Source organism: Carya illinoinensis, chromosome 6, assembly GCF_018687715.1.
Source record: "Carya illinoinensis cultivar Pawnee chromosome 6, C.illinoinensisPawnee_v1, whole genome shotgun sequence".
Classification (NCBI taxonomy): domain Eukaryota; kingdom Viridiplantae; phylum Streptophyta; class Magnoliopsida; order Fagales; family Juglandaceae; genus Carya; species Carya illinoinensis.
In genome coordinates this window covers 28,855,643-29,111,342 of record NC_056757.1, presented here as the reverse complement: position 1 = coordinate 29,111,342, position 255,700 = coordinate 28,855,643, and the positions used below count along the sequence as shown (strand labels likewise).

Below are 255,700 nucleotides of genomic sequence, written 5' to 3'. Positions count from 1 at the left end.
TTCAAAGTCCTAATACTCTTACGAATCTGTTTTATAAAAATATTCTTTGTTTAATTTAAAACATGGAAAATTTCTTTGATCTCTTATCAACAATTTAACAAATCTAGCGTGAGCTGCAACACGTGGCACATATTTTCGGATTACAAAAGACACCATAATTTTTAAAAAATAAATAAAAGTTCATCAATTCAAATAAAAAATGTAATAATTTTTATTTTATTTTTATTTTTTAAAAAAAACAACGGTCCAAATAAATTAAAGTTTTGGGGCCGAAATGAGTGATTTATGTGTAGTCTAACACGACATAGCCGTACATATAAAAAAACGTCAAGTTAAGAACATGAAAAGGATACGTGATGGTGCTATAAATAAATATAATATAAATGGGAAAAAAATGATTGAAAGCATTTAAAAATAGAAAAGAAAAGAGTGGTCAAAGCAACAATAAATTGACTAATTTCCTATAATTATATTACATATAGTCATCTGGTCTTTTTAATTGAATGAGACTGCGTGAGTGAGCGATCAATTAATTGGGTTACAAGTTCTTGGATCACTTCCTTGCAATTCCTACCCATTTTTTTTTTTAAATAATAATAATAATAATAATATTAGATATAATTATAATAATACAAATATCGTGCTTTCTTTTTAAAAAAGAATATACTTTATCATTAATAAATTAGTTTTTGAGTAAATCTATTCATCATTTATTTTTTTATTATCATTTCATTATATGATAATATAACATTAAATAATAGATTTATAAACGAAATATAATAAATAATATCTAATCATTTAATACTATATTATAATATGATAAAAAATAATAAAAATTAAAATGATTAAAAGTATTATTCTTAATTTTTTTTATATAATTATCATATTTATTTAATTTTTAAAATAATTACATGATATTTACGTCTTATATCACTATAAATATCATTTCTTATGATATACACTGCTCATTGCACCTTCTAGATGTCTCTTTGCTTGACGCATTCGAAAACTTGAAACCATTAATTTTTTATAAATCCTTTTTATATTTAAGTGGAATTGGGGTAGGTAAAACCAGCCATGACCAGCTCAAATGTTAAGTAGATATATTTTCGTTTTTGTCGGTGGAGAGGTTTGAATTTGTCGATCGAATAGAGGGTTAATAATCTAATATTATAGTTAGAGAAATGATCTGGACAAGTCTAAAAAAAATTATTTTTTATTAATAGAATTTATTTTTTTTAAATGAGTTTATATGTGACTTGTTTATTTAAAATTTATATTTAGTATTACTCTTATAATTATTTTTTAAATATATTATAAAAACACATTCTATTTAAAGTAGAGTTATAAAAAAATAATAAAAATTGTCGTCTTCTATCGTTTTTCATTTGTAATATTAGGCTATTTTTAGATATTGAAGTAATTTCAAATGATTTAAATTGATAGGTAAATAGCAGCATTTTATAAGTCCGATTGAGATATGTTTAAATGTATAAAATATGTCGAGATATGTTTAACTTTTTAAGAAAAATTAAAAAAAAAAAAAATTATGGGTTTAATTAATGATTGAGTTGAGATAAGTTGATATGTGTTTAACACTCAAATGGCAAAAAAAGCCATGTTGAGGAATTAAGATTCTTTACAAGAAAAAAATTCTATTATAAACTGGCGTTGATAACTTACATAGTAAAGTATTTTTTTAGTATAATTTGATTTGAAAGATTAATGTTAAAATTTGAGTTTTACGAATCAAATCTTAAATTCAAACGATATAGATAATATATTCTATATACCAACTTGAAAATATAACTTATAGTTCTAGGATATATAAGTCTTGCACACTCCTTTTATAAAAAATAGATGTATATATATATAATATATATCCACTTTATATATATATAAAGTGGATATATATTATATATATATAATAAGATAAATATGAAAAAATTATTTTTTTAAAAAAAATATATATATTTATATATCTTAAAACGGTATGTAATATTACCATTAGATTTCACAGCGCCGCAAGTTTCATAACATGTATAATGAACCGATCTTATAAGGTCATCATCACACCAAGTTTCATTTATGCAATAGTCATACCTATTTGCACGGTGACTTTGAATTAATAAAAATGTGTATTTTCTTTTTCTTTGCAGATGAAATGTAATTCATTCTTCCTTACATCAATATACATCAATATATATATATATATATTTACATTTATTTGGGTTGACTTTGAACTCTTCATTAGGTTTGACTTCTAAACCGTTATTATATAGAACACAATATTTGCTAAATATCATGGGACAAAAAGTCTCCATAATGGTTGATACATTCAAAATGAGTACTTTACTCACTCTTCATGTCTCTAATTCTGATCAATTACCTCATGAACTTGAATTCATTGAACTCCAAGATTTGATTTAGGATTAAGACTTTATTCAATTGTCCTGCAATTCATCTTTGTACAGCCACTCTTCACATGCAAAGTTTTATAAAATGATTAGTTTTTAAAAAAATAATGATAGACGCACAATTCTTTTTACAACTAGTTTTTAAAACGAAGATATCTATAGAAAGTGATATTATTTTTATAAGTTATTTCACAAAAATGTATCTTATTTACTTTTTTTTTTTGTAAAAAATAGAGTAATGTTAAATTAGGGGTGTTAACCACCCCCTCTGCCCTCTCGGGGTAAGGCCACCCTATGGACGGGGGCGGGGTACCTTGTCCAAGAGCAGGGATGCGGGGGTGGACTCCCCTCCGTCCGCCCCTCGCTTCTGTCTAATTGGCCCTTGACCTATTTAGATTATCTAGGTCATTTTGAGCCCAAATCAGTTTTCTGGACTCAAAATGACCTATAAACACAATCCAGACATTTTTTGGACTAAAAAAAATTAACTACAACTATATTTATATCTTCTATATATAAAAAATGTCTATAAAACGGTAATTTGTTGTTTTAACGGTTTTTTATTGTTTTCCTGTTAACTTTTAACGCTGTTAGTCTAAATTCCATCTGTGTACTGTGTACTGTGAAGGTAAATCTTTCACCTTTCCGTTTTTATTTTTGTTTGCATATTCTCTTTCGTTTCTCTCTCCAAAACCAAACTCCTTTTCTTTTTTCTCTTCGTATTCTGCCTTTCTTTAATTCTTCTTATCTATTCTTTTCGTCTTCGTGTTTGCATCTTTAGATTTGTTTCCTGCACCATTGCTTTTTTTTTTTTTTTTGCACGTCGTGGTAGATGTCACCGAACGAAGGCCATCCCGAAAACCACCTCTCCACAGTCGACGGCAGCTAGCTCGACAGAAGCGCAAAGAGCGTAGTCCAAGGCCTTAACGGGGCCCTCGCCGAAGGCAATGGCACCTCGAGCGAGCTTGAGGAGGAAAGGGCCGAGATCCGGGTTCTCGAGGGCAGACTGGGAGTTGGGATTGAGATGAGGGTTAGGGTTAGATTAACTCCAAGCCTCCTTCCCCGTGAGAGATCGATTGGTGAAAATCACATAAGGAATGGAGAAGGGTAAGGGTGTGATGGTTGGGGATCAAAGATTGGCCATTGACTTCACTGACAATTCCACCCCTCCTTCTTCCCCCGACATTCCCGACCCCCCTGGTTTCTCTCGCTCCTCTCAAGATCAGGTTCTCTCTTTTATTATCTTTCTTTCTTTCTATTTAGAAAAAAAAAATCGATTCTTCTATTAACTCTTTTGGTTGACATTTCTTTAGGATGATTCAACACTCAGTCGACAAAAAGAATGATGCAGAATTGAACTGGAAATCTCAAGTATATCCTATTATTTTCCACTTTCTGATATATTGTATTAGGTTTGGGCTTTGATCAAAGTAGCCATGTGGGATTTTAATCCGAAGGCTCAGTCCCAATTTTTGTTTCCTTTTCACTCTGTATGTAAATTGTAGCAATATTATAATTGCATGGTTGGTGTTTGATAGAATGCTGAGAAAGGATAGCATTTCCTAGAATGTAATGATTTCAGGCTATTTTGAGAATGGGGAGTGTTTGGAATGTTTAAAGCTATGGCACTGTAGTTTGATGATGGGAATCAGTGTTAATAATAACAAGTTTTAAAGAGGTTGGGAATCAATGTTATTTTTAGATTGATTTTTTTTTTACTACTATTCTTTGCATCCTAGACAAATCTGTCAGATTTATATTCTGGCTTCTGTTGGTTTGTTTGGAGTTTCCAGGTTTGTTGTGCATGCTCTTAGATTTATTTCTTCTGGTTTTTTCTCATTTTTTCATGCATATGGTTTTAAGATGGCTTCTTGGGTTGAATTATGTTGAGGTTCAAATTTTTTGGTTGGAAAGTTTGTAGAATTTGTTCTTTTTATAAAAGATCAGTTTTCTTTTTTTCTTTTTGGGTTCGTATCTTGTTGTTGGTATCTTTTATATCATGTTCTTGAAATACGTTAGTGAATTGATACATCCTCTACTGCTTTTTGGAATGAAATAGATATAGGGAAGTTAATTTTCAAGGAGACAGAATTCGTGAGATGCACTCCAAAATGCTATATTTCTGGTCTGAGCAAACCCCTCGATTTGTTTTTTCTTTATCTTTTTGTTTTACAACGAAATTTTGAGGGTTCGTGATGGAGTTTAAGTTTTTTCTCGGGAACCAAACAAAGCTAAATGTTGATCTCTCTTTTTTGTTTGCTTTTGATTTTAATCTTTGAACTCTGAGTGGTTTTTCCGCTTCACAATTGAATATACAGGACCATAAGGCCAATCCTTCATAGACCTATGACTTTGCTTGAGATATCTCTGCTTGGACGTGTCTAAATGCAACTCTGTTCATACGTTCCGCCTTGGCAATCTGGTCTTCTCGCCTGCATGGGGTGAGCTCTCTCTCTCTCTCTCTCTCTCTCTCTCTCTCTCCATTGTTTGTCTAATTTATTCATGGACATTAATCTAGGCCCTCTTTGGTTGCTGAGAAAACGGGAGAAAGGAGCAAAAAAATTGCAGATTTTAAATGTTTGCTTGCCGAGAAAAATGTAGGAAAACAGGGGAATAAACAGTTAAATGTTTTTCAGAAGGCCAGTCATTTTGTTTTGGTTCACGAGTGTATAATGTCTGGTCAGCTTTCCGATTGGCCCAGTTGAATTAATGTTGAAATTCTTGTGATACTGCGATAACAAGAAATATAAGATTTGAGATTCCAATTTCTTTGCCATTCCTTAGCTTTCTGTGTGACCAAACAGAGGGTGTCGAGTTTTCTTGTAGTTTATGATTTCTTTGTCCTTTATGGAATCTTTTGGGTTTGTGTTTGCTTGTTCAGTAAGCGAACTTTCAGACGGGGTGAACAGAGAGACATGTTGCAGCTTTTTGGTTTTCATTCGTTCAGTTTTTGTCATTTTGCCTATGTTAACATATATATATATATATATATATCATATATATTATATATGTGGAAGATTATATGTAGATTCATTTCAACAACCCCCCACCCCCCCCAAAAAAAAGAACCAAAATTTCCTCCTTTTGTGGCAGTGCTTATATGTGTTAGCATAGGCAATAATTTAATCTAACCTCTTTACTTTTAATTTCAAATCGTGTATGTGGTACTGATCTTTTTGTGGTCAAACCCTGATTTATAACAGAGTAGAGGCTGCCTTGGATCCTATCCAAAACCTAAACTAACCACTTTAGTGGATGAGCCATCAAAAGGGAGAACTCAAAGGCAAGGACAATCTGTGAAGAAATCAAGTATATTAGAGGAGTTCTGGAGCACCAACACCTGTGAAATCAACAGTGCAGTTCATTCCCAGAGAAGCATCTCATCAAACCAAGCCCTTGATTCTGGGGGTTGTGTTGGCAGAATGAGCAACCCATCTGAATTCATTAATCACGGTAAGCTCATATTTATTAACTTCTTCTATTCACAATCTGGTTGGTGTGTTCAATTTGTTTCACCATATATTTCTTATGTTCTTGCAGTTACCAGTTGGAATCTATTGTAGCTTACTTGATTTTGATTTTCACTGTAATGGCTTGTTTTTTATGCCATCTCATGAATATCTTCTCTCTTAAAAGAAAATACATTTTCTCAACATTAATCTCTATTACATGTCCACCAAAGCTAAATCTTTTTTACAGTGGAAACTTTTTATCGATGCAGGTCTGCTTCTGTGGAACCAGACAAGGCAGCAGTGGCTTGGAAACAGAGGGTCGCACAGGCAACCACAAGTCCATAAACCCAGAATAAGGTGAATAACTAGCTGTTAGTATTCTGTTAATCTGTCACCATGAAAATATATGTGAAGAATCACAAAAGTTTTTCTCTTCATCCCTCCTCCCTCCAACCATAGATAAAAGAAAAACAAAGTAACAGTTATATCCAAGCATGTGGAAAATTTAACTTGCACGGTTTTAGTGAGCTGATTAAGTTACCTTTTATATTTTATTGACTCCTATTTTACCATTAACTCCTGCCCTTGTACTTGCACCTTTTTGGAGGTCTTGAGTCCTTTGTGTGAAAACTTCGCCACTTCAGTAGTCAAAATCCACTAGGCTTTAGCAAGACTTGGTCAAGCTTTTCATCTGTTTAACCTCTTTCATTTGTGCTTCTACAGTTGGAATGATGCAACTTATGAGAATCTACTTACCAGCAAGAAGCCTTTCTCGCAGCCTATCCCCCTTCCTGTAAGTCGTTATGGATTAATCTTGTTTCCTTTATTTTAATTGCTTGTAAATGTTAATATACTATTCCTGACTGTTTTATTGAATTTTAAGTGACAGGAAGTGATAAATTTCTTGGTAGGTATTTGGGAGTAGGATGGTTTGTATGATTGATTGAGCAAACTCGGAAAACTCTAAACCGTTCTCTTTTTTTCCTTCTTCTTCATCTTTTTCAATTCTTTATTTGTACTGATTAAATATCAGGGACTACTGTATATTTTCAATTTGAATTCATCTTCTCTGCTTAGGTTCTTTATAGATGGGCTAAACGAAATTGTTGTATTATTATATCTTTACTTTTTAGAGTATCAAACCATTATATGAGTATCTGGGTTTCCTTTACTTAAAACTTAATCAAACAAAGATAATGTTTCAAGCACTCCCCAATCAAATTAACTTAGGACCAAGATCCTGTTCCATGCCTTGACAAAGATTCTCAACTTTCACGAGATTGCTTGTGGCTTTACAATACTTGTTGTTGGTATCTTTTAAACTGTCATTTCCCTTAAGGAGACAGTTTAAGACTTCATTAAAAATTTCTCGTCATATTTTTCATATTTGGAATTGGATAATATAGTCAACACTGGCTCATCTGATGATATTTTGGTCGAGTTTTATAGGTATGGTTATGGTGAGTCCTCTACAAACTCATTTTGAACTTACACTTCAATTTACATATAACTATGGGCATTTTCCTTAAGCATTTCAGAAACATAAACATCGATTACAACCTTGAGTATTTTCCTCATCTTGCATTGCCTCAATAGAACTATGGGCGATGTTTATTTATAAGACCATATTATAGCTTCTATTAATGCTATTCTTTTATAATATATCACAGTGTAATTATTGATAAATTACATAAACATTACATCGTTATTTAATTCACTAAAAATATTACATCCTTATTAATAAAAAATTAATTTTGAACAAAAAAAAAATTATAAACTAAGCAAACGTGCATTGCACGTTATTTTCATCTAGTATTTAAAAAAATTGAAAAAACAATTAGAAATACAAATACTAATTACTAAGTTCAACGGTCAACCTAATACTATTAGCCTATTAAGTACTAAGTAATAAACATCACTAACGCACCCACTAAGCTATTACAAATTTACAATGATATAAATTACAAATCAAGACAACTAATAAACAATTACAAAATTACAAAGACATAAAAATAATAAATACTACAAATTATACCATTAATGATTAACATTACAACTAATTATAAATTAACAAAATCATAACATTGAGAAATTTGATCAATTTTGGGTGGCAGTGAGTTCACCAAAACTCTGAGTTGTGTTGAGTTATGTGAGAATCAAATTCAAGATCATAAATCCTGCAATAATAATAAGTTAAAAATAAAACGAATTAGAATTATAAATATAAAATTTTAATTTATAAATTAAGGGATTAATTGTGCAAACCATGAGCAATGGTGGGTCTAAAGCCTAATATAAACGAAGTCATACTGCAGCGGAGGTAGTTGTAGACGCTGTCTCAGGTATCACTATAACAATTAAATTTGAAATTAAGACCGATTAAATGAAAATAAATAAATAAATAAAAATAAGAGAATTGAATTCAGGTGACATTACCAGATCCAGGTGCATCATCACCCTCCTCCTTGGCGCTGACCTGACCATTATCAATAATATCCGAAACATGAATTGGACTCCCTGTGATACAGTTTGAGGTGCAAATCAAAATCTCAACAGTGGTAGGATCTAATGAGCTCCAGAATGGATCCAATACGCGCCTTCCAGTGCTAAAGGCGGACTCCAAGACTACGATACTAATAGGGATGACCAAAATACTGCAGGTTATTTATGCAAGGACGGGATACTTGGGGGCATGTATCTTTCACCAAGCTAAGATATCAAAGTCTCATACATATGGTTCAAGATCTAGACCAAAGTATATGTCTATCTCTGACTTAGTCTTTGTAGTACTCCTCATGAATGAGTTTCCTTTCATCCTATCGCCCCAGTCCATTCTACGTTTTTTCTCAACCTTGGCATCTAGAACTGGTGGGGGGATAGGGGTAAGTGCCGCAATATTACCATCCCGCAAAATGACAAACTCATCAAATAATCTATCAAGGGTTTCCTTAACCTTTGATGCAATATGCTTCGCCCATACTTGCTCGTAGGCAATACCCAAGCCATATATCATGCCATCCACCTTAAACCGAGGGTCAATGGCAATAGCTACATATAACAACATATTAACTCTATCGAAATCTCCCTCCTAATACTTGTCGTATTTCTCTCTCATTAACAATGCCATCTTCCGCAACCTAGTGTGACTGTTTGCGATAATTTCATCTAATTCTTCTTTTACCTTATATATTTGTTGATAAAAGTGATGGGATGTAAGATATAAAGAATCAGATAAAATCGTGGTAACCTCGTAGAAAAGCCTTAGAAAATCTACGAAAGTAGATACAACATCCCAATCCTCAGTCATAGGCTTCCTCAATCCCGCTTGATCTTCAAAATATTTTATATATTAGATGTCTTCCTCACCCAATGAGGCAAATGCTAACTTATACTCTTAGGCCGTCTCCAACATAAAAAATGTTGAATTCCATTGTGTAGTTAAATCAATACAAAACCCATTTTTTGATGTTATGCCCGCAGACCTCATAACAACCTTGAATTTCTTCAATCTTGTAGGAGAAGATTTCACCCATCTCACAATAGTCCTGACCCAAGTAATAGAGTCATGAAGATTTTTCATACCGTCACTGACAATAAGATTAAGAATATGTGCCGCACACCTCACATGCAAATACTCACCACCCAAGATTGTCTTATTTGCCTCTCTAAGAAAGGTCTTAAGATATCCCAATGTGGCATCGTTAAACGAGACATTATCAACTGTGCATGTCACAACACATGTCAACCCCCACTCCTTTATAGCGGTTTCCAAGACCCTCCCAATCTTCTCACTCTTGTGATCGGTAATTTGACAAAATTTGAGAATTTTCTTATACAATGTCCAATTGTCATCAACAAAATGACAAGTCAAAGACATATAATTAAAATTTTAGACCAATATCCAATAATCAATAGTGAGGCAAACAAACTGACCCACCAAAAAGCCCATCAACTTCTCTTTTCCAGATTGGTAATGTTTCTTTACATCCTTTGCCACCGTGTGACAAGAACAAAGTTGAAACCTTGGTTCCATGTAGTGACAAAACGCTTGGAACCCTTCCCCATCCACAATTTGAAAAGGTAACTCATCCATAATGACCATACGAGCTAGGTGTATCCTACACTCCTCAGAATCATACTTCGTGTACTCCTTCAACTCAATACCCCCACTACTTCCATCTTCTATTTTTTTAAGTCCAATTTCTAGCCTAAATTGACTCTTCTCTTGCAAAAATCTTAGAATTGAATTTTTTTTTTATAATATATATATATTGCTCTTCTAAGTGCACCTTTAATTGTGAGGTGCCATATTTCCTATAGTGACATCCATAAATTTTACCGCAATGGTTATACTTGGCTTAAGGGTTATTAGGATTACCACTTTTTAATTTGGTGAAGTGAGACCAAATTATGGAAGCATGTATTTTGTTAGGCTTGGGGGCGGAGCAAGGGGTAGGGGTAGGGGTAGAGGTAGGGGTACCCTCAATAGGGGAGCTGTACTAGAATCTGTCGGCATTCCCATTAACTCAAGCAAGCAATAAATTTGAAATTATAGCAAACATGAAAAGTATTAACATCCAACCAAGTGCAATGCATTCCAAAATAGGTTTATAATAGTAATTAAGAATCCTCATTAATTTCAACCCACATAAATTAATAACATGCCAAACACATGAAGTACTCACCCTATATATAACATATTTATTGTTCAACTTGCAAGGCACTTTTATAAAAACATATTATTTATTAATTTATTTGTTAATAGTTAAGAAAATGATTATTAAGAAAATTATATATTTTTTAAATTAAAAGAAAATCAAAAAAAAAATATTGACAATATTAGGTTGTGTTTGGATATTGAAGGGATTTCAAATGATTTGAGTTGATCGGTCAATAGTAGTGTTTTATAAGTCTCGTTGATATGTGTTTAAATGTATAAAATAGATTGAGATATGTTTAACCTTTTATGAAAAATTAAAAAAAAAATAAATGGGTTTAATCAACAATTATTGGCTTGATATAGGTTGGTATGGGTTAACACCCAAACGGCAAACATAGCCATGTTGAGGAATTAATATTCTTTACAAGAAAAAAATTCTATCATACACTGGCGTGGATAACTTGTATAATAAAGTGTTTATTTGGTATAATTTGATTTGAAAGATAAATATTAAAATTTGAGTTTTACGAATCAAATTTTACCATTCAAACGATGTAGATAATATGTCGATCTAAGGTCATCATCACACCGAGTTTCAATATTTATGCAATAGTCATATCTATTTGCAGGGTGACTTTGACTTATAAAAATGTGTATTTTCTTTTTCTTTGCAGATGAAATGTAATTCATTCTTCCTTACATCAATATACATCAATATATATATATATATATTTACATTTATTTGGGTTGACTTTGAACTCTTCATTAGGTTTGACTTCTAAACCGTTATTATATAGAACACAATATTTGCTAATTATCATGGGACAAAAAGTCTCCATAATGGTTGATACATTCAAAATGAGTACTTTACTCACTCTTCATGTCTCTAATTCTGATCAATTACCTCATGAACTTGAAATCATATTTGAACTCCAAGATTTGATTTAGGAGTAAGACTTTATTCAATTGTCCTGCAATTCATCTTTGTACAGCCACTCTTCACATGCAAAGTTTTATAAAATGATTAGCTTTTAAAAGAATAATGATACAAGCATAATCCTTTTTACAACTAGTTTTCAAAATGAAGATATCTATATAAAGTGATATTATTTTTATAAGTTATTTTATAAAAATGTATCTTATTTACAACGTAATTATATAAAGAGTTATAATCAGAGTTACATGTCTATCATTTTCCTTGTTTTTTAAAGAGTAATACTAAATACAATAATGAATTGTACAAGTGCTGTGCACCTATTTTGAAAAAAGTACAGTTCACTATTAAAAAAATTAATTTTTTATGTAGATATCATATTTACTCATTTTTAAAAAAAAGAAATGTGCAATAATTGTGCACTTTATGATTATAAATATAATTTCTCATGTAAATTATATAGTAATGCTACTCATCATCCTAATTCTCATCATCTTTCTATCATCTCATAATGTGACATTAGATGATTAGAAACTATTTCTTATATTTTACTTGTGAACCTATCATCTAATACCACATTATGAGATGATAAGATGATGATAAGAAAGTGAATAATGAATACATTTTTTTCTAAATTATATATAGTTATGGCTTAAATTTTTATTAGACGCCTGACATCATTAGATCATCGATAGATCTTGCAAGATAGCCAAAATTCGAGCAACTTTTCTAGACTTCTCACAAGACATTTATCGTTTATTCCACGATACCATGTCTAAGTTAGTGTGCCCAATAAGAAAGGGCTGGATCAATTGTCCCCAACAGATCTTATAGGCAATCCAAATATCAGCCCGACGTAATCAAGGGGGCCCTGCTGTGACCATTCATGCGGCCTGCAGAATCAGACCTTTAAATGCTCTCATCAATACAATAAATAAAAATGTAACTCATCGTCCGTTTATTTACCATCTTCTAATCATTTCGTGATATTATCATTTTTTTATTAATTTTTTTTATGTGACTTTAAATGATTGATATAAAAGTAAAACACAAAAAGTTTCTGGAAGGGAAAAAAAAAAAAAAACATAAAAGGTTGCACGTAAAGAATACTTGTTGGCATTGCTTGGATGATGAATATTTTGGTGTGTTGGAGAGGAATTCAGGCCAATAGACAAATTGCAACTGTTTGGAAGATGACACTATTATATCTTATGTGGTGTATTTGAAACGAGAGGAATGATCTCTATTTTGACAATAGATCAGAACATTTGGTGGGAGGGATTAGACATTTTTTCTTCCATATGCTGTTGCTTTGGGCCTCGATTATTGTATTGGATGTGACTAGTTTTAATGATTTTATGCATATGGAATGAGAGGAATGATCTTTGTTTTGACAATAGATCAAACATTTGGTGGGAGGGATTAGACATTTTTTCTTCCATACGTTGTTACTTTGGGCCTCGACTATTGTATTGGATGTGACTAGTTTTAATGACTTTATGCATATCTTTCCAACTCTTAATTTGTAATTAAATGTTTTTCTTTTGTATATTTCCTGTTTATTTGCATTATACATAATTGTGCGGATTAATAAATTCTTATATGAAAAGAATATTCAAAAAACCTTTATTTTCTTAAAAACTACACAATTTATTGGATAGTTGGACAGTGATAGGAGTGCATTACTGTTACTTACCATAAAACTTACTCAACTAATGATCTATGACTCAAAAGGCCATAGACTAAACACATAAATAGTAGGTGATCATTGGATTGATGGAATGTCACACACTGACATGACGAATAACATTACCTATCTCAATCACATTAGATCGATTGAGCACACATAAAACACATTACAATAGTCATGTACACTATCAATCTTGATCTCTATCCCTTTTTGCAAAGTAGTGGATGTAGGTCAGGCGCCGGTCAATTGACACAACCGACCATATGTCACAAGGCTACAAGTTAATAAAATCCTGGATAGAACTATAACTATGGACAAACTTTATTATGTGTTGGGTGATTTTAGGCCTGTCTCAACTTCAAAAATTAGTTTAAAAGATGAAATTTTTCTTTATATTTATAAACTGATTACCAACTCCTTACACAACCGAAGTGAATCTATTCCATCACTATGATGAGGTGATACTTCGTTCAATAAGTAGTTGTCCCACGCAAAAATGAGAAGATTTGATCAGTACGCCAGTCTCAGGTACTGTCTCCATATGCATGCATTATAACCGACGCGCTCATCATCATGATTGCCTCCGAAGACCTTGAAAAGCTTGGCTTTAATGAGCTTGTGGCTTTGCTTTGCCATTAGCACTACTTTCTTCACCTTATGACATTAATTTTCAAAGAAATGAGGGGACTCAAATTAATCAGGGCCCCATTTTTGGGTCTTACAGACGCCGGGAGGACAATTTATAATTAGACAGCTGCATGCATCTTCAGATAGCTAGCTAGCTAGCATGATCTTGTGCTTATATATTATCATGTATAGGATCTCACGAATTGAAGAAGAAAAGTATTTTGGGAAGAGAGAAAAAAGATCAGAAGCCCTGGCCTGTACGTCGTACGTCCACTTCATAGAAACGGGAAATTTGAAGAACCGGAATAAGCCCACAAGTTATTATAATATATATAGCTGATGATCGATCGAGAAAAGATAGAAAACATATATATATATATATATATATATATATATGCATGGAAAGTTAATTTTCTATTTATAATGTAACATCAAAATATAAATTAAGTTAGCTAGCTAGGAATTATGCTAGCTACAAATCGATCCGACCGAAATAAGTATTAAAATCACTACAAAATATTTACTAAAATTGTAAAAGATAAAAAATAAAAAACTTAAAAATGTTCATGACTCATAGGTCGAGAAAAATAGAACTGAATTTTGATACTTACATATATTTTGAAGTAGGGATCGAGGGATATATGTTATGAGTTTTGCTTCATATAAGCACAGCCGCGCACTAATCTGTGTACCAATACTGATTTCTTCATACTTAAAATTTAAATTAACACTGTTTTCAATAAAATCTACTTTTTGGCCAATCACATCACATTGGTGCATAGATTAGTGCACAATTGTGCTTGCAACTATATTTTTCCATATGTTATTATATATTCTCTTTGAGTTGTTGGATAGTTTTGAACTTCTCTCAACCTAAAAAACAAGCTCTACATGTGAGGCTTTCCCTCACACTTATAAATTGACCACTAACCCATTTCACAACTAATATGTTAGCTCAAGAGGTTGAGAGAGCTTCAAGATCACCCAACACTAGTATCAGAATCCAAATTTACCAACAATCTTAGTCCAAATAGTCTGTGGGAGAAACGGGTTGTCACTGCTTCGACCCAGGACTCTATGTGTGACGGGGAGATTATTAGCTAGGATTGTCCGATATCGGTTAAATGAGAAAGGGGTTGGTGGTCAATTTATAAGTATGAGAGAAAGTCTCACCTCTTAAACTAACTTTTAAAATTGAGAAAGGTGCAACACATGTGTGATATATTTTCAAGTTAGGTTGAAAGTTGACGGTGACATATACACAGCATGATCGATTATCTTCCACATCACATATACATGAAGCATGCCTGCCGGCCGGTGTCGAGTCTATATAATTGGCGCCATTAATTATTAAGTAATTGCATATATATATATATATATGATGATATAGGGTTTGGTGGGAATAAAGCTAAAGTTTGTGGTTCTCTTTACTTGGACAGTCATTTTAGTGATCAATAGTAATTCCTGTGGAAATCCAAACTAACGTATATACAAATCGAACATGATCGATCATTTGCAGATGTATTTATTATTTTTAATGTTTTGAGCTCCATACAGCTTCGAGTAACATGCAGGCGTACTACATTAATCGTGGGTCAGTACTAAAGTTGAAAAGACCGATCATCCATCGATTATTATTATTATAATTATTAAAGGAAAAGAAGTCATGTTTTCCACCACAAATTCACATATCGAAGAAGACGCGAACCCTTCACATATATACACACACACGGTGACAAAAGTGATAGGGATTGATCATCAACTCATGTGGCACGTCCACTGAGGTTGCGAGTATGGCATTAATGCTTGCGCTTTAGGAGAATACGTACGTAATTAAGTACCGGGAAGCAGCAAATATATAAGCATGATATGGTTTTGATTTGTGGCCAATCCTCGATCTAATTCTGGCCATTAATATATCCACTTCAATCAATATTAGATGGCTGTTAATATTTTAATTACTATTGGATATATATATATATATATATATATATATATATATATATATATATATACACATACTAGGAAATAGCCCCGGATGCGTTAGCCCCAGTATACACCCTACATAATGATTTAAATAAAAAAAAAAAGTGAAAAAGTCAGTAGTTTATTTGTTTGAAAAAAGAAAATACAAGGTTAAAGAAAAACAAAAAATAAGATTAAAAAATCTAAATTTCAGCAAAGTATAGATATTGGTCTGCATCCATATTGGATATCTATTTACTCTCTATATAATAATAAAATATTATTAATTTAATAATTTTTTTAATTTTTATTTTTATCACATTAGATATATAGTTTTACTAATTAAAATATTAATAATATTTATATTCTAATCAAATTAATAATTAATATTATATATTGAGTATTTTAAGTATTCTATTAGTTAAATTTACTTAAAGTTGAATTTTACAATAAGAATGGTCTAAAGCATTTATGTTTTAAAGAGTAAAGTTAATTTAATTTTTTATTTAAAAAAATTGAAATAAAAAGAAAGAAAAATGAGTACACTGTCATAACAAAAATGACATGAAAAAGAGACGTCAATTCATGTGCGCTGCAGGGCTATTAAGGGCCTTTTGGTAAAATAGGATCATTCATGAAATTTTATAAGGAAGCTACACGTCAAATGGTTTAGGGTTTTAAATGCTTTTTGGTAAAACAAGACTTAACGGAAAAATAAGAAAATTTAACAGAAAAATAACAAAAGTTACTATTCACAATTAGGTGATAGATTTACAAGTGAAATATAATAAATAATTTCTAATAATCTAATGTCCCATCATAAGATGATGAGAAAATGGTGTGAATTAAGATAATGAATAGCATTACTCATATATATGAGACAGTTTGTTCGACACTTGGCACACAATCATGAAATAGTGGCTAGTTAGCTAGATTGGAGGATAATTAATGAATACACGAATTAACATTATAAGTCTCATGCACTATTTTTGAGAAAAAAAATGAATAAGTTTGATCAATTCTTTTCGTTAAAGAACATGAACCTAATTAATCATTGGTCTTTAACATCATCGATCTCCTAAAAAAAAAAAAAATCATTGATCCACATCGTTAGTGGCCGATTACGACCTTAATTAAGGAATCAAATCACGTAATTAGCAGGAACAAATTACTAAATTAATTAGATGCATGCATGCGTGCAAGTTACTTATTCTAAGCGAATTGAGAATTTAAGAAGAAGAGACGTAGCTCATGTTGTGCGATGACTTCATGATCGAGGAATTTGGAAGAGGAATAAAGAAAAAAGGTGGCCTGTGTTGTAAATTTGTAATTTAGTGGGGGATCAGAGGGAAAGTGAATAATAATAATAAAAAAAAAAGAAATTAGTTTCCTTTTCAAATGGCACCAAGTAGTGATGAATTTGAACCTAACCCATCTATATATATTATAATACTCTTCAAAATAATTATATGATTTCAATATTTGTGTCTTATCCTAACCTAGATGGGTTCCTACTTATCCAGTACCACTCATGTTCGATCCGTTTTCTCTAGCTAAGGCTCGATCTAGAGGAAAATAAAGTAATTGAAAACCACACACAAAGGTTCCATCCAACATGAAATTAGACTAATTTATTTGGGTGATTGTCTTTTTTCTATTTTCATTCTATACGCTATAAGGGTACCTATGTTTGGATACCAAAAATGTTTGGATATATATTTAAGAACTAATTTTGGTGATTTGTTTGAGATTAGGTTTTGAGAAATAAGAGAGAAAAATTTATTTTTTTAAATAATTATCGTATTAGATTATGTGAAAGGACTTAAAAAGTTGTTTAAATATAATTTTTTTTAATTTTTATTTAAAGTTTATAAAAGTTGTATTGATTTTTGTGTTTGATTCATTATTAGATAGTAATTGATGAAAAGTTTAAGACTTGAAATAGATTTTTTTTTTTTGGTGATTATTCTTGAAAATGAAATTATGAAAAATTTTAAAAATTTTGTGATTTGCCAAACATGCCTGTACTTTCTCATAACGGGAATTTTATCAGAGCTTCATCTTATTCTTTTAGATTATTGATTTATGCTTAATTTGGATACAGAAACGATTTTATTTCATCTTATCATTACAATTTTTTTAAATTTTTACACAAAATATAATAAATAATTCAATTTTTTAAAATCTCAAAACAATAATAATATTAAAAAATAATATTCTAACAATATTTTATTCAATTTTTAACTTTCATTTAAAACTATCTCATCTCACTATCCAAACCACCTTAAACTTTAATTAATGCATTCATAATCTTTTATTTTTTAAATTATCACCTCCAACAATTAATTAACAGACAGGCTATTCTATTTGTAAACTATATAAAGTACACGTCTATATAATTAATATGATATGATTTGATTTACAAGATTTAAATTTATAATTTTTTTTTATAAATCAAATTTTACTGTTTCAATAATATGCAACAATTTTTCTACCCAATAGCCCTACACTACGTGGGGTACTAGATTTATTGTTTATTTGTAACTCCCCTAATATGATTGTTTTCAAGATATTTTTCCGTCATAAATAAGAGTTTTTAATAATTCTACGAAAAGATTACTTTAGACATGTAATCTCGACTCTTTAATAATAATAATAATAATAATAATAAAAATCTATACTACATATTTGTGGAGGAGAAAAAATAAAAAAAATAAAAACAAAACATATGAAATAGGGCTGCAATCATGACGTTTTTAATACAACTTTCCTGAGTAGATTCTCACGTTATTGTTGTAATTAAGAAAGTGGGGAGGGTCTTTGGGTGGGGGTAGGGGGGTGTAGCCGGTAAAGCCATCGCCCACGCGGAATTGTGAAAAGGGACCCACTCGTTTGTTAAATCCAGTCCCCCTCCGTACGTACGCAGCACTCACATTGCTCTTTTTGGGGGTCATTAATTTCTCCTATGCTTTGTCTGCGTTTTATCTGGTCCTACAATGCATGCAGAAAGCTTAGGAAACAAATCTAGCATTTTATCTGGTGCTCAAATGTATCCGTATTCTTTTGTTGTCTTCTACTTATATAGATGGGTAGGACACCCCATCTATCCATAATTCTATATATCACTTCTCTATTATCTACTCCACAATAATTTATGTGTATTATTCTATATTTATAAATCGTGTTTGTGTCGTGTAAAGTTATGATTATAAATATTTATAAGTTAATTCTTAGTTTATATAATCTATTATAATCTGTTTAATATACTAAAAGAGGTTTGATGCTTTTGAGTTTATTGTATTAATTTCACTTTCTATTTGGTGTACGCGCTTTATGATCTCATATGTTTATGATTCAATTGTCATATTTAGCTATCGAGTTTATATATCATTAAGAGTAATCAAGTATACTAGATGCATACAAGAAAACATGTAATTCATACTAAAGAGCTCTTAGTGACCCAAAAAACCTGTGAAGAACTATCCAAAATATGTTAAGACTTAATTGGAATAAAATACATCTCCACAACCCCAATTCCTTGTTTCCCGTAACACTAATTCTCTACCCGAAACTCCCTCGGCGAGAACTTCTTCCTAATAGTCTTCACTTCACTTGAGCTACCATTCTTAGCATCGTAATTGATGATTACTTAAGAAAAACATTTTAACTTATTGCTTTTCTTAAAACTTGATTTGGTTTTAAGCAAGTGGCTCACTTCAATCGCAGTGAGTAGTAATAGGAGATGAAAAAGAGAGAATTGTTATTATATGGATTATTTTATCTAATTGGGTAATTGCCCAAATTTGATTCGAATTAAACTTTAATCTTCTAATTTCGTGTTAGATTACGAATCTTCTTGAAAATTGCAAACCTATCTAAGAGAAGTTCTACTTAATTATTCAACCCCTTTTTCATGGTACGTTTTTAGTCTTTCTTTGATTTTTGTAGATGATTGTAATCAGTATGTGGCTCATAGAGGGCTAGATGTTCTCAGGGTTAATCATGCAAGCATAGTGATAATTTCATGCTTGACTAGTGGGTGCATAGCGTGTGCCACCCATACATGTATTTTCTGGCTATTTTTGTATTAGAATTATGAGATGCAAAAGAAAGTGTCCAGCTAACACAGAACAAGAGTTATTTAGTGTTAGCAATTGAGCTTTGAGCTAGATCATGGAGGATATATACGGACAAGGTCGACACTAAAGAGGGATTGCTGCAGGGACAAATGCATATGCATGGCAGGAATGACTGTCGGGGAAAGGGTCAAACCATCTTCATCGATCACCACCTTTAGCAAAGACAACAAATCCGTCGCAAATGCTAACTTGAATTTGTGGCTACCTTTAGTCATCGGATCATTGATCTCTTTTGTGACTATCTCTATTTCTTATCATATAATTAAACAGTTTCTTCTTGTGTCCTTCTGAGATATGATTAAAGTACATGCATATTTCACGATAGATATCTCTGACTCGAGAATAAATTTTCGAGTTATGATTAAAGTCATAAGTCATAATATTATGTGAATATTTAGAATTGTGGTAAAAAATATAACTTATAACTTTAAAGCTTATAACTTATAACTTAAATAATAAATTCTATTATTAAAAAGTTATTTGCTGTTTGGTAGTCACATATTTAAAGAGTACCGCTACATCTACAAAGGAACTACATACCTAAAAATAATTTTACAAACTGATGTGGTTTCACCTGATTTATTAGATCTACTTTACAATAAAAGTAACTTTAAAATGTGACGAACCACATCAAGCCACATTATTTTTAAAATTACTTTTGTATAATTCTTTTATGGCTTGAGTATTTTTTATGTTTAAAGTAGTTTTAAATATGTTACGTTTATTTGGAAACAAATTAATTAATTATTTTTCTGATGTAGAAATAACGATTATTTGAATTCTCAAAGATTATGACCATATCTTTAAAATTTTAAAAATTATAATTATCTTAAAATTGTATAAACATTTTCATTAATTGATAGTCTTTTTAAAATTAGAATTACGTTCTACATTAATGACATTATCTGAAAAAATACATTTGAGAAAAAAAAAATACTTTTTAATGTAACACCCAAACAAGCTTGGAATCTAGTTGATTCGAACTAAAATCAAAGCTAAAGTCTTCTAGTAATTTTGCTATAGACATTTTAAGTTCTTAGTATATAACATAATAAAAATAAAATGTTTATCAAGACATCATCCAATGACTTAAGAATCTTTGGGTGAAAGAAGTAAAGTACCGAAACAGAGAGAAGTACAAAAATATTCTTTTGTGAAAACCTATCATTTTCCTATTTTTTTCCACCCTTACTTTTAAGAGAAATGTTAATATTTTCCATGAGTTTGTTTTTTATTTTAATCGTTCATGTATTTAAATTTTTATAATTTTTTTTTTCTTAATAATTAAAGAAGTGACTTTTAGTATATTGATGTATATATTTGTATTAATGGATATACTCAACGGTCAAAGCTGGATAGCATATTAGCACTACTCTACTTTTAAACCATCATCAAGATTCAAGTAAGAAGATTCCTTTTTGGCTAGCTTGCCCTACTTCTAAAAAGATAAATAGTTTACAATTCTTTAAATCCCAAATGTTAAAAAACTTAAACGCAAACTTTAAATGTTGGATTGTTTTTTTTTTGTGATAATAACAACATAATGTTATGTATAAAGAAGATACAAACTAGAATCCAAGCCTACATAGTTACATGGCAGCATCTAAATAAACTCGCGGCTGAATAAATTCTGGACATGAATACCACCATTATAAAGTATTATCAATAAAATAAGCATGTCTAGCAAGAAGATGAGTAGCCTCATTCCCTTGTCGACCAACATGAAGAATTTCATAGGAGTTGAAACAACGAAGAATGTTCTTAATCTCTCAAAGATCACATACCCTTGCTTGGAATAGTTAACTTCACTAGAACAAATGGCTTCAACAATATGAAGCGAGCTAGGGGTGTGCATCCGGACTGGATTTTTTTTCCGGTCCGGTCCGGAAATCCGGATCCGGGTGAATCTGGACGGTTATCCGCCCAGATTACACCCGGGCAGTTTTATAAAATCTGGATCGGGTTACGGATCCGGATTTATAATCCGGTAATCCGTAACCGGGTTCTACGTCCGCTTAGGTTTATTATCAAAAACGACACCGGTTTGATCTTTGATCTCTTTTCCTCTAAACTCTCTCGAACGGATTGCAAATTTCAAAACATCCCTCACTTCAATCTTCTCTCAAGTCTCAACCCTAGCTGTGCCGTCGCTCAACCCTAGCCGTGCCGTCTCTCAACTCTCTCGAAGCCTACGGTATGTTAATCTCTCTCTCTCTCTCTCTCTCGATTTGGTTGGTTTTTTTTTTTTTTTTTTTTTTTTTTTTTTTTTTTTTTTTCTGGGCTTGTATTGGATTTTCTGGGTGGATCCAGTTGAAGCTATAAATTATTTCATCATCTGTCGTTGCCCACTCTGGCTAGATCTAAGCTTTGGTGTTTGTATATCACTTTCCTCTTTCGTTGGCCGTTGCCCACTTTAGCTAGATCTGAGTTCGTATTTATATATTTGAGTTTCTGTGTGTAGATCTATAAAAAGTAAAGGATTTCTGCAGTTGGGGCTACGAGCCTTTGTTAGGGATGTGAGTTTTTGCTCCATTAATCTCTCTAGATGCTGTGATTGTGTTTATTAAACTTTTTTTTTCTCTTCTTTTTGGTTTAGATCTGGGCTACGTGCCGATTGCGAATCTGTCTTGAAACCGACGGTATGCTAATCTCTCTCTCTCTCTCTCTCTCTCTCTCTCTCTCTCTCTCTCTCTCTCTGTTCTGTCTTTCACTCGATTTGGTTGATTCACCTTCTTTCTTGTTCTGATTTACCTTCTTTCTCTTGAAGGCTTCCTTCCTTAACCCTTGAAAGTGTTTGTTATTCCGGACCATTATATATCAAATCCTAGTCTCATTGTTCTTAGCATATTGCCCAAGTTTGAAAATATCTCTATGTTGCCTCAGGGTGCCTCCCAACTATTTTTCATATTCTGGGGAATGATAAAGAAACTGTATTATATTTTGCATATTTCTTATTTCATCAATTTGATAATCTTATGCTGAGGCATCATGTTTCTTCCTTTGTCTAGAGCTTAAAGTCAATGCTTGGAGAAGACAAACTTAAGGTAAGGACCTTATTGTGGTAAATGAACAATCTGTTTAATTACTTTTTGGGAAAGCATCCTATTTATTATGCTCTTGGGACATTAGGTTGGTCCTCTTGTGTGGCGTTCTTACACTTTCAGGGGTAAGAAAAATTAATTGTCCCCCATATATGTGTGCGTGCATTTAAAAAAGCTCTCTAATGATGATTTGAAGCATCTGTGTGATTTACAAACTTGTTCTTCTGTTAGGCTATAATGATAACGGTTGGTGAGAATGATTGTTAGGTATGTAGGTTGTAGGGTAGACTAAAATCTGTATGCACAACATGTGCTGCCGCAATTATCATTTTCTTGTCCTGATGGATTTTGTTAACTCTTGAACATCTATATGTGACATCAGATCGTGTGGTTCTTGAATAATTTCATGTTCTGCTAAACCAGGTTCATCCTTTGTACTCTTTTCTTCTTCCATTGCATTAGCTTCTACTTTCTCTACCTCTTGCATCTCCTGTTTCTTTGTCTGCTCTATCCAGGTAGGAAGCTCTTTACTCCAAGTTTCGATCGTAGGTTTCATGGTTGCCACTTCTGGATGTTTAGAATTTAGCATTGTTTCTAGATTTTTGGGAGCAACTTCTCCCAATTCTCTTTCATGCATAATCTCCTTCAAATTGCAAAGAAAGTGACAGAAAAAAGTGGACTTGTCCACCAGCATTGATTCTATAACACTACAGACTCAGAAAGTAAAAAGAAAGAGAGGCTTTCACCTAAATGTTAGCACAAAAGTGTCACCCATTTAAGTTCTAACATCATTTACTACTTTAATATGGAAACGATTCTCTTTTGCCTTTTGTAGCATTTGGAATTAGCTACTGTTATCTGTCGCCCTTTTGGTTGTTCTGATAACATTTTTATCCTGTCGTTCTAATTATTGGTAGGATTATCAAACTGATGCTGAAGATGATGGCCTGAAAGATATGTGGAAGGAGATGATGCTGTAGATCCTCCATCTGAAGAACAAGCAAGAGGAGGGGAAGATTGTGATCATTCTTTTGTCTTGAAGGATGATCTTTTTTTCTTTTCTTTTTTATCGGTTAATGTATTAGTTTTAATTAGCTGTTATGTATTAGTTTTTATTTTATTCTTTGTAAATTTATGTTTTGCATTGTGATGTAACAATAATATTATCTAGTTTGCATTTTTTTTTTCTTTTGTTCTTCAATTAATTTTTTTAGAAAATTTTTTTAGAGTGTGTTAATTATTTTTTTAAAAATAATCTGGGCAATTTAAATATAAGATCAGATTTTTTTTTTTGAAAAAAAGTGCTATAATTTTTTTTTTTTAAAGTTGTAGAGAGTTTTTTAGATTTTTTTTTTTTTTCAAAACCCGGATATCCGGGATTAAAGAAAAAAATAAAAAAATCCGGATATCCGGTTACAATCCAAATATCCGGATTGAATCCGGTTATCCGCCCGGATTAAGTCCGGGTTCAATCTGGGCGGATAACCGCTCGGATTTTGAACTCCGGATCCGAATCCGGATGCACACCCCTAAAGCGAGCCACCTTCCAAAATCAGATGCGACAAACCCATATGAAATATGAACTGCAAACCTCTCAAAGCTGATAAAGCTTCAACAAATGTTGGATTGTTAGAGGCAACAAAATCTTGATGTTGCAAAATATTAATCATTTTAATTTGATAATAATGGTATAAGATCTAGAAATTATAAGCAGCAGAATACCCTAGAAATATTGTAGGGATCTTGATCCCATTTTTTTTCCTTAATCTTTCAAGTAAGGGGAAGGGGGCAAATAGGGAGTGATTTGAATATGATGAGGTTTTTTGTCATTTTCTAGTCCTAGCTTATAAACCAAATTCTTGATTTGATATTATCTCTGAGATATATATGCTTGTATAATTTATATATGTACATATTTATTTTGTGTATATATTTTATAAATTAATGAACACTTCCATGAGCAATCACAAAGGGAGTTTTTTTTCCTTAGATAAGTAAGAAAATTTAAAAATTGTTTATTTTCCTAATTGGTTTCTTCTGATCTTTTATTTATTTTTGGTTGGATTTATTAATCTACACATGTTTCTTTGGTTATTTTGTTTTAATTTTTGTTTTGTTTACATTAATAGTATTAAAAGCATGTTTTTTTAGAAATTATACAAGAATTTAATTGCCACTTTGACATTATTTAGTTTGTATTATTTTTACATGTATTTATAAATTCGGTTTGGGCCAATCGTCTAGTCGTAATACTTTGGGAGACTTGTTGGTTTGTTTTCACAAATGATTTCATCTTATTTAATCATTATAATTTTCTTAAACATCCAAACAAAATACAAAAAATAATTAAATTTTTTCAAATCTAAAAAAAAAAAAAATATTAAAAAAAAATATTGTAATAAAATTTTATTCAACTTTTAACTGTTATCTCTTCTCATCTATGTAACTAAATGAGACCTTATATATATAAATATGGGTAGTGATAGGCTTATTACCCTATCACTATATTGTAAATAATAGTTGATTTTACTTTTTAGTCCTTACTAAATACTTTAGCTTACTTTTGTTTAGTTAACACTGTTTTAGTCTTTTTTACTGTCAGTTAGTTAAACCTCAGTTGTATAAATAGAAGAGCAGCTCGATGTAATTCAGCAAATAGAATAATAACAGAAATATTCTTTTTCTCTTCTTCAATCTTCTTTATTTTCTTGATTGAAGTTGTGTCATGGTATTAGAGAAGTAAACCTAGGGTTTTGCTTCGACATTGATATAAGAATTGAATTTCCACTGCAAGAATGGAAAATTCCTCCTCTGTTTCATCAAATACAGAAGATTCCAGTCCATATCATCTCCAAAATGGAGATTCTTCTGGTTCAATCTTGGTCTCTAATCCTTTGAAGGCCAAGAATAAAATCGGTTTCATCAATGGTGCAATTCCTCAGCCAGTTGAAACAGATGCTACGTATGCCAAATGGGATAGGTGTAATAGCATGATTTTATCATGGATTCTTAACTCTGTGGTCTGGGATATTGGAGAAACTATTGTATATGCAAAAACTGCCAAGGATATATGGGATGAGTTGAAACATCAATTCTCTCAAGGCAATGGACCACAGATTTTCCAGTTGCAAAAACAACTTTCTTCTTTGTCTCAAGATCAAAACTTGGTGAGTGTTTATTGTCAAAAATTCAAGTGCCTATGGGATGAACTCATGAACTATAATCAAATGCCTAGTTGTACATGTATGGCATCTAAACTCTGTGATTGTGGGGCTGCTCGTTTATTTGTAGAATATCAACAACGCCAACATGTAATCATGTTTCTTACGGGGTTGAATGAAGATTTTGCTCATGTTAGGGGTCAGATTTTACTATTGGAACCCTTACCATCAATTACTAAAGTTTTCTCTTTAATAATTCAAGAAGAGAAACAAAGAGAAGTTGGCTCCATGGGAAGAGTGGGATTTGAATCCAATGTAGCTTTTATGAACAAAAGAGTTGAAGGATTGAAGGTTAACACTGGAAAGCAACAGTACAGAAAAGAAAAAGTATTGTGCACTCACTGTGGCATGACCAATCACACAGTGGACAAGTGTTACAAGTTACATGGATATCCTCTAAGTTACAAACAAAAAGGGAAGGTTTCATCAGCAAACCAAGTCATGGTCCAACCCTAGAGTACACTCTTTGATCAAAATTGCATGTCTTTCTCTCAAGAACAGTATCAGCAACTATTGGCACTAATTCGACCACAACCAACTGAATTACCCAAAAACACTCCTCAGGTAGCAAATGTACTATTAACATCCAATATGCCTTCTTTTTCAGGTAAAACAGTTTGTCATTCACTTATCCATCCATGAAAAATGAGAATTTCACATCAATTTCTAGCACTTGGATCATAGATACAGGTGCTACAGACCATATTGTTCATTCTGTAAATCTTTTCACCACAATCACTCGAGTTCTCAATACATTTGTCAAATTACCAAATGGAGAAAGTGTTACAGTAACACACCTTGGTACTATCAATTTATTAGAATGTTTAGTTTTGAAAGATGTTTTATGTGTTCCTAATTTTGCATATAACCTGCTTTCAGTAACTAAACTTACATCTGATCAGAATTGTTGTTTTTTTTTTTTGCCTGAGTTGTGTTATATACAGGGCCTTATCCCATGGAAGATGATTGGGAAGGGTAGAAAGATAGCTGGCCTTTACTTTCTGCAACAATCATCAATCAATACAATTGCTTCTTTTTTTCCATCTAATGTAAATTCCATACATAATTCTGCTTATCACTTGTGGCACAATAGACTAGGTCATCCCTCATCTTCGAGGTTGTTGTTCCTTTCCTAGTCAATACCAAATTTCAATTTCAATAAATATGTACATGAACATCATTATACAATCTGTCCATTGGCAAAACAAAAGTGATTATCATTTCCAGTTCACTCTTATAAGCCTAGTTCAATTTTTCATTTAATTCATTGTGATATATAGGGTCATTTTTCAGTACCTACTCATGATGGGTTCAAGTTTTTCCTGACCATTGTTGCTGATCATTCTTGATCAACTTGGGTTTACTTAATGAAATCTAAATATGAAGTTAAACATATTCTTATAGCATTTTACAATCTGGTTCATACACATTTTCAGTAGAAAATAAAATGCATAAGAACAGATAATGGTTTAGAATTTCAAATGAGAGATTTTTTTCAATCCAAAGGAATTATACACCAAACTTCTTGTGTTGAGACTCCTCAACAAAATTCAATAGTTGAGAGAAAACATTAACATCTTTTAAATGTGTCAAGAGCTTTAAAATTTCAATCAAACATTCCTTTAAATTTTTGGGGAGAATGTATTTTGACAGCCACTCACATCATTAATCATATACCCTCCCATATTCTTAACAATAAATCACCACAACAGATTCTTTATGGTGATACACCTTCTTATAATCATTTTAAGGTGTTTGGTTGTCTATGTTATGCTTTTACCTTAAGCAATAACATATCAAAATTTTCTCTTAGAGCTAGGAAGTGTGCATTTGTTGGTTATCTTTTGGAACAAAAAGATACAGGTTGTATGATTTGACATCTCACAATTTTTTTTGTTTCTCGAGATGTAATTTTTATGATTATATATTTCCTTTTCAGATTATAGATTCTTCTAGAGATGTATATTCTCAGCAATCTTGCATGCCATTTGAGTTAGTGCTACCTAATTTCATTTCAGACCATATATCACAATCATCAAATTTTTTAGATGACTTGTCTAATAATTCCAATCCTGTCTCAGATTCTACAACACCAGATTTTTCTCCTCCTTCAAACCACATTCCTCCATTACAAGATGTAAATAATTTTCCTCCTCTTAGAAGGTCTACTAGACAACACAAAGCTCTTGACTATTTGTAAAATTATCATTGCAATTTAACATCTTTAGCAGCTTCTACCTCTACCACATCATCTCTTGGCTGCTCTGATAACACTTCAAGTAACAGATATAGTATTTCTAAATTTTTATCATATGAACATTTGTCTCATTCTCATTAAGCTTTTAGCATCTATGTTTCATCTAAAAAAAACCTGATTTCTATCACCAAGTTGTTAAGCATTCTCATTGAAGAGATGCTATGTCCATTGAATTAGCTGCCTTAGAATCAAATAAAACCTAGACTCTCACTGAACCACCACCAGATAAAAATCATATTGGTTGTAAGTGGATTTATAAAACTAAGTTTAATGCTGATGGCTCAATTGAGAGATATAAGGCAAGATTAATTGCCAAAGATTATACTCAAAGGGAAGGGCTTGACTACTTAGAAACTTTTCCCCAGTTGCAAAAATGGTGACAGTGAGGTGTTTGTTATCCCTGACAGCAATTCATAGTTGGCATCTAGTGCATTTGGAAGTGAATAATGCATTTCTTTATAGGGATTTGGATGAAACAGTTTACATGAGACCTCCACCTGAGTATCTTAGAAAGGGGGACACTCGAGTTTGTAAGCTGCAGAAGTCTTTATATGGATTAAAATAGGCCTCTAGGCAATATAATTCAAAGTTCACTACCGCCTTGGTTGAATTGGGTTTTGTCCAATCTAAATCTGACTACTCCTTGTTTACAAAGAAAACAATTGATTATTTTGTGGCTCTTTTGGTGTATGTGGATGACATTCTCCTGGCCAGTAGTGATCTCTCTGTTGTTCAGCACATCAAGCAGTCTTTGAGTACTTTCTTTAAGCTAAAGGATTTAGGTCCTGTTAAATATTTCCTAGGAATGGAAATAGCTCGATCCAAAAAGGGCATTTCTATATGCCAAAGAAAATGTGCATTAGAGTTGATAGCTGATGTTGGTTTATTGGCTTCTAAGCCAGTGAATTTTCCTATGGATTCTCATTGCAGACTTTCTAAGTCTGATGGAAAATTGTTTGAAGACACAACTGCTTATAGAAGGCTTATAGGCAAGTTATTGTATCTTACTCATACTAGGCCAGACATTACCTACTCAGTCCATTACTTGAGTTAGTTGTTAGACTCACCTCATGTTCCTCATATGCAAGCAGCTCTTAGAATTGTTATGTATGTCAAGATGGCACCAGGTCAAGGCATTTTTTTTTTCAGCTTCATCTAGTGTTCATTTGAAAGCATTTGCTGATTCGAATTGGGCAAGTTGTCCTGATACAAGAAGGTCTATCTCTATCTATTGTATTTTCCTTGGTGATTCATTAATTTCTTGGAAATCCAAGAAGCAAACCTACTGTCTCCAAGTCCTCTGCAGAGGCTGAATACAGATCCATGGCATATGCAGTTTGTGAATTAACTTGGTTAAGGTCTTTGCTCACTGATTTTCATCAGCCTCATTGTAAACCATCCTTGTTGTTTTGTGACAACCAAACTGCACTTCATATTGCAGCTAATCCAGTTTACCATAAGAGAACAAAATACATTGAGTTAGATTGTCACCTTATTAGAGAGAAAATACAAGCTGGTCTGCTTAGAACTCTGCATGTCTCATCTTCTCATCAACTTGCAGATTTGTTAACCAAGCCTCTCGGTTCCAATGTTTTTCATTCTTTGTTATGCAAGATGAATGTTTACAACATATATCATCCATCTTGAGGGGGACTATTGTAAATAATAGTTGATTTTACTTTTTAGTCACTACTAAATACTTTAGCTTACTTTTGTTTAGTTAACTCTGTTTTAGTCTTTTTACTGTCAGTTAGTTAAATCTCAGTTGTATAAATAGAAGAGTAGCTCGATGTAATTCAGCAAGTAGAATAATAACAGAAATATTCTTTTTCTCTTCTTCAATCTTCTTTATTTTCTTGATTGAAGTTGTGTCACACTACCCATTTACTACTTACAAAAGATTTGAAATTTTTTATTTTCTTTAAAGTATATTTTTAATATCCTTAATAACTAAAAAAATATAATTTTATTAATAATTACGTCCTTAATTATTAAGTAAAACAAAAATTAAAAAAAAATCAAATACAAAAAGAGTAGTAAATGGGTAATAAGAGGATTGTAATTCTATCATTTTCCTATATATATATATATAAGTAGATATAATGAGTATTCGATTAGAGATTGAATAAATGTTCTTAATTAGTCCGATCCCCTTGTAGTGGTTAATCTCTAAATCATTTATATTATCCACTTTTTTACCTAATCATTTACATTATCCACTTAATTTTATATTTTCAGTCCGTACGAAGGACAAATGATTCGTGGGAGATGCGTCTATGCATGCATGTATATAGTTTCTCCTATAAATAATTCATGTGACTAACATTTTTTTTCCTCCACTCTCGAGATATTTTTATTTTTATTTTTATAACTGTAAAATCAAAACAAGTGCAACATTCTATATATTAATATAAGAAAACTGCCATAGACACATAAACTACACAAAATTAAATTTATAAATTGACGTGATTAGATCTACTTTATACTAAAAGTAAATTTAGAATTTAATATATTGCATCAAGCTACGTCAGTTTGTAGAATTATTTTTATATAAATTCTTTGTGATTAAAGTATTTCTCTTAATATACACTATAAGAAAAACGTGTATTTGTAACCAATCTTTTGCAACTAAAAAACTATTTGCGACTCATTTTAGTTGAAAATAACTAGTGGCAAATAAACAATTGTCTTGTAGTGATAATTAATGAGTTGTTCGAAGAACTAGAATGTTGCCTAGCCATAGCGGATAAGTTTGATGGATGCATGCATACATACACACGATCATTTATATATGTATATATGTATGTATGTATGGTAGTGGGGAATCACCTAATTAAACTGGGTATTTTCAATTCAAAAACGAGAAAGGTTGAAATGTAAAGATAAAATGGTGGAGCTTGCGTTTGCTAGTTGCTGAATGCATGCGGCCTCCTCTGGGATTTGCTAGTTGCCAAGACTACTTGTTCTGATCTAATCTCTTTTCATAGCTACTGCCTGTTAATTTATCATATTAATGCATCATGTGGGCCTCAAAGCAGAATTAAGTTCAATTAATTACAGCGATGACCTAAAGGAAAGGAAAACAAAACCAGATCGAGTATATATAAATATTGATTATGCAGATCATCCCTTAAAACTCCCAGTGAGAAGCTGCCACATTCAGCTTGAATAATATTAATAAAGACTACATAAGGTAGTTCATGCCATTAGAATATTAGAAGAGCTTCCACCCATTATTTCTAAATATATAATATTGTTCAGAGATGGAGAAAGCAGAAGGGCTACATTGCTGATGCAGTACTCATGAACATTCCTATCAGGATGATGCAAGCTAGTGAACTTCTCTTTAAAGATGAATAACCTTTTCTTTTTTTGCAGAGTTAAACGTTAATTTGCAGAGTTCCACTAGCTGTCTCTTGTGAAAAATCAGGGCATTTAGATGTTTTTCATGGAAAACGTTTGGGTCAAGGCTTTTATTTTTTGTGTGAACAGGCAATTCTCTGTTGACAAAGGAGTAGGCTCTCAAGTTCACATATGGATCTTGAAAAAAAATTGTCAACTTTTATTTGTCTGGTCAGTTCAATATACACAATATGTATACAAATTGCATCCTGTAGATGGTCCCTCCAATTAAATCCAGAATGATCAAGTGCTTGGTGAGTCATCAGAACTGTAGGAAAAAGTATCATCAAACCTGCATATTATTTAATAGTTTGCCTTTTTAACTATTTCATCAACATGAATCATAAGGGGTTTGAGTACTGATATGGCTCTGAATTTTGGCTAGGTTTCTCAGGAAAATAACTCTCCTGGAATTGGATTTAACTTCAATTTCTTTTATGCATTTTTCATTCTTCTTCCAAGCACTTCCTTATCCAAATAATTGCAAACGCACATCATGAAGTTCTCTCTCTTGTAATCAAGCATCATACCCGATGCCAAATGATTATCCAAATATATTAGATTTCTATAGATACGTGCCCATATTGATCCATACATTCGTACATACATTTATAAATGTCATTAAAGAGACAGATCACACAAACCTTGATTTGGACTAAACCACAAGCTGGAAAGGTAAAACTCAATGTAGATGGTTGCTCTATGGGAAATCCTGGAAATTGTGGAGGTGGCGGTATAGTGAGCTAGGAAGGATCTTGGAGAAAAACAGATGAGAGCACTCCTAGAGGTATTAATGATATGTATACAGAAGAGTTTTCTAGATGTTGAGGGTAGCATCAGATTCTATAATTGTGGTACGATGGATGCAAGGGGAATGGTGCTGTCCATGGTTTCATAGGGAGTTGTGGGATAAGATCGCAGAGGTTAAAAGAAATTTGACTATTTCATGCCACCATATATTCCACAAGGTGAACCAAGTTGCAAACCATTTGGCCAAGTTAGGAGCTACAGGGGCGACACGGATTTATAGTTTTTGGTCGGATATCCAGCAGAAAGCGCAAGGGGTAATAAAACTAGACAAAATAGGCCTACCATATCTTCATTGTAAATGATTAGTTGGGGGGTAACAAGTTTTTATAGTTTTGGTTGAGATGTAACCTTTAAGTGATATTTGTTATCACGATTTTCCTCCGCCACAAGTGATGTGTGTATATATATATGTCATTAAAAGAGTTTGATGAACATAAGATTTGTTTGTCTCTGACACATGGTATAAACTCAAAACAGCACCAATACAGTGTAAGGTGCATGAATTTTGGGGAAAATTTATTCTTCATCTCATCCATAATCATATTGGTTAGTATGGCACATATTAAGTGACTGTTTATTTGAGTACAAGCATATAAAACCACTTAAAATGTTCCCGCAGATGTAGTTTGGTAGATACCTTATGCATCATTAGATAGACATCTAGAGTGGCATATCGATAATGTTTCAAGTTCTTCTCGTGTAAGCCCCTGAAGCTGTAACACTGTTCCTCAGACTGGCCCACTTCTCTGGCATTTTTCCTCCTATAAAACCCCATGATGTCCTTCCCTATCCTTAATCTCTTCAATACAACCCTTCAGATATCATCTTCAAAGTTTTAACCATGCTTCCAACTGAGATTACAGGAATCCGCTATCTAGCACAAGAAACCCCGATTCCAACTCCCGTTAGCTATGAAATGATGCACAGCAACACAAACACATCAGACCTTTATTTCAATAGATTCTTAACCAGCTTACCCAACTTTCACTTCCCTACTCCTCAAGGCCATGAGTTTACCCCACAATACTCCTGCATAAGCAATAACTCCAGCACTTCTGATGAAGCTGAGGAGCATCATCTCGGCATCATCGATGAAAGGAAGCAGCGAAGAATGATTTCTAACAGAGAATCTGCACGCAGATCACGGATGAGGAAACAAAAGCACCTAGATGAACTCTGGTCACAGGTGGTAAGGCTTCGAACAGAGAAATACCATCTGATAGAAAGGTTGAATCATGTTACTGAGAGCCATGACGAGCTTCTTCAGGAAAATACAAGACTCAAGGAAGAAGCTTCTGATCTTCGCCAAATGCTCACACACCTGCAAATTGGCAGTCCTTACCCTACTACGTTAAGAGATTTGGAAGAGGTTATTCCTTGCAACACTGCTGATCTCGGAGCTGAATCCTCCGACCAATCCATCTCTAATCCCGAAGACTTACTTTATTATGATTAGACACAGGAATCAGGACTCTTTTTTTTCCATAATAACTAGTCTATCTATGTTCCTCATGTCTACTATGGTTGTTCCAAAACAGAGAATAACATCTTTGGACCTTCTTTTATCTTTGCAAGGTTCAATTCCTTCCCTTTATAATCAATACTTTTAAGGCAACTGTTCAATTTAGTTCCCCTCGCCGCATATTTGTCATGCAACTTGAGGAGAAGAATTCCTGACAATGATATTTTTCATCAAAGTCCAACCAGACTCTTACATTTATTTTGGTAAGTACATCCCAGTACTTATCAAAGACTTGGTAACTTTTTCTTCCCATCATATCGAGAAACAACCAACTTTGATAGTATATTTCCACCTGACTTATGAATCAGGCAAGGAAAATGAAACAGTACGGTACTTGTGGGAAACAAAACAGAAAGATAAAGGTTATTGGGTAATACAAAAATCTTTGATCCATACTACAAAGGCAGTAATATTTTCGTGCTGGTTAATGTTACATTTACAACTTATTTTATAATCGACCTATGCAATTGTGCCATTACATTAAAAATAATTTCAGTTTTACATAATTAACCTCCATTTGAAATAGGATTGTAAAATAGTTGTTAAAATGTTGTTAGTTTTTCATTTTCCTTTCCTGATTACATAGAAGAGCAAGCAAGCTTGAGCCACACTGAAAGGAGGCCCCATGGCCAATTCAGTGTGTTGCAGAGAACAAGAGACAAAAGGTGGTGGAGGGTGCTGGTGTTAGTGGTTCATCACACAAATAACTACTATAACGGGCAAAACGTTTCATGGGGCTATCCACTACGACACCCAAGAACTGTCTTTTTTATCTTTTTTTGTGGGCAACAATGCCTGCCATTGCCTGACGTGGTTCAGCCAAGCCTCAAGTACTGTTTCTTCAACTTGGGTCATCTCATGTAAAGCCAATGTACGTTTCAGGTGTTCTAGAACAGTAGCTTTTGTCGCAATTCTATTGAGCTACTGCTGCACTGCATCAGCAACTCCCACAATGCCTCCCTCTTTCCTTCACCCCCATTTTCGGAATTTGTGCTTTCATGCGCATTATAGTACTCTACCTTGAAAGCCAGTTTCTGTGGAAGGTTGGATAAATGTATTTAACTTATATGATTGATTTGTTAGGGACATCATAATTACTTGGCTGAGCAAATTACACTGTATTAGACAAAACTGTCTGTCACTCGGCATTTTGTTTCTATCTCAGCGCGCAAGCACAGATAATGTCAAACAAATATCTTTGGGAATACTTGGTCATCTTATCCAAAATCTTTTTTGAGTCTGAGCAATAAATGATATATCATTATTAGGCTGACGCAGATAGAATCTGTTTAACGGGAATAAAGTGCTTTTGCGGGATCAGCTTGAAATTCCTTTTACTCAAGTCTGTCTTAATTTCCTTTCCTTAAAATTACTTAACCAAAAACAAATAAAACTATTCATATGTCTCAATTTTCAAGTTATTAAGTTTATAGCCATTTTGCAAATTCTCTTTAATCTTTTTATACCAAACACAAGGTAGATGCAATTGCATGTCTGTCTTAACTTTGGTTTACCTATAGCAGTGGGACATCTCGTTTATGATTTAATACGCAGTTTCCTTTGTTTCTTTTCATTTGAGCACTATGTAATTAGGCAGATAGAATAATAATACGCATCAAATAAAAAAAAAGAGAAACCTGATGGCAGTATCCCAGTTTCATATGAAATCTAAATCTTTTGTCTAATTTTTTCCACAGAAGATATCAAAACTTGCACACTTTTAAAGTGAGAAAAAAGCACACAAAATCATGGTCCACTGATGTCTTGAGTGTAGATATAGTCCGTATGGGCAACCATGGACCTTCTAATAAAACACTCTTCGCTTTCTAAACCCCTGCAGCCATCATCAGTATCCATGCCCGATTCCTCCTACCACCAAATATATTTTTTTGAAGAAAAAAAATCCATTAATCTATACATGTATATGTAAGCATTTATTGTTTGAGAAAGAAATAATCAACTTACTGGTGATAATAACGTGGGATTGGGAGATGGGGGCATGTGCAAGTGAGATTCTGTCCAAGTAGTTGTTAGGAATGTCGAGAGTGGTCTAGCTCTTGCACTTGATAGAAGAAGTAAAACCAAGAGGAAGGACGTGATGCTGCTGCTTGCCATTTTTTTCAGTACTCTTCAATGCCAAGACTGGATTCAGCTTATATAGTGAGTGAGTGAGTGACTGAGGAGTAAGATTTATGGACAAACGGGAGACTATAAATGGAGAAAGATAGAAGGCAGTGGGCAGTACTACTAGTGGGCAGTAATTAAGATTACCCTGAATGAGCATTGATATTATGCAACCCCAGAAAAAAAGTCAAAACATTGGCAATACCCATTTAACAGGTCAGTGGCTCAGTGCTATATCTTTCTTCCTAGGAAACATCACCATATTTAGGGACATGGATAATCGAGAGCCAATTTCATCATCCCCTTTCTTCCTTGATGACAATGCAATTTCGGTGTGATGGGAAGCTAGCTTTTTGTTAGTGCAGGTGTTTAGATCAGATAAAGGGCTCTACTGTATACCCTGCTCGTATGGGACTGAAAGACACAACTGGGATCCGATGTTCAGTTGCATGTGGTAGACATCTGTTGATGTTAAAATATTTAAATGTCTGTGCAATTTATGAAGCCAAGTTTGAATCAGGCTCTCTGATGTGAAACCCCATAACATTACTAAGAAATAAGCATTTAAATGCCATAAATTTAAGAGCTTTTTTAGGAGGAAGACATCATCTAAGCTTGGTCAAACTAATAACTAAATCAGTCATTTACTGATCGTACTTCATTTTAATGCACATACATATACATATTTGCGTTATCGAGGCTTTTTTGTTTTGACCATTTTGCCAAGTTGACCTGAGAATGGCTTGATTTTCTAGGATTCGAATTTTATTTTGGTATAGCTGGAGATACATCGATGATAAAGATTAAGATTTCAGTGTTTGGTATTGGAAATGTAAATTTAGTTCATCGAAGCAGCGTTTTGTCTGCTGACATGCATTTATATTTAGTTTTGTTTGCAAATTATCCATAGAGAAACACTCTGTTTGGCATGATTTCCTCGAGCAACACTGCATCATTCTCAAAGGTTTTTTAATATATGCATTTCGATTGCGTTGCTATTCCACCCTTTTTGTCACAAAGGAAGCTTGCAGAAATAAGAGAAATAGTACTTTGCAATTTACTTCCAGAATATCTCTCATTTTAGCAACTCCGAGAAACTTTAGCTGATAAAATCGTCTTCCTAACAAATACTGGAACAGGTAGTTCGATTTTGTTTGAAGCATGCAGACTCCGTAGCCAAACCTTGAAACGAAACATATAAGTATGTGTGTATATATAATATACGTGTGAGTAATGTTATATATAGTCACTTTTACATATATAAAAGATTACGTAGAAAAAAAAAAAAAACAGAGATAATAAGAAATTTGCTGAAGTAACTAGGAGAGATGGTGCTGTTTCTAACGCTTTCTCAGTCATCTTTAGCTGTTTCAAGGACCGAGAAAATAAATATATATTATCTGTTTGAAGACTTGAGATGTCACCTTGTTATCACCACCGGCAAGTGGGAGCCAAAGGAGACTCGGCAGAACCGATAACTATCTGCGTTCATCGAAAACAACATTACTCAAACTTCTAGGAAGATGTCAGCAAGTTTTCCAATTTTTAGTTCTTTTATTTTTGGACCACCAATATGGATTTTAATATGAAAAAAATTCGTATTTTTGTAAATTGGTATTTTAAAAAATAAATAAAAAATAAATTATGTAGTTGATAATGTAATATATATCATAATTTATTTTTGAATATTTGAGAATGTATTGATTTCCTGTAATTTATTGGTTTATCATTTAATTTCTTAAAAAAGCCTTTTGTTTGGGCTCTCCCGTATGCTCCTCTCTTTAGGATTCTCTCTCGCTGTCAAGTATCATATATAGCAGTAAGAGATAAAATTCCTTTCCGCAGAATTCTTTGGAAACCCTTGTCTTTCCAAATTCTGAGCTGTACCCATAACCCAGTAAGCGGAAACAAGAAGATGCTGAATTTATTAAGTTTGCAAAGTTTGCAGTGTGTGTTAGACTTGGTGGTTGCTGGGATCTCTTTGATTTTTGGGCTGGGAATTTTCGCCTTCATTGCCTCCATTCTTTGCTCTGCTGCCTTCTTACACAATGCCAAGCACGCCTCTTGATCCCACCCCACCGTCGAATTCAAAGGGTAATTAATTATTCTCCTCTCCTTTCAAAAATCCAGATTCGGCTTCATCTTCATGAAATTGCTTGAAGCTGTTATTAGGGCTTGTTAACTGATCAACTGGTAAATCTTTATACAAAATACTCGAACTTGATATGATAAAATTTCATTAGTTCCAATAGAAATTCACCTTCAATCTGGGTGCTGAATTTTCTTTGGCATGGTCCGAAATCTCTTGTGCTGCCTGCTTAGATCAGTTCAATGAGCTGTTCTGTACCTTTTTGCAAATTCCAAGTCTCTTTAGATACATTCGTTTATAAGTGTGGCATGATACATCTTGGCTTTTCTGAAGGTTAGGCCTTCTATATGTTGACTTAATTCTGGAAAGGATTAAGAAGCTATGAGATGGATGTAAGGTGAATATAGTTTATATTTTTCCTTGGGTAGATTGTAAACATTTTTTTACTAGAAAGTGATTTGCACTGACTTTAATGGTCAGCACTCAGCAGACATCCTTTGAGGCTGTTCACCTTCATGTAAATATTGTCAAAAGCACTCAGTCACTCGTAGGCTTGACATTTAAATTTTGACTGTTCTACAGGGAAAATAAATTCCACCAAAGAGTTCTTTTACCTATTTTAACCATGGTTTTTGTGCTTTCATAAAAAAAATGCTCAAGTATAACCTGTTTATTGGATTAATTTGTTTTATGTGTTCCTCTAGGAACAGAAGAAAGTTCGAAAATGCAGGTTGTTGGTTCCTCTGGAATTTCTTTTTTCACTGTTGTGGAAGTGACATTGAGCAGACTGTATGCTGGACTAGCCTGTGTCCACCCAAAGATTGGCAATTTTGACCTGCATTAGAGTTTTTTCCGCCTTTGGTTTTCTTTTTTCCTTTTTCTTGTTTTCTCCTTCAATGTTCTTATGAATCTCTGAGTGCTTTAGTTCAAAGTGTGTAGAGGAACACAACCAAGCTAAGGATCATGGGGCATCCAAGCTCGATTTAGTTTTTTTTTTATGTACTGTAATTAGATAACTATATTGTTCAATTTAATCATTCAGCTCAACTTTTTACTCAGAAAGTTGATATACCTTTCTACTACACACGAATTATTGTGAATAAAATGGATTAAAGTCCCGTTTTCTTAGCATCTTGTCCAATGAGAGATTGACATTGACATTCTAGGATGCTTCTGTCGATTGCTCCTGCCCCTTTCCTCTTTAGGGCTCCTACTGCTACTCGGTTCTTTTGTCATTTTGAATCGGAACAGGTGCAACCCAGTTCATCCAGGGGGAGCATTCCGCCTTAGGGGGAAGCACCTGCCCGAGCAGCAGTGGAATCTAAACGGTCGAAGACATGAACATCTGATTTGAGCCGTCGAATGGAATGTTGGCAGTAATGCAATAATGTTATTGAGAGAGCGGTAAATTGGGATAACATCCTGTCAACTTGTGGAGACATCATCTGTTCAAGGTAGGTTGATCTGTTATATCATATTCAAGATCGTTCTTGAAAGACTAAATTGGGTAATTTAATTATTCAATCCTATTATCCTTCTGTTGATAATTTTCAGGGAGCTAAACACTGTTCCATCTAGTTTATGTTAAAGGATTATTTCCTAGAATAACGTATGCTCATTGTCTTGATGCTTCTTCCCTCTTTTTGTTCACTTGTTGCTTTATCTCGTTGTGTTCCAGTTGTAATTAGATGTAGTAACTCACAAACTCTGTCCACCTTTACATCCAAAGAAATGGTGAATTTCTTGCACTTGAGTCGTCAGAATAAATGCTTCATGGCTCTGGGCAGGCATTATATAGATTTAATGATGTGACGAGGTTCATAAATAAACTAAACTTTCCTTTTGTTGATATTGGAGCTACAAGGAGATGGCGAGGGTTTAAAACTAACTCTTCTTGTTGATTATATGGGTCTGAGTAAGTTCCTTGATCTTGATTCTTGATGCACGAAGTGGATTTGTAATTAATGGAGCATGTATAAGTATGACCTGTTTGTGATGGAGTGGGGAAACTTATAATTTTGTCTCAAATGCTTTAACAGTTCTGTAAGTTAAGCAAGTTGCTTGAATTCACATCAGTTCTCAGTAAAGGATAACATTTTAGATGCAGGAACTTGTTCAAATGCCCATGGGCGGTTTGTCAACTTCAGTTTCACTTTAAAGCCATGCTGCTTCGGAATCAGACGGTTGATGTTAATTATGCAGGATACATATGTCTTCATGCTTTGTGGTCACCATATCTAAAAACTTCTAACAAGTCATAACCCCTCGCCCATTGTCTCTCTGGTTGCCTATATATGTAGCAATAATGTAGAAATTATCGAAACTCTTGGTTTTCAGAAGAGCAGTGATCTTAAAGCAATGTTTTGATAAGATGTTACTTTTAACAAAGTTTAACTCAATGACAGAATTCAATGGGCTTAGAAATGGGGCAGACGACAAAATACTTTTGAATCTGCAGCGTCACTGAGGACTAATGTCTATTACTAGGCGCTAGCTAGTTCTGCAAATCCGGGAACACCTTAACTTCTCTTAGTTGTTACCGTTTGACAGGTGATAAAGCCCTATATTTTATGAGTGCCTCTACAGCCACAGAATGGCATCCCATCCCGACAGTGCAATTATTTTTAATGTATTTTTTTAATGCTTTTAAATATATATTTAAAAAAAATTATAATAGTATTAAAAAAATACTTCATTAATCGTTAAAAAAAAAAAAAAAACTTTTTTACACTGTCGGTGGGGATACCAGTTTATGGCTTTAGCATTTCTGATATTTTATTTGTCCCTCCTTAATGCTGACAGGTGACAAGGCCTATATTATTCGAAATACATCAACTTTGGATGAAATCTGCTAAGAGAAATACACATGAGAGCTTTCCAAATCCCTCATATTAATTATCAAGGCTTTCACTTTACACTGTTATATGTGGAGGGCAAATTGAGGAAATGCAGTATTTTGAGATGCAAATTTTGCAAAAGATTAAGCAGTAAAGCTGCTTGCTTGAGCCTTGAAAAAACCCATAAATAGTTTAATCATGATAAAAAATAGGAAGGGTCAGCTCCTAATCTCTGAGTGTAAATCTTTTTGAGTTAAAGCACAATTGTAACTACTAGGAATCTCTCTCTGTTTTTGTTTTTTGTTCATGCTGCAAAGACAACCGAGACAAATAGAAAACGAAGACATATTCATGCACACATGTCAAAGAAGACACAAACTTAACACAATCATACGTGCACTGGTGAATAGTACGTGTATTGTCCGGCTAACCTACCTGTAACCAGTAACCACCATGAACTGTAAAAAGTGGCAACTTGAGAGCCAGAGAAATGAACCGTGCCCTCTGTCTTCAGCTGCCCAAGAAACTCTTTAAAGGGTACAAAATACTGCAGTCCTCATAAAAGAACTGAATGAAAATGAACATCCTATTCTTCTTTGATAATTATCTTGGTTTTTCTTACCTTGGCTCCACTTGAAACTTGACTGGCTGCGGTTTCTGCCCTGTATGAAGAATGTCTGTTTTGTTCTTTTACTCTCCTTTCATCTTTTTTCTTGAACTGTTTGCATGGTTTCTTTGCTGAGGATAATTTGCTGTTGGCTGTATCTTTTGCATGCTTGATATGATCCAGGCTGCGACTTCCTCCATTTGGAAGTTCATCATGGTGACTCGGACCGGACGAGGCGTCTGAAGCCATAGAGTCTTCACTCTCATCATCATCTTCGCCACGGGTATATTTGTCTTTGCTGTTGTTTTCATTTTCATTTTGTGTGGTGGAGCCGAAATAAATTGTCCACCCAGAATCACTGCAGCTGTGTTCGTCCGCACTTCCAAAATCCAAATGAGTCTCCATTACTGTAGCTTTAGGAACGAAATATATATGTGAGGAAGAAACATAATCCAAGAGAGAGACGACCGCGTATCAGGTAAAGATGTTTCTAACTTGCCTGAAATATCCAGTTTGCACCACCCGAGATTGAAGTTAAATCTTTGTTTTATCTGGCTGTTAACCAAATGCTGCTTTCCACATATAGGACAAACCGACATAGTGACCAATTTCAACAGCGCGCATTAAACCCTTATTATTAGATTGACAGTGAACATGTCCCCCCAAGACAATCCTGTCACCTTAAATTATATGACTCCAGTCACTAGAAGACAAGCATTCTCTCATGAAAAGAGGAGGACCATCTCAAATTATGGGAATAAAATTTACTTGGACTGGGGCTGGTTTCATTTGATCGTTTGATGGCTTCGCCAAGGTCTTTAATTCCCTGTCTGTTGCTTGCGTAAACAAAGCAGCTTTGAAGATAAAAACTGGAAACGAGTCAGCCCCACTGAATTGGGAATGAGTTTGAGTCATTTTCTTGAACGGGTTGCTATCGTGCCTCGCCCTCTATTATCTCTAGTATTGACTTGTTCGATCTTTAAAACTCTACTTGTCATCGATAAAAAGCAGCATTGTACTGTGAAGAATTGATGAGAAAACAGTTGGGTTTTGGCATTTTGTATCAGATGAATGGGATACTGTTTGTCCAAAGTCATTCTGCTCCCATCTTCCCTCCAACTGTTATCTTCTTCCCAAAAAGCAGATCATTAACGCCTTTTGTGTCGCAGCTAATAAATCGTGAAAACTGCATTTTAACCTTTCTCGATATTTTAATACTCAATTTTTACATCAAAAGAAGGGATTAATACTAGTATTGCTGCTTAGTCTGACTTTCATGTGATTTTCCATGGTTCACCAGTTGAAGAGTATGGCTCATACATTCATACGTTTAGGGTTAGTATAAATATATATTATGTAACTCTAATTTGCATATAGTGAATTTTGTACCGCTCGAATATTGACACATCGTCAAACCACGTTAAATCTATGCGTAGTTATGTCAGTAATTATGTCACGTTTCACAACATCACCTTACACTCTGTGCAGTGACTTGTCCACCTCCTTGGGAATCTAGTTAAAGGCAAGGTTGAGTAGGCTTTCATCATTGAATAGCATTTTGATGGTGCCCCCACCCAACAAACTTGAGGCCTCTCCGCCAGATTCTTACTTTTCAGGGTGGTGGTCCTTTTGGTGTTGCACCGACATGCCTTCTTGGCTCTGAGCTGCATGTGAGGGGAAATCAATTCAATTCTCTTTTAATAATTCCACATTATTGACATGAATTGGGTAACATGCATCATCATTTGCATAACTGTTTGCTTTTAGTTGTCAGTTTTAACATGACTTTGAATGGAAGGTTAAAAAAATGGTTATTTTGGTCGTTTCTACTCTTTTCCTTTTATACTTGGCCTCCAACGGTATGAACCTTCATGCATTGTACAAGTATACTCAAGGATTCTGCTTTGCCATTGGCCCTAGCCTGAATTTGAAATTTTCTTTCAGTTGATCACCTGTGTAGGGCAAGTATAGAAAGAGCAGAAAACGAACAAAATAACCAACTGCTCACCTGTGAAGAGTCCTGAAAGGAAGTAAGTTGAGTGGATGAATAAAATTCTGATAAAGATAAGAGACGAACATGATGTAAACTAGTAAGGAAGTTTTCAACAGGTGAAGAATCCTACACCTCTCGATAAGATCACCCACCCACCCACCCACTCACCCCAACAGGTACTGACTGTTCTCTCCGCCAAACCTCCCCATCAATAATTGAACACGTTTTCCCTGATTGCCATGTATAAACACATTTTTTTTTATGAAAAAAGGCCAGAACTTGAGAATCTCAAGCAAAAGGAGTCTTATAACATTTTAAAAAAAAAGTATTTGTAACTTTGAATGGTGTAATTATCGCGTAATCATTTTTAAAAAAGTAAATAAAACATGAGATTTATATAAAAAATTAAATTTTTAATTATGAATTTCACTATTTTTTGAAGCGATTATATAACATTTATGTACTTTACAGTTGTTTATAAAATTACTGATCTCTCCAAATTCTTTTTCAAAGTATTTTCATGACCTTTGGTGTCATTAACGAGCATACAGCAACAACTAACAAGCAACAAGAACCATCTCCATTTTGTGATGGGAGGACAAGGCCTCACAACATTGGATCAGAAGGATCTATTTGGAAACTCGCTTACTGAAACAGTCAGTACATATTAATGTGGAAGTTTTCTACCTCAGTTAGAATAATAAAGTATTAGTATTTTGAATTTTTTAGAAGTGTAATAGGTCTACAAGAAAGTGTATTTTTACACTGGATTATAAATAACAATACTCATTTGATAAATAATAGATTCTAAACTATTTATTGTTCCAAAAGTTTAATAAAAAAGCTTTACTACTCATCGTCCTCACACACCACACTTATTTTAATTTTTTAAATTTTTTTTGTTTTATTTGTCCTAAACTAATTGATTTATTCTACACATCATTCATACATCACGTATTTGGTAAGAAAAAATAAAAGATAAAATAAAAAATTATGTATGGTGTGAGGATGATGAGTATAATTTTTCTTAATAAAGAGAGTTTTAAATCTAACCATTTAAGTTGTCCTATAACGTTAGGTAAGCCTCGTTTAGATGTTAAGATGATATGAGATGATATAAGAAATATGTGAATAATAGTAAAATTCTTTGAGTTGTTTTATGAAGTTTTGAAAAAAGATAAAAAAAAAAAGTTGAAGAAAAATATTATAAAGTTAAAATATTGTTAAAATATAAATTTTTAATATTATTTTTGTTTTGAGATTTGAAATTTTTGAATTATTTTTTGTATTTGTTTGGAAGTTTAAAAAAATTGCAATAATTAGATGAAAAAGTTAATATTTGAGATTGAAAACTATTTGTATTTGAGTGATATTTAAATGTTGAGACGAGATTAGGCCAACTCAACATCCAAATGGAGTTAGGGTAGGTTTGAATGTTAAGAGTATCTTAAATCATTTATAAATAGTAGTGAATAATAATGAACTGTTTATTATTAGTAATGAAGACATGAAGTAGTCTGAGATGGTTTTAGCAGACAAACACAACCTTAATTCCATGAGAATTTGCGAAACAGATGCTATGGGCCCCAGGTGGGCTGTGAACACATCTCTCAACTCAGCCCCGTTTAGTTACACAGATGAGATATTTTAAATAGTAATGAATAAAATATTATTATAATATAATTTTTTAATATTAATTTTGTATTAGAATTTGAAAAAGTTAAATTATTTATTATATTTTATATTAAAATTTTAAAAAATTATAATGATGAGTTGACATGAAATGAGATGAGTTTTTTAATTTTGGTTAACCATATAATAGTTCTGGAGGCCCGGTAGTCTCCCTAGTCCCAACGAACTACCACTTGGCGTCTCAGGAGCAGCCCAATCGAAGTGGCAACTTCGGAATTAAAACAAAACTTTAAGGGTATTAATAAGCAATGAAACAGAGTCCCAACCAACTTTGTAGTGGCCGTTGTACATGCTCTTTGAGCCTAAACAAAACTGCTATGCTATAGGGACGAATGCCTCTTCTTGCTTACGTGATCCACAGAAGTCGCCGTATGTTTTCCAGGAAATTTCGGATCATTGGAAAGATAATCCGATATGGGTTTGACGGAAATCTTGACTTCCTTCGACTGGGAGCTGGAATCATACCCAGCTTACGAGGATTTTGCTATCCTCCCCTTCTTTGCTCTGTTTTTTCCCTGTGCTCGCTTTTTCCTCGACAGAGTCATCTTCGAGGTACTCTCTTATATTCAAATTTTCTTTTTATAACAATTAATTTGAGCTCATCAATTTGTCATTTAAGTCCTCGGGTTTATCAGGTTGTTAGCTCTCTTTTCAATTCTTTTTGATGATTGAGCATGCTATCAATCAAATAGTTTTAATTGACCCATATGGGAGGTTTTTCAATTTATTCGATTAAGCTGTGTTTAGTTTTTTTTTTTTAGATATGTAGACTTGGTTTTTTTAATATGAGTTGGATTCTGTGACGTGTTATGATTATTTGTGCTTCTTTTGTAGTTGTAGAAGCATTTCTGGTGATTTGTTTTTTTGGTGATTCCACAGTTTCCCAGTTAAAGCTGGTTTGTTTATCTTTAATTTGTTTTGTTCGTGTATTTCTTGTTATAAGAAAATGGGAAAGAGAAGAACTTAATTTAAATAGAAACGTTTCAATTGTGAAAGTTTACTACTTTCGTATTGATACTGGGGATCGAGTAGCTGCATTGTAATGAAAGTGCACTACTTTCTTTGTAGTGATACTGGGGATCGAGTAGCTGCATTGTAGTGAAAGTTTACTACTTTCTTTGTAGTGATGCTGGGGATCGAGTAGCTGCATTGTAGTGAAAGTGCACTACTTTCTTTGTAGTGATACTGGGGATCGAGTAGCTGCATTGTAGTGAAAGTTTACTACTTTCTTTGTAGTGATGCTGGGGATCGAGTAGCTGCATTGTAGTGAAAGTGTACTACTTTCTTTGTAGTGATACTGTGGGTGCACAGCTCCGTATTCCATTGTCTCATTGGTTTAAATTTCTCTATATTCTTTCTCCAAACCATACAGATATTATCATATCTAGGAATTTTGAATTGGACTGCTTTTTCTCTGTTAACTCTTGCAGATATTTTCTTTACATTCATGTTATCTGAGATTTCTTTTTGGTGTCTGAAATGAATTATATATTTTAGAAAGTGGCAAATGGATGGATTTTCAGAAAGGGACATGAGATGCTGGATGCTGAGGCGAGTGAGAGAAAAAAGAAGATAAGAAAATTTAAGGAGTCAGCCTGGAAATGTATTTACTATCTTTCAGCAGAGCTTCTCGCTTTATATGTAACTTATGATGAACCTTGGTTTACTACCACAAGATACTTTTGGGTAGGTCCGGGAGATCAGGTTTGGCCTGACCAAAGAATTAAGTAAGACTTCCTAGATTATATATACAAAGTCTTTGGTTGTTTTTGATGCATCATTCACATTGGCTAGCTCTAACCCGGTATTTATTTAGCAAACAGTGGCTAATTAGTATTTTCAGGTTGAAATTGAAGGGATTGTATATGTTTGCTGCTGGATTTTACACATACTCCATATTTGCTTTGATTTTCTGGGAAACAAGGCGTTCTGACTTTGGAGTGTCTATGGGCCATCATTTTGCAACCCTCATTCTCATTGTGCTATCTTACATTTTTAGGTATGTTTTGATGGAGTTCTGTTTGTAGCTTGGGCATGGTGTGTTGATCACCATACCAAGGAGGCAATATCACTTCCAATTTATCAACTGAAATCATAAGGGTTGGCATTATTTGAAGTCATAAATGTGTCATTCCTGTTGCATATGAAGAAAACCATTTGGCTTCAAGTGCATGCAATGATAAAAATAAATAAATAAATAAAATTAAAAAAAAAAAATACTGGAAGCACTACCATATTACCAATACCTGATTCTCTCCTATTTCTTGTAGGTTTTCACGTGTTGGTTCGGTTGTTTTGGCTCTGCATGATGCTAGTGATGTATTTCTGGAGGTAGGGAAGATGTCCAAATATAGTGGTGCTGAAAGGATAGCTAGCTTTGCGTTTATTCTATTTGTTTTGTCCTGGATATTACTGCGCCTCATATACTATCCATTCTGGGTCCTTTGGAGTACAAGGTTTGTACAATTCTAATGCCTTCTTTAGATTACGCATTAAATTGTGTACTTTTCCCTGGCTTCTACTCTTCTGCCAGGATCTTAAGATCTAGTGGTTGTGGTTAACCCATTAACTATATATTCCTAACCACAAACCTTGATAGCATGCCAAAGAATGGATGGCTACCAAGAATTGGACTTGTGAACTCGTTCTTAATGATATGATAGGCAGAGACATTCACCATTACACCAGACGATCACCCATTCAGAAAGAGAAAAAAATCAATCTTGATTTCTCAAAAAAGAAAAAGAATGCTGTTTGTATCAAATAATGCTTTGAGACCGATAGTTTATTTAAATACTGTCCCTTTATGTTTTTGGTTATTTTTCTCCTTTGATGCAGCTACGAAGTTGTCCTGACTTTGGACCAGGAAAAACATCCAGTGGATGGACCAATTTATTATTATGTGTTTAATACTCTTCTATTCTGCTTGCTTGTTCTTCATATTTATTGGTGGGTATTGATGTACCGGATGCTTGTTAAGCAAATCCAAGCAAGAGGCCAGCTCGGTGATGATGTTCGATCTGGTGAGTGAGATATATGTTCACTTAGGGGTTATGTAAATTAAAAGCATGCACATTATTATTTATAAATACTATAGTACTGTAGTTTGCCAACTATAAAAATGATTGGAATTTTTTAATTGTGGCTCCTATCAGATTCTGAAGGTGAAGATGAACATGAAGATTGAGCAAAAACCAAAATCTAACGACACCATGTGGTGATCATTGTGAAAGATTCTTCTCGCCACTTCCCCTGCAGATGACTACGGCTTTAGCTTTATGCAATTGAAAGGGTTGTATATCTAGCAGGTTAGAGGGTAGCAATTGGTGAAAAATCTCATTCTTTTATCCTAGACTCTGGCCGTGCAACTTGACACCTTAAAGTTCAAGTTCACTGGCTGAGAAATGATACACTATACAGAATTTTAACAGTACCTTGAGAGTATCATACTTTGTACTGAAAAGACTTGATCCTGCTGGCAGTTTAAGAAATTCAATGAAGGCCTCCAATCTTTTTTCGAGAACAATGTCGTTGATATGGTTCTTTTGCCTATACTGGAGTCTGTGTGTGAGATCTATGAGTTGCTTGGCAGCAGATGGTGTAAGCTGTCTCAAAAGTTTCTTGGGGATAGAGTACTAGAATTAAAAGTTCCAATATCATTTAGTATCAAAGTTGTTGATAAAGGAATCAGAACGGGACCCTGTTCACTGGCTCAATAAACTTAAACCAGTTTGATCATAAATGCATTTATCATCCAAGTATCTTCAAATCCTAAATTCCCAGTTTCTCCTGTAACATATCACTCTCACTTATTTAGTTTCCTTGAAATCGCCTCAGCTGGTAGACAGTTACTTCTTTTATTGTTAGCTAAGTTTTAAATCTCAAAATTCTATTTACAAGTCGGTGCGAAGAACATTGTGATTTTGATCAATGTTTTAAATACTGTACTGTATCGGTTGGAATATGCCGTACCGGCAAATGGTCCGGTACATATATTATACCTGTTTTATACCGGCCCAAATACCGGCCGTATCGATAGATATTTCGGCTGGTACCGGCCTACGTACCGGTCGGTATTTCGGCCTATACTCTTCTTCTTCTTCTTCTTCTTCTTCTTCTTCTTCTTCTTCTTTTTTTCTTTTTTCATTTTTTCAAATTACAAGTTCATTTTTTAACTCCCAATTCAGACTAAACTATTTATAATTTATATATATATATATATTTATACATATAGTTTATTCATATATCGACTATTTTGAAACGGTACACGAAACAGTATTGGTACTGAAATATTTTATTTTAGTACCTTGACCGGTATGACATCTGGTACGGTATTCAAAATATTAATTTTAACACATTCTATTATTTCTATTTAGTGTACCTTAATGTTATGATTGAAGATCCTAATAAGTTAGGATACACAGTAGTTCGCTATTTTGTAGTGGTCGAATGAGAGGTTCAACTTTCTTTGACAAAAGAGAATATGTATGACTTTTGATGAATTGAAGGAAAATTGTAAGGAATAAACTCACTTGGAGATGAGAACCTCCTAGATAAGAGAGATGAGAAAGGAATTGAGATTTCGGAAAATGACATTTGTAATCTTATGGTACGTAAGTCTTATATATTTATTTTGTTAAAAAGTAGGAAAATATTAAATCGACATAAAAAAATTATTTTTTTAATAATAAAATTAGCCTAGAGAATTTTTTTAATATTAAATCGCTATTTTGCACACGCTAAAATTATATTTAAAATTAGCCTAGAGAATTTTGTATTAACTGTGTGGATAATTTGCTAAATTTCATTTCCTTCTATATAAAGGAAAATTCTCCACTACCCATGCGGCTCGGGTGGGCAGAGGAAGTTCAGTATGAATGCAGGGGTGGAGAGCAAATTCGAAAATGACCTATTCTTCCCCTCAAACGAGCATTTCAGCGTGAAGAGGAAAAAAAATAAAGGCGGCAAAATACACATCAGGTATCGAGCGTGGGTAGTGAACAGTGAGTGATTTGTAGTATTACTCATAAGAACGGTGCAACTTTGCCGTTTGAGTACTACCGTTCTATTTGATATATTTTGAAATTTTTATTTTTTTATTTTTTTATTTAAAACATTTTTTAATATATTTAAATATTTTTAAAAAAATAAAAAATATATTAATATATTAAAAATTAATTTTTTAATCATTAAATAAAAAAATTTTAGATGAACAGTCAAATGGAGCGGTCATTTTGAGAGGCAAAGTATTGTTTTCCTTACTCATAAAACTGTACTCTAAACGAAATAACAGAACGACAGAATACAGATTCTATACCTTGACGGGCCTAATGCCAAACTTGGGGCTAATATGGTGGGCCGGCTAAAACCCAATGGTCTAAATGCCTTTTATGTAAAGTGTAAACCAAACACACCCTAACGCCTTAAAGTTATTTCCTTCAAACTTTCCGAGTTCAGAGCTCCTTCTACCTTGATTGAGAGCCAAGAAATACAGAGAGTGAAAGCCCTTAAGGTTCCCGATCTACCTAACCTCGACGGCCTCGTTCTCTCGTTACCCGGGTATGCATTTCTCTTACTCTTTTCGTTTTCCCGGGAAATTGCATTTGTTTTTTTATTGAGCTGATCTTCTGTAAATTTCTTTCTTTCCTTTTTTTTATTTTTTTTTATGCATAGAATTAGCCTCCGTAGGTTTTCAGAATAATTTTTTATTTTATAATAAGAGAAATCATCATGGAGCTATATGCTTTCGTTTCCTAATTCTTGCTGGCGGCCAAACAAAATGGCTAGGGTTCATGGATAGCAACTCGTCATTCAGCGTTGATTCTGATTCATAATTTCCATGCATTTTTTCACTTTTTATTGATTAGAGTGATCGAGAGAGAGGGAGAGAGGGGGGGGGGGGGGGGGGGGGGGGGGGGGATATATAGGGCCTTACTAATATGCAAATTGCAGCTTCTATTGTTTGCAATAATTTGACTACCATCCTTGTTTCTAGAAGTTTACACAACTCGCCAGTTATATCTAGTATTCTACTTGCAAGACGCCTGAAATTATATAAATTTATATCTAGTATTCTACTTGCAAGACGCCTGAAATCATATAAATGATCTCTTCGGATGAGACACAACCGCCCCCCCCCCCCCCCCCCCTCTTTTATTTTTATTGGCACCGGATACAGCGTCCCGACTAATCTTGGAGGTGCACAGGCACTCGGTAAGGAGTTTTTCACAAGTGCATCTTGGGTAATTCAAAGGAAAAATCTCCCAGTCCAATGATCCCTAAAGATTGTTTGCACCCAGTGGGATTCGAACTAAAGGGGGCCTTTGGGTCCATTTTTTGACTCGGTACTCTCAAATAGTGGGACAATCATTGCTTAATTTTCCAACAAGAAAGAATTAATGGTTAAGTAATAGATTGAATTATCCATTTAATGTGATTTTTTTGTTAGTTAGTTGGAGTGTTGTTGTGTTAGTAACTACATTATTAGAAAGTCTGCTACTTATACTACGTCTACTTGCATATTTTTTCAGGGTGGTGAACTTGGGCCAAGTTGACAAATGGAGGATGTCCTAACAGAGCTTCCCCCGCCTTCAAGGTTCTTTGAGGAAGATCTCAATAACTTTACTGCTCCATCACCGCCTCTTCCATCTCCGTCCCTCATTTTTTCCAATCCTAAACATGATGAACCTCTTCGTCCCTCTCTCCTCATCATTGCCGTATCTTCACCATCTATCCATATTTTCCACCATTTGTCCTCCAAAACCCTAATTGGAAGTGTCATCCTTCCTGAAATCCCTTTCTCTGGAAGCTCTACTGAACCCTCTATTGGAGATAAATCTTGCAATATCTATACCCTCAATGTTGCTGATGATTCAATTATCCTTGTCTCTGTTCAGTGCCCCATTGCTGCAGAGAGATCACACATTGTTGCAAAGTTTTTGATTGCAGATCAAATCATTCCTGAGAGGGTTCTGATATTGGATTCAATTCAGAGTCGAAACTTCCGTGGTAAGCTGTCGCCAGATGAGACATTTGTTTTCAAGCTGGAGACATCATCAGAAAAAAGAGAAGGGTTAGGTGAGGGTAATGGTAGTTCATCATTGTTAAAGGGTATAGACTATTTTCCATCAGGAAGTCTTGTAGATGGCTTGGCAGCTGCCTTGCTGGGCCGATGCCAGATGAAGAATATCAAGGGAACTCTTTGTCTTTCGTGGCCAGAATTTGGTGGGCCTGTGGTGTCCCTGCTTAAATCAATACTTCACAAGAGTGTGTTGCCTGGCTTGGACTTGAGCATAAATGGTGGCATTGGGGATGAATATTCAAGGTTCAGCTGGACCAAGGACCGTCCTGTTTATTCGGAGTTTTATACCTGATTAACTGTGTTTGAGATGCTCTTTCATATCCCTTTTTTATCTTTACTCAATAGTTTTCTTCTTGCTTTATTTAATTAGTTTCATTTTCTTGTGCTGTTACCAAGATTTTGGAAAGAGTTTGTGATCAAGGACAACTTTATTTCCCTTATGATGCCAAGCTCTAATTTTTATTCAATTTTTCCAGAATGCTTTTGATGCCTTCGATTTATGATAAGTTCTATTAAATATCATGTACTTAGCAAAAAGAAGGTAAAATTACATGTTTTTGACGAATTTTACCTCATCAATCTGTCGTTTGGTAGCTTCATCAATGAGAAGCATTCCTAGCTCCAACCGTATTAACTACCCTTACACCTAGGTAGAGTGGCAGAGCAGCAATTTTGATAGATCAACCCACTGATGTATTTTTATGGTATCAAGTATTGCTAGCACCCACAAGTATCTGATTATGGCTTCAACCCCTGATGCCTTGGTGCTTATGGCTGTGAAGGCTCTGAGTTGCATATATAACAGTAGTTTAATTGGCCACCATTACAATTTGAAATTGTGCATCCCCCTGAATTCCTCAATACAAATCCTATACAGGGTCACAGACCTTGTCCTGTGGTGTGGAAATGACCCATCAAATCTCAAGATCACTTACTACGCGTTGTTCTGTTTGCAGAATAAAGTGGCTTTGACAGTAAGATCTGTTGGCCTTTTTAGCTGTTTTAGATCCCATCTCTTAAGCTGAACCTCGGTCCTCATTTTCAAATAGTATACCTTTCTTTGCTCGCTGGCCATATGTACGTCATATTTCTTTTTGACATGCTATTGTCCCGACTGGCTACATGGCTCCTCCTCAGCAGTGCAACCTTTAAATTGCTTATTTGCCATTGAACTCGAACAATAACCTTTTTGCCTACTAATTTTGATTCCTGAACTGTGTCTGAGTTTAATTTCGTTCTTAAACTATTGTTTGTTTTACTTTAGTTTCTAAAGTTCCAAAAACGGTTCAATGAAAAAAAATACTTTGCACCAGGGATTTTACACTTTGCACTCCCAAACTACAAGTCTCTCAGTTTGTTAAGTGGTGCTATGAAAATTCCATGATTTATTTTATACAAAGGATCGAAGTGGGATTGGGCGTATGATTATATGGACAAAATCAAGGGTTTAGGGATACAAAAATGTGTTTTTTCACACAACTTAGAGAGATAAAAAAATCTAATTCGACAAAAAATAAAAAATAAAAATTCAATTTTGGCTATAGGCTTTTTTTTTTTTTTTAAGGGGAGAGGTTTTGAACCCATGTTCTTTATTTAGAGAATTGGGTCATATGCTATCAGGCTTTTAGTGGCTACAGGCAATTGATCACACGTTACAGGTGATCATGGTCCTTCCTGAGCACCGGTAACATCTCTCAGCCATTAGAGTCTCTCCTATAGAAAGCAGGCAAAGAAATTTTGACAAGAAAGCAAACTGATTCTTGTCGGAAGCATATTGGTTTCTTGAGCCAGAAATTGTACACCTGAATTTCATTCAATCAGCCACAAATTCAATTATTTCCCCCAAAAAATATCAAACTCACGAGTACTAAATTTCTGTATATAATTATGGTCAAACCAAATCTGTTAAAATTAGACCATCCAACTAAGCTTTTTCACTTTCAGATGGTTTGTCCACAAGGGCTGATTTGCCATTCAAGTCATGAGCTGAATCAGTAAACATCAGCTGTTATCGGTTTGGTGACTTGCCCAATATCCTTTACGTTATTTTTGTCGAATCTTTCAACGTTAAACTTTGTCTCAACTTATGGTTTTTGGAGTACCCACCAACCAGCCCAATAGTAGTTGCATCCTCTCTTGACTCTAGACTTCCCCCATATAATTCAGAATACTCCAAGTGGCCATGAAAAAAACTCACAAACAAGCTACAAATTCCCCACGTTCCTTACACTTGTATATATCTCTCATCAGTCTCACCCATCTCTCCCACTCTCGAAATTATCCCAAGAACATGATAATGGCAAAAATGGCGTTTTCCCTTCATTCAAAGCCCCTTGTTCTGCAATTCATGCTTGTGATTCTCTTCCTTCTTGGAACCAGATTGCATGCAGCTGACCCTTCTCTAACGCTAGATTATTATGCATCTACTTGTCCGGTTGTGCTTGAGACTGTCAAGAAAGAAATGGAATGCGCAGTGCTGTCCGACCCACGTAACGCGGCCTTGGTTGTGCGATTACATTTCCATGACTGTTTCGTTCAGGTCCACATCTTTATTCATTTTTTTTTAATATGTATATATTTTCTTGGCATTGTTTTATACGAAGTGACATGTTTCCAAACTAGATTGGCGTAAATAGTTCGTTTTCTAGAAGTTACTCCAAATAGCCGTCAAAATTGCATACATGGCTAACATACATTGGATTAATTGCCGGGTAGAGAAAGATACAAAGAAAACTCAAGTTTATGAAGTTTGAGCTTTGAGTTTAATTAATTGGCACAGGGATGCGATGGATCAGTTTTGCTCGAGGACACAATTACGTTGAAAGGAGAGAAGAAAGCCCCCCCCAACATACACTCTTTAAAAGGTTTCAGAATTATTGATAGGATCAAGAACACGGTTGAATCAGACTGCCCTGGGATTGTCTCTTGTGCAGATATACTCACCATTGCTGCGAGAGATGCTGTGCTCCTGGTACGAAGAATAGTAAATAGAGATTGCTGAAACCATGTCAAAATGTAAAATCTGTTGCGTAATGCCGGTTGAAGGATATTTTGCGATAACATTCCTTTCTCTCTCTCTTTTTTTTTTCATTGTTAATTTGCAGGTTGGTGGACCTTATTGGGATGTTCCTCTAGGAAGGAAGGATTCTGTCACTGCAAGTTATGAGCTGGCAAACTCAAATCTTCCTAAAGCAGAAGAAGGCCTGCTGTCTATCATTTCCAAGTTTCTTTACCAAGGCCTCTCAGTCACAGACATGGTAGCTCTTGCAGGTTTGGCCCTTTAATGAGACAGAGCTCTAAGATATAGGAACCTCGAGTTGTTTCTTCTAAATCGAGTTTCAATCCTTGCATGTTGGTGTGTAGAGACAACATTTATTGTGGTACTCATTACACTAACAAAAAAAAAAAAATCAAATACGAGAGCTTTTTTATGCTAGCAGGTTCGACAAGCTTCCATATCAGTAGTGCGCTTGACATGCCAATAAATAGTTTTGCCAATAGAGTTCTTCTAAATCATGAGACTAGTCATGCTTGTGGTGGCTTATTAACTATTATGATTTTTTGAATAGTTTCATTTGCTAACCGAAATCAAGCAAATGAATATATATAGGAAGAATTGGGTAAACAGTGATGATAAAAACAGAGTGCAGATTATTTTTTCTTCATTTTTTCGTGCATGAGTTAATATGCTAATTTATGTGGCCTATCCATATGTGTATCCTAAAGTAGTTTGTTTGTGGAAAGTTTTCATAATAAGTTCAAAATATTTCTTAAAGAAATTTTCCTAAAAAATCAGTTTCAAGTTCTTTTTTTAATGTTGCCAGTGAGATATAGAGCCCTTTGAATCACATGCTTGGTGCTGATATCACACTCTCATATGGACTATGGTTGTTTTGTGTGCTTGTAATCTTAAGGGTCACACACAATAGGAATGGCACGCTGTGCCAGTTTTCGATCAAGGATCCATGGAGACTGGGAAGCAACAACTTCGGGATACGATCCAATCTCTGAGTCACACCTGAGCAACTTGAAATCTGTCTGCCCACCTATTGGAGGATCAGACAATAACATATCAGCCATGGACTATGTTACTCCTAACCTCTTCGACAATTCATTCTACCATTTACTGTTGAAAGGGGAGGGGCTGCTAAATTCAGACCAGGAAATGTATTCAAGCGTGTTTGGTCTCGAAACAAAGGAGCTTGTGAAGAAGTATGCAGCAGATCCACTTGCTTTCTTCCAGCAATTCTCGGATTCAATGGTGAAAATGGGAAACATCACAAACCCGGAAAGTTTTGTCAGTGGAGAAGTTAGGAGAAACTGCAGATTTGTCAACACATGAGCTACAAATCCAGATTGTTAAAACAGCTGGGATTGGTACTTTAAATAAGCTGTTATATCAGTGAAAACATAGATTTATGTATCAAAGCGGCAGAAAAGAAAAATATTCATGGAAAAATGTCAGCTGGCCGGAAGTTAATGTTTATTCATTTTGTCTTTCAATGTCAAAAGTTGACATGCCTTGCCATTCTTATCGGATGTGTTTTATATTGAACCTGAACATTATTTACCATCATTTTTCATTCGTGCCAAACACCATAAAATAGATTTTTAATTCTTTAGGGCTTATGCAATGGACAAAATTGAACCATACTCAACAACTGTCTGGTTGTTTAAGAGTAATTCTCTTGGTGATACCCTATAGATCTCCTCTTCAACTTGAAGGTCTATTTGGACTAGAAGTTGGGAAATCACAGGCTCTATCATGATGGCAATTTCCCAATAAGGGGTCCCATATCGTACATTAAACTTCACAATATCCCATGAGAGAGAAAATAAAGAAATTTGGGCAAAACAACTGCAGAAAAGCTCCCCACTTTTACCAGATGCATCTTTCATTTAGGAAAAAAAGAGGTGGATTCATGGAATTTGAGTTTGAAAAAGTGAGCAAAAGGGACCAAAAAGTTCTTAAATAATCATTCAACAGCAACTCATCATGCAGCCGCAATGATGTTTGCATGTAATTCACAAAACTTTAAGGAGATTTATCATCATGCGCTTTTGTAGATCCAACTGACATTCTTCCTCTCTACCCTTCAAAAGATCTCTGCATCACAAGTTTAAAAACTTGAATTAAGCTGTACCAAGAATAGTTAAGCAAACATGTCCAAGTCAAACCAATGAGCTGTGAAGTTTAAGCTACGATAAAACACCATAAACCTCTTTAATTCCCCAAAATACAACTACAACACCTTGAGCTTCTAAAACCATATGTTTCTCATTCAATTGTTTTTTTAATTTCTCTGCACAACTTAGTAAAGATATATAAATCTCCTTGCTTGAACTATAAAGAGTTCCCTAGTCCCATAACTTTTCACACTTTAAGTAAAACAGAAGAATTAGAGATCCACGCCACATGCATCGGTGCATATTTTTTCTTTTTATAAACCATGTGTAAATGCAGAAACAGATTGATACAATTTTAAAGTCAGATGATGAAAGCTCACGGCTAAAGCCTAATTTATATATTTATCAAACGTGGAATGATCAGAGGGGAGAAGACTATATCAGAGTATTAATCATCAATGGAACAGACGTTGGTTTAGGTTTAAGAGTTCTTAATTAAGCTCTGGTTAAGAGATCTCGAATTCCCAACTCCTATATATCCCATGCATCTTGCTTTGAATGGGATTTGGTTTCTTGGATTTAGCTTTCCCAAAAGAAGAGCCATGACAACTATGAACCAACTCTCTCTCTCTCTCTCTCTCTCTCTCTATATATATATATTATCATATTTATGCTTTTATAGTTAATTTAATTGTTATTTTTGTCGTTTACATGCATGACACCGCTTAATAACTCTAAAAAGGACACGCTTTGGCACGTGGCAAAACCCAATTTGCCAAGTTCTTGGCTTTGCAATAATTTTTAACAGGAATAAATGGTAGTAGGTAATCTATTTACAATCCAATTTTATTTAACAGAGTGGTAGGTTTTGTTGTTATTGTCTATTGTCCGAGGTTTTTTATTCAATGTATGGGAATTATTAATATAGGGTTTTTAATATTCAATTATAATAAAGAAATATGTGTTATTTTATTTTTCTTTATTAAGCATTATATATATATTATACACATAAAAGGTCTATACGTACTATTCAAACTTCTACACGATTACCATACAATATTGTAGAATATCTAAAGAAAACAACTGCCACTACCATGTCCTTTTTACCTCTTACAAAAGAAAAATTCTAAACATAAACCTACATGCCACTCTTTTTTTCTTTTATTAAATATTTGGTATATGGATAATGAGTAGAAAAATTCAATTAGTTTAAGAAGAATAAACTCAATTTTAAAAAAAAAAAATTTAAAAAAATGTGTGGCGTATTGTGTGCAGGCTTATTTGTAGCAAAACTCACGATCGAAAATTCTACTCATCATCCTCGTACCACACACCACACATAATTCTTTTTTTTATCTTTTTCTCTTATCAAATATGTAGTGTATGGATGATGAGTAGAAAAATTCAATTAGTTTAGAAAGAATAAAATAAAAAGAAATTGAAAAAAATAAAAATAAGTGTGGTTTGTGGAGATAATGAGTAGCAAAACTCTTTTTATATATCTAAATATAATTTTTATAAACGAGAATTTGTTTTGTGTGATAAATTATATTTATTTTATAATAAAAATAATTTTACAATACGATGTTTGTAACAATTTTCATCTCATCTCATTTTTTTTAAATATTTTTTAAATATAAATATTTTTAAACTAATCATTACAACTTTTCCAAACTTTCAAATAAAATATAAAAAATAATTTAATTTTTTTAAATTTCATAACAAAACTTGTCTCTAGCATTACTTATATATATGTACGATAGTACTACTTAAAAATAATAATAAATTATTGCTTTTAACAAAGTGAAAGCATCCTAATACATATTCAAAATGACACAGGAGTAGAAAAACAGTTGAAAATAAAATAAATTATCTCATCCCCATGCTCTTAGCTAGGTTTACCAATCCATGGATCATCTAAGCAATTTCCTTCTCTATAAATATATGAATGGTATCAAATGGCATACATGTGAAAGAGCATCTTCCTTTTTACGAAGACGAATGATACTTTAATTTTATTAATAGTTCTCATTTTCGATGGAGAAATACTACGTACAAAATAAGAACTTGGAGGTTATAAAAACCCTAAACCAAGTCCTAAACAAACTAAAACTATATTAACTATCAATATAATATTAAAAACTTATAAAAAAAAATAATATTAAAATGTAAACTACAATAACCAATGTATGAAAACAGTACAAGAAAATCTATATTAAGAACTACAAAATAAGACACTAAAATGTAAAAGAAATGATATTTACAATCGTGAAATCTGCAAGCTTCACACAATCTCTTTGAAAAAAGTGAAAAAATACGAGACCTACATAAAAATAAATAAATAACTTTTTAATAACGGATCCTATTATTTTTCAAAATTATTACACGACGATTATGCATTTTACGATTTTATGTAACATTACTTAAAATATAAAGTGTAAAGCACATAAAAATCAGAAACTACAATCTATGTCTAAATTTTGGCAAACCAACACTATATGTGCTAAAGAAATAAAACGATCAGTATATCGTAATAAGGTAAATTTACAATTCGTTTTTTAAAAGAGTAAGATAATTATGTAAAAGAAAAAGATAAAAATAAAAAAAAAATGTTTTTTTATAAAATAATTGAATATATAAAATAATTGTAAAATAATTATAAGTGCATAATTATTAATAAAATTAGATGCTTACATTTTGGTTTGGAGAATATTATAGATACAAAAGGATCCCACACACCACTTGCCACGCCTTTTTTTTTTTCCTCTTTCTTTCTCTCCCTCCTAATTTTTTTTCTCTCCCTCCCCCTGTGCCCCCTCTCCCGCATTAGTCATGAAGAGCATGAGTGGCTTCGACGGTGACTGGAAGAGCATGAGTTGGTCATCGGAGGAATGAGAGCTTGGTGGTGGTGGTTCGGTAGCGTGGGAATAGCATATGGCGGCATTATGGTGGAAAATCTGTGGAGAACCATTCGAGAGAGGGTCTTGCGGGGAGAAGGGGGTTTCAATGGTGGCTGGAAGAGCATGGGATGTTTGTTGAAGGAAGGGGAGCTCAATAGTGGTGGTCTGGTGGCATGGGAACGGCGTACGGCTGCACTATGATAAGAATATGTGGAGACCCATTTTGGAGAGGGGCTTGCGAGGAGAAGGGGGCAGCCTCAGGGCTCGGGGAGGGGGGTTTCGACAATGGCTGGAAGAGCATGGGGTGGTTGCTAGAAGAAGGGAAATTTGGTGGTGGTGGCCCAGTGGCGTGGGGACAACGTATGGCGGTGCTATGGTGGAGAATCCGTAGAAATCCATTTAGGAGAGGGAGTTGCGGGGAGAAGGGGGACTTTGACGGTGGCTTGGGTCCATGGGGTGGTTGCCGGCGTGAGTGCTGACGCCAGTGACAGCGTTGCAAGTGGCAGTGTGCGGTGGTTAAGCTGCTTGAGAGAAGAGATTGGATGAGATAAAGGGACATGTGGCATACTGATAATGTGTCATATTAGTGTGTGAGATTCTTTTGTATCTCTAATAATTTTTTTTTAATTTTCTTCCCCCCAATGGACATTTCCTCCATCTCTATCTATGTATGTGTATGTCTATATATATATATATATATAAAATAAGATGTGTCGTCGTGCGTGTAAAATATGAGTTTGGTTTTTCTTTTGTTTTCTTCACTAAACAGAGCATAGAAAAGATGTAAGGCTCTTCTCCCAAAGTATAATCAATAATGATGCAGTAGCTTCCTTCCACCATGAAAGTTGGCTAAGCAAAGGACAATATTGTATTAAGATATAAAAAAAACACACAGCAAAAGTTGAAAATATAAGTTTGTATACGAATGGAATGATTGTTTTTGAAGCAATTCTCATTTTACTTGAATTTTAAATTATTTGATATTATATATCACATGTGAATTAATTAATTATTAATACTGTATTTTTTTCATTTACTAGATTGAATAATTCAGTTCAAACTGAAAATTAAATTGGATATCGAAAGGTTAGTGCACATTTTAAAAACAAAAAATTTTATTATATAGTCATTTTTATATAATTTTTTTTAGTGTGATTAGTTAAAATAATTATTTTATATTAAAAAAATAAAACAACCAACCATATTAACAAAACAATACATAAATATTGCAATAATAATAATAATAATAATAAATATGGACGTGGTGAAGAAGAGTTTTGTTACAAATGAATTTATGAAGTGATCTGTATATCAATTTTGTTATATTTATATTTAAAATTTAAATTAATATAATTTTTATTAAAATTTGTTTTTCTGATAAATTATATTAGACAGACTTATTATTGCATAAAATCGATTTCAATCATATTTTTCCGGTGAAGAAAGGTCGGGGATGGGGGACGTGTTTTGTTGTAATATCATAACAGCAGCAGTGGCGGTGTTTAATCATCAAGAGCTCTGTTTTTAATGCAAGCGTGGGTATAAACGCAGGACCTTTGCCATTACTCTTCTCTTTCTCACTCTCTCTCTTTCGAGAAACCCGTCTCCTTGAATTTCTATTTGTAATGCCTTGTTAAGTCCTTCTCTGTCTAGAATCTTTCTTTGCTCCTTTTCTCTCTCTCTAGGGTGTGACAGGGTCCGAGCAGGGTTTCTGAGCTGAAAAGGCAGGAAGGGTTGAACAAAACAAAGCAAAAGCCCAAATTCAATAAAAGTTGGGAGTGTAAAAGCTTGAATAGAGGGCAGGGTCCTAAAAATAGCACGGAATCTGAAATGGGTATCTTTCGCTTGCCACTTTTAACTGGCCTCTCTCTGCTCCAGTGCTGGGTTTCTGGTCTGCCTAGTGACTAGGGTTTCAATAGGTATTTATTATACCGAAATCGTTGCTCTTTGTATAATTGGTTGCTTCAATAGGCATTGTCTCTGTTTTTCTTGGAACTGTCCTTTTTAATTTCATGTTCTGGTTGGGCTTCCTCTGTGTAATTTTGTACTTCCAAGTTCAGTGGTAGCTTTGGAAACGGCAGCTTTTAAAGTTGTGTGGTCTTTATTCATTGCTTTTGTGTTTTCGAGCTCATATTCTGAGTCTTCCTTTTTTCTTTTTTCCTTTTTATTCTGGGTCTTCCTTATTTGCTTCTTCTGAGCCGTTTCCTTCTTGTTAGTTTGTCTGATTTTTTCTCTTTCAGATGGATTGAGCTTTTATTGTAAGTTTCGAATTACATTACATGGTTTCGATTGAAGCCTTTTTGTACGGTTGTTAGGGGAATATACAATTGGAGATTAATTAGTTATTAGACTTTGATCTCTGGTTTATCTAGGATTAGGGTAACTTCACTTTCTTTCGGGGTGGCCAATCTCTGAAATCTTTTTTTTTTTTTTAAAACAAAAAAAAAAAAAGATTTCCAATTGCTAGTTGAGTTGTTGTTTGAAAATCAGCGAAAGGAAAGGGATTTACCAGTGGCTGCTTTTGGCATTCTTGTCAGGAGAGATGGATATGGGTGGCAAAGATAAGTTTGAGTTAGAAAATAGGAATGAGGATCCTATGAACTATGCACCTCGCGCGTCTGACTTTGGATTTGGTGTTGCCAATCTGGCAAATACCTCCATCGGAATGATGCCCACGGAAAATCCGATGGCTGTTAGCAAAGGAGACCTTATTGGATCTTCTTCTTGTTCATCTACTTCATTGGTGCAGTCGTTTGGCCCAACCCTTTGGGAACACCGCACCAATTCAGAAAACCTGGGATTCGGTGAAGTTAGTGTCCAGAAAATCCAAAGCACTTCAGACGCGTTTGGGATTAGAAAAGGTGATTCTGTCTCCTTTAGAACTTTTGATAAAACATTTGATATGAGTTGGAATCCTACGAGTTCAACATTGAAAGGGGATATTTTTTCGCCAAATGCTCCTGTAATGCTTCATCAAAGATTGCCTCCGTTCCCAGCAGATTCTGCGTTCATTGAGCGTGCTGCTAGGTTCTCATGCTTCAATGGGGGGAATTTTAATGATATGGTGAACCCTTTTACGATTCCTGAATCTATGAGTCTTTATTCCGGGGGTGGGGGAATGATACAGGGGACGCAAGAGGCTTTTGCAGGCAATAGTTTGAAACCAGTGTCTGGTGCGCATTCTCAGGAGAATGAGCTGGGTGTTGGCGAAGCTTCCAAGGATGTTTCTTTGCCTGTTGAGCATGGGGCTACTGAAGGGAGCCCACTAAAGAATGAGAGGAATAGTCACAGCCTTATGGGATCTCGTGATGAAGCTAAGCAAGGCATTGGTGGGTCTGGTAACGATTCTGATGAAGCTGAGTTTAGCGGTGCGGGTGATCAAGATGAGCCATCTCTGTTGGAAGATGCAAGTTGGGAACCTTGTGGACTTGACTCAAAGAAAAGGAAAAGGAATGGACAGGTAAAAACCATGCTTCTGAATTTTTCTTCTAAAATCTGTAATGGATGCGCTTTTTTTTTCTTGTCGTTGCCCACAATGTTAAAATTTTGTGGCAGGGTACTAAAATTGATATAGCCAAGGGAGCTCCACAAAAGTCTGGTGAATCTGCGAAGGATAATACTGAAATTCAACAGAAGGGAAACCGAAACCAAGCTTCAACTACTAACAGGAACTCTGGGAAACAAGGTAAACAGGGTTCTCAAACTTCAGATCCACCAAAAGAAGAGTATATTCATGTCAGAGCTCGGAGGGGGCAGGCAACTAACAGCCATAGTCTTGCAGAAAGAGTATGATCCGATGGAATTTTCTGTTAAATATAAGTTTTTTTTGCCCACAGCACTTGCGTTAGAATTTAATGATTCTGATTATAGGTAAGAAGAGAAAAGATTAGTGAGAGGATGAAATTTCTTCATGATCTTGTACCTGGTTGCAGCAAGGTTGGTTTGTTGAAGTTAATAGCTTAAAGAGCTTAATTAGGCCAAAATTCTTGCTAGAATTGAGTGTATGCTGTTTGAAGTATGAGAAATGATTTATTTTTGCAGGTCACTGGTAAAGCGGTGATGCTGGACGAAATCATTAACTATGTACAGTCACTGCAACGACAGGTTGAGGTATGGGATAAACAATAATTTTCTTTTCATTCTTCCAAGATCGTGGTTTTTAATTTATCTGGTTTTACCGGCCGTACCTGTATTTTGTGTTTTTGTCAGCTTGAACTCATAATTTTATCAGTAGTTCTTGTAGAGATAAATTAGCATTGCGACTGCTTATAGAAGCATTGCCATGGGGTCTTGCTTTCAAGATGAAGATGAAAAATATATGAAATTCACCCTCATTTGCTTATCCAAAGCTTTTGAATCAACCCTTTTAATTAGATTGCTAGTTCACGTGTATATTAGAAACGTGTGCTTTAATGAGTTTATGTTATAACAGTACGTCCCTTCTTTGCAGTTTTTGTCTATGAAACTTGCTACAGTCAATCCACGGCTAGATCTTAATGTTGAAGGGCTCCTCGCAAAAGATGTAAATAATGTTGCCATTATTTCAATAAGAAGCGAAATCATTACAGGTAATATTCTTGGGTAAATTAACAGAATCTCCAATTTATGCAGACCCTTCCATCACGAGTGGCTACTTCATCTACGATGGGATTTTCACCTAATATACCTATGGTTTATCCTCTGTTACGTCCATCTCAACGAGGACTCAATCAAGCTGGTCTTCCTGGCATGGGAAGCTCATCTGATTTACTTCAAAGAACCATTAATTCCCATTTGACAACCGTAATTGGAGGATTCAAGGATCCTACACAGGTATTTTTTAATAAATAGCTATAATCGTTTTTTCTCATCACCTGCTTTGATTATAAAATGGGACGTACGTATTCTTTTTCATGTCTAGTGGATAAGTTGGGCATATTCTGTTTAATGCATAAGTTTCACTGGGCAGGTCTAAGATTTATGTTATTTTGGCAATTATTTGAAATCTGGCTAACTTCCTGTCCATTGAAGGATGTATGGACATTATTCTTTGTACTTGGGCTTCTCGAGCCTCCATGCTTATGGTTGACCTTTTCGTTCTATATATACAGCTATCAAATGTCTGGGACGATGAGCTTCATAATGTTATCCAGATGAGCTACGGAATCTGTGCTCCCCCCAATAGCCAAGAGGCAGATGGTATAAATTTTAGCATTTTTGGACAAGTCCCCACCTATGATCTCGAACTTATTGAGTTCCCTTCTGTATTTGCAGGGTCTCTGCCTCCTGGCAAAATGAAAGTTGAACTTTAACTACTTTTTATTTTATTTTTTGATTTTATGCTATTGTACTATTATGGGCCAGTATTTGCTTGGGCAGCTTATTAGTATCTCAAGGAAATAACAAAGCTTAAGAGGTTTCCACTTCCATTGATGAAGATCTAACATCATCATTTGGTTCAAGTTCTTTGTGTTGAGTGAGAGATGCTAACCTCGGGTAGAGCTTGAAGGATCGGTCACATGACCCTAAGAAGGGGATTTTCTCCAACTTTGCGGATTCTTGGAGAAATAATGCTGCAACGACAGCCACTGTTGTTTCTTTTGTTGAGATGATAAACACTAATATCAAGAAATGATAATTCTGCATTCAGAAGAATAGGTTTGCTTCCCAAATATGAGGATGTTTGTGAATCGGGGATGTACACATCATGGTTCTGAAAATGTCAGGAGGCAGGTCAAGAGGGAAGCTCGGATGCTCATGTTTCAGCTTTTCTATTTTTTCTGCTTATGAAATCGAAGGAGGAGGTGGGGTGGACTGCATTATCAGAAGGTTGTGAGGGAAATCATGATGATGTTTTCTCCAGTTCAGTTAGAAGCTGTTTGTTTGTTTGTTTTTTAATCGTATGCTAACAAATGTAATGTTATACCCCCGTTTTCCTTAGAATCCCATTCTTTCAGACCCCGGGGTGGTATTGGAGTAAATGCATACGATTACTGATGATTCTTACGGGAGTAATTTTGAAGCGGTCTTGGCTGGTTCCTCATTGTTACAACTTACAAGGATTTGATGTTGGCTTGTGCTTGGTTGTAGCCGCCGCCCTTTGGTTCAGTCGTTTGGCATAGCCTACCAAGCCCCTGCCCCGCTCCCTTTTGGATTAGGTTTTACCATGTGCTACTCTTAATTGTTGAGGCAATAAACATAGTAATACATTTCACATTAATCGTTAAAAAATGGTGTATATGATTTTCTTTCATGTGTCAGTCTTATGCAGGTGTTACATCCGAGTTGTTATGAATAATATTTGTATGACGCATTCAGAGTTAGTAGTATATATAGATTGTAATTTCAAGTAGGAAGTACTAAATATACATTAGTGTCAAACTGAATATAAACTAAGTAAACATGGTAATAATAAAAAACTAAGTAAACATGGTAATAATATGAAAAGAATCAAATGAAGTCGAAGTCTAATCGAGCAGAGCCAAGCCACACGATACCCTGTGTTTGAAATGCAAGGAATATAAACTTGTAGATTGGAATGGTAAAACAAGAAGAAAGTTCTATTCATATTCACTTAAATGTTCCCATGGAGGACTCCCCTTGACTTGGCTCCTGGCACTGCAGAAGGTGAAAGAATATTTGGTTAGAAACAGGACGCATGCCAGATAGCGGCTATAAGATAAGACCAAAGAAGCCAATAAGAATTACCTGCAAGTTTGTGCAGATCTGGATGACTTCAGCTATAGGTGCCCAGTCACCAAAATTCCTCTCAATAAACTGATAAGCAATCCCACTCTTTCCACTGCCAATTATGAAGAGTCCACCTTTGATTTTACCTTCCCCTTTCAAGTTTTGCTTTATCCCCGTTGCTTTTGCCCGCTTGTAATTTGCAATAGCTCGGGGGTTAAAAACAAATCCTGATATGAACTTGTCCTTGAGAAGTTTCCCACCACCCAGAGCTTTGAAGAATTGCATACCTTGATCAAAGAGTACGGGACCACCCCAGTATCTGGGCCAAAAGTCCTTTACCTGCACCATCCAAGTAGAGTAGATCAAACAGGAGACTAAAGAGGAGTTGATTGGAACTTTGCAAGAGCAAAAAGTTGGAAATTGTGTTTGCTAAATACCTCCGACTCTATGTGCTCATGAAGAACTGCAAATAGCTGGACTCCCAGTGCATCGAATAATGGTTTCTTGGCATATAGCTGGTGAGCTTCAGCTCTGCACATGATGCACCTGTTTCCAATGTCAAGATATGTAAGGGAAAAAACCATATCAGCTTTAAGTTTAAAGCATAGATACTCATACTCAAAGGTTGAGTTGAGAGACAAACACTTCACTAGAATACAGGAATTTACCCAGGACGTCGGATGCAGAGAAGCACAGCTGGTCTATCTCGCCACAAGTCTGAAGCCTTCATAGGCGGCGCCTTCGTTCTCACCAAGCCCTCCATTCCATACTTGTATTCGGGAGTCAGTTTTTGAATGGCGATACCTTCAATAGCAGGGTAAGGAGCAACTTTGTCAACTACAGGAGGTGGTTGTATGCAACCGCACAGTCTAGAGTCAGCTGGTTGTGCAGCAACAATTCCTTTGAATATATATTCATCTTTAATCTTCAAATCAGCCACTGATTGTTCTAGTGACATATCAGAAGTTGTACGTTTCACAGGGCCTTTTGTCATGGTCTGCACTTTTTTCGTGTTGACAGACAGAAAACTCTTCTGAAGGCTATCAGAACTTCTACCGCTGATTATTTTTGTTGTAGAAAGAGCAGATGGGGTGGGAAGTGGATCTAAACATGCACTAGTTCTCCCCATGAAACGGGCAATATGGCCTCTCTTCATACGAAATTGAGAAGAAAGATCTTCCATGCTCATGCCAAGAAGCTCAGGCAGACATCTCCCATCTGACTCTAGCTTGTCTCCATATTGCATCAGGGAGCGGTCATGCAGGTAACATCTGATTTCCAGTGCATGCTGAAAGCGAAGAGAAATACATGCCTTAAAACAGATTGGGAAGGAACAATGATTCTATATGTGATTAGTGGGATGAATCTATTTGCAAGACAGATGCATCACAGTTTCATAGATAATCTTCAGAGATTTAAGGGTTTTCTTTCAAATAAAAATGGAAGTTACAAGAGAATTTATGTTTGTATATGGTACGAAGCTAAGTCTGTGCTCAAACCTTTTGCTGCTGTGTCATGTTTAATGCATTCATATCTTCAGAATTCATAATCTTCAACGTCGGTACATCATCCCACCCTTCTGCCAATAGCTTTGGGAGCAATCCTTTGAGGACGCCGTTTCCGACAAACTCCTCCAATGAAAAAGAAGCCATTCTCTTCAGAAACAGAGAATAGTACAAAAGAATGTACTGAAACTAGTCTGGATATGTTTATTTTGGTGGTAGCCCGGGTCTTTTTATGATTTTTTTCTTTATGGAAAGGTTGAACCAATCCACTCAAATATATGTTGAGTATGAAGATCAAGTTCAGAAAGACGTTATTTTCCAGGGAAAAAAGAGATGAAAATTACATAAAAAAACAACTCCAAACAATGTAGATAAAGAATGATATCATATCCTTTCTTGTAGTTATCCAACTACGGATAGAGAAAGCCGTAGTAGGAACACAATGGATACTAGAATACAAAAGGTAGACTGGAACCACAACATTTGACAGTCACAAGATGCCTATAACTTCATCGATAGATTAAAAAAAGGTGGGGCTAAGTCATGGAAACAACAAAAAGGTTGGACTAAAGAATTGGTCAGAAAGGTAGACTTGAAGCATACTCCAACAAATGGATCGCAGGTGAATTTTTGCCAACTTTAGGAGTGTTTAGGAGTAAACTATGTTATGGGGATGCCTGGTGCCGGCATATCTGACTTGTCATTTTTTCTTGTTGAAAAATGTTTTTCCATTTATCATTTCTAATCACAGATTGATTTTTGATTGAAGTTGAGATGATGTGACCGAGGATCGATGATCAAATATCTCTTGCCAACTTGCAAAAAGCGTGCTTGTTGAATAAGTCACACAACCTCTATCGGCAGGCCAAAACTCCCTTGTACCTTGTTTGTTGTCTCCTCTTCTCAGCTCTGTCGGTTAGTTGTTGGATGTTTATGTCTGACAGTCGTTTAAATACTGAAATGGCTTCCAGGAAGAACAAGTTGATCTCTTCAGAAAACGAAATAATCAGTGAACATGCTACAAATTGACCAAGTCCAAAAGGGCTTTGGGTTTGGCCCTTAGAGCTGTCAAACCCACAAACAAATTGCAAACAAAGTATTATCTCAGATTTTCAGCCAGTGCCCACTTGGTTTAGGATTAAAGATTTTGATAAAACATTGGGGAATAATTACGCAGGCCGGCAAAAGGATGTCATTGTCAATCATGTTCGTGTTCTGGCTCGTCTGGGTCCTACTAGCCCTGTACCCACATCGTGATACTTCGAATGATTGTTGAGCCCACACTGCTCATAAGTGCAACATTAACAAGTGCCCTTAAAAGAGCATTCATATCCGGTATTAAGTTTTGAATATCGTTTTAGATGACAAATCGGTTAAGATATTGGAACGGAAATATTTTGATATTAGTAGCGTTTTAAGATAGTTGATATATGAATAAATTATATATATAAATTATATTTCAAAATAATAGTCTATATATGAATAAATTATATATAAATATATATATATAAATTATAAATAGTTTGGTCTAAATTGATGGTCGAAAAATGAGTTTATAATTTGAAGAAAAAAAAAAAGATAAAGGCCGAAATATGGGCCGGTACAGGCCGAAATATTGGCCGGTATTTAGGTTAGTACGAAACAGATATAATACTTGTATTGGACCAGTGGTCGGTATGGTATATACCGGCCGTACCGGCGGATACGGTATTTAAAATAGTTTCTGATCCCTCAAAGCACTGGATTCCCCATAATTTGATATTTATTATAGGATTTTGATCAAAATACCCCCCACATCCGGATCCATTTTCTAGGGAAAATGTTTAGGGGATGAACAGTTGGGGACTCACTATTCATCCCTAAATTATTTTTTATCAACATTTTATTTTAATATATAAAATAAATATTTTTCTAATCATCTATATTTTCTATCATACTCATATTTATTATAGTTTTAAATAATAATTTTAAAAATAATTTAATTAATTACGAAAATATAAAAAAATTTAATTTTAAAAATATTATCATATTTAAAAAAAATAATTTAATTTTTTGTTTAAAATATTCACTAGAGTAATAGTTCAAAACATAAAAAAAAAAAAAAAATATTGAGTAGTTGAGTTTGTAAATGGAAGTGAGAGAAAAAAATAAAAAAAAAAGAATAGAGAAATATTATTTTAATAGAATATAGAAAAGATAGGGAATGAGATGTAGGAGGTTTTTGAAATAATATAGAAAAAATTTTAGGGAATGTACTTTTTAGCTAAACTATAGGCAATTTTATGAGAAATGAGATGAGATTACTCTAATAGCACCTGTTAACCAAATCTATATAATAAATACAACTTTTTAAAGAGTTTGAATATTTTCATCTTGATTTTTAATGCTTGAATACCTTAGCCTTGTCTCCTTTATCTCCTTTGTTTATATGTTAGTAATGAGAAATTTCATAAATTTTGTTTGAGTGGAGATAAAAAATAAATAAAAAAATAAAAAACTCTTCATATAGAGTGTGTGCCAAAGTAATCCTTCCCATCATCAAGAATTGTAACTCAGACTCGTTAAGTTCTTTAAAAGTTCAATAATATTAATGAACCTATCAATTAGAAAACAAAAAAATAGGTACAAGTTGGAAAAAAAAAAAAAAAAAAACCAAAAAAACATGCTTTAGATAAACTAAGAACTTTACAAACTTAATTAGATATCATTCAATAACTTTAACTTAATAGCATATGTTGAATTGTGAGAGGGTAATTAACTTAATAAATTGGTGTTAGGAGAAACATCCCTCACAAGAATACTCCTAGAGCTCGAACCCAGGGTTTTGATATAATTTCTCATATCATCAGAGCTCCTAATCCCCCTAAAATTTGTTGGTATTATGGAGACACACTTAAATCTTTTATGCTTCAACATCGAACTTCAACAACATATTTTATTTAATTTTAATTTGATAGCATAGTGGAAGAGAGGATAATGTGACTTTCTTGGAGCAAAATTACACATTTCCCAAGTTATATATTGTTACTGGTATGAGATAAATTAAGGAATACAAATGCAAGTGACAGTGACATGAGTATTTAGGGACACCACAACACCAAGAACACAAAACTAGTCAATTGGATCGATCTGTAGAATTTTGTTCTTCCACTTGTTCAACTCATTCGATGTGTGAGGCCTAGCAGTGTGGTGGTTCTAAAAATGATGGGAAAAACCCCTGTTCTCTCCATGTCACTAAGAGAAACCAAGAGAAATCATGCGTTTGTGTTCACATTCTTTTTTAATATTGTGTAGGCATCACTATATATGGCAACCATATTCGAAAACACGGCCAGAGCAACCATGAAAACAGATAAGATCTTGTCTTTCTTTGTCGCTATTGCATGAGGATCCCTGAAGCACCAGAAACAGAAATCAGAAAGTGGATAATGATGACTCCAATGGATTATATAGATTTGATCCAATTCAACAGGTGTTTGGTTTATTAATTTATGGAACTTTTGTTCTCTTGGAGCAAATCAAAGCATAATATCAGTTTTATGGTGCTTGTTAAACCATGTTAACAGAATCTTCATATATAGCTCATCACTCACTCACAATCCATGCATTTCCCACCAAAATTCAGAACATTCAACCGCTAGCATCTGAATTAGATTAGATAATTTGCCTCAAATCAATGCTGCTAAAAAGAACAGTCACAAATCAAAGGTTGGAAAAGGTTTATAGCTTTATAGCAGAAGTCTTGCAAGCTAAATGGAAGGTTATGTTAACTTCTCAAATGGAGGGAAGATTTTTATTCTTTTCATCTCGCCAACAGCTCAAACATCATGTGACCCTTGACATGTTTGGGGATACAAATCATTAAGTAGATAATTTTTCAAAGATTTGTTTACCTGCAGCAGCTTTGTGTTGAAAACCTCCCAAGTGTGAAAGGTCACTTGAGCTTGCAGCCATCCACCCATCCACCAAAATTCTCTGGCAGCAAATGTTGACCAAGATGGCTGCACCGAAAGAAGGCTTCATCTTGGTCAAGAAATGTGGGTATTTTGTCCCCCATGACTTCTCCTATAAAAGGAGGTCATTTGTTGAAGGTTAAAGTCATCCTCATTGCGGTGAGCGATCAAACAAATGGTTGAGGGCGAAAATAGGTTCTGGAGAAACCCAGAACAGAGGCCATTTGAGAGAGATAGAGAGTTGTTTATGAGAGTTTGTAAAATTGTACAAACATATTAAAAATATTGATTTTTCGCTTTAGTGGACGTAGGCAAGTTGCCGAACCACTTAAATATTATCTCTCTATCGTTTTGTATGATTTTTGGACAGGCCGGAGTGTGCAACAATTGGTATCAGAGCTCTGGTTCGAGCTGTTCGAAAATTCAAGTTGGTCGAAATCAATTTTTGACAACTCTAGGGTGTTCCTTGTGTCAAGACGAATCCATTGCCACAAATGGTATAAAAAATGGATGCCGGAGGATCCTGTACGCACCCCTAGAAGTTGGAGAGTGCATAGACATGCCTCATTTGCATCAGAGGAAGAAGACGAGTGGGAAACACGCGCCTCCACTCGCGGCAGAGGAAGAAGACGCGTGAAGGACACGCGTACACGCCCCCACGCGCACCAAGGGTTGAAGGCGCGTGCATTCACGCGCTCACGCTCCCCCACGCGCCCTAGAGGACACTGGCGCGTGTAGGCCACGCGCCCCACGCGCCAGATGATCTGGACCGTCCATTTTTCAGATCTTTGTTGGGCTAGTTCTAAGCCATTTGGAGTCCGATTTCAACGATCAAATAGTACTTTCTAACTATTTAGATCATTCTGGACTCATCCGTACGGTGAGAATATTGAGATTCGCCATCTGTACATTTGATCTGAACCGTCCACGTGTTGCAGATCATTTTGGGCTAGATCTACGCCGGTTGGAGTTCCATTGTGATGATCAAATATTGTTAACAAACTATTTGGATCATTCTGGACTCATTCGTATGGTGGGAATGTTGAGATTCGCCATCGGTACATTCGATTTGAACCGTTCACGTGTTGCAGATCATTTTGAGCTAGATCTACGCTAGTTGGAGTTCAATTGCGATGATCAAATAGTGGTGACAAACTATTTGGATCATTCCGGACTCATCTGTACAGTGGGAATGTTGAGATTCACCATTGGTACATTCGATCTGAACCATCCACGAGTTCCAGATCATTTTGGGCTAGATCTACTATGCTAGTTGGAGTTCAATTGCGATGATCAAATAGTGCTGACAAACCATTTGGATCATTCCAGACTCATCGGTACGGTGGAAATGTTGAGATTCACCATTGGTACTTTCGATCTGAACTGTCCATAGTTGCAGATCAGTTGTGGGCTTGATCGCAGCCAGTCGGAATCGTGACAAACTCATTTGTTTTGGGCTTGATCGCAGCCAATTGGAGTCGTGCCAGACTCATTTGTTTTGGGCTTGATCGCAGCCAGTTGGAGTCGTGCCAGACTCATTTGTTTTGGGCTTGATGTCAGCCAGTTGGAGTATCCTAGATGAGGAGGTGCGCAGAAGAGATTCTGGCAAGATCTCGAGTTGTTGGTCCTGAATGTTGATTGTAAGGATAGAGGCAAGTCAAGATCTGAAAAACAGATGACTCGCTAGAAATTGTAGTAAGACAAGTCACAAGAGACTGCTAAAATCAGGAGAAATTTGAGAATGATGCTGTGAATATGGTGACTGAAGAAATACATGGCGTTGCATTTCTTGTAGTGCACAATGCTGTTAAAGACAGCTTGAAGACAGCAGTCATTCAGTAGTGTTTTCTCAAAAAGACATGGAAGGTCGCGAATGATTCATTGGTCTTGGCAAGTGGTAATGGTCGTGTGAATTAGATGAAGAAGTAAAAGGAATTCAGTTTTACTTTTCTTCATCTAAACCTGAAGAAATCTCCCTAGACCACGACATGAAGCAAAGGTGTGAGAGATGGGAACAAAATGTCAGATGTTTCAAGAATATCTACACTTAAAGTTGGGGATCACATAACTGTCAAGAAGATCAGACCTCCATGGTGGTTACTACCTTAAACTATATCCTACTGAATGAAGGTAGTAAACTACAGTATGAAGAAAATCTTACAAGAATGGAGATTATGCAAGTCGAAGTTAGCAGAGACTGCATACAAGATGGGCACATCGACTGAAGACAGGATATGTTAGCAGCAGGATGAGGAGTCAGTTGCCCAGGTTAGAGAGACCTTAGCAACATGTTCTCTGATATGTGTCAAGGTCTGTGCGAGACCATTAATTCCCAGTGCAGTAGGAGATGTGTTGCCCTATATATATGTGTTGATTAAGGGCACTATACGTGATGAACTAAAGTTATACATCACTTTAGTTAGTCTTCTAACTTGAAGACATGAGCTGTAATAGCAGAGACTGCACACAAGATGGGCACATCGACTGAAGACAGGATATGTTAGCAGCAGGATGAGGAGTCAGTCGCCCAGGTCAGAGAGACCTTAGCAACATGTTCTCTGATATGTGTCAAGGTCCGTGCGAGACCATTGATTCCCAGTGCAGTGGGAGATGTGTTGCCCTATATATATGTGTTGATTAAGGGCACTATACTTGATGAACTAAAGTTATACATCACTTTAGTTAGTCTTCTAACTTAAAGACATGAGCTGTAAAATTGTATAAATTATAAGGGATCATGCTGGAGATAGAGGCTAGCATGTTGAGAACCAGTCTCCAAGTTGTAGATTGGTGTGATTGTAGGATTATGGAGCCCGGTTTGAAAGCTGTAAAGGCACCAGGCAGATTATTCGCTCGGATGTGGCTCGAGGGAAGCTCAGTTTGCTCAAGGTGTACATGAGTGCGGACTCATGGACTCGAGCAAAAGAAGAATCCTAGAGAGTTGAGATTGTACAGTAAAGCACTAGTAAATCTCCTCTGAATAAAATCCCTTACAAGCTCCGTGAATGTAGACGATGCTGATGCATTTGAAGATGCATTTGGAGAAGTATCTGGAAATCCATTTGAAGAGGTACCTGCATATGCATTTGATAGCAGAAATCTCTCATGGCTAACAAGCATTCCAATGAAGGAGTGCAATCATTTGAAGGATGCAATCGTTTGTAGCATCCTAGTATGGCACACTTGGATGGAGGGGGTGATTGTTGGAAACCCCCCAAGTGTGAAAGGTCACTTGAGCTTGTAGCCACCCACCCATCCACCGAAATTTCCTGACAGCAAATGTTGACCAAGATGGCTGCACCGAAAGAAGGCTTCATCTTGGTCAAGAAATGTGGGTATTTTGTCCCCCATGACTTCTCCTATAAAAGGAGGTCATTTGTTGAATGTTAAAGTCATCCTCACTGCGGTGAGCAATCAAGCAGAGGGTTAAAGGCGAAAATAGGTTATGGGAAAACGCAGAACAGATGCCATTTGAGAGAGATAGAGAGTTGTTTATGAGTGTTTGTAGAATTGTACAAATATATTGAAAATATTGATTTTTTGCTTCAGTGGACGTAGGCAAGTTGCCGAACCACTTAAATATTGTCTCTCTATCGTCTTGTGTGATTTTTGGACAGGCTGAGTGCGCAACACTTTGTAACTCATAAAGAATGTACAATTCCTATCATTAAAAATCCAAAAATCCCGTGTACTTAGATTGTGCCTTTGCTCTTATCAATAAAGATCTCTTACCCCAAAAAATTCTCTATAATCAAAAATGATAACAAACGCCATTTCTATGTTATAGCGAAAATCAAGAAGGCTAACCTGAGAGCAATGGTTGCAGGAAAGATAAATCCAATGCAAACTGTAGCAGTTGCTCCAGTGAACTGGAAAGCATCCCAAATGTTGGGTATAAAATTTGCACCCAAGAAGACAAGCAAGAGGAGCCCAATGCTGATCAACCCAAACCTTACGTTATTTGCAACCAAAGGCCTGGCAGTAGGAAAGAAGAGGCCATCTAAATTGAGGCGCAATGGATATAAGAGAATCGGGAAAACAAGCATGAGGTGGAGAGCATAGCTGATGCGAACAACATCATTGAGTAGAAAGCTGTATGGGATGCCAAGGTTGGCGTCGAAGTTGGCCAATATATCATCAAGAGTTGAGTCACCAAAAAGGAGGAAACCAAAAAAGCTCGTCAGTATGTAGATAATAGAACACAGAGCCAATGATGTCTTCACAACTGGTTGTATTAGAGAAGAGTCTTCAAGTTCATTGTCTATTGTATGCACTGCCAAAAATAGAAATTTGTCACCAAAGTATTTCCATTTTGCCCTTGCAATAAGAGCACGATTATCCATATAACCCAGGATCAGCATGCACTACTAGAAAAATGAACTTCCTAACTTCTCTGGATGCATATTGATAAAAGAAAAAAACCAACAACAGAAAAAGAAATGCATGAACTTGAGATATTTTTAAGACCTCATAAGCACCTGCGTTTGTGGGGGAAACTCTAGCACCAAATCCCACAGAGTTCTCAACGCTAGAGTCAAGTTATTGACCATCAAATCAACAAAATATCAATAGCTTTGGAAAGCATTCATTTCCCTTCTATATCCTGCATCAATATTATTTTTGCCCTCAAAGCAAGGGGCCGAAGTCTTTCCACTTAATGATGAACAGATAACATCTAAGACCGACCCTTTACAATTGGGCATAAAAAACAAGTTCTAAAAATCTGTAACTTGGCAAGAAGTGGATGTGATTTTAATGTTTTGGCTCCATAGATGTCAAGCAAGTGAAGCCTTCTAAAACAAATTACAGCAGAAGTGTTCAGTACCAAGACAAGATTGAACAAAAAGCCTTGTTACTAACTCATGTGACAGGACAAGAAGAAGATGATTTCATAGTTCCTGTTGTACATGGTTTTTTATGCTTTATGTATTATAAGCTTTTAACAGAATGGTTACGTAATAAAATATAGAACAAAAGTTTGTAACCAGAATTACAAAATTGTTAAGGATGGTCTTGGTTTGTATCTGTTTTTCCTCCAGTTCTAAGGAATTAAAAATTGGCTATGATATCATGCATGAAGCAGTAAAAGCTGAGCACTACTACGTGCATTTAGCCAATCGATAACATCAAATCAGATTGGACTGGCCTCCCAAGAATTTACCACATAAACCCTATATTCCCAACAGTTAACTCTGTAAAAGGGTATTGTAAAGAAAAGGCGATTCCTTTCTCCATGGTTAGAACTGAATTGGACAGTTTCTTTTTTTAACTTAGCAGGAAGAATAGCTTTATATACCGAGCAGTATCCTTTCTTCACCAGTTTCACAAAGTGCACCAAAAATGAAATTCATCACTGATCTACAAAAGTGGTGCTTCATTCACTATGTAGGCGGATGCGTATATTACAGACTCCACATACTATATGATCAGCTAACATACCATTAAAGTGGCAGATGAATGCTATCACAAGAACGGGGACAGCCGTGAATAGACTCCAGACGGATGTAATATCAGTAACTTTAGGCAGCAACCTGGGCATGGCAACGCTTCCGTTAAACAATTTGAGAATTGTGATTCCTGCAGTTATAATTAGAAAAACGATTGCCAGTGCAATTGCTAAAGCAGAGGTGTGTCTCAATGAATCTGCAAACACAAAAAGCATGAGTCATTCATAACAAACAAGTCTATAATGCAGATTGAATAAAAATGCTATATTGAGACTCAATTTCAGGTATGCCGGACTGATTGTGAGAGGGAGCGGGACATGTTGATTTCCAGCTCGTTCGTTTAGAGTTCAAAAACAAGCTATTATATGAGATGCATATGTATTGGTCCATGGGGAAAGACAGAATTCTCTGACCCACTCATAATAACAAGGGACAAAACAAATTAATCTTGCCTGCTATATCAATCATTTGCTTTATAAGTACTTGCACGAGAAATTCTATAATTAAAATGGATAGAAAATGTCATTTGGTCAAGCAATTTGGTTGTCATCGAAAATTACAAACCATATACTATCAACCTACAAGTACGAAATGAGATTGAGAGACTATCACATAGTCCTCATGCATATAAGGTATTAAATTGGTGTTTGTTTATTCATTCTAGATTAACAGGGTAGACATTTACCTATGCGCTTAAAGCATGCCAATGGAGCAAATACAACAATGGTTGTAACAAGAAGAACGAAGGTACGACTGTGTTGAGTGCTGTGGAGTCTGGTCCACACCGCTCGAGCGGAGGCATTGGCCGCTCGAGCGAAGTCAGGCAGAGTCGAACGCTCGATGTTGGCTCGACAGTGAGCTCGAGCAGGAGGAGTTCGCTCGAGCGGAGGCATTGGCTGCTCGAGCGAAATCAGGCAGAGTCGAACGCTCGATGTTGGCTCGACAGTGAGCTCGAGCAGGAGGAGTTCGCTCGAGCGGAGGCATTGGCCGCTCGAGCGAAATCAGGCAGAGTTGAACGCTCGACGTCAGCTCGACAGTGGGCTCGAGCGGGATGCGGAAGGGAAGTTCGCTCGACGCGCGCTCGACACGCCGCTCAAGCGAACATACGATTTAGGGATTCCGCCGTTTGAACTATAAATCTGATTTTTGCCTCTTAAGTCTGTAACAGAGCAGCTACGAAAACACTGTGGATAAACAGTGTTGTGACCCATCTTGTAGTGTGATTCCTCAATAATAAAAATCCTCTGCAGCTCCCGTGGACGTAGGCAATTTGCCGAACCACGTACATCTTGTGTCGTGTGTGATTGCGTGTGTGATCGTTTTCTCATTCGGTGTTATTTTTCAATTCATTGTCATCGTTTTTTCACAACAATTGGTATCAAGAGCCAAGGTTCGGGTCTGAGGAGAAACGATGGCTGGAGATGAATTGAAGGTATCGGGGATCGAGAAGTTTGATGGCACGGATTTTGGATACTGGAGGATGCAGATAGAGGACTACCTCTATGGGAAGAAACTCCATCTTCCACTATTGGGGCAGCAACCGGAAAAGATGGATGATGCTAGTTGGAATCTGTTGGATCGACAGGTTCTGGGGGTTATTCGATTAACCCTGTCGAGATCCGTTGCACACAACGTCATCAAGGAGAAGACGACGACGGATCTCATGGCGGCTTTGTCAGGTATGTATGAAAAGCCGTCAGCGAATAACAAGGTACATCTGATGAAAAAGTTATTCAATTTGAAAATGGCAGATAGTACGTCTGTTGCACAACATCTGAATGATTTTAATACTATCACAAATCAATTGTCGTCTGTTGAAATTGAATTTGATGATGAGATACGTGCACTGATACTATTGGCTTCATTGCCAAATAGTTGGGAAGCCATGAGAATGGCTGTTAGTAATTCTGCTGGTAAAAATAAACTGAAGTATGATGATATTCGTGATTTGATTTTGGCTGAGGAGGTGCGCAGGAAAGATTCAGGCGAGACCTCGGGTTTGAGTTCAGCCCTGAATGTTGAATCTCGAGGGAGATCACATGACAGGAATTCAAACAGAGGAAGATCAAAATCAAAGTATAGGGGCAAGAGCAAGTCGAGGCCTGGTCAGCAGGCAACTTGCTGGAATTGTGGCAAAGCTGGCCACATAAAGAAAAACTGCAAAAACCCCAAGAAGACGGAGAATGATAGTGCTAATGTGGTAACTGAAGAAGTACAGGATGCACTATTGCTTGCAGTTCATAGTCCAGTTGATGACTGGATACTGGATTCAGGGGCTTCCTTCCATACATCTTCCCACCGGGAACTAATGAGGAATTATGTTGCAGGTGATTTTGGAAATGTATATTTGGCTGATGGTGAGGCTTTGAACGTAGTGGGGATGGGAGACATTGACATTGCACTCCCTGGCAAGAACAAATGGACCTTGCAAAAGGTCAGGCACATTCCTGAGTTGAAGAAGAACCTCATTTCTGTTTGGCAGCTTGATGAGTGTGGTCATTCAGTGGTGTTCTCAGATAGCACCTGGAAGGTCACAAAAGGGGCATTGGTACTAGCTCGGGGTAAGAAAACTGGTACACTTTATATGACTACTGGTTTAATTGACACTATTGCTACTACCGTTGCAGAGAGCACAACAGATTTGTGGCATTGTAGGCTTGGCCATATGAGTCAGAAGGGCATGACGGAACTTCTGTCTAGAGGCAAGCTACCAGAACTGAAGACAGTTGATCTCGGTATGTGTGAGAGTTGTGTTATGGGGAAGCAAAAGAAGGTCAGCTTCTTGAAAAGTGGCAGGACGCCAAAGACAGGAAGACTTGATCTTGTGCACACAGATGTGTGGGGTCCTTCTCCAGTTGCATCTCTTGGAGGTTCTCGCTACTATGTTACGTTCATTGATGACCATAGTATAAAGGTATAGATTTATTTTTTGAAACATAAATCTGAAGTATTTAATGTTTTCAAAATTTGGAAAGCCATGGTTGAGACAGAGACAGGCTTGAAACTGAAGTGTTTGAGGTCTGACAATGGTGGTGAGTATGTTGATGGCGGGTTCAAGGAGTACTGTGCAGCTCAGGGTATCAGAATGGAGAAGACCATTCCTGGGACACCACAGCAAAATGGAGTTGCTGAGCGTATGAACAGGACCATTAATGAGCGTGCTAGAAGCATGAGGTTGCACGCTGGACTACCACCCACTTTCTGGGCAGATGCAGCCAGCACTGCCGTTTATTTGATAAACAGAGGGCCATCAGTTCCACTGGATTGTGGATTGCCTGAGGAGGTTTGGAGCGGGAAAGAGGTTAAGTTTTCTCACCTTAAAACCTTTGGTTGTCTTTCTTATGTGCTTGTTGATTCTGATGCTCGCAGTAAGCTTGAGGGTAAGTCAAAGAAATGCTATTTCATTGGCTATGGAGACGAGGCATTTGGCTATCGTTTCTGGGATGATCAGGGTCGGAAAATCATAAGAAGCAGGAATGTGATTTTCAATGAGAAAATGATGTACAAGGATAAGTCGAGTACAGTTCCTGCAGTAGCTCCTCAGGAGTCCGAGTTTGTAGGATTGGATGACCTGCCAGAGGTCACAGTGCAGTGTAGAGATGAGAGTGACGGGGAGAGTGGGTCCAGTACACCCATTCCTATTATTCCGCAGGCAGTTTCAGAACCGTCTACTCCTACAGTTGCAGTTCGCAGGTCAGTTAGGACTATACGTCCCCCACAGCGCTTCTCACCTACTTTGAATTACATTCTGTTGACAGATGGTGGAGAACCGCAGAGTTATGAAGAAACCTTGCAAGATGAGAATTCTAGCAAGTGGGAGCTGGCCATGAAAGACGAGATGGATTCCTTGCTAGGGAATCAGACATGGGAGTTGACAGAACTTCCATCAGGGAAGAAGGCATTACACAACAAGTGGGTGTACCGGGTGAAAACTGAGCATGATGGCAGTAAGAGGTACAAGGCTAGACTTGTTGTAAAAGGCTTTCAGCAGAAGCAGGGTATTGACTACTCTGAGATCTTTTCTCCTGTGGTAAAGATCACAACTATCAGGATGGTACTGGCTATGGTTGCCACTGAAGATTTATTTCTTGAGCAGTTAGATGTGAAAACAGCTTTTCTTCATGGAGACCTTGAAGAAGACATCTACATGCACCAGCCTGAGGGGTTTGTGGTACAGGGAAAGGAAGGTTCAGTTTGCAGGCTGAAGAAGAGCTTGTATGGCCTGAAGCAAGCTCCTAGACAGTGGTACAAGAAATTTGACAACTTTATGCACAATGCAGGGTATATTAGATGTCAGGCAGATCACTGTTGCTATGTCAGGCATTTTGACAATTCTTATATTATTTTGCTGTTGTATGTGGATGACATGCTTATTGCAGGGGCTAGTATTGATGAGATCAATAATCTGAAGAAGCAGATGTCAGAGCACTTTGCAATGAAGGATTTGGGAGCTGCAAAGCAAATCCTTGGCATGAGAATTGTCAGAGACAGAGTCAGAGGTACGTTGAGACTCTCACAGGCTGAGTATGTGAAAAAGGTACTCAGCAGGTTCAATATGGACAAGGCCAAACCAGTTGGCACACCCTTGGGAAGTCACTTCAGACTCAGCAAGAATCAGTCACCAGAGTCAGAGGAGGAACGAGATTACATGAGTAAGGTTCCTAATGCCTCAGCCATTGGTTCACTTATGTATGCTATGGTTTGTACAAGACCGGATATTGCCCATGCAGTGGGAGTTGTGAGTAGATACATGAGTAACCCAGGAAAGCAACATTGGGAAGCAGTGAAGTGGATTTTGAGGTACCTAAAGGGTTCCTCAGAAACCTGTTTATGTTTCTCTGGAGAGAGCTTGGAGGTGCAGGGCTATGTTGACGCTGATTTAGCTGGAGATATTGACAGTAGAAAGAGTACCACGGGCTTTGTTTATACACTTGGTGGTACTGCAGTGTCATGGGGTTCAAATTTACAGAAAACAGTTTCTTTGTCTACAACAGAAGCTGAGTATATTGCAGTGTCAGAGGCTGCAAAGGAGATGGTATGGCTACAAGGCTTCTTGGAAGAATTGGGTAAGAAGAATCAGAAAGGCACTCTCCACAGTGATAGTCAGAGTGCCATATTCCTTGCCAAGAATCCAGCATTCCATTCCAGGACCAAACACATTCAGATCAGGTATCACTTCATACGGTCATTGTTAGATGACGGACAGTTGTTACTTGAAAAGATATGTGGAAGCAAGAACCCTGCTGATATGTTGACAAAGGGTGTTACGCTTGAGAAACTGAAGTTGTGCGCAACTTCAGTTGGTCTTCTAGAATGAAGATAGGAGCAGTGAGTTGCAGAGGTGGAGGATATCATGTTTGAGGAAGACGGAGATACAGCGAGTGTACCAGTCTCCAAGTGGGAGAATTGTTGAGTGCTGTGGAGTCTGGTCCACACCGCTCGAGCGGAGGCATTGGCCGCTCGAGCGAAGTCAGGCAGAGTCGAACGCTCGATGTTGGCTCGACAGTGAGCTCGAGCAGGAGGAGTTCGCTCGAGCGGAGGCATTGGCCGCTCGAGCGAAATCAGGCAGAGTCGAACGCTCGATGTTGGCTCGACAGTGAGCTCGAGCAGGAGGAGTTCGCTCGAGCGGAGGCATTGGCCGCTCGAGCGAAATCAGGCAGAGTCGAACGCTCGACGTCAGCTCGACAGTGGGCTCGAGCGGGATGCGGAAGGGAAGTTCGCTCGACGAGCGCTCGACACGCCGCTCGAGCGAACATACGATTTAGGGATTCCGCCATTTGAACTATAAATCTGATTTTTGCCTCTTAAGTCTGTAACAGAGCAGCTACGAAAACACTGTGGATGAACAGTGTTGTGACCCATCTTGTAGTATGATTCCTCAATAATAAAAATCCTCTGTAGCTCCCGTGGACGTAGGCAATTTGCCGAACCACGTACATCTTGTGTCGTGTGTGATTGCGTGTGTGATCGTTTTCTCATTCGGTGTTATTTTTCAATTCATTGTCATCGTTTTTTCACAACAGACTGTTCCACCACTGCTCCCCAAACCATCCTTCCAATACACCAGCATGGTGAACTCCACCTGAAGATGTCCCAGAAAGCACATCACCTGATTGAAATTATCAATATAAAAGCATAAGAGTAGCCATATACGTACATACCACCGCATTGTAAAGAGAAAACAACCTAAAATGATAGATAGAGAAGTCGTTCTTCTTTCTTAGATGGGTGTTTCTAATATTCTAAACGTCAGATTTCCCCATTTTCCTTCTTTGGCTGAATTATTAGGTTAACATTTACTTTCTATAATCACATAATGCTACCGCTTTTGGCCTTAAATTGGTCTTAAATAAAGCATAAAATTAAAAATAGAACAAAAATATACTAGACAATGGTTGAAAAGAATATTCCCAATAGATTGAAAAGAGTCAAAAGAGTAACGACAATGAATCATGAAGAACATATCTTTACCAATGATGATCATATAAACAATGAGGGTGCCAACATTGTTAAGCAAGATACAAATCTGAAGCAGCCTCCTCCCAACAACTCCGAAAGCATCCCCCATCACCTCCCCATAAGACTCTGACTTCCCCACCCTACTGAACCTCAGCAGCATCTCCAACGAGGCCTCTGTCAGTACGGCAACAAAGACTATCATACCGAGCCCCAGCCCAAGACCCAGCACCTTTATGGTGGTGGGCAGTGCCATAATTCCAGCCCCAATAATAGAAGTAGAAAGATTGAACACTGCGCCAGCAAATGGTGCCCACTTGAACTCCTCGCTTGCATGCTTCTCTGGCAACAAGGGTGACTTGATCTCGTTGATGGGTTGCTTTGATTTTCTTGTATTCTTTGTTTCCTTCTCGTCAGTGGTCATGGTTCTTGAACGAAAAGTGTTACAGTAATTGCTAACGTAATGTGTCTGTGTTCTTATCCAATCCAAAAGGTGTATGATTGAGGGAGTTGGAGAGATGGAAATTGAAAAATAGAATAATAAAAAACTGCACGAGAATCACTTGACAACTTCGATTGTGTCGTATTGTTCATAATGCGTCTGTAATTAACTCATTCATCATCTGACAGACTGACAGTACTGTCTGTCCTTACCAATAATTCGTTTTCTTTTTTCAATCAAATGACACTTTTAATGATTGGGTTATAGATTCGTCTGTATCCCTATTTATATGAATAATTTTAAGAACATAAACGTTATGAGTTTTTCTATACGTAAGATGAGGTGTATTATAAAAAAAAATTTAAAATATCAATCAATTTTTAATATAATTGATGTGAAGTTCAGTGTGCTATATAAGAAATAAGATTTATAAATAAATTTTCTTTAAATTTTATTTGTTGTCAATCCACATTATTATTTATTTTAGTGATCAGAAATGTTTCTCATCATCTCACACTATACACTTTACATATTTTAAAATTATTTTTATTATTTTTAATTTTAATTTATTCTTATTAAATTAATTGAGTTGTTATACTTATCATCCATTCACTACATACATTATAGAGAAAATAAAATAAAATAAAATAAAATATATATGATGTGTGGGGATGATAAGTAGAATTATTCATCTAATTTTACTTGATAAGCATTTATAAATGTGGAAGTTAGTCTCAGAGTTCGTCTTCGCTTGGGTTGTTTTTGCCTTTGGTTTTCGTCTTCGTCGGTCTTTGTGTGGGAGTTAGTTGAAGGTGTTCGTCTTCTCTAGGTCATTTATGCCTTGAATGAGTCACTTTTTCATACCCTCATTTTGTAAAGGCCAGACTACTTTGGGGCATTAAACCTCTGATCTCGCTCAGAATCTCATCTTGCATCGTGGCAACACTTGATGGAGTGACTTGTTGCTTCATGAGTCATAATAGAGCAAGTATTGCCTCTACCTCAACAAAAGCTTCTACTGCCAAATCCAAATGGAAATGCATAATAGACTTGGTGGAATATTGTGGAAAGATCTAGAATTATTCCTTGTAATCGAATGCATGCAAATATGTAATTTCTTCTATTATATTGTATCTGAAATATAGGCTTAATAAAGTCTATAAATACTATACAAGCCTTTGGCTATTGTATTGAGGAAGTATGGAAATCAAAATAGAGTTTTGAGAAGGGAAAAATTGTTTGTGGCGTTTCATCGAATAGTTGTTGTGCGATACTTTCAGTCCTTTCTTCACTACACAGTAGAAAACCACAAGCCATCTTCATCCTAGTCTTCCCCACTTTCATGCCAGCTGCATATATAGCTCTTGCAATGGCTATCACATATAAGCCACAATCATAATTGTTTACTTGCTATGGTGAGTCATTGCATTCCAAATAACTAGCACCTGGCACTGAATTGGAGGCTCCCATATATCCAACAACAACATTAAATAGTTCTTTGGCATGCCATTTGTTGATCCCCTAAAGCTATCACGATGAACAAATACATTAGGTTTCTTCTCAAATGCAAGTAAGCTCCAATGAGACCCGCCTTCAGCTTTGTTTACCGGGCAATTCATAATCCAGAAAGCGATCGAAGGTACGATGATGAGATTTGGAAGAGGTTGGAAGATGATGAGATTTGACCTTGAAAACTGGTAAGATAATGACCAAATGGTGGGCAGGAAGAGGTTGGAAGACGAAAGAAGGGAGCTTTTTGGTCCTTGAAGGGGGGAGAGTACGTGGAAGAAGAAATGAGGGAGCTTTATGGTCTTCGAAGGAGGTATAGAATGTAAAAGTCTTAAGGGAAGGAGCTAGGAGTAGGGGGAGTTTGGTCCAATCTGGAGAGGTTTTGTGTACTGGATCAGACTTATTTGATCTAGAGTTTTCTCACCTTAAGGCAGACCGAACTTCCTAAGGACTGGTCCAATCGGTCCACTTTAGACTTCTTTTTTTCTTTTTTTTTTTGTAATTAATTAATTTATTTTATTCAAAAGCATTTTATTTAATATTTATGTAATTATATTGTGATATATTTAATATATATTATACATACTATTATATATATTAGTAATACGTTAATACTATTAGTTTATTAGTATATAGTAAATTAGTAATAGTTATTAACTTATTTACTATAACTAATAATACACTAGTACTAATACTATAACTAATAACTATGTGTAATAATAGTAATATTATATGTAATATACTAGTTTTACTATATATCTTCAAACCTCACACATCTATTAATATTGATCTATAACACTATGTAATACTATATTAAATAATAGTAATACTCTTATTACTAATACTCTATGTAGTTATATTAAATACTATATAAATAATACTCTATGTAGTTATAGTGATTTAATACTAACATATTGAGTTAACTATACTAATACTATTATAAATTTATAATTATACTATAACTCTTATAATATGTTAATATATTAATATATATTAGTACTATATATTATAGTTATATATTAAAGAATATAATACTTATGTAATATTGTGATATATAATTAATTTATACAATTATTTATATAAATAATATATAATTTTTTTTAAAAATTTTCATCTGGTTCGGTTCAGGGTGAAAAATCCCTGGACTGCGGATCAGATTGAATGAATTCAGTCCTCCCATTTTTGGACCAGACTGATCCGGTCCAAAAATGGTTAGTCTGGTTGGTTTATCCAGTTTAAATCGATCGGTGCTCTCCCCTAACTAGGAGAGAACGTGAAAGTCTGAGGGAGGAAGGTTTCTGGTCTTCGAAGAGAGGGAGTGAAGTGGAAGAGGAAGGGAACTTTCTCCGCTTGACCAAAATGAATCGTTTCATTTTCTACTTAGGCACTAGTTCCCCAACTGTTACGCATGCCGCTTACATTCAGCATTTTACTTGCTCTTATGGGATATTTTTGTAATTAAAGTATTTCTCTACCAAATATACAAATATCAATATATTCATGATAGAGAGAGGTTCTTTCCAATTTTATATTGAATCCAATAACTTTTAATGTGTCTGTAACTTTACATAAACATTTAGAACTTGTTTAGATACTGAAAGTATCTCATAATATTTGTGAATGGTAGTGAGTTATGATATTTGAGTAAGTTTTATGTTAAGAGTGTGGATTCCATTGAGATATGTTTTGATGTATAAAGTAAGTTGAGATAATTTTAATTTTTTACGATAATTTGAAAAAGTGGTGGTCCCATTAATGTTTTGTTTTTGTAATAAAGGAATAAGGATAATGATACACCACCAATTATATTATAATTCAATTACTACTACACATTAAAATATTAATATTTTCTACTTAATTCAAAATTTCTATACTTGCAACAGTTCAAAATAAATAAAATGATGGTTTTGATTCAGAGTTGAACTCAACTCATCTCATCATTATAACTTTTTTAAAATTTTACACAAAATATAATAATTAAACTTTTTCAAACTTCAAAACAATAATAAATATAATATTCTAATAATATTTTATTTAAATTTTAATTTTCATCCAATTCACCGTCCAAACCTCACCTTAATAGTAAACAAATTGTAGATACTGTTCTTATATAATTTTCCTTTGTGTAAGGGTGCTGTGTGAGTTAATTTTTGGGGGAAGAGCGTACAGAGGGTTTGGGGAGGGCTGTGTAATGTAAAAGATTTTCATTTTCTCTTCCCTCTGCCATGCTACGGTGAAAAGTTTTTTAATTGAATATCGATGAAACGAGATGAAAAAATTGAGATACAGCATTATGTGTTTTTGGGGTAAGAGTATACTCTACCGTACGAAATTATATGAGACAATCTCATAATATCTGTGCATCCAAACGGACCTTAGTATTAAGTCTTTGTCCATTTGAATATCTTTATAATCCAAGTGAACATAGATCAAAAGGTAAGCATGTGTTGATTATTGTTTGTAATGGGAGTCTCATTTTGCCAAAATACAGACTTTGTTCTAAATGAATTTGCGATATCTGAAAGACTTCGAAAATTTCACTTCTGCCAGAATGACGAGCCCTTCAGCACCGCCATTGCCAAGCGCCAAAATGACTTGGGAAGTCATATAACTATCAGTAAAGCTTTCCAATCACAACCAAACATGGAATTTGTAAGAGAATTCACAATCCAATTCCAATAACAGAATCCTTCAACCTCAGGCCTCCAAAGCCGTCTGCTTCAAACAATCAACATTACATAATCCAACTGATCTCACCATGTCTCCCAAGCTGCCATGATCATTAGTTGGTTTCAACAGTCAGTCACATTGGTGTTAACAGCAGCAATAAGGCAATCAAAGAAGTACAATAATTGGGTTGAAATTCTTATAAAAATTCAACTGACCGGTCGAAGCTATTTCTTGCTCTCTCTGACTGATCTGTGCTGTTCCTTGGCTTTCCAGACCGATCCATGCTCCTTCTTGACTTCTCCCTCTTGTCGATGCTGGTTCTTGATTTTTCCCTATTGTCTGTGCTCAGTCTTGATTTCTCTCTTTGTCCAGTACTAGGCCTAGACTTCTCTCGTTGCTCTGTGCTTGCTCTGGACTTTTGGTCTGTGGCTATCAGTGAGTTCTCTGATTGTTCTCTACTTTCTTCAGACTCAATTTGGAGAGGTGGTAGTTTCTCTACGGCTGTTATGAACTTCCTAAGATGCCTTAAGTACTCTGGGAAGAGTTCCAAATTGCAGTGGTTTCCTCCAGTAAGCCACAAAGGTTCGTACTTCTCCTTGCAAAGCTCCCAGAGCTGCTTGCCATGGGAGACATCCACAACTTCATCTTCGGTTCCCTGCAATTATCAATATGAGTATCAAATCGAGCACTCAGTTTCCGACATGAAGTGGTTGCTTTTTAGAACTTTATGGCTGTGGCCTGTAAAAGTCCTAAACTAGCTTGTGGCTAAAGCCACAAGGGGGTGGCAAGTTTCCTATGAATGTCATACTAACTAGCATGAAGTGCCTGATTTCTAGGCATTCTCACAATGTTTTTTAAATTCATTGATCATAAAATGCTTGGAATAAAATCCATCACATGCCATTACAGCATCACAATCATAAAAACTTGAATCTAGAAAACTCATAGGCTTTTTAAGGATCTGTATCCCCCGCTCCATGCATAGACCCTGCAGGGTTGTCCATAGTCATACCTGTTATTATCACTGGAGACTGCTTTGAGGTAAAAAACCAAAATTTATGCAGGTGTGTCTCATGTTAAGAATCATTAATTATTTGTATCGCAATAACTCGTCTAAATTTCCATCTATGAGAAGGCAAGAACTGTAATATATATTTATTAGACCAGAGTAAAATCTAAGCTGTGCATCACAGAGATAAAGGATCACCGGTCATTCTATATATGGAAGCAATGGACAAGCTCAAGATACCTTTAGCATGTGATTCAACTGGAATGGAAGGATCAAACAGAAGGTACACTCACATGAATTACAAGAATGGGGCAATTGACTTGTGGAATCTTATCAATGTTCTGCAACAAAAACAAAGGGTTCCTTTCATTAATTAAAGGACATAATATCTCTTACAAAAGAGCAAAGCTATAGTTTGAAAGTATTCAGTAAAGGCAAAACCAAAAACCTTATATATGTCAAACCAGAATGTTCGCTTAACCGGGTACATGACACGCAGGCCAGACAGGATGGGACTGTGAAGAACCACGGCTCTCAACATGGGCAAACGGGTAGCCAGCTCCAGAGTTGGTCCGCTTCCAACTGACTGGCCGTACAATATAATGTCTTCCTCCTTCAATCCATATGTCTCTTCCAGGCATCGATAAGCAGCCTCTATGTCCGCGTATGTGTCCTGCTCACTCGCCTAATTTAGTTCAGATACACCAGATAATTCAGAAATCTGCTGCTTTGTCATAACAATGGTTTACAGGCAGAATGTATATTGGTCAAGAAACTATGAAATGGCTGGAAAGCAAAAGGCCAGAAACAACGGCCGGCACTGTAATATTCATACTAAATGAATCATAATCACCATTTTACTGACCATACTTCGATGAATCATATTTACTCAAAGCGACATGAAGTGTCAATGCAGTTTTTAGTTCTAAAATCTAAAATTTCTCAAAGCTTGCTCACAATATTCATTCAATTTAAGCCGTCCTGATCACCGCTCAAAACAAAACAAACAGTTCCGACAAAAATAGCATTTGTTATAAGTTGCTTTTCATTCCTTAGCAATTCAAGGTAAGGATGAGACTTTGTACCCATCTATATATGCAGAAGGTTTTTGCACATTGCTTGCAAAATAATACAACAGGGCATGCTCCAAGTGTTAAAAAGCCAATTCTTGTATTATCTTTCCTTTGAAAAAAAGCAAGTTGAGCTAATGGTACGTGCTCAAACCTACTGGCCGTTTTAACTCCATTTGATCAACGATTATCCAGAGATCATCTGAGAGGTATGAATAGAGAGAGTTTACCTTTCCAGACGACTGTCCATATCCAGAATAGTCATACCTGCAGCGAACAGAAACACCACATAATAATTATTCACCAATTCATATCCCCTCCAATCGCTAAAGTAAATGATCTACTATAGAGATCAGAGAATGAGTATTAATTGTTCATGTGGGTCCATCGACCTGAAAATACTTCACGGGCAGAATCAAGTGTTGTAGGAACTTTATGATCTCTCTTTAGAATTGAACCATTCAACCGATCAAGCAATTGAGGACGACACATGATTCATCATTCATCGTGGATGGAAATCCAAGAAAAACAGATAGTAGTACGTGATTACAAGGAAAAAAAGAAAACTAATTAAAACTGACCCCATAAGATTAACACCAAGGTGATGGCTAAGCTCGGTGAAAATGTGATACATCTGGCCAAGATCAGCAGCATTGCCATGAGAGTAGAGCAAAGTCAAAGATGCAGAGGTGTTCTTTACGTACATAGCAACGATCTCATTCCCTCTCTTGGTGCTCAGCTTCAACACGTCCACGTCCTCTCTCTGATGAACAATATTCGACATTCTCATTCTCCCACTGGACGCTTCGACATATATGCCATAAGATGGCGGGTCCGGTGGGAAGAATGCCAATTTGGCAGCCATAGAAGATGTCGCAGACCCCATCTTGATCCAAAATAATGGTACGGTTAAAGGATAGTTTAACTGGCTTGGATGAGAACAGTTGGTGAGAAGTGCATGGTAGAGTAGTTTGGCCTTTGCTGAGCTTTGAAGTAGGTTTACTTGAGAGATCAGAGAGAGGTGATGATGATGATGTTTAAGAAAAGAAATGAGAGAGGTGGACGAATGATTATGTGAGAATTCAGAAATCTGTATCCTGATGTTTTTTGTTTGGATGTCAAGAAACTCAACGGAGCTTTGTTTGGTATATGAGTGCGGGTGTGTGTACGTATGAGAGACAGCAAATATATAGAAAGGACAGAAACACGGGAAGGAAATTTTTTCGAATTTTCCGCTAAAGAGAGTGATTCCCGGGCATCTACTAAATGCTTGAAACTTACCATCTGAGTACGAGGCTGTGTGAAACGGATTTGGATGCCCTTTTGCCGAAATCTAAGAATAGAAGAGAATATAAGATATCAGATAGTTATTATAAGAGTTGCCCCCACAAAATTTATTAATATTGCTTAAATACATAAATTTTTTGTTAATTACTCGATAAATGTTATCAAGATTTATAATGATATTTGTAGTTTTAGAGTGTGCAAGCCTTTTGCACACATTTTGAAAAAAGTAGATAATAAGACCCATATAAAAAAATTATTTTTTTAACGGTAGACTCTATTTTTTTTTCAAGGGAGTACGTGGAACTTACGTATTTTATGACTGTATCTAACATTATTCTTAATTACCATACATTCGTGTGTGCATATATATATATATATATAATGCTAATTTAGCAGCCCAAAATTTCAAATAATTCGGTTAACATCTAGGTAGCAACTATTTGTTGAGGCTCCTCTCTCTCTCTCTCTCTCTCTAGAATCAAACATTATTCTTAATTAAAGTCGTTTTCATGACTATTCTGCTTGATATGATCATGAGAAGTGGTCTAATTAAAAACATGAATTGACAGAGAAAAAGGGATTATGCCAATAAAAGCAAAAGGAATGATGGATGGTGGGGGCTGAGGGGATTAAGAAGATGAAGTAAAAGGAATGGGTGGGACTAGGAATTAGGAGGAGAGGGAACACCCAATTATTGCATATAATAATTAGTACATTCAAACCTTGAATGACTTGTCTTGATCTTCCATATTAACACTATTAATGGTGAATTAATTATGACTAAGCTCCTAGCTAATTCACTTGAGTATTTTATTCTAAAAGGAAAGCAACAATCATTTACTTTACGGTTGTCATCATGATCATGTACATATGCTTCATGTTCACACGTTAACTCCTTTCATGCCAAACTTTTGACAAAAGGATATTGTGACTCCAAGCTAGCTATCAAGTTGATATCCTATTGGCTTTTGTGTCTGTGTTTGATTATATAGAGATAAAAGTTAAAAGTTGAATAAAATATTATTATAATATAATTTTTATAATTTTTATTTTTAGACTTAAAAAAATTAAATTGTTTATTATATTTTGTGTGAGAATTTGAAAAGGTTGTAATGATTATATAAGATGAGATAGTTTGAACTGTTTAACCAAACCAGACTTTAAATTAGTGATGCATCTTATGTTTATATATATCTCTTGTTGTTTCTCCTTCTTCTTCTTCATTTTTTGTTTTGTTTTGTTTTTTGTTTTTTTTAATTTAATTTAGGTCTTCCTTCTATTGATCGTTATTGATCTTTACCCTAAATGGGAAAAAAAGTGAACATATTTAAGAGAAAATGAAAACTTCAATTTCTACTATGATAAACCATTTTGTTAAGTGATAAGACCGATAGCTGGTGGTGTATGGGATCTCATATTATTTGAGAATAAGAAATTTTTACTTTTTACAATGTACTAATTAATGGGGGTCTAATTATGTCATAATATTTTCTAATCATTTTGAAATATAGACCATATGATCTAAACTTTCCATTAAGAGTTACATCTACCACATCTAGGGGTGTTCAACCGGGTTTCGGACCGGGTATCCGGGTATACCCGGGCCGGAATCCGGATTCAAAATCCGGACTGGGTTCCGGCCCAGTCATATCCGGGTTATGACCCGGTCCGAAACCCGGATTAATCCGGATTTTTACAACCCAGAAATCCGGGTTCCGGATCAAAACCGGGTTTTTTTTTTTTTTTTTTTAAATACTGAAACTGCATTCATCAAATAAAATTTTAATCAACAAGCAATTCTCTTTCTTGGCATAAACAACTTGTTGGGAGATGCAGGGGTCTTGTAGGAGGAAGATGAGCTCGGGTTGAATATCAGATCGGATTGCTGGTAGCAGTCCGAACAGGGCTGGCATTGGAGCCAGTTGATGTCACTACCGGTGTCAAGGACCATGTAGAAGGGCTTGGTCGGGCTTCCCACACCCACGAGCGAGAAGTACTCGCCGCTACCCTGGCTCATCCCGGACATGATCGGAGTGGACAGGTCCTCAGGGCAAAGCTCTGTCTTCATGGGTTCAAGATCCGACTCGCTCACGCCGTTTCAGGGTTCAAGACTACAATTTTTTCGGATCCTCTTCGTCCCTGTTCTGAGATTCTCCTCCTTCTCACATTCACACTCAAATCTGAGTCTGTTGCAGAAACTCCACTGAAGGAGCGGGAACCATTTTCAACAGTCTTCACTAATTTGCGATTTACATCAAACAACTTCGTGATGGACTCCTCGGCTTCATCCAACTGCCCAACGACTGGACCATATTCAAACTAACACAAACCCATACAACCAAGACCATCTACAACAGACCAAAGCACGAACCCTGAAAATCACGAGAGAGAGAGAGAGAGAGAGAGAGAGAGAGAGAGAGAGAGAGAGAGAGAGAGAGAGAGAGAGAGAGAGAGAGAGAGAGAGAGCTGGGGGAGGGAGGCGAAGGCGGGGTGGAATCGCAGTAGAGACCTAGGGTTTTTTTTTTCATTTTATAAAACCGGGTACCGGGTTTTAAACTCGGGTTTCGGATTTAAAATCCGGTACCCGGACCGGATTAATCCGGTTTTTTAAATCCGGGTATCGACCCGGATTTGACCCGGTCCGAAAATCGGAACCGGAATCCAGTTATCCAGATTTCCGGTCCGGGCCGGATAAAGAACAGCCCTAACCACATCAAAGTTCATTTGTTACGTACATATATAAATTATAAAATTATAGAGAAGTTTCATGCAGGCTCTCTCTTAGTTGCTTCTCTAAACGATAAAAGCTTTTACTTAACGTGCTTGATGGGGCAGTAGAAGGGCCCCTCCCACTTCCCTCTTGTCATGCTGTAACACCCTATTCCCTTAGGGTTGAAATGTCATGCGCTTACGTAAATATTTGCATAACTAGTAAATATATATATATGAAATTCATAAAAAGAGTTATTATAGTAACTCGTTTCTTAAACCACTAAATAAACTGGTTTCCATAAAATAAAATCCACTAAAGTACACTGGTAAAGTTTTCATGTTGAGAATTTAAAGTCATGATTGTTTATACTCATGCTCATGCTATATTTGATATGTCTTGATTTATCTGAATAATTAACTCATTGATCTGATTATTCTAACTTATTTGAATGATTTGATTGGCCAACACATTTAATCCTGTGTCCAAGATTGTGCACTACCCCACATCCTGCGACTGCAAGGGGAGTCGTTGAGTAGTATTCTGGCATACTACTGTGGATCATGCATAAGTCTCCGGCTTGCATATATATATCCATATTGAAACTACATTGGTATCATGCATCTGAATGCCTATATGATTAAATGATATAATTTTATCTTGCACTTGAAATTAAGAAAACTTACATATCTTATGCGACATGAGATGAATAACATAATACATACATAATTATAATTGTTGAATCTGAACATGATGCGGAATGAAATGATCATGTGCTATGCTAGATGACATGTTTACATATATCATGACATGCGTGGTACATAAAAAGTGGCTATCAAAAAACTGGATTATAATAATAATCTATCTAAACTAACTAACATGTACTAAATCTTATTTATCATTAAGCTGTTTACCTCATTGCACTGCTTCCTAAATCTTACTTTGTAGTTTTTCACCTATATAAAATATAAATCGTCACTAACGTTTTTAAAAAACGTATCATAATATTCTATGTAATTAAATACATGCCAGGAAAATTAATCTAATAAAATATTCAATTATATATTATTATTAATAAATACTGATATCATACAATTATTTAAATACTAATAATCTTTGAAATATACTAAGTAGCATAATTTAGGCTTAATACAAATCTGTTAGATAAATCTCTGAAACTCAATTTATAAAACAGGTCCAGTCATAATTTATTACTTAGTAATATATGTTAAATCCCTTAAATATTTTCTGATAAAAATAAGTCTATGGCTAATATATTAATTTTATTAAAAACTAAGCCCATATAAAGTACATAACATAGTGAGTTTATGTAAAATACAGCCAGCCCTATTTGAACATCTAAGTCCACATGAGAAATCAGCTCATTTAAATAATATACTAGTTTTGAATTACAATAAAACCAATAAGAGATTAAACCGAACATGAGAATTACACCTAGCCCAAACCCAATATATATACACATCCTACTGTGACTTGCAAGTGAGGGCAGAAGTCTAAATTACGCTTAAAAGTATCCGAGGCTTTTTAGAAAGAGTTATGCTATATATAATTATTTTTATATAGTCTTTGCGCACTCCACTGATATAATTGGTTGGATTAATTTTTTTTTTAATACACAACCAATCATATCACTGAAATGCACAAAAAAATTCATAAAAATGACTGCACATAAAATTTTTCTTTCAAAAATCTAAAAGCAATGGAAGGATATTTTTGTAATAACAAAAATAAGCATGCAATTTTTGGGAAGGCTGAAAACAAAACGATAAAAATTAAAGAAGCACAAAGGCTTGCGGGAGAGGGCATTATCCGACAGGGAAGGATTCAACTCACCGAGAGAGCAACGTGTGGTGGCGGGTTTGGGTGAAGATCTACGGCAGCACGACTGGGGTCGACGGTTGTAGAACTTCTGAGAGAAAGATGGTTTCTGTGCCTTAAGGGAAGAAAAGCGATGGGAAAAGGAGATGATGGTTTGCGACAGAGACTTACCAAGGGAAAGCTGTGTTTGGCATATTTGAGGGCTATCTCGGTGGTTTCCGACGATATGGGGGTTGTTACCTTGGGTTCACGTGCATGGATTCTTTCAATGTTCGATGGCTCACGGTTGCTAGCTGGGCTCAGCTTCTCTTGTGCATCGCAATGGTTCTCTATTTAACGCCGGTGTGACAAAGGGAGGTGGTGGAAGTCCTTAGGCCATACTGTTGTGCGTGGGGTGGAGAGGGAAAGCGTTGTGCATGGCTTAGGGTGCTCTGGTTTCGATGGTGGTTTATGATGGAAGCTTATTTGTGAAAGGATTGTTTTATTATGAGGTTGAAGAACAGAGTCGGTTGGTGTGGTGCAACCATAGGCTATTGGTGGCAGCGCGACGTCTACGTGGTCTGTAGCAACGACCACACTGGATTCTGAGTGGTGATATGGGTGTGAGAAGGACATTGGCACGAGGGAGGAGATGTGGGTTGTTGGGATGGTGAACGACAGTGTGGTTCTTGACGTGCTAGTTGGCATGTGGTGGAAGAGAGGTGGATGTTTGTTCACTCGCGGTGGCTGAACGACGTCAGCCATTCCACAGTGCAACCATGCAGGTGCAATGGAATGCTTGAGTCAAAGGCATAAAATAATGAAAAAATTTGATTATAAGTATTTTGCGCATCAATACGCACATAAACTCTAAAATAGTACTAGTGGTCGTTGTGCTGTTGTCGTTGGTCGTGTCAGAGGCCTTTCTAAAGGCGAGGGAGAGTTTTAAAAGAAAATGCTGGTTTTTTATTCCGTCAGTTACATAAATGAGTAACGTCTGAGAGGAGAGGGAGAAAGTGAAGTAAAGAATTTCACTACACTCATCTTAATAATGAATAATAATAACAATAATAATAATAATAATAATAATAATCTGCATTAAAATTAACAATGTATTAAGGACATAAAATTTGATAAAATGATAATAGTATAATAATAGCAATAATAGAATGTTTATAATAATATGAAAATACATAAACTTATTTTATGGCCTAATTTAATTTACGATTGGATTGTTACAAACCTGCTTGGCTACCCCACCTTTACCATCGAATCCTTGCCTTTAATACGTGTCTCTAACCAAGAATATATGTAAGTAGTGGAGATCTCCCTTCAATCAGTTAAGAGTTCAATATATATCTTCTAATGAGCCTGAAATAGGGGTGTAGTCGATCTAATTCGATCTAATTTTATATATTTTTTTATAATCGAATCGGTATATATCAATTTTAAAAATTTAAAAACCGATACCAAATCGATTCATTATCGAAATCGAAACTTTTAATTTTTACAGTTTTGGTCCAGTATAGTCTAATTTTTTCTACTTTAAGGATTATCTATGTTAGTAATAATATGATGTTTACATATACTGAACTATTAGTTTATTTATATTATAATATAAGTACATTATTTTATAATAATTAACATATACTAGTATAGTATTGAATTTAACTAGTATGATTCGGTTTGGTTTAGTTTAAACCGGTTTTCAAAATATGAAAACCGATACCACACTAAACCGTTTACAAACTGAACCCACCAATTCGGCTCAATCCAATTCAATTCAACCAGTTTTCTAATTTTTTTTTAGACCCCTATCAAGAAATCAAGAAATCGATACGAATAATTGGCTGTATTTTTTTATTCTCTCCAAGCTAGCTAGTATAAGCATTGTTTGTAGGTGTTTGAAAGGATCAACCCTCCTTTATTCTGATTCAATTGTTTGATAATACTATATATATATATATATATATATATTATCTGGCCCAAATGGAAAATTATTAATTTTTTACCATTTCAAATTTTAAGTCATTGGTAATGATCTTTAATACAAATAATTAAATCTGAATTTTTCCATCAGCTTAAATTTTTAAGATAAGTAGTGATTTCACATAATACCAAAAAGTAAATGCCCTAAGTTTGATCCCTAACTCTATAGTACTTAATCCTATTTAATTAAATAATTTATGTGTTAGGTCCACTTGCTGTTTGGGAGTTTGACCCACACGTGAGCGAGAATGTTAAAAATATAATATATATATAATTAGATCTATTTCTTTGCCAGCTCTATATACTAAGGATATATACCTGCCAACTAGCCTTGTTTTCTCATGATTCTCTTGCTTTTTTCTATGTATTTTCTGGTTTTTGTTTCAATCATGACTTCGAAGCCCAAATTTACGAACAATGATAATTAGTTGTCACATCCTAACTTTGCCTTACATATTAATTGCATGCACATTGCTGTGTTATGAAAAAAACGACAACGACTATTCATTAAGTACTTGGCTCAAGCAAATTAATCACACAACACAAAATTAACTTGGTTCGAGAGCATACTTACATCCACATAGCTACAAAGGGTTTTATTATGCTGAGGAATCACAAAATACACTTTGGGTTTTGGGGGAAAAATCTCATTATTCAAAATACTTAGGGCATACTAAACTGTTTATTAAGTGCATATTTATAGTGTCACAAAGCGAGAATCCTAATTTTAACTTTTCTACTTTATTCGTTTGAGCGGAATGTCAAGCGCACTTTGAGCCAAATCTCTATCCAATACTCACTTGAGCTACATGTCAAGCGAACTCTCTACACGCATGAGTTTTGTTCGAGCCACCTATCACACGAATGTTGAGTAAACTTTCTATCTTGTGCTTTTTTCTTTTATAGTAAATAGTACCAAAAAAACTTCGCCCTTGAAAATCTGCCAAAAAACCATAATGGATCCTTATCGGGTTAGGTCCTCAAATCAAGTCGACATACAATAAAACTAGGCTCCACAAACCTAACATGTTGGGTTTCTCTTGGTATCCAACCACATGGTTTTCATTGCCTAATTGATTCATAGTTTGAGCAGTACAGTCGTTGCCAACGTGACTACCCCTCATTTTTCATGTGATATATATTATGCCTCACTACAAATTCTTTGGCGAGAAGCTTTAGATAGATATATATTATTGAAGTTGGTTTAATGTGATGTTATTTTCTTAAAAACTATTCATATTATGTCTAAGTTTACTATGTTTAGTTTTTACTATTATTAGCTAATCTTGGAAGTTGTCTTTTTAATTTAAAGAAGTTGTGAGTCTCAATGTAAGCATATATATCAGATTAATGAGAAATGAAAGAATAAAACATTTAGAATCAATCTTCACATTGGAGATTGAAGTTTCTCTAAAAAATACTCTGTTTTCAACAATTGGCATCAGAGCAAACCGGGTTGATCTAAACGGTTGTCAATGGCTGCCTTTGGAGCAACTACATCAATTCCCATTTTTAGTGGTGAGAAATACGAATATTGGAGCATAAAGATGAAGACTTTTTTCTTATCTCAGGATCTCTGGGATGTAGTAGAAAAAGGAGTTGAAGTTCCTTCATAAGGAGTCTCGGACTCTGTACAACACAAACAAGAAAGCACCAAGGATGCAAGGGCTTTGTTTATTCTGCAACAAGCAGTGATTGAATCAATCTTTCCAAGATTGATGAGGGCCAATACTTCAAAGGGTGTGTGGGAAATCCTGCAGTCAGAATTTCAAGGAAAGGCAAAGGTAAAAATAATCAAATTTCTAGGATTGAGAAGGAATTTGAAAATTTAAAAATGAAGGAATATGAAGAGATGAAAGAGTATTGCTCTAGATTAATTGAAATTGTTAATCAAATGCGTGCTCATGGTGAAGAGGTTACTGACCAGAGAATCATTCAAAAAATTCTAATTAGTCTTCCAGAAAAATATGATTGCATTGTTGCAGCAATTGAGGAATCGAAGGATCTACAAACTTTATCAGTTACTGAATTGATGGGATCACTTCAAGCTCATGAACAGAGAATAGCAAGAAGGAGTGATGGTTCCTTGGAGCATGCATTTCAATCTAAAGTAATTTTGAAAAATAAGAAAGTGAAAGATTATAAGAATAAGCCACATAAAGATCAAAACTACACAGATTACATTCAAAATGAAGGAAAGATAAAAGGGAAAGAAAAGCAAAGTGAGTTTCCACCTTGTGGTATTTGTAAAAAAAAAAAAAAAATCATCTTGAGAAGAACTACTATCATCTCGAGAAGCCTCAATGCTAGAATTGTAAAAAATTTGGACATATGGAAAATTATTGTATATATAAAAACAATCATCAAGCTCATTATTCTGAAGAAAAGGAAGAAAGTGAGCATCTGTTTTTTGCTTGCCAAGCTATTACAAAAGAGAAAAAAACTTTGGTTCATTGACAATGGGTGTAGCAACCATATGGCCTCAGATGAATGCATCTTCACTGATTTGGACTCCTCTGTTAAAACTAAAGTTAAGATGGGCAATGGAGATCTGGTTGAATCCAAGGGTAAAGGCACAGTGGCCATCTCGACAAAGAAAGGTACAAAGTTTATTAAATATGTATCACTTGTTCCTAGTCTTTATCAAAATCTGTTGAGTGTTGGTCAAATGATGGAAAATGGTTATTTTTTATGCTTTGAGAATAATCTGTGCAAAATATATGATAAAAAAAAAAAAAAGTTGAACTTGCTGAGGTGAAAATGGGAAGAAGTGGGAATTTTCCTATTCAATGGAGCTTTCCTAAAGCTATGGTGGCAACTGTGGAAGATACTATATTATGACACCAAAGATTTGGACGCTACAGCCTCAACTCCTTGAGATTGTTGCATCAAAAGGAGATGATGAGGGACTTACCTCTCTTAGAAAAAGAAGCACAAGTTTGTGAGGGATGCATGATTGGGAAACAACATAGGCTATCCTTTCCTTTGGAAAGCACATGGAGAGCTAAAGAAAAACTAGAGCTGGTTCACACTGATGTGTGTGGTCCAATGAAAACTACAACTCACAATCAAAACAGGTATTTCATTCTCTTCATAGATGATTTTAATATAATGATGTGGGTACACTTTCTTCATGAAAAATTTGAAGTTTTTGGAACTTTTAAGAAGTTTAAGCTATTGGTTGAAAATCAATTTGGTCATAGAATTAAATCATTGAAGAGTGATCGAGGTACTGAGTATAACTCCAAAGAGTTTGAGAAATTCTGTGAAGCAGAAGGGATTGAGCATCAATTAATAGTAGCATATTATCCCCAATATAATGGAGTATCTGAGAGAAAGAATAGAACAGTGATGGACATGGCAAGGTGCTTGTTATTTGAGAAAAAATTGCCTAAAGAATTTGGGGGTGAAGTAGTGAATACTACTGTGTTTTTACTTAATCGAGTACCAACAAAAGCAGTAGAAAATTAGACACCTTATGAGGCATAGAGTGTAATAAAACCCATTGCAAGTTTTTTGAGGGTATTGGTTCCATATGTTACATCCATGTTTCATCTTAGAAAAGAAGTAAATTAGAAGAGAAAGCTGAGAATGATGTTTTTGTGGGATATAGCACTAGGTCAAAAGGCTTTCGAGTTTTTAACTTGGAAACCAGAAAGTTAGTTGTTAGCCGAGATGTGAGGTTTAATGAGAATGACTCTTGGGATCGGGAAGCTGAGAAGGTGGTTCAACAAAGTGTAGAAATACCACTTGTACCATCATCTGAAATAGAGGATAAAATAAGTGTTCCTCTGGAAAATGAAGCTAGAAGCCCCACAACAGCCAAACAAATTTCCTCCAATAGTGATGAAGAATCAACATCAAAATCTCCAATAAGAAGATCAAGATTATTGAATGATATTTATGAACATTGCAATTTTACTCCTCTTGAACTAGAAAGTTTTGCAACTACATCAAAAGAAAAAGTGTGGCTGAAAGCTATGGAAGAGGAGATAAAAATGATTGAGAAAAATGAAGCTTGGGAATTAGTGGCTCAACTTGTAAACAAGGAAATCATTGGAGTTAAATGGATTTACAAGACCAAGTTGAATCCCGATGGTTCAATACTAAAGCATAAAGCAAGACTTATAGTCAAAGGCTATGTACAACAGCCTGGAATTGATTACAATGAAACTTTTGCACCTGTTGCAAGAATTGACACTATAAGAGCACTTGATGCACTTGTTGCTCAAAAGGGATGGAAAATCTAGCAACTAGATGTAAAGTCATCATTCTTAAATGGTGTTTTAGAAGAAGAGGTTTACGTCAATCAACCTGAAGGATTTATAAAGGAAGAATGATAGGTTTACAGATTAAAAAATGCATTGTATGGATTAAAACAGGCACCACGTGCCTGGTATAGAAGAATTGATAGTTATTTTACTGATCAAGGATTCAGGAGGAGTAAAAGTGAACCAACTTTGTATGTAAAGTCACAAAACAATGCTAAAATGATCATTGTAGCCTTGTATGTTGATGATCTTGTCTTTACAGGAAATAATGCAGAGATGATTGAAAATTTTAAAAAGAAATGATGGCCAGTTTTGAGATGACTGACTCGGAAAAGATGCACTATTTTCTCGGGATGGAAGTAAGCCAAGAAGAAGATGGAATATTTTGTTCCCAAAAGAAATACATAGAAGATTTGTTGAAAAGGTTTAATATGATAGGTTGTAAACCAATTGCAACACCATTGATTCCTAATGAAAAGTTGAGAAAGGAAGATGGTTTCAAGAAAGTGGATGCATCAACCTATAGAAGCTTAGTGGGAAGTTTGCTTTATTTGTTCAATACCAGACCTGATATTTTGTTTGCTACTAGTTTGCTTTTAAGGTTTATGCAATGTCCAAGTCAGATTCACTTTGGAACTACAAAAGAGAATTCTAAAATACTTGCAATGAACAATTGGTTTTGGTATGTGATATAAGAAATCTTCAGAAACAAAGCTGGTTGGTTTCATTGATAGTGACTGGGTAGGTTCTACACATGACATGTGAAATACTTCTGGTTAGTGTTTTGGTCTTGGATCTGGTATGTTTTCATGGAATTCAAAGAAACAAGGAAATGTAGCTCAATCCATAGCTGATGCAAAGTATATTGCTGCTGCTGGGTCAACAAACCAAGTCATATGGTTAAGAATAATTCTAGAAGATATGGGGGGAAAAAAGCAAGGTTCTGCTGAGATTTTTTGTGACAATAAATCAGCAATTTCCATTGCGAAGAATCCTGTTTAGCATAGTCAAACCAAGCATATAGCAATTAAATATCATTTTCTGCATGAAGTGGAAACAAGTGGAGAAATTGAATTAAAGTTTTGCCGCTCAAAAGAACAAATAGCTGACATTTTTGCAAAAGCTCTTCCTAGAGACAAATTTCAGTTTCTCATATCAATGCTTGGAATATCTGGAAAATACATCAAGGAGGAATATTGAAGTTGGTTTAATGTGATGTTATTTTATAGAAAACTCTTCATATTATGTGTAAGTTTACTATGTTTAGTTTTTACTATTAATAGCTAATCTTGGAAGTTGTCTTTTTAATTTAAAGATGTTGTGAGTCTCAATATAAGTATATATATCAGCTTAATAAGAAATGAAAGAGCAGAATATTTAAAATCAATCTTCATGTTGGAGATTGAAGTTTCTCTCAAAAATACTTTGTTTTCCGTATGTTATTATCAACATATATTCTCCTCCTACCAATGACATGATGGAATTAATTGGAGTACAGTTCATGATCTGCGACCACTACATGAGACTAGTTAGGTCGTGGTGATTCCAACAATGGGTTGACTCAAAACTATCAAGGCTAGGTGGTGATTCCTTCTAATTAGAAACAAGACGTACAATAAATATGAGAGTCTGAGACTGCCTAGGCTTCAATTATTTATACATTCTTCATGTTTTTTCGTTAGCTCTATTGTGATGTTTGTGAGATTTCTTGATCTCTCATCATTTGTACTTATTATATTGATTAATTTTATTTTTTCCATTGAAAAAAGTAGTTAGTATATATCATTAATACCTTAATTCTCTATTAAATACTTATGCTAAGTAACCTTGGGTGCTGGCACGTACTAGGCCTACTATATATCCACCCTATACGGGAATAGGTGGGAGCTGCCCCCACCATCCTTCACTCACCCTCATGCATCTCTAAAAAGGAAAACTCTAACTGTAGTCATACGGGAGCCTTCGCACGCAAGCACACAACGTGGCATTAGACGCACCATTTTGAATAAATAAACCGGTGCGTTTAGTTGAGTTCGAAATTCGTAGCCTACCCTCGAGACGGTGTGTTTCAATTTTGAAATTTGTTTTCTCTTCTCCTGCTCTCTCTCTCTCTCTCTCTCTCTCTCTCTCTCTCTCTCCTGCCCTCCTTTGTGCGACTCATGTTCCCAGCCCTAACCCTTACGCGACAGACCCGCTACGTTATACTGGAGGATTTTCCTCAAAGCTGGACTTTGCTCTAGGTAACTCAAAATTCACTTTCTAATTTTATTTTCCCCTTTTGAGTTTTGTTTGTTTAAGGTTTATGCATGTGGTGTCATGAAAATATTGAAATTGGGTTTAAAGAATTGCAAAACTGGCCGGCAAAATGATGGAGGTGGAAACATACTTCCTTCCTCAAAAATGCCCCGGATCTGGGTATATTTATATTTTTTTCATTTTTCTTGAGTTGCTATTTAATGATTAGCCAAAGTGGAAAAGATCAAAGTTTTAGACAAAGATTTTGGAGGGTTTTTGTTTCATGGGATCATCTTGGTTTTTTCTTATACGTATTCCCCATTCTGTGATAGCACTGACTTGCGGAGCTTTAATGATGTTTTACTCCAATGAAGTCTCTATTTTTGGCCATGGCACTGAGATCTCACGTAAGCTTCAAGGATCCACCCCACTAGAATTTGCAGTTTTCTATATTGTGAATTATAAACGTAAAAGGAGTGCCCTTTCCTTTTCAGCCCTGTGAGTTCAATTGGGATCATCTCATAGTGGGGTTTTGGAAGGCTTGGGTCTTAAATTCTTGTTGAGTTTCTATTTGTTTGGTTCTTTGAATTGTGCATTGAGAAGTAAAAGTAGTGGGTTGATCTTTATACTTACTGCTAGTAGTTTTTAACTTTCTATGCTACTATTTCTTATTTGAAAATAGTTTGCTTACTTTGTTTTCTTTTTACTTGTTTTGGTCTCCAGTAGCTACGACAACACTTTTCCCCATTTTCGAACTTCTAGATTGGTTTTTAACTAAATATATATTATATTCTGCTGCAACATATTTCTTTTGCATATAATTTGGGGCTATATACATGACTTTCGAATACCAGTTACAAAAAGATTTTTTTCTAACCTCAAGATCAGGATACTCTATAATTATATATATATATATATATATATATATATATATATATATATATATATATATCCATGTGTCAAAATCCAAGAAAGATAGTAGTCACTTTCATATATATAATGCATCAGTCATGTATGAATGCATCCATGTGGCATTGATCTTTACCATTAGTCATCATATATCCATGCAATAAATTATAACACTACTAAAAAGAAGAGCGTACAAATGACATGCATGAACATATTGGGCTGGGGAGTATCATATGCATGCATGCAGTTGGCTTATTTGTCAGGTACAATGAATATATCATGGCCAGAAGTATATTGACTAATATTTGGTTGACTCACAAGTATTTTAGATTTCATCATAGAATATATCATAGAATTTTCCCAGCTTTTTGTCAAACCTCATGCACACTCCCTAAGACTTATATCTGAAATAATCTTTTGTTTGTTAACAAAGAATATTTGGTTCTCATGATAACATTTTACTTTCTTTTTTTCCTTTCTTCAAAGATCCCTACTCATTTTTTTGGTAGTTCTATCTGCAGCATAAGATTCAAGTTAATTACTTAATTTCTTCAGATTTTAGTGGGTGCCCACATAAGGCCCCAAAACCCAGTCCTTTAAACTAAAGAAAGTTATCTTAACTTCAGCATAGAAGGTGAGTATAGAGTAAAAAACTTATGTTTCTTATTATTTGACCAATAAATACATGTTGTATCTTCTTGCAAACCAGCTGTTAAGTTCCAAACCTATAGTCCTTATTCTTCATCAAGAAAAAGAATTAAGGATGTCATCATCAGTTTCTTCAACATTGCTTGTTAATAGCACATTGAGTACTGTCCCAATATGTAGCTGTGGGAAAGAAGTTGTACTTAGAATATCAAATACTCCAAGAAATCCTGGACGAACATTCTTTGGATGTCTATTGTACAACAAAGAGGTAAATGCAATTAATTGTACTTGTATGTTTCTATTTACATATTAATGTTTTGTTAAAAATTGTGACATTTGACATACTTAATTATTTATGTGACGTACAAGAGTTACCACATTGCAAATATTTTAAGTGGGCAGATGGTAGTGAATACAAAGAGCAAGTTCTTGAAAAGAGAGAAGCAGAAATATTAAGGAAAGAGGAAGAACTTAAAAAGAGAGAAGAAGAGATTGACAAGAGGGAGTTGGCACTCCACAACGATGAAGCCCAGCTTCGTAGGCAAGAAGCCGACATGCGGCATGCACGAACACTACTTCGTGGGCAATGGCTAATGTCCATAGTTATTTATTTGTATTTGATACACTCAAAGTGATGAACACATTGTATTTGTATTTGTATTTGATAGGAACTTAGCGTTTGTAAGTCTAGACTTTAATGAATGTACTTGAGACTTTATTTGTAAAAAGTTTAGACTGTCGTTGTTCTTTAATGTTGAACTGCTTATTAACAAAGTTGGTTATTGTCTCACAGTTTTTGAGCCTTTTTGAGATTTTTTAGCATGAAAATCTGCTCTAGAAACAGAAACTATTCATTGTGCAGAAATTCTCTGCTGCATATTTCTAAAAAATCTGCAGCTGCATATTTCTAAAAAATCTGCATATAAACTGAGAACTTCTGCTCATTCTACACGTGTTCTACAAAAACAATGGAGTTAGAGGAGGTCCCATCATTGGTATGGTGGGACTATGCAAGGTAGCGGAACTACTCAAGACAGCAGTACTTGACACAGCAGCGGTTGTAGAGTTCTATGGCTGTTGCTATAGTTATTCCAAAAGAAAATTTAAAAATAAATAATTAAACTAAATATTCAAGTTCATAAAATTAAAACTATGCTCCAACGATCACCTGGTTGCTCAATAGATATGGATTGGCACTTGGAAGAGGTATAAAAGGTGGTAACCACACATGAGGCACTGGATCGTAATAACTTGGCATGTAGTTTGAAATGCCTGGATAAAGCGGCCGTGATATGTCCTAACATATAGTAACATAATGTTAATCAACTCAAGTGGCCAATAACTACACATAAAATAAACACACGCCAACTGTTGAAAGAGGTGTACAATACCGTAGTTGATGGATTAGTGGTAAGAGGTGTTATGCATGATGCGTCTTCTGTCTTTTTTTCCATCTACACAATTCCAAATAAAACTACATCAACAATGAATGCAAGTGGGTGGTTGTCAAGAATGACGCATATAATTATATTAATAAAGTGTGTAAAAAATACCAAACTATGGACTGAATATTTGAAAAATTGGAGATTTATTTTTATGGAATTTCATCCTTTTTTTCATATTAAATAGCGTTCAACAAAAGGAATGTGGATAAATGTTTCATTTGTGCCATTAACTTGCTTTTTTTATTATGTTAAACATTTGTTATTATGGATAAATATTTTTTATTATATTAAATAGCGTTAAACATTTGTGCCATTTGTACTTTTGACTTGTCTAAGCTTCTTTTGCACTGAGTAGACAATGAATCCAGAAAAATAATAAGCGGAAGATTTCTTCCCTTTGCAATGTTATTAATTTCTTTGATTATATCATGACTTTGGCCCTGTGAGCACTGTCAGCTACTGCCTTACATTCCCTCGGGGAAAAACAAATTAACATTGTTTTACATTCAGTTGAGATAGCATCTATGCTTTAAAAAGAGGTTGGTATACCTATCGAACATACAACATTTCCCATAATGATATATGTTAAAAGCTTCGGATTCTATATTACTTTTCATATCATTTAACAAATTTTTCAGAACCCTTTTTACCTTTTCATTTATCAGATTTTAGTGACTAAAATAATCTGAAAAAATTAAAATTTCTTGATCTTGAATCTACTAAAACAAAAACAGCCTTATGAAGGTCTCCTCAATGCTCTTCTTCTCCTTCATTTTCCTTCTATATTCACTTCTCCAGCCTTTTCACTTCATAGAAATACTCCATTGGTAAATATTAAAAATCTAGAGATAGAAATATACAAAAACAATTTCTAAATCTTAGATCTGAGAAGATTACCTTCTCATTAGCTTTTCTTTTGTTGATTTTCTGCCTCCTGAACCGAGAATCTGATTTCCTCTGCTATGCTAAGCTTGAACACTTTTTATGAGAAGTAAAGGAGAAAGGTACGAGAAAGAGGAGATCTGCAATGGGAATGATTTTGCTGCTATCCATTCATTTCTATACCAAAATCATACGAGAGAGAGGAGATCTGCTTGGATGATTTTGGGAATGAAGATCTACAGCAAATCTGCAATGATGTTGAATGATTTTAGATGAATGAATAGATAATAGGAATGAAAGGTACGAGAGAGAGGATGAATGTATTTCCTACTATCCATCAAGTTTGAAATGTCATAATTGCTGGTTTGCTTTTTTTTTTTAATATAAATGCTGATGTGGCAAGCATTTTGCCACGTCAGTGGAGTCCGCATGCATATTTGTGCCTGCGCACTCCTCTCTTTTCCGCCTACCCGCGCATTAGGACCAGGCGGGCTATCCGCCCGTGACCAATGGAGAGCGAGCGGGGGTGCAAGACAGGCTGGGTACAGGTGCCCGCCCAACACCTGTAGCATGTACTTCCGTCACTAAGCATGGTTTACGTAAGGAGACTCGGCCTCTAGTCACTAGTGGGCTTTTGTTTACGAAAAGTCCTATTTGAGAACCTTTAATATTTTTTATTATTTTATTATCTTGTTGGTAGCAGATAATTTGTGAACAAGTTAAAAATATATATAATTGTTTTAAATTATTTAATATTATATCATTGGGTGATAATGAAAAGACAATGATTATTAATTAATACTCCTACTAGTAATAATAATTTTTTAGTCAAGAATGAAATTAATCTTAATCTAAACAAAGAAAACTAGTGTCCACTCTCCACCCACGTACCCTCCCTCTGTCCGGATCATCCCGGATCTGTCTTATCAGTTTTTTTTTTCGGTTTTTTATTTGTTATTCGTCCATAATAATAAGATGCACGGGTTTACTGCTTATCGAACTCCTACGACGGCCACGCACCCTATCACCAGATTCTTCAACTACCAATCTTTTGAATGATAGAAGAAAATTGACTAAAAGAGTAACTCGTACGTCTCAAATGCCGCAGCGTAATGGAAAATCTTTTATCGCCACATACGGCACTATTGGAGTCAGAGGCCTCAGATCTCTTAGTTTCGATCTTTATCTTCTCCTCAAGAATTGCGTGTCATCTACACGCGCCTCTATAGTCAATGACGATCATCTATCGACAATTCGACACATCTTCTAATTGTTATTTTTCTATGTTCCCATTTTTCTTAATTAATGATCATGATAAAGTAATTGGGAATGTCTCCTTTAGCCAATCCAAATCAACAAGATGTAGCAAACATCAATCTATTACGGCTTTCATTCATAGTTTTACAATCTGTTTATCAAACTATGTCAAAACAGGTTCAAGTAGCTCCCTTTGGCTGGAAATGGGTGGGAGCCAAATCATTGGCTCCAGATCCCACCTCTTTGTTTTATTTTTCTTGTGTTGGAATTGCTGGTTTGGGATGATTGTTGGAGAGTATCCACTCGTATTGTACGACGGCCATGCACCCCACCACCGAATTCTCCAGCTACCGACCCTTCGAATGATAGAAGAAAATTGACTAAAAGAGTGACTCGTATGTCTCACTTGCCGCTGCGTCATGGGAAATCTTTCAACGCCACATACAGCACTATTGGAATCAGCGGCCTCAGATCTCTTAATTTCGATCTTTATCTTCTCCCCAAGAGTTGCGTGTGGACTACACATGCCTCTACAGTCAGTGACGATCATCTGCCGACAATTCGACACATCTTTCGATTGTTATTTTTCTATGTTCTCACTTTTCTTAATCAATGATCAAAATAAAGTGGTTGTGAATGTCTCCTTTAGCCAATCCAAACCAACAAAATGCAGCAGACATCAATCTACTACGGCTTCCATTCATAGTTTTACAGTCCGTTTATCAAACTATCTCAAAATAGGTTCAAGCGGCTCCCTTGGGCTGGAAATGGGTGGGAGCCAAATCATTGGCTCCAGATCCTGCCTCTTTATTTTATTTTTCTTGTGTTGTAATTGTTGGAGAGTATTCACTCGTCTTATATCTTGTAATTGTTTATTATATCTATGATATGATTGTTTTTAAAATTTATAATAATAATAATAATAATAATAAAGCAAGTGCATGATATATACCAAATTCAGAACAAGTTTCAAGGACAGGCTGCTCAAATATCTTTTTCTTTTAACTTTGACCCCAACCTCAATTTTCAAGGTCCGCCCCTAGTTTTAGGGCTGCAACCGCATCAAGCAACTTTTATGTCTCTTTGAGAATTACGAAGGCATGGAAGTTATAGAACTGCACTAACTCTTCTTCGAGATGTGGAAAAGTAGCTAATTAATTAAATACACGCATAGAAACCCTAGGTTTCGTTCGACTTTCCTGATCAGTTGCCCTAGACCTAGGTAGAAAAAACAAGAAAAGGTCCTCTTGTTGATTGCATGGCGGCAGACAGGCGCAAAACACACGTATCTTGCATCCCACGTTATCGAATGCACCACCCTGCAGTCACACATAACAAGCATTATATGTAGTACGATCTCTCTAGAAGTACATTTTTTCATGCAGAAGATCGACTTATAGTTTATTATAATGTTTGATTTAGGTTAATTACGTCGAGATTCTCGTACTGGCATTCCAACTGACACATGGATTACACGAGGACATGATGCATGTGTGTCTGAAGTGCTCTTACTCCTATTAGACTAGGGTCAGATCATCATCTAAATTTTGAGATCTCTATATATAAACCTCAAAATCTTCTTTCATATAAGCTAGGCTCAACATCCTCTGCATTTTGAAATCTAAGAAACCGACATACCCACAGAAGAAATTAACTAGGGCAGACAGGATTAATGGCGCATATAAAGCTGTTTGTAATATGCCTTCTGCTAGTATTTATTTCTTCTGCATGCCTTTCCTTGGCACATTCTTCCCAAGGCCAAGGTATTTCCGTTCTCTCTCTTACATATATATACGTTTTTATCCTATATTGGTACTGTTACAGACTTAATGTAGTCAATTAAGATTTATCCATTGAGGGTATATATACGTAACATTGATCTTCTGTTTACATTTTCCATAGATGTTGATCATGTTGATTCAAGTGCAAAGGTAATAATTAGATATTTCTGTTCGTTTTTCTGCCTAGTAAGAGATCATGTACTATTAGGTTAGATTTGAAGAATTTTCATGTTATTTTATTAGGGACTTATGGAAGATGAAAGACTTGCAACAGATACAAGCAAGAGGATAAAGGGAAGGAAACTGGCAATAGACAGCATCATGAAGCAAGAGAAGAAGAAGAAGAAGAAGAAGAAGAAAGATCAGGATGGTGCAATTGCAGGAACGACAACAAACCAAGTTGCTGGGAAGTACGAAAGTGAAGAAGGGATTAAAGGGAAGAGTACTGGCTCTAACGTAGAACGTAAGCTGGGAAGCTTAACTCGTTCTTCTGATGAAGTTAAGAACATTGACGAGGCAGGTTTTATACCTTTCAATGCTGACTACCATCCACCAAGGCACCATCCACCTAAGAATAACTGAAGAAAATGATCAATCTATAAATTATCTTCTAATATATAATTATAAAGTACTACTTTCTGCTTTACCTAGCTAGCTAGCTAGTTAATTCACTCTAATTTAATTCCTTTTCTTTTTAAATGTGAGCAAGAGAATAATTTCATATATATATATATATATATATATATATATATTATGATTGATAAAGCTCTAAATTAAATGGACTTGGCTTTGCCCCTTGCACAGTACTATCAACTAAATTCATAACAGATTACATCAAATTAAAGCAGCATTAATTACATATAATTACGAGAATACGTCAATAATATTGCATGTGACAGTACATGATAAGGCTGATTGACATGTATAAACCAGAACAGAAAAGTACTTCTCTTAATCTTGATAGCAAAAATGACTGAATATAAAATTTTTATTTTCCCGTTAAGAGCTGCATGCGTCATTGATGCATTAAAGCTAATTTATAAGCAAAGCGCACGTGTGATTGGAGTAATGATATAATTTCCATCCTATTATACGCATAATTAAGTAATAATTATATATTTGCTCTCTTTTCCGAATCAAGCTAGGCTACATTAATTATTATTGAAGGATTTTCCTAATTGTCTAAACTTTCTGTACGTACGTAGTAGTGATTGAAAGTTTGCCTCTATGGGCAAAGTTTTCATATTATTCATCGATTTTTCTAAGCTATTTATATATAATAGGTCAAGTTTGAGGACTTAAAATGAGATAATTCGAATTTGATTATTAGTTTCTACGTACGTAATTTCGGACTTCTTCCTCATCTGCTCTTTTCGTAATTTTCACTCTTCCTAAATTCCCATATTTGTTCCTTTTGATTATATATATATATATATATATATTCTGCTATTAACCACCGTCAGAATATATAATTCTGCGTGGGCGTCACGATCGAAGCCATGGGTACTGGAATTCGGTCGGTGCTTCTTTATTTTCTGAAGAAACTTTGTGGGGGTACAGTTTGTTTTTCCTTGAAGATTGGAGGTGGCAGCTGAGCATGAGTACTTCGATCACAGGTTTCTAAGTGAAGGGTGTTTAATTTGATCAAAGGATGAGGGGTGAGACTGTCTATATTTGGTAATTGAGGACTTGTAGCAACATATATGGTCAAATTGGAGTTAGCCATTTCAAAGATCATGAGTCCAAAGGGTTTTAAAGGTTCTTTGGGCTTTTTGCCTGAATTAATAGGGTTGGAACTTCGCATGCCTTATCATGGTTTACTTCCAGTACTATTTGATAATATAATGGACAAGGAAAAGGATCTGACTTTTAAATAATTATCATTTCAGACATCCAGCCTTTCAAAATTGAAATCACAATTATGAGCACATTGACTCTTACGAGCTGCTTAAAATTAGAAGCAGCACATACTATTACTGCTATCCATACATGTAGTGATATAAATATCATGTTTGGTTTGAGAAAAAATTTAAAGAAAAGAAAAGATAAACCTCCTATTGCATTTATACCTCACAAATGGTGAACTACTAATTAGCTTCGCCATTCCATCATTCCAAGTTAGTCCATCCAAAGTGGGTGCTAGGCCTGCAAACATAAAACATTAATCGAAAAGAAAAAGATCAAAGCTTCGGCAACTAAAATCCATAGATTCGAAGAGAGAGAGTCACTGAGGACACAACCATGGAACCCCGGAGACAAAATTTAAGATACTTCCCAACAAGATATTAATTAACAAGCAACTGGTAAGCTATATGTCTTACCACATCAGGTCTGGTCTCAGGAAGAATGTCTTGAGGCAGGTGCAAAGTATATGCTAGTTGCGATGCTCTTCCTTCCAAACTCGTAAGAGAAAAGAGATCACAATGAGAAGGGACCAAGGTAACCAACAATTACAGATGCATATAGAATTAAATGTGAAGTATGAAAATATAGGACATGCTAGTCTCACTTCAGAATCAGAGATGAAAGATATTATCAATGATTTCTCGTATAGTGCACTGTCCAGAAGATAAATTCAGCAAGTTTTTTCATTTGCAAACTGGCGTGGTGGGATTGCCTTTGAAGCCTGAACGAAAGGACCTGCAACAGGACATAGCCGGACATCGCCCTACAAAGAAGGCATGTAATCAAACTGATGTAAAATACCTATTTAACACTATCTGCCTTGGTGATATCCTGGTTGCTTGTGGTAATGACAACCATCTACAAGCACAAGCTGAATCACCAAAGTATTCATTAATTGTGAAAGGATAAACAATATGATGGTTATAACTTTCTTTGCCATGATCTAGGACAAGATACCTGGCGATGTTTGTCTTGGATCACATTTTATTTGACAGTCTTCTGGATGTTTAGATTCCATTGGATGAGTTACATGGCAGGGTTATATTAGTTTCTTACAATGTCATAAACATATCAATCGTGAGCAAAAATCGGAGATGGAAAGAATTTTTAAACTCCTCACCAACCTAAATTGCTTAAAAGATGGTGCTTGGTATATATAGCTTTCAATTATCAAAAGAGTAACGAAACAAGAAAAAAAAAATTAAGGGATGACTAAGCAAACCTTAATTTAATGGAGTATTTGAAAAATGACTATGAGAGGTATGCAAGTAGTGTTGTGTTATACCTCATACTGACTTCCCTATCAGCCAAGAAAGGTTCTTTCTGATGGTTGGATGCATGAAAATCATCATTTCCCATGGATTAATCAGAAACCAATCCAAATTTGATCATCTCACCAAGTAGTTCAGAAATTGAATCTAGATCACCTTCCTGATGGAAAGCATTAAGCATCGCCTTACAAATATCTTCATCAGGCGAAATACCATCCGATAACATCATACAGAAAAAATATTTTGTTTCATTTATTAGGCGCCTTTTGCACAATCTATTGATCACAGCACTGTAATCTCTGATTGATGCTTTAAACCCCTTCTCCACCATTTTACGAAAGAATACTACTGCCCTACACACATCCCCCTTTGCACAATGTGCTTTAACCATTGTGGTATAAGCAACTTTTGTCAAATTGAGCTTTTGATTCTCAAGAGAAACCAGTAGCCTGTCAGCATCCCTCAGGTCTCCATAAATACAAAGACCGTCAATGAGGACATTATATGTGACAGAAGTAGGCTCCAAATTATGCAGTAGCATCTCATTGTGTAACTGAAAAGCTTTTCTCGTGTCACCAGCTTTACAGCAACACTGGATAATTGTATTATATGTTATTTGATCCGGAGGCAGACCCACAGCACGCATATCCTCAAGTAATTGAACAGATTCTTGCAACCTCCCCTGTTTGCATAGTCCCTTAATAAGTATGGTGTAAGTGATATGAGTAGGCATAACAGCTTTTGCTTCCATCTCCCAAAGCAATTCAAGCATGCCATGCATATTCCCTTCCTCACAGTATGCATTCATGAGAGTGGTATAAGTAACCACACTTGGAACCAATCCATGAAGCCTGATGATGTCCAGAAGGCTTCGAGCCTCACCTAACTTATTGTTTTTGCAGAATCCATGAATAAGAGTATTGAAAGTGACAATACTAGGAGTAATCCCTTTTTTAACTAATCTTTTGTATAACAACACAGCTTTTTCAATATTACCATGTTTTACAAACCCGTTCATCATGATATTATACAGCGCTATATCATCCACCAAGTCATTTGCTATCAGATTATCAAAATAGTTATTTGCCTCTGATATATTTCCTTTCTCACATAGACCCAACAAAATGGCTCCATGGGTAAAATAATTTGGAAATATTCTCCTCGAGCACATTTCCTCATATAGATGGATAGCCCTCTGGACTTCTCCTTTCTTGCAGAGGCCATGAATGAGGATAGAATAGGTTATAGTATCTGGTTTCAAGCCGAAAGTTTCCATCTCATAAAGCAATCTTAATGCTTCTTCAACCCGCTGACTTTTACACAAACTGCTAAGCAATATACTGTATGATATTACGCTCAACTGAAAACCCTGAGAAAGCATCTCTTCCCGCAACTTAAGGCCTTCATCGATATTGCCTATCTGGCAATGCCCACATATCAGTATTGTATATGTAACTAGATCTGGATTAAACCCTTTAAGCAGCATGTCTTGAATGACCTTCCAGGCCCCACTCATCAAACCAAGTAGCTGAAACCCCTTAGCAAGAATTTTGTAGGTTACTATATCAGGCACTACACCATACTTCTCCATGTCATTTTTGAACTCTAAGGCTTCTTCCATGGAACCTGCTACACATAGCCCATGAATGAGAATATTGTAACTGTATGAATCGGGAAAAATTCCATACTTAAGCATCACACAAAAAAATGACTTCGCAACATCTACAAAACCCAATGTACAGAACCTTGACATGATGGTATTGAAAGAAACAATGGAAAGTCCGGTATCCTTCCCTTCGACATCCTGCAGAAATGAAACTGCATCTTGTAGCCTGGATTGCTCACACAAGCCATCTACAATTATGGAATGAGTGTACTCATTCTGAGGAGTTCCACTATCTTTGATGTCAGCATGCATATCCCACATGGTTTCAGCGTGCCTCAAGTTGTGCAACAGATTGTTATGTGTTTGTATTGATACATGCATGTTCAGATCTTTCATCTTGGCAAGAACAAAGAGAGCATCTTGAACCATCTCAAATCTCGAATAACCAAATGCTAGCATATCCCAAATCACGTTATTCGAATCCCATTCCCTGAAGCTATTGAGAAGCAGTTCACAAAGTGAAGGTGCGGAACCAGAGCCTACCAGAAATCACGAGAAGTCTATCAATAACAAATTCAGTCCCTTCTCAATGTAACCGGTGTTGTACAATCCAACACAAATTCAAAGGGAAAAAAACCGCAAAATCCAATGATTTTCTCGGCTCAGCTCAGCTCAGCCCAGACCAGTGAAAGTTAAACATTAGTCATTAATTGATAAAAGGTTTTGAATTTAGGGAAACCAAAAGAAAATAATTTCAATTCCTTTTCCTTGGCTATAAACTAGTATCCATCAAATGACCCTTTATCCTAATAGAAACGATGGAATACCATACCTTCCTCTTCGACCATTTGCTTTATAACCAACTGCATCTCCTTGAACCGCTTTTTCTCCGCCAGAACATGCGAAACAATGAACCGCGAAGCCCTCGAATGCCGAAACTGATACCTATCCTTTAACAGATGGAAAAAATCCACAGCAAAGTCGGGACTCTCAACCCTCAGAACATTGATAATCTGATCCACCTGAGTCCAATTCAGCGTTAGAAAGACAGTCCGAAAATAATCCCCGCAGAAAAATCTTCTCAAGCCGAAGCTCCTTAGACCGGCGAGAATTTCTCCAACCGTGTCGCTAGTGTTTGGGATGGCGGAGGAACTGGCGAGCTCGTCTTGAAGCTTTGCGGCGGAGACCGAGGGTTTGGTGAAGAGGATGGAAGAGAGGGGAAGAAGGGTTCGGAATCTTGCTGGGAAATGGAGAGGGTTCTTCCATTGGCGTAGGTGGTGGAGCATGGACTGGGGGCTAGGGTTTTAGGAAAAGGAGCAGCTCGCTTGTTTTTTTGTTTCCCGGGAAATGTTGGGACAATTGAGTGGAGAGGGACGCAGAAGTTGCAGGGTGTTAAGAGGGGGCTTGGGATTTGAAGAAGCTTTCAGGTTCAATAGGCGGAAGCGGAGAGAGAGAGAGAGAGAGAGAGAGAGAGAGAGAGAGAGAGAGATTAGGGTTTTAGAGAGCCGTTGATTTCGCGGCAATTTTGAAGGTTAAGTGAATCAGTGATAGAGAGAGAGGGGGGACACAGATTTTTCTTGTAGGCGTTGAGCGGTATGATCTTGAGTTATTAATAAAAATATAGTTGTAAGCATAATTGTGTATTAATTTATATATTAATATAATGTAATTGGTTAAAAGTAGATTTTATTAAAAATAATGTTAATTTAAATTTTAAATATGAATGAATCAATATTAATATACAGATTAGTACGCGACTGTACTTGTATATAGTAAAACTCGAGTTCTTAACTCCAAAATATGAATATTGGCTAATCCAGCCTCGTTTGTCCACCATCCTTCTTTTTATCTCTTACAATTTTTTAAAATTTTATATCAAATAAAATAAATAATTTTAATTTTTTTTAAATCTTAAAATAAAAATAATATTAAAAAAATATATTCGAATAATATTTTATTCAACTTTCAACTTTTATCTTAATTCATCTCGATCAAACATCTTTACATAATAATATGCTAATGTTCTTTTTTAATCTTCATCTTCCCCAATATGTTTGGTGTAAATGTATGTAGATGGTTTTACCTTAGTTGTATGTTCTTTTGCTTTCTTTTTTCTGTTTATATTTCTGATCATAACCATTTGATGTATTTCCTAAGAAAAATATCGAATACACTTACCGTGCATAATTGTGAGGGAACTAGTGCCCATGTGGAAATAAAACGCACCGTTTTGATCAAGTGAAAAATACAATTCGTTTTGGTCTGTGATCCAATTCCCGAATCCCTTCGTCTTCCACATTCTCTCCCTCTTCAAAATCCAAAAACCTCCTCCCTCTGTCTTCCATCTTGGTCTACCTACAAAAATGTGTCTTTTTCATCCACAGCGCTCCAAGGGAATTCTTAGAATGGCAATATCATGATATTGTTGGATACCTTAGCATATCCTCAATATTGATGCTCCTAAATCCTTGATTTACGATTACATGTGCATGGGTATTGTCGATTTGAACTTGCAATGTAAGAAGAACTTCTCTTATAGAAATCCTAATACGGTTAAAACAAGATGACAAATTGTCAATGCATTCTCTCTACTCAAGAAATTCCCTACAAGAAACTTAGTAGTTAATTATATAATTTATGACTTTATTACTTTATATAATATGTTTGTGGTCTAGATTGTGTCTTGTATTCTTGTGCAGAGGCGATTCGGACCGGTGGCTCCTATGAGTTGTATTTATCGGAAGTCAATAATGAGCTGCCACGTAACAGGTTCATCAAAAATTGGCTTTAGACGCATAACAGGGGATCGGCTCTAATTCTGAAATTGAATCCCCTTCCGATTTCCGAACTCTACTCTCTCCCTCTCTCTTGAATTCGCTCTCTGCTTCTTTCCTTCACGGTCTCCCCTCCCTCTCCCGCAAGCTCACGGCTGTATAAAAAGTGTCTCCTTCCTTATTAACACGCCCCCAAATAGAATGTTCCTCTAGACATCACGTGCCTTTACATGATACCAGTGCAAATTAACTTTTCTTAAAGCTCCAAATCATTGTTCCCCAAGTAACTACATCAAAATAGAATATGATAAAAATAAAAATATATATATATATATATATGGAAACTCCCAGGAAAATTATTGCTCGAGATTCTCTAAAAGTCGCTCTATTGCGGCATAGACATTCCCAGAAGTAGCCTGCAGTGCCCTGATATTCTCCTGAGCATCAAAGAAACCCATTTCTTGGAGCTATGAAAGTTGAGTTGCATAAAGTTCTTCGGGGGGGTACTACAGAAGAAGCAAGAGATAAATATCAGTGTCAAACAAACGGCTATAGTTCTTAAAAATTGTGATCAATGAACAAATTCTAACCATCTGGGTTATTTGGAACAGTCACGGTGGATTGAATCACACCAAGGTGATTAGAGTATAGCAGTGGTGCTATAATCCAGAATTCAGATAAAAGGGGTGACCGTTTATCAAAGTCCCAACGGTAAAAATCTTTTACAACAAGTATCCATAACATTGGTGTTTGAGAAGCCTGAGAAACTGAAATCGGTCCAAGGGGACGTGAATAGAGACAATGGCACTGAAAGCGATATGATTAAGATAAAGGAGTGGCCACTTCCTAAAATCCAAGAATAATTATTTTTTACAACAAGGATCAAAACAATGCTTATAATACTTAGCTAGGGCATGAATTTTTTGCGAAAATTAATTCTTTAAATTTCTAGTAGGGAAGCCCTAATGTCGAACTAATCATCCGGAAAACATTTAAACCAGTGCCGATTGGGAGTGACAGCAGCAGTAGCCGAATGAGAGAGGGGGTTTCGTCTCTACAGCGCGAAGGAGAGATGGGGCACCGATTTGGATGATTTTCGTCTCAGTAGTGCGAAGAAGAGATGGGTTTCGTCTCTGCAGCGCGAAGGAGAGATGGGGTCGTTGGATGATTTTCGCCTTTGGAGTTGCGAAGGAGAGATGGGGTACAGGAGAGAGAGTTGCAAAACAAGAGGAGAGAGAGGGGGGGCAAAATAGAAGGATCCCCTGCAGCGCGGCTTCATACCTGTAAGTTGCAACTCCTACGTGTTAGCACATTATTGGGTTCCGATAAATATGCATTATAGGAGGCACCGGTTTAATGATTTTCTCATTCTTGTGGCTCTTTACTGATCATAATTTTGGACTTAAGGAGCCTGGGAAAAAAATGGAGAGCAAGGTGGATTCAAATTCCAAAATGCAAGGAGAAATTCTTCTCAATTTGTTACCAATTTGAGAATTGTTATTCTATATAAATTACATGAGGGCTTGATTTAACTCCTGCATTTTTGCATTCTGTTTGTAGGTGAAGACTTGGCTATGGATTTTGGGTGAAAAGCAAGGTGGTGTGTTGCTCTAGAGTCTAGAGACAGGTGGAAGCCTACTGTACCTTCATGAGGAGTGTGTCCACACCCAAAGAATCACTCACTTCGCATGCAAGAAAAGAGAAGCGTTGATCTTACCCACGAAAATGACCACCCACACCAAAACCAAACATTTGCCTTTTTCATTTACCCATGAAGACGATCCAGACGAAGATGAACTTTGAGAGTGACTCCCACACAAAGACGAAGACCAGAGGCAAAAACGACGTAGACGAAGATGAACTCTGAGAGTGATTCCCACATGAAGATGAAGACCAGAGGCAAAAAGGAACTATAAGAGTAAGTCTCACACGAAGAAGAAAATCAAAGATCTGCCTTTTTTGTCTATTTTTTTTTTTTCAAATATATTTGTTGATATGGCAAGCTGATTTCCCAGCAACTTCGCATTCCAACTATACGTAGAAGAACTGATTTACCACTCATGTGGGTCAAGTTGGTGATACCAAAAACTTAATGGATAATGCAAAGCAATTTGACCAAAGTTAAACAAAAGAAAACTCAAGCACTCTTGACATTGTTAGAGATTCACAGTGGTTTAAATTCCAATTAAAAAAATTTCATCAAAATTCTCCTTTGATTTTGAGTTTTCTTTTGTGAAGGTATTTGCATTTTAGATTGGCTTGTAAAATAGGTGTTAACGTCGTATTTCGTACGCCCTTGGGCTAGGCTGCCCAGTCAGTCCGAGCCTTCACTCGATCTTGAGCCAGCACGCCGATGGCAACAATGGGCCTAGGTCCACAATGTTTGGGCCCTATGGAGGTGGCCTTGGACGAGGTTGTGTAAGCCGAACAGTGTATGAATGCAAGGAAGAGAGAGAAAAATAGACGCACAAATTTACATGGTTCGGCACTAGGCCTACATCCACGAGGGTTTGGAGAGGGGAGAATCCATTTTATAAACTTTATTTATAGTCTCTTGGAGTCTCTAATCCTCACTATACAGACGATTTGCAGATCACTCTACCTGTTTGGACATTCATATGCCCTTGGCCTGGTCTAGAGGTTGAAGAAGTCATCCCGTAAAATCTCTCAAAAGTCTGACCAATAATCCCTCGAAAGGGTCCCTCGTCAATCCCAGATGAAGTCCTGAGTCCAAAGTCCAGGCGCTCAGAAGTCCAGAAAAGATCCTCTTCTAGTCGTCTGTCCCTCCCCTTTTATCTCTTTGTTTCTCCTTCTTTATGTCACATCAACTCACCTCATGTCCTTTCCCTCATCCCTTGCCTTCGTGACACTACTTTCTCCCTTCCATTTTCCTTTCCCGTACTCTCTCATTTCTTCCTATTTCGTCCTCTACTAAAGCCTCATTGATGGGCTTGGGCTTCAAAGGCTTTTATGGGCTTAGGACGAAAATCACCCCTAACAATAGGTTATTTTCTAGAGGTATTTTTGCACCTCAGTTTTGGATTTTCCTAAGATTATCTATAAACCCACATGGTGGTTGAGATAGTTACTGCTGTATTCTCTTCATTAGTGAGAGTTTGTAGTAAAACATGGGTACTATCCTCTTCTGAAGATCAAAACTTCACCAGTCCGCTTCGCTTGAAGATGTGATATATGAAGGAACAGACAACTAGACAAATCCCAGTCCCCACCTATGTCTGTCTTTGCTTCTCCGTGGGGATCATTTTTTTCTGCCAAGCCTGTGCTGGCATCAATTTATCTTGCATTACAAACCTTGAAAACCATACCCAACGACCAAGTTACAATGAAAATGAAACAAAATAGATCAAATCAAAGATAAGGCAAGGCAGCCACTTTCACCTCAGTCACTGTGCAGGCTAATTTTCTCTGCCAATTACAAACAGAATCTTATCGACTTCTCTAATTCTTTCACGTCAGCTCTAGTCAAGTTTAAGCAACTGCTTGTTTACCTAAATATATAGGGACACTTGTTATCAAAAAGCCCGTTTAGATGGAAACTTCCGATCTGAGTCTATCCTGAAAGTGGATATGTTGGGTTGGTACCCTGAATATGAAGTTGTTTGTTACAGCGACAGATATTAAAATCCCACCACTGAAAGCAACCCTTACCACCTATCTCCAAGCAAGATTCTGAAACAAACTCAATTTTCACTTATTTCTGCAGAACACTTTGATATTACTCCTCTGCATGAGTAGAAATTAACCTTTCTAAATTTATTGGCTGTGCTCAAGCAGCAGTACCAGCTCATATTTTACCAGCAACTTTGGAGACCTCACAAAAATAGAAAAAATGGTTTATGAAAAGCAAGACCATATATAGTCGATGAATTTCAGCCAATAATTTTATGGCTGCAATTGTGTAAATCACCAAATCTTTTGAGATGTTTAAAGCATAATTCGGCCTATCAGACCGAAACAATTAAGGAGTTAAGTTCCATTTCTCCACAATTTCCAAAACCCATGAACCTACTGATACCAAAGAGCACAAAGTACAGGAAAGCCCTACATGCTGACCAGGAAATCCCTACAAAGTACATGTATAAGTACATATACTCACCCGCGCGCGTGCGCACACAGTTAACAGAGAGAGAAAGAGAGAGCGACCCACCAACAGGTTGAAGGGCCAATCCTGGAATTATTTCCTTCTAGTTGTTTGAGGGACGTTCCTTCGTAGGTTGATAATATCTTTCTTGCATTCAATTTCAGTCCTTTGAACCACCATGACATAAACAAGACATTGGAGGGAAGCCGCAGAACATGGAAGACAGACCCAGGTCTTATGGAACAATAAAATCATTTTGTTGTTTAAACTGTATCTACAGTAGCCGCAGAGTCCCCTGTTCTGTGACTGTACGGATACAAAGAGCATGCATGTAGAAATCATGTCGAAATCCACAGTAGAAATCATGCTTTTGTAGAAATCAGGTCTTTGTAGAATGCATGTAGAAATCATGTCTGGTCTAGTTGATAAGAAAGTGCAGCTGGAAAACAGAAGCAAGCACTATATAATCTTCATTCAAAGTATTGAATTCATGTTATACATGATTGATTATCTACACCCTTCCACGATCTTCCCACCATCCATCAAATCTACTACCCCCACTTGTGCGACACCTTCATTTCATTCACCACGAGCCACAAATTAATGGTTGTCTTTATTCTCATGCCTTTCTTCGTGGTTCAACAATTCTTAGGTAAATCTCAAACATGGATGCACACTACGAGCAATGCTACTTATAGTCTAAATGGGGACTGTAGTATAGGTTTAGATAATTTTATCTTTAAAATTTTTTAAATTTACAAAAATATTCCTCTTAAAATGATTTTTTTTCCATTTAATAAAAAGTCTACATATGCAGTCCTATAGAGATTGCAAATAGAATTTCTCTATCCCTAGTCACTGATGCTTAGGTGTTGCTGTATATCCCGTGTACTTGTGCCACACCTATCAATAAAGCATTCCCCTTATGACAGGCCAAAAAAAAAAAAAATTCATATCAAGCTGGAGAAACAAAGTACTACATTTGCATAAATTTCTTTTTTGGATTTCAAGTCTATACAGGTTATTTATCAAACATGTCCGTCCACAAGGAGTGAAAAAAAGAAAGAAAGAAACTTAGCAAAGGAATACAACCAATTCCTACTCAGCGCACCACTTAGCAGCTGATGCCAAGAATATTTACAGCAGTCCCTCCCTACTACCGTTGCTCCCAACTAGTTACAACTCTTGCGAGGAAGAAAACCCATAAACCAAACCTATCCTCACACGAGTTTTATTGCTCTTTAGTCTTCTCTCTGTCAAGAAACTATAGGTATCTCAAACTCAAAACTGGCACGAAGTACCAAGTCTCTGTCTCTGCTTCTGACCCAGGGTCACAGACTTCCGTTTGGCAAGTGCTGGGTACAGCAACTCTTGAAACTTCTCCAGAAACATAGTCCATTCATCCTCCCTCATGTCTGCCAGCTTCACGAAGCTCATGCTTACCGGAAGCTGCTCATTTGCACTCCTATGCACTGAGGACGTATTTGCTGAATAATTCTCAAGTTTTGTTCCAGTATATTTCGGGTGTTTTCGATTCTTCTCCCATAAAACAGTATTCTTCAACGACATGGAAAGCTTTGAAATGGCTGGGATCCTTTCAGGACCTGGCAGAGTTGCAATTCCCTCTTGCTCTTCTTCTCCTTGACTTTTCTCATCCTCCTCCTCGATGCTTTCCTCCAGTTTAGAAAGTGGACAGCGAAAAGAACTGCCACCCATTCCAGATTGGAATGATGCTCTGGCCATACCATCTTCTACTACCATATTTGGGGTCACGTCCAACTCTAGTTCCTCACAGTCCATATCAAATTGGAAGTTCTCATCTATAGAATCATCTCTGGGGGATAACACCTCCTCCGCTAGCATCCTCCTTGCCTCTATGCAAACAACCTCAAGTTCACTTGGTTCCTCCTCACCGCTACGGAATTCCCTACTCATCATCTCGCCAATTTCAGCAAGGCAGAGACCGAAAGAAGCAGCCTCCTTGAGGAAAATGGTGCAGAGAACCAAGACCCTCAGACAACCATCTCGAATCATGGGAAGCTCCCTCCGCAGCATCTCACAGTCCTGAACTGGGTCAAGATTTTCTATATACTCGAGCTCATCCTCTGAGAATGAAATTGATGCTTGAGGCCAATGAATCCACTCGAAGTATGGGTCCTCCAATGTTTCTGGCAAGCAAAGGCCATGATCAATAGGAATAAGATCCACCTGACCAAACCTCCCAACACCATCAAGTTTTCTGACTAAAAGGTTTCCTGCATGCCTGTCTGTGTTAAAAATCCTAATGTCTAAAATCCCTATTCGATGCACAGCTGCAAGTGGAAAACTGGAGGTCCCATGATCACTGGCATCAAAATCATGCGAGATGAACTGTTGGAAAGATGCAATCTTGCTGACCAGCTTTCTTTTGTGAGGCTTATAACCGTTCACCCCATCATTTACATTGAAGATTGAGTGAGTGATCTTCACAAGAGCAGTGGGAGGCACATTTGCAAAGTGATCATGGTCAAGAAGGTAAGCTGCAACTTCTCTGAAGCCAGTCTCCCCAACCCTCACTGAACGTTTCAAACCCGGTTGCCCAAGAGCTTTGCCAACAAAGCCTTTTGGGTTGTTTGGTGCAAAGGGTTCTTCATCTGTAGGCTTCACAATCGCAACATTCTCACCCCTGCTATTCCTAAAATAATACGCACCACCAAGTCCACCATGAACAACAACCGGCTCAACCCCAATCTTAATCGCCTTCACAATTTCCTTGACCAACTGTTTCATTTTAGCAAAGTGAGTCAACTGCCCTAATATCTCAATAGGACCACTCCGATCTCTCTGCTGCATATCCCTCCCAGTGGGTGACAGACACGGGGTTGAGGAGCTCCTATGCATAAGGTTCCGTGTAAGAAGAAGAGGGGAATCGTTTCGAACAGCACTAAGATCATTCTTCAACACCGTATCCCCAAAAGTGAGTGAGCTTTCCTCGGTAGGGAAATTTAGAGCAAGCTGCAGCCTCCTCTTCACGGTATGGACATTATCACCTCGATCTAATTCCATCCCCAAAACACATCCAGTTTCAGTTTGCACAAATACCCGTCTCCTCCTTGCAGGCTGGTTCCCTTCCATTCTCCAGCTTCCATGATATTCCCCGCTTAGTGGGCTCTTAAGGATTGCCACTGCCATCTGAGTCTGAACAGGGCTGTCCAATTCACGAGACATTAAATAGATAGAACAACTGATTATTTTTGCAGCCGGCAACAGAGGCGGTGGTGGAAGAGAGTTTATTCCCTCCCAAGGAAACACCAAACTCCAAAGCCAACAGCAATTGTTTGAGATCAAAGTATGTCCCCCCAAAAATCATCAATCAATAAAAAACAACTTCAAATCCCACAAAAGATTCACAAAGAGATGCAGCCCAATGCTACACCGAGTGAGCCATCGTGCCCAGATGATGAGAGATTCTGCACAAGGGACCATAACTGAATTAGAAATACATACAAACTGCATCAAATAGTACATAAATGACCACCTCATAACAAGACTGTGAGTATTGATTAGCAGCAATTCACATAATTTGGCCTAAAGTAAACACCACCCCTCAGGGCTCACCCATTACCAAAAAGAAACCGGAAATGGAAAAGTAATAGCAAAAAAGAAAAAGAAAAAGAAAAATTGAGCTAAAAAACGAACAGAAACGGCACTGACTGTAAACAAGGCAGATCCGTAAGTTTTCGGTCCCGATGAAAATAAAATTTTATTAAGGCGCCCTTCGGAGCTCCGAACAGCAAAATAAGTAAATGACCTCTCTTGGGAAAAACTTGGAGCATTTTTTCGGTTAGAAATGTCCGGGAAAGAATAAGAGGGATTAAATTCTTCATAACTCGAATAAACTTCAAGAAACTGCAAAAACTAAAATAACAATAATAATAATAATAATAATAATAAAGCATGGGCGACGGCGAATGTATCCGTAAAAAGCGTGAAAGATACATTTGGTAAAAGAGAAAAATGTAAAGAAATGGGGAATAAGATTCAGAAGCGAAGCACGGAAAACAAGAATTCTCAAGTGGCCCTAAATACAACTATTGATCACATTATCCCCAATACCATCACAACATTGATAAATTTTGCAGACACCGTTTGAGGATATCTCAAAGATAATATCTGAAGAGACAGAGGATTAGAGAAATGGAAGCTAGGCTTAAGAAAATGGAGGAAGAGACGCACCGAAATGCAAGATCTAGAAGAAGCGGCGGGAGTCTCAAACCAAGAAAAAGGCTAAACACACCGAGCCAGAGGGAAAAGAAGAATCGATTAAATCGGGAGAATTCGGTACAGTTCAGTCCTCCAAGACAAGGGCTTGTTCTTCCCTTCTTCCTTCTCAAGCTCTCTCTCTCGCTCGCGCTCTCTGCAACTCGTTCAGTCTCCGGAGTCCGAATGTTCTTAAACTCAGCGCGTAAAACCCGGTTAGAAAACTAACCCAACCCTGGTTATAAAGCTGACCACTCTCTCTCTCTCTCCTCCCGGTCCTACCCCAGGGACTAGGGCGAGATTCATAGGCTCAAGAAGACATAATCGGTACCGCTTGATCTAGGATCTGTGAGATGTGAGTGAATCTCGAACGTCGGATTAAAAGGGCGACTGCGTGGGGACAGGAGAGGCAGAGATTGAGTGGTGACGTGGAGATAAGGGATTGGGTAATGACGTGGCGATGTCACCGTCAAACTGTTAGTCCCTGCGAATTGTTTGTTTCCTGTACTGAACCGGTCGTCCTAAATTGTGTCTATATTCCTCTTTTACCCCTCACCTCACGTCTATTATCATCACGATGAATAAAAGTCAGTTTTGTTTATTCTACTCTCGAAGTTAAAAATAAAATATATTATTTACATAAATTAAATTAAATTATATAAATCTTTTATTAGATATATTATTCATATACGATTACAAATATAATTTTTCTCCTATCAAAAAAAATATATATATAATTTTTCTAAACTTATATCTATTATTTAGCTTTACTTGCAATCTCTTAAAAACATTTTAAAAAATAATTGATGATATATTTTTATAAATTGATAATTTTATACACTCCATAATTATATATAATATTATTCTATTAAAAATAAATTAACCAACTACTTAATCCTAGGTGGCACACTAACTACAGCTACCCACTACAACTACCCAAAATAAATGCAATTCTATCCCCAATTAATGAAATAAACCATCCTAATTTTGAGCTAATTACACCTAAAATGATTTATTTGTTTTCACAAATCATTTCAATTCATCTCATCTAATTATTATAATTTTTTTAAATTTTTATATAAAATATAATAAATAATTTAATCTTTTTAAATTATAAAATAAAATAATATTTTATTAAATTTTTATTTCGTCTGTGTAAATGCAACTAAACTTAATTTGCATTCAATGGAAATCACAATCATTATCCAAAACAATTCTCAATTTTTTTGGCTTATTTCCAGCTAGGCACGTTTGGGTGCTGAGGATATCTCAATACTTCTCAATAAATTTTACTATTATTTATTATTTTATTATTACTTTTCACTTATTTTTTATTACTTTTTAATACTATTCAATATTCTATTATTATTTTTTACCTACTTTTTTATTACTATTCACAATATATATTAACACTTCTCAACATCTAAACTTCATGGGCCTATATATTTCCTCTCTATTTGATTTGCCAAAAGAGCAAAAAACTTTATTCATAGTCATTTTACATAATTTATTATTATTTATTTATTTTTCCTAATGTAACATCAAATTATTAGAAAAAATATTAAAAAAATTAAATAACCCTTCAATCAAAATATCATTTCTCCAATTAAGAAGATCATACAATCTTATTAAGGCAAAATGCTTGACTGATATAATTGTTATTAATAGAATAGAAATAATATTTACAGCACAAACGTATAAAATTCATAAAAGAAAAAAATAATAATAATAAATCTTTAAAAAAAATAAAAATTGTACTATAATTACGTAACACATGATTCGGCTAGAGTTTAGACGATCAAGGAAGTGCGATCGTGCAAGGCGGCATAGGACGTGGAGGGCCGTCCAAAATCGGCCGGATTACGTAACAAATTCTTACATCCTCCTCCTTCAGACCTGCAAGATTGTTAGATCTCTATCCGTTTTGAATTGATTGGACGGCTATGATCGAGGATCCCAAGTAAAATAAGCAGTCAAATAAATGAGTTTTATTACACAATCTCTCAACACTTTATTTTTTTTTAATTTTTATTATTTTATTTTTTATCAAATATTTAATATATAAATAATGAATAAAATAATTAAATTAATTGAAAAAGAATAAATTCAAAAAAAATATTAAAAAATTAAAAAAATGTAGAATGTTGGGATGTTGAGAAATTGTGTAGATTTTTTTCAAATAAATAAACTTTTGTACGAGATTGGCACTGCATGTGAGGGTGACTCATGGACAACATATATTTAATTAATTAAAAATCTGACATGTCGGTATTATCCTGACACTTGTTATTATCAGAATTTTACTTTATTGTTTTTTTATTATTATTTCAAAAAATACAAAACAAAACAAATCAAAACAAAAACAACAACGACAACCTCGGTCGGTGACCGTGACTCTTACTTATTCGTACTCTCTGGGTAAAAAAGCGAAGGAATATTGGCAGGGGGGTGGGCGCTCAACCGTATGACTCCCAGACTTGATGCATGGGTCCTCACCACCCGCTGTAATCCATCCTTTTATGCAGGAAGTTTCGAAGCAGAAGCCTGGAGAATGGAACCAAAAAAGAAAGAGAGAGAGAGAGAGAGAGAGAGAGAGAGAGAGAGAGAGACATCTTTATCAAATGTTCGTCTCTTTTATGGGTTCTTCATGGGCCCTTTTTAACTCTTTCGAAGGTAAATAAGGACGGTGTCCCTCCGCACGCGGATCTACTCTTTATTCATGGAATCGGAATGGGTCACTGAAACAGACCGACTCAGAGAGGTGCGCCTGCTCCAGTAGTCTTCTGCCATTCTCTCTTAATTTCTTTATGCAGGTATGGCGTTCGGAATTAGGAATCATATATATAGTAGCGGTTCGAGTGTACATACGCGCACACCTTGATCACGGTGGACCAGGATCACCAACGGCCTATTTATCAATGATTCTGTTTCTGTATGAATATTAATATACGTTCTGTGTCTTCTCTTGCTACAACATGGGCTTTCAAAGCAATTTAGAACAGCCCAAGTCCATCTTTGTAATTAAACCACATGCATTTAATTAGAACCCAGTGGGCTGGGCTTTTCAATTCCTTCCCCCTTTCTCTTTTGGATTTCCAGCCCTTAACCGACTGATGTTATGGAAACGTCGTACACCTGACAAAAAAATAATTATAAAATTATAAAAGACTTTTAAACGGTTTAACATCACATAAAGAAATGATGTAAGAATATAACTTAATAAATTTATAAATAAAATTTTTAATTTTCTTACTTAGGTATGTAAGGACACGTTTGGATAATGAGATCAAATAAAAATTATGTGAATAGTTAAATGATTTGAATTAAAAAGTTTTACTGAGTTTTAAGAAATAAGAGAAAAAATTAAATAAAAATATTATTATAATATAAATTTTTAATATTATCCTTCAATTCCCTCTTCTTATAGTCGAGCTAGCTATCGCTTAATCTTCCTCACCTCACACAAGAGTAGTTGTGATTACCGGGCCGTTTTGGGATGGGTGTAGGGGTGATTGCTTGTCAGCCGGCCTCCCTCCCCTCTCAGTCGAAGACTTAATGAGAGATACATATGGGTGAGACATAAAACCCATCTGATTGCCAAAGGATTTACTCAATTAGTTACAGGTGTTGATTATTCTGAGAGTACATTTACCCCAGTTGTCAAGACTAATTTGTTACAAGTCCTCCTCTCAATTGTTGCTACTTTCCATTGGACTCTCCATCAGTTAGATGTTAAGAACACTTTTCTTCATTGAGACTTACATGAAGAGGGTCTACATTCACTTGCCACCTAGATTTGATCCTCAAGGAGATAAGGAGCGAATGTTTTGAAATTTGAAAAAAATATATTGTTTTAAAAGTTTGAAAAGGTTGTAATATTTAGACAATAATTAGATAAAAATGTTGAATATCTAAAATTGAAAACTACTTTGTATGTAAGTAATGTTTTGATAAAAAAAAAAAAAAATTATAAAAAAGTTTGAGATGAGATGATGTGATCATGATCTCCGTTGTTGAACAAAGCATAAATTTAACGTACTCTGATGACGAAGATCATTGCCATGCAGTCAAATGGACCGCGGATAGCTTTAGCTTCAAGGCAAAGTATTAGACAAAATTCATGTGAGCAGCTGCCAAATATACTTGCACAATCCAACTTGCCAATATTGTTTGTGTATATATATATATATATTTATCTATATGTGTGTGTACGTATGTATGTGATGGTCTTATCTTACTCGATTAGTTGAATAATCAACAACATGAATCATGCACGTACGTACGTGGCCTTAGTTTAGTCGTCTTCAGCTCTCTCTCAAACACCATAATTCATATAAATATAATTCAATCACAATCATCCAAACCACTGCGATCGATCGTCAAGTTAATTAATAGTTATTATAATATAATATATAATAATGTCCAGTCCGGGCGCAGAGATCATCATCATCAAACGCGGTCATGAATAATATTAGAAATGTAGAAATTAATTGCTGGGATGTTTCCCTCCAAAGTAGTAGTAGTTTATCTTAATCATCAAGGAACCTGGCTGCCTGCCTGCCTGCCTTATAAAATGGCACATGATGGCATATGGAATTCACTACCTACTCGATCCATCGCATCCATAATTGATTGAATATATACAGAGCCCTGCATGCAGCATGCTTCTTTCTTTAGGGTTTTATTTCAAAGTACTCTTTTTGTGCGTCTCAGTTAATTAGTTTCTCGATCCTTGTAATTATTATAATCTGAACGTCGAAGATCAGTATATATATATATATATATAGCATACTGCTGCCTGCAGATTCTTTTCTGCTTTAATCTTGCTATTGTAATATATATATATATATATAGAGCAGCTAGCGCAGGAAGCAAGATGATGATGAGCAAGGACAGGATCATCAAGGGGATTCGAGATGGGTGGTCATCGATCTCAAGATCATTGGCTTCATGCTTCTCATCATCATGTGCAGGATCCGGTGAAAACATCATGAAGTACTCCTCCTCCAAAATAACAACATCTGTGTCGACGCCGGCGGCCAGTAGCACTGGACCAGAGGCGACCATGGTCGCTGCAGCTAAGCATTTCTCTTCTGCTCATAAAGTCCGCTTAATATAATATAATATATAATAGTTTTAGCTACCACTTGCTTTTTCTCTGTATACGTTGGTCAACTTCAATTAATTAGCTTATCGTTATCATGTAATTTTATTAATATATCAAAACTCTATGTACAGTCATATTTAAATATTTTTTTATATTTTTTATTAATATAATTAATTGTATCATTTTTTTAATATAAAATAATTAATTTAGCCAATCATAATAATAATATGTATAAAAAATACACACAAAAATGATTGTATTAAACAAAACTTTTAATATATATATGTGTGCGCATGTCTATTAAAATCATTTTTACGTAATCTCTTTATAATTATAATATTTTATATATATATATATATAAGGCTAGTTCAGTTAAAATTTTTGTTTCAAATGGTTATTAGGGCTTTCATTACGAGAATATATAGAGATTCTTCCTTACTTAAAATTTACAGCCTTCCTCTTGTTTATCAACCATAATTCAATACGAAAATTGCTATATCTACAAATGAATTTAATAAAAAAAAATTATAAATTGATGTGACTCGATTTATAATAAAATAAATTTTATAATTTGACGTATCATATATACTAATTGTCACATAATCAATTTGTAATTTTAGTTTTATAAGTAGGATTTCTTTGCAGGTCAGTCATTACTAATTGATTGATACGATTATATGCTACCTTAGATAATTTTTCCCTTTTTCCCTCGTGTAATCTGCGTGCATGCATGAGGGAAAAACTGATCAAATGAGGGGAAAAAATCTTAATTTCTGTAGAATTTTAGCAGCATTATTTTTCAAGGTAAAAATTTGAAATTAATATGATAAAAAAACTAAATCTTTTGAAAAAAAAAAAAAAATATGTTCTGAAACATCAAATTATCATTTGTCTAAAAAAATAAGCTTAAAAAATTAAATTATTATAATTTTATTATACCTTCACAGTTGTAGAAAGCCACAATATAAATATTGAATGAAGATCATTTAGGTGCATTTGGGTGTTGAGGTATCCTCAATACTTCTCACTATTATTCATTACTTTCTTATTACTTTTCACCTACTTTTATTACTATTCTTTACTTTTTACCTACTTTTGATTACTATTCATTACTTTATTATTACTTTTCATATATTTTTTATTACTATTCATAACTTTCATCAATACTTCTCAACACCCAAACCCACCAGTTGGATTGTTTGTCTCATCAGTTCGAGAGATTTCAATGCATGTGAAGATCAATCAACAGACCAAAGGCTAGCTCCTCGACTTCCCTAAAGATCATGTATTTTTGGCAACGATTGAATATTGAAATGAGCTGTGAATAATATTATTTTGTAAGTTCCATTAAGACGAGTTTAATTTTTTAAATTAAAATATATGAAATAGGTTGAGATAAATTTAACTTTTTTATAAAAAATTAAAAAAAATAATGAATTTAATCAATAATTAATTTGAGATAAGTTAAATTTGGTTTAACAACCAAACACAACCTTAAAGTCTTTTCTTTTGTCATGATCAGATGGCTAAACAAGACCAACTTTGTAATATTCAGTAGTAGTACTCGTGGAATCGTTGGAACATCTGTTCTTAATTAAAGTGCAGTACTGCAATTACATGAATGTTGACTAGTGTATATATGCAATGCATCCCAGGTGACTTAAGAGCTACCCTTCATTTCCTCATGTCACAATCAACTAGAATTAATTTCTCAGCCAATTGGCCTCAGAATGATGAGGTTGTGACAAAGAAACAAAGAGAGAATGAGGGGGTCTAAGAAAAAGGTAAAGAGTACACATATGAAGGAACAAGACATTGCCACCAACCCCACAAATAATAGAGGGAACATCCTTGAACCCTTTGTTCAATATTGTTTCCCCCCGCATACCTACCTAAGTCATTAATTCTTATATAATTATATATTCCTCCAAACTGCACTTTCTCACTATTTTGTCTGAATTTGGCTGTTCCCACCCTGTCAATCCTGTCCTTCCATACAAACGTTGTACACTTTCTTTTTTATTTTTTTCCCTTTTATTTTATGGGCAAAGAAGTTACACTTCTTTTATTTTTTGAGGTAAAAGAAGATGATATCCATTTGATTAGGGTATATATATATAATATTAGATTTTGAGAAATGAGAGAAAAAAATTAAATAAAAATATTATAAAATTAATAATTATTTAAATATTATTTTTATTTTAAAGTTTGTAAAAGTTATAATGATTATGTAATAATTAATTTAAAAAATAAATATTTGAAATTAAAATTAAAAAATATTTTATATTTAAATCATGTTTAAAAAAGAAATAAATTTTAAAAATTTCTAATCTCATCCCATTTATCAAGTTTATAGCCACAAATAGAAATATTACTATACATTGATTCATCGATTCATCGATAGTTTTGCTCTTTCAAGAATTTCTTTTTCTTTTTTTTTTCAACTTTTTTATTTCAGAATTTTTTTTTCAATCCCTGAATACTTCTAAAATTAACCTAAATTTTATAAAAAAAATTAAAATTAAAAAAAAAAAAAAGGGGGGGAAGGACTAATTAAGTGAGCTCATGGGAAGCACGTGAGCTGACTCTTGCTGTCATCCACTCCAGCTCTCCAACTGGAAGGCATCGGCGTCGCGGCGAGCAATTAGGCAGGCAATGAGAGAGCCGGAGGTATCGTTTAACTACTACCGCCGGTGGCCGGAGAAAAGCCTAAACTAAAAGTAAACGGCCCACTCTCATCGATTTCTCAAAATCTCTGCCGTTCAGTTACTCTTAACTTAAGCTCTTTTCAGTTCATATGCTGTTTCTCCAATTTCTCTTTCTTCGTCCTTTCCATCATCGTTCGCAACGCATCTTACGGTTTTATATTTTCCTTTTTCGTTGTGGGTATTTTGCGGATTCAGAGAGAAAATTCGAGCAGAAAAGAATTAGTTTTTTTCTTTTTCTTTTTCTTTTTCCCTCGTGATAAAGAGAGATGAGAACAGGGAAGGGTAATCAGGAGGACGACGAGTACGAGGAAGAAGAATTCAGCACCAAGAAATACGGCACTTCTTCCACTGCTAACAACAACAACGCCAGCAGCAAAGGTTTCTTTCATATTCAGACAAATCCTTCTGTTTTTTTCCCCTTTTTTGGACCCTGGCATGGTATGTGTTATGCTAGATCCAATTCTGGAAGATCCCTTTTACCTAATGGACGAGGCTATTTAATAAATCGATGCTTTTGTTTTAATATTTGCTTTGCAACTTTTTTTTAAGCCAACCACAATGAACTCTTTTTTGAGCTTTTGTGAATTTCTAGGCGTTTATCACTCTCTCTCTCTCTCTCTCAAAATTTGGATTTTACATTTGAGTGGTCCAGAGGATATTTGCTCTTGATTCTTTCGGAAAAGGGTGAAGTTAAGCCTTTTCGTTTTCTTTTATCATTATCAATTAGGCGTATATTTTTATTTTTGGAAATTTTGGATTTGACTAAGGAGTAATGACTGCATTTTATTTATATATTTATTTTTGCCTTTGATATTTGGAGTCCTTACATTGGGATGTTGATTATGAAACTAGATCCTAAGAACAAAGATAAGGCAAGTGCGACACGGTCAAAACACTCAGTCACAGAGCAGCGAAGGAGGAGCAAAATTAACGAGAGGTATGTTTGAATGCTACCGTTCAACTTTGGAATCACTGAACGGTAGCATTCCTTGATATCATTGCAGTATAACCTCAATCTCTCAACGACGTTTGTTCCGTAATGGTTTGATAACATTGGATTTAAGAGCTATACTCTACATATATTTTTTGAAAGTTAGTAGATTTTTTTCATTAATGGAATTGTCTGCCTTACCCTCTTATGAAGTGTTTCTCTGTGTCCATTCATGCATACTATCATGAATATCTAATAATTAATGAGCGCACCACTAGAATTTTTTCACCACAGGTTGTCTTGGACTGATAGTGGAATGCGTGATGCAGACTCAATAACATACACAAACATTTTCTCTCCACAAAGCTTTATAGTGCAATATGATTTTTTTTTCTTGATGCCATTGGCTTCATTATTGCATGCTCTTTTATTGATTTTCAGATGTTTGAATGTTTAGTTTACTTGTATATTACATCTTCTGAAGTCAATAGAGCTTGATGACATTTTGTATTTTTCTTTCAGATTCCAGATGTTGAGAGATCTCATACCCCATAGTGATCAAAAGAGAGATACAGCATCATTCCTACTGGAGGTAGATCATTAGTGAATGACCTATTACTCACTTTTTAAAATTAGTTGCTACTTATTGTGATTAATTGACAGAGATCAATGTTTCATTGCAGGTGATTGAGTATGTTCAATATTTACAAGAAAAGGTACAAAAAAATGAGGGTTCTTACCAGGGATGGAGTTCCGAGCCTACAAAGTTGATGCCATGGGTAAATTTCTTCTACTTGGCTTCGTGCAATGTTTATGTTTAAGGTCAACCTGAATGCTTGTATTTAATTGAGTTCTCATATGTAATGCTGAGCAGACATACTTGAGATACAGTCTTTGCTACTTTTGAAATGGAATTGATCTATGAATTAATCAAGTTCAAATAAGCCTTTGGTACTGGGGCTGAGGTATAAGGGCATTTAATCATGTGGACCCTTTAATGGAGGATGATGTTATGCTTGAGTGAACTTCTCACTGTAGTTAGACTTATGCTTTTCATTTTTTGAACGTATTGACTCATAAAATATCTGTAATTTTGTGGCTAGAAACTCATAATCCAAATTAATTTATTTTGCAAAGCTTCATAATCCTCTAAAAAGGGAGCTAAACTTTAAAATTAGTGCAATTAAAAAACCTTATTTGCATGAGATTTTCAATTCCATTGGACGATTATAATTGATTTTTTAGTGGTATGAACTTACATGAATTTCTTGTATCACTAGATTATCATGCGTAGGCAATGATCTTGAGCCTTGACTGGGCCTTGTCAAAATTGATCATAAGTGTAATGCCAATGCTTGAGTCTCAACAGTTCAATGGAGACCTTATTTGTTTGTTGCTGTAATATTGAACAACATACTCATTTACCAAATGTTTAAGTGATGGGTTTGTTCTAGTAAATGAGCAATTTTTTAATTGAATTTTAAAGGGTGGTGAAGAGGGATCAAGAGATCAAGGAGTTCTTTAGAATAGGAAGCTTGTCTGCCTTTTGGAATTCTTGTCACTGTTAGCTTGTTCACCTGCTTGCATGAAACAGAGAAATAGTCACTGGCGTGCTCAGAATTTCGTTGGCCACCCTCAAGCCATAGAAAATAGTTCTGGTATGGGGTTGACGTTTCCTGGGAAGTTTGACGAGAATAATGTCTCTATAACCCCAACCATGCTTACAAGCACACAGAGACCTGTAGAATCTGATCCTAGCAGGGATATAGCCTGCAAACCGATTGATCTGCAACCTGAGTTAACAAACAAAGGATCAACTTTGCCCATGCCTCTGCAAACCAACGTTCTTGCTTCTGTCAGAAGTGATGATGCGCAAGCCCATCCTCTTCAGGGACCATATTCTGATGCACAATCAACTGAGTGTCCAACGACCAGTGAAACACTGAACCAACAGGAGGAGCTGATAGTTGAAGGGGGAACAATTAACATCTCAAGCGTTTACTCTGATGGGTGGGTAATTATAAAAATTATTGTATTTCTTGTTCTATTTTTTCCCTATAGCTACGAGGCTTTTTAAGATTTAGAAATATTTGGCATGCCAACTTTTTGGTTTAATACCATTAAATATGGAGTTCTATAATCTTTGCTTTCATCTAGTGAGTTCTTGTCCCCATACTTTTGTCTCAGTTATGATGCATGACTGCCTGTTCCTTGACAATCTGCTTTGAACTCATTGTTCTAAAGAAGCTAAGTTACAGTTTAATTGAGACATATGCTTCTTGCATTTCCTTTGCTAGCTTATTTAAATTATTGGTCTTGATATTTGAATTAGACAGACTGCCCGTGGATATGTTTCATGTGGAACAGAAAAAAAGAAAAAGAAAAAAAGAATTAGAATAGAAACATCATATCATCATGTCCTCTTTTCTATTGTTTTTCCTTTTTTTCACCTTTTTGATAAATATCAATCAAAAGTTGGAAGGCTGAGAAATGTGTTTCAGGCTTCTGCCCCATGTTAACAGGTAGCATGGGCAATATGTACATATATATATATTGGTAAATAGTACGGGCAAGATTTTCATTCTTTTAACAAGTTATTCAATTCTAACTTTTGATAATACAACAAGTAAATTGTTGGCAGGCGGAGGATTTTTTCGTGTCCCCATTCTTGTTGAATCAGCTCCTTTATATTCAGTAATACTGGACTAAATGCATACAAAATTTAGAATTTTTTTATGTTCTCATATTTCTTGGCTTTTTTTCTTGATATTTGTGAAACCATTACAACTCTGATATCATCCTGTAAGCGATTCATAGACTGCTCAAATTATTTGGCCCACTATGGAATTTGGCCAGGCATTGCTGACAGGTTAGAGTAATGATCCGGCTGCGCCATCAAGTTTTTTCCTTTTTTTTTTTATTTTTTTTATTATTTAAAGAGAGAGTTGCCCTATTTAAAATATTTTGTTGCTAACTAAAATTCACACCGTATTTTGCTAATGGCATGTACTCACATCATTTTTTACAAAGCCTAATAGGTTCAGGTGCTAATGTATTAGCTGTTAATAGATTGGTTTTGGTGGTGGCCAGGCTTTTGAATGCTTTGGCACAAGCATTGCAGAGTGCAGGGGTGAATCTGTCCCAGGCCAGCGTCTCAGTGCAGATTGATCTTGGGAAGAGACGAAACAGAGGGATGACTTCAGGAACATCCACCCCAAAGGTATAAATCAGACAATTGGTTTTTCCTGGAGAGTTGGCTAAGCTGGCTTTAGGTTTGTCTTCCTATTGTTTGAACACTTCGGTCTCATCCCTTCCTCTCCTGGTTGCCACAAAGACGGTATAAGAATATTGAAAATACAAATTAGACAAACTCGAATATTTTAATGGTTCTGTCTTTTTCTCATGCTACCGGAGCGCTATATGTTGCTAGTAAAGTCCATTTTTCTAACACCTGCAGAAACAAAGCCCTTCTTCCTGCTGGCCTTTCATTCCCTCTTATTTTCCTCTATGCTGAAAGTGGATTGTTTTCTTTTGTCATTTTTTCAGCCAAGTTCTGGACTTCAAGAAGTCACAGTTTGTTGTACAAGTATATATAGATAATGGTACCATGCTTTCATTTTCCAGGATCACGAGATTACCCCCTCTAGCCATCAAGCAATGGCACATCTAAATGATACAGGCCGCAGAGAGGACTCAGATCAAGATCAAAAGCGGCTAAAAACATAAAACAAATATGTGTATTCCATGAATCTCTGATTTATCCTAGATTTTACTTGCTTACTTTCCACTGTTTCGTCTCCTGGTTATATCGTGCATGCGGGTTTAAAACTTTTTAACACTATTTCGTGGGACTCTGTCCAGAACTGCTCCATGAGTTATAAATTTATTCTGGTGTTCCTTACATGAATCGGTTCGAGTGATGCCATTGCCTGTACTCTGTAACTATCATATTTAACCTCAAATGTGTCTAAAGGAGCCATCCGCAGGCCAATTTTCTGGTACATAGGTTGGTTATTCCTGTCTTGTGCATTTATTTGGTGCAAATGTTGCATTTACCTAGCCCACTGTTATTGGTCACAACTCACTCCACCATATTAACTCATTACTATTCATAAAGAGCTCAACTCATCTTAACTCAACTCAACATCTAAATGGGACTTTAAAAGGAGCCAAATAAAAATTGGATTTCATACCCGACATAGTTTTGCATTGAGGCACATTGTCCTGTCTAAGCACACTCGAGGCTTCATACATCCTAATGTCAAGAAAACAAAAGAGAGGAGCAGATAGCCGAGACCGCTGTGTACGGTTCGCAGATAAATCATTCCCATAAACTATGATAGGTAAGATATAACAAATCCCTATAATTTGAGATTACGAAGTGTGTCTCTCATTCATCATGCACAAACGTAGCAGATATAGATAACACCCACAAAGATCGTATTAAAATACTCTGAATATTTATTTATTGAAATGAGACGTTCAATAAAACTTGACCTGATCCAATGGCTAGCCGACCATATGCGAATGAGCGGAATCAAGTCATCTGTACAAGGCAACTTAAGGTCCAGCTCCCCTAATTGTTTTCAATGGCCCAATAGGCATCATAGCTAACCAACATTTATATAACATTTAAACAAATCAATGAACATACTAACTTCCAACTCAAATTTGCCATCCCGTATATGATATAGAAACTGCATCCCCATGAGATCATAATATTAAATTTCATACGTGACAGGCTACGAGGCATTACTTTTAGCTTTGCATTTACTCCATATTGCCCTCGGAATTGGCAGTGTTCAAAACTTTTACATCTGCATTTTTCTTCACGTGCTTCTCATCTTCAATGTCCTGCAATTGCCCATTTCAAATTAACTTTCCAACGAACCCAAGGTAACAATCATTTGGCGCAGCTAATATTCATCGCTTATTCGACAAAGAAGTTATTTATTTATCAGTTGTCAAATCAAGTACAAAGCTTTTTTTTCCCCTCAATATATGAAAGAAGTGAAATCAGGGGTGAGGCATTAAGGCAATAAATTTGAGAATGTAACAAGGAAAGGTGACTCATGTGATAAGTAAAACTTACTGAATTGTCAATCTTGTCAAAATCATCATCCAAGCTCGCCTCACCCTCGTCTGAAAGACCATATAAGATAATCAACAAACAGAAGGACACCAAAAGAAACAATTAAGCATGCACAGATTATCTGCCAGTCTAGTTCATGGGGGCATCAGAAATAACCATGAGAAGTTAGGGGTTCCCATGCACTTGAGACTCCCTTTCATAAAATAAAATTTCTATATCTAACATATTCCATGAGACAATACTAAATAATGTGTTAACGGCAGAATCGGATTATAGTATTTTATATAAATCTTTAAATATCTCCACCAACTATTTTACCAAGCATTTAAAAAATTAAACACCATAGGGTTTCAACAAATGAACTCACCCTATCAAATTACGTTGTGATTATTATGCCTACTGTCTTGCTATTATGCTGCCACATTGTTTCTTTATATATTAACAACAACTACTACAACGATGATGACACCAACAACAATAGAAGTCGGACTGGAAAATGTTGTATTTTGGCATTCCCATTCCTTTTTACAGAAGATCACTTTTGTCACCAAAAGAAAGATGATTGATCAAGTGGAAGACCGTAAAACTTTAAATAAGCAACTCCTGCAGAATGCCTAGTGACAAGCCATGGACAGTAATATGCCAAATTTGCTATCATGCACATACAGAACACATGCAAAATTATGCTGTGACTAGAATGCAGTTAGTTTGATGCTCCTAGGACCAGGCATTTTGAAGATTGGATATTGTGAATCATATGATAAACAGATGAAGCAAACATGCCTGGACCCCCATCACTGTCATCAAGATCTCCCAAGAGAAACGTGTCCAAGTCCTGCTCAGCTGATGATGAATCGGTAGCTTTACCCTTTGAGCTCTTCTCCACCCCTTCAGCTTTCACATTTTCTACAGAATTTTTATTCATTTTATCATCTTTTATGTCCTCTGCTGCTTTGAGCTTAGCCTCCTCCATGTATTGCTTCTCAAACCTAACGGTAAGTTTGTAAGCATTGAGAGAATATTAGTTAAGAACAGTCCAAGTATCTTCACATTAAAACCAAACCAGCTCAGTCATGATAGAATAAAATGATGTGCAAAATAAGAATAATCACCAAAAGTACTTTTCAAAAAAAAAAAAAATGAAAAGAATTAAAAAGTATATTTGAATTATTTTATTATGTTCTAATATTGTGAAAAAAACTAAGAAATTTTACAATTTTATATAAAATGGATATTACTTCATGCGCAGCACACTAAACAATGGTGCCATATGAGATTGCATATGTTAAATATCAGTTGCAGATCACTCTTCTACTAATTTCAGAAAGCTGAAAGACACATTACGATCCTAAACTACCATTCCAATCTCAGACAACCATCAAATTACATCTCGGTACAACTCACCCCTACATTGAGGGTGTTCAAGTGTAATTTCCAAAATAATTCGCTATTTATGTAAGAAGTCAAATCCTTTAAAGATAATAAGATATAAACACTTACAAAATAAATAAATAAATACGATATATCGAGCATGATGTAAGCATCTAGTAAACGTATTTTTATTATTTTCCAGAGTAACTGTTAAATGGGCAGCTGAATCTTGACAGAAGCTCCCAAACTCGAAGTAATATTCCATCGTACTTCTTGCACTTTTCCATAGGTATGAAAATTGTCTCGACTCAGAGAAAAAAATAAAATAAAAAATCTTACGTCGTGTAAAATTATTTTTATTAAATGAAATTCGTTCACAGGTTAAAATTGATATCTCACCACCCACAGCAACATTAACATATTTATAACAAATTTAAAATCTCGATAAAACTCAATGCAACATGTAAAATCTTGCAAGAATCCAACAACAAAAGCAAAAGTGTTTCCCTCAAATAAGCTGCTACTTACGGAGCCACATGGCTGCTCACAAGTGTGAAATATATTCTCCAGAATCTTCTCTCTTTCATAACTCGCGGGCATAATTCATACCTTAATCTTGAAATTTCCTGTAAAAAGAAAATTTATCACGCATATTTACAATCTTGCTTGTACTAAACATAGCATCTCCTCATCAACAAAAATTAGAAGTACTCCAAACCCAAAAGCCAAATCACCAATCTTGAAAAACAAGAACAAATAACTACCCAAATCCTGGCAATAAAATTCACCTTAACGGTAGTGAGAACCATAGTGGCATGCTTCTCCTGCCACTCCGTCAGATCTTTCCTCACGTTCGACGCCGTCGTAGCCACATCAGACGCCTCTGCTTCCGCTGGATTTTCAACCACCAACTCATCAATTACAAAATAACAAAAAATATATATATGCGAGAGGAAAGAAACAAAAAAAATCAAAATGGCATTCACAGATTACCTTGGATTGGAAAATTCTGGAATGTGGTAGAAGTGAATCCCTTGACGAACTCGCGCACATCGTCGGTGACCCCGAACTTCCGGAGCTCCGACTGAGAGTACACGGCGGAAACCAAGGAAGCGGAGACGGAGAGTGAGGATAGCTGAGAGGGGATAATGTCGGGGAGGGAGAGGGATTTGATCTGAATCTCATCGGCCTGCTTGAGCGCCGCGGTCTTAATCTGAATGGCCTTCTTGGAGGCCTCGGCGGCTAGCTCCTTGGATTTCTTGGCGGTCTCGGAGACAAGGTCGGATATGGTGACGGAGTTCGTGAGAGTCTGGGATCTCTTCGCTGCTTCTTCTGCGAAGCTCTTTGCCTTCTTCCATACGTCTTCCATGGCCCTCCGCGTTTCTCTGAATATCCTTGATTTAACTTTTTTTCAAATATACAATAACGATAACAATGTGGAAAAAAAAAAAAAAAAACTTTAAAATTGATTAAAAATACCACTACAACAAAAAATATTTTTTGGGACGAAAATTTTCGTCCCAAAATGTATAGCTTTCGTTCTGAAAGATTTTTTGGGATGAAAAAATTTCGTCCCAAGGTCGTCCAAACATCACTGTCCCAGAAGATATATTGGGACGAAAATCACAATTTCGTCCCAAAATATATCTTTTGGAACGATTTTGAAATTGACCGTTCGATACCGTTCGAAATGGATTTTTTTGTCACGGTTAAAATTCGTTCCAGAATAGCGTTCGAATGCTTCTCATATACCGTTCGAACGTTAACGTTTCTTTTGAACAGTTAGCAAGATACGTTCAAACGATCAATAGAAATACGTTCGAACATTAAATGAGCCGATCGAACAGTACAAGAGATCGAACGGTGATGATCAACGTTCGAACGATATGGTAATTTCCTGCGTTTGAACGTTTTTTTGAGCATCTGGTATCGTTCGAACGGTTTCGCATTGATGTTTGAACGCTACATTATCATTTGAATGGCATGCCCATTAATGTTCGAACGTGACTCGGTCGTTTGAACGGATATTATTTTTATTAAAATCAATAATTATAAAAAAACTAAATAGACATCCATATTATTTGAAAAACATAAATTAGGAACTGTTTAATTACTCACAAAAGTTTTATAATAAGTGCGAAGAAATAAATAACCATAAAACTAGCATTGTTCATACATAATTAGATAATGTCATAAGCTAGACGTAAAAAACCATCAGTTGGTTGGAGGCCTGTACTGTTGCATAAGCTGTTGCATTTGGAGTTGCATATCTCTCCTGAACTCTGCTTTTTCTTCTTCATGTTGTTTGAGGCGCATCTCCATGTCTCCTTGTCTCGCCAATTGAGCCTCTAACTCTTGTTGTTTTGCAACCAATTCTTCAATTCTACGATTCGCATTCTCTTGAGTTATAGAGGCAGACCCGGAAGAAGAGGAAGAGGGAGAAGGTTTTACACAGCGACCCAAACCCCTCAAATATCCTGAACGTTCACCCAGAACTTGTGTAAAAATCTCAACATCTGTATTTGAGGAATTTTGATCTGACGCAGATTCAGCACGCAGGGCAACCATTTTATCCTACACATAAGATAAAGAGTTAATATCATCATAAATATTCAAATATATTTATTTAAAACAAATTATAATACTTACATAATTTTCACGGGCATCAGGATGACTCCACTCTCCATTACGATTAGTATGTGATGCAGCATATAATTTTGTCAGATCATAATTAGTATCTGAATCTTACTATAATAAAGATTTGTTAAGATATAAAATCATTATGATTGATATATTCAGTTAACTATATACAAATAAAAGAATAGCAATACCAATTTTTTAGAGAGGCGGTGGAAAGATCTTGAGCCTGCATGATGAGTAATCTTCAATTTTGATCTATTTTTTTTGTTTATAGAACTTCGCTCCTACATAAGAATTGAAAATATTAAAAAGCGGAATTAAAAATAGGACTAAAATAATTAAATTAATTATACCTTATATGATGGATCCTCAAACATGTCACAAATTTTTTCCCAATCAGAAGGTTGCACATCTTGAAAAGGATGTTGGCGTGCTTCTTCACTATTCTCAAACTTATTATAATGCTCATGACACCTCGCCTTATACTTGCGGAATGCATTACTCATAAGCTCTTCCACAGTTTTACGCTCCTCTCTCCGACCAAAATTTAATTCGAAATCATCCTTACAGAAAAAAGTTTGGACAAAAATATTATCATTTATAATCTTCTAACTTTAAAGTAAAATAAAATTATCATTCCAATTAAATTTCATTTATTAAACATTACCAAACAACGCTTCTTGATAAGGTCTTTAACATCTTGGGGGACTTTCTTCCATGACCTTGTTGCCAAAGGTGCATAAGTTCGTGTAAGAGCACCCACATGCGATGCAAGCCAAGCTGCTGGTTGTCCTTCGCCTCCGGTATGTTCATCAAGAATGTTAACTTTGATCTTACCCACCTTACGATATTTTTCCAACGTCACGCCTCTCGTAGTGCTTCGACCTTGACGAGATTGTACTGTGAAGTCATCATGATATATAACATTATTATCAATTTTCTATTATAATCTTAATTAATAACTTTTATGACTATTAGAATTTTACCTTGTTCTGTAGAGTCAATCTCTAATGGTGAGTCTGAAGGAGAGCTAGGAACAGGTGGAGATGGGCTGCGCACTTCTTTTCTCTTCGGAGGCATAATTTCAAAAAACTGATACAATATTCATTAAGTAAAATAGTGCTCATCATCACGTAATGTGAAAATATAATTCATCAATCACTATCTGTATCAATATCATTTGACAATTCAGTCTCATCTTCTATATATACTTAAGATGAATCAACACTTTACTCAAGTGTCGCATCAACAATTTCAGCCTCAATATCTTCTCTATTCAATGGAATCATCTAATACTGGCTCAAATCCACAAATAAATTAAAGACGGGTTGACTCTCTTGGTATGCTTCTTGAGTAGAGGCATCATCTTCTTCTTCATCTAGCCCTTCTGCCTGAGGGATAACATCATATATATTTCTTGGAGCATATTTTTGTACTACTCGCCATTGAGTTCCTAACTTCGGGTCATCTAAGTAGAATACTTGAGATGCTTGAGAAGCTAAAATAAATGGATCATCCTCGTACCATTTTCTCGATGTATTAATACTCAAGAAATATTCATCATCACGGACTCCAGTTCGAGGATTACTTAAATCCCACCAATCACACTTAAACAGATACACTGCAAGCTCTCCCAAATATTTCATTCCAATTATATCAACAATCACTCCATAGAAATCAATATTTTCTCCATCACGACTTCCCTCAACTAGGACACCACTATTTTGTATTTTCCTATAATGATCTCGATCTATTGTGTGATACCTACTACCACGAGAAATACATGTAGAATATCTTGTAGCTCGTCTCGATGGGCCACTCGCTAATGCATACAATTCATCTGATATATCGTTTGGATTATTGGCATGCATTTGTACAACCTACATATTAAGTAAAACTTCTATTATATCAATAAAAAAACAATCAATATTTTCTATTTGTATTGAATGAAGTGTCGCATATGTAATGTCATTACCCGTTGTTCAAACCATCTCGGAAACTCTTCTTCATGTTTCTAGTCTATATCATTTACTCCTAGTTCCTTGAGCATGTTAATATGATCACTGAAATTGATGATTACCACATGTATTTTATATTATTAGAATTTTGCGAAAGTAAATGAGCGAATACTAAATTAAGAAAAGATTAATACTTACTTCAAGTAAATCTCTATCTCAGGGCAATTGTTCAGCACGTACCACTGAGCTTTCTCAAACTCTCTTCCACATAAGTCATAACCACGCACTGCACCAAGTGGACGTACTTGTTGGGAAAACACGGAAAGCACATTTCGTTGTCTTGCTCTGTCAACGTCAAAGTTTCTTTCTGGCCGATCAAACCTAGTGTCAACTCCGTGGAAATATTTGGAACAGAAAGTATGCCACTCATCATCAATATATGCTTCTGCAATTGATCCTTCTGGGCGAGCTTTATTACCAACTGTTCATTTCAACTTCCCAAGAAATCGTTCAATGGGATACATCCATCTATACTGAACTGGTCCTGCAAGTCGAGCCTCACGTGGCAAATGGACGGCCAGGTGAACCATGACATCGAAAAATGATGGTAGGTAAATACTTTCTAGCTTACACAATATTATGGAAATTTCCCGTTCCATTCGATCCAAAGCTTCTACATTTAATGTTCGTGCACATAAGTCTTTGAAAAATAAACCCAACTCAGTCAAAGCCACGCGCACGTCTCTAGTCAAGTACCCACGTATACCAATAGGCAAGATACGCTGCAAAAGGACATGACAATCATGACTTTTTAACCCAGTTATTTTCCAGTTATTTGTTCGCACACACCTTGTCAAATTCGAGGCATAACCATCCGGTAATTTAATTTTCATTATCCACTCACAAAAAGTAGCCCTTTCATTCCTTGACAATGTATACCACCCAATCGGCATGTAAACGGACGAACCATTTTCTTGCAACTGCATTTTCGGTCTTATTCCCAACCGCTTCAAATCCTTCCTTGAGTTTAATGTATCCTTCGTTTTTCCTTCAATTGACATCAATGTTCCCAATACGGATTCGCATATATTTTTTTCAATATGCATAACATCAAGACTGTGCCGTAATTTTAACTTTGACCAGTATGGAAGATCAAAAAATATACTCTTCTTAGTCCAATTCAACTCAGATGTAGCTCATTTTCTCTTTCGTTGTTTTTTACCAAATTCATTACAACCAACATCTACAAATTGTGCAAGTAAATCTTCACCAGACAAATATGGTGGAGGTTGGCCCCATTCAACAGTACCATCAAACATTTGTGAATTTTCCTTCCATCTATGATCACTAGGTAGAAATCGACGATGACCCATGAAGCATAATTTCCTCCCGTAAGTGAGCCATTCAGATTTAGTAAGTTTGTTACAAGTTGGACATGCCATTTTCCCCTTAGTACTCCAACCTGACAAGTTTCCATATGCTGGAAAATCATTTATTGTCCATAAAACGACAGCATGCATCTTGAACGACTTGCCTGTTGATGAATCAAATGTGACAACCCCATTCTCCCACAAATCTTTCAATTCTGCAATCAATGGCTGTAAATGTATGTCTATATCATTTCCCGATGATCTCGGACCTGGAATGAGCAAACTCATCATGAAATATGGATCTTTCATACACTTCCACGGTGGTAGATTATACGGCATAAGTACGACTGGCCAAGTACTGTGACTAGTACTCATGTTCCCAAACGGATTAAATCCATCTGTTGCCAACCCAAGTCTCACATTACGTGGTTCTTCTGCAAACCATGTATGCTCCTTATCAAATTCCTTCCACACCTGAGAGTCAGCAGGATGTAATAAAATATCATCGTTTCTAACTCTGGCTGATGAGTGCCATATCATGTCTGCAGCCGTTGCACGTGACATATATAATCGTTGTAATCTAGGTGTCAATGGAAAGTGGCGTACTACCTTTTGCAGCACATTTTGTTTGTCAGATGTCCATCTTGATTCGTGGCATATGGGACATTCGTTCAACTGCTCATTCTCTTGCCAAAATAATATGCAGTCATTCTTACATGCATGTATTACGTTGTAATCAAATCCAAGTCCTCGTTTCAATTTTTTTGCTTCATAGAAGTTACGAGGAAGTGTATTATCTGATGGCAGTGCCTCCTTAAACAACTCGAGTAACATATTGACAGCCTTAATTGATAATCGGCACATTGATTTTATGTGAAGCAGTCTTACGGTAAATGACAACTTACTGTGTCTTCTGCATCCTGGATATAGTTCACGTTGTGACTCATTCCACAATCGTGCAAAAGTATTATGACCCCCATCATTTGAACTTGATGTGTCCGTGCCACCTTCATTCATAAACATTCCCGCACCGATGTCACCTAACATTTCTTCCATATCCTCATCATACTCATCTCCAACAACATCTGGTTGTACATCTTCATCGATCTCTTCTTCTTCATGTGGAGCATCGAATGAAGTTGGATATGGTTCCCCGTGTAAGACCCAATCAGTATAACCCTTGTCAATACCTTTTACAAACAGATGCTCTCTCACCAAGTCTATCTTATAAGAGCGCAAATTCCTACATTCTTTACATGGGCATCTAATACGTCCATCACTATCACATGTACCCAATGCAAACTCTAAGAATTTCTTAACACCTTCAGCATATACGTTTTAATTCTGACCCAAACGATCGCTAACTCGCATCCAACTCTTATCCATGCTGACTATCTTCATTATAAACAATCACGTGTGCATCAACAAACAAGCATGTATCATGTATCAATCAAGGAGTATGCTCTATAATCCTATCCCATTCAGAATTGTAAGATCATAGTCGCAAACCTATCATCTATAATCTGTCACGCCCAACAAATTTCGGCAGCATCTCCCCATAGTTCTCCAAATATGCTCGTCTGGTTGTGTGCATCGACTTGTTAATCGTCGATACAACATCACCGAAAACTGCATATCCAGAGAACAAGGGATAAATCTGCCAAAATCTTAATGCTGGACGTATAACAGATATAGATCGATAGTTTGCGAGAATGATCTTACAATTCCAAACTGTCCACTCTGGACAATTCAAGAGTTATCAATCTTTCAATTAAGGCGGATTGATAACTCTCAAACGGGTCTAAGGCTAATATTGATGAACAAGCAATATAAGATATGCCAATATTTAACATGTATCAAACAAACAATGCAACATATGTTAATTAAGTATTTATATTATTAAATAATTAGATAGTTGTTTTATATCTTTCAAAATATTTTATCAATTATAACTATTTGTATTGTAATTAACAAGCATGTTAATAATTATAACTATTTGTATTGTAATTAACATTCATTTTATATCTTATAATTCAGAATTTATATTTTAATCAAATTCATTTGATTACTTTTAACTTTTAAGTATTTAAGTATTATTAAATCCAGATTATTTGTATTTTATTTAAAATTTATTTTATTAATTCAAATATTAAGTATTTTTGTGTTATTAAAACAAAACAAATTGTATTAACCTATAGTTGAATAATTCAATATCATAAATAATTAAGTTTTGTAGCAAATCTTAGATGATTTATAATTTAATTCATTCTCATTTGATTATTTGAATCTTTTACGTATTTAAGTATTATTAAATGTAGATTATAAATAATTAATTTTTAATTCAACTCCTGCATTTAAAATGTTAATTATTTTAACACTGACCAACATAACGTTCAAACGGTGCTCGTCACCGTTCGATCTAAGGACATACGTTCGAACGGCACATGAATACCGTTCGAACGGATTACTTCCAGAAATCACTCGTTTTCAACCTCCGAAAACCCCAACATTTACAGTCCATATTACATCAAAAGATAGCAAACTATATGACGAACTCATGTAAGCAAACGAAAACACTTATATAACAACTAAAATGAGGTCAAATTTAAGGAAAATACCTGATTTGGAGAGATAAAGCGGAAAATCCACCAAACGGTCAAAACTCTTCACCAAACGGTAAAAACAACCTCTTAATCCGAAAATATAAGAGATTGATAGGAGTTAGTAATATTTGAGGGCTAGATTGAAAAATAATGGCGTTGGTTGGAAGAAAATGAGCGTGGGAGTGATATTGAGTCAACTGGAACGAGTGCGAGATTGTGAGGTTCTGTTGTGTAAATGTAGAACATTTACGTTCGAACGGTTGTTTAATGAACGTTTGAACGTCAAATCGATTAGCAGGAAAAATTTTCCCCCGCTAATCTAACGTTCGAACGTGAAAATACACGTTCGAACGTTTTATTATACGTTTGAACAGTTATATTAAACCGTTCAAACGTCAAATCGATTAGCGGGAAAAATTTCCCCCGCTAATCTAACGTTCGAACGTTAACATATTCGTTCGAACATCATTAATGAACGTTTGAACACCATTATTAAACCGTTCAAACGTTTAAGTTATATTGTTGTTTATTGTATTTTTTTTTTGTACCATACCTTTAAATATAATAACTTCTAAATATACTAAAGTTTAGAGACATAGTAATATAACTATATAATATATAATCAAACAAATATTATATAGTTTAGTAACATATATAGTATAAAATATCATATTACATCTAATATTATAGTCAAGTACATATATTAACCTATTATATATAACATATATATGGTACCATAGTATAGGGTTATATGCATCACATGCATATATATATAATGTTTAGTACTATTATATTATTATTATATTATTTAATAAATGGATATATATATTAATATATATATAGTGTCATCTATACTAGTATATATATGTGATACTAGTTAATATCACATATAATATATATGTTATATAAATACATGAACATAGTTTCATGTATATAGTAGTCTATATTATATTAATTATACTATATAATATAACTTATACTATATACTATATGATATTCAATAGTATAATATATTTTAATTAAATATAATATAATATATACTATATATATAAAAAATTATATATATAATACATAGTGTTTAATAATATATAAGTGCATTAAATATATTGCATTATAATATATTTAACGGTTAAAATATATTCTAATTGAATTAATTATTATATTTAATATAATTAATACCGAATATTGCATTTAAATATTATTTATTATCATGAAAAACTGATTAATTAGGGAAGTAATTAATATTCAGTTAATACGTTCGAACGGTAGTAACTTACCTTTCGAACGGCACTGCATATATAAGCCCCCGACGTCACTTTCACCGAAGGTTGCACGTCTCCATTTCCTCCGTACTAAGCTTCCAAACCGTCGATCTCCACCGTTGAACGCCGTCTTCGCCGCCGTCAACAGTGCCCACTCAAAGCCTCTACCTCTAACTACCGATATTTTTCATTTTTAAAGCATTTTACCGTTTAGATTTAGGTTTTTGATAGATTAATTGTTTAACTTAGGGTAAACCGATTTATACATCAAAATAATCGGTAGATTTGCATAAAACCTTGTTAGGAACGTTTATTTAGGTTTCTATTGCATTTATTTTGGTGTAAAATCCAGGGAATCGAAGGATTCCATGGATTTCAATGGCCGAGTCGACTCGGCCTGGAATCCCGATCGACACGAAGATCGTTCGAATGCTATGCGTAGCGTTCGAACGATATAACATAACGGTCGAACGGTTTGTCTGTAACCGTTCGACCGTTACAGTAATACGTTCGAACGATATAAGATAACGGTCGAACGGTTTGTCTGTAACCGTTCGACCGTTACAATAATCGTTCGAACGGTTTTTAATTTTATATTTATATTATTAATATTGATATTGAGAAATATATTTATTGTTGATAATGTTGTTAATGTTATTTATCTAGTCTGTAAATAGTTATTTATTGTATTTTTCTTGTTAATGTTATATATCTAGTTTGTAATTATAAATTTCAGGTTGATTATAATGTCTACTTCTAGACCGGCACGTAAGCGACGCAATCTTGGTGAGAGTAGTAGTGGTCCAGTTCGGGAGAGGACAGTTTCACTGGAGCGACCGGTGAAGATTTCTGATTTCCAGAGTCTTCTCTGGGAGGGTCATTCATTGCCCTCAATATTCAGTGATAGTGGTTGGGGACCTATCTTGGATGAACGGGAGGAAGCATGGGAGCCAATCTCCTACATTGACATTGTTGCTGAGTTCTATAGAGAACTCGGCAGTGCCAGCGCAGATGATTCTGGGGCCTACAATATCACTGTCCGAGGAGTACCCGTTGTATTTTCACGAGATGGACTTGCTGAGCATCTCGGTATTCCTAGGCTGCCAGATGCATATCCGAATGTGGTGCCTAGAGAGTCTGATCCTTCAGTTGAGGCGGAGACAGCTGAGGAGGAGGCATTAGTTTATACTGATGAGGTCGATACCCTTGCTGATCACGAGGTGAGGGATTTGATTGTCGGTCCAGATGCTCCACCGTATGACGGGACGAAGAGCATCAAACAGGTAGATTTATCTTCTTTATTTAAGATATTAAATTTGATAATTGCCAATAACATTGACCCTCGGCAGCACAAGACAGAAGTTGGCATTGATCGGACGAAATTTATGATACGGGTCGCTCGTGGCATTCCTATCGACTTGGTGGGGTATATATTCGATAGGATTCGATCAGAATCTCGGTACATTTCGATGGATATACTACCATTCGGAGTCCTGATCACCCGGTATCTACTATGTGTTGGTGTTGTGCCAGATGTTGCTGAGTGTAAACGGGAGCCGATGGGACCGATAAACAGCACCACCCTCTCACGCAGCACGGGACACTCGAGACTGCGTTTTCGTGCACATGTTCCAGAACCAGTTGATCCTCACAGAGATGCACAGCCGGGAGATCATGGAGTCTCAGCTGCAGTTGCAGAGACATCTACACGGGCCGAGGCATCAGTCCACAGTGTTACTCGTGAGGAGATGGCTGACATAGTGCGTGCAGCGATCAGCGAGCAGACATCAGCAGTGATCGATGCAGTGCGTATGGAGATCCATTCTGCTGTGTCTGAGCTTCGTACAGAGTTTGCTGCCATGTCTGCGACTCAAGTCACCATCAGTACTCGACTGACACAAATAGAGGAACGTATAGCTGCAGTCGAGGAAGTGTGCAAAGATTTGGAGTCTTAATTACTTTATGATATATTTTATTTATTTATTTCCTGTTTTTTGTATGGACAATATTTTGTGTTTTGTAAATTCAGTATTTAAGTATGAAATAGTACTGTTTTATATTTTCTAAACTAATTCTTAATTTAGATTATTCATATTATTTAATTAACCAATTTTTATAATTACTAGTGAATCTAAATATAATTTGGCAAAAAACTTAAAAAATTAAAACCCTGTCACCGTTCGACCGATTCAAATAACGTTTGAACGGTGAATATGCATCATTCGAACGGTTATTGTTTACCGTTCGAACGGTTTATCAATTTTCCTCCAAAATAATTTTGCCTATCGCGCCAATATTACGTTCAAACGATAAAAATTAAACGTTCGAAGGGTTAATCATTAACGGTCGAACGGTTAACTTATTTGGGACAAAAAATTTCGTCCCTAAGAATACCGTTCGAACGGTCTGGCATGACCGTCGTCATTTTGGAACGAAATTCAAATTTTGTTCCAAATTCTCACTTTTTGGGACGATTTTCAATTCGTCCCAAAGTAATTTCATCCCAAAAAATGTTTTTTGTTGTAGTGTACTTATATTATACAAATTTGAAGTATTTTAATTATAAATAAATTTCATAAAAATAAATTCATAAAATAATTATTTAAATTGATATCATATTATATTATAAAATTATTTTTATTATTAAATATATCTAATATATCATGTAAAACCACATCAATTTATAAATTTATTTTTATAAAATTTTTGTGATCACTACAATACGTAAAAGCCTTATCATATCACCTATCAAGAATCAGATTAATTATAAGCTTTTAAAAATAATAAACTTAAAAATTACTAAATAATATCATGTCAATATAATAAGATAAGAATAAATAAAAATATTTGGTGTCACACACAAATTTTATACATTGACATGATTTAAATGTGATTCATCATATTATAAATCTCTTTTTATTGTAAATTATTACTATTATATTAAACCTTATTAGCGTATAGGGTTTAATATTGTGTAAAATGGTACAATATATCATTATTATACGAATTTTGTAAGAATTAATAAAAATTTTGTGAGTGTTACACCACCATTATCTTGCTGATGATATATTGGTTTACTCATTGCTTGAAAAATATATATAATTTGGGGGTAGCATTTTCACAACTAATTTGGAGTTTTCTCTCTCGAGTTTCTTAAATGTATATTATTATTATCTTATGGTATGTTTGTCCCATCTCGATCTATATATATAGTACTGCTTAAATCACAAATTGAAAAATAATTATAATTAAAGTTTGAGAAATCATAAATCGATGCACGTGAGTATGCAAGTGCCGCATAATCATTTTGAAAAAATTAAATAAATACGAGATCCACATAAAAAATTAATTTTTTAATAATAGACCTTATTCTTTTTTAAAACAACTACACGACACTTGCGCACTCTATATTATATATAGCATTACTCTTAAAGTTTTTAACCATTACTCTATTACTACCCACTTACTACTTATAATGTATTTGAAGTTTTTTTTTTTTTTTTATCATTTTCTTTTAAGTATTTTTTTAATATCCTTAATCATTAAAAAAATTAAAAAATATATATAATTTTATTAATAATCACTTTCTTAATCATTAAATAAAATTAAAAATTAAAAAATAAATACAAGAAGAATTATAAATAGATAATAGAAGGATAGTAACCTTATTATTATCCTTCTTACATATGATCAACTCCAAATAGCGTAGATTCTTAGTTTGTCAAGTACTACATTATAAATAAAAGAACTCATACATATACATGTATATATTTATATGTCATAATTTGACGTGAAAAATAAAATTTAAAATTAATCTGAAAGTTACAAATCAAATATTACAAGTTAGGTAACGTGAATGATCATATGATTTACATTCTAACTTGAGAATATAGTAATTTTAAAACTAATTAATACTTAAAAAGTAATGTTAGATACAGTTATGAATTATGTAAGCATTGCATATTTTTTTAAAAAAAAAATCGATTCATTATCAAAAAAAAAAAAAGAAATTATGTGAATCTTAAATTTAATTATATTTTTTCAAAATAAATACGCCACCTATAACTTTAAAATATATAATTAAAATCACGCTCAAATCTATCGCCGCACCATCGAAAGGTCGCATGGCGTGACAACGCAGGGTACGTACTACGTTAAACGAGGTTAATGGTCAATTAATTATACCCACTTTCACCACATAAACAAAACTTGTTTAACAACTCAAGCTCCCTTCAAACTTCGGTTTCCCTCCATCTAGCTAGTACAAAGATTGACCGTAATTTGCATGCAACTCGATCGTGACACCGTCCTAATGTACTTGGGTTTCTAACCCCACGTACATTTGACTAGCAAGAAAAAAGTAGGAAAGACAAAGAACCTCTTGTTTCTAACAACTCCTAGGGTTTTGCTCCTTTGTGTCGGCCACAAACCTCATGAATATATAGAAGAAGACAAAACATTCCTCATTTCCCTAATTACAATAAACATGATGATGTTTAGTTTTGCAAAACTGTATCCAATTAACAAGAAATGTGTGTTCTCTGCTCCGGGAAGGAAATCCGACATCTTCTCCCATGTTTCATGGAGCAACTGGCATGGACTTGTTATGAATGTGGCGTCGTCTTCTGACATGGGTATAATCCATTGTGTAAAATGGGGAAGTTTCTGCTCCCTGATCCACCCATTCCTGCCTTGTCCCTTGCCTCCCATGCCCATGCACCATCACTTGCTCATCTTTGTCGTACGACTTGCCTGTGCATTTCACATTAAATAATAAAAATGAGTTGTAATTAAACATAACTAAAACCTACTTTTTGATCTGTACGTATCTGTCCCGAAGCAAGACAGACAACATTACATATACTGGGGATGTAAAGAGGATCGCCTTTTCCCTAGCTATGAGCTACGAAATAAATTACTGTTAATTATCTGAAATACACACACGTTCTGATGCTTCTGCTTCTACAAATTAATATTCCTTGATCTATAGTAGTTAAAGTAGCCGTTGTTACCAACAAGAAAGTAATGCCGGCCTGTTGAATGAACTCTTCTGGTATTTGATGATTATAGGGGAAAAAAAATGGAAAAAGTACTCAAATCTATAAAAGAAAAGAAAGGTAAAATTGTGCATGCAAGGGAGGAAATGCTAGTTTCGTTTCTGTGTCCTGGAGCCCTGAAAAAGGTACAGTACCAGATCATCAGTATAAGGACATGTACGTCTTGTACTGTTTTTAAGGCATAGATAAAGCCAATATCATATGCTATTTATATATTGACCCAAATAGAAATATGGGAAGAATGTTCATGTCATGGTCACGCACGACACCCGAGAGTATTCTGCTGAGAATGTGGTTGGCGAATCTAACGAAAGAGAACTACAACATGATGGGAGGCGGAGCAAGGCTAAAGCTTTCAGGCTAAGGTTTGATCTTACAATAAAGTTTCTAACACAAACATATCATTTAGTAGTTGGATTGGAAAAGAAAATAAACAAAGCTGTGCTACTTGATCCATTTGGAAGTTGGTTTCGAGCGAGAAGAAATCTATAGTTTATCACCTGCAACATATTCCTTTTGTCCATTGTATGTTTGGAAATGATCTTGACTTCGATATCCTTTATCCTGATGTTCAGGAAATAAGAGAAGAATGAAGTTAATGGCAGTGCAGAGATGTTTAGAAAAGTTTTTTACCTGACAAGATTCTTATATAACAAATGGCTGGTTCCTATGTTTACCTCAAAGAGTCTGATCTTCCTTGGCAGTGCAGGGAGAGAGTCACGCTGAACTTCATTGGCTGCTCGTAATGCAAAGTAATGAGATTGTAAACATTTAGAGAGAGAGAGAGAGAGAGAGAGAGAGAGAGAGATTACCATTTTCATATGGTGATTGGGCCCGAATTGGCAGAGAAGCAGATGGTGTAAGCAAGGCCAAGAGGAGAACACACAGCGTAGTCATAACTATCAGCCCCATTACTATACTAGCTAGGAGGCCGCTTGCATGAAAGACTAGCTGTAAGGGTGTGGAATTGATTCTATATCAGCAAAAGGAGGAAATGGGTTTGATTTATAATAACCAAGGGAGGAAACCTCCCACGAGAGAGAGAGAGAGAGAGAGAGCACAGAGTACACAAAGCACAAAATAGAGAGTTCCAAAACGAGTACAAGTCCGTGGAAATCTCGTCCCTTTTAAGGAGCTTCCCGCCCTTGCAGGGGTCGTTGGTTTTATCACCTAATACAGTGGGACCGGCCTCAGTTTCTCTCATCCTAATTTATGATAAGGATGAGGAACCGATCAACGGTGAAAGAGAATATTTCATGGGTGATGTGCTTCAAAATTATCATGATCCCCTCTACTTTTCCACAACTCAAGGGATGCAGTCCAGTTCACGTACCATATTGATACATTTAATTGTTAGGGTGTTGAAGTGTTTAAAGTCTCCTTCACGCTTCCAAGGGGCAATGACACAACGCCATGATTTGTGCTCGGCAACAAGTTTTAATTGTTTTTTGTTTTTCTTTTGGTGTTTTAATGGGAAACTCCAGCACTCCACCTCTTCAACTACTATTTTTTTCTTTACTTAGGTAAGGTTTGTACAGTGAGATGAGATAAAATAATTTTAAATAAAAGTTAAAAACTAAATAAAATATTATTATAATATTATTTTTTAATATTATTTTCGTTTTAAAATTTGATAAAATTAAATTATTTATTATATTTTATATGTAAATTCGTAAAAATTGTAATGTTGAGTTAAGATGGATTGAGCGTCTTTCTCAATCCAAACGTGACCATAAACTAACAAAATTATCACTTACTCCCAATTTGAAATTACAAGTTGCCATTCGCTCCATGATCACTTAATGGATATATAGATCTCAAAGAAAAGAACGAATTAAAATATATATTAATAATTTGAGGTACTGCTAAAATGAAGATTTTGAGGGTATAGTGAAAAGATTGCAAACAAGTATACTAATTGATTAGGGGAATAATGTTTTAAATGGTAACTTATCCACTTTTTTTCCCCCTTTGTACTTGATGAAAGGGAACTGAAAACATATATAGTCTCCAAACTTCAAAGAGATCTTTAATTTTTCAAGTCAATATAAAGAAATGAGGGGAATGCATGCAATTCCATAGATAGGAATTAGTAGATGCATGTTGGTCATTGATGACAGACTAATGATGCTCTGTGTCTGCAAAGGACCTCGTTCAATCCAACCAACTTTACAGATGAAATGAGATGAGTTGAGATCATAAAAATTAAATAAAAAACTGTTAGAATATTTTTTTAATATTATTTTTGTTTTGAGATTTGAAAATGTTAAATTGTTTATTTTATTTTGTGTAAAAATTTGATAAAGTTGTAATAATTAGATGAAATGAGATCAGAATAGTTGTGAAAACAGACTATTAATGTTTTTGAATGAATTACTAGCAGTGAGAATAAACCCCTACAAGGAAACAAAAACCAAAAAATAATTTATATTGACTAATTGTTGAGGGAAAATAAAGATGCAGATAATCAGAAAATTATAAGAAATTGCTAATTACATCTCAACTTTCATGCATGATACTTAATCCCTACTGCACAAATAGACACCAAGGCTGCACATATAAAATCAGATTCTAAACCTATGGATGGAAAAGAAGCATTCATTCAGAATCTACAGCAAAGAAAGCCCTTCCTCCAACATTTATGCTTAACCAAATGTCTCCGGTCAGCTTTGGCCATTCTCACTGGACTGCTATTCCATTCAGACTGTAATCTGTAGACATGATCAACCAATTTCAATGCGTTAGTACTAAATCTGATTATATGGAAAGCATACACAAGGAGAATAACAACAAGTGTACAGTAAATTACACGGGAAAGGCAAAGGAACGCGTGCTGGTGGCGCTGCTATCTGAGCGAAGAGAGACACTGCCAGAGTAAGCTGTTGGACCAGAGTAATTTATAAGACTTGACAAGGTACCCACCACGGGAAAATTTTCCTCTCCCTGACCTGCCGCAGAAAAACTTGTCTCTCCCTGAAAATGATGAAGTTGCCTCGAATCTGTATGAGCATCAGAAATAAAATTTTCAAACTTGGACGTATTTTGAGTTTCAGGACCCTCCTCCTGTCTGGCACTAGCTGCAGGTGCTAAAGAGTCCAAATCGAAAGTGATGCTTCCTCTTTCCTGCTTGCTATTGTAAAAAAACTCATTGACAGGACTGCTATTGTTTGATTCTTCAGCTGCAGAAACCAGATTAGGAGTTGCCAAGATTTGAGCCCCAGTACTGTGGTTTGTTTCTTCGGCTGAAGAAACCAGAGCAGGGCCTGCCAACATAGAATCCACAGCACTATTGTTAGATTCTTTCGCTCCATAAACCGAAGTTGAGCTTGCCAACTTTGAAATCCTGCCACTATTGTTTGATTCTTCCACTCCAGACACCAAAGCAGGGCTAGCCAAGATTACATTTTCACCAGAGACCTGCATTTAAACCATTAGAATCATGCATCCTCAAACACAACTCTCCCAAGCATAAGCAGGATTTCCCCCAACATCAAACTGAATTTTCAGCTTGCAGCCAAAGGGACTATTAGTGCTACCCGTCCCTCCCTCAATGTGACCATTACCATGAACAATTTGTATTGTTATTGTTTGGAGACTCGATGATCACATCTCCAACTAATCAACTTCTGATCATTGAAATTTTGTTTTTTGTTTTTAAACTAGTTTTTTCCCCTCTTCAGATGTACGGCAATTAGGGGAACTTCATATCCCCCAGTAATTAGTTTCGTGCAAGTAGTATGGTTCCCAGTTGGGGAAGAGAAAAGCATCCAATGAAAGGGAACTTATTTACTAACATGAAAACATGAAAAACGGTGCCAAAATAGTTGATTTCATACAAAGGTGGAAATGAATTTATCATTATTTGTTATGGTATATCACACAATAGTTTCGACTCTGAGATGCATACCTGAAAGGGATGTTGTTCCACGTCTTTGCTGTCAATGTTCAAACAATTTAAGTGGGAAGCACACTTGTCCCTCTCCAGCATTGGAAGCTTATTTCCAGGTAAAAGCCTTTCTTCAGTGGCATCAATCAGAACACTCTCAGTGGCATCTTCCTCTGTCTGTATCAAATCCTTGGAATCGAATTGATTAGCTGAATTCTTCTTCGAATCATTTTCTGACGAAAACATTAATTCATCTGGACTGTAAATCTCAGTGCCTTGTTTTTCTTTCAACAATCCTTTGCTTTGATCCTTCTCAGGAGGATGAACAATGAGCACAGTTTTCGTATCTCTGCCACTCCCAAACAGGATCTTCTCCTGGGAAGGCACTCCCTCGTCAATGCAGATGTCTTTGACAACATGGTAACCATTCTCTTTGTAGCAAACTGTCAACTCTGGCAATTCACATTCCATAACACCTTTGTCCATAACAATATCCGAATCCTTGTCAAAAAATCCTGTTTTTCTGGAAGAATGGGTATGTGATGCAACAAAATCTCTGACCTCATCTTCACTTTCATTTTTCAAATCATCCATGCTCATGGAACAATCAAATTTTATGGCTGTCCAACCATCTCTGCCATTTATGGCATATGGTAATCGCACTGCATCTCTCTCAGTGCCCTTTGAAAGCCTCTCCTGATTTTCTGTTATGATCAGATTTTGAGACTTCATAGCAGAAGCCAGGACATTGTTATTGTATTCAAAAGGTTTTGAATCAGTCTTATGGCCAAGAGTTGACTGGGAAAGCACTGGCTCACTATCTGCAAATAAATTAAGTGTTGGAATGCTAGTGAAAATGAAACCAGGAAGATATTAAGGACTCACAAAATGAATCCAGTGACTTTTGGAGTTTGAAAATGTACTTCATGAAAAAGTAAGACCAAAAGTGCCTTGGCCTAAAAGAAAGTTATACTAGCTCATTCTGAGACGTTTAATAATGGCAAAGGAAAACGAACAGGGGCATACACAGTGCATGGTTTAACAGAATTAGTTTTACAGCCATGTTAGCATCATTAGTTCACCAAATTCATCTAACAATGCACGAAATAAACCCACCTCAAAGAAGTTGGATTCTCAAGTGAATACTCCATTGATCAAGGGAGAGAATTTAAGTACATAAATGGCCTATATCAAACTTGCTTACGCTACCAGCACTGAGACAACATACTCTCCCCACTCTTGTACAACATAGGGCTGGCTAATTGTAATGTGGAGAAAGAAAAAGTATGTGCCAGATGCAGGACTTACAAAATATAAAAATAAACTCCAATGAGAGGGAAAACTATGTTATTACCAAGTTTCATGCCTATAGGGAAGGGAAAGATGGAATAAATTCCTGAAGCAACTGTGTGTGAGACTTCAAGCTTACAATAGCTCTGGTAAGTTTAATCAACTAAGCGACCCTGCCCATCAAAATGCAAGCCAAATTACGTAAGATAGCCTTCTTCAATTAAAAATCCATAAAGAAAGAAATAATTGACATATTGATGTTCAAGTTCAAAGAAAGAACAACAAGATCTCAATGGCTCGCTGCACTATAACAAACCATAACCAAATCCAGGTTTCATATATTCTACATCAACTGATGAAAAAGGTCTCATCAAAAGTCTCAGAAACTGGAAAAACTGCGTGAATCTAGCGATGCAACAGAACAGGTAAGACCAAGAATGTAAAACATGGGTCGGGAACGCACAGCACTGGAAACATAACTCTTTTAGAACATCTTTCGACGGAAAAGATGGATTAAGGCTACGCGCACATTATCATTAAAAAGTTACACGATCCTGGATGTAACCACCAACCCAAATCCATTATATATAATAAAATGCCACCAATTAACTCTTTAACTTAAAGAAAAGGAGAAATCATAGCTTTCTATCACTGGTTGTTGCTAAATTTAAAAGTGTTTATCTAGAATATCCAATTTTCAGTTAAACAGTCATGATTGTAAGTAAAGACAAGAAGACATATGCATCTTTCTGAGTTTTCAGCAGAAATAACATTAAACAATACTGAATTTAAAAGCAAACCAAGCCTCAATGAAACTTCTGATTTTAGTTTTTTTTAAAAACATGTCTCGGTTTAATGCAACAGGAGCAGTGTCATACAGCAATAGATCCAAGGAAATGACTCCATGGTAGACGGAGAGGGAAACTCTAGGTTGATTATGTGGAATCTAGAGCCGGTTCTCAATGTACTTACAGACAGGGAAAAAGTTGAACTCGAAAGCTTTCGTGATTTTTCAACAGCGATATCATAACCCTTGAAAAAAATTAAATATTAGTATGAACTTCAAAGTTCAAATTCCAACCATCGTTTTGTCTGATACCTCTGAATCGCTGATTGGACACAAGGCATAATAAGAAAAAAACAGACGCGAAATCCAAAAACTAACAGAGAAAATCCTAGATGGGTTTCACTTCTTCTTATGCCAAAAATCGATAAAAATCAAATTGGCAGAATATCAAAGATCTGAATCGGTGCCACCCTACTCACAGACCCACGAGAATGAAAAACAATATGATAAAAAAAAATAGCAACAAATTAAAAAGAAAATGAAACGTTTTATGATCAGCGGTATAAGGAACAACTGATCAAATAGTCATTCTCTCAGATCGTAAACAGGCACAGAGAGAGAGAGAGAGAGAGAGAGAGAGAGAGAGAGAGAGAGAGAGAGACAACCTGAGGTGGATGAGAAGCCGAGAGAAAGACATCCCATCCTTTTAATTGAACTGGAAATCAATCAAAGCCCAAGCCGGCGAGAGGAAGGAGAAGAAGAGTATGCACGCATGTAGCCAGCTTCGAGAGGGAGAGATTTTAGTTATAAAGAAGCTTATATTTATTTATTTTTATCTAGGAAAGCCTGATGAATGGTCAACTCACACCTGGGAGAGGAGGAGAGGAGAACAGAAGGGAGGGGAGGGGAGAGGCACCTCTCTGCAATTAATACTATCTGATAGAACAGAGAGATGTGCAACAACGGCCCCCTAATTAATATTGTTAGCTATCGCATTTAATTTCGCACACATATTACTCGCTACCTCTTCCACCGCTCTTTACATAATTTATCACTCACCACTGCGCAACCACTTTTCCTTTTCCATCTTGATTCCCGGAAAATCATTCTACCCCCCGTAAGAAAGAAAAAAGAATCATTCTCTCTCCCCCACCCCAATAGTATCTTCAACTTATATAATCCGTACAGGATCTCCCAGACTAGACTCGACTTCCGCGCTGTAAAAATCCCTTCTGAGGAGAGGCTTTGACCCTTAAAATATATTTCGAAGTAAGTCTGACATTGATGTCGGAGAACCTGATCTCTGCCTCACAGAAGTCAAACCTCAAGTGTAATCGACGGAGGAAGGGACTGCCTGCTTGTTCGTTTGTTTCTTGTGACACGGTTGGCCGGGAAAACAGGACGGCGAGACAGACAGTGGGAGATAAATGTGGAGCCTCCTGGTTTTATAAGGCTGCTGTGTCAGATTCTGAGAATCCCAGAGCTGCTCATTAACGATATCTGACTTTTGACCTGCCTACTGCCTACAAGTAACGGAAAAATGTGATTAAAAAAATAAAAAAAATAATAGTTATTTTGAGTAGAGAAATACCGTATAATTATTTTTTTTAAAATTAGTAAATATAATATTTACATAATAAAAAATTAATTACTTATTAACAAACTTTATTTTTTTTAAATGACTTTATAATATTTACACATTCACAACTATTATATCATTTCTCTAAAAAAATAAAATATATAAATCAAATTTTATAGTATTTAATAATAATAAAATATATTTACAACCGTAAATTATACCATCGTCGTGTAATTGTTCTGAAAAAATGAATAAAATATAGAATTCAAATAAAAAAAATTTTAATTTTTTAATAGTAAATCTCACACTTTTTCAAAATAATTACACGAAATTTACGTCATTTACGATTATATATAGAATTACTTATTTATAATTATTCGAATGCTATAAAATTACTCTAGTACATGTTTTATACTTTTATATATCTCATTAACTCTACATCTTATATAATTCAAAATTTCTATATACAGCTACTTTAACGTAGTTTTTATACATTATATTAATGTGATTGGCTACGTTATTTTTTTAATGTAGAATAATTATTTTGACAATTATATCAGTAGAGTATGATTGTGCAATGAGTATATAAAAATGATTATATGTAGTAAAACTCTATATAATTTACTCTTTCATCAAATTAAAAATTACAAAATAAGTAATATAAATATGAAATATCATGGATTTAAATGTTAACTAATGATTAGTCAATATACTTTATCTCTTGGATCGTTTGATAGCAACTAGTTATAAAAAAAAACTTAATTAATTTATTTATTTTAAAATATATTACGATTCATCTTAAATGTTATCACATTTTTTTTTTCTTAAATGGTAAGCATATAAAGCTATTTGAAATATATTTTAGTAAAAGATACGAATGAAATGACAAAATCTCAAATGAAAAATATTATTATTTAATGAAAAATATTATTATTTTCAATTCTATTTCATTTTTAAAAGGGCCTCACCTCTAATTCATGTTTATAAGAATAATATTAGATAAAATCTTAAATTATACAAGACTATTACAAGTCATGTAGGTTCATTTGAAAAAAAGTTGGGTCTATCATTAAAAAAATATTTAAATTTTATATTTATCTATTTTTTTCAAAATAATTACGTGGAATTAGCACACTCTATGACCGTAAATATCATTTTTCTTTTAAATAAATTATGAATATTTTTTATTTTAGCACCATGGTCACATTAACTTTTACTGATAAATTAATGATAGAAAGATAAATCACATCGTTTCTTTTAGAATATATAATAATTTTTTCGAAGTGGAAATGGAATTGCTAATGGCCTGGACATTGGATCTTGATCGACTTTGATGGATTTAATTTGGATATTTTTATCTCCAACTTGAGCTATGTACGTGTTAATGCTCACAAGTCGTATAAGTCAATTGAAGAAATAGTCATTTCCAACTCGTTATAGTGATTGTGGCCTAGATTGATGTAGTGTAGAGCTCTCAATAGTGATCTAGTGCAACGGAACAATATCAGTTCGTACATTCATAGCAATAAATTAGAAAATAAATACAAAAAAAATAAAAGAAATTGGGATATCCAGATTTACATAATTTGGTTTAATGCCTACATCCACAAAGCTTTAGAAATAGGAGAATCTACTATACTATTATTGTTTTACAGCCTCTCATGATCTCTTATCATCGCTATACAATAAGGATTAAAGATCCAATTTCTGAAGGAGGCCCTATCGTTAGTGCTTTGGTCGTGAGGTTGAATAAGTTAAAAAAGAAGTCGAAATCGACGAGTCACAGTCTGGAAGAAGTCTCAAAATTGGAATTTTCCGTGAAGTAGTCTAGTCCTTTTCTTTTATCCTCTGCCCATTCTTCATTTGTGTCACATTATCTCTTGTTTATGTCCCTTCTCCTCTTTTCTTCCTAACACACTTTTACTTCATTAGCCTTTCGTCCCCTCATTTCCTATCTCTTTCTTTCCTCCTAATAAGGCCCCTAACTTTGGACTGGAAAGTCACTTTGGGACTAAGATATTTTATCTCCTCCTCCTGTATGAATTAGATGAAATTATATTTAAAAATTTTTACATCACACACTAATCACGTGATATAATTTAATTTAAAAGATAAAATTTAAATTTAACATTTTATAAATCAAATTATACTATATAGATTATATATAGTATAAAGACTTTGAAATATCATTGCTCACCAATTAAACGAAGGTCATAATATATAGTTGATGCCACTTTTACTCTAATAATGTTTGTTTGCCTTTATATATGGATCGCACGTATATCTATTTTTAATGAGTTTGAAAAATAAATAATCCATTTAATGGTATCAATGATAATGTCATAGGACGTACAATTTAATATCGAGTACTTGCTTTCCATTCTAGTACCACTTTTTTTCCAAGTGACGTTAATGTTGATTTATTAACATACCAAATACATTATTAGAACGGATATCAGTCATATTAATTAATAAATATTGCTATAGTCATAAAGAGATTACATAAATATAATCTCATAAACTGACGTAGATTCATATAATCTATTAAATTTTTTTTATGATAAAAATAATTTTATAATCTGAAAAATCATATCATGACATATCAGTTTGTGAGACTATTTTATATAATTTATTTGTTTCTAAATATTTTACATAATTAATATAACAAAAAGTATTTAGATTCAAGTAGGATTTAGAAGGTTGCACAAAGGAAATAAGTCCTAAGATGTCTCTTTTCAAAAAGCCAACTTTGTTACATTTTCGTGCAAAATTTGAGAAAGCTTATAAAGACTATTTCATCTAAAATGACAGGAGACAAAATTGGACTTGTGTGTTTGAACGTGCAAAAGTCACAAAACAATTATACCTATCCCATGATCTTGACCTATCCACTTACCCAAGTATGTACTAATCTAAATTTAGGAGACTTTGTCTATAGAGAAACAATGAATAAATCTGGATAAGTCTCGCGCACTTTTTGATAAAAATGAATAAATCTGAAAGCTATATACAAACGAGTAATTTTATATATAATCATTAAATTTATAAATGCTGCATAATCATATTGAAAAATAGTAGAATCTATTATTAAAAAATTAATTTTTGTCATGTGGGTTTTATATTTTATTCATTTTTTTCAAAATTATTACGTGACAGTTGCAAATATTTTTTCTCTATATAAAAATCAGTTTTTCAACTGTGAACTCTACTTTTTTTAAAAGAAATGTGTGAAAACTTTCACACTCTAAGATTATATCTAACATTAATCTTGTGTATATTTTGCATTTCTTGAGCCCTTGCAAATATTGAGTTAAACATATAAAATATCGATAAATCTTCATCTAGATACGTTCTAAGATTTCGTTTGGTTATACAGACGAGATGAGATAAAAATTAAAAATTGAATAAAATATTATTAAAATATAATTATTTAATATAATTTTTATTTTAAAATTTGAAAAAGTTAAATTTTTTTATTAAAAAATTGTAATAATTAGATCAAATAAATAATTTATAAAAAAGAATAAAAAAGAGTGTGAATTAGCTTGTTTTCCTTTTCTTGTTCTGTTCATAAGCACGCAACGGCAGGCTGCAGCACGCCAAAATAAAAACAAATCCACCGGCAGAGGCTTACACGATCCAATGTCAACGCGCATGCCACCGCAGAAGTGAGGTGTAAGTCACGGAATACTTTTTTCCAACTTTCATGTTTCAACACCATTCTTAAACGACACAAGTTTTTTTATAAAAAAATATATGATTTTATATTATATATTAAATTTATTTTAAAATAAAAATAATTTTATAATCTAACCTATCATGTTAAATTATATCTGTTTCTAAATTTATTTTTATATAATTTTTTAATTAAAATATTTATATTGCAATTAATAAAGATAATTTGAACGTGATTCCTAACAAAAAGCAACAAGTTACGTTTCTTCTCTTATATATGATCAAATAAATAAATAAAAATCACAAATAATAAAGCAGTATATTTAAAAAAGTAAATATTTATCAAGATTTACACAGGCGAGAAAAGAATTGGCATGTAAAATACAAAAATAAAAAATAAAAAAATGATCCATTTCAGTGTTAGCTTATGCTTGAGTTGTATAATATAATTTTTATTTTAAAATTTAAAAAGTTAAATTATTTATTATATTTTCTGTAAAAATTAAAAAAATTATAATAATTAAATTAGATAGATGAATTAAGAGTGTTCCTAACCAAACAACCCCACACAATTGTTCAACTACCAAAAGGGAGAAAAAAACAAAATTAATGATCGACACACTCATGATGATGTTCTTGTTCACATGATCAATCTTTTTATATAGTACAAACATCATCAATTTACATTTAAAAAAAAAAAGAAAAAAAAACAGGGAAACGAATAGCATTCATTTGTCGAAAACTGAATGGAACGTCGGTGCTCAAACTGCCAGCTTTGTTCCACATGAAACTAGTTCGGTTTTAAGGTTCTTGTGAGTTGAGAAAATAACGAGGCTTTTGTTAGATATCAATTCCTGCTTGTTATCACTCTTATATTTTCTGAAATTATTTTTGTTATCGGTTCTCCTAAGCAACAAGGCTCTCCTAATGCCTCCAACAACCCAAACTTATAAGGAGGTGAGGTGGAGGTAGTATTTCTCATGCACATGGAGATGACATGAATTGACAAGACTACAAATGAATAATGATGTTGGCAAAAAAGAAGTGATATTGGTTTGCCAAATTATGACTTTAAATATTGAGCTGAATTGAGATAAGTTGAGTTCTTTATTAATAGTAATGAATTGACACGGTTGAGTGAATTTTATAAAATTCACTTAAAATGAGTTTATATGTGGTTGAATATTAAGATCATGTGTTAATAAGAAGTTGAAAAAAGTTTTAGGTCTCACATGTAAAGAGATATTGAGTTGAAAAAAGTTGTGGGTCTCATGTGTAAAGAGGTTTTGAATTGAGACAATTTTAATAATTTGATAGTTGAGTGTTTGGATGTTAGACTTAGTTTAAAATTAGACCGAATCCAAGTTCCAAACAGACTTGATTTCAAAAATTGGCAACAAGCATATAAATCAATAACAAGTTTAAAATGAAAGTATTTAAATGATTGATTTATAAAATCATTTAAAATGGATAAGTGCTTTATAATTATAAAGAAATTTCATAAAAGTAAACTCATAAACTGACGTGATTTCATATGATCTACTTTATAATAAAATTAATTTTATAATCTAACGTACCACATCAAATCATATTAATTTATAAATTTACTTTTATGTGATTTTTTTGCGGCTGAGACATTTCTCTTCAAGATATACATTCATTGTGTCGTTATTCTCATAATATATAACATTTACAAAATATATGCGATATTTAGCATTTATTATGAGAATGTATAAACAGTTATACCAGCACAAAGATTGTTTGGTATTGAAATAAATGAATCATCATTGAAATGAAACTGATGGGTCGATAAACTTAGTGCAGTTCGTTTAATTGGATTCTCATGGGCCGGGACAAAGGTAAATTAATCTGCATGGGGATTATCCTTCTTAATTAAATAATAGTCTATGGGTGACGAGAAACAAAGTCGAGTATTTTATGACATTGTTTAATTTCTTTACACATTTTTATGTTATAATACACATGACAATTTGACCAAAAACCAACAAACAAAATATCAATGAATTGCTTTGTTTCTTAGACTAACTCGGTTTGGATTGAGAGTGGCTATCTGTTCGATTATTTTAATAGTGTCACCCAGACAAGAAAAGCATCTGGCATCATGATATACCGACCAACAAAACTAAAGAAATGAATAAAAGTTAGATAATTCATTGCACAAAATTACTAGTTTTAATGATCCAACTACTACTATGATGTCAACAGAAGCATCATGAGAAGCAGCCAAACACACGTTTCCAGCTTGGTGACAAGTTTTGCCTCCCCTTGCATGCTCCACTCCTGACTCCTAGCCATTATTTTATTTCTTAAGGTCTCTCAAATTCTTGAATGTGGTCGGCCAATTCCAGATGTGGGGATCGTTTCATTTTTAGTTCTTTTTGCCCCCTCGATGCCCATCCCATAACAAGGTTGCTGTACGTCAAAGTCCAACATGCAGCATTAATTAAAATTATCAACTACCTTTGGCCATATGCATATTCAAGAGACATTTTCAATGAATATGATGGATATCAGCCTCCTCCCCCACCGCATTGGTGTTGACATCTTAATTAAGAGTACTGCTAGATTCATCGAACAATTCTCTCGAGTTGTTACTGAATGTAACTAGCATTTCTGCTTAATTAACTCTACGAAAGTTGGGAGATTGTGCAACAAAATGAGCTTTACTTGGGTTTATAATAAAAGCAGTTAGCCAGTTAGCACCAACTCGGTCTCGAGAAAGAACAAATTTTTTATTTTGATTTTTTTTTTTTAAATCACAACATTACTAAAAAACACTTCATTAATCACTAAGTAAAAAAAATTAATCAGAACCCATTTATCAGTGAGCATAGCATTTTTGTTATAACAAAGCATGTAGGGTAAATATAGTCAGATTCTAAGACCATTGATAAAAGAATGTGTTCCTAATAAAATAATCTTGGAGTTTATACATTACAAGTATTTCAATTTAGATCATTTTTAATTGTTTGATTGAATTGGATAGCCCAATATCAAAAGAGACTAGCATAATCTCAAATGCTCACGTCGGTATCACATTTCATACTACTCAAAAATCTGGTACAAAAATCGTTGAATGTTGATGACTTATATGATGTGTCTGTTGTTAAAACTTAATCCTTTGAGTAATTCTAAATATGATCATAAGTTGTATATGTGTCGTGTACTCTTTTAAAAAAATAATGAAATCTACTATTAAAATATTAAATTTTTATATAAACTTTATATTTATTTATTTTAAAAAGAGTGTACAGAAAAGAGAGTCTTCTTGTAGCGAACATGAAAGAGGTTTCAGGCACCGGCAAGGAGAGTGAAGAGATTGTGAGACTGACTTTTACGCTTCTAAGAGCCCATCGCTAAGGCCTACAGTTCAGCATGGAATTGCAGAGTGGTGGCCTTTCCGCATCTAAGAGCCCATCCGTGCTCCCAGGCGATGAGTGTTTTATTCAACCAATACAATTTCAGGAATTGAGATTTACTACTCAAGGCCTCTTTTGTTTATACAATTTAAATAAAATGAGATAAAATATTATTAAAATATAATTTTTTAATATTAATTTTATTTTAAAATTTAAAAAAGTTAAATTATTTATTATATTTTACATAAAAATTTAAAAAAATTATAATAATTATACAAAATGAGATGAAATAGTTTGATTTTATATAACAAAACTAGCCCAAGTAATTTATTTAAAAATAAAAAATAATTAAATAAAAAAAGCTAGAGAGGTGGTCACCAACCACCCCAAAAAAGGTGATTTAAGCATTTTAATTTTTTAAAGTGTAAGTTTATAATTTTTTTTTTTTAAAAAAAATTGTATCTAAAAGTCTTTTTGTAATGTTCCTTTTTATTTTAGTTTGAGTTTTGGTATTTTTTTTCTAATAATTTTAACCACTTTCATCATTTTTTAAAAATAATATTATAACTTTTTATAGTTTTTTTTCAAAATTTTAAATTGAGTAATATTAAGGTATACATACCCTTTAAAAGAAATATGACCTATTATAAGAAAAAAATTTGTTTTTTTTTTTTAAAATGATCTTACTTTTTTTAAGGAAAACTCTTTTTGCAACTGACTGGGGAAAACTCCATGCAACCGGGCACGCCTTTTGATAAAAAAAAATTCAAATTTTCTACTTTTTTCCATTTATTTCCCCTCTCTCCATTTCCTCTTCAGCTCTCGAGTCTCATCTTAGAAGAGAACAAGCAAACTTCATCTTCTTCAACCTAGCCTATTGCCTCACCAAACCATATACATTGTCACCATAACTGGAAAACACTGTCAACCCCATGAAATTCTGTTGCCCATCACAACCAGGTTCTCTCTTTGCCCATACTCTCTCCTCACCCAAAACTCTTATCTCCCATTTCCTCTATCACATATGAAAGCCCCTCTTCTCTCACTCTTCTCACCAGGATCTTTGAGGAAAAAATCTCTATTGTTTCATTAATTTTGCTATTATTTTTTCATTTTGCATGTTTGAAATATCTATTATTACATAACAATTCAACACAAAAATCGTTTTCAAATGATCTCTCCTAGAACAACTTACCACAAAGTACTAAAAGAGAAAAAAAAATCCATGTTTTGGCCTAGACTTGTCCCTTTCCTCTTTCTATTATGCAAAATTGAAGCTTTCTTATGCTACTCTGTTCTTCATCTTCTTGCACCTTGAATTTGCAAGCTCGAGAAGGTTCTTCATGGCCACCACCGATCTGTCCTGCAAGACTCCTATGTAAACAATACCAAAACCTCCCTCTTCGATCACGTTCTCCGCCGCAAATCCCCATGTTGCTATCTCCAACTCGTTCAAGCTGTACCGGCAGCCCCATCTAATGTTCTCAGGCTCCACCAACACTTCACTCTGGCTTCCACTGGAGACATCACTCTCTTTGTTCCTTTTCTATCATTCAATCAGAACCTCAACCTTCGACTCTTTCAAATTTGCATTTCCAATTTTGACCTCCCCTTTCCCAACGCTGGTGTCACGATCCAAGGCCTTGATCTCCACTATCTTCTTGGAGACAAGCGGTATTAGCAGTGAGCTATGCTTCACATGCATTTTGTGCTTCCGAGATTTTTTGTTCAAACAGATAAAGAGAAAGATCATAAGGAAAACTACAACCGAACATAGCAGGAGAATCCTGAGCACGATGTAGAGTTTGAGGCCGAAAATTGAGATTTTGGACCTTTCAAACCATCTCGAGAATGATTACCCACAGAATAACTTGAATAACCCTTTGTTTTCTTTCTTATTTCTAGAGGAATGAGTAATAGAATAGAGTAGAAAACGGACAAATCGCCTAAGAAATAAGTTACAAATGAAAATGAAAGAAAAATTAAAATAAGAGACTGAGAAGAAGTAGAAGAAGAAAATCCTGGATAGGAGAAGTGATGGAGAAATAGAAAGGAGAGAACGCAGTATAATGAGGCAAAGATTACATAAAAGGCAATCTGGGAGGAAATTTGTCGTTAAGCACCCACTTTGTGAACAAAAACAAAGAGCAAACCGAGTAGGTCTCTACATGTGCTCATGTCTGTTTAATTTTGTTTTTAATCAATTGGCTGCATCAGCCGTTTTTCTAGCAGGTCTCAGCTACCGATCGTACGTAGCAAAAAATTTTTTTTTACAAGGCTTGCGCGCTAATTTATTGCATAATTTGCATGACAGACTGACTATGGATGTTTTGACACGTAATAGCTCATAATGGTTAAGGCGTAAAAATTATATGCCACATCAACTCTTTCTATCAGTTTTCCCAAAAAATAAAAAATAAAAAACTCTTTCTATTAGTAAAAGGAACAGCTGTAATGGACCGGTTATTTTCACACCAAAATTAACACACCATATTTACATTTTTTAAAAGCATGCTTACCAATTCTATATATATAAAATGATAGTTATAATTGTAAATGTGTAATTATTGTATAATCACTCTAAAAAAGTGAATAAATATGGGATCCACATAAAAAATTATTTTTTTAATAATGAACTCCACTTTTCTTTAAAGCGACTGCACGTCACTTGCACATTTTACGACTATATGTAAAATTACTCATAGTTTTATAAGAAAAAAAATGATATTTACGATCACAGAATGTATTCTAAGTGCTGAGTACTCTTTTTAAAAAGAATGAATAAATATAGAATTTACATTTAAAAAATAATAATTTTTTAATATTAAAGTCTATTATTTTTCAGAAATGCAACACATTTACACAACACATAATTATATTCAGCATTAGAATTGCTCTGGAGCTGTTGGTCTGCTTTTGACCCATAAACAGCCTTTAATTAAATTTTGACACATCACTTATTTCACATTAATCTAATGGAATGCATCTCACTAGATTATTCATTTATATGACCCCAAACCCCTAACATTCCATGAGTTGTCAGTCCTTTTATCTTCTCTTGTCGCTGTTGCCAAGCATCTCCACTGCCCATCATCTCTGCTGTCGCCCATCTCTATCGCCAATCTCCCTCATCTCTATCGATCATCTCCATCTCCTCTCTTAAAAAAAAGAAAAAGAAAAAAAAAAACAACCAATCAAACCAAAATCAACTCACAATCCATTCAAAATCATAGTAAAACCCATCTCAAATCTGCAATCTCGGTGGCACTGGGTTGATGCCAGAAAGACGTCGATGGCAGCACTGGGTAGAGAATCTCATCGGTGGTATTGGGAGGGTCACGATTAAGGGCTGGCAGTGAGAAGAATGGCAGAGAGGATGGCTTCCGTGCGAGAATCAGCAAAGAGGGAGAAGATTGTGGCAGGAAGGAGGGCTCAAGTTCTCTCATGCGACGATGGAGAGAGGGGCCTTCATCGTAGCGATGAGGGTGGTCGTCGTGGCAAGAGGATTCCATGGGGAGAGAATGGAAGTGATTTTGGGCTGAGTTAACGGGAAGAGAATGAAGAGAGGGAAATCGTGTGTAATACCGTGGGGGTGGGGGCACATGGTAGTGTTGGTGAGTTGTCTAAGTAGAAGTCACCCATTGGAGGGCTGTTGATGGGGAAAAACAGTTCGACCGGTGTTGAGATTAACTCAACATTATTAAAAAAAGAGTTCTACTATATAATCATGTTTGTATACTCATTACGCACTTTATTGATGTAATTAGTTAAATAAGCTATTTTATATTAAAAAAATGATAAAATCAATTATATTAGTGGAGTGTATAAAGAATATACAAAAATGACTCACATAAAATTTTTGTTAAAAAAAAAAAAGCAATAATTTACCTTTTAAGGACAGGTGGCCCGTAGTGGTAACGTGTTAAAAGCATTCCTAAGAGCATTGACATTGGATTAGCTATTCTAATCTTCAAAATTTAAAGAGTATGTAATTTTTTAACTTTTATCTAATCACTCAACACTTAAAATCTATATTGGATCATCCATCGCATTCTCTATAATAATAAAATATTATTATTTTTTATTATTTATATTTCTTTAAAAGATTTATATTTTTTAATTACTTTTTTATTTTATTTTCCTAATCTTCAATAACCTCCGACAATCATATTCATTTTCATTTTCACAATCCAACAATCTATAATATAATAATCTTATATATACATAGATGATAAAATCTCATATGTAAATTAAAATTTCATATGTACAATCCATAAAGATCTCACAATATAATATAATAATCTCATATATACATAGATGATAAAATCTCATATGTAAATAAAAATTCCATATACACAATCTATAAAAATGTCACATCTATAATCGCAAAATATAACAAAATAATATAAGAGAAAAAGATGAAATTAATAAATAATTGATATAGACTTACTATAGAATTTTTCATATTTAAAGAAAAAGATGAAATTACTGTAACTCATATTTGGGATGAAAATGGTTTGGCTAATTCAATGTGGGTCAACTTTTGATAAAATGAGTTAAATTTAAAGATGAAAAGCAATTTAAAGAAACCAATGTGGATGCTCTAATAGATGCTCTATAATACAAATAAAGAAATTCTCTCAAAAGTGTATTATAATGGATTTTGTATTCCATTCTTTATTTTATATTTTTCTACATGAACTCACTAGATGTAGAGAGAACTATCCATCATTGTAAATATTTTAAATTAGTTTCTCTCTCTTTTTGTTAATTTTCTATTGGAAGAAGAGTATTAAAAAAAATATAATATTTAAATAATATAAAGAAAAAATAGATAAACTGATATATAATATTTTGTAAAAACCAATATATAAAATTTAAAAAAATAAATTTTAATGAAATATTTTGAAAGATAGGATGAAAAATTTCATTAGGTTTAAGTAGTAAGAAGTGTTGAGAAAAATATGTGAAAAATAATAATAAAATAATAAAAGGTAATAAAATATAGGAAAAAAATAGTAAATAGTATTAAAAAGTAATTAAAAAATAATAATAAACTAATAAATGGTAACGAATAATTACGAAATATCATCACCTTATGTACGCTCGATACCCAAACGTAAATACTACCCGAGGGTCGAGAAGGCGCTCAGTTCAGTTCAGCAGTGTCCCGGAGCGACATATGTTCCACTCCTCCGTACTCCACCGGATTTCTCTCATGGCCGCCAAACCCCACCGCGTCCATTCATGTATCTCTCTCTCTCCCCTATATTCTGCCTTTTGAAACTCGGCTTGCAGAAACCCTTCGCAGATATCCTCTGTTCCGTATTTTAATTGACAGCGCAATATCGATACTCTTCACTTACTCGGCTACAGTTTCAGGGACTTGTTCATTGCAGGGCTCGGCGAAAAGAGCGAGGACAATGACCTCTGAATCCTCCATGAAAGATGCTTTCGGCAGATACGCTGAATACCTCAATGACCTGGTAGTTCCGCTTTTTATCTCGTTCCCCTCCTTTCCCTACCTCGATTTCAGTATTCAAGAATCTTTCAATCGCTACTTTTACTGACAGTCTCATAGCTCTTTTCCGGTTGCTGATGTTGCTCATGAATGCATTAAACATCAAACTTGACCTAGCGAAAGTGATCCCCATTATTTTTTTAAATTCTTTGCGGAAGAATTTTTCCCGTTAAAAGTAGTCGGACGTTAGGAGTTGGAAGCCCTCACTGTCGTTGTTAGTGTAGCATGCTCAATTGAAATGCAGGGTTGTTGCTTGGAAGGAACAATTTTTCGGTTACAGAAATATGGGTTCAATTGTTCTGCCTGAAGTGGTCTAAGGCTTTTATGCCGTTAGGTTTGATTGCGAAGTGTAGTGGTGGCCGTGGTTGAACTTGTATCTCATTATTGTTGTTAAAGTTGCCAAAGGGCCCGGGGCACTGTCTTTGATTGAGGAAGGGAGGGGTATGTTGGGTTACCGCTTGGTTATAAATAGTTTCCATAACATGCTACGAGTTAGCAGGCCGTTTTATATTGCATTGCCTTCTTGCCAGTCTTTTCTATTTCCCCATTTATCCTTACAATGATTGAGTTTTTTCTTTCATCCTTGGTTGCCGAGATTTTTCAAAGATCTTGGTTTAGTGCTTTGAACAAAAAAGTCTGTCAGTTCACCTGTTGTCTTCTCATGGCAGATTTTGGTTTCCAGTAGATGTACTTTCTATAATTTGAAAAAAGGATTAAGTTTTTGCTTTAATGGGATGTTTGATGAAAACTTTTTATACAACATGTCATCATGGATACATTTTGCAAACTGTTTATACATTGTAGAGTCCTGCGTGATAGAAATTATTAGGATCATGTGGTTTGCTAAATATTTCCATTCATTTATTGGTACTGCCCGCCTATGTTATCCAATGAAACCAAATTCTGTTTGTAGAATGACAAACGTGAAAGAGTGGTGAAAGCAAGTCGTGATGTCACCATTAACAGCAAAAAGGTCATATTTCAAGTGCACAGGTAATGACTCAATGCCTTTCTTCCCTCAATTCTATTTACATTTTTTATTTATTGTTTTTTGTGTTTGGGAGGGGGTTGTTTTAATGCTAATTACTTTTCCCTCATGTTACATGTTTTTAAATCCTAATTTCTTTGCGATACCTATTCCGATTGATTACTTGTATGCTTGCTTTTCCTTGGAATTGACACTACATATTGATTGTATTGTTTAGCCTGGGAAATAAAGGGATCTGTTGTTTTACTTCTTACTTTTTATGGGTGTGGCTTGTACTTACAATTTGTTTCTTAGAGTATGTATTTACTCAGTGAAGAAGCAGAACATAGAATATAACAATGAGAGAGTTCTACGAGTACAAGAAATAACTCTTACATGATAACATTCAAACAACATGTTGGATGGAGAAGTGACAGAAAAGAATAAAAATGTTGGACGCCATCCATGAAACTGTATTCATTTACTGATAAACAAAAATGTTGGATACCATCCAAGAGGCAGATCGTCAAGGTCAAATCCTATTTCAATGTGCTGATCCCTCCAGCTGGCTCCTCAGGGGTAGGTTTTTTGGACTACTTCATCAGGGGTAGATTATTTTGGAGTGCTTTGTCAGGAAAGATTTGAACGATAGATAACTTGAGAAAGAGTTATCTTTTAGCTTAGAGTAGTGTTTTATGTGCAAGAAAAATGCAAAATAGGGAAAACGCATATAATCTCATGCTGCATATCGAGTTGGCTAGGAGCTTATGGACGGCAGCATCTAACTCTTTTGGGTTTGAATGGGTTATGCCCCCCAACAAGTGGTGGTGTTGTTGGCATGCTGGCAACTACCTAATGGTGGTCATGGTGAGGTGTCGAGGATGGTCCCTTTAAGTTTGATGTAATATATTTTGCAAGAATGTAAGGCTGAATCCTTTGACAATCATGTCAAGGGCGGGGATAGAATTAAAAGCCGTTGTGTTGAACAATCTCTATGCTTGGTTGAATGCTCACACCAGCTTTTATATTGAACAGGGTTGGTAAGCACAACAGAGAAGAAGTTTTGGAGAAGGCAGAAAAGGATTTGGCATCTGTGACAGGGCAATATATGTCTCGACTAGTGAGAGAACTACAAGGGACTGATTTTTGGAAGCTAAGACGAGCATACACACCTGGGGTAGCCTTTCATCTCCTAACCTTTAAAGGCCCGAAATATATGGCCATTTGACTCCTTTATGCATGGCTGGTTGCAGGTACAAGAATATGTTGAAGCTGCAACATTTTGTAAATTCTGCAAAACTGGGACTCTTTTGAATCTTGATGAGATAAATGCAACTTTATTGCCACTTAGTGATCCATCTTTTGAGCCATTGCAGATTAATGTTCTTGACTATATCTTGGGGGTAATGCCATTTATGTTATGCTATTTTAACTATATTTTGTTTAGTAAATCAGAGGCTGATGATAGTTCTTGTCTGAATTTAATCTTTAACTGCTGGCAGCCAAAATTCTCTTGTATACTTCCTGTGTACTTGGGCTATGCCTATTCCAGTATTAATAAAAAGGAAAGATTCTGTCTCTGAATGAGACATCTCTGCCACAATGGGACATATGTAGAGATCCAGTATTATGTATTCTTTGTAGATGTAATCAGTCTCTTGAGATAAATTATGGGGTCAAGTTGATTTATTTATTTGATTTCTGAATAAGTAAACTAACATGGTTAACAATCAAAAGATTGCACTTATATATATATTTTTTCTATATTCGTCCTTTTTCTTTTTCTTTCTGCAAAAGTGGCGCTCAATGTTCTTGTACAGCTTGCAGACTTGACTGGAGAGCTGATGCGGTTGGCTATTGGTAGAATATCAGAAGGTGAACTTGAGTTTGCTGAGAAGATATGCAGGTTTGCACGTGATATCTACAGGGAGCTTACTCTTCTTGTTCCACATATGGATGATAGTTCTGATATGAAGACAAAGATGGATACAATGCTCCAAAGCGTAATCAAAATAGAGAATGGTATTGGCTGACAAATTTCCTGTTCAGAGTTAAAAGCATGACCAAGTTTATTTCATATGAATGAAATCATGTTAGTCATCCTCTAGAGTAGTTCTAGTGAGCCAGACCTAGATGATGATAATAAATATTTAATTAAATCTTTAAGACATGCATATACTCCGTGTAGTTTTGGGAAACTGACCATATTGATCTTTCTACTCTTAAAAAAATTGGAAAACTTACACTTTAGCTATTCTAGCTGCCAATTATTTTGTAATATGATCATAAAACTATCAAAGTTTTCACTTTACTTACTTTTACCTATATAAGAAAAAAAGTTGTCACTTTACCCGTCAAACCTCTACTCATTTTACAATTTGTCTCATCCTTTAAGATCTGGCTGCATAACCTATTTTTCATCCATCTTAATGGTTAACTGTTAACTACAGGGAAAATTGCAACTTATGTTTCACATTAGAGGGTTAAATGAAAGCTCTGGGAATCTTGTATTTTGGGCGTTAAGGCAGACTAGCAGTTGTCTTTATCTCATCTAAATTAGAAAAGATTAGCATGATTCTTTTTTATGGGTGAACAAGAGGACTGAACCTAAGACTTTAGACCGTTGACAAGAAATGACTGAAGTCAATTATGTTCCTTTGTCTCAATTCCTTTTTTTTCCTCATTAATTTTAATAGTCTATCTATGAATTTGCATTATGGGAATTTGGTGAATGGTTAACAACATTTCAGAAGTTTTGATACACTATTTTGTTCAGAAAAGTTATCATGTCAGCTTTAAATTTTTGCATGTGTAATTAATTGATCACAGTTTCTCTAATAAATAAAACTCACACTTTACTGATTTTCTGATTTAATCTGCATTGTTTTTGTAGCTTGCTTTAGTGTTCATGTGAGAGGATCGGAGTACATTCCACTCACTGGATCCATTGACTCAAGTTCATTCTTGTTGGACATGCCTGATAATGAACTGTGAAGTAATTTCTGCTACTCCTAGTCTCTTCACGTACCACTTTTTTGGTATATGATATTTTCACTTAATATTTCTTTCTACTACACTTCTTTCCTGTCTCATAGGAAAATTCAATTATTTTTCCAACCAGAAATTGTTTTGGAACGCTTCATGGAATCTATGACTACATGTGCATCTGCCTGCTGAAAGGTTTGAAGGTCGATACTTCATCTTCTTTTGGTTTATTTTTGGCAATTGTTTTGGCAAAGCTTCTCAAATGTTTACACAACCTTGCAAAGACTAGCAATATTTTGGGGTGGAAAAGGTTTATGTACGTTTTCTTTGGTGAGCATCTGTTGTGCTATTAATGTGAACTGCGATCCAAAGTACTTGTTCAGCTCATATGACTAACGCCTCCAAACGAGTTCTTGAAACTTCTTGACATGAAATCCAGACGAGAAATGTTGATATCCTCCTTTCTAGTGATTGCGGATTTTGCCAATTCATAGTGTTGTCTTGAGTTTTTATTCTGAGGTCTTGTTGCCTTAAAGAGTCTGTCCAGTTTACAATGTTATGGTACAAGTGCTTATGCACTACTAATGAACAATGCCTAATCCCATGTTGCTTACATTATCTTCCCCGTCTCACGTGCTTAAAAAATTTTCTGATTTATCTCTCCCCAGGGTTTCTTTTTTCCCTGACAGGAGTGAGCTTTTTCTAATCTAAATCTCATTGCAACATGTCGTATTATTCCCATTACGGGACGATTTAATTATAGAGACTCGCTGATCACCAAACTCATCTGCATGGTCGACATAGGCTGGGGCCTCGTTCTTTGGATAAGCTCTGTCTCTATTGCGCGGTATCTTCATGATAACATCTACTTCTGTAATGACCAACTCTGCTCGGAAGCCATACAATCAAAGGAAAAACCAAGAAAATAGAAGGTGGCCTAATTTATCCAGACTGTTTCTTGCCATCAGAAGCCAGAAAAAAGAAATCTCGATTTGCTACCATATATGTAGAACCATGAGTGAAGGCTCGACTTTGAAAAATATTATCACATGTCAGTTGCAAATTTCCTTTGTAATTCCATAGATGAATAAGTGGGAAGGACCTTTGATTACCAGGGACTTTATTTGATGGTGTATGAGAATTTGAGTCCACCTCTCACGACATAGAACTTATTATCTTCAACAGAGTTTGAGAGACATATAACTTTATGTTAGGAAAGCAAAAAGTGGAAAATTACAGAACATTGACATGGTTCGGCAATGTACTTATATCTACAGAGCTTAAATAATTTTATTCATATGATAATCAAAGATACAGTGTGTAATGGTCCAAGTGGCCTTGGGTTCGGAGGCTTCATACTGTCACGAACGGTAGGGGCCAGATTGAGAGACTGCTGCATTGGATCAGTACGAACCGAGTTTATTTTAGTTAGTGACATGGGCTTAGGCCCAAGTATATCACTGATGTAATGGACCTTTATTTTTCTTATTATGCTTATGTTAGTTGTTCAAGCCAGGGCCCACGAGGCCCAGTATATGTGAAGCCTTCTATTAGGAAATTCCTACGTATGGATGTGGGGAGCGTACTGTTGGTTTTTGTCCAAAACTAATAGTTCTTCTTCTCCCTCTCTCTTATTATAGAGGTTCTCACCCTTGAAGTGAGATTGTTCATACAATCCTTAGGTGTGTATTACAGTGTGACGACCACAGAGAGGTTTAAGAGCCCAAATGGGTCAAAAGCTTCGTTGAAAATTCATAAAAAAAATTGCAATGGATCCTTGTTGGGTCGATTCATCAAACCAGACCGTCACAACCATAACAAGGCTCTATACATAGATATTTTCCTACTTGGAGACTGGTACAACCACAATTATCAACCAACTACCTCTAAAACTGAAATTTCTATCCTTGCAATTCATAGCACGTCCTCAGGCAAGAAGATCAACTGAAGATGCGTACAGCTTCAGTATCTTAAGTGTAAGACCCTTAGTCAACCTATTTGCAGGGCTACAATACATGCACCTTTTTTTTTTTTTTTTTTTCCTGCTTTTCCAAGGAAAGAATTTTGTAAGTCTTGATCAGTAGTTTCTCTCATGATTGATCAACACAACCATTACTTCATGTTTCTCTCCTTGCTTTAGCCATTGTCTGTACGTAGTGCTTTTCTTGATTGATTTCTATATATCATGAGTCTTCACTTTCAGTGTTTCTCAACACATCCAATAAAAATGATTACTTTAATACAATCAATCAATAAAGCCAATGCGAAGTATAGACACTTACGTACAAAAGTGAATTCTTTCATTCAATACGATAAGAGCCTTAATATAGAGTCTTTCTTTCGACCTGCCATGCATGACAGAAGCATTATTGTTTCTTTAAGAGAGTACTAATGTCTAGTACCGGCACAGGATCACGAGAATTAATTTGGCAATCTGTCACGACAATCAAACCTGGCAGAAATGGATGGGGTAAGATATTGAGGATATGCATGCAAACGTGTAAACCATGTCCGTCCGTCGACCGACCTTTCAATTAGTTTGGTGCCCTGAGGTCCGCGTCAACCCCTTTACAGAGGCTAGCAGCTTACATCAAAATTGACAGAAAATGACAGCGGTTTTTGATGTTATTAAGAAGCAAAGCAACTATTTCTGGGTCCAGTCTAAGCTGCTTTAGATTAATGCGCAGCACTGTGGTACGAAATCCTAATCAATGACATCCAATTGGCTGATCACATGCTGCATGAAAGAAAGAAATATATTGGCACAGATGGGTGAAAACTGCTGCTTCAAAAAGAAATATATACAAAGGATCGATCGACATGTCATGACATGCGTGTTGGTGTTGATGGATGCTACAGTTGTTGGTCAGATTCTTAAGTTTTTTTGCTTTTGAAGAACAATAATTACAAGCATAGATCGAAAACTCTCTCAACTTGAAAATTGGGGTTGCATGGTTTTATTATTTAGACTTTTTAAGCACGATTTTCATGTCGGCAATGGCTTCCGCCGTGAGTTCCAAGCAAACAGTTTATACAAGTTGTTAGTTAGCTGTTAGTTACTTAATTAGTTAGGTGACACCAAATGCATGGACCAATATTCCACATGAGATGGGTTGGTTGATAGGCCATTGTGAATGGATCTAATCATATTCTCTCTTGTATTTTATTAATGTTGGTGCATGCTTGTGATAAATTATTCCCACTCATTCATAGAACTTACACGTGATTCATATGAAAATTGAGTAAAATCTAAGTGTGATCTTTAATTAATTGCGTAGTTATCAAGTTTTGATTGTAAAAGAAAGATGGAGATGGATCTTTTATAGAAATTATCACAAAATAAGCTTGTTTTGATTGCTTGGATTTAAATTAATTTATTATCCCAAATAAACTTGAAAAAAATAATTAAATAAGTAAAGAGTAGAATTAGATAGTGAGAATTGATCAGGACTTAACTCGCTCACCCATTTAGTGTGTTCATTACCACCAAACCATCACCTAATCATCTTGCGGCCGCCACGCACCACCATATACATCTTTCATATATCATGTTTGATCTCATTCTCTTTCTTTAGTAATTTACAGCTATACATACGCATTATGTCTTATCTCCTTTCATTAAGATAAAATATTAAGGGTTCATAGAGTTTGCTTCACGATCATCTGAAAACCATTTTGGCAACCTATCATTAGGACGTCCCTTTGATACTCGAAAAGGCATTTTGTATTTCATTAAAAGGGCATTAATTAATTAATTAATTACGATGGAGTCTACAACTCTAGCACTCCTAAGAAAATAAAAAGTGGACACTAGTGATGTCTTAGATTAGAATTAACCCATTTGACCATGATCGACAGTTGACTACTATTATTAGTAGCACTTTGAGAGACAGTTAGACTGGTAGTTGGAAGTTATTATTATTATTATTAAAATATTGATTCATGAAGCATGCGGTGATGTTTCTAATGATGTATATATTGAGAGTCATTTTAATTTAAAAAAATCTAGTTATAAATACAACTGCACATTAATATGTATACTAATCTAATATGATTGGTCAAAAAGTAGATTTTATTGAAAGCAGTGCTAATTTAAATTTTGATTATGAAAGAATCAGTATTGGTATGCAGATTAGTATGCGACTTTATTTGTATGTAGTAAAACTCTTTTAATTTTTCTGAATTTAATTAATTTAAAAATGAAAAAGATTATACAATATACTACTCTTATGAGATTGCACATTAATTATAAAGAAATCACATAAAAATAAATTTACAAACTAAAATATATAATTCAACGTGATATGTTAGGTTATAAAATTATTATTGTTATTATTATAAATTAAATTTAATATATTATATAAAATAATTTAATGTTTTTTGGGGTTATTTTGTTTGAGAATTGAGATGATGTGCATTACATAAGCATATGTCTAAAGCTAGCTACTTCATAGCCATTGGCGTCGAATCCCACTATGCTCCTGTTGAAAAAGTCAAAAATCCTGTTGAAAAAGTACTTTCACACTTAATATTGGAAGAAATTAATATGTCATAATAAATCCAATGGTCAATGTTATACAGCATCAATATTCCCATTACAATTAATTCGTTATCGCCATGCTAAAGACAAACGCACATGGGGTGTTTGTGAAAAAGGTCTATTATACATTTGTGTATATTTATATATATACTTATGTGGTTTACAGTATGATTGATATTTACTGCGTTATGTACCGTGCGTTACATAGGAGAGAAATATATGGGATGTGATTTGGGATTCAAAACAAGTAAAAATGGAAAGGAGTCGAGGCTACGTCGGTAGTTTCCATAGATACTTAGGTAACGTTGGGTGTGATTTGGTTGCCTTCTCAGACGTGGAGGTATCGTCAATACTCCCCCCCCCCCTCCAACAAAAAAAAAAAAAAAATACAAGTTGAGCCGTGGTAATAGGGCCAAATTCCCCCCCCCCCCCCCCCCCCCTAAAATAAAAAACAAACAAGTTGAGCCGAGGTAATAGGGTCAAATTTGGATTGCAAGGAGTGAAGCGCGAAAAGGTCAAGAGATTTGGTGACGATATCCACAAGTTGTAAAGAGCCACACCATAAGAAAAATAGTTTTTTGTGTCATTTAAATTGGATGTAAAAAATACAAAATAGTTGCGAAATTTTTTTTGGCAACTATTTTGTATTTTTTGCATTCAATTTAAGTAACACAAAAAGTCATTTTTTTTTGTAGTGGCAGGGACGTGTCGAGTATGAAGTAAGCTAAGAGTGATGCATTCATGAACATAGTGATAATCGATATCTATTTGCTTGCTACGAGCATAGAAAACTGGGTTCACAATCATATATAGTGTGTTGAGGCTGTTGTAGAAAAGAATTGGTGGAAATGGAAGATGAACACTAAGATCAAGTAAGAGAAAGGAAATCCAAGTTAGTTTAGCAACTGCTTGAGCTATGACACGATACTTAGCTTTAGAGCTAGAAAGAGAGATAGTGTGTTGTTTTTTAGCCGACCAAGAAATATAGTTGCTACCCAAAAAAATACGAAATCTGGTGGTGGAGTGCCTTGTTTAAGGACATCTAGCCCAATCGACATTGAAAAAGCATAAAGATCAAGTGTAGATTGAGAGCTAAAATGAATGTCAAGATCAATAGTACCATGTAAATAGTAAAGAATACGTTTACCATTCTGTAATGATCCATGGTTGGGACATGCATAAATTGAGAGGCAAAATTGACACTATAGGTTAGATTGAGATGAGTGAGGGTAAGATGCTGAAGTGCATCAACAATACTACTGTAATGTGTAGGGTTGGGAAAAGAAATATCATTGGTAAGGCCTTTTGTTTTGTACATCATGGGGGTACCCATAGGCTTAGAGTCTTGCTTTTGGGCATGGTCTAAGATGTCAAGTGCATATTTGGATTGGGATAAAATAAGGCCATTAGTAGTGTGGCGAACTTTTATCTCTAGGAAATAATGAATGGAACCAAAATCTTTCATGGCAAATTGTGCTCCAAGGGTATGAATGAACCCACTAAGGTGGGATGGAGTCAAACCAGTTAAAAGGATATCATCAACACATAACAATACAACAAGCATGCCATAGGAAGAGTTAAAAATAAATAGAGATGGATCAACAACACTGCAAATAAAACCACAAGAGATGAGAAAGTTGTTAAATTTATCAAACAAGCTTGTTTTAGATAGTATAACGCTTTGTTTAATTTACAAACATTGGAGGAGATAAAGGAGTCGATAAAACTTGGAAGTTGTTCCATGAATACCAATTATTGTAGATTACCATGAAGAAATGCATTCTTAATGTTGAGTTGTCGAATGTCCTAATTATTGTGAAGGGCAAGATTGAGGACAATGTGAATGGTGCCAAGTTTGATGATTGGATGAAAGCTCTTGACAATTAGGTGAGCCTTGAGACGATCAAAGTCCCATTAACATTAAGTTTTGTCTTGAAAACCCATTTGCATCCAATGACGTCCATGTTTGGAGTCCCTAGAATGGGTGTCTAGGTATTATTTTCCTGTAGAGCTTGGAATTCATCTCGAATAGCTTGGGTCCAACCTGCACAGTCGAGGGCAGTTTGAACTATTTTGGACTCTTTGAGAAGATTGGTGAGAATATGACGATTTGCATATTTAGTTTAGGTTTGCAAACCTTAGCTTGAGAATGAGTGACCAAAAAGTGGCAAATAGGGGCCGTGTTGGAGAGGGGGGACCTGAGGGGGATGAAGTAATGATTTGTGAGGAGGATGTGGGAGACTATGGGTGATCATCATGTGATGTATGAGTATTATTGCCACTGGGTGAGGTCGTAAATGGCACATTTGTAGGTAGGGGAGCCGAAATTGGTATGGCACCAATGTTAGGAGATGATGAGACTTGGAAAGGAGAAACACTACTAAAGCCACTTGTGGAGTTAGTTGAAGGGGAAATGGTGGAACACCATTTTGTGAATGTTGGTAAAATTTGGTCAAGTGGAGGAGGGAAGATGATGGTTCCCAAGTTGTTTCTAGTGAAAGATAGATTCATCAAATATAGTACGACGGGAAATAAAGGTTCGATAAGAGGGAGGGTGATAGCATTTGTACCCTTAATGTCGATCACTATAGCCCATAAAAATGCAATGGACATTTTTTGGGTCAAATTTATTACACTTTATATCCAAGACGTAAGGGAAACATTTAAAGTCAAAGACGTAAAAGGAGGTATAGTCATAAAGTGATCATAAAGTAGTGAAAAAGGAGAGTTAAGATCTAGGGATGTGGAAGGGAGGTAGTTTATTAAAAAGGTTGTTGTGAAAAAGGTTCAACCCAAAATGTTTGGGACACCATTGTAAAAAAGCATAGTCATGCCTAATTCACGAATGGTGCGATGCTGTCGCTCTACAAAACCATTATGTTCAGGTGTGTGGGAACAAGAAAATTGATAGAGGATACCTTATTATTGAAAATGATTTTTGAGTTGGGTGTTGGCAAATTCACCGCCACCATCTTATTGGAAAATTTGCTTTTGTTGAATTGTTGATCGACAAACGCGCACAAGGTGTTTGTGAAAAGCCTCACTCACCCTTTTTTTTTGAAGAGAATAATGCAACTTTATTCAACTTGATGAACCAATTGGATGAATACACGAGGGAATTTCCCCCAATGTTATGCTCTCCACTGAGAGTTTTATAGCACCCTTGGCTAAATCATGAGCCATAGTGTTACAGACTCGAGGGACATGAACTACAGACCACTTTTCAAAGGAACCTAGGAGAACCTTAGCATCAGAAAAAATCATCCCAGCTGAAGACTCACTCTGGTTTAGGTTATTGAGTGTTGAGACAACTTGCTTAGAATCTCCCTCAAAGATCACTTGATGTAGTTCCAACTGTTTACAAAATAGAATAGCTTTCAGAGCACCATAAGATTCTGCTAAGTAGGGATCAGGGAAAAAAGCTTTTGGTGATCTTAATGATGCCACCACTCTGCCCTCCCAACTTCTTATCACAACACCAATGCCAATTTTGCTCTGAACTGTGTCAACAGCAGCATCCCAGTTGGCTTTAAAAACATTCACTGGAGGTACATTCCAGCTAGGAGCACTGAGAGTTGTTTGATCCTGAGGTGGAACAGCTTTTTTACAAGCCTCACTGTACTCAGAGACAACCCGAGTTGTAGCCTCTACTACCTTCCCTGGCTCCCAGAAGATGTTTTCAAAAATAGAGCTGTTCCTTCTCTTCCATATTTGGTGTACTGTGGCTGCAAATTCATCTTGCTCCTTTCTATCCAGAACATAGACCATTTGGCTCCAATGCTCCTTAAAAACAATATCACTCACCACACCTTTTTGTAACTTCCTGGAGCACATGCTCCAGACATCTTGGGCAGAAACACATGACCAAAGTGCATGCATGACTGATTCCTTTTCCAATTGACATATTGGGCATAAAGGCGAATCCACTATCCTTTTCTTATATAAATTGAGCTTTGTAGGCAATGAATCATGACAGGCCCTCCAGATCAACATCTTGATTGCATTAGGTACGCCCAACCTCCATATCAAAGACCAGCTCTTTTTTTGAGGAACTGCAGAAGAAGACTGCCCTTGATTGTAAGTCACCATTGCACCCAACAAGTGATAGGCACTCTTTACTGAGAAATAACCGTCCTTAGTACACCTCCATGTCAATTTATCATCAGCTTTTGTAATACTGATTGGGGTTCTGCAGATCAACTCAGATTCCTCAAGACTGAAAATTTCACGAATCAATCCTTCTTTCCACTCCCCACTCTGTTGGTCTATCAGGCTACACACCTTTGAATTCTCATCCAACACCCTTGCAGGAGATTGAACTCTAAAAGAGGTTGGCTTGGGAATCCATTTGTCCTTCCATATTCTAACTGAATGACCATTTCCAATACACCAAAACATCCCTTCCCTTAAGACCTCCCTTCCTGCAGTAAAACTCCTCCATAGAAAAGAAGGATTACTTCCCAGTTTAGCCTGCATGAAATCTGATTTATAGAAGTACTTTGCTTGGAGAATTTTTGCTGCTAATGACTTAGGCTGCTTGAGAAGTCTCCAACCTTGCTTAGCTAAGAGAGCAACATTAAAGTTCTCAAAATCTCTATAACCAAGACCTCCCTCTTCCTTAGATGATCCGAGAGTCTTCCATGAAAGCCATCTAATCTTTGATCTGTCTCCTTTCAAACCTCACCAAAAATTCTGCATTAAAGAGTTAATGGCATTCAATATGGCTTTTGGAAGCTTGAAAATACTCATGCAATAAATAGGAATAGCCTGTATAACAGACTTAAGTAGCACCTCCTTTCCTGCCTAAGATAAGAACTTAACAGACCAACTTTGCATCCGAGCCCTTATGCTGTCCAAGACAGGTTTGAAGGCATTTAACTTCTGTTTCCCCACATAAGCTGGCAACCCCAAGTACTTCTCATATGATTTGGCTTCTTCCAGGCCTGCTGCTGCTAGAATAACCTCCTTAGCCTCAACTCTTGTATTACAGCTAAAATAAACTGCTGTTTTTTCCATATTAAGCCTCTGACCAGAAGCATTTTCATACACTTTAAGGATGCCAAAGAGCCTACTCCACTCCAAAGCATTGGCCTTGCAGAAAAGCAGACTATCATCTGCAAAAAAGAGATGGTTAACCAATAAACTCCCTCTAGCAAAAGGGAAACCTGATATGTGGCCCTTTTGTTCAGCCTGATCCAACAAAAGACCAAGTACCTCCGAGCATAAGATGAAGAGATAAGGGGACAATGGGTCCCCTTGTCTCAAACCTCTCATTGGACAAAACTTGTGTTGTGGAGTGCCATTAATCAAAATGGAATAATTAACTGTGCTCACGCATGTCATAACCAAATCAGTCCACTCCTTGCTGAAACCCATCTTGATCAAGACAGCTTCCAAGAAAGACCATTCAATTCTGTCATATGCCTTACTCATGTCCAACTTCATAGCCATATAACCTTCCCTCTTACCTCTCATTCTATGTTTCATTGAATGCATTGTTTCATAAGCTACAATAATGTTATCAGAAATTAATCTCCCAGGAACAAAAGCACTTTGAGAAGGGGAAATAATGGATGGAAGAAAAAGCTTCAATCTATTGGCAAGAACCTTTGAAACCACCTTGTATATGACATTACATAAACTTATAGGTCTGTATTCCGAGACTAGAGTTGGATGTTTCTTCTTAGGAATCAAAGCAATATAAGTCTCATTAAGCTCAGCTATTCCTCTCCTGTTTTCCAGAATTTCCTGCACTGCAGCTGACACTTCCCCACCAACAATCTGCCAGTTGTCCTGATAGAAACCTGCAGAAAAGCCATCCGGGCCAGGAGATCCAAGTGGATTCATGTCAAACACTGCAGCCCTCACTTCCTCTATAGAGCATCTCTTCATCAACTGCTGATTCATATCATTAGTTATCAATTTATTCACTACCTGCAAGGCTTCCTCACATCCAGTAGGATTAGAAGAGGAAAACAAATTTTCATAATATGACTGGAAAGTTTTACCAACTTCAACTTGAGTAGTAGCCAAATTCCCCCTGTCATCGGAGACTCTTTTAATCAAATTAACTTTCCTGCGTTGAGATGCACATTTATGAAAAAATTTGGAATTTCTGTCTCCCCCCTTGTACCACTGTTGTTTAGCTCTCTGTCTCCATTTCAACTCCTCATCTTCCATTATGGCTTCCACTTCCTCTTGAAGGACTTTAATCTGGCCATTGAGCTCACCTGTATTCTGTTGTTGCAGTTGTTGTATTAAATCTGTCCTCTCTTTAACTCTAATCCTTTGATTACCTCTACTTCTTTTTGCCCATGTTTGCAACTAAACCATAGAACTTGCAAGTGCAGATTGTACAATCTTCAAACTACTGTATCTACCCCTTAATGAGACCCAGGTCCTTTTAATAATATCCTTGCAATCCTGTTTCTTTGACCAGAGAGCTTCATATCTGCTGACTCTTTTGTGTACTTGCTGTTCCTCCTGAGAATTAAAACAATGAACTAAAAGTGGTGCATGATCAGAGGCTATGACAGGTAACACATAGACAGAGGAGGTATCAAACATATTACACCAACTTGAATTCCCAAAAGCCCTATCTAGTCTTTCCTTGATAAAAGCCCTCCCCTCCATTTTATTACTCCATGTGAACCTTGAGCCAATAAAACCCAAATCACTGAGCTCACATTCATCCAATGCCTCTCGGAACCTTTCCATTTGGAGAAAAGGTCTATCAGCTGCCCCATACTTTTCCTCATTTGACAGCAGCTCATTAAAGTCACCCATGCACAGCCAAGGACAATTACTTTCTGGTCTCAATACTCTCAATAAATCCCAACAGGCTCTCCTTTTCTCCACTACAGAATCCCCATAGAAACCTGTTACATGACATTTACTGGCTCCCTCCTCAGATAAAAGCTCTAAGGAAATATGGTGCCTTGAATATGAGAACAAAGAGGCATTAGTATTCTCACTCCATAACATAGCCAGGCCCCCACTCTTCCCCCTACTATCAACTACAAAACTGTGAGTTAACCCCAATATGTTCCTGATCTTCTCTACTCTCTCTCGGTTACATTTAGTTTCAGAAATGAATACAACCTGTGGGACCTTTTCTTTCACCAAAAGGTGAAGCTCTCGAACTGTACGAGGGTTCCCAAGCCCTCTATAGTTCCAAGCTAAGAGTTTCATGGCTGTTCAGCCTCTGCCATGTCATTATCATCCTCCAACTGCAGCACTCCTGACTGCTTAGCTTTCTTGACAACTGCAGCTTCATCGCCTGAAACTAATTTCCTTTTGTGGGCATTAGTAACCTGCATGCAAGACTCTTCCTCGACCAGTTGAGGCCCAGAGCAAGATGGGCCTATACGGGCTCTTTTTTTCCAAGTTTTCAATTGTCTCCCACCTTTACCTCCCAACTTTCCTGACTTGTTGCTGCTGATTTCTCCACGTGGATCCTAGAATGTATCTTTGGGAGTAAAAGCTGTAGGGCCAGTTTCAACAGCTTTTAACTTGGAAAGTATTTCCTTCGGGGACGAGGCAGCCCCCCCATTTTCCTCTTCTGCGTAGATTGCTCCTAATGTTTCAAATCTACGTGAGTTCACTTTCCATAAACTAGATACCCCATCATCCTTTCCAACTACATCATCCGAAATTTTCTCACCATCCTTATGTATATGCAGATCCTTATCTCTTGCCTTGATTTCTGCCTCGGTGGAAGCCTTGCCATTATTAGCTGACTGACAGTGAGACCCACCGGAATCTGCACGTCGGATCTTCTCCGATGAACCACTGGGAGATGACGGACCACTAACATTGACTGGAAGTGTTACTGAGTTCCTTGTGCTTGCCCTCAGCCAAGCACCATACTGCTGATCAAAGCCTGCACTAGAGACTTTCCCATGATCCAAATTATCACAACGCCCTTCTGAATGATTAAACCTACCACAAGAATAGCAAAAATTTGGAAGCCTTTCATATTTGAAAGAAATCCAATGCTTTTTATCACCTATCGTAAGGAATCGTCCTCTCGCAAGAGGTTTAGTTACATCTACCATTACTTTAATCCTTAAAAACTGACCCCAGCAGATCCCACTACTGTCTGTATCCACTTGAAGGACATCCCCCACTGATGATCCTATGTTTGAACCAGTGATTTGATTCATGCCTGCAAAAGGCAAGTCATAACACTGAATCCAAAAAGGTTCCTTAATAAACAATATCTCCTTTATGAAGTTGAAACCTTCGCAGTCTTGCATGCAAACAAGATTCTTATCAAAGGACCACGGACGCCCCTTCATAATCCTCCTCTTATCTGACACATTCTTGCACTCAAGTAAGAACTTGTTCCGCCCCACATCCTTGATAATTGCCTTACCTTCCACTTGCCACACTCGTAACAGTGTACTCTTGATTGCACCTCTGTTAACCTCTCTGTCCGACATCACACAGAACATGATACAATGCTTACTCTTATTGACAGAAGACAAAACCTCATCATTGCTGATCACCACCTCCTGTTGCTCGTCTTCTGTCAACTTCAGACCCTCACACAAGGATGACAACTCACACTCCATACCCAAACCTCCACAGACCGAGTCCAAGAGGGATGAAAACTCTAAGTTTACGAAGAAACTTAGAGAGAAAAACCCTCACCTCCTCTCGAGAAGGAAGGACCGTGTTTTCATAGGATTTCTACTCTAACATATTTTCAATAAAGACTTTCAAAAGCCTCACTCACCCTGAGAGCTTGCCGAGAGTCTAATATACTTATATGTAATTATGGTTTACAGTATAATTATATTTACAGCGTTGTATACCGTTACAAAGGTGAGAAATAAATGGGATGTGATTTGGGATTCAATACAAGTAAAAATGGAAAGGAGCCGTTGTTCGGTGTGTAGTTGCCATAGAGACCTAGGTAGCCTTTGGGTGTGCTTTGGTCGTTGGATGTGATTTGATTGCCTTCGCTCCCGCAGAGGTATCGCCAATGCATGCATGCACCACCGTACGTTAATGTGGTTGATTCTTCTACCGTACGGTACGGTACGGTACGGCCGCCAACTAATTGATGGTCCTGAACCTGAACCATTCATCGGTAAGCTAATAATGATCATGCCGTTTTTCAACTGATAAAGGAGGCTAGGAGCACTGACGATAAAGGAAAGCACTACCCAAGCAAGTAGTACCCTACGATCGGCCTCATTTGTTGAAGATATATATAGAGTTGCGACCAAAGAGAGACGAAAACTAAAAAGGCACGGTTTGACCGATCGGTGCCAAAAGTACCAACTTGGTGCAGAAAAATGTGCAAGCAGCATTCATACACTTGCACTACCAATTACTAGTAGAAGATGGATCATAAGCTGGTCGTTGCAAAATGGCGGAGATGATTAAGATCCTAGATATAGCTAGCTAGCAAGTTTCAACGGGACTACTGAAGTGGTACTACTTTTCGGACACTTTGGATTATTATAACCGCAAGTTGTTTCCTAGATTGGTGGGTGGCCGGCCTTGATCTGTCGCCTAGAAATGCACGCATGGCGTCTGCATACATAATTAGGACATTTACGGCAGTTGGATGGCTCAATTCCATGAATATGGGAAATATTAATACTCGGTGTATATATATATATATATATATTGTAATATGGCATGTCAACAAACAGTACTAGCTAGCTCCCCTCTAGGACCTCATGGCGGGATCAAAAAGTTCAAGTGGCCGTCGCATAGATGTAGCACCACCGCCACCACCACCACTAATGCTGCACACTCAGTCCACAATTGCATGTTTACACTCAAATTTAGCCACTTTTAATGACCACTCCTCTTGTGGAAAACATCAACTTCACACCCATTTCTGTTGTCAGTAGTGGAAAATTTGGAAGCTAGCTAGCACAGAATTTTTTTTTTAATCAGATTGATCACTACATGAACGACCTAGATCATCAGCCACATTCTCTCTGTAATGGAAAAACATCAGCTTTCAGTTAGCCCCATTTCGTCCCTACACTCCCCCAACAACTTGCGGTGATTTGGAAAGCAGATATTGGCATTTTCTTCGAGAAACTTGTACTTTCTAATTAAGCAACAATGCAATATATATAAAACCATGAAAAAAAAAAAAGACGATATATATATTAATATATATATTGGAGAAAAAATACTACTTGTGTTACATGCAGTTTCTTGGATGACCCGGCAAGCAAAGGGTACAAGTGCATTAATATTCTAGGGCAGTACTGCATGGAAGAGGCCGTGCTGACTACTAATATAGAACTAATGCTGATTTTTTTTTTTAATTTCTTTTTATTTTATTAATTTTTTTAATTTTTTAATGCAAATACATGCTGCAACTTGCAGTAGAGAGTACTGCATGCAGTAGTACTAGGGACCATGGAGTTGCAGTTCAATTAAATGCGTAGAAAGAGAGGTCTTGTAGTGCAGAAATAGGCAGCAGATGGGGGGGCCACGCTAGAGCAACATTCGGCCGGCATGCGACCGTAAGACATGCGTGTGTGCGCGCACCAAAATATTTGACCCAGACACCAACTATATATTTTTATATATTTGCTTCCCTATCTAACCATCATGTGGGCTCACTAGTCACTGCTCCTCCACGCATCCACCAATATTATTAATTTTAGCCTATTAGATTGGAAATAAATAGAACAAATTGTTGAAGTCCAGAACACACATTGAAAAGATAGGAATAACATTTATATGGTTAGATAATTTACCTATATATATTGAAATAAAATTCATTATATTCGTACAAGTTTACAAAAATTTAATATAAATTCTCTTCTCTCTTTTCTTTTTACACACAGAGTTTACAGATCAGAGCTTTCATTTTATAAAAAAAGTTTTACTAAATATCAACCAATATTAATGACAAATGGTGAGTTGCAATAGCTATGTTCAATCTGCAACAATATAGAATGGTGCCTTTGGACTTCTTGGTTTCACATTTAGGTAGTTTTCAACACACAAAAAATCCTTTTAATTTTGTTAACTATTTGCGTTGTGGTCTTGGGAATATACTTTCTTAATAGTTTTTTTTTTTAAAAAAAGAGAGTGATCACATGTCCCATCTCCGTCCAAATTTATTAATGAATCCTTAATTATAACTAAGGAATATCTTATACACAATTCATCAACGCTAGGGACTTACAAATAAACAATAAATTCTTCCCAGCGGTACACTTATTTCTCATAAAATAAGCAAAGGCAACCAATAAAAAAATTACAAGAATCATTATGAACAAAAAGGAATATAAGAAACACTTCCTATGTCAAGTCTAATTAATCCTTCGATTGAAGTCGGAATTCTATCATTGCCGACCCATAACTTGTTCAAACCTTTAGCACCAATTTTTGCCAAATCATCCACAATATCATTAGATTTTCTAAAAATATGATTAATAGAGAACTGAATCCCCTCCAATCTCTGCATAATCTCTTCCCAAAAATCCTCCAAATATAATAAACCACAACATTTCCTTTTCAGCCATTCCACCACCGGTTTTGAGTCCATTTCTATTTCTAGTTTTCCAAACCCCATCAAATCCATGGTACGAAGGCCATGCAAAATACTTAGCACTTCAACAGCATTATTAGTTGGTTCACCCAGAAAATTAGCAAAACAACAAATTAATTGACCATTAGAACTCCGAATCACCTCACCTGCACCAACACCACCCAGATTCCCCATAGAATTTCCATCTATATTTAATTTAACAAAATCGGCCGCTGGTCTCCTCCATTTAATAAATTGTACTTTGTTCTAAGGAGGATATTTAAATGGAATTTGCAAATTCCTCAACGAAGTTTCATCCCCAGTACTTATTATCTTGGACTCCTTAATTTTTAAAGCCACCCAAGCCAACCAAAATTTAATCGACGCACATACCGAATCAAGAGGAATTCTTCTAGCATCCATTTTCTCTTGACATCTTCTCCACCACAATATCTAAGAAATTATGGTAGGTAAAATACCAACCAGTTCCCCCCCCCCCCCCCCCCCCCCCCGCGGCGGCGGGTAACAGACAGCTTAGCCCTTCTATGAAAGGACTCAACTCTCTCCCTCATGACCTTCCCTGCAACGAAGGAAGTCCTACAACTGATACAAATCTTGTCCAAACCTATTCAGCCAGCTCTCCTTTGGCTAATATATGATCAAGATTTTCTTCCTGACCACTTAAGTAGTAATGTACATTTTGATACCATGGGAATATTCAACATGCGAGCCTCCTCATCAACTGGTAAGCAGTTGTGTCAAGCTCTCCACATTGTAACTAAAATTTTCTTTGGTAATGGCAGATGCCAAATCCACTTGGCCCATGCAAACACTGGAAACCCAAGTATGAATATACTCCAGTGCACTATTAGTTAAAAATTTACCATTACTGTTTGGAAGCCAAATGAGGGTATCAACACCCGGTTTTACTCTACCAAACCTCTCAATAATCTCGGTAGCTTGCTCTTGTCAAGGGTTTATAGTTAATGAGTAATGACACTTACAAGTTTTAGATAGATAAATTTCATGCAAGCATTTTGTAAAAGAGTTTTGTTACATATAAACGAATTCGCGTATTGATTTGCATACTAATATTGTTACGTTCATATTCAAAATTTAAATTAGTAACATTTTCATTAAAATCTAATTTTCTAACGTTAGATGAGTGCGCATATTAGTGTTCAGAATCGCTTATCACAAGATTTTTCATTTGTTAAAAAAAGGGGTCATACTAATAAATAATAATTTTTTTTTACACTTTTTTAATGTGTGTTCAACTTTTTTACAAAGGCAACTTTGCTTGAGATTTGTCTATTTAGGACTTAATTATAAATTGTTGAGTATATAATTAATCTTTGAAAGCAATGTCTCATTAGTGAATTGAAGTTGACGATTTAAAGTTGGATACAAAAATAATTTTATTTTATTTTATTTCACCATTATAATTTTTTTAAATTTTTATAAAAAATATAATAAATAATTTAATTTTTTTAAATTTTAAAATAATAAAAATATTAAAAAATAATATTTTAATAATATTTTATTTAATTTTTAATTTTTATCTAAAAATATTTCTTCCCGTCTCATTTAACGAGAGTATTGACAAATTACGGGGTAGGAGATTTTTAATCGAGTTATAAAAGAGATATTGCATGCATATTTGTGAATAAAAAGAAAATATTATTGGGATGTGATAGATTCCTTTCTTTGATTATTATTTCTCTATGTATCTAGATGTTGGAGTTGGTGGGGGTAGCTGCAGTCCTAAATCTGACCAGCAATCACCTCGCCACAAAAGTCAGCATCTATATATTTCCCTTTTCAATAATGTTTACTCTTGATCGAAAAGCAATCGATCTACGTGCATGGAAATTCATTTCTTTTATGCCCATTTAATCCTGCGAAATTAACCTTGGCTTTTGCAGGAAGATTTTTGCTCTCTGTTTTGATCAAAAACTATGGAGGAAAGCTGCACTCAATTTCCGGCCTCTTCATAAACAACTCAAACAAGGAATTAACATAACAGAAAAACAAGAATAATGAGATCAAAGGGAAATGTTTGTAAAAATGAAATATTTTAGTTATAAAGAAATCTTATAAAAGAAAACTGATAAATTCACATGAGTTGATGGAGTACGTTAAATTGTAAAGTTATTTATATTGTAAAGTAGATCTAACGTATCATATAAAATTATATTAATTTATAAATTTAATTTTATAGAATAAACAAACTATAGAATTAAAAAAATTGCAATAAATTGTATTATGACTTCCTGGGCAAGTACTTGTCATTGTAATTACCAATTCAAATTCTACTGAATCTAAGGGAGTTTTCCGTATAATTATAATGTGAAACTGAGACCAATTGACCACTAGATAGACAAAAGTCAATAGGAAAAACCCAAAGTTTTGGAATTTTTGGGTTTGATTACAGGTAATCCATCACGACATGACCATGACATCATTCGTTTATAATTTTATTTTACTGTATATTTTTTTAATAGTATAAGAAGAAACCAATCATGCACAAAATGGTGAACCGATTAAGAATCCGTGTACACAAACCAGAAAAAAAAGTTTCAAGATTTTCAAAACAAGTGACTCGGAAACTTCGGAGTAAATGATCAAAATATTTCACAAATTGATATGATTTGATATGGTACATCAGATTATAAAGTTATTTTTATTATAAAGTATATATAAGAAATCATATGAAATCATGTCAGTTTGTAAATTTATTTTTATAAAATAACGTTTCAAATAAGATTAAGATTTTCTCAAATTCTTACCTAAATTAAATTAAAGAATCACAAATGGAAGGTAGGTAGGCAGAAACTTATGAATATTATAAACCCACTTAACTTTAGAAGATTTTTGGTTAAAATCTATAGTCCAAACATGAGGGAAGGTTTTCCTTATAAAACTATAGCTTTTAAGGAATATTACGGAGAAGAGGATTCATGTGTTCCCACTCAGACAGTGATGGCATCAACTGCTCCAAATCCTGTATACATCACGTGTCGATTCGGAAATAAAATTAAAATATACTTTTCTTTTCCTTTTTTGAATTGGTCCATATTGTCGTTGTAACGTCATATTATATATTCCAATATTCTTTATTCTAGAAATAACGCTAAAGTCCTAAAGAAATTATATAAAAATAAAATATAATTTAATATAATATATTATATTTATTTTTTAATAAAAATAATTTTATAATATAATATACCTCATTTAAATTATATGAACTGTAAATTTATTTTTATAAATATTTCTTATAATTAAAGTATTGATTTCTTTTACATATATGGTATAGAATTGAAAGCAACACTTCACATTTACAGATTTTTGCTTTTAATAGAAGGAAAGAAGTCATTTAAGCGTTGGCCCACGAACCTTGGAGCCATTATTCATTCACATTATCTGTTAGCACGTGTTTTTGTATTTTTATCTTTTTTTTTTTTCTAAATATTTATAGGGAAAATCAATCTTCCAGCGCAATATAGTGCAAATCTCGTCTTGCTTCTAAAATGCACTAGGGGTATTCTTTCAAATTCTATGCTCTGTTTATTTTTGGGAACTTTCTTAGTTAAGTACCGAGAAGGAGCCTGAAATTGGAGACAGAGCATGCTCGAGAGAGAGAGAGAGAGACAGTCAGGGAGAGAGAGGAAAGGACTGCGAAAGGGTGTATTTATTGGCGTGTGTCATGCCTTACTTTTTGGGTCTTGAGGGTTTTGGAGCATCGTGTCGGGGAGAGGGCTGATATTTTTAGACGATTTTTCTTTTCTCTGAAGGTAGAGGCTTATAGTTCGTTTCTTTGGCGAGAGATAAGAAGGTGCAGAGATAGGTTAAGATCTCCGAGTGCGTATATTATATATATGTACGTACTGTGCTTCGTTGTACGCAGACACACAAGCCTCCTTGCTCACAGAACCAAGAAAAGTACGGTGTAGCGGATCACCAATACTCACGATTTGTAATGGGTAGGTGCTCCCATCCCCTTGCTTCCTCTGTTTCTCGTGTCCTCTTCTTTTATGAGTGTTCTCATCATCTTGTGTTTCTCTGTGGTTGTTAGTTCTGATTTGCTTTTGGATTTGTACTTGTTCCCGAGTAGGAAACACAAGCATGAGTACGTTTTGTGTGGGTTTTGTTTTATCGTTTCGGGAGGTTTCGTGGAGATTAATGAGTTTGTGTTTGTCCTTCAGTTTTGGTTTCAGAAAATATTCGTTAACACTTGGGTGTTCACTGAAGTTAATCTGTTGTTTTGGGAGATTTGTTTTGCTTCTCTGCTTTATTTTTCATTTTGCTTCTCTCTCTCATAATTTGTGTTTTGCTTCTTTCCCCCGGGCGGGGCTGGATTTTCTTAGTTATGTGTTCTTTTCAACCTTAATTGAGCTCCAGGCGGGCGGAATCTCTCTCTCTCTCACTCGTTGATTAAGCTTTTGTGATTCATTGGCTTGGTGGATTACGGATTTTTTCCCCACACATTAGTCTCTGAGCTTACTAACAGACGCTCGGACAAAAATTTAGGTGGCGGTGCCTTGGTTTAGTAGGCTTTCTATGTATTCTGGGTAATTCTATCATTTGTTTAACTCTTCGTGATTAGTCAGTTTGGTCTTAAAATCCGACCACTTTCTCTCCTCTCTCCCCTTTTGTTAAATGAGGTTCTTAAGTACTCCTTGAAAGGATCGGTAGATGGATTTTTCTTTCGGAAAATTTTTACTCTTTATGAATGGCGGTGTCTTGTTTTGATTGTATGTGGTTCTCTATTCATGTCCTTTCTTCTCTGACCGGTTAATTCTTGTTTCCACAGCTTACATTTCGGAGGTCAACACAAGCTTTTCACATGACTTGGATGATGAATATGGGAAACTTTTTCGGAGATTGAATCCACCCAGGTCTCGAAATTTCTATCTTCTTCAATGTCTCTGAAAGTGGCCTTTATATTTGATCCAGAGCAGGCTGAGATTTACACCTTCGTGCCCATTTTATTTTATTTTTTCAGGGTTGCGATTGATAATGAGGCCTACAAGAATGCAACAGTGATACGGGTATGTTGATTTCCATATTTTTTTGTTGGACTTTATTGGATTCTTTTTTCTCTTTTGGTACTTATTCCGTTGGATGATGCAGGCTGACAGTGCAAACAAGCACGGAATACTTCTCGAAGTAGTACAAGTCCTAACCGACCTTAACCTTACCATAACTAAAGCTTACATATCTTCTGATGGTGGATGGTTTATGGATGGTAAGGTTTTTTAAGGATTTTTGGAACTTGTTCTATATTATTTCCTGTACATCTTTGGAATTCAAATCTGATTGTGGGAAATTTTTTTTTCTCCTTCCATCAGTTTTTTATGTCACCGATCAAGATGGAAATAAGGTTACAGATGAAGGAATTTTGGACTATATTCAAAAGGTGAGTCCTGCTGGTATTTATCTATGTTTCTCTGATTTTCTGTACATCCATCTGATTACCTATGTTCATCTTCAGTCTCTTGGACCAGACGCATGCTTCTCATCCCGTATGAGATCTGTTGGGGTCATACCATCATTGGACCACACTGCAATTGAGCTAACTGGAAGTGACCGACCAGGGCTTCTTTCTGAAGTGTGTGCTGTCCTCATGAATCTTAAATGCAATGTAGTGAGCGCAGAGGTCTGGACACACAACGCCCGGGCTGCAGCTGTGATGCATGTGACTGATGAGGAAACAGGGTGTGCAGTTACTGATCCAGAGAGGCTATCTAGGATTAAGGAACTTCTCTGTAATTTACTTAAGGGCAGCAACAAATCCAGTGCAGCTAAGACTGTGGTCTCTCATGGGATTACACACACCGAGAGAAGGCTTCACCAGATGATGTTTGCTGATAGGGATTATGAACGAGCTGATGATGATGCCTCAGATGAGAAGCAAAGACCTAATGTGAATGTTGTCAATTGGTATGATAAAGGCTACTCTGTGGTTACAATCCGGAGTAAAGATCGGCCGAAGCTTCTCTTTGATACAGTCTGCACATTGACAGACATGCAATATGTGGTTTTTCATGCAAATATTGACGCTGAGGGTCCAGAAGCTTATCAGGCATGCCATTTCTCTAGTCTGCTTATGTGCCCTTGCCACGTTGTTGGTGGGGTACTTTTATTGCTTTTGCTTTGGTTGTAGCATTCTGACTTATTTGTTTTGTGAATGTATTTGCAGGAATACTATATTAGGCATGTAGATGGTTGCCCTGTGAAATCAGATGCGGAGAGAGAAAGAGTGATACAATGTCTTGAAGCAGCTATAGAGAGGAGAGTCTCTGAGGTGAGTTATCTGCAATATGACTGGGAAGCTGTAACTTTCATCTTGATTTTTGTTGAGGAACTTGCCCATGGTTTGCCAATAATTATGCAGTTGAACGCATGGATAATTATAACTTAGGGTCATTCTGCTGTAGAGCATATTCATGTTTTTAACCTTGGGTTTTTCTCCAGAACCCCCGAGCCCCTGATTTTTACTTAGCTTTTGTGGCGTCTATATGGCATTAGACGAAGGCAGTCTATGTCTCTAATATCTTGGAGAAGTTATATGAGGTCATAGTGTTGGTCTGCAAAATGTCACTGTTTGTACTTAGATTACTATGTGCTAGTTATTTACAAGTTTGAGTGTTTTGATATTTAAGGGGCCTATAACTAACAGGAAGTAGTAACCTTATGAATGGTTGATTTTCATATTAAAAGCACTCTCTGCCATTAACTTTTATCTTTATTGTGTATGTACATGCTTGTCTATCATTGCCTTGAATTCTGTTGTTGCTTTGTTCCTTTTATAGGATCTCTTCGTCATGTATACGATTAACTTTGTTTCTTCCTCATTCAGGGCTTGAAGCTAGAACTCTGCACTACCGACAGGGTTGGGCTGCTATCTGATGTCACTCGCATCTTTCGTGAAAATAGCCTCACTGTCACCAGAGCCGAAGTTACAACTAAAGCAGGTCAAGCTGTTAATACGTTTTATGTTCGTGATGCATCTGGGTATCCTATTGATTCTAAGACTATAGATTCCATTCGGCAAGCAATCGGCAAGGCAATACTTAAAGTGAAAGGCAATCCTGAAGACTTAAAACCTGTTCCTCAGGGGTCTGCAACTAAGTTCCTCTTTGGTGGTCTCTTCAAGTCTAGATCCTTTGCTAACTTTGGCTTGGTTAGGTCCTATTCCTGAGAAACTCACTCCCCTCCCTGTGTACATTAAAAACCCTCGGCTGCATACAAATCTAAAACCATTTTAGAGGTGTGACTTAATTTAGGAACATGTTTATATATTCTCAAAAGAGTCAAGGAAAGCCATACTTACTGATTACTGAGAGTCAAATTCCTTGTAAATTCCACCATGTGTCCTGCTTTAAGCTTTGTATTTGTTGTTACGAATCCAAAGTGACGTTTGATTCTTGAATTCAAAGAAAGGAAGTCCAACTAAATTGTGTAATGCCATGGAACTCTAAGATCTAACATAACATGTAATGTTTTGACTCTAATTTTGGATTGTTGTCCACCAATCTGAAGAAGGTTTAAGGTTGTGTCCACAACCAAACAAATTCTTACCAAGAGGAATATGAATTTTGTGTATTGAGCTACCAACCTTGACCATCCTGTTCCCCCTTTGGACGGGTTGTTTGGGTGGCGGCTCACGTTTCCGTATTCATAGGTTTGATATTCAAAATTCTACCTAAAATCTGGATGCGGGATCTTCAATAGCGCTCTCTGATGAAGACAGCCACTTTCTAGTTCTTTTAAGCATATAACTTGGTCAGTTGTTGAACACGGTGCCGACTTCTGAATTCTCTTAACATTTTTGTTTCACACTTGGACTTAGTCCATTTCACATGCTTTTCTCTTGCGGAAAAATTGTACTTTTCGGCCATTTCTTTTGCTTCACATAGTATCCTAATGATTCACGAAACCTTGTATAAAAGTTCCGAAATCATTATTCTAAAAATATTACCAATCCCTCATTTCATATACGCAAGCTGATGTAATATTGATTACAAGTCAATCACTCAAATATAAAGGAGTTTGGACAGTGACATATCCACCAATATAATTAAGAATGATAAATTCTTTAATATCCTTGAATCTTGATGTTTGCCCAACCACAGTAGTCATTCTAGTGCAATCTAAAGCAATTTGAACGTTCTTTTTGACCGAGCGGTGAGAGGAGGACTCGGTTGGGTTGGAAAGCACAAAAGCAAAAAGAACCAAACAAATATGAAAGGAGTGTGGGAAGATGCGGTTTTCTTTTCTGAACTTATTGCCCCAAACACACATAATTCTGCACCACCCTCCCCTGCATGATTGGTGCTATCATTATTGGTTTCTGTGCTATGTGGGGTGCCTCCACGTGGCTGCTCTTGCTCATCCAGGAGCTGCCACCTGATGGACGAGTAAATACACAAAATAGATTACAAAACTTTGTGCACCGTGAATAATATGGTTCTGTTTCCATCATTGTCTCATTATTATGCAGAGAAGTAGTTTAAGATCCAAATGTCTTTTTGAGTGTTGTCTTAAGAGCCAGTATTTCAAATCCCAAGCATTTTCATTGGGACTAAACATAATTGGATTACTCCCCTTCTGCTATCTAAGTTGCATCATATCAAAAGGTTTTAACAATGAGATTCTAAAGATAAAGTGGATTAAAGAATTCAACATGTTACTGATTAGGAAAAAGAAAGATGAAAAAGCACATCTGACTAAAGTTAGTGCAGAAAGCTTCCCTTAAAAGAGTTAAGACCCCTTTTTTGGTTTTCTTTTTGTTTTTGCCAGGCTTCTCTAGGGCTTTAAAGAAATGAGCATGTTCACCCTCCTCGGGAATGCTGCTATATGCATACATTAATGTTATGTGTTGCGTGCGTCTGTTCTTCTGACTCTATCAGAATCCCTCGAAACTTGAAAGCTTTTTCCACTGGAGTGGATCTTACTAATTGGTTTCACTGAAAAATAAAAGTTGTTTTCATATTTTGATCTGCATTTTTGCATCGTGTAAGGCAAAATAAACAGAAAAAAGGCAGACTTGGTCAGAGCTGACACATCAATATTGTATTGTGTTCTGCCAGGACTAGTCAGCAGTCAATGCTGCTAAATTGTCAAGCATTGGGTGGTGATTTATAAATCATGTCCAGTATTCTAAAATATTATATAATCAAAGGTCACGAGAAAAAACTAACTAAAGTATCGTGCTTCTGGACTATGGAGTTTGCTGTCGCTGGAGTTCTTGCTTTTAATGTGTGCACTGATTCTTCTTTCACGTGGAAGTGCAAGTGGGGTTGGAAAGTGAGAGTTTCTGAAGGCAACTGCAAAGTTATGAGAACCCCCCGTACTCAAAGGAATGGCTTTGCAAGATTCAATCCCTCATCATTTTATTTAGTGGGCTTGTTGGTAAAAGTGAAAGGATTCAATCTTTATCTGCATATGACTGGCCACAAATCAAATGGAAACATACTGAAAGAAGCTAGTCAAATGCATTAGAAACCTTCAATAATTGTCTCTCTGTCTCATGCCCCAGGTCTCTCTCCCTCTGCCACTCTCTATGCTACCATGAGAATACATAAGCAGGTCCAAGATCATTTAGAAGAGGTAACCCAATGGTTAGGGATGGGAAAAAAAAAAAAAACTGGTGAAACAGTAAATCAGTTTGTTCCGATATCGTTTCCCTTTTTTTCAATATCGATTGAAATTGATTTAGTTTTGATTTTCCTTTTTCTAACACCGGACTGAATCGGTTTATATATATATATTTACTTTTTTATATTATATAAAATATTTTTTATATGATTTTTGATATTATATATAATTTTTATCTCTCATATATATAATTATATATAAACTAATCTTATAGTATATGCTAAATTACTAATTAAAATAACATTAAAATTTAAAATCCTGTATAAATAACTATATATTATCACTATAGTCTATATATTAGTAGTTATACTTATACAATATCACTATATATTATAATATACTATAATATATCACTTTATTATATATTATAATATATCATTATAGTCTATAATACAATTATAATACACTAAAATATATTATCACTATATTATTATATACTATAATATATATAGCATATTATATATAATATACCGGAAAAACTGGACCGGAACCAGTAAAACTGAAAATATCGGTTTACAGGTATAATCAGTGCAGTATCGATTTTTTAAATGTTAAAATCAGTGTATACCAGTTCAGTTCTAAAATATGTCTAAAACTAGAATGATTACACTCCTACCAACGGTGGACTCTAGTGCCTAGTTTCTTGGCTTTCTAACTTGTGTTCATGAGGATGACTTTATATTTGGAAGGTCTTGAAGACCCTTGCAAAGGTGAGCTCCCTCTCCTTTTCAGCTAAAACTAAGGCCCCCATCATGCATTAGTGCTGAAAAATCATTTTGTGGGCAGCTCAAATTCCTCTTCATTGAATCGATTCTATAATTCTATTACAGTATAGATCCCGATCAGATACCTCTGCTTTGGCCCCTTGTGTCTGCTCGAATCTGCCTATGTTCAAGGGGTAAATAGAAATCAATTCTATGGAATATTCACGAGGTGTATAAACTGTAATATATGGCATGAATATGCTCTTACATTCTGGAAAACTTGGACATGGCTCATCTATAATTAGCAGATTTACAGTATGTCTTACAAATATATAGATTATAGATTCGATGTTTTTTTCGACTTAAAAGGTTAAACTTTATCTTGATGAAACTGTATCATTCTTTTCTTGTTCTTCTTTCAGGTAAAAAATGAACCTGTTTCAGAAAATATAGCCTGTTCCAGGTTTTCATCAATATCAAACCGTAATATAGGATTTAAGCAACTGACACCATTTCTTTGGAGACATGTCCAGACTCCAGTTTATATATATATATATATATTACATGGGGTACTGCAACTTGCAATTTTGAAAGTAGCCTGCATAAACTTTCTGTTTGTGGTTGTCGGGTTCAGTACAATACCATGGCAAGCCATTTTTTTTGGGAACCAGAAGGAGCTTGTTCTTTGCTGCTGCTTTCTGTTTGCAATGATAGCTAATCGTTGCAATAATGCCTATTTTCAGATGGTGGTTCAGCCCTTTTGAGTTGGTTCTCGGGCTGGGCCCTAACGAAGTAACTGAAAATAAATAAACACCTTATCAACTGGATGCATATGACAGTAATAAAATAATTTATAAATATATTTTTATTAAAATTTGAAAAATAAAAGAAATTAAATTAAAATATTATAAAATTAAAAAAATAGTTGAATATAATTGAAAAAATATAATTTATGTTCTGAAATTTGAAAAAGTTGTATTTTATTTAGAAGTTTTAAAAATTTGTATTGAGTTTTGTATTTAGATAATGATTAGGTAATGATTAGAAAAAAAAATTAAAAATTTTAAATTAAAAAATATTTTATATTTAGATATTGCTTAGAAAAATATAAAAATATTTAAAACTACTTGATAATACCTTAGTATCCCAACTACCATAAGACTACTGAATATAGTTTTATGGTATATAAGTCTTATGCACTTCTTTTAAAAAAATGTATAAATTTGGAACTTACATGAATTTTTTTTTAATAGTGAATTCTGCTTATTTCAAAAGAGTGATGTTATATACTGCAACACTTTCATCCCACTATGTATAATGTGATACTTTAATTATCTGTAACACAGGCCCAATCTTGGCCCAAGCCCACGTAAAAGCCAGCCCAACGACGTCATTCGATCGGTTAGATACTCTTCTCATTTTCCGTTTTCCGTTCTCCATATTTTACCTCTCCCCGTTTCATCCCCCCATTCCTGCCACTCCAGTTCAGTTTCTCCTCTCCACATCTGCCCGTGTCTTTGCTGTGCCCCACTCCCTCACAAATTCTCTCTCTATTTCTTTGTAAGTTTCCACCGCCCAAACCCAAGCTCGTGAGAATCAAGGTCCAAACTCTATGCCATGCACGTCTCCATCAATTCTAGAGTCCTCTTCGCACTAAAATTTCTTAAAACTCACTACGTTTTATATATTTTGTAATTACTTTCCTCATCAAATCTAGGGTTGCCGCTCTGCACCTGTCCCATAGTACCTCTTGGTTTTCCTTTGTTACAAGTCACGGCAGTCTCTCCTCTAGCCTTCTACAATCAAGTTTCCATTACAATGAACCCTAAGCCTTGTGCTGAGATACCTCAAGCCGTAGCATCCTCCCATGCCAATTCATATCAACCAACTGCCAAAACTCCTCCACTTCCCGGCAACTCCAAGCCATAGGAAAACCACACAAAGCCATTGGCCCCATGCACGATAGCCACCAGGAATTGCAATATGCAGCCCAAACATCTCCGTGAGCCTCCTCTACCTCTCAGTTTCTTCCCCACAACCCAACGGCAAGCACAAAACCACCACAGAAGATTTCCCTTAGCCATGACAAGGCCACCATCATTGCTTCTTTCCTCCTACTCACAGGCACCATGAGCCACCCAGTTGCACCATTGCAGCCTAGTTCCATCACGCTTCAAACCCACACGGCAAGCCTCTGTTTTTATACAACACAGAGCACGACTCTTTCGTTAAGCACAACCACCGTGGCACAAATAGAGCACCGCTCTTTCGTTAAGCACAACCACCGTAGCTCAGCCGTGAACTCATAATGGAGCCACCGAAAACTGCATGGATCCTTCTACACGACAGAACCTCTAGCCGCGCACTACCATAGCACACTGAGGCCAAATCGACAGCCACACCTTGCACAGTTCGACCACTTGATCACCACCAACGCCATGCTTAGCTCTTCCGCCCATGGTTACACCGCCGTGAACAACTTCCACCCCTTGGTTGCACCATGTCGGTACGACCCTCTCTCTCTCTAGCTCTCTCGGTTCCACCTTCTCCGTCCATGAAATCTTTCTCTCGGTTTATATCTCATGGCAGCTCTCATTTTTCTCTCTCACGTGAGTTGTCCTCTCTCTCTTTAGTCTCTCGGTTAGCCTTTGTGTTCCCTTCACAAATTGAAAATGCAAGTTAACCTCTTTGTGAAAACCCAAACCTCGTACAATTGAGCACTCAATTATCTGTTTTCCCCTTAAATGGTATGTCGTGACAGAAGGTGAGTGTATTAAATTGGACGTGTTTTTACAATGAACTTGCTTTTATCTTGGGCTTGATAATATTTTGAAGGTTAATCATATGATTATTTGAAGATATGATGTGAAAATTAGAATATTTGGAGAAACAATATTTTTAGGGTTAAAGGGTTTTAGGTTTTGAAGAATTAAAATAGGTTATTTAAGTATTTCAAGTTTAATTACGAAGTATGTGTTCAAATGGAAAATTTAAACAAATTATGTGACTATTTTATAGGTGACGATTGATATTCCATTGGCACTGATGTGAGGAAATTCAAAGAAATTAAAAAGTCCAGGTAAGCGAGGCTCATATGTTAGAATTTGCATAAAATATAGATTGAGGTTAATTTTTTTTAAAAAACATGCATATTTGTTATGAACATAAATTTGAAAACAACCTCGGTCTTTTTATTAACATTACTCTTGAAATATGTATAAGAAGAAAAAAAATATTTTTTTCATAACTGGAGTATACATGAGCTACTTTTGATATTTTGTTTTCAGTTGTATAAAAAGAGAGTGGATATAAAAATTTGTGCATGATTATATCAAAATGATATGAATCTATTGTGTTTTGAATCTGTTCAGTACTCTGTTATAATATGATGTGATATCTAAAAAACTCTAGCATGACATTCTGTTTTTGTTATGTTCTAACCTTGTCGCGGGTGTAAAACTGTGGCCTTTATTTGGGCTAATACCAACTTTTTTGTTTTTAGTGTACGAACTTGGAAAAAAAAAAGTAGTTTTCTGCGTGATCTTTTTTGTGTGTACACTTGGAGTATTGAGAATAATAAAAGAAATATTTCACTTTATTTGCTTAGTTGTCCGTTGGGATTTGCACAACCCTACCACGGGGACTAAACGTGAAATTCTGTCTTTATATGATGATGTTTCGGTTATGCTATGCCAAAATGCTTTTGAATATGAAAAATTTTGAACTGTTGTTTTAATATTTTTGATAACATGTTTTATTTTATATTATGTTACTGGCTTATATTTACACACTAGTATATGTTTTTAACTTACTGAGTTATTGATAACTCACTTCTTATTTTCATAATATTTTTAGATATTTTGGATGTTTTAGCTTAAGATAAGAAATAGGAAAGTAAGGCTATGTAAGCATAGTGGATTACGTACACATATGGTACTTTGATTATTGGAGAATTTTATTCAATAGATTTGTTTTGTTCTGTTGACTTGGGATTTTGTTTGATTATTGGAGAATTTTATTCAATAGATTTGTTTTGTTCTGTTGACTTGGCATTTTGGAAGGTTGATGTTTATTTTGAGATTTTGTGGTGTATTTGATTAATTATATTTGAGTAGTTAATTTAAAACAATGAGTTTTATTTTTTATAGAGAATTTGGAGTATATATATTATGTTGTTAGGAGATGATTTTAAATAACAAGAAGTAACTCTATGAGCCTTCGAATACGAGGCGTTACATTACCCTTAGATAATTTTTTTATTTTTTAAAAAGAAGAAATATAGAGATTGATGGGCAATGCCACCTCTATAAGTGAGATGAGGCTATACCTAGCATTATATTAATTGATTAACAATATAGTTGATAATAGACAAAATAATAATTTTTATCTTTCCCAAATTTTGGAGGATATCGCCAAACAAAGTGTATACAATTCTAGCCAATTTCACACAATAACGACATATGCTATAGACAATCCTCTCCTTCTTGAAGGGTGAGGTTTCTCTCTTTGCCTAAGGAAATGTCTGTATCTTAGAATCAAGTCTAAATAGTCTTAGTATGGAGGAAGAGTTAAAAGAACTATAGAAAGGTTGTAGTATCATTGATCAAGAGAGACAAGAATTGATTCTACCAAATTTAGCATTGAACGATTCATTGTCAAAAGGGAAATTTTATCTTCTTGCATTGATCGTGACTAACAAAAGAATTAAGAAAGAAGCATTCCGAACAACCATGATCAAGGTATGGAGACCAGATGGAGGGATACAATTTAGAGAAGTAGGAGAAAATAAATTTTTACTGGAGTTCCAATATGAATGTTATAAAGAGAAGGTAATGTGGGGGAGGCCTTGGTCTTTTGATAGGTTGCTTGTCTGCCTCAAAGAGTTTAAAGGTAACACCCTTCCAAAAGGCATCTATTTTCCCAAAGAATATTTCTGAGTTCAACTGCATAATATGCTTTTGGCCAGTAGGACAGAGGAGATTGGCTCTCATTGGATTTGTTCTTGGGAAAGAAATGAGAGTTGAAGCAGATGGAACATGCTTTGGGTGGGGAAAGTTCTTAGAGTGGATATTGATATCACAAAGCCTTTAGTTAGAGGAAGATTTTTGAAAATTGATGGAAGACAAATGTAGATTCCCTTCAAGTATGAATGACTCCCAATTTTTTGCTTTCAATGTGGTGTGATTAAACATATGAAGAAGAATTGTCCTAATGCCAATCAAATAGAGTACACGACTGATGAGGTTCAATGTGCTCACGATTAAGGGCAACACGTGCAAAAACTCATAGTAATGAATCCAAAACAACTGGTGGTGAGTGCCAACATATGTGTAACATGACCATGAACAAAGGATTTCCGGCAAAGGGCTCAATGAGGACATTGAAAATGGTAAGATTAGATCTTAGGGACAACAATATGGAACCATTGATGAGATCCTAAAAAGCAAGAGCAGTTTACTCTATCAACTGACCCTGTGATTTTGGAGAATCATTCAAATCAAAGGAGTGGCAGGAAAAAACATTTGTCTCCACCTTTGAAAATTCGTGCAGGATCTTCTAAACATGGAAATGGGGTAGAAAAGGAATCTCCTCCCATACTCATAGCTAGAAATCCAATGCAAGATGCATTAATGGAAGATATGGAGGTTGCGGGAGTAAAGAAAGCTGAGCAAATTGATCAAGTCCCACAATCAGAGGAATAACTGTCTAATCAGCTAAGTTCTCTAGATCAATTTATTTGTAATCAAATTCAAATTCTAGGCCCCCCCCGCCCCCCCCCAAAAAAAAAGTCAGATGGAAAATAAGAGCAAGAGATAAATTTTTTATTACTCAAATTGCTTCCCAAGATATTATTGATCAATATGGAAAGGATGGTTTCAAGAAAAGGGATAGTGATAATAATGTTGAAGATGAATTGGGCAGTATGTCTGTTAAAAGGTGTAAACAACTCTACCAAAAGCCTCCACTATTTCTTTCTTGAAATGAGCTTAAACTATAAAGAAATGGTGCAAGTCGTTAAACATCCTCACCAACAGCCATGATTTACTTAAGTTGGAACTGCTAGAGGTTTGTGAACCCCTAAAGTTAAAGACCTTCATCAAATGGAGAAGAATAAGTTTCCAAAATTTGTATTTTATTGAAACAAAATGAAATAGAATGAAGGTGGAGAAAGTGAGGAATGGATTAGGTTTTAAGCATAGCTTTGTAGTTGACAGCAAGGGTCTAAGTGGAGGCATGGCTTTCATGTGGAAAGGTCAGATGAATATTACTCTAGACTCTAATACTTAGCCATATCTCCCTAAGAGTTACAAAACCAGGAAGTGAGAAGCAATTCTTAACATAATTTTATGGAAACCCTTTGACTGCTAAAAGAATAAATAGTTGGAATCTAATTCGAGCACTAAAGCTTGGTAATTGTGGCATGGCTTTGTATGTGTAATTTTAATGAGATTCTTCACCGCACTAAAAAATATGGAGCAGTTGTTAGATCTTACAAATAACTAGAAGCATTCAAAGAAGCAGTTGATGATTGAGGTCTAAGAGCACTAGCATTGGACTCATCAAATTCATCTTTAAAATTTGATGAAAAGTAAAAATTTTTCATAAATCCAAAACCTTCATATCTATAATTCCACATTGAATTAGTCATTAGATTCATCAAAATAATAATATAATATTATTTTTTTAATAATAATATTTTTAATTTTTTTCTTCATATTTTGTAATTATGCTAACCATATAGACATTAATAGTTTAATTTAGTACTTAAATAATTGATTTCCAAATAATTTAGAATAAAATAAAATAAAACCATTGCCTATTAAAATTAGAATAAAATATTAGTTTGAATGTAGAATAGTAGACCTTCAAATTTGAAGGAAGAACAACAATTACTGTAGCTCAAAACTTCCCAAATATCCATTTGATGAATTCAATGCAAGTTCATTTTAAATAAATTCATCAAAATTTAAAAATGCATTGGCTTTTGATGAAGCCAATGCTAGTGCTCTAAGTGACCTAGGCTACATTGGTGATATGTACATTTGGAGCAATAATAGAGAAGGCCAATTTTTTTTACCAAAGAAAGAATTGGCAGAGCTTTTGGAAACACCACTTGGCATGAAATGTTCAAAGAAACATCAATGAGAGTCTCGATTGCACAAAGTTCTGATCATTGTCCTTTACTGATGACTTTACATAATAGTTGGAATGCAGGCAATTTAGATAAAAATATTTTCCGCTATGAAACAAGTTGGACATAGAGAGAGGATTGTCATTTGTTAATAAAGGAAGAGTGGAATAAACCAACAATGTCCACTAATAAGCTAAGGGCCACTACTGTTGGGTTGCAAAGATGGAAAGATAAGCTAATTAGTTGGACTGAAAAGATATCTGGAAATCAAAAGGGCATCATCTCTTCCAAGCTCAATCAGATACAAAAGCTTCATCAATCAGACCAAGGTGATTTAACAAGTAGTATCAAACAGTTATAGAAGGAAGCAGACTTAGACAATCTCAAATGGAAGCAAAGAACTAAACATAGATTGTTGAATGAAGGAGATAGAAACACTAAGTTCAATCAAGTGTGTGCAAATCATATAAAGAAAACCAATTCTATTCAGAATCTCATATGAAAATGGAAGAATGGTTACAACACTCAAGGAGATTAGTCACCAATTCCAAAAGTTCTTATAGGAGCTTGACACACCCTCCCATCCAGAAGAACTGAAGAGTGCTTGTTGTTCATGGCTCCAAAAGTAAATGCAAAAAAAAAAAATAATTCTTCCCTCCTTAAAGAGTTTACTGTCCAGAAAGTCAAGAAGGTTATTTTTCTAATCAATGCTCTTAGCTCCCCAAGTCTAGACGGCTTTCTAGTATGCTCCCACCAAAATGCTAGACCACAGTTGGAAAAGACGTATGTGCTACTGTCCTTCGTGTGGTTAACTCGAATGGTTTGGTTGGTGAAATAAATGAGACTTACATTGCTCTTATTACAAAATTCAAGTCTCCTAATAAATTCTCCGATTTTAGACCAATTAGTATTTGCAATATAATTTATATAATTGTTTCAAAGGTTGTGGCTAATAGGTTGAAATCTATCTTGACTGATATTATCTCCCCCACTTAGTCTTTTTTTTTTTTTTTTGCCATGAAAGTAAAATTTCAAATAATATTATTGTGAGAGGGATCCGAGACAGATGATGTTGAGCTGTCAGATTGCACCTTGATGGAGTTGAGATACCATGAGTTGGCAGATTAGCGCAAAGGCGTGAATTGATTGTGATATGTTCTTAATTGGGGCCATTTTGAGTGCTTTTCAGTCTTTTGACCATAACTTTGGCTACGGGCGTCGGAATCGCGCATAAGACCCCAATTCGGAAAGCTCTTTTTAGCGCGCACGCTGTCCACATGAGCAAGCTCCATGTGCCTTTTTTTTCGATCTCAAATTATACTGTTTTCCCCTCCTAATCATTAGTTTTATTATTTTTTACTATTTATGGTAATATTTCGTTTATCAGTTAGGAAGTCATTTTTAACCCGATTTGGGCCGAATTTTTTGCAGATTGCTTATTTTATTTTGAATTTCAATTTGGAGTGATTTTCAAGATTTTACTATTTTTGACAAAATTCGGATAAACATGATTTTTGGCCATAACAGTCCAGCTTGTGGACTGATTTTCATTATTGCTTGATTTGATAATATTCAGTTAAACCCTAGAGACTTTTCTCTCTGGTTTTGGACGATTTTTCTCCTGTGAATCATTTGTTAGAACTAGCCTGTAGGATAATCGTTATTCTGTCTGGTGTCAGTTGGCATCAAAGCTTCAACATCTTCCTGGGAAATTTCATCAGTTTCAATGGCTGGTTGTCATGGTCTTTGTGGGTAGGTTCCGAATGAGGAAGCCCAACGTCGTGATCGCAGCGTTCAGGATGCGATGATTGAGGATTTACAGAGGCAAGTCGCAGAATTAACCCAGCGCCTGGCGGCGCAGGATTTCGAGGATCGTGAGGCCTCTGATCACGATTCTAATTCCACTTTCAAAAACCCATATCACAATCGTGCTCTATTCCGGGAGCATCGTGGTCGGGAGAAGCGTCATGGAGACCTCAGTTTTGGAGTAGATCTGCCCGAGTTTTCTGGTACGTTACAGGTCGAGGGATTCGTTGATTGGATTAACGAAGTGGAGCGTATTTTTTATTATAAGGAAGTCCCCGATCATGTGAAAGTGAAACTGATCGCCATCAAACTCAAGGACAGAGCATCTGTGTGGTAGGAGCAGTTGTGACGTTCACGAGACAGGCACGACAAGGCCAAGATCACTGATTGGGAGAAGATGATGAAGAAGATGAAGGGTCACTTCTTCCCTTTGGTTACACGCAAACCTTGTTTCAGTGACTTCATGCGTTGAGGTAGGGCGCGCAATCAGTCGATGATTACACAGAGGAGTTTTACCAATTGGTCGCCCAAAACGATTTATCTGAGACGGAGGAGTAGATGTTGGCACGGTATTTGGGTGGTTTGCGCCAGCCCTTGCAAGATGTCTTCAGCCTTCATTCACTGTGGAATGTTTCGAAGGCCTACCAGCATGCACTTGCTATTGAAAAATAGCAAAACAGGAGACCAATGATCAGGAGTGATCAAAACAGTCGGCCAGTTCGCCCTTAGGATTCTCGTCCTATCCAGCAGCCATCGCAGAGTAATTCTAACCCTACTATTAGATGTTTTCGTTGTGGTGAACAGGGGCATAGGGCAACTGATTGTAGGAAGCCTGCTAATCAAAAGGGCAAAAGTTTGTTGATTGAGGAAAACGAGGCAGACGAGACTGAGAAGATTGGCGAGCCCGTGTATGATGATGATGAGACTGATGATGTGCTGTATGGAGATGGTCATGAGACTCTGGTCGTTCGCAAGAGTCTACTGACTCCCAAAGGCGATTCAGGGGACGATTGGTTAAGAACCAATATTTTTCACACAACTTGCACAGTTGCAGATGAAGTCTGCAAAATGATCATTGACAGTGGCAGTTGTGAGAATGTAGTGTCCGAGGAAGTTGTCCAGAAATGACAGTTGAAGACGGACTGTCATCCTAAGCCATACAAGTTGTCATGGCTAAATAAAGGCAGTGAGGTAACAGTTGATAGGCGATGCCTCGTGTCTTTTTCAATTGGTAGAAAATATTTCGATAATGTCTGGTGTGATGTTGTGTCTATGGATGCGTGTTGGGTCGACCTTGGCAGTATGATCGCAGTGTCATTCATGATGGATGAAAGAATACGTATTCCTTTAACATCAAAGGAAAAAAGATTATGTTGGCGCCCCGGCGGGAAGGACTCACTCCTACCCCGGTAGCCAATAATAGTAACCTGCTTTCCATGTCTAGGTTGCAGCGACAGGTGGTAGAGTTGTTGGAGAGGGGCTATATCCGATAGAGTATGAGCCCATGTGCAGTCCCTACCCTGCTAGTGCCAAAGAAAGATGGTTCTTGGCGTATGTGTGTTGACAGCCGAGCTATCAACAGAATTACAGTGAAGTACCGGTTTCCAATTCCCTGTCTGGATGATATGTTGGATCAACTATCTGGTTCTAAGGTCTTCTCAAAAATTGACCTTAAAAGTGAATACCAGCAGATCAGAATAAGGCCTGGAGATGAGTGGAAGACGGCATTTAAGACGCCACAAGGGTTGTATGAGTGGATGGTCATGCCTTTTGGGCTATTCAATGCGTCCAGCACGTTCATGAGATTTATGCATCAGGTCTTGCGGCCTTTTATGGGAAAATTCGTTGTAGTTTACTTCGATGATATCCTCATTTATAGTCCGACATGGGCTTCACACTTTGATCACCTTCGTGCTGTTTTTAAGATGCTGAAAACGAAGTGTTCGTTTGTCAATCAGAAGAAGTGTTCTTTCTTCACTACTTCTATGACTTTTCTTGGTTTTGTTGTGTCTACTGATGGTGTTCGTGCATATCAGTCAAAGATAGATGTAGTCTTGGAGTGGCCCAGACCAAGAACCTTACATGACAATATGACATCCAAAGTTTCCATGGATTGGCATCTTTCTACCGCCGGTTCATCAGAAATTTCAGCACTCTGATTGCCCCTATCACAGAGTGCCTTAAAGGGCGTGATTTCCAGTGGTCTAAAGAGGTAGAGGCCAATTTTCAACTGGTCAAGCAGAAGATAAACGAGGCACCAGTTTTGGCACTCCCTGATTTTGACAAAGTGTTCGAGGTAAATTGTGATGCATCTGCCGTTGGTATTGGTGGTGTTCTGAGTCCGGCAGGTCGTCCGATTGCTTTTTTCAGTGAGAAGCTATCAGGATCCAAGAAAAATTATTCCACTTATTACCTGGAGTTCTATGCCATAGTTCAGTCCCTGAGGCATTGGTGTCACTACCTGGTACAGAAGGAGTTTATTCTGTTTACTGATCATGAGGCCCTGAAGTACATTAATGGCCAACACAAGCCTGAGTAGACAGCATGCCAAGTGGGTGGCATACTTGCAAGAGTTCAGCCTTACGCTGAGGCACCAAGCAGGGAGTCTGAACCGCGTCGCAGATGCCCTGAGCCATCGTACCTTACTCCTCACCACCATGAGTACCAAAGTTGTAGGCTTTGAGACGTTCATAGATATGTATGCAGCTAATCCTTCCTTTGGAAGGATATTTCAAGAGGTAACTGATGGCCATTGTCATGATTTTATTTTGCATAATGGGTATCTGTTTCGTAGATTACAGTTGTGCATTCCAGATTGTTCATTGAGGCAGCAAATTATAAGTGAGCTTCATAATGAGGGACACTTTGGCCGAGATAAGACATTGGCCCTTATCTCTTCTGACTTTTATTGGCCCAAGTTGACTAGTGACGTGGCCCATTATGTGGACCGTTGTTATGTGTGCCAGCGATCTAAGGGAGTTCTCACCAATGCAGGCTTGTACACTCCCTTACCTGTCCCTGAAGCTCCTTGGTTCGATATTAGCATGGATTTTGTATTGGGCTTACCCTGCACCCAAAGGGCCTTGGATTCTATCTTTGTTGTGGTTGATAGGTTTTCCAAGATGGCCCATTTTGTAACTTGCAAGAAGACTATGGATGCTGTCCGGATTGCCCATCTTTATTTCAGGGAGATTGTGCGTTTACATGGTGTTCCTCGATCCATCACTTCAGATCGTGATACCAAGTTCATCAGTCATTTCTGGAAGAGCCTGTGGGGGAAACTGGGAACATAGTTAAATTTTATTAGCACCTACCACCCCCAGACGGATGGCCAAATCGAGGTGGTGAACCGGAGTATGGGCAACCTTTTGAGGTGTTTGGCAGGAACTAAGCCGAAGCAGTGGGATTTGGCATTGCCTCAAGCAGAATTTGCCTACAACAGATCGAAAAACAGGCTTAAGCCCATTTGAGATTGTCTATAGTCAGAACCCATTCGGGGTGCTGGACTTAGCCCCCATTCCACGTATAGGATGTTTTAGTCCTAAAGCAGATGAGATGACAGAGCATCTTCGGGGTATCCATGAGCAGGTGAAACAGACCATTCATGAGAGCAATACCAAGTACAAGACTCGGGTTGACAGTCATCTTTGTCAGGTACTTTTTGATGTTGGTGATTTTGTTTGGGCTGTATTAATTGTGATCGTTTTCCCATTGGTGAGTATAATAAGCTTAAGGATCTGAAGATTAGACCTTGTGAGGTAGTGCAGAAGATCAATGATAATGCTTACAAGTTGCGCCTTCCCAGTCACTTGAAGGCTTCTGATGTCTTTAATGTGAAGCACCTAAGTCCTTGTTTTGTGGATTCTGAGGACACTACTCTGAACTCGAGGACGAGTTCTTTCCAACCCGGGGCGACTATGCAGAGGGATCCGAGACAGATGATGCTGAGCTGTAAGATTGCACCTTGATGGCGCTGAGATACCATGAGTTGGCAGATCAACGCAAATGCGTAAATTGATTGTGATATGTTCCTAATTGGGGCCGTTTTTAGTGCATTTCAGTTTTTTGGCCATAATTTTAGCTACGGGCATCGGAATCGCGCATAAGACCCCAATTCAGAAAGCTCTTTTCGGCACGCACGCTGTCCACATGAGCAAGCTCCATGTGCCTCTTTTTTTAACCTCAAATTCTGCTATTTTTCCTTCCAAATCACTAGTTTTATTATTTTTTACTATTTATGGTAATATTTCGTTTATCAGTTAGAAAGTCATTTTAAACTTGATTTGGGCCCCATTTTTTACAGATTGCTTATTTTATTTTGAATTTCAATTTGGAGTGATTTTCTGAATTTTGCTATTTTTGGCAAAATTAAGATAAACACGATTTTTGGCCATAACAGTCCGGCTTGTGGACTGATTTTCATTATTGCTTGGTTTGATAATATTTAGTTAAACCCTAAAAATTTTTCTCTCTGGTTTTGGGCGATTTTTCTCCTATGAATCATCTGTTGGAACTAGCTTGCAAGATAATCGCTATTTTATCTGGCATCATAAGGCAATGCACACAATGAACAACATGCTAGTAAGAAAATCAGGCTATATGGCTTTGAAGTTAGATATGAGTAAGGCTTATGATTGAATAGAATAGACATTTCTGATAGCAGTATTGATGACGTTGAGATTTGCACAAAGATGGACTGACTTGGTGATGAGGTGCATTGAAATTGTTTCCTACTCAATACTCATCAATAATACTCCTCAAGACTCTTTCAAACCAACAAGAGGAATTAGGCAAGGTGACCTACTATTACCTTACCTATTCATTTTATGTATTGAAGCTTTTAGCAACCTTCTAAGTTATGCAGAAAACTTTGGTGCTATCTCAAGCATTCCCATAGCTCTAGGGGGGAGGATTCACATAAGCCGCATTTTCTTTGTATATGTCAGTCTACTATTTTGCAAAGCTAACTCTTTAGTGTGGAGTGGGTTAATACACATACTGGAGATGTATGAGAGGGCATTTGGCCAAAGGTTAAACCAAGATAAGACTTCAATCTATTTCAACAAAAATACTTTCTAAGAATCTCAAGATATAATTCTCAATATAGCAGGCATTAGATCAAATATGTCATATGAAGAGTACCTGGTGCTTCCAACACTCATTGGAAGATCATGGTCCAATTCAATTAGATGCATTCTAGACAGGTTTAGACAAAGAATCAATAATTACAAAATGAAGTTTCTTTCATAAGCTAGGAAATAAGTTCTTCTAAAGTCAGTGATTCAAACACCGCCCACCTGTAGTATGGGAGTTTTTGAACTTCCCAAATCCCTACTCAGCAATATAAATAGAGTTATGCAACAATACTAGTGGGGACAACAAGAGAATGAAAAGAAGATACATTGGGTCTTTTAAAATAGGATGGGAAAGAAAACATTTGTAAGAGGACTAGGATTTAGAGATTTGAAAAGTTTTAACCTTGCAATGCTTGCAAAGCAAGGGTGGAGCATTGATCCTTCTTCTAGGCCAAACTTGGCAGCAGACCTTCTTTCCTATAGAGAAGCATCCTTTCAGCAATACATTTGATAGGAGAATGAACAAGGGGAAAATTGGCAATGATGAACAAGTTCATATTTGGAAGGATAGATGGACTCACCACCCAATTTCATTCAAAGTCTATAGTGCTGTCAGAATAATAGATGAAAATCCCAAAGTGAAACATTTGATTAAACTAGACACTCATCACTGGAAACAAACTCTAATTAATCAAATCTTTTCAAAAATAGAAGCTGAAACCATAAATAAAATTCCTCTAAGCTTCTGTAATAGTCAAGCCAACTTAATATGGAGATGTACTACAAATGACCAATTCTCTAAAGAGTGCTTATCACCTATAACAAGAAATACAAGACAGATCTGTAAGGAAGGCTTCAAGAAATAACAGAAAAAGAAAAATATGGCCATTAGTGTGGAAGCTAAATGTTCCTAACGCAGAAAAGGTCTTTTTGTTGAGACCATGTCAAGAGGCTTTACCAACAAATTTAGATTTATTAAAAAAGATAGTGGAGAGCCCCAATTGCCCGATATGTCTTGAAGAAGAAGCATCAGTGGCACATGCCTTGGGAGGATGTATTGCAGTTCAAGATGCCTGGAGTTATTGTTCCATGAAAATAAAAAAAAGCTACTTTCCCAAGAAGGGTTTTATGGAGCTGATAAAGGCTATGTGTGATGTTCTTGAGAAAGATCATCAGATGAGTTTGCAGTAGTAGCAAGAAGAATTTGGCAGAGATGAAATGGGCTTGTGTTTCATGATGGTTTAACCCATTTTAACTTTGAGGTGATGCACTCTAAGCAAACTTTGTTAGGGCTGAAAATGAATCAAACACAAAGGAAAAGCTCCTCAGAGGCAACTAGCAATCTAACTTATTGTTGGAAACCTCCACCAAAGAATGCTATAAAGGTCAATTGGGATATTGCTATTGACAAAACTCTATGTAAGGGGATATTGCTATTGACAAAACTCTATGTAAGGTTGGGATTGGGGTGATAGCTCGAGATTGGAAAGGAAGAATCATAGTTGCTATGAGAATGAACAGGAGTATATTTCCTGATCCTTCATTGGCATAAACTTTTGCTGCTTTCAAGCAACCATTTTTGGAGCAGATTTGAGGCTAAAAAACATTATACTTGAGGGAGACTCTCTTCAAGTTATTAAAGCCATAACAGATGATGGAAAACATTGGACTAGTACTGGGATGCTAGTGAGTGATATCAAATGTATACTTTTTTGTTTTGCTCACTGGTTAGCCAATCATGTAAGAAGAGAGGCTAATGAGATATCCCATGTTTTGGCAAGAAAGGGTTTGAATATTTCTACTCTAATTGTGGATATGGAGGTTGGCCCTCCTTGTATTAAATCCTTATTGAGAAGGATTTAATTAATAAAACAATCTGAAGGATCTAATTAATAAAACAATCTTGACTTAAAAATACATATGCTACAAAGATAGTACACAAGGAGTACATAATCTCATAGAAGAAATTTCAGTATACAATATCTTAGGAAGCTGGAATACACTCATTGAATATATGGGAAGTCCCCCTTGAGAGAGGAATGTGTTTTTCCAACTATTGATTCTCTTTCAAACTTTCTCTTTGGGTTAATTACATTTTGCCCTATTGAATTTTCACTCAATTCACAATGTGCTCCTAAAAATAATAATTGCATCAAAATAGACCCTCTTACTTTCAAAACTTCACAATTCTCCCTTCCATCTACCATCAGCTTTAAATTGAACAGAAATTGAGCATATGCTACTCAAGTGCAGCTTCTTTACTTGCAGAGACAAAAATACTCCAAGGAAAAATTTCACTATACCCCCTCGAACTTTCACGCGATTCTCAATTTACCTCGAATGTCACATTAAATTAGATTTTTCTAATAAATTAAATTAAAATTTTATAATAAATTTGAATTTACAAATATGAGATAAAAGACTAGCAAAAAGATAAATATTTAAACTCAGTAAAATATTAGGATATAATTTTCTATTTTTTTAATTTTTAAAAATGTATTTGAATAACTCTATATAAAACACACTAAATATATAAATATATATAACTAAATATATAATATTAATAAAAATAAAGGTTTATTTCTCAACCTCATGTATTGCTATTATTCGTATTTTATTTTTAAATTCTTCAATGTTTATTTTATATATTTGTCATTAATTTTCAAATAGCTCCTGAATTTTGGAATGGTATCTATAATATCATTTTTTTCCCTTTTTTTTTTCTTTTTTGTGGGATTTTATGAAGAGGAAAAATAACTCATGTTCCATAAATAAGAATATAAGTGATTAATCAAAATAAAAAATAAAATTAGAATAATAACTATTCATGAGGTAGTGGAATAAAGCTTTATTTTTATTAATATTACGTATTTAGTTAATATATTTATATATTTAGTGTGATTTATATAAATTTATTCAAATATATTTTTAAAAATTAAAAAAATTAGAAAATTATATCATAATTTTTTACTGAATTTAAATATTTATCTTTTTGTTAGTCTTTTATCTTAGACTTGTAAATTCAGATTTATTATAAAAAATTAATTTAATTTATTATAAAAAGATAATTTGATGTGACATTCGGGGGAAATTGAGAATCATGTGAAAGTTCGAGGGGTCAAAGTGAAATTTTTCCTTTGGTATTTTACTTTTTGCAGGTGAAGAAGCTGCACGTGCTCAATTTCCATTCAATCTAACGCTGATAGTAGACGGAAGGGGGGATTATGAAGTTTTGAAAGTAAACGGGTATACTTTGATGCAATTATTAGTTTTGGGGGCACATTGTAAATTAAATGAAAGTTCAAGGGGGCAAAGTGCATTAACCCTTTCTCTTTTAATAACCTAAAAGTGTAATACTTTGATTTACCTACTATAGACGGTAAGCCTAAGTATTTTTCATAACTACCACAAACTAATATTCCTGTCATTTGCAAAATTTGTTCTCTAACATTCATTGCAGATTTTGAGCTAAAAAGTTCAAAAGCTGCCCTAATCCTATCTCATACTTGTTGAGAACCCCTTGTATCTTTGACCATTCGCTAGTTGTTGCCCTTCCAAATATAACATAATCATTTGTAAACGGTAGATGGTTTATGCTAGTTCCACCTCTTCTAATTGCAACCCCCTTTGTCTTTCCTTTTTTTTTTTTAGAAGATTTAATTAAAAAACTTAATCCTTCAGCACAAAGAATAAATAAATATGGACATATAGGACCCCTTTGCCTTATACCTTTTGTAGGCTTAATGGTTTTCCCAGGTTGTCCATTAATGAGAATCGAGTATGTCTCTGATGTAACACACTTCATGATAAGTCAAATCCACCTATTTCCAAATCCAAGCTTTTTCCTGATTGCTTCCAAGAATCTCCACTCAATTCTGTCGTATGCTTTTGACATATCCAATTTTATTTCAATGCTTCCTTCTTTGCCTTTCTTTCTAGTCTTCATGGTGTGCAAAGATTCATAAGCAATCATCATATTGTCAGTGATGAGCCTCCTAGGTACAAATACACTTTAGTCGTTGGATATAATGGAGGGCAATACTTTTTTCGACCTGTTTGCCAGCACTTTTGATACAAGCTTATAAAATATATTATATAAGCTAATTGGTCTAATATCACTAACAACAAATGGATTATTCACTTTTGACATTAAAGCAATATAAGTGAAATTAATACATTCATCTAAGTTTTTCCCATTTAGAAAGCTTAAGATAGCTTGGCATACCTCTTCTCCCATTGTGTGCTAGTAAGTTTGATAAAAGCAAGCTCCAAATGTAACACCCCGGTCTCGAATGAGGTCAGAGAGTTACCAATCGTCAACTAAAATCATATATCATAGTATATATAGATAAAATCTCCAATATCTCTATTACACATAGATCTCATTGTTTTAACTCAACTACTTCAAATAATTAACTAGGAATACTAAAAATTCTTAATATAGATGTTACCATCTCAACATAACATGTCATCAGAACAGAACAAATATATTGAATAAAATTCTCTAATAAACATGACATCCTTGTATGCTTAATCCCCTATGCTTACATAGCCTTATTCATGCTTTCTAGTCTTGAGCATTAGCTAAAACATCCAAACTAAAAATATTGTGGAGATAATGGGCGAGTTATCAACAACTCAGTAAACAAAGCACATATCCTAGTATGTAAACATGAGCCTTTTCGGAATAGAGTAACAAATCATTTCATTTTTCAATATGCAGATCTCAAAAAGGTTTCATCAAATTATCAGAGCGACATTTCAAACTGTTTATAATAAAAAATCTTTTGGTATAACATGATCGAACATCTTCATTTTATCATATCATTTCATATCGTATCGTATCGTATCGTATTATATCATATCACTATATCATATCATATACCATATTTAACCTCCATGTTAGGGTTTTGCTTAGGGGTCGCAATATGTGACACGACCCGTTAACCCAACACGAACACGACACGATAAAAAAGGGTTAGGGTTTAGGCTTAATGGGTTCGGGTCAAAATGGGTTGACTCGTTAAGACACGATTGCTTAACGGGTCACTAGCGGGTCAACCCGTTAAGACCCGTTAAAAAAATTAAATTTACATCTATATCCTTAAAACTAAAATTCAAAAAATTAGAAACCCTAACCCAAAAACAATATCCCACCATTCCAATTTCTCATTTCCCACGCCGCCCCCCCCAACCCTAAGTCCCTAACCCAAAAACAATATCCCATCATTCCAATTTCCCATTTCCCACGCTGCCCCCCCCCCCCCCCCCCCCCCAAACTCCCTTCAGATTTTAACCCAAAAAAATCTGTCTCTCCTCTTCTCAAGCTGTTGCCAGCTGTCTCTCTTCTTCTTAAGCTGTTGCTGGTGTGTCTTGGTCTTCAACAGCGCAGCAGCAGCAGCGGCACAACCTCGACCTCTTCTCACGCTGCCCTTCTCTTCTTCTTCAACCCATGCAGTAGTGGTCCACGACCACACCCAGTGGCACACGGTGGCCAGTGCCACACCCACTTCTCAAGCCCACAGCCACATCCAATTTCAAAGGTAGATTTTTCAGTTCGGGATTTTTTTTTTCTCTAGTTTTTCAAATCTCTAGTTTTTTTTTTCGAGGGTCTTCAATCCTAATCGATCTGGATCGGAGCTGCATGCTTCTATCAGATTTCAATTATCTTGGGCACAAGACTGCTTTACATTAAAATTCCAATACTTTGTACCTTTAAGGCTTAAAAAGCAGCAGATACATTGCATTTGAAAATACTGGGCAAAAAGAGAGAGAAACAGTAGGGGGATTCAAAATTATAAAAGCAAACAACCAAGAAGATAGTAGATGGCTCGAGTTGTACAAGCAATAAAAAGGAGCTGCAGCACCAGCAACTTGCACTTAGCTATAAGAATTAGTACTGGGCCTGGACTGTGTTCTTTTTTTTAGTAGCATCAACAGTGGGAGTATTACCCTTAGAGGTTGAATCTCGAAGGAATGTAGAGTCTATGCCTCTGGTTCGTTGAAGGCTTGGGAAGCGGTGAAGCCTGCAACGGAAGGAACCTACATGCGTGGTAGGAGAGCATAGAAACATATGTGGATTTGGTAAAGGTTAAAGATAGAAAAAGGATATGAGGGCGTGAACTCCAACAACTCAAGATTATTTAAGATAATTATAGATAGATAAGCACTATCTTTGGACTTTATGTCCTCTTTTCACGGGTGGTATAATTGGATTCCATTAACCTCCAACTTCATTTGTCAACTTTTGTTATTTAAATCTAAACACTATAATGAAAGATATTACAAACATGAAGTACAATTAATTTTATATGTTTTTCTTTCTTTCATTTTAGCCGATAATTTAAATAATTGTTCTTGTTGTTTGTTGTTATCAGATGAGTGAGGTAGAAGAACAAAATGAAGATTTTGTTGATTTAGACCCATTGGATTCAGAAAGTTTTCAAAATGAGGAGGCTAAAGGAAAACGAAGGAAGCGGTTAAACGTGTGGAGTTTTTTTGAAATGGTTCCTGAGTCTGAAAAAAATGATGGCAAGCCACGAGTTAGGTGCAAGTTGTGTGGAGTTACTTACATGGCTGCAAGCAAATATGGAACCAGAAATATGAAGCGTCACATTGACACATGCCCTAGGAGAAGTTCATGAGATATTGGTCAGTGTTTGTTGGTACAAAATAGTGGATCCGGATATGTTTCAGTAGGTAATCTTAAATTTGATACTAATGAATATAGAGAATTGTTGGTAGCCGCTATTGTGAAGCATGAACTGCCTTTTAGATTTGTTGAATATTCGGGGGTGAGATCTTTATTACAATATTTGCGTCCAGATATTCCAACTATTTCTAGGAATACTGCCAATGCTGATTTGGTTAAGATATATCATCGAGAAAAAAGAAGAATTAAATATCTTTTAAATGATTCTCCTGGTAGAATTAGTTTGACATCTGACTTGTGGACTTCTATAACCACTGATGGTTATATGTGTATTACAGCACATTTTTTGGATAAGAAATGGGTCTTACAAAAAAGGGTTTTGAACTTTTCTTTCATGCCACCACCACATAATAGCATCTCTTTATCTGAAAAAATTTATAACTCGCTATATGAGTGGGGAATTCAACACAAGATTTTTGCATTGACTTTAGACAATGCTTCTTCTAATGATGTTTCAGTAGAATTGTTAAGAACTCAGTTGAATATTAAGAAAGCTCTTGTTTGTGATGGTGAGTTCTTTCATCTTCGTTGTTATGCTCATATTCTTAATTTGGTAGTGTAAGATGGGTTAAAAGAGATTGATCATGCTATCCAAAAAATTCGTGAAAGTATCAAGTATGTGAAAGGATCACAAACAAGGAAAGTAAAATTTTTAGATTCAACAAATCAAATGTCTTTGGATAGTAAGAAAGGGTTGAGACAGGATGTTCCCACTAGATGGAATTCTACTTATCTTATGCTTGAGAGTGTTATTTTCTATCGTCATGCCTTTAGCCATTTGAAGTTGACCGATTCCAATTTTAAGTATTGTCCATCAAATGATGAGTGGGAAAAAGTAGAGAAAATTAAAGGTTTATTGAGTGTTTTTTATGAAGCCACTTGTGACTTTTATGGGACAAAATACCCTACAGCCAATCTCTACTTTCCAGCAGTGTTTTTGATTTATTTTACATTAAAGCGGCACTATGAGGGTGAAGATGATTACATGAAGAGAATGTCTTGTCAAATGCTTACTAAGTTTGAGAAATATTGGTCTGAGTTCAATGTGTTGTTGGCTATAGCAGTTATATTGGATCCTCGATACAAGTTTCATTTTGTTGATTTCTCTTATACAAAGCTTTATGGAGATTGTTCTATTGAGTTTATGAATGTTGGGACCAAAATGACATATCTTTTCATGAAATATAGTTCTTCTAGTGTTCCCACATGTTCTACCATGACTTCTGAAAGTAATATTAATGGAGTGGAAAGTGAGTCCTCAGTTAATAAACAAGTATTTCAGGTAATATCAAATAATATTTTTTGTTTAATGATCTATATTATATTGTTGTTTCATATCATATTATCACATATCATTAAGAAACATTTTTATTTACTTTTTATGTACATGAATTTGACTCATTTAGACATGATGATCCTAGTGCCCATTTGCACAAAAGTCAATTGGATCTTTACTTGGATGAACCTAGGGTAGATAGAAATGCAAAGATTGACATTTTTTCCTTTTGGAAAGGGAATAAATTTCGTTATCCTGGTCTTGTTTGTGTGGCTCGTGATATTTTGAGTATTCTAGTTTCTACAGTTGCTTCTGAATCTACTTTTAGTGTTGGTGAACGTATCATTGATCAGTTTAAGAGTGCACTAAAATCAGATATTGTTGAAGCATTAGTCTGCACAAAAAATTGGTTATATGGCGATGAACAAGGTAATATTATTTTTAGTTTATTTAATAAATGATTGTAATTTTTCAATACAATAATATTATTTGATATAAAATTACTGATGTCTTTTTTTTAATAGAAATACAAGAAGTTAAATTGGACGAGTTAACTGAAAATGTAATGGAGTTGGAGATCAACAAGGGAAAAGAGGATGCTCTACTTCATTCTTCAAATTGTTTTAGTGTTTATTCGTGTTCATATTTGAGATTGTATCGTTAATATGTTTAGAACGTGTGTTTTGTTTATTATATTTGGGATGTAATTTTAATATTATTACAAAGTGTGTGGAATGTGGATGATATTTGTGGATCATATTTGTGTAACATATTTGGTAATTGGTACTAATTATTAGGATTTTAATGTTTGTATTTTTATTATTTGGATTTTAATTCCAGACTTGTTGTTAGCTTACAATTAGTAAACATGTCACTAACGGGTTGAAATGGGTCGGGTCGTGTCGTGTTAATTTATTTTTGTTAACAGGTCATATCGTGTCGTATCGTGCCGTATTGTGTCAATTTAATTTATATTTGTTAACGGGTCATATCATGTTGTGTCGTGTTGACCCGTTATCTTAACGTGTCGTGTTCGTGTTGACCCATTAACTATATGTACATGCCTTGACACGACATGAATACGATCCGTTGACACGATTTGATACTCCTAGTTTTGCTATCCTCGATGGCCAAATTAGACAGTATCAGAATGTGAATCTATCCCTTGTTCATTCTAGGAGCCCCAAGAGTGCACACAAAAAAGAACATGTAGAAAAACCAATTTCTTTTCAAAGTGGGTGCACTCATATTAGAGATGTTGGTACCAACCATATAATAAAATCAGAATTATCGTATCAGAATTAAAATGTCAAGCCAAATGTTTTTCAAATGCCGCATCATATCAAAACAGAGTACTGAATAGATTCATATTATTTTCACATAATCAAAAAAAATTTAGAGCATCTTCATATAAATTGTACAAAAATTCCAGATTTTATATTCGCTCTTTTGCACAATTCAAAAATAGCATACCAAAATATTACTTATGTCTATACTAGTCATGTCAGAAAATACTTTTTCTTTTATATCGATTTCATGAGTAATGAAGAACATATAACTACGGTTGTTTTCACATTTCTTTTTAAAACATAACATGCATTTTTTATTTATTTATAAAATCAACCACATTTCATTTTCTTTTTATACAAAGTCTAGTATATAAAACTCGCTTTACCTGAACTTTTAACTTCTCTGAATTTTCTCACATAGTGCCAATGGGTTTCAATCGTCACCTATAAATAATCATATAACTTGTGTAAATTTTCAATAGAGCACATACTTCGTAATTAAAACTTAAGATATAAAAAAAATCTATATTTTCTTAATGTCTAAAAAAAGTCAACGGAATCCTAAAATATCGTCCATTCCAAAAATACTTTGATTTTCATTTAATTTCTCCAAATAATTTCATGAGTAATTCCTAAAATCATATTAACTCCATAATATTGACATTAAAGTCGTAAATCTAGTGTTCATGTGTCCAACTTTAATTTTTTGAACATCGCCTATTTATGATATTCACACTTAAAATCTATTTTCAACCTAGCTCAACTTAAAATACTATAATAGTTTTCTAATTACACTAAAACCTAGCCCAACTTAAAAAATAAAAAAAATGCATGTTTATACCAACTCACACGGAACCAAGCCTAGCACAAGTCTAGAATCCTTTCTCATGGTTTACATACCAAGGGCAACAAGGTATTTGAACTTAAAAAAATCTACCCTTATTCTAAACACTAGGGGTAACGGTTTGCACCTAAGGCTGGAAAACATGGAAGGGAAAATAAGTGTTGGGTGGTAGAGCTTACTAAGAGGAGAAAGAAAAATGGTAGTGGGTGGCTGAGCTGAGGTCGAAGCTTCAAGATGGAGAAGACACCATGGGCGACAGAAACAGTGGAAGAGAGTAGAGGTGCCATTGGACTTGTGCTGAACTAGGTGCATGGTGGTGGTGGTTATCCGTGGTACATGCTTGTTGCTTTGTTTTGGGTTGTCTAAAACATGGGTGTTTTTGTTTTGTTCACACTGGCCTGGCTTGGTTTAGCATGGAGGAGCCTAAGGCCTTGTTCTTCCAGTGAGGAGACAATGTGGCTGGTGCTCCATGGTGTAGGGTTTTGTAGTTGGCGGGGAAACGATGCTCAATTGAGCTCTTGGTCTCTCTGCCGGGTTGCACATCGGCATCAACTGGCTCGTGGTGCACGTGTGGCCGGTTTACTATGTGATGGTTCTCGGTTTGGTTGCTGGACTTGGAGAAGCATGCAATGCTGTGAGCTTCTCGTGGGTTGGGGAATACGGCTTGTGGCTTGGTACAACGAAGACTGAGGGTTGTTAGTGTGAGGAGTACGACGGCTAGGAGTGGGCTTTGGTGTGGATGGCAGCAACATGGGGCTATATCACGGTAGCATCTTGATGCATTCGGTGGCTAGCAACATGTTTGGCATGATGCGGTGGGGTGCAGGACAACGACATGATGCTTGGGTAATGTTTCTACGATGGCTTACTTGAACGTGGAAGGCCTGGTGGTGGAGATCATTGTGCATCAACTATGCTAGCCTTCAACACACGAGAGGGATAGAGATAAAATGATTAGGGAGAGCAGTTGTTTAGAGAAATAAGGACATGGGTAACAGAAAGGAAAATTGTTAAGGAAAATAAAAGGGAAAGGAAACCGTTGTGCGGTGAGGGTGATTGGAAGGAATGTGCATAGTGAGAAGTGGGAAAAAGAAAGTGACGGGGATGAGAGAAACTGAAAGCCAAAGGGGGGAAAAATTTTACTCATCCAATGACGCTGTTTTCTCAAGAGGCTGGTATCTTCGTGGGTCGGGCCAAGTCATGGGACTGGGTGTTACATTCCGTGTTACATTCCAAATCTATCAGGACCTAGTGACTTTAGTTGTACCATCTACTGTAATGCTGCTTCCATCTCTTTAGTTGTGAATTCCTATTGCAGATCCATATTCATTTCATTGGTTATTTTCTGCTCTACAGGGGTAAGGCAATTTGCTATCATTTTTCAAGATGGGTTTGATGAGTTGATTATATTATGGAAGTACTGATTAAAAGTTGCTACAATCCCTCCCTGCTCAATCATTGTTCTTCCTTGTAGATCTTTAACTTGCTATATCTGATTCTTTTTTCTTCTTTGACTTGCACAAGCAAGAAAATACTTTGTAGTTTTATCACCTAGCCGATACCAATTCATTTTAGCTCTTTGTTTCCATTTGATATTTTCTTGCTCAAGAAGGATACCGGCTTGATCTTATAAGGCTTTGATGGTGGCACGACATTGTGGGGGTGCTCATTCAATTGTTCTTGCTTGAATGCTTTGGTAACCACACCAACATCCCTTTCATTTGATCTTACTTTCTGCAGATTCCAATTGGATGAAGTCCCCTACACCCATGAAGTTTGTTTTGCACTATTTTGGAAGGATTATGTCTAACAATATTTCTTTCCTAGGTTTCATTCTATCATCTTCCAACGCCCATTTAACTTAGTATTTGAAAGTACTCTTCTTTTTTCTCTTTGCCACACTTTCTTTAGTCATTGTTAAAAGTAGTTGGTTATGATCAGCACATCTGGAAATTAAGACTTTTATCTCCCCATTTCCAAATAGTTCTAACCACTTTAAGTTAGCCACACTCCTGTCTAATCTCTTCTTAGTAAATGTTTCATCCTCATTGCCTATTGCAATCTTCATGGGAACTTCTTAGCCTTCCATACCAAATCAAACAATTTGTTTGCCTCAAGCATTTATGAAATCTTCCATAAGTTAAGAAAGCACAACTTAGGATGACAAGAGTGACTTAATACATTTCCAATGTTTTTTTTACATATGAATAAGAATTGTGTAATAAAAAATAAAAAATGAAAAAAAATGATGAAAATTGCACAAAAGAAAAAGAATAAATTTTAATATGAATTCGATTTATAAGATCTAAATTTTAAAATTTATCTTACAAATCAAATTATAAAATATAAATATTTACTTGTGCTCTGTACAATTACTTGGAAATAGAATTTTTCAAAATTTATTCTCCCAATTTCACCCTTATATCCAGAAATTTTACATAATAAACCTTTGGAGCCCAAATGTCGGTAGTCAACAAACAAATCCCCGTCTCATACGTCCGTGAGGCTGGTTGTCACAGTCGGCGTCACGCGATACTTCCCCAAAATGTAAAGCGGACTGCCCACAACACCCGAGTATCTTCCAATCGTATAACATCGTTCATTCGTGTTTATTGGGGTCATAGTTATGTTCGAATTAGGGTTTCTCTTTTCTTACCAAATTTTCGATTTTTGTAACCCTCAATTTACGCACACGCCCCGCTCTCCTTCTCTGATTTTGGTCTCTTTCGAATGCGAGGAGTTTCAGGCTTCTCCTTGAGAAAGGTAAGCTTCGTTTCTGGTTGTTACTGTGCGATTGATCCAAGAAATCTGTATTCGATGTCCGATGTTCGAATTCTCACTTCTACTTATGTACTTGCTTTTTTTGTTTTTTGTTTTCCTTTGGAAAATTGGGATAATTTTTATAAAAAAATCTGGATGATTATGAAGATGCGCGCTTTGAATTTAACTCCAAGCTTGCGGTTAGGCTTCTAGTTTTTCCTTAGTTCTCGTGTGGGTGTTTGAATTCCAATGTTGTTTTTATGTTTTATGGTTGAGATATATTTTCGAGGCCAAAAGATTTGGTTCGTGTTGATGAAGCTGTCCTTTTGTGTAGCTATCTGAATTATTTGGTTCCAACCGAATATATTTCCTGTAAGTGTTTTATGAGGGTTACCTTTCATAAGTTTCTTGCATCCATTCTCAGGCTACGCTTATTTTCTTAATTCAATAAAAATTTATTCTTACTTATTAGAAAAGGTGTATTATGAGGCCGGATTTTGAAAAGAAACTATAGGGCGATGAACTAGTTTCTGGGGGAAAAAAATAAGAAGGGGCATCTGGAATCATGTGTAAAACTGAGCGTTAATTGAACAAGTGTAAACTTTCACCATCATGCTTACCTGAATTCACTATTTCTGTTTTCTGTACGTAAGCATGGTAAATTTTTATGACTTTATTGCCGAATAAAGGTCTCTACCCCTGTTCTTTTATGAAAAAAATTAATTATTTGATGGGAATCAGTGAGAATGGAGTGATAAAACCAAGAGTTATCCTTATGGCTTGAGATGGCTCAGAAGTAAAGATGCTTATGCTTGATCAAATTTTATGTGATGAGTTGCTTAATGAAAGGAACTGTATGTATTCTTGATAATTGTGATCATTGCTTGCTCTTGATATTTTTTTTGCTCGTGTTCCTCTATGGTATGGAAACCATTAGTTTATAGGTTATAATTTTCCTACATCCTACTTTTTCATGCCCAAACTAACCTCAAGTGTTGTCTACTACATCGAGCCCAATCAATTTGGAAATTTCACCCGAAACCTCCTTTGATATGCATAAACTAACTTTGTAGGAATCCAGACTTCATCCGAGCACCACCTTCCTCTTGCTGTCTGTTTTTTATTTTTAAATTTCAATTTATCGCTCTTGTAAAAATGATCCATCTTCCACAACACAGTAGCTATTTTTCTTGCAAAACATGATTGAATGTCAATGGAATTTTGACACCCAAACTGCCACACTCAATTCTTAATAGGAGCTTACACTGTCTTCCAATTAACAAGGTGATGTTTGAAATTCATATCCTAAACCATTCCGAGAAAATCTTTTTATTTTTCCACATTATTAGCCATTCCAACTGGCAAAGGGAAGAGGGAGAAAATAACTTGACGAGCTAGATAATGTACTCTTAAACAAAGTCAGTCTTCCTCCTTTGGGTAGGTGGAGTTTCCTCCAGCTTTTCATCCTTTCCATCTTCAAGAAAACCTTACATCCTAATATTCCTTTAAGGATTCTAAGGTATAAAGAATAAGACAATGTTCGAGTGGAACCTATTAAAAATTATTAGGATAGGTTTTATCGGGTTTGTAAAAGTGGTGGGACCCATTAAGAATAAGTTTCAATTGAGAGTTTTAGGAGATGTTTTTATTGAAGTTAGAAGTTGCAGTGGGGCTCATTAAAAATATGAAATGGAAGAAAATTTTCTTGAGAGGCTGTTTTTGAGTTTTGGGACGTTTTTAATTTTATCTTGTCATGGAAACTGTTGATCAAAAATATTTTTTTATGGAAACTGAGGTGAGATGCTTTGATGATTGAGATTTTCTTGGTGTAAATATGTTTGGATTAAGATTAAGAAAATTTTGAGAAACTTTTGGTTCCTTAACATGACCTAAGCCTCATATTTCCAAATCTTAAAGGACTGCTACACCTCCTTGTACCTCCATTGTCAAGAAGAATTGGAAGTGGTCATTGAAGCTATTTGTGGCCTCGGCAAGGGTGCCCTTGGTTGGTACCAATGTATAAAAACCTTTGCCTCACTCAAAAAAATATGTAAGAAATGTTTGTGTCAGTCAACTTCAATAAAATGAACACTTTGACTAGGTGGCTGATTTCTACTTTTTGTGTACACGGGATACTAAAACTTATCTTTCTTGTAAAAAAAAGGTCATTGAAAAGGACAGTGAGCCACCATCTTCCATAATCGCTTTGAAAGATTTTTGACTCATTCTAAAAAGTTTTATCCTTGCCCATTAACTCAAAGCTTGGTTGATTTGAATCAAAGCAGAGGGGGGCAGCTTCATGCCTTAATCATAACTTATTAAAAGTCGTGCTTCTCATGTATACTTTCTGTGTACTTGGGCTTTGCCTATTTCTATGAATAAAATTTCTTGAATACCTATAAAAAAAAATATTAAAAGTCATGATCTAGAGGAAACTCACGGAATGGAAAAATAGATCTTCTGGAATGCTTTAAATATTGTATTGCTTGAAGTTAAAGAATTATTTACTTTTAGTAATGAATTATTAATTCTTGAAATGGATACTTCCATTTACTTTTCATATGCTGCTCAAGGTAAGATGGACATCTCTCCTGTGTATGAATATGTTGTTTGTTAGCTATGGTTTCATGTTGTTTTGAATACACATATTCTTTACTTGTGTTGTTGACAGGTAGAAGTACATGAGAGGAAAAGGAGTATCCATGGATCATTCTCAGCCTGGAACTTCTGGGAACAAGAGAATGAAAAGTGGCAACACCAAAGGAAATATTGATGATTTTGTTCTCATTGACGTTGACAGTGATCTATCTAGTAATGTTGTTATTATTGATGTTCCTGAGCCATCTATACAACGGGGGTTAAGAGGCTCTAGTGTACAGAGAAAAGAGAGAAAATTTCCGCATCAGGGTGTTATTAGCATTGATGATGATGAAAGTGACGTGATGGATCATCCTGGATCTGGTGACAAAGGTGGTGGGGAATTGGATAGTGATGCCACCTCAAGCAAAAGATCTGGTCCTGCCTCTAAGAATATGCGGAATTTTATAGATTTAGATGGTGATGAATGTTGGGTTGTCCATGAAAAAGGATCCTCATTCAGGTTGTCACAGTGCAAAAAGAAAACATACTCAGACCAATCTGCCTGCAGGAATCACTATGGTTTGTATTTCGAGGCTGAGACTGGTTCATCTGAAAGCGATTCTTCTGATTCTGAGCTTATGGAAGGTTCTTTTGGTAAAATTCATGAACAATGGCAAAAAGCTTCCTTAAAGAGAAAGCATGATATTCGCAATGGTCAATCGGGTTTAGATGATCAGACTAGTATTTCTGGTTCCCATACCGGCAATCATACCAATATTGAAGTAGATAATAGGTCAGAAAAGCACCCGGAAGTCCCTGTTTCTTCAAGTTCGAGTAGTGAGCTTTATGAAAAAGAAAATTTCTCTTCCTTCTTTGGGAGTGGTGGAGGATACAATGAGGGTACTTCTTTCAATCCTGCTATGGAAGGCCCTTTTGTAAAATTTAGTCAGAGTTTTCACCAGACATCTACTGACGATCCTCCTTTTAGCTATGACTGGCTAAGATGCAATCATGTTAATGGGTGTGGCAATGGCTTTCTGAGTGGTGAAAGAAGTCCTCAAAGGCCTCCTTTGTGGACCAATCAAAATCACAGTGATAAGCAATCTAACTGTACAAGGTCCACTCGAGAAGGTGAAATATGTGTTGATCTTGATGGAGCTGTATCGAGGGACAAAGATGGCACGTTTCCTCAGGCACCTTCTAGTTGCAACAATTTTGATGAAACACATGTAAATATTGATAGAGCTGCATCAAATGAAGCTGATGGTAGCGAAGAACTAGTTAACGGTGTTGTCAATGATTTTTACAATCAAGATCAAGGTGCTAAAGACACAAAGTATAAGAATTCCAATGAAGACGATGGTGAAAGACATGCTAATCTTGATGAATGTTTATTGAGGAAAAAAGATGAGGAGTTTCACCAGGGATCCAGTTGTAATAATATTGATGACAAAGACAAAGGTGTACTGAATTCTCGATTATCTGGTGAAATGCGGGTTGATTGTGGTGGTGCTCATCCTGAGTATGCAGATAATACTGCTCATGGAGAATCTTTCTTTTGTGACACCCCTTTGGAAGGCAAGTCAGGAGTGCATAATGGAAAACCTTTCATTGAGGTAAAATGGAAAACAGATTCTGAAAAATTATTATTTAGCAACACTCAATGCAAGGAAACCCATTTTGTGGAAGCAAAGGTGACTTATGATGTAAGGGGTCAATTACTTACTCAAGATGTCAATGTTACTCCCCAGGGTCAGAAAGATATTATCAATGAACGCGAAAAGCTCAAGGAGACTGATGAATACAAGCGAGCAATGGAAGCAGAATGGGCCTCCAGGCAGCGCCAGTTGCAAATTCAGGTTTGGCATGCTTATTTATAGCTGGAGTAGTTGGTTCTCAATGCTATTCTATTCTCTCACATGCTGTATTTACCTTTTGCTATTGGATATGGTACCATGTATTTTGAATGGTTGAATAGCATTTTGTTATTGATTCTCACTTGAACTTTTCGTATCCTGTCCATCTAGGAGGATCTAGCATGTGTATGTGAATGCATAATTATTAGCCTGGAATTGTGAAAGAGAGCACTTGCTTATGGAACAAATGGCCAGCTACTTTGTTCTTCTTATACATTTCATACACAGCCATATGGATGAACTTGTCTGCTTCTATGCCTTCACAATGTTTTAAACCATTCTGTATAGCAAGGCTTGTCTGTTACGAATTATTACCAAGCATCCATAATGGTATAATGCGCATATAACCAGCAAGGTCATATGTGGGAATTTTCACATTCTGGTAGATTGTAATTATCTATGAATATTCTATGTTTGTGTTTTTCTCTTCTGTTTGAGATAAGGCATAAATATAGTATGGAGTATTCCTTTACGTCGAAAGAATTTGGGAAGAAGTTAATGATAATGTGTTATTGTAGTTTGAAACTAGTCAGCTTGTGGTTTAACATGCCTAGACCTAGACACTACTTGGATGGGTAGTCCTAGACACTTATCTTACAATCCTTGGATGTACGATAAGCACATTGGCACATGTTGTTCTTTTAATTCAATGCTGAAGAGCTCAAATTTTAGAGAGAAAAAACAGTTGTGAAATTGGTTAATAGGAGAACCATAACGAGCTTCAGCCAACCTTAAAGATCCATCATTTGCAGTATCAATCCCACCTTTTCTTCTCCCTTTTATTTATTATTATCATTTTTGTGTTATTATATCTTTGTTGCACCAGACCCATGTCCATGTTCTTGTGCTTTTTACTGCATCTTAATGTATTTGGCAACTTAAAGATAGTTGTAGTGATCATGCAGTGTGTCATAAAGATGTTATAAAGATGGTTTGTAGGCTGTCTTGAACTGATTTTTCATTCTTTTTAATGAGCAAACATATTATCTGAAACTATGTATGTTTGTCATTTACAGGCAGAAGAGGCACATAGGTTACGCAAGAAAAGAAGAGGTGAAAGGCGATTATTGGATATGCAGAGAAGGCAACAGCAACGTGTTCAAGAAATGAGAGAGACTCAAAAGAAGGTTTGGCTTTTAGCATTATAGATTCATTTATCTTTACTTTGCAAAGCAACTCCTCAGTTATCTTTCATTTTCCTTTTCACTTGCCTGCCTCCACTTTCATATATGTTCCACATTTGACTGTATATTTTACTTAAAAAAATATATATTTCGTTCTCAACTAACTCTCAAGGATATGACTCAGTGGTTCCAATGCCTATTCTAATTATGTTTTTCCCACCACCTCTTAAATGATGCCAAAACCAGGATGAGGAAAATATGAACCTGAAAGAGCAAATTCGTGTTGAAATAAGGAAGGAGCTTAATAGATTGGAAATGTCGTGCATTGATATGGCCTCATTGCTTCGTGGCTTAGGAATCCAAGTTGGAGGCGGTTTTTGTCCTTTGTCACAAGAGGTTAGTTACATGCTCACTCACTCACATGCGCACGCACACACGCCCGCCCCTGTGCGCGCACGCAAATGTACAGATTTACATTTTTTTCGCGGAAACTTTCAGTCAGTTTTTTTTAGATTAAGATTTACAAGAGAAATGTGTTACTTTTCTCTATCGTTACTTTTAGATCTAGATGGAGAAATGTTGGGTAGACTGGCCATTTATTATAAAGGGTGCACTTTACACTTTCGAAATGCCGCCATTGTTGCAATGCATGCCATAATTTAAAAGTTAGATCTTAATGAATGGTGCACATTTTTGACAGGTGTACATTTGAATTTTTCACACTTTAGGGTACATATTACAATAAAGATGGCAGTTTGGAGGTGTAAACTGTAATTTTCCCTTATTATAATTACGTTAGAATTAGGTTTGGCACCCGAAACTACAGCCCTTTTCAGTTTTCACCGCAGGCTATGTAAAATGCCCATTGACAACAGTTTTGTGTGCCAATAGCAGAAGCAAAAACTTACTACTGTACTCCAAATACGGTTGTGTTTGAGGGTTTTTTTTTGAAATCGGTTGTGTTTGAATTGAGTTTGGTTACAATTTTAGAGAATAAAGTGACAATGAACGTGGCCACACATACACCGTATATGAAAACCTTTCCCTGCTCTCTTTCATTAATCATATTTTGATGAGAGGTAATGATGATTCAGGTGCATGCTGCTTATAAACGAGCCGTGTTAAAATTTCACCCAGATCGAGCATCAAAAACTGACATACGCGCACAGGTTGAAGCTGAAGAAAAATTTAAGCTTATTTCTCGCATGAAGGAGAAATTTGTGGCGACTTTGTGTTACTAAATACGAATAGAAGGGTATTATTTATTTTATTTATAAAATTCACCAATTTTCTCGGTTGCATTGATTATAGACTTTTGTCTCATGTTTAGTGATTTTATTTCATATGTTATTTGATGTCTTGGGGCCAGGTCCTACCAGGTTGGAAAATTATATTTGGAAAGCAAATTCCAATTTTCGGATATAATTCAATGAAATAATTGCTTTAACTGTTGTTTCTTCTCGTGGCAGCTTTGAGGTTGGAGGTGACAGCATGAACAGAGCCTAATTTTGGCATCTGCGAACTGCAGCATTGGTTCCTCCCTCCTGCCTCCCTCCCTCCCTCCCTGCCTGCCTGCTAGAAAACAGAAAAATAAACTGAGGGTAAATGATCTTTTATCTAGGGAAGCTATATTTCAATTCACCTGTTATCGTGCAGATTAGTCATTTCAAATTATTATAAAAAAAAAATTATTAAAAAAATAAAAATAAAAACTCAATAACCGACAAATCACAAGCAACAATGTTAAGAGAAATAAATTGATCTACATGCTTTTGCAAGCATTTAGGTTTGGATTGGTTACACAAAATTAAAAATTTTAACTCAATTTATCATTACAATTTTTTTAAATTCTTATACAAAATATAATAAATAATTTAATTTTTTCAAATTTTAATACAAAATTAATATTAAAAAATTATATTATAATAATATTTTATTCATTACTATTTAAAACATCTCATCTTATCTTTATAATTAAACGGGGCCTTAAAATTCAATAGCAGTCTCTTGGTGTCCACTCCCATGTTTTGGAGTGGTACTTTTGCTCTCTAGATGAGCATTTGCATTTTCATGATGGATGCTCGCCAAAGTCACAAGGTTCATGGTAGTAGACGTTGTTGGCCTAGGGGTGAACACTTAAGCTTTTGTGGTACTCATTTGTTGAGTGTCACTTTTGCTCGATAGGGGGACGAGTAGTGTTGTGCTCCACAGTGCTCCTTTGGCAGGTGAGTATTTTGCTTTCCTTTAGTTCTTGTTGCCCTCTATTAGGTTGAGTATTGTTCAGGGGCACGTACCCTTAATTTTGTTGTACTTGCCCTAGGCTGAACTCCTTCGTTCTTGCTAGTGCTCGCCATGGTGGTGGGGACTGTTTTTCCATGTTGCTCACTAAATTGGTGATGTTAATTCTCCTCAAAGGCAAGCACTTTCTTTTTTCAAGAAGCTCACTGAAATTGTGAGGCTTTACTCGCTAATTTTATGCAAGATTGATAGCCTCTTTTATTGATCACAAGGAAAAACTTATATATATTTTTTCCTCTGCTCAATTATCTCTAGTAGTTGTTTGTGAGAATTGGCCTTGCTTAATAATCCCAAGCAAGAGCATGTGCCTAGCGTATCCTATAAAGATTATTTGAAATTTGGGAAAAAATAAAACAAGTAGTGATGTTTTCAAAACGTCAAGGGAGACAAGTGTTCGGACTTAGGGCAAGGAAAGAGTGCTTAGACCTAAGGGTGTGAAAAAACTACTTGATCTATGCTTGTATGGGTGTGTCTACACTGCAGGCAAGGAAAGAGTGCTTGGATCTAGCGTAGAGCAAAGAATGCTCTTACGTCCAAGTGTCTGTCACGGCCTCCCAATTGTTCTAAGTGAGAAATGAGTGCTTGGACCCAAGGAAGAGCAAAGAATGTACTCACATCCTAAGCTCATCCTATCCAGTGAAGAAACTAGTTGATAACGACATTCGTGCTAAGGGATGATTCGGAACAAGGGTTTTGCTTGTGGTGCTCGTCTTCGTCATTAGTTGTCCAATCATTGCCATGGCCTTCTAGTCTTTTAAGCTTCCATTTCTCTTTGTTTTTCTTTTCTTTACCGTACCTCTTTATTTCTTTTTATTTCTTTTGACTTTTACGGCCTCCCACTTTTGGCTCTTTGGGCTTGAATATTAGTTGGGGTGATGTTAAAGTAAGAGGCGAACTGTCAAAATGGAGTTAGTTTCAACTTCTTCTGACACTGACAATAAGAAATCTAAGTGAGATTGTGAGGAACCAAGGAAAAGATAAAACACGATATGCCTAAGAAATGCAAGAACTGCCATGTGTTTACGTGTTTAACATGCAGACCATTTTGTTATTTATCTATGTTGCTTGGTTATGCAAATACCCTTCTGGCATAATGATCCTTAATCGACTAATAACGTCATCTTTTAGGATAAGATTACGAATACAAGTACTCTCTCTCTCTCTCGGGTCTTGGGTGCAGATCTCCTGAGAGAAACACTTTTAACTCACATAGCAGCTTCTATCATTTTCATTCCACACGAGCTTCCGATGCCTCGTTGGAGCCTTCTAATTGTGGTTTGAGATTTATACAGAAATTGTAAAATGTAGTCTTGAGTTAGATTTAACAACTTTACTAGGAGAAAGTGACCAATTTGAAATTACATGTATATTGAACAGTTAAACTATGGAGGAGAGTTTTATGCAACTAATAACCTCAGTTACGTAATTAGCTTTGGACACAAATAAAAAATAAAAAGATTACTAATTTTCAGAATACCAAGCCTCAAACAAACCAGTGGTATATTTAGTTGTTACCTGTGGTGAACATCTTGTCCCCGTTAAGTACTGTTGCCTATGCATGGTTCGTCACAAGGTTGGATATAACTACATCGGTGGTTGTTAGACAACAGAGCTTCCTCAACCAAACTTAGTATGCAATTTTGGGGTTTGTGTTCAGCACAGAATGATAAAATCCTAAGAGATTGTAATTTGTAGTGGGGATCATGACCATCAGCAGTTCGGAGTCAACATTCCAAGTTGCTGATCAGCAAGCACTTGTATGTGAATTAAAGGACGTTGGATTTATCTTGCCAGTTTCTCTCAACAATACATGCTCGTTTTTTAATCCAAGGTCTTCTGTTTGCCCTCTGCGCAGTACTCAATTTTCACCAAATACTCTTCCAAACTATCATATTATAATACAGAGGAGAAAAACAGGTACCACATTCCAAGGCGTTGATGTCTGGTGTTCTGTCCATTTGTTTTGTCCCTGCCAGTTTCTGGTCTTCACAAGGAGTGCAGCATTACCTGAACTCCATGTTGTGGGCGAAGGGTAAGATGCTGAACAGGTGAGTGGACATAGGCTGGCGAGAGGGTGAAGGCATAGCTTTGAAGAATCATCGAAAGAGCAATCTTTGCTTCTGTGGTGGCAAAGTTAAAGCCAACACAATTTCGAGATCCCATGTTGAAGGGAATATAAGCGGCAGTATTGTTGTTAGTGGCTTTGGCAACTCCTTGTGTGAACCTCTCTGGTTTGAAGAGATACACGTCTTCTCCCCATATTTGAGGGCTATGGTGAACTGCTAAAGTTGGGATGAACAAGTTCAGATCAGCTGGAAGTGTGAGATTTAATCCCAATCTAACTTTACTTTCAACTTTTCTTGTGATTGTAACAACAAGAGGATATAATCGTAGAGACTCGTGGATGATCATGCTCATCTGCATTGGACAAAATACAACAAAAGAAAATAAGAGTTTGGGATATCTAGCCGAAATGGATATGTGTTCTGCAATTTACCCTAGAAACCTATTCGAGTTTATATCATGACTTCTTACGGTCTTGAGTTTCGTGATGCCATCTGGGTTTGGATTTTGGTGGCCAAATATTTCGAGCACCTCCTTTCTTGCTTCTTCCTGCCATTCTGTGTGGATTGCTAGAAGAAAGACAGTCCACGCAAGCAACCCGTTTGTGGTTTCTTGTCCAGCAAGGTAAAATGTCTTGCACTCATCCACCAGATCTTCTACTGAAATTCTTTTGTTAGCATCGGCATCGTGATGAGCCTGTACAAGCAATCCAAGAAAATCATCCCCAAAGCTGACTATCTTCTCGGTCATTACCTTCTCTTCTCTTTCTTTGACCATCTCTGTAAGGAATCAAAGAGAAGAAAAGAAGAAGCTGGAAAAAACAGAGAGCAGGTGCACGAAGGATGAGGGAAGATGCTTTCTCAATATTCTATGTAATGAGCACTGTACAATCTGTCCTACATATACACGTTTCTGTAACAAACTAACCATTTCTATACTAAAAATAGCAGCTGACTAAGCAAAAGAATAATAAGTATTTACAAAGAATCAAAATAATGGAAATAAGCAAAACTAGAAAAGAATACATTTATCCCTTTTCAGGTTCTAAGCTTAAACGACTTGTAGGTTCTTTTGAAGAGGAACGACCTGCAGTTTGAGCATCTATGGTGTGTAATAGCCCCCCACAAGATGGAGAATAGAGGTTCACTATTCCCATCTTGGACAAATGCAACTGAAGAACAAAGGAAGGTAAAGCTTTTGTAAATATATCAGCAAGTTGACATTTTGTGGCAATGTGAGTTGTGATGATGCTGCCCTCTTGGATTTTGTCTCTGATTAAGTGACAATCTAACTCAATATGCTTTTTACGTTCGTGGAAGACCGGATTGGCAGCAATGTGGAGGGCTGCTTGGTTGTCACAGTAAAGCAATGCAGCCTGAGGATGAGGAACCCGAAGATCAAGAAGTAAATATCGAAGCCAAGTAAGCTCAGAACATGTGGAAGCCATGGAGCGATACTCAGCTTCAGCTGAAGAACGAGATACCACAGATTGTTTCTTGGACTTCCAAGAAATAAGTGAGTCCCCTAGAAGAATGCAATACCCAGTCACGGAACGACGTGTGTCAGGACACGAGGCCCAATCAGAATCACAGTAGGCCTTGAGTTGAAGTTGAGAGGAAGATGATAGCAAGATGCCCTGTCCAGGTGCTGCTTTGATGTACCGAAGTATTTTATGAGCTGCAGCCAATTGTGAAGTGGTGGGATGATCCATAAATTGACTAAGACGCTGGACAACATAACATATATTAGGCCTAGTGATGGTTAGATATAGCAAACGGCCAATGAGTCTTCTATAAGAGCTCGGGTCTGAGAGTGGAGCACCAGATGATTTGCTAAGTTTAAAATTCTGCTCAAGTGGCAGCTTGAGAGGTTTGCTACCAAGAGTCCCTGAGTCGGCCAAGATATCCAAAGTATATTTTCTTTGGCATAAGTGAATGCCTTTGGAAGACTTTGCAACTTCCAAACCAAGAAAATAGCGCAAACAACCAAGATCTTTGATCTTAAACTGAGTGTTCAGAAAAGATTTGAGTGATGCAATGGAAGAGGAACAATTACCAGCCACAATAATATCATCTACATAAACTAGTAAGGCAGTGAAAGATGAACCATCTAGTTTAGTAAACAAGCTGTAATCAGATTTAGATTGCTCAAATCCAAAGGCAAGAAGAGAGGAAGAGAATTTAGAATACTATTGTCAAGAAGCTTGTTTAAGACCATAGATACTCTTGAGAAGCTTGCAAACTTGAGTGGGTCCTCCTTTGTCATAACCAGGAGGTTTGCGCATATATATTTCCTCATCCAAATCGCCATGGAGGAAGGCGTTGTTAACATCAAATTGGAGAAGTGTCCAGCCTTGTACTGCTGCTACAGATAATAAAACTCTGACAGTAACAAGCTTTGCGACTGGAGAAAAGGTCTCCATATAATCTATCCCTTCTTGTTGTGTGAATCCCTTGGCAACAAGCCTTGCCTTCAACCTTTCTACAGATCCATCAGCATGAAATTTTGTTTTGTAAATGTATTTACAGTCAATTGCCTCTTTTCCAGGAGGTAAGTCAGTGATTATCCAGTTCTGGTTCTGTTCTAAGGCTGATAGTTAAGAGTTCATGGCTTGACACCAACCAGGGTGTTTGACAGCTTGTTTGTAAGTTGTTGGGTCAGAAACAATGGAAATGGAGTTTGAAAAAGCAGTAAAAGATGGAGAAAAATTCTGGTATGTCAGAAAATTAGCTAGAGAGCAGGGATTACCAGCAGAGGATGATGGAGACTTGGATAACAATTGAGAAGGAGCTGAAAGTGAAGTCTGGTGGCAGTGAAATTCCTGCAAGTATTATGGAGCTGTCCTTACTCTATTTGACTTGCGAAGAGGAAGAGAAGGTGGGGTATCATGGGTGGAAATGGAAGGGTCATCATGAGGAGAAGAGGGGAGGGGATGGTGGGATGTAGGAATATGTTGGTGTGATGAATGTGGTGCTGAAATGGAAGGTGGAGTGGCTGGATGATGGGGAAAGGCAGTGGTAGGAAAATCAAGAGAGTTGGGCAAGGGTTTTGTAAAGACAAGGGAAGGATTTTGAGAGGGATTGGATGAGGGATGAGACAAGGATTGAAAGGGGAAGATGGACTCATGAAAGAGTACATCTCGAGAGATAAAGGTGGTTTTGGACTTAAGGTCAAGTAATTTATAACCTTTGGTGCCAAAAGGATATCCAAGAAAAATGCACATGCGACCTCGGGGATCAAATTTTTTTCTACCTTGGGAAAGGGTGGCAGCAAAACAAAGACTTCCAAACACTTTTAAATGAGCATAAGTGGGTGGGGTCCTGAATAAAATTTCAAATGGTGTCTTATTTTGAAGTAAAGGACTAGGAGTCCGATTTATGAGATATGTGGCTGTTAAGACACAATCATTCCAATATTCAAGAGGGAGACTAGCTTGAAATTTTAAAGCACGAGTCACATTAAGCAAGTGTTGGTGTTTTCTCTCCACAACTCCATTTTGTTGTGGAGTGGCCACACAACTAGTTTGATGAATGATGCCTTTGGTGTGAAAGAAAGATGGCATTTGGAATTCTCCACCATTATCACTTCTTAAAATTTGGATTTTAAGGTTAAATTGAGTTTCAACCATATTGGCAAAAGACTCAATGTTATTTCTGGTTTCTGCTTTATTATGGAGAAGATATAGCCATGTACTTCTAGAAAAGTCATCAACTAATATGAGAAAATACTTTGAACCATCATAGGCAGGGACTGAACAAGGTCCCCAGAGATCACAGTGCACAATTTCAAAGGGTCTTGATGTTTTATGTTTGCTATGAGGGAAAGGAAGTCTATGAAATTTGGCCAATGGACAGATGTAACAAGGCTTTGTATTAGAAGTATAAATGCTTTGTTTTACAATGGGATCTGAAATTAGATTTAAAACAGGAAAGGAAAGGTGACCTAGGCGACAATGCCATAGGTCAGTAACATTTTCAGCATGTAAAACAGAAGCTGTAGCCGAGTTCTTGACAGGTGAAAAATTTGAAAGTGTGGTGACCAATGTAGAGGGAGGGACGGCAGTGTTAAGAAGGTGATATAGGCCATTCTTCACTTCACCCTTCCCAATCGTTGTCCAAGATAAAAGGTCCTGAATTAGACAAAAGTCAGAGAAAAACACTAGACAGCAAGTGAGATTGGCAGCCAACTTTTTAGCTGAAATTAAGTTAAAATTAAAATATGGAACACATAAGACTTCAGTGAGACAAATGGAGGGTGTTAAGTGGACTGTGCTAGTGTGTGTGATAGGGACATTGGTGCCATTTGGTAATTTAACAGAGTGAGATACATGGGCAGTAATGGTAGTGAAAAAGGTGGTGCAACAGACCATATGGTCAGTTGCACCAGTATCAATTATCCAAGAAATATTTGCAGAAAACAAGGAATTATGTGTGGATGTGGATAAACAAAGAGGGATACCAGATATGTGAGCAGTCGAAGTGGAGGGAATGTTGGATTGGATCTGGTTAGCAGAGGGCTGAACAGTGTTGGAGGACTCCCTTGGTTGGAGTAAAGCCATTAACTGCTGATACTGAGACTTAGTAAGGCCAATCCGATCATTACTGGTGTCCTCGAGGTCAGGAGCAAGTTGAGCAGCAAGAGCATTAGATCCTTGAGATTTATTAAAAAGCTTGTGTCCAGGGGGATAGCCATGGAGCTTGTAACATTTCTCCATGGTGTGTCTAGCCATATGACAATGAGAACAGATGGGTGCTTCAGCATTACCAGCCTTGAAACAGTTTTCAAGGGAGTGTCCTGTGATTTTGCAATGAGAGCAGTATGCTCTTTCTTTCTTGAATTTGGGTTGGGGTGAAATTTTGGTAGAATAATGAAATGGTTTTCGAATGGCAAAAGCCATTGAGTCAGACGGGTTAGAGTCGGGAAGTAACTGGTGGTGGCGTTCTTGCTGTTGGATGAGGGAAAAAACTTTTGTGATGGGTGGGAGAGGATCTGAACGCATTATTTGGTCTCGGATAGAGGAATAGGTGGGGTTTAAACCCATCAAAAATTGAAACACACAATCACGTTGGAAACGATCGGAGAGTGTTTTCATTGAGCCACAAGCACAAACAGGTATAGGATCATAAATGAGCAATTCATCCCAAAGAGTTTTAAGGTTGCCGTAATACACACTTACAGTGTCAGAATCTTGAAGGAGGCCAGCAAGTGCCTTTTTGAGCTGATAAATGCGGGGTGCATTCTGATGGGAGAACCGATCGTGTAGATCCAGCCAAATGGCGTGGGCATCGTCGATGAAGGCAACGCTAGACCGAATGGAGGAGCTGATGGAGTTGTGAAGCCATGAGACAACAGTATCGTTGCAGCGTTCCTAGAGGTCAAAGAGGGGGTCGTCTGGGTCGGTGGGTTGAGGGATTGAGCCGGTGATGAAGCCTAACTTATTTTGGGCATGAAAGGCTCGTCTCATTGCGCGGGACCAAGTAGCATAGTTCTCGCTTGTGAGCAGGTCAGTGACCAAAATATTTGCAGGGTTGTCGCCAGTATCTAGGCGAAAGGGGTTGCTGGGGTCAGCGAGGTTTGAGTATTTGGCCATGTATGTGGCACGGGGGGTGTTTGAGGGTATGTCTGAATGAGCAGAGGAATGGTTGGGACTGTTTGATGAGCTATCGGATCCTTCAAGAACCTCCATGATTGTTGCTCTCAAGGCTCTGATGCCATGTAAGGAATCAAAGAGAAGAAAAGAAGAAGCTGGAAAAAACAGAGAGCAGGTGCACGAAGGATGAGGGAAGATGCTTTCTCAATATTCTGTGTAATGAGCACTGTACAATCTGTCCTACATATACACGTTTCTGTAACAAACTAACCGTTTCTATACTAAAAATAGCAGCTGACTAAGCAAAAGAATAATAAGTATTTACAAAGAATCAAAATAATGGAAATAAGCAAAACTGGAAAAGAATACAATTTATCCCTTTTCAGGTTTTAAGCTTAAACGACTTGTAGGTTCTTTTGAAGAGGAACGACCTGCAGTTTGAGCATCTATGGTGTGTAATAATCTCTAATATAGAGTTGCGTAAATCCTTTTCAAGCTTTTCTGATTCGATTTCATCATCGATTTTATAAACTTTACTGCAAAATGGACGAATGATTAATGGAAATGAGTACTAGAGAAGCAAATCATGCACAAAGAATCTTTAAAAATGGGAGGAGCTCTGTGCTCCCCTGTTATAGAGTTAATGGACTTACCTGATGCCAGGAAACCTGAGTTTATAAGCATTCCTGGACGATATGAAGGTCATTCTGGCCAAAATCTGAAAGACTTTCATCCCATCTAAGTAACTGCTACCAAAAGCTGTCCTGGAAATTACTTCTGATGTCTTTTGACTGAATTCTTGAAAAACATCAATCTCTTTGCCTTCATGACTTTTCCACCTTTCAAGCATCACCTCGACACTGCTGATCATTACTGGAATCATACTCTGGAAAAATAAAACCCATCTTAAAATTCACAAATTAGGAGATTTTGTCTCGTCTGTTATTATAGTTGGGATCCGTACATACTGATTAATGATATGAACTAATCTATAGCCATGCTTTTGGTATGGAACTTTTTCTGAAAAATGCAAACTTTTTACACTAAGAGCTTACTTTGAGCCTGTCGGCATGGAAGGCATAATTGGCCAGTTTCCGCATCTTTGCCCACCTTTCACCTTGAGAAGTGCCAAGCCCATCTCCTAAGAGCTTCTTCATATAGCCTTCAGTCTTCCCCTTCTGATAGGCTCCGTCTCTGTTGTTCAGTATCTCTTTGATAAGCTCCGGTTCTGTTATGACCAATTGAGCTTTACAGCCATACCATTGAAGATAATTCTTCCCTGCACCAGAGAAAAAATAAACAATAAAATAAGAAATAAATGATCAAACTTAGATTCAGAAAAACATGGTTGCACTTGTTACCGTAAATGTTGATCCATGATTGAATATGAGGCTGAACTCTGGAAAATATATCATGGGATAAATTGATCATGGGCCTGTTCATGGCCTCCTTTTTTATGCTGAGAATTTCCTTGGTGCTTCCATGGATGAATCTGTTGGGAGGACCTCTGATTCCCTGTAAACCCATCTGGGTCTGTATGCGATTTGAAATCCACCACAGTTTGTGAAGACCATTGAAGAGAGCTATGAGGAGGTACAGGCACAGGGAGCTTGAAAGAAAGATTACCATGGCTGCAACTGCACCCTTACTGTTCTTTAGTAACTTGAGAATGTTTTTCCTGGATGATTCAATTTCTCACTTTTCTTGCTTTCCTTCAACTTTGGGATGAATTGTTTGTACAGAACTCAAGATCCATTTAGGGTCATAATCGCCAAAAAAAATTCAATTTTCTATAAGTACTAATCTTTAATTATTTCAATTTTGGACAAATGATGTTTTAATTAGAATATTATTATGAAATTATAGAAAAGAGAGAGTCATAACGTATTATAAAACTTTTAAAAGGAGAGAGAAAGAGATGGAGCTCAGAAAGGTTATGAAACTTATGAATTTCTTAAAAAATTTAACGATATATATAGGCGTACAAAGGGAACTATGCTAGCTTACTATGCTGTACTATGCTAGCACTATGCACTATGCATATGTCGGCCAACTCACTATGCTAGTACTATGCTAGCACTATGCACTATGCATATGTCGACCAACTCACTATGCTAGCACTATGCATTTGACGACTAGATAAATGTGGTCATACAATTCAAGATAGTTTATAACACTTCCCCTTTGGATGACCATATTTAAAGAATATGCCTCGTTAAAACCTTGCCAAGGAAAAACCCTGTGGGAAAAAACCAATGACGAAGGAAAAAGAGTACAGTATTCATGTGTATCGCCGAGTGCTTTAGGATTGCCTCATTAAAACCTTGCAAAGGAAAACCCAGTGGGATAAAACCTTAGCGAAGGAAAAAGAGTACAATCAGCACAAGTCTTCAAGACATTACTTCCCCTGAAAAGTGCATGATAACAGGTTTTCAAACCTCCGCATTCCAATGTTCTGCATAATCTTCTTAAATGTTGCAGTTGGTAGTGCATGATAACAGGTCTTCAAACCTCCGCATTCCAATGTTCTGCATAATCTTCTTAAATGTTGCAGTTGGTAATGCTTTAGTGAATAAATCTGCCAGATTTTTACTTGACCGTACCTTCTTGATATCAATTTCAACTTTCTTCTCATGAATTGTAATGATCTTCTTGTGTGTATCTAAAAGATAACTCGCATCTGTACATCCAACTAACTGTGGACTTGATTCATGTTGATAAAATAATCACAACTGGATCTTTCTGCTCATCATAACTCTTCTGGAGTTGTACTCTTCTGGAGTTCTTGTAAATAACACAGTTAGTGGAGAATTCATCAACATTAAACCGCTAACCTCATTTTTTAATAAAAACGGTGGCCAGCCTTTTAAGATCAGACAAGCACCGCGGATTTTCAACTCCTCTGTAGGTGTCAGGCGTGCTGTCAGGCACCGCAGCTGTCAGGCGCCGCAGAGCTATGAAGCTATATTTCGTCTCTTTTCTCTTGCTTCACGAGAGATGCTGTATCATAATTTTCTCTATAAAAGAGATATTCAGCTCATCTTCATTCGCATCTCATCTTCTTCAATTTTCTGTAATCATACTGCATTTTTACTCTGCAATCTCTTTCTGCATTCTTATCCTACAATGACTCAGCGATCTTCTCATGGCCAATATATGAGGTACTCTGCACCTCGTTCATCAGCTGTACCTGCTTCTACCACAGGTGCTATTATGCAATATAATGATCTGACTCATAGGTCAGATAATGAAGCTATTTATGAGCTTGTGAGTCTCGGTACCCGATACTCATCATCCATTGTCGCATTTTCTCAGCGACTACAATCCAGAATTTGTGGAGTTGACAATCTCCACGAGAATATTGCTATACTTCAGAGACTTCTTCTGGAGTCCAACATGAAGATAGAATCAATAAAGTAAGAGAATAGGAATTTAAAATCCTTGCTTAAATCTTCTTTTCGATTGCCCACCCCTTTAGATAGGGATGCCATGCAGATTCTTGAAGAACAAGAGCGTTTAAAGAATGAGGCAAAGTGCCTCAAATTTCTGTAATTCTTGCTTCAAGATAATAAAATAATATTTCACAAATATTCATATTTGTGTTTCTATCTTTTGGTAGATATTTTGTGTGCTCCCTTTTATTTCTTCTTTAATAATGCACACTTCATATCAAACCCATAATATGAATCTGAAATACTAATTGTATTAAAAGATGGTATTTCATGACTAATAACATCATCCATCTTCCCCTTGAAGCCGCAAGGGTTTCAGATTTATATTTCAAATATGTGCAGTTTTTATGAGCTCTTCTGAAGCCTCAATGACATTTAAATCATATATATAAACTACAATAATAGCTTGTTTTCATTTACGTTTGGATTGCTTTAGATCATATAAGGATCTTTGAAACTTGATAGAATACATATTTCCAGATGTATTCATATTAGAAGCTTTAAACATTTTCTATCCTTCAGGGATTTTCATATATATATCATGATCTAATGATCCATATAAATATGCAGTTAATCATGCATATCTAAACTCTCGGTAACTTTCAAGCTAATAAAAATCTCAATATGATTTCAACCACTTTAAAATCATATCAATATTGTTTCTTCGAGAAACTAACTTGTGATTTCTATATCACATTTTCATATTAAAAGCTTCAGACCTTTTATATCATGTATATAAATA

At 35.7% G+C, this 255,700-nt stretch overlaps 21 protein-coding genes and 4 long non-coding RNA genes across 41 annotated transcripts; 13 read left to right on the top strand and 12 right to left on the bottom strand.

Annotated features, from left to right (window-relative positions):
- Nucleotides 1-3,819: 3,819 nt before the first annotated feature.
- On the top strand, nt 3,820-6,767 carry LOC122312379. Its single transcript, XR_006243176.1, has 4 exons — nt 3,820-4,858; nt 5,621-5,870; nt 6,139-6,226; nt 6,593-6,767. It is a non-coding gene; the product is annotated as an uncharacterized LOC122312379 (long non-coding RNA).
- A 26,651-nt stretch (nt 6,768-33,418) lies between these two features.
- On the top strand, nt 33,419-34,242 carry LOC122313942 (basic leucine zipper 43-like). The gene has a single exon (XM_043129282.1). It carries the CDS (start codon nt 33,457-33,459, stop codon nt 34,069-34,071), a length of 615 nt encoding a protein of 204 aa, XP_042985216.1. The 5' UTR covers nt 33,419-33,456; the 3' UTR covers nt 34,072-34,242.
- A 3,517-nt stretch (nt 34,243-37,759) lies between these two features.
- On the top strand, nt 37,760-39,478 carry LOC122314133. Its single transcript, XR_006243608.1, has 2 exons — nt 37,760-38,355; nt 39,055-39,478. It is a non-coding gene; the product is annotated as an uncharacterized LOC122314133 (long non-coding RNA).
- Nucleotides 39,479-40,906: 1,428 nt separating this feature from the next.
- On the top strand, nt 40,907-42,886 carry LOC122314134. The gene is made up of 2 exons (XR_006243609.1): nt 40,907-42,272; nt 42,381-42,886. It is a non-coding gene; the product is annotated as an uncharacterized LOC122314134 (long non-coding RNA).
- Nucleotides 42,887-45,675: 2,789 nt separating this feature from the next.
- On the top strand, nt 45,676-49,005 carry LOC122313041 (ceramide synthase 1 LOH3-like). The gene is made up of 6 exons (XM_043127745.1): nt 45,676-46,031; nt 46,977-47,206; nt 47,323-47,478; nt 47,750-47,935; nt 48,318-48,502; nt 48,635-49,005. The coding sequence occupies exons 1-6, from the start codon at nt 45,894-45,896 to the stop codon at nt 48,664-48,666; spliced, it is 927 nt and encodes a 308-aa protein (XP_042983679.1). The 5' UTR covers nt 45,676-45,893; the 3' UTR covers nt 48,667-49,005.
- A 1,875-nt stretch (nt 49,006-50,880) lies between these two features.
- Nucleotides 50,881-53,000, top strand: LOC122314200. The gene is made up of 2 exons (XM_043129621.1): nt 50,881-51,038; nt 52,010-53,000. Exon 2 carries the CDS (start codon nt 52,037-52,039, stop codon nt 52,850-52,852), a length of 816 nt encoding a protein of 271 aa, XP_042985555.1. The 5' UTR covers nt 50,881-51,038; nt 52,010-52,036; the 3' UTR covers nt 52,853-53,000.
- Nucleotides 53,001-54,742: 1,742 nt separating this feature from the next.
- Nucleotides 54,743-57,115, top strand: LOC122314199 (peroxidase 11-like). The gene is made up of 4 exons (XM_043129619.1): nt 54,743-55,099; nt 55,340-55,531; nt 55,665-55,830; nt 56,475-57,115. Exons 1-4 carry the CDS (start codon nt 54,743-54,745, stop codon nt 56,900-56,902), a joined length of 1,143 nt encoding a protein of 380 aa, XP_042985553.1. The 3' UTR covers nt 56,903-57,115.
- Nucleotides 57,116-62,014: 4,899 nt separating this feature from the next.
- On the top strand, nt 62,015-66,819 carry LOC122313033 (transcription factor bHLH49-like). Of its 2 annotated transcripts, none has more exons than XM_043127729.1 (9): nt 62,015-62,506; nt 63,128-64,047; nt 64,143-64,373; nt 64,458-64,523; nt 64,629-64,697; nt 65,038-65,109; nt 65,199-65,399; nt 65,678-65,765; nt 65,841-66,819. In XM_043127729.1, exons 2-9 carry the CDS (start codon nt 63,130-63,132, stop codon nt 65,876-65,878), a joined length of 1,683 nt encoding a protein of 560 aa, XP_042983663.1. In that variant the 5' UTR covers nt 62,015-62,506; nt 63,128-63,129; the 3' UTR covers nt 65,879-66,819. The 2 variants fall into 2 exon arrangements, with proteins under 2 accessions (XP_042983663.1, XP_042983662.1); XM_043127728.1 differs by having other exon boundaries at nt 63,125-64,047.
- A 90-nt stretch (nt 66,820-66,909) lies between these two features.
- On the bottom strand, nt 66,910-69,067 carry LOC122313035. The gene is made up of 5 exons (XM_043127735.1): nt 68,756-69,067; nt 67,925-68,544; nt 67,694-67,802; nt 67,275-67,595; nt 66,910-67,184 (listed from the first exon to the last, which is right to left on the bottom strand). The coding sequence occupies exons 1-5, from the start codon at nt 68,906-68,908 to the stop codon at nt 67,137-67,139; spliced, it is 1,251 nt and encodes a 416-aa protein (XP_042983669.1). The 5' UTR covers nt 68,909-69,067; the 3' UTR covers nt 66,910-67,136.
- Nucleotides 69,068-69,263: 196 nt separating this feature from the next.
- On the bottom strand, nt 69,264-85,150 carry LOC122313034 (amino acid transporter AVT6A-like). Of its 5 annotated transcripts, XM_043127732.1 has the most exons (7): nt 84,633-85,150; nt 84,190-84,270; nt 78,847-78,918; nt 78,154-78,357; nt 76,522-76,987; nt 72,655-72,762; nt 72,020-72,154 (listed from the first exon to the last, which is right to left on the bottom strand). In XM_043127732.1, the coding sequence occupies exons 1-6, from the start codon at nt 85,039-85,041 to the stop codon at nt 72,696-72,698; spliced, it is 1,299 nt and encodes a 432-aa protein (XP_042983666.1). In that variant the 5' UTR covers nt 85,042-85,150; the 3' UTR covers nt 72,020-72,154; nt 72,655-72,695. The 5 variants fall into 5 exon arrangements, with proteins under 5 accessions (XP_042983667.1, XP_042983665.1, XP_042983664.1 ...); XM_043127733.1 differs by lacking the exons at nt 72,020-72,154; nt 72,655-72,762 and adding an exon at nt 69,264-69,749; XM_043127731.1 differs by lacking the exon at nt 72,655-72,762 and having other exon boundaries at nt 71,436-72,154; nt 84,190-84,243; nt 84,633-85,149.
- A 3,755-nt stretch (nt 85,151-88,905) lies between these two features.
- Nucleotides 88,906-92,621, bottom strand: LOC122313040 (alpha/beta hydrolase domain-containing protein 17B-like). Its single transcript, XM_043127744.1, has 6 exons — nt 91,899-92,621; nt 91,548-91,584; nt 90,696-90,932; nt 90,541-90,588; nt 89,454-89,893; nt 88,906-89,338 (listed from the first exon to the last, which is right to left on the bottom strand). Exons 1-6 carry the CDS (start codon nt 92,201-92,203, stop codon nt 89,266-89,268), a joined length of 1,140 nt encoding a protein of 379 aa, XP_042983678.1. The 5' UTR covers nt 92,204-92,621; the 3' UTR covers nt 88,906-89,265.
- Nucleotides 92,622-108,306: 15,685 nt separating this feature from the next.
- On the bottom strand, nt 108,307-109,830 carry LOC122312535. Its single transcript, XR_006243206.1, has 3 exons — nt 109,527-109,830; nt 108,576-108,638; nt 108,307-108,481 (listed from the first exon to the last, which is right to left on the bottom strand). It is a non-coding gene; the product is annotated as an uncharacterized LOC122312535 (long non-coding RNA).
- Nucleotides 109,831-112,391: 2,561 nt separating this feature from the next.
- On the top strand, nt 112,392-113,206 carry LOC122314482. The gene is made up of 3 exons (XM_043130105.1): nt 112,392-112,531; nt 112,671-112,699; nt 112,793-113,206. The coding sequence occupies exons 1-3, from the start codon at nt 112,441-112,443 to the stop codon at nt 113,129-113,131; spliced, it is 459 nt and encodes a 152-aa protein (XP_042986039.1). The 5' UTR covers nt 112,392-112,440; the 3' UTR covers nt 113,132-113,206.
- A 1,206-nt stretch (nt 113,207-114,412) lies between these two features.
- On the bottom strand, nt 114,413-118,861 carry LOC122314361 (putative pentatricopeptide repeat-containing protein At1g13630). Of its 5 annotated transcripts, none has more exons than XM_043129888.1 (5): nt 118,164-118,860; nt 115,740-117,870; nt 115,059-115,217; nt 114,871-114,949; nt 114,413-114,694 (listed from the first exon to the last, which is right to left on the bottom strand). In XM_043129888.1, the coding sequence occupies exons 1-2, from the start codon at nt 118,615-118,617 to the stop codon at nt 115,817-115,819; spliced, it is 2,508 nt and encodes an 835-aa protein (XP_042985822.1). In that variant the 5' UTR covers nt 118,618-118,860; the 3' UTR covers nt 114,413-114,694; nt 114,871-114,949; nt 115,059-115,217; nt 115,740-115,816. The 5 variants fall into 5 exon arrangements, with proteins under 5 accessions (XP_042985822.1, XP_042985821.1, XP_042985823.1 ...); XM_043129887.1 differs by having other exon boundaries at nt 114,871-114,941; XM_043129889.1 differs by having other exon boundaries at nt 114,871-114,937.
- Nucleotides 118,862-125,188: 6,327 nt separating this feature from the next.
- LOC122313465 (phosphatidylinositol 4-kinase gamma 5-like) lies at nt 125,189-128,677 on the bottom strand. The gene is made up of 2 exons (XM_043128507.1): nt 128,423-128,677; nt 125,189-127,656 (listed from the first exon to the last, which is right to left on the bottom strand). The coding sequence occupies exon 2, from the start codon at nt 127,412-127,414 to the stop codon at nt 125,489-125,491; it is 1,926 nt and encodes a 641-aa protein (XP_042984441.1). The 5' UTR covers nt 127,415-127,656; nt 128,423-128,677; the 3' UTR covers nt 125,189-125,488.
- Nucleotides 128,678-136,113: 7,436 nt separating this feature from the next.
- Nucleotides 136,114-141,095, top strand: LOC122313561 (transcription factor BIM2-like). Of its 2 annotated transcripts, none has more exons than XM_043128671.1 (8): nt 136,114-136,273; nt 136,457-136,639; nt 137,114-137,198; nt 137,715-137,784; nt 137,876-137,971; nt 138,787-139,202; nt 140,283-140,412; nt 140,817-141,095. In XM_043128671.1, exons 2-8 carry the CDS (start codon nt 136,528-136,530, stop codon nt 140,916-140,918), a joined length of 1,011 nt encoding a protein of 336 aa, XP_042984605.1. In that variant the 5' UTR covers nt 136,114-136,273; nt 136,457-136,527; the 3' UTR covers nt 140,919-141,095. The 2 variants fall into 2 exon arrangements, with proteins under 2 accessions (XP_042984605.1, XP_042984606.1); XM_043128672.1 differs by lacking the exon at nt 136,114-136,273 and adding an exon at nt 136,301-136,318.
- Nucleotides 141,096-141,630: 535 nt separating this feature from the next.
- On the bottom strand, nt 141,631-145,065 carry LOC122313562. 2 transcript variants are annotated; one of them, XM_043128673.1, is made up of 6 exons: nt 144,649-145,065; nt 144,444-144,547; nt 144,184-144,281; nt 143,068-143,273; nt 142,267-142,334; nt 141,631-142,046 (listed from the first exon to the last, which is right to left on the bottom strand). In XM_043128673.1, the coding sequence occupies exons 1-6, from the start codon at nt 145,022-145,024 to the stop codon at nt 141,963-141,965; spliced, it is 936 nt and encodes a 311-aa protein (XP_042984607.1). In that variant the 5' UTR covers nt 145,025-145,065; the 3' UTR covers nt 141,631-141,962. The 2 variants fall into 2 exon arrangements, with proteins under 2 accessions (XP_042984607.1, XP_042984608.1); XM_043128674.1 differs by having other exon boundaries at nt 142,285-142,334; nt 144,649-145,064.
- Nucleotides 145,066-157,677: 12,612 nt separating this feature from the next.
- LOC122314337 lies at nt 157,678-159,625 on the bottom strand. The gene is made up of 4 exons (XM_043129853.1): nt 159,358-159,625; nt 159,223-159,281; nt 159,046-159,109; nt 157,678-158,240 (listed from the first exon to the last, which is right to left on the bottom strand). Exons 1-4 carry the CDS (start codon nt 159,455-159,457, stop codon nt 158,068-158,070), a joined length of 396 nt encoding a protein of 131 aa, XP_042985787.1. The 5' UTR covers nt 159,458-159,625; the 3' UTR covers nt 157,678-158,067.
- A 1,323-nt stretch (nt 159,626-160,948) lies between these two features.
- Nucleotides 160,949-165,999, bottom strand: LOC122313741. Of its 2 annotated transcripts, XM_043128954.1 has the most exons (5): nt 165,174-165,999; nt 163,786-163,894; nt 162,453-163,252; nt 161,355-161,962; nt 160,949-161,256 (listed from the first exon to the last, which is right to left on the bottom strand). In XM_043128954.1, the coding sequence occupies exons 2-5, from the start codon at nt 163,793-163,795 to the stop codon at nt 161,148-161,150; spliced, it is 1,527 nt and encodes a 508-aa protein (XP_042984888.1). In that variant the 5' UTR covers nt 163,796-163,894; nt 165,174-165,999; the 3' UTR covers nt 160,949-161,147. The 2 variants fall into 2 exon arrangements, with proteins under 2 accessions (XP_042984888.1, XP_042984886.1); XM_043128952.1 differs by lacking the exon at nt 163,786-163,894.
- Nucleotides 166,000-178,246: 12,247 nt separating this feature from the next.
- Nucleotides 178,247-183,233, top strand: LOC122314205 (translin-associated protein X). 3 transcript variants are annotated; one of them, XM_043129631.1, is made up of 8 exons: nt 178,247-178,391; nt 178,525-178,628; nt 179,577-179,656; nt 180,666-180,807; nt 180,884-181,033; nt 181,451-181,652; nt 182,524-182,625; nt 182,726-183,233. In XM_043129631.1, the coding sequence occupies exons 1-7, from the start codon at nt 178,325-178,327 to the stop codon at nt 182,622-182,624; spliced, it is 846 nt and encodes a 281-aa protein (XP_042985565.1). In that variant the 5' UTR covers nt 178,247-178,324; the 3' UTR covers nt 182,625; nt 182,726-183,233. The 3 variants fall into 3 exon arrangements, with proteins under 3 accessions (XP_042985565.1, XP_042985564.1, XP_042985563.1); XM_043129630.1 differs by having other exon boundaries at nt 178,519-178,628; nt 182,752-183,233; XM_043129629.1 differs by having other exon boundaries at nt 178,519-178,628.
- A 10,246-nt stretch (nt 183,234-193,479) lies between these two features.
- On the bottom strand, nt 193,480-194,346 carry LOC122312737. Its single transcript, XM_043127400.1, has one exon. The coding sequence runs from the start codon at nt 194,344-194,346 to the stop codon at nt 193,480-193,482; it is 867 nt and encodes a 288-aa protein (XP_042983334.1).
- A 266-nt stretch (nt 194,347-194,612) lies between these two features.
- LOC122312736 lies at nt 194,613-195,731 on the bottom strand. Its single transcript, XM_043127399.1, has one exon. It carries the CDS (start codon nt 195,729-195,731, stop codon nt 194,613-194,615), a length of 1,119 nt encoding a protein of 372 aa, XP_042983333.1.
- Nucleotides 195,732-202,262: 6,531 nt separating this feature from the next.
- On the top strand, nt 202,263-206,141 carry LOC122312328 (ACT domain-containing protein ACR4-like). The gene is made up of 8 exons (XM_043126883.1): nt 202,263-202,656; nt 203,487-203,571; nt 203,679-203,724; nt 203,807-203,921; nt 204,025-204,092; nt 204,168-204,758; nt 204,876-204,980; nt 205,536-206,141. Exons 1-8 carry the CDS (start codon nt 202,653-202,655, stop codon nt 205,875-205,877), a joined length of 1,356 nt encoding a protein of 451 aa, XP_042982817.1. The 5' UTR covers nt 202,263-202,652; the 3' UTR covers nt 205,878-206,141.
- Nucleotides 206,142-235,772: 29,631 nt separating this feature from the next.
- Nucleotides 235,773-244,097, top strand: LOC122313454. Of its 3 annotated transcripts, none has more exons than XM_043128482.1 (6): nt 235,773-235,937; nt 238,606-240,373; nt 241,447-241,557; nt 241,801-241,950; nt 242,649-242,809; nt 243,024-244,097. In XM_043128482.1, exons 2-5 carry the CDS (start codon nt 238,616-238,618, stop codon nt 242,793-242,795), a joined length of 2,166 nt encoding a protein of 721 aa, XP_042984416.1. In that variant the 5' UTR covers nt 235,773-235,937; nt 238,606-238,615; the 3' UTR covers nt 242,796-242,809; nt 243,024-244,097. The 3 variants fall into 3 exon arrangements, with proteins under 3 accessions (XP_042984416.1, XP_042984417.1, XP_042984415.1); XM_043128483.1 differs by lacking the exon at nt 243,024-244,097 and having other exon boundaries at nt 238,606-240,130; nt 240,266-240,373; nt 242,649-243,001; XM_043128481.1 differs by lacking the exon at nt 243,024-244,097 and having other exon boundaries at nt 242,649-243,001.
- A 1,721-nt stretch (nt 244,098-245,818) lies between these two features.
- LOC122313455 (cytochrome P450 CYP749A22-like) lies at nt 245,819-253,273 on the bottom strand. The gene is made up of 6 exons (XM_043128484.1): nt 252,868-253,273; nt 252,562-252,785; nt 252,160-252,392; nt 251,967-252,042; nt 246,388-246,690; nt 245,819-246,270 (listed from the first exon to the last, which is right to left on the bottom strand). The coding sequence occupies exons 1-6, from the start codon at nt 253,133-253,135 to the stop codon at nt 245,839-245,841; spliced, it is 1,536 nt and encodes a 511-aa protein (XP_042984418.1). The 5' UTR covers nt 253,136-253,273; the 3' UTR covers nt 245,819-245,838.
- Between the last annotated feature and the right edge of the window lie 2,427 nt (nt 253,274-255,700).

Excerpts from the sequence above, each read along its gene's own strand:
- LOC122313942 (XM_043129282.1), top strand. The coding sequence starts at position 33,457 with ATGCTTCCAACTGAGATTACAGGAATCCGCTATCTAGCACAAGAAACC.
- LOC122313041 (XM_043127745.1), top strand. The coding sequence starts at position 45,894 with ATGGGTTTGACGGAAATCTTGACTTCCTTCGACTGGGAGCTGGAATCA. Across the intron at positions 46,032-46,976 it reads TCGACAGAGTCATCTTCGAG|AAAGTGGCAAATGGATGGAT; the intron begins GTACTCTCTTAT and ends TATATATTTTAG. Across the intron at positions 47,936-48,317 it reads TGGGTCCTTTGGAGTACAAG|CTACGAAGTTGTCCTGACTT; the intron begins GTTTGTACAATT and ends CCTTTGATGCAG.
- LOC122314200 (XM_043129621.1), top strand. The coding sequence starts at position 52,037 with ATGGAGGATGTCCTAACAGAGCTTCCCCCGCCTTCAAGGTTCTTTGAG.
- LOC122314199 (XM_043129619.1), top strand. The coding sequence starts at position 54,743 with ATGAAAAAAACTCACAAACAAGCTACAAATTCCCCACGTTCCTTACAC. Across the intron at positions 55,100-55,339 it reads TCCATGACTGTTTCGTTCAG|GGATGCGATGGATCAGTTTT; the intron begins GTCCACATCTTT and ends TAATTGGCACAG. Across the intron at positions 55,831-56,474 it reads AGACATGGTAGCTCTTGCAG|GGTCACACACAATAGGAATG; the intron begins GTTTGGCCCTTT and ends TGTAATCTTAAG.
- LOC122313033 (XM_043127729.1), top strand. The coding sequence starts at position 63,130 with ATGGATATGGGTGGCAAAGATAAGTTTGAGTTAGAAAATAGGAATGAG. Across the intron at positions 65,110-65,198 it reads AAGGGCTCCTCGCAAAAGAT|ACCCTTCCATCACGAGTGGC; the intron begins GTAAATAATGTT and ends CAATTTATGCAG. Across the intron at positions 65,766-65,840 it reads CAATAGCCAAGAGGCAGATG|GGTCTCTGCCTCCTGGCAAA; the intron begins GTATAAATTTTA and ends CTGTATTTGCAG.
- LOC122313035 (XM_043127735.1), bottom strand. The coding sequence starts at position 68,908 with ATGGCTTCTTTTTCATTGGAGGAGTTTGTCGGAAACGGCGTCCTCAAA. Across the intron at positions 67,803-67,924 it reads CTCTGCATCCGACGTCCTGG|GTGCATCATGTGCAGAGCTG; the intron begins GTAAATTCCTGT and ends CATTGGAAACAG. Across the intron at positions 67,185-67,274 it reads AGATCTGCACAAACTTGCAG|TGCCAGGAGCCAAGTCAAGG; the intron begins GTAATTCTTATT and ends CACCTTCTGCAG.
- LOC122313034 (XM_043127730.1), bottom strand. The coding sequence starts at position 85,041 with ATGACCACTGACGAGAAGGAAACAAAGAATACAAGAAAATCAAAGCAA. Across the intron at positions 84,271-84,632 it reads TGTTTATATGATCATCATTG|GTGATGTGCTTTCTGGGACA; the intron begins GTAAAGATATGT and ends AATTTCAATCAG. Across the intron at positions 76,988-78,153 it reads ATTCATCTGCCACTTTAATG|TGCATACAATAGACAATGAA; the intron begins GTATGTTAGCTG and ends TATTTTTGGCAG.
- LOC122313040 (XM_043127744.1), bottom strand. The coding sequence starts at position 92,203 with ATGGGGTCTGCGACATCTTCTATGGCTGCCAAATTGGCATTCTTCCCA. Across the intron at positions 90,933-91,547 it reads ATGGACAGTCGTCTGGAAAG|GCGAGTGAGCAGGACACATA; the intron begins GTAAACTCTCTC and ends GAACTAAATTAG. Across the intron at positions 90,589-90,695 it reads TCTGGTTTGACATATATAAG|AACATTGATAAGATTCCACA; the intron begins GTTTTTGGTTTT and ends TTTTTGTTGCAG.
- LOC122314482 (XM_043130105.1), top strand. The coding sequence starts at position 112,441 with ATGGCGCATATAAAGCTGTTTGTAATATGCCTTCTGCTAGTATTTATT. Across the intron at positions 112,532-112,670 it reads ACATTCTTCCCAAGGCCAAG|ATGTTGATCATGTTGATTCA; the intron begins GTATTTCCGTTC and ends CATTTTCCATAG. Across the intron at positions 112,700-112,792 it reads ATGTTGATTCAAGTGCAAAG|GGACTTATGGAAGATGAAAG; the intron begins GTAATAATTAGA and ends TTATTTTATTAG.
- LOC122314361 (XM_043129890.1), bottom strand. The coding sequence starts at position 118,617 with ATGCTCCACCACCTACGCCAATGGAAGAACCCTCTCCATTTCCCAGCA. Across the intron at positions 117,871-118,163 it reads GCAAATGGTCGAAGAGGAAG|GCTCTGGTTCCGCACCTTCA; the intron begins GTATGGTATTCC and ends GATTTCTGGTAG.
- LOC122313465 (XM_043128507.1), bottom strand. The coding sequence starts at position 127,414 with ATGTCTCGTGAATTGGACAGCCCTGTTCAGACTCAGATGGCAGTGGCA.
- LOC122313561 (XM_043128671.1), top strand. The coding sequence starts at position 136,528 with ATGAGAACAGGGAAGGGTAATCAGGAGGACGACGAGTACGAGGAAGAA. Across the intron at positions 137,785-137,875 it reads CAGCATCATTCCTACTGGAG|GTGATTGAGTATGTTCAATA; the intron begins GTAGATCATTAG and ends GTTTCATTGCAG. Across the intron at positions 140,413-140,816 it reads CAGGAACATCCACCCCAAAG|GATCACGAGATTACCCCCTC; the intron begins GTATAAATCAGA and ends TTCATTTTCCAG.
- LOC122313562 (XM_043128673.1), bottom strand. The coding sequence starts at position 145,024 with ATGGAAGACGTATGGAAGAAGGCAAAGAGCTTCGCAGAAGAAGCAGCG. Across the intron at positions 144,548-144,648 it reads CCAGAATTTTCCAATCCAAG|CGGAAGCAGAGGCGTCTGAT; the intron begins GTAATCTGTGAA and ends TTGAAAATCCAG. Across the intron at positions 144,282-144,443 it reads TGGTTCTCACTACCGTTAAG|GAAATTTCAAGATTAAGGTA; the intron begins GTGAATTTTATT and ends TTCTTTTTACAG.
- LOC122314337 (XM_043129853.1), bottom strand. The coding sequence starts at position 159,457 with ATGGGGCTGATAGTTATGACTACGCTGTGTGTTCTCCTCTTGGCCTTG. Across the intron at positions 159,282-159,357 it reads CCAATCACCATATGAAAATG|CCAATGAAGTTCAGCGTGAC; the intron begins GTAATCTCTCTC and ends CATTACGAGCAG. Across the intron at positions 158,241-159,045 it reads ACAAAAGGAATATGTTGCAG|GCAAGTCGTACGACAAAGAT; the intron begins GTGATAAACTAT and ends TGAAATGCACAG.
- LOC122313741 (XM_043128952.1), bottom strand. The coding sequence starts at position 165,210 with ATGGGATGTCTTTCTCTCGGCTTCTCATCCACCTCAG. Across the intron at positions 161,963-162,452 it reads TGGAACAACATCCCTTTCAG|GTCTCTGGTGAAAATGTAAT; the intron begins GTATGCATCTCA and ends GTTTAAATGCAG. Across the intron at positions 161,257-161,354 it reads CGTTCCTTTGCCTTTCCCGT|ATTACAGTCTGAATGGAATA; the intron begins GTAATTTACTGT and ends TCATGTCTACAG.
- LOC122314205 (XM_043129630.1), top strand. The coding sequence starts at position 178,325 with ATGTTCCACTCCTCCGTACTCCACCGGATTTCTCTCATGGCCGCCAAA. Across the intron at positions 178,392-178,518 it reads ACCCCACCGCGTCCATTCAT|TTTCAGGGACTTGTTCATTG; the intron begins GTATCTCTCTCT and ends ACTCGGCTACAG. Across the intron at positions 178,629-179,576 it reads CTGAATACCTCAATGACCTG|AATGACAAACGTGAAAGAGT; the intron begins GTAGTTCCGCTT and ends TTCTGTTTGTAG.
- LOC122312737 (XM_043127400.1), bottom strand. The coding sequence starts at position 194,346 with ATGAAACTCTTAGCTTGGAACTATAGAGGGCTTGGGAACCCTCGTACA.
- LOC122312736 (XM_043127399.1), bottom strand. The coding sequence starts at position 195,731 with ATGGAGTGTGAGTTGTCATCCTTGTGTGAGGGTCTGAAGTTGACAGAA.
- LOC122312328 (XM_043126883.1), top strand. Across the intron at positions 203,572-203,678 it reads CGGAGATTGAATCCACCCAG|GGTTGCGATTGATAATGAGG; the intron begins GTCTCGAAATTT and ends TTATTTTTTCAG. Across the intron at positions 203,922-204,024 it reads TGGTGGATGGTTTATGGATG|TTTTTTATGTCACCGATCAA; the intron begins GTAAGGTTTTTT and ends TCCTTCCATCAG.
- LOC122313454 (XM_043128482.1), top strand. The coding sequence starts at position 238,616 with ATGAGAGGAAAAGGAGTATCCATGGATCATTCTCAGCCTGGAACTTCT. Across the intron at positions 240,374-241,446 it reads AGCGCCAGTTGCAAATTCAG|GCAGAAGAGGCACATAGGTT; the intron begins GTTTGGCATGCT and ends TGTCATTTACAG. Across the intron at positions 241,951-242,648 it reads TTTGTCCTTTGTCACAAGAG|GTGCATGCTGCTTATAAACG; the intron begins GTTAGTTACATG and ends ATGATGATTCAG.
- LOC122313455 (XM_043128484.1), bottom strand. The coding sequence starts at position 253,135 with ATGGTAATCTTTCTTTCAAGCTCCCTGTGCCTGTACCTCCTCATAGCT. Across the intron at positions 252,393-252,561 it reads TCCATGCCGACAGGCTCAAA|AGTATGATTCCAGTAATGAT; the intron begins GTAAGCTCTTAG and ends TTATTTTTCCAG. Across the intron at positions 246,691-251,966 it reads GCAACTCTATATTAGAGATT|GTCAAAGAAAGAGAAGAGAA; the intron begins ATTACACACCAT and ends CTTACAGAGATG.